General features: G+C 51.6%; 12 protein-coding genes across 25 annotated transcripts; 8 read left to right on the top strand and 4 right to left on the bottom strand.

Moving 5' to 3' along the window:
* Positions 1 to 353: 353 nt before the first annotated feature.
* Positions 354 to 14,484, bottom strand: TMEM38A (transmembrane protein 38A). The gene is made up of 6 exons (XM_060276503.2): positions 14,251 to 14,484; positions 5,854 to 6,010; positions 5,094 to 5,278; positions 3,571 to 3,658; positions 3,157 to 3,274; positions 354 to 2,004 (listed from the first exon to the last, which is right to left on the bottom strand). The coding sequence occupies exons 1-6, from the start codon at positions 14,372 to 14,374 to the stop codon at positions 1,777 to 1,779; spliced, it is 900 nt and encodes a 299-aa protein (XP_060132486.1). The 5' UTR covers positions 14,375 to 14,484; the 3' UTR covers positions 354 to 1,776.
* Positions 14,485 to 16,958: 2,474 nt separating this feature from the next.
* SMIM7 (small integral membrane protein 7) lies at positions 16,959 to 22,922 on the top strand. Its single transcript, XM_035117043.3, has 5 exons — positions 16,959 to 16,998; positions 19,566 to 19,607; positions 21,149 to 21,201; positions 22,434 to 22,524; positions 22,800 to 22,922. Exons 1-5 carry the CDS (start codon positions 16,973 to 16,975, stop codon positions 22,813 to 22,815), a joined length of 228 nt encoding a protein of 75 aa, XP_034972934.1. The 5' UTR covers positions 16,959 to 16,972; the 3' UTR covers positions 22,816 to 22,922.
* A 2,838-nt stretch (positions 22,923 to 25,760) lies between these two features.
* On the top strand, positions 25,761 to 36,690 carry MED26 (mediator complex subunit 26). The gene is made up of 3 exons (XM_035117001.3): positions 25,761 to 26,196; positions 31,812 to 31,886; positions 33,699 to 36,690. Exons 1-3 carry the CDS (start codon positions 26,122 to 26,124, stop codon positions 35,361 to 35,363), a joined length of 1,815 nt encoding a protein of 604 aa, XP_034972892.3. The 5' UTR covers positions 25,761 to 26,121; the 3' UTR covers positions 35,364 to 36,690.
* Positions 36,691 to 40,065: 3,375 nt separating this feature from the next.
* Positions 40,066 to 49,716, top strand: SLC35E1 (solute carrier family 35 member E1). The gene is made up of 6 exons (XM_035117164.3): positions 40,066 to 40,588; positions 42,559 to 42,629; positions 43,499 to 43,636; positions 44,289 to 44,414; positions 45,221 to 45,466; positions 46,593 to 49,716. Exons 1-6 carry the CDS (start codon positions 40,147 to 40,149, stop codon positions 46,848 to 46,850), a joined length of 1,281 nt encoding a protein of 426 aa, XP_034973055.3. The 5' UTR covers positions 40,066 to 40,146; the 3' UTR covers positions 46,851 to 49,716.
* Positions 49,717 to 51,051: 1,335 nt separating this feature from the next.
* On the top strand, positions 51,052 to 70,113 carry CHERP (calcium homeostasis endoplasmic reticulum protein). Its single transcript, XM_035116989.3, has 18 exons — positions 51,052 to 51,205; positions 52,323 to 52,496; positions 54,072 to 54,265; positions 55,995 to 56,132; positions 58,992 to 59,143; positions 60,815 to 60,926; positions 61,023 to 61,112; positions 62,222 to 62,447; positions 62,555 to 62,733; positions 63,405 to 63,834; positions 64,943 to 65,181; positions 65,346 to 65,479; positions 66,649 to 66,735; positions 67,009 to 67,161; positions 67,839 to 67,949; positions 68,050 to 68,144; positions 68,892 to 69,077; positions 69,524 to 70,113. The coding sequence occupies exons 1-18, from the start codon at positions 51,166 to 51,168 to the stop codon at positions 69,526 to 69,528; spliced, it is 2,745 nt and encodes a 914-aa protein (XP_034972880.2). The 5' UTR covers positions 51,052 to 51,165; the 3' UTR covers positions 69,529 to 70,113.
* A 3-nt stretch (positions 70,114 to 70,116) lies between these two features.
* C6H19orf44 (chromosome 6 C19orf44 homolog) lies at positions 70,117 to 77,301 on the bottom strand. 2 transcript variants are annotated; one of them, XM_088673113.1, is made up of 9 exons: positions 77,145 to 77,266; positions 76,508 to 76,579; positions 74,731 to 75,306; positions 74,059 to 74,359; positions 73,610 to 73,683; positions 72,366 to 72,861; positions 72,140 to 72,238; positions 71,601 to 71,770; positions 70,117 to 70,608 (listed from the first exon to the last, which is right to left on the bottom strand). In XM_088673113.1, the coding sequence occupies exons 3-9, from the start codon at positions 75,226 to 75,228 to the stop codon at positions 70,525 to 70,527; spliced, it is 1,722 nt and encodes a 573-aa protein (XP_088529239.1). In that variant the 5' UTR covers positions 75,229 to 75,306; positions 76,508 to 76,579; positions 77,145 to 77,266; the 3' UTR covers positions 70,117 to 70,524. The 2 variants fall into 2 exon arrangements, with proteins under 2 accessions (XP_088529239.1, XP_060132478.2); XM_060276495.2 differs by lacking the exon at positions 76,508 to 76,579 and having other exon boundaries at positions 77,145 to 77,301.
* A 228-nt stretch (positions 77,302 to 77,529) lies between these two features.
* Positions 77,530 to 84,235, top strand: CALR3 (calreticulin 3). Its single transcript, XM_060276487.2, has 9 exons — positions 77,530 to 77,655; positions 78,996 to 79,097; positions 80,274 to 80,477; positions 80,813 to 80,907; positions 81,272 to 81,481; positions 81,803 to 81,916; positions 82,933 to 83,076; positions 83,400 to 83,492; positions 83,828 to 84,235. The coding sequence occupies exons 1-9, from the start codon at positions 77,556 to 77,558 to the stop codon at positions 84,011 to 84,013; spliced, it is 1,248 nt and encodes a 415-aa protein (XP_060132470.1). The 5' UTR covers positions 77,530 to 77,555; the 3' UTR covers positions 84,014 to 84,235.
* A 1,480-nt stretch (positions 84,236 to 85,715) lies between these two features.
* Positions 85,716 to 138,105, top strand: EPS15L1 (epidermal growth factor receptor pathway substrate 15 like 1). 8 transcript variants are annotated; one of them, XM_035116983.3, is made up of 25 exons: positions 85,716 to 85,805; positions 94,639 to 94,680; positions 95,468 to 95,557; positions 95,910 to 95,957; positions 96,785 to 96,880; positions 97,069 to 97,134; positions 97,446 to 97,571; positions 99,089 to 99,148; positions 100,367 to 100,606; positions 102,103 to 102,260; positions 103,300 to 103,456; positions 103,755 to 103,817; positions 105,857 to 105,945; positions 106,579 to 106,651; positions 107,704 to 107,865; positions 110,830 to 111,027; positions 113,254 to 113,421; positions 114,668 to 114,794; positions 114,898 to 114,963; positions 116,747 to 116,886; positions 117,000 to 117,069; positions 117,443 to 117,537; positions 121,838 to 121,967; positions 130,879 to 131,087; positions 135,938 to 136,316. In XM_035116983.3, the coding sequence occupies exons 1-25, from the start codon at positions 85,761 to 85,763 to the stop codon at positions 136,082 to 136,084; spliced, it is 2,865 nt and encodes a 954-aa protein (XP_034972874.3). In that variant the 5' UTR covers positions 85,716 to 85,760; the 3' UTR covers positions 136,085 to 136,316. The 8 variants fall into 8 exon arrangements, with proteins under 8 accessions (XP_034972874.3, XP_034972875.3, XP_034972876.3 ...); XM_035116984.3 differs by lacking the exon at positions 121,838 to 121,967 and having other exon boundaries at positions 135,938 to 138,105; XM_035116985.3 differs by lacking the exon at positions 103,755 to 103,817.
* A 5,157-nt stretch (positions 138,106 to 143,262) lies between these two features.
* Positions 143,263 to 146,718, bottom strand: KLF2 (KLF transcription factor 2). Its single transcript, XM_035117010.3, has 3 exons — positions 146,559 to 146,718; positions 145,400 to 146,312; positions 143,263 to 143,830 (listed from the first exon to the last, which is right to left on the bottom strand). The coding sequence occupies exons 1-3, from the start codon at positions 146,628 to 146,630 to the stop codon at positions 143,655 to 143,657; spliced, it is 1,161 nt and encodes a 386-aa protein (XP_034972901.3). The 5' UTR covers positions 146,631 to 146,718; the 3' UTR covers positions 143,263 to 143,654.
* Positions 146,719 to 179,663: 32,945 nt separating this feature from the next.
* Positions 179,664 to 198,171, top strand: TPM4 (tropomyosin 4). Of its 6 annotated transcripts, none has more exons than XM_088673110.1 (10): positions 179,664 to 180,136; positions 181,349 to 181,501; positions 185,077 to 185,202; positions 187,734 to 187,867; positions 188,810 to 188,927; positions 190,538 to 190,608; positions 192,358 to 192,433; positions 194,638 to 194,700; positions 194,802 to 194,871; positions 195,878 to 198,171. In XM_088673110.1, the coding sequence occupies exons 2-10, from the start codon at positions 181,388 to 181,390 to the stop codon at positions 195,958 to 195,960; spliced, it is 855 nt and encodes a 284-aa protein (XP_088529236.1). In that variant the 5' UTR covers positions 179,664 to 180,136; positions 181,349 to 181,387; the 3' UTR covers positions 195,961 to 198,171. The 6 variants fall into 6 exon arrangements, with proteins under 6 accessions (XP_088529236.1, XP_088529235.1, XP_034972912.1 ...); XM_088673109.1 differs by having other exon boundaries at positions 179,880 to 180,136; positions 197,153 to 198,171; XM_035117021.3 differs by lacking the exon at positions 179,664 to 180,136 and having other exon boundaries at positions 181,311 to 181,501; positions 197,153 to 198,171.
* Positions 198,172 to 200,767: 2,596 nt separating this feature from the next.
* On the bottom strand, positions 200,768 to 206,067 carry FAM32A (family with sequence similarity 32 member A). Its single transcript, XM_035117039.3, has 4 exons — positions 205,942 to 206,067; positions 204,092 to 204,236; positions 203,294 to 203,347; positions 200,768 to 201,128 (listed from the first exon to the last, which is right to left on the bottom strand). The coding sequence occupies exons 1-4, from the start codon at positions 206,019 to 206,021 to the stop codon at positions 201,060 to 201,062; spliced, it is 348 nt and encodes a 115-aa protein (XP_034972930.1). The 5' UTR covers positions 206,022 to 206,067; the 3' UTR covers positions 200,768 to 201,059.
* Positions 206,068 to 206,372: 305 nt separating this feature from the next.
* Positions 206,373 to 208,723, top strand: LOC148685535 (mitochondrial import inner membrane translocase subunit Tim13). The gene is made up of 3 exons (XM_088673112.1): positions 206,373 to 206,506; positions 207,296 to 207,364; positions 208,491 to 208,723. Exons 1-3 carry the CDS (start codon positions 206,396 to 206,398, stop codon positions 208,587 to 208,589), a joined length of 279 nt encoding a protein of 92 aa, XP_088529238.1. The 5' UTR covers positions 206,373 to 206,395; the 3' UTR covers positions 208,590 to 208,723.
* Positions 208,724 to 208,999: the final 276 nt, after the last annotated feature.

The following is a 208,999-nucleotide window of genomic DNA, read 5'->3' as shown; positions in this document are numbered from 1 at the left end:
CTTCCAACTCATGTGGCCAGCAGGACTAAGCCGCTTCTGGCAAACCAGAGCAGCGCACAGAAACACCATTTACCTTCCCACCGGAGTGGTACCTATTTATCTACTTGCACTGGTGTGCTTTCGAACTGCTAGGTGGGCAGGAGCTGGGACAGAGTGACAGGAGCTCACCCCGTCACAGGGATTTGAACTGCCAACCTTCGGATCGGCAAGTGATTTCTCTCAAAGTGCTGTGGAAATGCAGTTGACCCAACCAGCTACCCACCCACATATGGTGCTTGTCAGAAGACGCCCCCCAGGGGTTTTTGCCCCCCTCCCCAAACTGCAAACAGGAGAGAAACACACCAGTCGGAGAATCACTTCCCAGAGGCCCTTTATTCCCAGGTCGGCCGTGTTCCCCACACTTCAAATCTTGCACGGTGCCCACCAGGCATTTGGGTGAGTGAGGGGTGTCGGGAGAAAGGCACTTTCTTGTGGGGAGCCCAGGGGTGCCTCCTTTTCACGCCACGGAAGGGGCACTTCAGAGCAACCGAGGAAGGGGTCGGGGTCTCCACCCCCGGCCTTCCGTTTGGGGCCGGGGCAGCCAGTTATCTTGCCCGCTCTCCTGCCAAGGTCTGAGTCCCACCACCCAAGCCCAGGAAAACCCGGTTGGCGTCGTCCTGGGACCCAGCCGACCCTCAGCCGCGCTCTCTTAAGACCGGGGATGCAGGAGGAGGCGCGAGGCACTCTGCGTACGCTCAGAGGCCCCTCTGCGATTCACATGTCGGGCCCGGGGTTATTCTGCAGGTTTTCTGCAGAAGTTCACCAGCAGGTTAGAGCGCGGTGCCAATAATGCCAAGGTTGCGGGTTCGATCCCTGAACCGGTCAGCGGCGTATCCCTATGTTGCAGGGGGGGTTGGACTAGATGACCGGCGAGGTCCCTTCCCACTCTGCAGCTCTATGAAATGCGCTCCGCTGAGCACCCAGTGGGTGAGGCTGCCCAAAGGCACAGGGCCTTCTCGGTGGTGGCGCCTGCCCTGCAGAATGCCCTCCCATCAGATGTCAAGGAAATAAACAACGAACGGGCTTTGAGAAGACGTCGGAAGGGAAGTTTAGGGAAGTTTTTAATGTCCGATGTTTTATTCTGTTTTTGATCTGTTGGGAGCCACCCAGAGTGGCTGGGGAAACCCAGCCGGATGGGTAAGGTAAAAATATATTATTATTATTATTATTATTATTATTATTATTATTATTATTATTATTCCTACTGGCGGCAAGGAGGGGCAACCGAGAGGTGGAAAGGGCAGCTCTGAAATTCCCCGAGCAGCAAAAAACGGATCAATAAATAGATAATTTAGGTGGGATTCGGGGCTCGGAGCCACCCCCTCTCGCCCCAGGGCTTTGCATGGAAGCTGGGCTGGGCTTCTCCCCGCTGCTGCAATTGCAGCTGGCTCTGGGGAGGGCACACACACACACACACACACACACACCGGCACAGCAATGGCACACGAGTGGAACAGTGGAGACGAGCCATTGACCCTTGTGATGGGGCGGGGGGTCCGGCTGGATTCCAAAGCCCCCCCCAAGCGCACCAGAGTCTCTTCCATGGGATCAAGAAGGGGGATGGAAGCGTGAGGGTGGGCTTGCCGTTGCAGAAAAGGGTCCTTGTTTTTCTCGAGGTGGGGGTCCTTGAGCAGCCTCTGTGTCCTGAGGAGCCCCCCCATCCAGCCCAGATGGGCGAGCAAAGGTCAGACAGCAGGAGTCAGCCGTGGAGTCCCTCCTCGGGGGGTGGGGGGGCCCTCACTCGGCCTTCTTGGCCTTCCTCTTCCTCGTGCCCTCGTTCAGCTCCTCCCGTGACTTGGCCGGCAGCTGGGGGGGCTGAGGAGGGGGCAGCTCGTGGCCCCCTCCGCCGTGGTGGTGGTGGTCGTCGTGGTGCCCGGCGGGGACGGAGCCGAAAAGGATGGGGCAGGCGACCCCTTCGAAGGGGGCAAAGGGCGAGCCGTGGGAGTGGGTCGCTGTCATGAAGACCTGTCCGGGGGGGGGGAGGAGTCTCAGTTAGTGGCCCCACCACTCACATCCCCTCCAACGTTTCGCCCATGAAAATAGGGACGTCCTATTCCACCCCCTCCAACATTTCTCCCGTGAAAATAGGGACGTCCTATTCCATCCCCTCCAACGTTTCTCCTGTGAAAATAGGGACGTCCTATTCCATCCCCTCCAACGTTTCTCCCATGAAAAGAGGGACGTCCTATTCCATCCCCTCCAACGTTTCTCCCGTGAAAATAGGGACGTCCTATTCCATCCCCTCCAACGTTTCTCCTGTGAAAATAGGGACGTCCTATTCCATCACCTCCAACATTTCTCCCATGAAAAGAGGGACGTCCTATTCCATCACCTCCAACATTTCTCCCATGAAAAGAGGGACGTCCTATTCCATCCCCTCCAACGTTTCGCCCGTGAAAATAGGGCCGTCCTATTCCATCCCTTCCAACATTTCTCCCGTGAAAATAGGGACGTCCTATTCCATCCCTTCCAACATTTCTCCCATGAAAATAGGGACACCCTATTCCATCCCCTCCAACATTTCTCCCGTTAAAATAGGGACGTCCTATTCCATCCCTTCCAACGTTTCTCCCATGAAAATAGAGACGTCCTATTCCATCACCTCCAACATTTCTCCCATGAAAAGAGGGACGTCCTATTCCATCTCCTCCAACGTTTCTCCCCTGAAAATAGAGACGTCCTATACCCTCCAACATTCCTCCCATGAAAATATCGAGGTCCTAAGGAAAAGCAGGATGTTCTTGGATCAAATCAGAAACCGGGGCGGCTTCTGTAGATCTGGGGCTGTCCCTGGAAAATAGGGACACTTGGAGGGTCTTCCCTCGCTTCTCTGGGGGTCCAGGGGACAATGCTACCAGGCCAAACCCGCACTCTTCACACACCCACACCCGAGGTCAGCTGTAGGTGGGGGTCTAACGGTCCCTTTATTCCAGTAAGGTCTGTTTTGGGGGCACCAAGATGGTGAAACAAATAACTTCTGTATTGCCTCCAAGATTGCTGAACAACCTCTTTCACTAAACCCGGGTGCCAACCCTTCTACCCAGCAGAAAGATTTAATTCTTTTCCTCCCGCTAGCCTTGTCCGTCCCGTCCCCCCCCCCCACGGCCTGAGGCTCACCTTACAAACGATCATGAAGAGGGTGAAGAAAAATATGAGGGTGGCTTTGGAGACAGGCAACCAGTGAGCTTGTTGCAGGGTGAAAAGCAACGCTCCGTACAAGCTGGCTTTGGAGGGGCTGCAATAGCAACAGAAATTGAATTTATTTTATTTTTTTATACGATTTCAAAAGCCTTTTCCCCCACCCCCAAGGGCCACATTGCCTTCCGGCGGCAGCATAGTGGTGGTGGGCAGGGCCAGAGGCAAAGGAGGGTGGAGCTACAAAGACTTTGGAACTCCCCGCCTCTTGACGGTCTCCCTCCCTGTCTCGTCCAAAGGCGCCTGCATCAAGGTCCCTCTGAAATCTTTGCTCTGTCCCTACCATCCCAGGCGGGCAGCAGCTGCGCCCAACAGGCAACAGAGCCCTTTACTCACAAGGTCATGTGCAAGAGCTCGTTTGTTTCCGGTTTCCAGATGCCTCGCAGCAGCTGCTCGAAGTTGGACATGAGAGCGACTCCAGATCCTGAGGAAGGAAGGAAGGAAGGAAAGAAGGAAGGAAAGAAAGAAAGATGGAAGTAAAGAAGGGAGGGAGGGAGGGAGGGAGGGAGGGAGGGAGGGAGGGAGGGAGGGAGGGAGGGAGGGAGGGAGGGAGGAAAGAATCATAGAATCATAGAGTTGGAAGAGACCACAAGGGCCATCCAGTCCAACCCCCTGCCAAGCAGGAAACACCATCAAAGCATTCCTGACATATGCCTGTCAAGCCTCTGCTTCAAGACCTCCAGAGGAAGGAAGGAAGGAAGGAAGGAAGGAAGGAAGGAAGGAAGGAAGGAAGGAAGGAAGGAAGGAAGGAAGGAAGAAGGAAAGAATGGAGGGAGGGAGGGAGGGAGGGAGGGAGGGAGGGAGGGAGGAAGGAAGGAAGGAAGGAAGGAAGGAAGGAAGGAAGGAAGGAGGAAGGAAAGAAAGAAAGAAAGAAAGAAAGAATGGAGGGAGGGAGGCAGGAAGGAAGGAAGGAAAGAAGGAAGGAAGGAAGGAAGGAAGGAAGGAAGGAAGGAAGGAAGGAAGGAAGGAAGGAAGGAAGGAAGGAAGGAAGGAAGGAAGAAAGAAAGAAAGAAAGAAAGGAATGAGGAAGGAAGGAAGGAAATAAAGGAGGAAGGAAGGAAGGAAAGAAGGAATGAAAGAAGGGAGGGAGGGAGGGAGGGAGGAAATAAAGGAGGGAGGGAGGAAGGAAAGAAGGGAGGAAGGGACAACTTATTGTTTTCATTAAAAGTTTTTAAGCTAGAGCAGGCATCCCCAAACTGCGGCCCTCCAGATGTTTTGGCCTACAACTCCCATGATCCCTAGCTAACAGGACCAGTGGTCAGGGATGGTGGGAACTGTAGTCCAAAACATCTGGAGGGCCGAAGTTTGGGGATGCCTGACCTAGGAGTTGGATAACTCTCTGCCAGGGATGCTTTCGTGGTGCTCCTCGGGACTCCCTCCCAACTCTACGATTCTGTGATTTATTTAGAAAGCCCCTAGCCCACCTTTCAGCGGATTTGGCGGAAGGAAAGGGGACTCTCTGTGGGCCGAATATCCGGCAAGGGATAGTCCCACCTGCCCCTCCCCACCCTTCATAAGGGAGCTGTTTGCAGAGGAGAACGGGACTCCAGAGTTTCCGGCCCTGCCTGGAGACACCGCAGATGGAATCTAGAGCATTCTGCATGCCAAGCAGGTGCTCTAGCTGCAAAGCTACGGTGTGACCCCTAAATTCAAAGTTTCCAGACCTCATGATCTGATTGAAAAAGGGCTGTGTTAAATAGGGGGAGGCTGGGGGTTGAACCTGTGGCATTCTACATGCCAGGCAAGTGGCCTCTCCTTGAGCCATACCCAGCGCTCTCACAAGGGCAGAGGAGGACTAGGCCAGGCCGAGCGGAAACCCAGCGCCTGGAATTCGTGGGGGGGGGGGCGTGGCGTCCCACCTTTGACGAACCCGACAATGACCATGACGAGCCAGCCGTTGTGGTACTGGTGGTGAGCGTGGTGGACCCCGGCAGCGATCTTGCGGACCCTGACCACCTCCTTCATCGCCACGAAGACCAGCTTGACCGGCAGGAAGCTGACGCACTTGTAGAAGATGTTCAGAGGGCAGTAGAAAGTCAAGTACCTGGAAGAAGAAGAAAGAGCGGGGGGGTGTGGGGGTGAAGCCTGCGGGACTCCCTGCCACAAGGCGAGGGGGGTGAGGTAAAAGGAGACCAGGCCAAAGCTCCTGGACCAGTTTCTACACCTGAGCCTCCTCTCTCCTCCCTCCAGGTGAGCAAGAGGCAAAGGCAGGGGGGCATTCCCATTCAGGGCCGCATGCAGCTCTAGGATGGGGGGGTGGGGGTGGAACAAAGGGGCACAAAATTGTTAGGGGCGCCAAATTTCAACACCCAGCGCTGCCTCAAGAAAGCTGTGCGCTTCCGTCCGCCGAAAGCGGCTTGCGAACCAGGGGGTGACCTCTCTCCCGACAATGGAGCGACTCTTTATTTTCTTATCTCTGTGGCTGTGATCTTCCGGGCACAGCCAACCCCACGCTATGCCACTGCCCCCCCCCCCTTTGTGCTCATGCAAGAGGGATTGTCTGCTTGGTGATATAGAACCATGGGATTGTGCAGCTGGAAGGGACCCCCCGGGGGGGTCATCTACCCAACCCCCCACAATGCGGGTGCCGTCACCAGAGAGGCAGAGAGGTGGCCTCACCAGACCGCCGTGGCCAGGAGGACGCTGGCGTTGTTGCTGAAGTAGTCGACGGGGGCCTCTCCCAGGAGCAGGTCGGCCAGGATGTAGCTGCCGAAGCAGTAGAGCATCGCGCAGACCCAGGAAGCGAAGGGGCTCTGGCGGGACAGTTCCACGGCACCTGCGGCGGGTGGGGAAGGAGAGAAGCGCGGCCCTTTAAACACCTTCCCCTCTCTGGGCATCTTCCGCAGTGAGGAGCTATCTACTGACAAGCTGGATACTGACAAGCTGGAACGTGTCCAGAAGAGGGCAACAAAAATGGTCAAAGGCCTGGAAATGATGCCTTATGAGGAACGGCTTAGGGAGCTGGGTATGTTTAGCCTGGAGAAGAGAAGGTTAAGGGGTGATATGATAGCCATGTTCAAATATATCAAAGGATGTCATATAGAGGAGGGAGAAAGGTTGTTTTCTGCTGCTCCATCCAGAGAAGCGGACACGGAGCAATGGATTCAAGCTACAAGAAAGAAGATTCCACCTAAACATTCGGAAGAACTTCCTGACAGTAAGAGCTGTTCGACAGTGGAATTTGCTGCCAAGGAGTGTGGTGGAGTCTCCTTCTTTGGAGGTCTTGAAGCAGAGGCTTGACAGGCATATGTCAAGAATGCTTTGATGGTGTTTTTGATGGGTTGGACTGGATGGCCCTTGTGGTCTCTTCCAACCCTATGATTCTATGATTCTACCCCGAGGGGTGGTGGCGAGAGACATTTCCTTTCCTCCTCCTCTCCTAACGCCACGATTCTTGGGCATCAGGGACAGAGTTCACCTCGGCAACCCCTTGCCGCAGGAGGCGGTGACGGCCCCCCTCCCCCCAAAATGTCCGTCAACGGAGACGTTCAAGAACCGAGGCGCCACTGTTGGACTGGATGGCCCTTGAAGGTTGAATTCCGGGTGTAAAGGTTTTGGATTACAATGGCGCCTCGGTTCTTGAACGTCTCCGTTGACGGACATTTTGGTTTCTGAACGCCATAAACCCAGAAGCAAATGCTTCGGTTTTCAAACGTGCCTTATGCCACGCAGCTCCCGCTGGGTGCAATCGATCTGTGTCTTTGCAACCATTTTTTTTTTTTTTTGTGGCTGTCTGCGCCTCGGTTTTCGAACGTTTCAGAACTCCGGAACGCATTACGTTGGAAAACCGAGGTACCACTGTATCATAAAAGATGTGGAAGGAAAGGATTAATAATAGGACGCACAGAGGGGAGGGTGGAAGTCCGGGAGATTCCTTGGAATCTTGTTTTTATGATTTCTATGTGATATATCTCTGTAAAATTTTAATTTGAAAAAACCAAATAGATAAATTATATATATACTGTATATATAACACCTCTCGGCTCTGACTCTAGTTTGAAGCAAAAAAAGAGACTTTTGTTACTCCTGTGGGCCATTTGTTGTGGGTTCAAATCCATGAACGCAAGCAGCTGCAAGGAACCGCAAGGGAAGGAAGAGGCCCCCTCTCTCTGTGAACTGGATACCCCTGCCACTGTCTAAAAATAAAGCAGAGAGGGGCCTGTGCCCCCGCTCTCCTCCGCAGACGCCAGCCCACCAAAGCCCAAACTACCCTTTCCCCACTTGCGGAGACGATCCGAGGGTCCCCCATTTTACAGGGTGGGGAGGCAAATCCAGACCTAGACGATGATGCGATTTGAAGCCAGGTACTGTTATGAGAATTATAAGGTCTAAGATATAAAAGAAATGTTCATAAATGTACAAGGCAAACACATACATAAGTATATCAATTACGTGTCTGAGGAATCCTGAAGCGGTTTAGACTCTCCTAAATTGACCTCAAATATTTCTCTGCAAGGAGGAAGGAGATGGGAAAAGCTTTCCAATGGGCTTCGGACTGTAGGGGCTTACACACCTCCCTTTTCAAATACAGTCTGGCGGGTACCGTGACCCGGAAACTGCAATTAATCCAGAATGCGGCAGCTAGACTAGGGACTGGGAGTGGCCGCCAGGACCATATAACTGAGAGATCTACATTGGCTCCCAGTACGTTTCTGAGCACAGTTCAAAGTGTTGGTACCGACCTTTAAAGCCCTAAACGGTCTTGGTCCAGTATACCTGAAGGAGCGTCTCCACCCCCATCGTTCAGCCCGGACACTGAGATCCAGCACCGAGGGCCTTCTGGCGGTTCCCTCATTGCGAGAAGGGAGGTTACAGGGAACCAGGCAGAGGGCCTTCTCGGTGGTGGCGCCCGCCCTGTGGAACGCCCTCCCAGCAGATGTCAAGGCAATAAACAACTATTTTACATTTAGAAGACAACTGAAGCCGGCCCTGTTTGGGGAAGTTTTTAATGTTTGATGCTGTACTGTTTTTAATATTCGGTTGGAAGCTGCCCAGAGTGGCTGGGGAAACCCAGCCAGATGGGCGGGGTATAAATAATAAATTATTATTATTATTATTATTATTATTATTATTATTATTATTATTACCGGTATATATTAAACTGAGCAAACTACCAATATGCGTAAGGGATTCAGGAACTAAGTATTTGCCATCTCCAAGGAATGGCCAGGCTACCCAGAAAAGGCAATTGATAAGGCATGATCAGGTATCCTGGCAGACAGGAGAGAAGCAACACACTCCCATTTCTGCTGGGGACCACCTCTTTCTGTGATGTATGCCTGAAGTTTTGGGGGGTGGTCTTGAGCTACAGGGGAGGCAATTTCAACAGTCTATATAAGAGCTTGTACACCAATGTTCTGGGTTCCTCTCCTCCCTCCCTCCAACAGTACGTTAGCTTGAGCAGAGCGGGCTGCATTCTGCACCAAAACCAAGACCTGCCTGCCTCTCCAAAACCCGTTCGTTCGAGGCCGCAAGAAGCAGCCATGATTTCTGCGCAAAAAATGCTCCGCCGGTGAGGGTAGTGCCCTAGAGAATCTCATCCCTACCCCCCACCCCCACCCCAGCCTTGCTGGGTTCTCTGTGCCCCAGCCAAGCAGCTACACAGCCTGCTTCTAATTTGGGAAAGGAATGAGCACCCAGGGAGGGGAAGGAGGCAAGAAACTGGATATCCTGCAGCTGGCAAAAAGGCAGGACTTATCTTTTGCCGCCAAGGGAAAACGTTAGTGGCCCTCGCAAAGCCGTCCCTGACCAGAACCGATTCTGGGTCTTTCTGAGTGGGTTGCCTTGCAATTCTGGAGCTGAGATCTGGCTACTTCAGGGGGGGGGGTCCTTGAATACAACAACCAGCCCCCTACCCACGTTGAATCAACAAAGCTAACAGCTAGAATGAGAGAATCGAATGAGGATTGCTTTTTTGAAGGGGTGAAGCCCTTTTTGGATTACAGTCGTACCTTGGTTCTCGAACATAATCCGTTCTGGAACCAAGGCACGGCTTCCAATTGGCTGCAGGAGCTTCCTGCACTCAATCGGAAGCCACATGTCGGGTGTTCGGCTTCCGAAAAACGTTCGCAAACCGGAACACTCACTTCCGGGTGTTATAAGAAGAAGAAAAACCGCTCCTTTCCCCTTATGGGGTACCTAAGAGCCCATATAGAGTCCTTTTGTAGGTTCTCTATTATTCCCTTGACATCTGATGGGAGGGGGCCACCACCAAGAAGGCCCTGTCCCTGGTTCCCTGTAACCTCACTTCTTGCAGGGAGGGAACCACCAGAAGACCCTCAGAGCTGGACCTCAGTGTCCAGGCTGAACGATGGGGGTGGAGACGCTCCTTCAGGGATACTGGGCCAAGGCTGTTTAGCTTGGGTGGCCACCTGCCAGGGATGCTTTAGCTGTGATTCCTGCATTGCGGGGGTTGAGCTGGATGACCCTCAGGGGTCCCTTCTAACTCTACGATTCCATGATTTTACAATTCCGCCTCCTAACCAGAAGGGCTGGGATGGGTTGTATTCATCCCCCCCCCCAATTTAATGATATATTTTTTATTAAATTTCCAAAAAACTATACACATAAAATTCCAGTTCATCTAAAAAAGAGGTTTCTTTTCTGTTTCCAACTTCCAAGCCCGTTTCCTGGGGTGCTTATTCCTTATCCCCCCTCCCACTCTGCTGCACCCTATCTTGACACTTTTAATATTGTGATCCTAACGCAATAATCTCTTTCCATCACTCATCACTGGAAACCTGGCTTCAGATTATTCATGTTGCAACATTTCTCCAATTACAGCCGTGCCTCGGTTATCGAATGCCTTGGTACGCAGACGTTTTGGCTCCCGAACACCGCAAACCCGTGTTATAGGAATTTTAAGGTCACATATATACGTTTGTAATAAATGTTCATAACTGTACAAGGCTAACACATACATAAATATATAAACCACATGTCTTGAAACAGTACAGGAAAACAGTCCTAAAGCCATTTTGACTCTTTCAGTGACCTCAAATATTTCTCTGCAAGGAGGAAGGAAATGGAAAAGCCTCCATAGTTATCCTCACAAAAAAGTGGCCAGATGGCCCAGGTAATGCCATCATTCTTGGGTTCCATGATCACTGCAGATGGTGACAGCAGTCCCGAAATTAAAAGACGTCTGCTTCTTGGGAGAAAAGCAATGACAAACCTAGACAGCATCTTAAAAAGCAGAGACCATCACCTTGCTGACAAAGGTCTGTATAGCTATGGTTTTCCCAGTAGTGATGTATGGAAGTGAGAGCTGGACTACGAAGGCTGATCGCCGAAGAATGGATGCTTTTGAATTCTGGTGCTGGAGGAGACTCTTGAGAGTCCCATGGACTGCAAGAAGATCAAACCTCTCCATTCTTAAGGAAATAAGCCCTGAGTGCTCCCTGGAAGGACAGATCCTGAAGCTGAGGCTCCAAGACTTTGGCCACCTCATGAGAAGAGAAGACTCCCTGGAAAAGACCCTGATGTTGGGAAAGATGGAGGGCAGAAGGAGAAGGGGATGACAGAGGACAAGATGGTTGGACAGTGTTCTCGAAGCTACGAACATGAGTTTGACCAAACTGCGTGAGGCAGTGGAAGACAGGAGTGCTTGGCGTGCTCTGGTCCATGGGGTCACGAAGAGTCGGACACGACTAAACGGCTAAACAACAACAGCAGCAATGCAATCAGTGATACATTATCAGGTATCCTGGCAGACAGGAGAAAAACAACACAGATTTCTGCTGTAGACCGCCCCTTCTGTGATGTATGTATGATGTATTGGGGGGTGGTCTTGGGTTCCAGGGTGGGCAATTTCAAATGTCTATATAAGAGCTTGCACACCAATGTTCGGGGTCCCTCCTTGCCTCCTGCGTGTGGTTGTGAGCACCCTGTTGCAACAGTTAATAAAGTTCAGGCTTACGAGCGGCTTTGCTTCTCAAAATTCTCTGGTTAGCCTCTGTTATTATCGCCTACCAATAAACAACGATCTGACTTTTAGAAGACATCTGAAGGCAGCCCTGTTTAGGGAAGTGTTTAATGACTGATGTTTTAATGTATTTTTAATTTTTTGTTGGAAGCCGCCCAGAGTGGCTGGGGAAACCCAGCCAGATGGGCGGGGTATGAATAATAAATATATTATGATGATGATGATGATGATGATGATGATGATGCTTAAAAACCTCCAAGGAAGGAGAGACTTCCACCTTCCGAGGGAGCCCGTCCCACCGTCGGACATCAGAACCCTTTTTCTGATGTATTGCCACAATCTCCTTTCCTAAAGCCTCGCCTCAGCTCTGCACCAGCTAGAGACAAAGGTGGCTTGGCACAGGCAAATGAACATCCACCTCGCTTCCCTGCACCTGAGACAGGAAATAGCCAGGGCGGAGGCAGGTGTGGTCCCAGGTGTGTGGCTGCACTGAACTCGCGGCTATTAGTAATGAGATCAGATCGTTCCTTTTCAGAGGCAGCAGGGAGAGGGGGCGAAAAGCCTTTCTGCCCAACCTCCCAGAAACTGTTTTGAACTCCTTTTCCACCACAAAGCTTGCAACACCGCTTCCCGGGGCGTGTTTGCTTCTCTTTGCAAGTCCATGAGGACTAGCGACTTAACACACACACAAAAAAGACCTGCTGAATTCTCAGGATCATAGAATTGTAAGAGATGGGAGGTTCTTCCGGATGTAGTTGGAATCTCCTTCCAAGCAACTTGAATCCATTGGGGGAAAGCTCATGTTCCCTCTTGCATGTGACAGCCATTGAGATATCGGAAGATGGCTCTCATATCGCCTCTCATATCTCCTCCTTTTTCTCCCAGGCTAAACATCCCCAGCTCCTTCAACTGTTCCTCATCAGGCTTGGCTTCCAGACCCTTTATCATCTAGGTTGCCCTCCTCTGCCCACCTTCCAGCTTGTCAGCATCCTCCATAAATTGTGGTGCCCAGTACAGTGGGACCTTGGTTCTCAAACGCCTTAGTTCTCAAACTCCGAAAAGCCGCAAGTCAGTGTTCCGGCTTTCATACGTTTCTCGGAAGCCAAACATCCGACGCGGTTGTCGGCGATTGTTTGCGGGGCACCTACACCAATCAGAAGCTGTGCCTTGTGGTTTTTGAACATTTCAGAAGTCAAATGGACTTCCGGAACGGATTGAGTTTGGCGCTTTTGTTTTTGCTCTTTATTTTGCGTTTTTGAGGCTTTTTATTATTATTATTAATTTGTTTTTGTGACTGCGTGGAACCCAGCTCAGCTACTGATTGATTGATTGATTGTGTGACTGCAAAAATAGATAAAAGCCCCCCATCCAAACAATGACTATCATCAGTGCAGGTATGAAAAACATTTAATTTTGATTTTCATCACCTACAATACTGTCTTATTTATTTTATAGTACAGTACATTGATCATTGCTTTCATTTTATGGATCAATGGTCTTGTTAGAGAGTAAAAAATTCACGTTAAATGGTTGTTTTAGGGGTTGTTTCTAAAAGTCCAGAACGGAGGATTAATTCGTTTTGCATGACTTTCTACTATGGGAAAGCACGCCTTGGTTTTGGAACGCTTTGGTTTTGGAACAGACTTCCGGAACGGATTAATTTTGAGAACCGAGGGACCACTGTATTCCCTTGTGAGCTGAGGAGGCTGGGAGAATCTCTGAGCAAACAGTACTCCTTCCTGATTCTGACCCCATGGACCGAGTCACAGTCACGCAGTTGCCCAGGCTGGTCTGAAGTGGGTCCTGTTTCCTCCGCAACAGGAATCATAGAATCATAGAGTTGGAAGAGACCACAAGGGCCATCCAGTCCAACCCCCTGCCAAGCAGGAAACACCACCAAAGCATTCTTGACATATGCCTGTCAAGCCTCTGCTTAAAGACCTCCAAAGAAGGAGACTACACCACACTCCTTGGCAGCAAATTCCACTGCCGCACAGCTCTTACTGTCAGGAAGTTCTTCCTCATGTTGAGGTGGAATCTTCCTAATGTTTAGAGGAGCTGGGTGCCAGCCGGGGATGGCCTCTCCGGCTCCCCTCCCTACATCCCTCAGGCATGCCTACCAACTGCTGCTGACCCACATCCAGGCCCCCTCTGGGTCTGGGCACCTGGCCTGTCCTTTCAAGGAGAAAGAGCCCCAACTGCCTCCATCCATCACACCGGAGGTCTCAGCCTGCTGGAGGGTCTCAGATTTCCCCAAGCCAAGGTTGTCTCTGGCTCCTTGGCGCTGCTGACTGCGTTTCTCTGGGACATTCCCACCCCACACTTCTTTATTTAGAAAGTGTGCTGCTGCTGCTGCTTGGGGACAAGAAACCCAGCACAGCATCGCCGCCTCCGCCACCCTAAGTACACAAACCCCCCACCCCAATACAGCAGCCCCCTCCCCCATGACTGAAATACAGCGAGGTACCACTGTACAGACTAGACCCTTGGGGTCCCGTTGTATGGGTCTCTTCCCCTCCCCAAAGTCTGTAACCCTCCCCAACTGGGAACACATACAGGAATCAGCAGAAAGCCAGAGGAGGGTGGGTGATTCAGTCTCCAGAAAGTCCATGGCAGGACAGGAGGTAACAGTGCTTTTGGGAGGGTGAGTCTCCCTTCCCTCTTTTTTCACAGCTGCAGGATTTATGTTAGCAGGTGCAGACCCTCAGTTACTTAAGTATTTTTATCATTTATTTATTTATGGGGGGGTTCCCCCCCAGCTACGCCCATGCCCCCCTCCTCTTCCTTATGCCCCCTAAATCCAGTGCAGCTCTGGAGGTGGGGGGGGGGGAGAGGCTTGGTAGAAGGGTAACTTTAAAGCTGCTGTGGGGCGCGGGGATTTGGCACCGGGAGAGATGGCGACAGAACCATAATAAATCACCCACCCCCGGGGGGGGGAAATGGATGAATGGGGATGTTTTGAGCCTATGGTTGGTGCAAGGGGGTCGCACGGCCGGGGAGGGTGGCCTAACCCCGTGGGAGGAAAGGTCCAGGCAGGGGTCGCAGGAGGGGGAGCGCCGCGCACGCACGCACGCGAGGAGGGGTGGTCTTGCCTTTCTCATATTTGAGGTAGAGGATGGAGACGACGAAGTAGCCCAGGTCGAAGACCGGGAAGACGGGCAGGCGGGCGAAGGCGGCGGCCAGGTCGCCCACGTCCAGGGCCCCCACCAAGTCCATGGCGCCGGCGGCGGCGGCGGCAGGTGCAAGCGGGGGAAGCAAGCAAGCGCGGAGAGGCCGGGAGCGCACGGGAGCGCACGGAGCGCGGAGGAGGAGGAGGAGGAGGAGGGGGACGCAGCGCCGGGGGAGGGGCGGGGGCGGGGGAGGATAGGGAGACGCCCCGCCCGCCCCCTGCAGCGCCGCCCCCGCACGGCGGACCTCCCTCCCTCCCTCCCTCGGTGGGGGGGGTGGGGGGGTACATAGGATGGAAGCGCTCTTGGACTGTGCCAAAACCGCTTGGTATCTATCCAGGAGAGGCGCGCTTTCCCCGGACTGACAGCCAGGCGCCTCCTCCGGGCTTCAAGGCAGCAGGTGAATTGGGGGGTGGATGCTGCCGGATTCTGGATGCGGGCGGGGGGGGTGGACTTGGGGTGAACTCTGCCCTGGGAGCCCCCCACCCTTGACAGCCAAGAAACCAGAGCCACCACTCTCGGCAAGAAAGAAAGAAAGAAAGAAAGAAAGAAAGAAAGAAAGAAAGAAAGAAAGAAAGAAAGAAAGAAAGAAAGAAAGAAAGAAAGAAAGACGGAAGGCCGACAAAGAGAGGAAAGGAGCAGGTCGTTAGTTCTGCAAAGTGCGGAGTTACAAATACAAATGCACGGGAATAGAAGTGGCTTTTATTTTATTTTATTATTTTTTTATTTATACTTTTCAAGCTTGTGCGTTTCACCAGTTCACTAATTTTGTACATTTCAATACTTTTGCATTCATTTCAAAACCTGACTTCCTTCTTCTTCCCCCCTCTTTCTGCGGCTCCTTAAATTTAATTTTCATATCTTCTGCCTGTCCAGATTAGCCTAATTTGCTCATTTGTTCATCTTCTTTCAATATATTATTTGGGGAGAAGTGGCTTTGGTGGAGGCTCTCGCTCGCCTAATAATAATAATAATAAATTTCTATGGGTAGGAGCCCCAGGAGCAGAGGAAGAAGGGGGCTCCTGGGAAGGGGGGGAGGGGGACCTGCCCCAGAACTCAGCGGGAAGGGCGGCTAAAACGAAAACCTTAACACTAGACCAAAATCACCATCACCATAATCCATCATCATCGACTGATAGGGAGGAAGTAATGGGCAATGGCTTTGCTGCCACAGGAAGAGAGAGGACTTGGGATCGGGTCCTCCTCGCTTGTTGTTTCCCATAAGGGGGAATTGGGTTTGTCACTGTGAGATCAGGACGCTGAACTCCCTGGGAACTTTCCTTGTGGAACCTCCAGGCGCAGAGGCAGTCTATCTGGTTTCCTAGGGGTATTTGGCCACGCAGGGGATGCTGGACAGGACGGGTCCATTTAGGCCTGATCCTGTAGGCTCATCTGATGCTCGGGCTTGAAGAAGGGGAGGCGGCGGGGCTCCGTGGCCAGGAGCCGCTGCCTCAGAGAGCGCCCGGGTTCTGGGTTTCCTGGAAGAAGCGTGTCTTTGGCCACCGTGAGAAACAGGTGCACGGATCCCCGCTTTGGCCCGACTCAAGTGCACGGCTCTTCGGTTTGCATTCTGCAGGGAGAGTGGGAGGAGTCCAGATCTTCACTTTGCCTTAATCCGGATTAACCTTACCCTACCTCACTCCTCGGATGGCTAGTTAACTCCGGTTTCGACCCCTGTCGCCGGTTACGCCGGCCAGGATCTGAAGGAAAGCGAACTCGGGGCCTTTGAACTCGGGCAGAGGCTCCCCCCGCGTACCGGATAGACTCAGGCTAGAAACCACAGAATTGTAGAGTTGGGAGGGACCCCAAGAGTCATCCAGTCCGACCCCTTGCAATACAGACAGGTGCTTAGAAAGTTGATGTGGATTTTAATCTGTTTTAGTATGTCTTAAAGAACTGTGATTTTTTTTTTTAAAAAAAACGGATTTCACTGTTCTACTTTTTTTGTAAACCGTTTGCAGGGTTTTTATTTTGTAACTATCCAGCGGCGCGTGAATTTTATGAAATAAATAAATGGTGCAAAATGGGTGCCACTGGACAGGACGGGGAGGAGCCCGTTAGTTATCTCACGCCTACCAGACCCTGATTTGAGCTTTTCTCGTTCGTAGAATCATCTAATCCCCCAGCCATTAAAAAACCCGGCGTGCATTCGCCAGTACCTGGCAGCAGGGAGTTCCGCAAGTTAACAGAAATGGGCACAGTCACCCAGTGTGATGGGGCTTTTTACTCTGAGCCAGATGCCCTTCTCCCCAGATGTAACTTTCCCGTCCCCCAGTTTCCCCTGAAACAAACTCCCCTCCTCTTCCCGCATTTACTGTTTGTCATCAGCAAAATCTAAGTTTCAGAAAGGGCATGTGGCTTCACAAGCTACTACTGAGCGTGCGCGGGTTGCGAGGCGCATGCTCAGTGGCGGGGAAGCCCAGCTCCGGCGAGCGAGCGGGGCCTGCGGAGGGGGGCGTGCTTGAAGCTGGTGACGCATCAGCGGTGCCTCCTCTTCCCAGAATGGGCGAGCGCCACCTGGCGGCCGAGGCGGGGAAATTAAAAACAAGGGAGGGGGAAGCCGTCTGCTCATTGGCTGCGGCGCTGATTGACGTCACCTAACGGTGGGGGGGAGCTCTACTTCCGGTAGGAGACTGGAAGCAGCAGGATGCTGGGCGATTTGCTGCTCTTCGGGTGAGTGGGGAGGGGGGGAGGGGAAAGAAGCAGGGTTGCTAAGCAACCCCTGTCCAAAAATGAGGAGGCAGGGCAGAAGAGGATGAGCCCCCCCCCCTGCAATGGGTTCATAGGGCGCCCCTGGGGAGGATGCATGCAGCAGGAGCTTCACCTGACGGATTCCTGCCTGTCTCGCAGATTGGAGGGTGATGGTGGCTGCAGGGGGTGCCAGGAGGAGAGGCGATCTTCTTTTGCTTCATTTCCATTCCCTCCCAACATCTGCCCTCCAGATGTTGCTGCACTCTTAGATTAGATTAGATTTCTTTATTGTCATTGTGCAATTACAGTGAGGTTACAGTGAGCTGGGGCTCCAATATTTTGGGCACCTCATGAGAAGAGAAGACTCCCTGGAAAAGACCCTGATGTTGGGAAAGATGGAGGGCACAAGGAGAAGGGGACGACAGAGGACGAGATGGTTGGACAGTGTTCTCGAAGCTACGAACATGAGTTTGACCAAACTGCGGGAGGCAGTGCAAGACAGGAGTGCCTGGCGTGCTATGGTCCATGGGGTCACGAAGAGTCGGACATGACTAAACGACTAAACAACAACAACAACAAGGGGGACAGTGGTTCAAAATCGGAAAAGGAGTACAGTACTAAGATCATGGCCACTGGTCCCTTAGAAGGGGAAGAAATGGAGGCAGTGAGAGATTTTACTTTCTTGGGCTCCTTGATCACTGCAGATGGTGACAGCAGTCACGAAATTAAAAGACGCCTGCTTCTTGGGAGAAAAGCAATGACAAACCTAGACAGCATCTTAAAAAGCAGAGACATCACCTTGCCGAAAAAGGTCCGTATAGTTAAAGCTATGGTTTTCCCAGTAGTGATGCATGGAAGTGAGAGCTGGACCATAAAGAAGGCTGATCGCCGAAGAATTGATGCTTTTGAATTATGGTGCTGGAGGAGACTCTTGAGAGTCCCATGGACTGCAAGAAGATCAAACCTCTCCATTCTTAAGGAAATCAGCCCTGAGTGCTCCCTGGAAGGACAGATCGTGAAGCTGAGGCTCCAATACTTTGGCCACCTCATGAGAAGAGAAGAATCCTTGGAAAAGACCCTGATGTTGGGAAAGATGGAGGGCACTAGGAGAAGGGGACGACAGAGGACGAGATGGTTGGACAGTGTTCTCGAAGCTACGAACATGAGTTTGACCAAACTGCGGGAGGCAGTGCAAGACAGGAGTGCCTGGTGTGCTCTGGTCCATGGGGTCACGAAGAGTCGGACACGACTAAACGACTAAACAACAACAACAATTATAGTGAAATTGGATGCTATCCAATAAAAACAAAAACAAGAAACAAAACAAAAAACACATTTTCAGCCACACATTCACAAACCTACAAAACTCTTCAGGTCAATTATTTAGTTACACTATTTAAGATGGTTACTGTATAGCTCAGGCATCCCCAAACTTCGGCCCTCCAGATGTTTTGGACTACAATTCCCATCTTCCCCGACCATTGGTCCTGTTAGCTAGGGATCATGGGAGTTGTAGGCCAAAACATCTGGAGGGCCGCAGTTTGGGGATGCCTGGTATAGCTTTTGGGTAGAAACTCTTTTTTAGTCTATTTGTTCTTGATTTCATTGTTCTATATCTCTTGCCCGAAGGCAGTAGTACGAAAAGACTATGTCCCGGATGAGATGGATCCTGTAAAATATTGGGCAGCCAGTAGGACCAGTGGTTAGGGATGGTGTGGCGATGAGAGGTGCTAGAACCTGGGAGACACCACGGTTCAAACCACCCCCACCCCCCACTACTCAGTAGCGGAGCATGACTTCAGTGGCTCTCAGCCTTGGCTACCTCACAGGACTGTTTGGGGGATTAAATGAGAAAGAAATTGGCCAAAATGACCAGAAGAATCAGAAATTGGGAAGACCAAACTTTCAATAAGGAAGGCCGGGGGGGGGGAGGGAATTATAATTTATCTTAAAAACCATTGTAAACAGTTGAACGGTTAGCGGGACTGGAATAACACTTGTAGTTTAATGATGAATTTTGGGCACAATGGGAGATGTAAAAGATTTGGATTACATTATAGAAGATGCAGGAGGAAATGATTAACAATAAGACACACAAAGGGGAGGGTGGAAGTCCGGGAGACTCCTTGGAATCTTGTTTTTATGATTTATATGTGATATATCTCTGTAAAATTTTGATTTGAAAAATGACACACACACACACACACACACACACAGCAAACTCCGCCCCTCCAGATGTTTGGGACTACAATTCCCATCATCCCTGACCACTGGTCCTGTTAGCTAGGGATGCTGAGAATTGTAGTCCCCAAATCTGGAGGGCCGGAGTTTGCCTATGCCTGAGAGAGAGTGTCCAGGAGATTTTGTGTTTTTTTGTTGCATGTTGGATATGTGATTGTAAATCTTTGATTCGAAAACCAAATAAACGAATTTAAAATAAATAAATGAGGAGGGAGAGAGCTGTGGTCCAAAGCTAGGTTGAGGAAAAACCCCACCCATTGAAAGCTGCTCAGTTTCTCTTTTTTCCTTCTTTCTTCCACCCCATGCAGGACACTGTTGGTCAATGCAGGAGCAGTGTTAAACTTCAGGCTGTAAGTGATCAGAGGTGGGGGGAGCTGCTGGGAGGGAATTGGGGTCGGCTTGGGAGGAGGACCACAGTTCTGGCTTGGAAGGGGTGTGTGTGGGGGGGGGGGGTTGGATTGAGTGCTTCTGCCTCCGCTCAGGAGAAACCACCTTCCAGCCACTTGTTCTCGACGAAGGCACCGCGTTCAAGTCCTGACACCTCCGGCGAATGAGGCTTATAGCCGAGCTCAAGGAGTTTCTCCGCTTTCCATGTACTTGGTGGAGTTGGTACGATTAAGCGTCCCTTCAGCAGTATTCAGAGGTGTAGTGTCTCGGGGGGGGGGTGGATGGGGCTTGCCACCTGTGGAAAGGTATCCCATCTAGGAGAAGGAAAACTCTGATCCTAAACCCTTGTGGGACACCTTCTGGAAAAGAAAAGGCTAAGAAACAAACCATAGTACGCAAATCCAGAGTGGAGCCCCCCCTAAGGTGGTTGGGTGGCTCCTTGTACGCCTCCTTCCGGCAACTCCTGCAGCCACGTGGGTGCCAAACGTCTCCTTTGGACCCTATCGGTGAGGAGGGCGGGGAGGGGGGGTCTTGTCGCCTGGGCAGCCCAGGGCCTCCAGGCACACTGCCCAGACTTGCGCCCTAGAGCAGTCATTTTGGTGCTGCTACTGCAGCAAAAACAACACGGGAGGCAGCAGTAACAAGCGGGTGCTGTGGTTCTCCAGCAGTTTTACTTTGCCGCCGGGGGTGCGCTCCATTGTCTTCCGGGACGGACGGATGTTGCTTACCTTCCAAGTCCCGGACTGCAGAATCCGGGACCGGCAGCCGTGTGACACCGGAAGTTGCGTCGACGTAACTTCCGGTGTCGCTTTGCCCTTCTATGGGCACCAAAAATGGCCGCCGGCGGCTTCAAAAGGAGCTTCTACGCATGACCGGAAGTGTGTCAACGCAACTTCCGGTGTCACCCTGCCCATCTATGGGCACAAAAAATGGCCGCCGCCGACACCGGAAGTCGCGTCTACGCACTTCCGGTCATGCGTAGATGCGACTTTTGAAGCTGGCGGCAGCCATTTTTTGTGCCCATAGAAGGGCAAATCAGAAAAAAAATGGCCACCGGCAGGAGAAAATAACGGAGAAAAACGGGAGACGAAGTCATACGGGGGACCACCGGGAAAAGGTAAGTAAAAACGGGGGTTTCCCGGGGAAAACGGGGTACTTGGCAGCTATGATGTTGGGACGTAGGTGTTCCGTTAAGCCAAACCCATTGGTAGAGCTCTCGTCTTACGCTCATTTGTCTAGATCAGGGGTTGTCAACCTGGTCCCTTACTGCCCACTAGTGGGCGTTTCAGGATTCTAGGTTGGCGGTAGGGGGTTCACGGCACAAGCTGAATCCTGCTTCCATCGAGCACTGGTGGGCGGTAAGGAAAGTTTACCATCAAGAAAGATGCATTAGTGGGTGGTAGGTATAGAGAGGTTGACTGCCCCTGGTCTAGATCCCTTTCAAAACATTGTGAGATGCTGATGCTCTGGCTTGCTGTAAATCCTTCTCTTTCTTGCCTCTTAGGAAGAAGAAAGAGAGCCAGGGCTTTGGCGAAGAAGTGAGGGAACCGACAACAGGTAATACCCTCCAGGCAGGCACGGAGGTGGAGCTGAGGCCTCCATGCTGCACCCACCTTGCCGTGCATCGTGACCCTCTAAAAACCCCACTGAGCTTGTGTGATTTCATTGTTGAAGCCTCCCAAGTTCTGTCATCTCCAGAAAGAGCTGGCAGAGGCTCCGGCCTGAAGCCCCGGACAGCTGCTGCCAGTCAGTGTAGACTGTTCTGAGATCGGTGGGCCAATGATCCAACAGCTTCTTCTGCAAGAGAGTCCTTGCATGGGATAGTTTTGCCCTCCATCGAGGCAACAGGAAACCTGCCGCGAAGCCACACCGCTGCCTGGCATTCCGGACCGCTTGGTTCCACGCGGGTCCTGCAGTTGCTTTAATCTAATTCCTCAGGGACGGCTGCGAGTTCCAGACACTCAAGGATCCCGGTTAATTCATACGCTAAAGCCTGGACGTTTACCATTAGCAGTGCCTGGCCTCTCCCTTGGTTTCATGGAGGTTGTTCTTAAGAACAATCCTGCAAGAATGAATCCATATTGATCTAGAACCAATTCAAACAGCAGCAAATCTTCCCAGCTGCCAGGGGCTTCCTGCTTTTCAAACGCATGTCCTCCTGCATTAACTGGGCCTCGTGGCGTTTCAAAAAAGTGCCTAGAATTGAACTCCAAAGTCAGAAAAATGTTCTAATGCTACATATAAATTGCATCTTGTTTGATAAACCGCAGTCACCCCACATAATTTTCTCTTCTAGCTTCCCCTTACAGGATTCATATTGAATTACTTCTAAGGATTCCCACCAATATATTGCATTTATCATCCACTGTTGTTGTTGTTGTTTTTATATAAAAAAAAGAATCAATTGCAAAGTGCCTTGCTCACCACTTTGGTACTTAAAATATAACGATTGCAAGCAGCCTCAAAGCTGGGGCTCAGGGTTTCTTAGAAACTGAAAAACCAGTGCAGTTTTTAAAGGTTTGGTCTCCCATCTTGATTTGAAATGGCGCCCCATTGTACCCCAACATCGGCAATAATCTGCTCCTTGATCTTTGCAACCATTGTGCAAAATCTGGTTATGATCTTTAGCAAGCAGAGAAACAAACAGCTTTCCAAAATCCTTATTAGTAGATTAATTAGTTTCCGTTATTGTGCACAAACATTGTTGTGCATGAAAGCGAGTATAGCTTGAGAGGACTGGGGCGGCAATAGGGACACCTGCCATTTTATTTCATTTTATTTCCTCCTAGGTGATAACATCAGGGAGTTTCTGCTCAGCCTGAGATACTTCCGGATTTTCATCGCCCTGTGGAATATCTTCATGATGTTCTGCATGATTGTGTAAGTCAGTGGGGGGAAAGGGTGCCATCTTCCCAGTTGTGTGCCTCTTAAACTTGGTTTTTGGGGCATTTCACGTTAATATTTATTACTTGCAGCCTCGTACCTGACGCTGCTCAGGAACCGAAGGGCTATGGGGAAGCTGGATTTGAGCCAGTAAGAGGTCCAGATTTCACATCGGCACACCATGGCCCTCTCTTTTGCAACATGGGGGGCAATAACCTTGGGCCTAACTGGAAGAATCCGTTGTCCATTTTCTCTTCTCTTTTGTCTTCTAGGTTATTTGGATCTTAAACCATCTTTGGTGGACTTTGCTGCTGGCTATAACAACCTGGGAGTGACTTTCAGCTGGATGTAATGTCTTCACCATGAAGTTTAAAAAAAAGCCGTGTTTTTAAGCATTGCAAGTGTCTTGGTGTCTTATTTCTTCGAAAAAGAGAAATCTCATGAAATTGTGACTTCTTTTTGTGGCCAAGCATATATAAACATGGTTTCTTTTGCCTGTGGTTGTGGTGGGGGGTTACCTAGTACAGTTGTTATAAACTGGTTTATTTGAACCATGGTTAGGCCTTAAATGTGTGAAACCTGCCCAGCGGCTTAACCATGGTAATTTTGTGACCAAGAAACCGCAATCTGAAGCCATGGTTGGTTGTTGGCATTACGAAAAAGCTTGGTTTTAACTGTGATTTGGTGTGATGGGGTTCCTTGGCCGTGATCCGTTCGGCATTAGTAGCTGGAAACGCAAACCAAACTCTGGAGAAGCCAAGCCATGTTTTGTCTGTCTCTGGAATGACCCGTGGCTTGTTCAGCAAACCATGGTTCTGTCGTCTTCTTCTTTGGCGATCTCTCATAGCTGAATAAGATTGTCTTCCATAAACACGGTTTTAACAGTGAGCCCGTAAGTGACTTTAGAGGCCAATTCTGGATCCCCACGTCCTTCCACAGTGGGGACATTGGCTTCCAGGCGGGAGTTGATTCCCGTGAGGGTTTGCCAAGCGTGCCTTCCTCTTGGCACATTTCTCCCTTGTGTCCTGAGTTCGAGTGTCTTCAAAGCCCAGGACACCTTTGGTCAAGGCTGTTCTCCAACTGCAGCGTTCAAGGGGGCCGTCCGTAGCAAACGTCCCCCCATTCCACTTCCCTTAATGGCAGAGGAATAGGAAGGCTCTCCTATTAACGGTGTACCGGGAGCGATGGTTCGGCCATGATGGAAAGTCCGCAGCTGCCCCATCCGGATTATTCCTTTGCCAAGTGACAGCCATAACCTGCGTCGTTCTTAAAGCAAACACACCTGTGCAAATCACATATAAATTTAATGATCCCGGTGCTTCTGGGGAATTCACAGAAGGGTTTTTCCACTTTTTATTTTCAGAGGGGTTTGGTTCTGCTCGACTGCTAAAACTTACACGTCTGCTGTGACACATTTTATTTTTTTACCTCAGCGGCAAAGGCAGCGGTGGGGGGGCGCACTTTAGACATGCCCAGGAACATCATGGCCCCTTCAGAATGCTTTTTTAAACCTATTTTTGATCAATGGCACATGTATTTTAGCATTGGTTCTGGTGGGTCAAAAAGTTTAAAAAATGAACCTGCCCATAATGGATTCATAGGTCTGAGGGAACACCCTGAGGGCAATCGTAGCCAGGGGGCCAATTTTTTCAAAAACGTTGCGGTTTGGCTGGGCCAACAATTAGGTGGTGTGTTGGAAGTCTAGATTTCTGTACAACATTATTTATTGTTGTTGTTGTTGTTGTTATTTACATGATTATACTACCTCCTCGCGAGGTGTATGCCAAATGGCATGATCCTTGCGGTCTCTGGCGTTGTTTTTGACGGCCAGAAAGTAAAACCAACGAGATGAGAGGCAGGAGACATTTTGAAATATAGTTGCCAGGGGTTTATAAGCATTTCAAATCATTAACAAATACATAAATATATATATGCACACACACAAACACATACATTATTATTATTATTATTATTATTTGTATGCCCCCTCATACCCACAGTTCTCAGGGTGGTTCACAACATAAAATCACAATATAAAAACATAAAAATAAAAACAAGTAGAGTCTGATAATCCCCCCGTCCCCAATACATTTTAAAAGGGCATTGGATGTCAATCAGCCAAAGGCCTGGTTAAATAGGAATAATTTCTTGATATACACTTTATATTAAATTAGAAATATATGTATATTTTAAGTGGTTGATAAACAGAATCCAAGTTTAATATTTTCCCTCTCCCCCCCCTAAACTATTGAATATATTTTTTCCTTTCTTTTAAACAAACTATTGAATATCTTTAATTCTTAAACTGAGGCAAATCTGAGGGAGGGGACAAACTATTGAATATATATTTCTTTTATGGATATATTTTTTATCTTTCATGTTTAAATTTAGGTAAATCTGAGGGACGAAACAATCTACTGAATACATATTGCTTTTGTGCATATATTTTATATCCTTCACATTTAAACTGAGGTAAATCTGAGAGGCGGGGCAAACTATTGAATACATACTTCATTGCTTTTATACATACAGGTGAAACTCGGAAAATTAGAATATCGTCGAAAAGTGCATTTATTTCAGTAATGCAACTTAAAAGGTGAAACCAATATATGAGATAAGATGCGTGACATGCAAAGCAAGATATGTCAAGCCTTTATTTGTTGTAATTATTTGTCGTTAGGCGGGTCAATTATAAATGGAATGTAATTAATGAAATGTAATAGCGATGTTTATTATTGTATTATTGTAACTATTTGTTTTATTACTGTGGAATTTCCAAAAGAAAGCATTTGTAAAAATTAAAAGAAAAATAAAAAATAATAAGTTGCATTACTGAAATAAATGCACTTTTCGACGATATTCACCTGTATTTTAAGATTTACCTCATTTAAGCTGAGGTAAATCTGAGAGGCGGGCCCCTTCGCGCCAAGCGCCTCCCTCTCTTTTTTTCCCGCCCTTTCTCCCCCTCCCCCCCCGCTCCCTTTTCCGCCGCAGTACGCATGCGTGCCCGGCCTGCCTGCCGCTATAACCCAGAGAGAACCGCGCCGCCGCCGCCTCCCCCACATCCCCGCTGCGCGCGGTGGCGCCTCGACGTCACAGACGCGACGTTCCTCCTTCCCTTCCCCCCTCCCCCGTGCGTGCGTCGGCCTGCGCACGCCGTCACCGCGTCGGGCGTGTCCCAGGGTGCACCGCGCGCGGCTGGCTCTTGCCCACAGTTGAGCAGCTCGGCCTCCTCCTCCGCTGCCGCCGCCGCCGCCTCGACGGAGGAGCCCCGAGGAGGACGGCCGGCCCGGCCTGGAGGCAGGGGGGGCGCGGCAACGCCGAGGACGAGGACGAGGAGCCCGGGCCAGGCCTTCTCCCGGAGAAGGGAGGAGAGGGAGGCGCCCCGAGGAACATGCGGCTCCGGCTGCCCCGCGGCGCGGCCGGCGAGTGAGCTGAGGGAGGAGCGGCGGCCGAGCGGCGGGGCAGGAGGAAGAGGAAGGCGAGCAGGCCGAGGAGGCCCGGGCAGAAAGCGGGGGGAGGAGGGCGGGGGGGCTCCTCCTCCTCCCGCCGCCGCCACCGCAGGGCTCGGGGTCGCCGCCTCGAGGGGGGGCAATGACAGCGGCTCCGGGACCCTCCCCGCAGCAGATCAGGGACCGGCTGCTGCAGGCCATCGACCCCAACAGCAACGTGAGTCTGTGGGGGGCGGAGGAGGGGGAAATAGGAGGGAGAGGGGACTGGGGAGGAGAGGGTTAATGGGAGGGAGAGGGGACTGGGGAGGAGAGGGTTAATGTGTTTTTTGCGGCGGCGGGGGGAGGATGCTGCGTTTTTGCACGTGGGGATGCGAGGGGGGGGGAGAAGAAGTCTGGCATATATATACCAACATATATATATATATATATATATATATATATATATATATAGCATATATATATAGCATATATATATAGCATATATATACCATATACTCTCCCCTGTCTTTCCTTCCTGGTTTCTTTGCTTGGGCTTTTCAAGGTAGGAGTTGGTCCTGAGCAAAAAACAAGACAAAAAACCCACCCCACTCACACAATGATAACCATGCCCTCTAAATCTGGGGTCTCCAACTACGGCAATGATTAATGATGCTAGTGTCCTCCAAATCTGGGGTCTCCCAACTGGTGTTTTGTGCCCCTGGTCATGGCCTGCTGCAAGGTGGGTCGCCGCAGCACCACGGCCACCGTGCAGGTCTATGGTGAGAAGTGGGTGCCCAGATGCATGGTTTGGTTAAAGGGTTAAAGGAAGGGCTCATTGGTCCTGTAGAGCACTTGCTTTGCATGCAGAAGGTCTCCGGCGAAGGCTGGGGAATTGTTTCCTGCCTGAAGCTCTAGTGAGCTTCTGCTGCTGCTGCCAGTCAGTCTAGTGCTGAGCTATAGGGGCCCGGTAGCCTGACTCGGGAGGAGGTGAAGGACTGCAGCTCAGAGGGCCTGCTTCATACATAGAACCTGTGAGCCCAAGGCCCTGCAGCCAGTGTAGGCAATGTCGAGTTGGCTGGAGCAATGGCGTGACACAGTGTGAGGCAGCTTCCAGCTTAAATGAGAGCCACGAGGTCAGGAATCTTGCTTTTATAAGTAAAGGGCCATTGCTCAGTGGCAGGGTATCTCCTTTGCTCGCGGAAGACCACCAGTTTCGATCACCGGCATCTCCATATGCGGGTTTGGGAGACCCCTGGTTTGACGCCCTGGAGAGCTGCTGCCAGTCAGTCCAGGGGGTGCTGAGCTAGGTGGACAACCTGGTCTGCATCAGTGTAAGGCAGGGGTCAGCAAACTTTTTCAGCAGGGGGCCGGTCCACTGTCCCTCAGACCTTGTGGGGGGCCAGACTATATTTGGGGGGCGGGGGAAATGAACGAATTCCTATGCCCCACAAATAACCCACAGGTGCATTTTAAATAAAAGGACACATTCTACTCATGTAAAAGCATGCTGATTCCCAGACCGTCTGAGGGGTGGATTTAGGAGGTGATTGGGCCGCATCCGGCCCCCGGGCCTTAGTTTGGGGCCCCTGGTGTAAGGCATTGCACTGGGGCGTTTGGCTCTCCTTAAACGAGTTTCCTGCCGCCTCTGCCACCTCCTCCTCCATGGGCTTCTCACCTGCTAACATAATTTCCTCTTTTTTTCTTCCCTTCTCATCCTGCAAAAGTAAAAATCACACCGCCGCCGCCCCCCCCTTCTGCTGCAGAAATGCCAAGTCCGGTTTGTTGGCCATTGGGCCCCCTTTTCCCTCTCCACCCAACTCGGGTCTGCAAAGAAGGGGAGCCAGGACGACTCTCCCCACATGTATCCTCTGGGCTTGACCTTCCTCTTGCAGTTGCCCTACCAGTCCATTCCCCTGTTTTATTAGGCCGGCAGGTGCCTCCCCCATCTCCTTGCCAGTGGCTCCTTTCCTGTGCTCCTGCTTCAGGCCCCAACACATGTCAGTCTGGTGCTCTGTCTCCTCCCCTGACCCCCTTTCCATGTTACTTGGGAACAGCAGTGCCCCAAGGCCCTGGTGGCTTAGACCCTGGTCTTCTGGGGAGCTCTCTAGACTGCGGCTCCTCCTTGCCATGTAATGCTGCACCCCCTTTCCCCTCTCTGTGCTCCCACACGTTCCCTGCCACCTGTCCATGGTGGAACTGCTGCCGGCACTTGTTCCGTGCTCTGTGTTTATGGTGTTCACTTTGTGGAGCCCTACGTTGTTGGGCTTGTATATGAGGCCCTGTTTTCTGTAGGGTCGGGTAGACCTGTCTCCTGATAGCGTAGAGCGGGGGGGGGGGGGGAGCTCGCCTGCTGGTCTCCACATCACCCCTCTGCTTGTGCCTTGCCGGCTGCTGAACATTTGGAGTGGTTACCACCACATTGGCCGCACTGGCGCAAAGGTGCTTAACCCTGTCACTCCCTTGGGCTTGCGTCTTTTTGAACAACCACATCTCTTGTGTGCCCCTGCTGCCTGCGCTTTAACCCTCCACTTCTCCTCAGATCTTTCGCACAGGATCAAATCATGCAAGATACCCAGTGCAGTCGTACCTCTTGTTATGTCCACCTCCGGTATTTTCAGGATACAAACGTGGCAAACCTGGAAGTATACTTCCGGGTTTCCGTCACTCGTGCATGCGCAGAAGCGCTCTATCGCGCAGTGCACAGAAGCGGTGCCTCTGCTTCTGGACTTTTCGGATTGCGGATGGACCCCTGGAACGAATTAGGTTCATATCTGGAGGGTCCACTGTATTTAGAGAGCATTGGTTGAAAGTGGTGTCACTCCACCTTTTTTTTGGTGGGGGGCAGCAGGGCAGGGAAACTTTTGGCAGAGGGGACTCATTGATCCGGCTGCTTTTCCGGCTTCGTCCTTGTTGATTCCAGGGCGCTTATTCGGCAGTTTGTTTCTACTGTTTCCTCGTTCGGACAACTTAGTTAAAGCATCTTGAATGCTTCCGCAGCAATCGCTCTTAAGTGGGTAGCTTTCTCGCGTACCTCTTTGCCAAGCTGCATCGGTCGCTGTTAAGGAAGAAAGCCAGCAGGCAGAATAAACTCTGAAACCTCCTTGCGGTGCATTCCTCCTCAGGTTGCATCCAAGGAAGCTGTCCTCAGAGTGTGAGGTCCTCTGAAACTTTGATTTCGACTATTTGATTTAATAACAACCATTAGCTGCAATGGGCCTTCTCCGGGCAGGGCTAACTTTGGATACCACCCAGTATTTTGAGTTCATAAGAAGCTAGGGAAGAGCCCTGCAACATTAGGAGCAGGCCAAAGGGGCCCCATCCTGTACTTCTCACAATGCCCCAGTGGGGGGGCCCTGCAGTCTTCACAGCTGCCTCTCTGAAAAGTCCACGGGGTGTGTGTGTGTGTGTGTGAATTGAGTACAAATCTAGCTTAGGCATGTGAAGATCCCGAGAAGGAAAAGTGTGTTTGCAGGGTGTGTGTGTGTGTGTGTGGGGGGGGTGTTGTAAGAGTCCCTGAAAGTCCACTCAAGTGGGATCCGTTCCCTTTGGCAGCTCCAAGCAAGTTCTCTCTCCCTGACCCCCACGTGGCCCTCCTTTGCTGCTATTGAGGTGGGGGCCGTGAAGGTGCTTTTTTTGCTGGCAGTAGAGCAGTCACTTCACCCACATGTTTTAGACTTAGCAGCCACTTCCTGAATGCTTCTTTTAAATAGGAACAAAGGCATGGCAGGTGATCGGGCCTCTTTGCTCTCCCAGCTTCTGTCCCCTTTGGGAGCACCCATGCGGTCTTACTCTTTAAGAATGGGGCTTGGCTAGCTTACCTGATCTGCTCAGAGCCTTCCTTTCCCCAGCGCACCCCTTGCCTCTTCCTCCGGCAATGATAGCAGTGATTCGCGTGTGTTAATTTCGGTTGTTGAGAACACGTCCCTTACGTCAGGTATGGGAAACGTTTGGCCTCTTTGGTATTGCTGAACTACAACTCCCATCATTCCCAGCCATTGGCCGTGCTAGCTAGGGCTGATGGGAGTTGTAGTAGTTCTGAAGGGCCAAAGGTCCTACAAGCCTGGCATAAATGATCGGGAAATCCTTGACGAGAGAGAGGCCTGTGACTTGGGCCTGTGACTTCGCACAAAGTCAGAGACTGAGGGACTACTAATTAATATGTGGGGAGCAGAGGCTGGATTTCAGCCACTTCCAGCCTTTGGATGACATGGTAACCTTTGAGAAAGAGCTGCTTGCCAAGCCGAGATCATAGAGTTGGAAGGGTCATCTCTTCAGAGATCGTAGAATCATAGAGTTGGAAGGGACCACGAGAGTCGTCTCATCCAACCCCCTGCAATGCAGGGATCTTTTGCCCAACGTGGGGCTCAAACTCATGACGTCTCACATGCTGTTACCAACCGAGCTACACATGATTAGGATGCCCACATTTATATTCCCCCCTTTGGTAGAGAACAAGAGTGGGAGAAGGCTGTGTTGCTCTCGCATCCGGCTTGTGCAGGACAGGAGGCTGGGCTTAGATGGGCCCCCCCTTTGGCCTGATCCACCTGCTGCTGCTGGTCTCTTAGGATGTGCTCATAACGCAGTGAACACGAATCCCAGGTGAAACTAGGGAGTCTGCGTGTGCCCATGATGCAGAGCCACTCGGCCTACTGACCTGAAAGTGGCTTACAGGGCAACGTGGCTTTATGCCACGACTAACATTCCTCCATTCTTGGGGCCGGAAGCTCATAAAGCCTCCTGGATCGGGCCACTGGCCCATCTAAGCTCAACAGTTGCCTGAGGAAAACCAGCAAGCAGGATTCAAACTCTCTCCTCCTGCTGTTTTCTGAAACCGGTATTCAGAAGCGCTGTTTTCCACCAACCATATTTGTGTAGCCATCCATACTTCTCTCGTCCATTGATTAGTGTAATCCTCTTTTGAAGCCATCCAGGTTGGTGGCCCTTGCTTCTCCTGTAAAGGAGGTTGGAGGGTGGGGGCGCCCTTCTTGTGGAGTCCCTGGCTTCGTTTCCCAAGCTTTCTTAGGCGGCACTTCACTAGCTGTTCTCGGAGCATGTTTCTGCTTTTTGCTGTCACGGCAGCATGTCCAGGGACGCAGGAAGATGGATCATCGTGCCAAGCTAGGCCCTTGGTGTCTGTCTGTCTGTCTGTTTGTCTCTCCTGACTGGCAGTGGTCCTCCAGGGTTTCTGCCTCGGTGGGGTGGGGGAGGGTCTTTGCACCAATCCTGCGCTGGAGTTGCTCCTTCAGGGGGTTGGGCCTGACCTGAGCCCTTCTGCACGCAAAGCCCCTTTTGGTGTGTCTTGTGTGGTGATGCCTAAAAGAGCCCTGAGCAAAAGGGGGAAAGTTTTTCTCCAGGTGAGCCTTCCTGGGGAGGGAACCCCCATTGGCGAGGCACCTTGGCAGAGAAGGCCCTTCCTCTTCGGTGACCTTTCAGGAGGCTAAGGGCCGCAGGGGCCAGTTTTCATACCCATATGGCAGGAAGAGATGTTGACTTTTAGGGTCTCCTTCCGGACACTGGCAGTGTCTTCAGGGCCGATTTCTGTTGTTCTCGCTGTGACTTTATGATGTTTGGGGTGTCACTGGGAGTCTCTTAATGACACTGATCCTGGCTGGTTAACGCCACTGGTGATTGAGGCACGTCCAGAAGCAGGGGGAGGCTCCTCTTCTTTTGAGGGGTGGTTGTCATCTGGCTTCTGACTTGGTGGGTGGCTGGGCTTGCCTCTGAGCAGCGGAGGGAGGTTGGGGCAGCCCTCAAAGTTAGCCGGATCCATTCATTTCAGTGGGTCTACGCTGAGCTCTCCTAGCATCACTCCCGCCCAAAGCCTCACTTTTAGCTGTTCTGTTTCTCTTGCAGATTCATAACATGGTGGCAGTACTCGAAGTGATCTCCAGCCTGGAGAGGTACCCCATCACCAAAGAGGCGCTCGAGGTGGGTTGGCATTCACCGCCTGATGAAAATATCAAACGCTGCACAGCACCCATTTTTATTTTTATTTCTTAAAATGTGTACTCCTCTTAATGGTATCAAACAAACCGTCAAAGTGGTTTACAAAAGGGTGAAACTGAGAGCAAAATCGCAACCCTGCTTTAAAACGCGCAAAAGTTAAAGCAATGAAATAGATTTAGATTATCTCAGCTTTCTAAGCACCTGAGCGAGCTTGCCTAAACAGGACCGTTTTTAGCAAGTGCTGAAAAGAGTATGGCGAAGGTGCCTGCTTGATCTCAATCGGCAGGGAGTTCCAAAGTATCCACGCTGCCTCTCTGAAAAACTGGGCTCTTTCGGATGCGGAACAGGCACCTGCAGTCGTGCCGATTCCACCTATCAAAGCGTTTGAGTGGGTACCTGTTGGGTAAGGTGATCTCACAGCTAAACTGGTCCCAAATTGTTAAAGGGCTCTAAATGCCCTTGAACTTGGGCCAGATGTAAACAGGTAACCAGAGCAGATGTCTGAGCACAGGAGTTATATGCTGACAAGGCCTCGCTCCCATTCAGCAATCCTGCACCAACTGCAGCTTCTGGGTCAAGCACATGGCAGTAACCCAGCCTTGAAGCAGCTTAGGGAAGTGACCATGGGTAAGCACAAGGTTTATGGCCTGCAGGAGCTGCTGCCTGGCCTTGATAGCAAATCCAAAAATTGTAAATGCCATGACCTTTGCTGGTTTGGCTTGTGTGTGCCTCCTTTTCTCCCACCCACTCCCCTCAAAAAAACACTGCTTTGACACGTTGACCATTTTGAAGCTTTAAGCGAGTGTGGACTTGTATGGGCTGTGCCTTCTTGGCTGCCCTGGTCTTCCTCACGCAGCTCCTGGGTTTCCAAGCATCCTCACACAGCTCTGGAATTATGTGGCACCCCCTTCCTCAGAACTGTGGGAGGTGAACAGCTGACTCAGCCTCGTGGACTGGGATGTGGCTCCCTGTGAGGGTTGGCCGCTTGTCTGAACACGTTTCGACCCACCTGCCTCCTCCAAACGGGGGAATTCCACGGAAGCGTCCCCAGCGCTCTCCATGCCAGCATCGGCTGGAGATACGGAGACTGGTCTTTACAGCTGCCATGCGTTGCTGCGATCCTTAGCTAATTTCTGGCAAAATCTCCACCGCACCAATGTGCATATCAACACACTTGTGCAATCATTGACCCTTTGTAGTAGTGTGCCTCTGCGCTCATAGAGCAGTGGTTTTCAGCCCGTGTGCTGTGGCACCCTGGGGTGCCTCGAATGATTATCAGGGCTGCCATGGGGAACCCTGGCCCCTGGCCCTCTTTCCCTCACTCCTCTGATGCCCTCTCTGCCTTGAGGAGAGGAGGCAGAGGGAACACTCCCCAACGGACGATGTTCGAAAAAGGGTGAGAGGCTGCCAGCTCTGCAGGCAAGGAGGGACCTAACTGGGCTCCTGAGCCCCACAGGGGTGCCGCAGATAGTTTGGTCAAGGGAGCTGTGGACTCAAAAAGGCTGGCCACCTCTGTCATAGGGTGCTGGGTGTCCATGTGTGTCACAGGTACCCACCCACTCAGGCCCCAAATTCCTCTTATTGGAGGGAGACCTTCCTGGGACAGAGGGGAGACAGGAGTAGCCGCCTCCTGCTGCTTTTGACAGGTTCATGGGAGCCTTGTGTTTTGGACTACAACTCCCATCAGCCCCAGTGCCATATGGCCATACCGGTATGCAGCTACCTTGCAAAGTAACATTCCCTCCCTGCTTTTCTCTTTTCTTCCTTTCCTCTACCCTCCAAAAAACTCCACAGGAGACACGGCTGGGGAAACTCATCAACGACGTGAGGAAGAAAACTGAGAATGTGGAGTTGGCCAAGCGGGCTAAGAAGCTGCTGCGGAACTGGCAGAAGCTGATCGAGCCAGGGGCTCCCAGCGAGGGGGCCGCCAGGGGTCTGCCCAACCCGCCAGGGTCTGCCAACGGCGGAGGGGCCCACAACTGCCGGGTGGAGACTCCTCCGGCGGGGGTCGGGCCGAAGCCCGCGCAGGATGCGAAGGGCCGGAATGACGTCCAGAAGCTGCACTCCCCGAAGCAGTTGGCGGAGAAGGCGGGGGCTAGGAAGAGGCGGGGGGAGCCGCGCGATGGCCTGGCGGGGGCGCCTCTCCTGCCGCTGCCGAAGGCCTCCAAGGCCTGCTTCGAAGTGTTACAGAACTCCTCACCGCCCCCGACGAATGGGATCGGGGGCAGCAGCCCGGACAGCTTCCCGAGCCCGCCGGATGCTGGCCTGCCCACCGAGCTGGTTGAGGCCGACAAGCTCGGCAAGATCCCCATCAACGCGGTGCGGCCCCACACCAGCTCACCTGGTCTCTTCAAGCCCTCCGCTTCATCCCTGCTGAAGGTGGCACTGTTGGTCCAGCAGGAGAAGGAGGAGGCGCCACCCGCAGGGGGCCAGCCCAAGAGCCCCCGCTGCTCCTCTTTCAGCCCCAGGCACAGCCGGGCGGAAACGTTTTCCCGGCAGCACACCACCTACTCCCCCAAGGGCTCGCCGCCCGCCCCTTCCCCGACGAGGCCCCCGCCTGCCCCGGACACCCCCGCAGGGGCTCCCTTGTCGCCCCCTGCCCTCGTGCAGCCAGTGCTAGAGAAGCGGCTGGAGCCCCATCCACAGGTGGGGCTGGAGACACCCCTGCACGGCATCCAGGATGCGCCGGCGGGCCGGCTGACCGCGGGGGCCTTGCTGAGCAGCGGGGTGGGCCCCCTCCCGGCGGAGCCCTTGCTGGCGGGCTTCTCCCCGGACGCATGCCGGGCGGACAGCGACGGTGCCGCCTCGGGGTCGGACAGCAAGAAGAAGAAGAAGTACCGGCCCAAGGACTACGTGGTCAACCTGGACGGGCAGGCGCTGGAAGGGGGGGTCAAGCCGGTGCGGTTAAAAAAGGAGCGGCGGCTGACCTTTGACCCCATGACGGGCGAAATCAAGCCCCTGGCACAGCGGGACTCCTTGCAGGCGGCCCACCCGCCCGCTCTCCCCGAGCAGCAGCACAGGACAGGTGCAGGGGAGGCCACAGAGCCCAAGCCCCCCCTGCAAAGCCCCTTTGAGCAGACCAACTGGAAGGAGCTGTCCCGGAACGAGATTATCCAGTCCTATTTGAACCGGCAGAGCAGCTTGCTCTCCTCTTCTGGGGTACAGACTCCGGGTGCTCACTACTTCATGTCCGAGTACCTGAAACAGGAGGAGAGCACCCGCCGGGACGCCCGCAAGACCCACGTCCTGGCGCCCCACAGCAAGCCCACGGACTTGCCCGGGGTGACCCGGGAGGTGACACAGGGCGACCTCGACAGGATATGTGGCCGCCACTGGCCGGGCGTGAATGGTTGCTACGACACACAGGGTAACTGGTATGATTGGACGCAGGGAATATCCCTCGACCCGCACGGGGACGACGGGCGCCTCAACGTCCTGCCTTACGTCTGCCTGGACTGAACGTCGGTTTGCCGGGATGCTTCTGACGCATGGGGCAGTTTGGTGCCAGCAGGCAGGTGCGGCGACAGCTGCCCCCCCTCCACCCTCCGTTGTGCTGAAAAAAAGGCTCACCCAGCAGAGAGAAAGAGAGAGGGATGGAGGGAGGGCGAGAGAGAGTGAGCTGGACCCCGGCAGTTCCTTCTTCCCTAGGTTTCTTTTTTCTTTTCTTTTTTTGTGAAGTGCTGCTACCAGTCTACTAACAAAATTGCAAAGCGGGAGGAGGCACAGAACAGAGGTTTGATTTAAACGATGGCAACAAAAAGAGTTCCAAACTCTTAGCAAGCCAGCTCTGGAAAAAAAACCACAAAAAGAGAAAAAGTGTTAGGGTTTTTATTTTATTTTTCGTTTCAAAAGGTGAAATTTCTTTCCAGTGATTGGTGGATGGCAAAATCCGAGAGCAGGCAGGAGGTGGGGAGAGGAATGGCGGGGTGCAGGACGTTTTAACCAAGAGTAGTCTTAGCCTATTTATTTTTGTCCCGATTTGTTTTTGTTTGTTTTTTTCTTGGAAAGGGAGTAAGAATAATAATAACAGCAGTGAGGTGGTTTGAGATGAAACTGTGCAAAAACCTGTGGTTAAGTAGTTCTTCCTCGCGTCGCATCTGTCTCCAGAAAAAGGCGTGTGGCTTGCGGTGAGGGGTGCCCTGCAAGTCTGCCAGGGTAGGGAGGAGTTGGTGCCCACCTTCAGGTTAGCATTCCACAAATATCCCTTCCTTCCTTCCTTCCTTCCTTCCTTCCTTCCTTCCTTCCTTCCTTCCTTCCTTCCTTCCTTCCTTCCTTCCTTCCTTCCTTCCTTCCTTCCTTCCTTCCTTCCTTCCTTCCTCCTTTCTTGGTGGGATCTAGCCTGAGTGTGTCTTCCCTGCATTCTTTCTGCACATTTTCTAGGGAGAGGCAAGGGGGGAAAGAGCCCTCTCTCCTCCACTGCCCCCCCCATGTTAAAAAAGGAAGGCAAAATCCAAACCGTACAGAGGGTGCTACTTTTGTCCTGTGAAAGGGGGAGAGAGAGATTGGGGAAGCCTGTTCTGCAATGCTGGAAAATACACTTGTTACCATTCCTTTTTAGATATTTGTTTGCCTTACGGAGATCCATCACAAAAATTAAAAAAAAAAAAGAGGGAGAGGAGGAGGAGAAGCGCGACTTGCAAAAACGAAAAAGAGCCTTAGTGAATGTACAGTAACTATCCTAGACTTCTGCGTTCCTGGGACGCAGAAGGGAGCAACTTTGCTATTGGTCCTTTAAGTGGACACGTTGTGATATACATGTGGAAATAAAACAAAAATTTGCACAAAAGCACGGGCTGTCGTTTTTTAAAAAAAGGGAAGTTCCCAAAAAGCTGGTCGACTTGAGGAAGGCAGCTTCCTGTAGCTGGAGGACTTGAGTCTCTGGCTGATTCTGAACTACAGTCCCCATCATCCCTGACCGCTGGTCCTGCTAGCTTAGGGTTGATGGGAGTTTGGGAAACCCCACTGTAGCATGTGCTTGCTCTCTAGCTGTTGCCGCCCTGGCTGCTGGGAGTTGTAGTCTAAAGCGCCTGGGGAGGGCAGTACAGAGAGACCAAGGAGGTGTGTGTTTTGCAGCCTGACGATCCTGGTCCTATAGCATGGTGTCAGTGGGCTACAGCTCTCACCCTCTTACAGGCTGGGGGTGCTGGGAGTTGTAACCCAACAACTTCCAGAGAGAGGCAGGTCATGTCGACTACCTATGATCTATAGAATTGGGATGGGTTGGATCCTGTGGCCCTTCTGATTTCATTCCAGGAACATCATAATCCCTGACCGCTGGCCCTTCCGGCTGGAATGGATGGGAGTCCCAATGGTAACATCCAGAAGGTCACTTGTTTGCCTACCTGCTCCCCTTGCTATTTGTCTGCTTTTAGAAATACAGTGGTACCTTGGAAGTTGGACGGAATCCGTTCCGGAAGTCCGTTCGACTTCTGAAAAAGTTTGGGAACCAATGCGCGGCTTCCGATGGGCTGCAGGAAGCCGGAAGTCGTGTCGGACCTTCCAAAGAACGGGTCACTTCCGTTTTTCCATCGTTGAGGAGCCGAAACATTCGGCTCCCAAGGCATTTGAAAACCAAGGTACGACTCTCATCTCCTTTGAGCAAGTTTGTGAAGACGAGACGTGTGCAAATGTGTTTTTGGACTTCAGTGCTGAAGGAACTGATTATTATTATTATTTTTTAAAAAACTTTTAATCAAAAGGGGTTAGCGATTAACAAGGCGGCTGGTTTCCAAGTAAGTGATTTATTTATTTTTAATGCAAGTGCACTGGACCACCTCAAATTTTGTTTGGGGTAGGGAAAAAAGTTTGCTTGGGACCAGCTTCTGTGCACAAATCCAGCAACTGAAGCTTCACACACACACCCCTTCATTTTTACCTCCACAGCAGATTAAGTTTTTCCTCTGTCAAAACTTCTGCATATTCTCAGTTGTTAAAACCACTGCACCAGGGCAAGGAAAGCAAAGAGAGGAGCGCCCCCCCTCTTTCACCACGGGGGGCGGGGCTCTACCCTGCAGTGTGGTGGTACCCAATTCAGGGAGCAAAATTAAGTGCCAATGTGGGTATATTTCTGCCCCTTGTGGCCTCTGGCTAATTTTATTTGAATACTGCATACTTTGAATCCATTTTTTGGGGGGGTGTCATTGCACTTCAATGAAGAATGCGAGTGGTCCAAATAACAACTGGAGACCCAAGTTTGGGAAACACAGGTCGTAAACCACCCTGAGACCTGTATACACATAATAATAATAATACTTGTCCATTGAGACGGGACTAATAAAGATAAATGTAAGTTGTATATATCAAAATATTGAAAATTCATTAATCATCATCATTGCCCAGGGATCAGGTATTAATAAAGATACATGTGATTTGTATATCTTCTTTGACAATCACTTGTAGCAGAGTAAGAATGTCTTCCATGAACATGGTGGTAACAGTGAGTTGTATATATCAAAGTTGTACATATCAAAATAGAATCAGAGTTGGAAGAGATCACAAGGGCCATCCAGTCCAACCCCCTGCCAAGCAGGAAACACCATCAAAGCATTCTTGACATATGCCTGTCAAGCCTCTGCTTAAAGACCTCCAAAGAAGGAGACTCCACCCCACTCCTTGGTAGCAAATTCCACTGCCGAACAGCTCTTACTGTCAGGAAGTTCTTCCTAATGTTGAGGTGGAATCTTCTTTCTTGTAGTTTGAATCCATTGCTCCGTCTCCGCTTCTCTGGAGCAGCAGAAAACAACCTTTCTCCCTCCTTCATATGACATCCTTTTATATATTTGAACTTGGCTATCATATCACCCCTGTCTCCCATCCTGTATTTGTGCCTTTCATTTTTTTTGCCCAGGTGTAGTACTTTACATTTCTCCTTGTTAAAATTCATCTTGTTTGCTTTGGCCCAGTTGTCTAAACTGTTAAGGTCAAATAAGTTCTCCCTCCTCTATATGGAATCCTTTGATATATTTGAACATGGCTATCATATCACCCCTTAACCTTCTCTTCTCCAGGCTAAACATACCCAGCTCCCTAAGCCGTTCCTCATAAGGCATCGTTTCCAGGCCTTTGACCATTTTGGTTGCCCTCTTCTGGACACGTTCCAGCTTGTCAGTATCCTTCTTGAACTGTGGTGCCCAGAACTGGACACAGTACTCCAGGTGAGGTCTGACCAGAGCAGAATACAGTGGTACTATTACTTCCCTTGATCTAGATGCTATACTCCTATTGATGCAGCCCAGAATTGCATTGGCTTTTTTTGCTGCTGCATCACACTGCTGACTCATGTCAAGTTTGTGGTCTACCAAGACTCCTAGATCCTTTTCACATGTACTGCTCTCAAGCCAGGTGTCACCCATCCTGTATTTGTGCCTTTCATTTTTTTTGCCCAAGTGTAGTACTTTACATTTCTCCTTGTTAAAATTCATCTTGTTTGCTTTGGCCCAGTTGTCTAATCTGTCAAGGTCAAATAAGTTGTACATATCAAAATATTGAAATGCATAAATAATAGTAATAATCCTCACCCAGGGAGACAGAATACAGGTAAATTCGAGTTGTATATAATAATTATAATAATACTCGCCCAGGGAAACGGGACTAATGCAGATAAATGTAAGTCGTATATCTTATCTGGGCATCACTCGTAGCCGAACAAGATTAACAGTGAGTTGTATATCTCAAAATATCGAAAATGCATAAATAAATAATACTAATAATCCTCACTCAGGGAGACAGGACTAATAAAGACTAATAAAGATAAATGTAAGTTGTATACATCAAAATATTGATAATGAATATAATAACATAAAAATAAATAAATAAAAATAGAATATAATGACCCTCCCGCCCTGACCCTCGGAGGAATAATAATAATTAATAATGACCCGAGCCCTGAACCTCGGAATAATGATGATGATGATGATAAATAATGACCCTCGAAGGAATAATAATAATAACCCCCCCGCCCTGACCCTCAGACCGCAGCAGCCTCTTCCCCTGCCGCACCTCCCCAAACCCCGCCCTCTTTTTCCCAGGCCCCGCCCCTTTGTGGGCGCGCCATATGACGCAACAACGTCCCTCCCCACTCCCCGCCCCCTCGTGGGCGTGGCCTTGCCACTTTTCCTGCGGCTGCTTGTCCCCCGCGCGGCTCCCGTAGCCACGTCCGCTTCCGGCGCGGGTGGGTCGTCGGGCGGAAGTGACGCGGAGGAGCGCGGCGGTGGCGGCTGAAGGGGGCCGGAGCCGGCTCAGGATGTCGTCCTCGTCGCCGCTGCTGCTGCTGCCGCCTCCTCCGCCGGCCCAGCCCCCTCCTTCCCCGCCTCTCCCTCCTGGCGCGTCCCCGCCGCCCCCGGGCGCGTCCCCGTCTCGCCGGGGCGCGCCCCCGCCGGGGGTCTTCCGCGTCCCCGCGCTGTGCGTGGCTTGGTACGCGCTGAGCGCCGGCGGGAACGTGGTGAACAAGGTCCTGCTCGGCGCGTTCCCGAGGCCCGTGACCGTCTCCCTGTGCCACGTCCTGGGCCTGGTGGCGCTGCTGCCCCCCTTGCTGCGCGCCTGGCGCGTGCCCGCCGCCAGCCCCGCCCAGCTGCCCCCGCGCGCGTACCCGCGGGTTATCCTCCCGCTCGCCTTCGGGAAGTACCTCGCCTCCGTCTCCGCACACGTCTCCCTCTGGAGGGTGCCCGTCTCCTACGCGCACACCGGTACGTGAGCGCGCAGCGGGGCTCCGGGGCATGGGCAGAGAGCGCCTGCGGGGGGCGGGTCGGGGAGGCTGCATTCCTCCTGGGAATGGCCAGAGTTCTCCTGAAAAGGAGAAAAGGGTGGGGGAAAGTTGATCCTAGAATTGCGGAATTGAGAGGGTACCCCCACGATCATCTAGTCCAGCCCTCTAAAGGGGACAGGCCGTCTGCGTCCTGCTGCTCCTGGGAATGCGCAGAGTGCATAGAAAGAAAGAGATAATTTGATCCTAGAATTGCAGATTTGGGGGGGCACCCCACGATAATCTAGTCCAACCCTACAAAGGGGGCAGGCCCTCCGCACCTTGCTGCTCCTGGGAATGTGCAGAGTGCCTGTAACGGAAGGGAGGAAGAAGTTGATCCTAGAAAGAAAGAAAAGGTAATCCTAGAGAATGACAGCATTGGGGGTGCCCCCAAAGGTCACCAAGCCCAGTCCCCCCGCAAAGCGGGAATCTCATCCCTGTTATAGGAAAATCCTCGGGGTCACCTGGATTGCCAGACAGAGACACCAGCCAGGAATGTAGGAGCAAAACAGCAGCCTGTAGGTCTGATCTTTATTCAAGATCCCTGACAGCCATCCAAGGTCTGCTTAAGAACCTCGGAGGAAGGGGAATCCACCGGCTCCCGAGATCAGGAAGGTTTTCTTCAGGAGTAGCCGTAGAATTGTAGAGTTGGAAGCGGCCCTGAGGATTAACTAGTCCCATACTGGACTAGAATATGCAGCTGTCCCATACGGGGCTCGAACCTGCAACCTTGGTGTGGTCAGCACACGCTCTAACTAACCGAGCTCTCTGTTACATTGAGCTTCCGTTAGGAAATCAGTGTTAGAGCAATGCCTTTGACAAAAGCTGGGCTTCTGGCCTCTTCTTTGCCCTGAAACCCATTTTTCTGAAGACGATGAGGCCACCCTCCAATGGCTTTGCTTCAAGAGATTTGTGAAACATGGCAAGGGCAAAGTTTATAGCTGAGATGCCTGCATTGCAGGAGGGGGGTTGGACTAGATGGCACTTGGGGGCCCCTTCGGACTCTACGCTTCTCTGTTTCTGTGCTGCACTAGATGCCACAAGCCAAGAGGTTGGACAGCCACCTGCCATGGATTTTTAGCTGAACTTCCTCTATCGCAGGGGGTTGGACTAGATCAGGCATCCCCAAACTGCGGCCCTCCAGATGTTTTGGTCTACAACTCCCATGATCCCTAGCTAACACGACCAGTGGTCAGGGATGATGGGAATTGTAGTCCAAAACATCTGGAGGGCCGGTTTGGGGATGCCAGGACTAGATGACCCTTGAGGGTCCCTTCCTGTGTCTGCTCCTATATCTCCCAGAGGTGGCAGATATCTCCCAGAGGTGACGGGGCCTTCTTGGTGCCAGCTCCCTCCTTGCTAACGTTAGGTGTAACTGAACAGCGGCTGAAAGAAACGGAAATAATATTGTTTCTAGCCACATTGAAATAATTAGTTCTGAGGGTGTTTCGTATTTGATTTCTTTTTTGGGGGGGAAGAAAAACCATTGCCCTGTTAACCATAGTAATAAATAGTGGGATATATCTAGCATTTGTCAAGCTCTTGAGTATTTTATTTATTAAACCTGTTGGTCATAACGACAGTATGCCCATTAATCTCACCGTGTTTGCTCTGCGTAGATCTTTTAGATGGGATACAACCCAATCATTTTTAAAGTTAAGGTGCTGAAATAATTGGGTGGCTTCCTGCCTGCTTTGGTTTTGGGGTCCCTTGTGTGAGAGTGAAGACTCCTCGTTGCCTCCCCACTGTGTGGTCATTCTCCCTCGTGTTTCCCTTGGGCTTCTGTCCTCCTCTGGGGTGAAGCAGGTGCTCTGCGTGCAGAAGTCCTGGGTTCAACCCTAGCCCCTGTCTCCAGCTGGGGCTGGGAGAGATTCCTGCCTCTACTCTGCCTCTCTAACCTCCTCCTCCTTTCAGTCAAAGCGACGATGCCTATCTGGGTGGTGCTGCTGTCGAGAATCATCATGAAGGAGAAGCAGACAACCAAGGTAAGAGGGAGGAGGAGGGAGGAGGAGTGGTGGGCGAGACAAACTCCCTGGCCCTGAATGGGGTCACTGTGCCCCTGAAGAACCAGGTGCGCAGCCTGGGGGTCATTTCGGACTCACAGCTGTCCATGGAGGCGCAGGTCAATTCTGCCTCCAGGGCGGCTGTCTAACCAGCAGGCTGAGACCCTCCCTGCTTGCGCACTGTCTCGCCAGAGTGGTTCGTATTCTGGTTATTTCCCACTGCTGCAATGCGCTCTATGGGGGTGGGGGGTGAGCTCCCTTTGAAGGTGACTCAGAAACTACCAAGTAATCTAGAAGGCAGTTCCCAGATTTTTGACGGGGTGCGGATGCCGGGACCATATTACCTCACTCCTGAAAAATCAACATTGGCTCCCGGTACGTTTCCGAGCACAGTTCAAAGGGCTGTTGCTGACCGTTAAGGCCCTAATCGGCTTCGGCCCAGTAGACCTGAAGGAGCACCTCCACCCCCATTGTCCAGCCCAGACACTGAAGTCCAGCTCCAAGGGCCTTCTGGTGGTTCCCTCATTGCGAGAAGTGAGGTTGCAGGGAACCAGGCAGAGGGCCTTCTCGGTGGTGGCGCCCGCCCTGTGGAACGCCCTCCCATCAGATGTCAAGGGGATAAAGAACCGCACAACCTTTAGAAGGCATCTGAAGGCAACCCTGTATTGGGAAGTTTTTGGTGTCTGATGTTTTATCGTGTCTTTAATATTCTGTTGGAAGCTGCCCAGAGTGGCTGGGCAACCGAGTCAGATAGGCGGGGTACAACGAACAAGTTACTATTATTATCTTTGGCATGGCGACTTCAAGGCGCTTCTTTCCCACCTGAAATTCTTTCCACCCCTCCCCCCCAGGTGTATTTATCCCTCATCCCCATCATCGGGGGCGTCCTGCTGGCCACAGTCACGGAGCTGTCTTTCGACACGTGGGGGCTCATCAGTGCTCTGGCTGCCACGCTCTGCTTCTCCCTCCAGAACATTTTCTCCAAAAAGGTACCCTTGCCCCTCGCCTTCCTCTTCGCCGCAGACAGGGTGCCGCTCGGCAGGGACAGCTGCGCCACCGGCCTCAGGGACAGAAACTGGAATATGGTGCCTTGGGCCTGGGAGCCTTTTGCCAGCCCAAAATCAGCCCCTGCTCATTCTGGCTAAATTGTACTGGCGCTTCGGGTGCAGAAGAACCAGAGGTGGCCTGGTGATGGGGGTGATTTATGGAAGGTAATAGGCATTGTACCCTAGAGTCTAGAGCAGGGGTCAGCAACCTTTTTCAGCCCTGGGCCGGTCCACCATCCCTCATACCATGTGGGGGGCCAGACTATATATTTTTTGGGGGGGAATGAATGAATTCCTATCCCCCACAAATAACCCAGAGATGCATTTTAAATAAAAGCACACATTTGACTCATGTAAAAACACGCTGATTCCCGGACTGGCCGCAGGCCGGATTTACAAGGCAATTGCGCCGGATCCGGCCCCCAGGCCTTAGGTTGCCCTACCCCTGATCTAGAGCGTACCATCCTTCCACCCCTCCAGAGGCAGCACTCTGTGTGGGGCACAGAGACCAGTCTCCTTTTTCCTGTGGGTGCCGAGCAAGAGGGGGACGCAAGTCGAAAGCGCCCGTCCCTGATCTCTTTCTCCATCCTTGCAGGTGCTGAGGGACTCCCGGATCCACCACCTGCGCTTGCTGAACATTCTGGGCTGCCATGCCGTCTTCTTCATGATCCCCACCTGGGTCCTGGTCGACCTCTCTGCCTTCCTGGTCGAGAACGACTTGGTGAGTTTCCTGGGAAAGCACCCTTTCCTTCCTCTCCGTGGGGCTCCCTTTGAAGGTGCCCCGGAAACTACAACTAATCCAGATTGCGGCAGCTAGACTGGGGACTGGGAGAGGCCGCTGAGACCATATAACACCGATCCTGAAAGACCTACATTGGCTCCCAGGACGTTTCCGAGCACAATTCAAAGTGTTGGTGCTGACCACGAAAGCCCACAATGGCCTTAGCCCAGTATCCCTGAAGGAGCGTCTCCAGCCCGGACACCGGGGTCCCTCTCCCGAGGGCCTTCTTGCGGTTCCCTCCCTGCGAGAAGCGAGGTTGCAGGGAACCAGGCAGAGGGCTTTCTTGCCCTCCCATCAGATGTCAAGGAAATAAACAACTATCTGACTTTTAGGAGACATCTGAAGGCAGCCCTGTTTAGGGAAGTTTTTGATGTCTGATGTTTTATCGTGTCTTTAATTTTCTGTTGGAAGCCGCACAGAGTGGCTGGGGAAGCCCAGCCGGATGGGTGGAGCATAAGTACAGTAGTACCTTGTTTTGCGACTGGGATCCGTTCCGGAGCCCCAGTCGGTGGCCAAAAAGAACGCTGGACAAAGCGCCACGCTTGCGTGAGCGGCGAACCCAGAGGTAACCTGTTCCGGTACTCCTGGGTTTGCCGCGGTACAGGCTCGACGGGGCAGACGTTTGTGGAAGTTACCACTGTAATAAATTATTCCTATTTCTGCCGGAGTCTTGACAGCCTCCGGGAGTGACCGAGGGGCTGGGGGGGGAACTCCCTGCTGTTCCCTGAGCCCTGCCTCCCTTGCAGAGCTCGATGGCCCATTGGCCGTGGACCCTCCTCCTGCTCACCATCAGCGGCTTCTGCAACTTCGCCCAGAACGTCATCGCCTTCAGCATCCTCAACCTCATCAGCCCGCTGAGCTACTCTGTCGCCAACGCCACCAAGAGGATCACGGTCATCAGCGTCTCTCTGCTCATGCTCAGAAACCCTGTGACCTCCACCAACGTCCTGGGAATGATGACCGCCATCCTGGGAGTCTTCTTGTACAACAAGGTACATCCTGGGCGCCTCTTTTTTTGGGTGGGGAGCCCCCCCCCCCACAGGCAGCACTCCCTGCTCGCGATTCCCCAGTATACTGTCTCCGACAGTGGAGGGAGGGAGAGCGTTGCCTTCGTATCTGATTGCCGTCGGTGACCATTCATCTTATCCCTTTTTCCAATACTTGTTTTTATTTTGATTGTGTATTTTGCATTTTTGTGTTTGCCGTTCTCTTCTTTTAATATATAGAATAATTTTATAAGTTTTTGATTACAATCTAATAACAGCCTAATTACTGTATGTTTCTGTGTATAAGACGAAGATTGTTTATTTAAAAATTATGTGAATAATAAGGGACCGTAAGCAGATTTTCTGCAACCTCCCCCCCCCCCGAAAAGCTCAACAACTCTTGGCAATCCTCCCCCCAAAAAGGTCATTTTCTCAATTTGAAGTCCCCCAAATAGGGGGCGTCTTATACACAGGGCCATGTTATACACGGAAAAATACGGTGTAACAATACCCATTACAGTCAAACCTCGGTTTTCGAACGTCTCTTTTGCCAGACGTTTCAGAAGCCGAACATCGAAAACCCAGAGGTGAATGCTTCCATGTTCAAACAGCTTCTGGGGCATTTTTTTCCTCCACCACCCCGATCCTCGGTTTTCAAATGTTTCGGAAGTCAAACGGACTTTCGGAACGGGTTACATTCAAAAACCGAGGTTCCACTGTGTAACAATAATGGAATACTGAATGGTATACTTCTTGTAAAACACTCAGGGATTTATGATACTCACAATGAACCACGGTAAAAAGAAGAAAGGAAGTCATCAATATTTTAAGGATGCGTAAATGAGTATTCTAAATTGCAAAACAGAAAGTTTAATAAAAAAATATATATCAAGAAATAACAATACCAATTTATAATACAGTTACTAATACCAATCGTTCAAATACTGAATTATATAATTTAGATAAGGTTCCCCTCCCCGGCTTGCTGGAATTGCCAGTTTGATCATTTTCTTTTATTTGTGCTTTCCAAAACCTTATTAATTTCCAGAGGGTTGGGCTGGCTGACCTTTGGGGGGGTGCCCTCCCGGTTCTCCGAAAGGGAGTCTGATGGGAAGCGCTTTTCTCCCCACAGACCAAATACGACGCCAACCAGGAGAGGAAGAAGCAGCTGCTGCCCGTCACGGCGGGAGACCTCCCTGGCAGCCTGGAGCGGCACCGGAGCCCCCCGGAGAAATCCCAGAACGGACTTTCCTCCTTCTTGCACCACCACGGCGGAGACTTCCAGTATGGCAACCGGGGAGGGGGAGGCAGCGGCGTCCTGGCCGACCACTTCCAGTACAACCGACAAAACTACCCCGCGATGTACAGCTCCAGCCGTTACGACATCTAGCCAGAGGCTTGGTCCCGGCCGGCATAACCCGAGACTCTCCGAGGATGGAGAGGGGTCCTCATTATGTTTGTGGCCTGGGACTCCCCGTGAGCAGGGGGAGAGGAGGACTGTGTGCGCGCTTGGAACAGGAGGAGGAGGAGGAAGAGGAGGGCAGCTGCATGCTGAGCAACTTTCTGCCCAGGGACTCGGGTGCGGATCGCGGCCGAGCCCCCCGAGCCCAGCCTGGGCCTCTGCGGTTGCCCCTCAACCCATGGGGGGCAGCAGAAAGATGGCCAGTATTCTATTTTTCTTTTCCCCCGTACGGATCTTTGTTTTGTTTTCATTTAGGTTGCACTCTACCTTTTTTGTTGTTTCGGTTGCTTTGTCTTGCAGCCACGCCAGCCTTTGCCAACCTGGTGCCCTCGGGGCGCTTCGGACCCCCATCAGTACCCGCAAAGCCCCCTGGGAGACTCCGGGTCGGCCGAGGCCGAGCTCTGCTGCTGTTTTCAAAGTGCAATTTGCAAGAATCGTCTTTCTCCTCCCTGCGGAGGAGGCAGCCGCTTCTTGTATCCTGTAGAAGTTGTGAGGTTTTTTGTTGTGTGTGTGCGTGTGTGTGTGTGTGTGCGAGTGTTTAGCTCCAGCTTGTGGCCGTTGCAAAGAGATCCGGAGAGAGAGCCGCCATCTGTTTTAAAATAGTAATCATGTTCCGCCAAGCGACGTGCGACAAATTTAGAGATACGGTTCTTAAACGTTCCCTCTTCCTGTTCATGCCCCGATCCTGCTTTTTTAAATCATGAGGTCTAGGAACCCTTTGATGACATCCCCACCCGCAGCAAAACTGCCCATTTAGGAAAGGGCTTTTCTTTGGGGTTTCAAAACTACATTTCACCCCTTAAAAATGAATGGATTTGCTGGGCCCGTTAACTTCAGCGCGTCAGCTCTGAGTGTTGTGTTTGCGAAGTAGCACTGGGCAACAGGGAAGATTCGGAGCCAGCTTGGTTTCTTCCTTCCCGGCCTTCTAAAGGGGGTCCACAGCGGGTGGGGCTGCCAAGACGTCAAACGCGGAAACCCCTTTTTTAATAAATCCGTGCGTAATTCTCTGCACGGCTTCATCCCATTCACACCTTCGCTGTCCAACAGACACCCCCCCCCCGTGCATTCTCCTGCGTCCTGGAGCCGTTTCTCCCATCGGGGCTTTGTCTGAAATGAGTGGGTCTCTTCGTCTGAGTTTTGTAATCATGTTTCTGGTTTGGCCAAAGGGAAAGATTGGGGGGGGGGGAAGCTCCGGAGACTCAGGGACAGGAGGTCTCAAGAGGCGAGCCCTCTTCCTCCGTCGCAGCTCCTCGGCCTTGGACACGAGCAGGGGAATAGTTTCATGCCTGCCCTCTTCTGTTCTGCTTTCTACTTTCTAATATGTACACACCCCCAAAATAAAGTCTCATTTCGCCAGGCAGCTTGGAGAGGAGAGGGAGCAAGCCAAGGCGGTGGGGGTAGTGCTCCCAATGTGGGCAAATTTTGTGCCTTTCCCCGCAGATAACAGCCTCTCTTGCTTCACCTGCCGTGTTTCTTCCCCTCTCTTGGCAATGGCAAGGTCCCTTCTTGGGAGAGCAGGACACGGCGCCAAGCTTTTCCCTTTCAGAGCTCGCCTCTCCCCAAGGCGGGGCAACTCTTCAAGGACTGCTTGCCTGCCCGAGTTGTCTCCCCCCCCCCCCCCGGCCGATGTCTTCGCTAGCTCCAGATCCAGCTGTCAAAGCCCACGTCATTGCCACGTCCGAAATGGCGGGGTTTTCACAGCCCTGCGGCAGTTCTGGTTCTTTTGCCTCCCCTCGGCCTGTTTGCCTCGGGAACGGTGTGTTTGCGTGTTGAGTGTGTTATATCTATAAGGGGTGGGAAGGCAGAGCGCTTGAGTCTGTGTGTGTGTGTGTGTGTGTGTGTGTACATATACATGCCGCCTGGGTGTTGCCGTTTTATTTGGTTTAGAGCGTGTCGTGAAACCTCTGCCCCTTCCCCAAAGAAGCAAAACCGCCCCCTGGGATGAAGGGTCTTGTTCAGAGAATTGTAAAATTAACTGAAGTTTTATTTTCCCTCTCTGCTTCCTTTCCCTTTCGACCTGGCGGCGAAATGCAGATACTTCCTTTGCAGCCAGTTGGCAGGTGTGGCCAGTGGTGATTTCTAGCCCAAAGCCCCAGTGGTCTCTGGTGGCCTGGGAGACAAGGGAGGGCGTGGTGTAATGGGGGCGGGTGGAGACTGTCACGTCCAGGACTTTGCCTGGGAGGTGGGTGGGATTCCCTCTTGTCTAAAATCAGCATCTTCAGGAGGGAAATGGCAGAGCAGCTTAGCGCTTGCCTCTGCCCCCAAAATGAATACTCCAATCCATCTCCTGCCTCTCTAGAGGCAACCTGGTGCCTTGCAGCTGTTTTTTCGAACAGACCACAACTCCCATAATCCTTAGCTAGCAGGACCAGCGGTCAGGGACGATGGGAGTTGTAGTCCAACTACAGCCGGGGACCGACCCAATTTTGAGAAACGAACGGACCGGAGTCTCGATCATTTGTAAATTATGTGGGCGATTTCTGGAGGAAAGTTTCTTAATCGATAGGTGCAGATGTACATGTTTTTAGCAACAGCGTTCCCTCCCAGTTCTTAAGTACGAGGAACTTCTTACAAGTTTGTTTCTTCTGATGTACAGGAACCATGGTTTTTCTTTTTCTTTTTTAAGCCCCTGCAAACTTAAAAAAGAAAGAAAGATAAGTTAATGGTTTTCTCTTCTTTTTTAAGCCTGCAGACTTAAAAAAAAAAAAAGTTAAAATGGAAAAAAGGGTGTGTTGTAATTATGCTTTTAAAATATCAAAAATGTAAATAAACCCGAATTCCGCAAGAATCGAAACTTTCCCGTGTGGAGTCTTTTTTAAAAAAGGAAAAAGTCATGTCCCCCTCCCCCTTCTTGGCTACGCCTATGGTCCAAACATCTGCATGGGAGACCAGGGCCGGATTTGGGTTTGATGAGGCCCTCAGCTACGGAAGGTAACGGGGCCCTTTATATGTCCAGCTGTCCTTTGTCAACAACCAATTGTCGCTCTTTTTTGTGTTGAATATATGCTATATGGTAATTTATGGACCCAGCAGGTATCTAAACCCATTTGCACACACAGTCAAACCTCAGTTTACGCCTACCTCGGCGAGTGACCGCCGTGGACCCGGAAGTGTTTACATCCGGGTTCCGCGGCGTCGCATGCGCAGAAGTGCTCTATCGGTGCTTCGCGCACGCGCAGAAGCATGCCTTCGGAGAGTGACCGCTTCGGCGAGCGACCGCCTCCGCAGAACGGATTGCGGTCGCAAACCGAGGTACCACTGTAACAAAATAGGAGTCTACACAACACAAAGCATTGTTGCTGTATGTAGGTTTTATTTTATTTGTTTTTTTATATTTTGGAAATGTACATCCAGGGGTTTTTTTCCTTCAATTTTTTGGGGGGCCCCAAGAGAGTGGGGCCCTAAGCTATAGTTTGTTTAGCTGATACGTAAATCCGACACTGGCATAGATAGATAGTCAGGCACGTCCAACAGGTAGATTGTGATCTACTGGGAAATCATTGGACGTCTCTGGTAGATCACTGGCTCCCCACAAAGAAGCTCAACAACTTTGGCTCCCCTTAAAAAAGCTCATGATTATAGCCCTGCCTTCCACCTCCCTTTGACTTGAACTCCCAAAAGGGGGCAGATCACTCGTGAGTAGATCGCAGTCTCTGGGAGTTGGCCACCCCTGGATTATATTTTGGAAATGTACATCCAGGTTTTTTCCCTTTTAATTTTTTTTTTGGGGGGGCCCTTGGAGCCCTAAGCTAGAGCTTGTTTAGCTTATACAGTACATAAATCCGACACTGGGATAGATACCGTAGATAGATAGATTATATTTATAAATGTACACCCAGGTTTTTTCCCCTTTAATTTTTGGGGAGCCCCCAAGAGAGTGGGGCCCTAAGCTAGAGCTTGTTGAGCTTCTACGACGTAAACCCGTCAGGGCATCCCTGCCTCTATCTATTTCTAACCTCCGCGCGGAGCCTCCGGTTTCCCTCGCCACTTTATGAATGAGCCGCCGCTTCCTTATGAATGGGGCTGCGCGCGCATCACCCCCTCCTTCCCTCTCTCTCCCTCGGAATGGAACGCGGCGCCGGCTGGTGGGCGTGGCTCCGGCGGTCTCCACCGCGACCGCGCTTGGCGGCGGCCGTTGTCGCAAGCGCCGCCCCCTTTTTCAGCAGCTGCGCTTGGCGGCCGCCCGGGGCCTAGCGAGCTATTCGGAGGCGCTGCTCGAGTCGCCGCCGCCGCCGCCGCCGCCATGGAGATGCCGCCGCCGCCGCTACCGCCGCCGCCAGAAGGTGAGCCCCACGTGGGGGGTGGGGGTCACGTTAGGGGTGGGGGTGGGGTCTCCGGTCTCTCCCTCTCAGGCACTCTGCGTATGCTCAGGAGCACGAGGAGCCCCCCCCGCTTCCCTCCCTCCCTCCCTCGCCTCTTCTTGTGAGATCCCGGGGGGGGAGGGGAGAGGCGAAATCAAGGGGGGCTGTCCCTCCTTTAGCCATGCCACCTACTCAAGAGTAGACCCCCCACCCCCAAAAAATAACTGAAGCCCCCGAGGACAACCCCCTCCCCCCTCCCCCTTCCTTCGAACTTGCATGTCAATAGGTCTACTCTGAGTAGGGGAGGCAGACCGTGTGGTTGGGAGCCGCCAGGAACTGGGAGGGAGCCATGAAATAATAATAATAATAATACAAGATAAGATTAAATTCGTCAAATCAAATGCCTACTCCGAGTAGGAGGCTGAGCAATGGGTCTACTCTGAGTAGGGAAGACTGCCCGTGGGTTGGGAGCCACCAGGAACTGGGAGGGAGAGATAATAATAATAATAATAATAATAACAATAATAATAACAAGATTTATTATTATTATTATTATTATTATTATTATTATTATTTATCTATACCCCACCCATCTGACTGGCCACTCTGGGCGGTTTCCAACAAAATATTAAAATACATTGGTCGGTTAAACATTAAAAGCCTCCCTGAACAGGGCTGCCTTCAGATGTCTTCTAAAAGTCTGGTAGTTGTTTTCCTCTTTGACATCTGTTGGGAGGGCGTTCCACAGGGCAGGCGCCACCACCAAGAAGGCCCTCTGCCTAATATTAAGATTAAGAATAAGATTAAATTCATCAAATCAAATGCCTACTCTGAGTAGGGAAGACTGACTGTGGGGCAGGAACTGGGAAGGAGCGGTGAAATAATAAAACAGAACAAGGTAAGATGATTAAATTCATTAAATTAAATACCTACTCCGAGTAGGAGGCTGAGCAACAGGTCTACTCTGAGTAGGGGAGACAGGCTATTGTGCTAGTTCGCTCCCTGTGACCCACCGAAGAGCTGAAAGTCGGGACCTTTTCTTTGACACAAGCCTTGACTGGTCCCCCAATTTTCTCCCCCCCACCCCCCGCAACTCCAGACCAGGAGCTCCGCAATGTCATCGACAAGCTGGCTCAGTTTGTGGCGCGGAACGGCCCCGAGTTCGAGAAGATGACCATGGAGAAGCAGAAGGAGAACCCCAAGTTCTCTTTCCTCTTCGGGGGTGACTTCTACGGCTATTACAAGTACAAGCTGGCCCTGGAACAGCAACAGCGTGAGTTTGGGGGGGGGGCAGGGTGGTGGTGGGGTGGCTAGCGGGAGACTTTCTAGTAGCCGCAACCCTGTAGAACATTTTGAAATATCAGTATGGCACATATCAGTTTTTGAAGGGTGCCAGGCACCCACCCTGGCGTCTGGCACTGGCTATGCCCTTGGTGGGGTGGAGAGCGGGGCTTCATGGGAATCCTTGGTTCTCTCCCGACCTTTTTTGGGAAAGAATTTCCTTCCCTTTAAAACCCCCCATGCAAATTCTGGCCGGCCCTCCTTTTGGCTTGGAATTGGCCAACCGATCAGTGGAGTTGTTTTGCCCGTCTTTTTTCAAAAAAAGGAAAATCGACAGAATGTCAGAGCTTTTAAATCCGACCTCCAGCTTTTGAACTTGGAAGTGGAGATGCTGTGGATGAGCTGGATGCGATCTCCCCATGTCGGCCACACAGAACTTCCTAGTAGGATTTGCGGGTCAAAATTCAGAGGTTCAGCCTTGCAAGTGGGCGTCTAGGCAAATGCCAATCACTGCCTGGGGCAATTAGGTTCGGGTCTCAGAATCCCCCGGAAGCAGAATTTATCCTGGAGCTAAACAGATATTTCTTTTGAGATCTTTCTGCTGTTGAAATGTCCCTTGATGGAAATGCTCTGGGGGAAAGGACTGCCTAGTTAACTTTCTTTAGTTTAAAGCAGGCATCCCCAAACTGCGGCCCTCCAGATGTTTTGGCCTACAACTCCCATGATCCCTAGCTAAAAGGACCAGTGGTTGGGGAAGATGGGAATTGTAGTCCAAAACATCTGGAGGGCTGAAGTTTGGGGGTGCCTGGTTTAAAGCGTCGGAAGTTGAACAGAGCCATCCATTGGCAAGATCGATTAATGAGCTGCTCTGTGATCTTTGGATGAAGGGCTGTAATTCCAGAGAGGCTCTGCCTGTGTTTCACCTGCCCTGCTTTCCTCGCCTGCCACCTACAACGAATCCAGAATGCGGCAGCTAGACTGGGGACCGGGACCGGCCGCCAGGACCATAGGACACTGGTCCTAAAAGACCTACATTGGCTCCCAGGATGTTTCCAAACACAATTCAAAGGGTTGGTGCTGACCTTTAAAGCTGTAAACGGCCTCAAAGGCCCAATATACCTGAAGGAGTGCCTCCACCCCCATTGTCCAGCCTGGACACTGAGGTCCAGCTCCAAGGGCCTTCTGGCGGTTCCCTCCCTGTGAGAAGTGAGGTTACAGGGAACCAGGCAGAGGGCCTTCTCGGTGGTGGCGCCCGCCCTGTGGAACGCCCTCCCGTCAGATGTCAAGGAAATAAACAACTACCTGACTTTTAGAAGACATCTGAAGGCAACCCTGTTTAGGGAAGTTTTTAGACGACATTATTATTATTATTATTATTATTATTATTGTTATTATTATTTATCAATTCTGATGGGAGCGCCCAGAGTGGGCAGGGTATAAATAATAAATTATTACTATTATTATTGGAAGGGGCCCCCGCAGCCCCCCTGAGGTGGCGCATGGTTTGGAACTGCTGACTCGAGCGTCTTTCCTTGACATGCTCCTATCTCCCTCCCCTCCCTTCCAGTGCTGTGCAAGCAGAGCCAAGATCTGGAGCCCGCGCCGCAGATCCAGCCGCTTCCCCAGCCCGCCCTGGCGACGGCCACCCCCGCCGCCACCCCCCTCCCCACGCCGCAGGGCACCCCCTCCATGGAGGAGCTGATCCAGCAGAGCCTGTGGAACCTGCAACAGCAAGAGCAGCACCTCCTGGCTCTGAGACAGGTAAAAGGGCAGGTGGGCGGAGATGCAAGCCAGCCAGGGCTCTTGGCTCAGACACAATAGAGATACAGATTGTTCTTCTTCTGTTTTGTTTTCTACGTGGGCACTATTTCTCATTTCTTCTTTTTTTGCATTTTATCTTACTCTCTGCACTTGCATTTTTGTACTTTTAATTATTTTAAATTTTTATTTGTTTTTTTTGTTGTTGAAAAAATATAAACTTATATAAAAGTCAATTCAAAGTGAACTTCCCCCCATCCCCTCCAGGGGTCCCAATGTCAGCATTTACAACTGCATTCCAGTCTGTTAGGGACGCGGGTGGCACTGTGGGTTAAACCACAGAGCCTAGGACTTGCCGATTAGAAGGTTGGCGGTTCGAATCTCCGCGATGGGGTGAGCTCCCGTTGCTCGGTCCCAGCTCCTGCCAACCTGGCAGTTCGAAAGCACGTCAAAGTGCAAGTAGATAAATAGGTGCCGCTCCGGCGGGATGGTCAACAGTGTTTCCATGCACTGCTCTAGTTCGCCAGAAGCAGCTTAGTCATGCTGGCCACATGACCCGGAAGCTGTACGCCGGCTCCCTCGGCCAATGAAGCGAGATGAGTGCCGCAACCCCAGAGTTGTCCGCAACTGGACCTAATGGTCAGGGGTACCTTTCCATTAACAAGTCCGTTATCCACATTTTGTCCATAGTTTTTGTTACTTTACAAGTGTGATTAAAATCCTGATAATGTTTTCATCTGCTTACAAAGATCTCCTAGATAAATTATAATTTGCCCCCCATTCTTTTTAAAAAGTTATTGTCCTCTTGGTTCCTGAGCTTTGAATGCCCAGTTAATTTTGCCATTTTGGCATAGTCCGTCAGCTTGGTTTGCCATTCTTCCTTGGTCGGGTACTTTTTATCTTTCTATAAAGAATATAAAGAATACATATACATATACAAAAATGAAAGAGGCAGTTAAAAAGGGAAAAGCAAGGTGCCTTAACTCTGTGTGCTCCTGAGAGCTTTTTAAAATCATCTTGCAGAGTGTGGAGTCTATGCCAGACTTCAAACGCGGGTGGCACTGTGGTCTAAACCAATGAGCCCCTTGGGCTTGCTGATCAGAAGGTTGGCGGTTTGAATCCCCGCGACGGGGGGAGCTCCCGTTGCTCTGCCCCAGCTCCTGCCAACCTAGCAGTTCGAAATCATGCCAGTGCGAGTAGATAAATACGGTAGGTACCGCTGGGGTGGGAAGGTAAATGGCGTTTCCATGCGCTCTGGTTTACGTCATGCGCCAGAAGCGACTTAGTCCTGCTGGCCCCATGACTCAGAAAGATGTCTGTGGACAAACGCCGACTCCCTCAGCCTGAAAGCGAGATGAGCGCCGCAACCCCAGAGTCGCCTTGGACTGGACTTAACCCTTCTGGAGGTCCTTTACCTTTTTTACCTTTTTATCCCTATGCCAGCACGCAGCCAGGGTGGGGCTATCCTGGCACCTCCAGTTCATGGCTTCTGTGTTTGTGTGGCATAGGAAAGTTCATGGGTGGGGTGGGGTGGGGAGCTTAAGATCTTTTAGCCCCTTCCTCCTCTTCCAGCTCTGCAAAGAGGGCAGCTCGCACTGGCTTGTTCGCGGTAGCCCTTGAGGGGCAGCAAGGTGCCAGGGCCTCGCTTGGAGGTGGGTGCGAGTGGGTGGGCTCTCTCGCCACCCAACTCTACCTTCAAGACCCTTGTCACCCCCACCCCCCCCACCCCCAGGAGCAAATCACTTCCGCCATCGCGCTGGCCGTGGAACAGCAGATGCAGAAGGTCCTCGAGGAGACGCAGCTGGACATGAACGAGTTCGACAACTTGCTCCAGCCCATCATCGACACATGCACCAAAGACGCCATCTCGGTAGGCAGGGCTCGGGGGTGGGTGGGGTTGCATCCTGATGTCGCAGGTGGGCTGCCCCCCCCAAAGGCGTCGAAGGCCGTGTGTTGTAGCGCTCTGACCCAGAGGCTTACCTTCCAAGTCCCGGACTGCAGAATCCGGGACCGGCAGCCATGTGACACCGGAAGTTGCGTCGACGTAACTTCCGGTGTCGCTTTGCCCTTCTATGGGCACCAAAAATGGCCGCTGCCGGCTTCGAAAGTTGCTTGTACACATGTCAGGAAATGCGTTGACGCAACTTCCAGTGTCGCTCCGCCCATCTATGGGCATCAAAAATGGTCGCCGCCGACACTGGAAGTCACGTCTATGCACCGGACATGCGTAGATGCGACTTTTGAAGCCACCGGCAGCCATTTTTGGTGCCCATAGAAGGGCAAATCGGAAAAAAAAATGGCTGTCGGCAGGAGAAAATAACGGAGAAAAACGGGAGACAAAGTGATACGGGGTACCACCGGGAAAAGGTAAGTAAAAACGGGGTACTTGGCAGCTATGCCCAGAGGATGTGCTCTTGTGTCCAGCTGTGGATTCTCCCTAAAGACCAGTGCTGGATATTGTTGTTGTTTAGTCGTTTAGTCGTGTCCGACTCTTCGTGACCCCATGGACCAGAGCACGCCAGGCACTCCTGTCTTGCACTGCCTCCCGCAGTTTGGTCAAACTCATGTTCGTAGCTTCGGGAACACTGTCCAACCATCTCGTCCTCTGTCGTCCCCTTCTCCTAGTGCCCTCCATCTTTCCCAACATCAGGGTCTTTTCCAGGGAGTCTTCTCTTCTCATGAGGTGGCCAAAGTATTGGAGCCTCAGCTTCAGGATCTGTCCTTCCAGTGAGCACTCAGGGCTGATTTCCTTAAGAATGGATAGGTTTGATCTTCTTGCAGTCCATGGGACTCTCAAGAGTCTCCTCCAGCACCATAATTCAAAAGCATCAATTCTTCGGTGATCAGCCTTCTTTATGGATATACTGTACTGGATATACATATAAGCTAAACAAGCTCTAGCTCAGGGCCCCACTCTCTTGGGGGCCCCCATAAAATTTTAAGGGAAAAAACCAGCTGGATGTACATTTCCAAAATATAAGATAAAAAACAAATAAAATAAAGCCTACATACAGCAACAGTGTTTTGTGTTGTGTCGGCTCCTAGGATGTAAGTCATGGCCTGCTAGCCTGCTCCCTCAAATATCACTGCTTTGCTCCTTTCTATATATAGGGTGCCTACATAAAATATGTATTTTATGATAAAACTAGTGTATTTCAGCCCGTTCAATAACGGGCTCTAGAAAATCCTGGGGTTCGGAGAAGCGCTTGCGCAGCGCTTCTCCGAACCCTGGGACCTGTCATTGCTGTTGGCGGCAAGGGGACAGGAACGGAGGAGGCGAAAGCGCTGCTTTCTCCTCCTCCGTTCCTCTCCCGCAGCCGCCGACAGCAAGGAGACCTCCCAGGGTTCGGAGAAGCGCTTGCGCAGCGCTTCTCCGAACCCTGGGACCTGTCCTTGCTGTCGGCAGCAGGGGGACAGGAACGAAGGAGGAGAAAGCGCTGCTTTCTCCTCCTCCGTTCCTCTCCTGCAGCTGCCGACAGGAAGCAGACATCCCAGAGTTCGGAGAAGCACTTGCACAGCGCTTCTCTGAACCCTGGGACCTGTCCTTGCTGTCGGCGGCAGGGGGACAGGAACGAAGGAGGAGAAAGCAGCGCTCTGCTTTCTCCTCCTCCGTTCCTCTCCCGCAGCCGCCGACAGGAAGCAGACATCCCACGGTTCGGAGAAGCGCTTGTGCAGCGCTTCTCCGAACCCTGGGACCCGTCCTTGCTGTCGGCGGCAGGGGGACAGGAACGGAGGAGCGCTTTCTCCTCCTTCCTTCCTCTCCCCCCCCCCCGCCTCCTCCAACCGCCGCTCCTCTCACGGGCCAGGGAGGGTTGTGAGGAGGCCTTCGCCGGCCTCCACCCTCGCTTCCCTGACGTGCCCTGCAGTGAGGCAGTGTCCGGCGGGATCGGCGGTTGGAGGAGGCAGAGGGGGGGGGGAGAGTGCGCGCGCGCAGTCTCTGCTGTCCAATCCCTGTATCCCTGGGGCACATGCGCAGTACCCCAGGGACACACGGGACAACTGGACGCAGGGACACAGGGACATTATTATATAGGATACCTATTTTGTTTTGTGCAAATGGCTTGAGATACCTATTAGGTCCATCAATTACCATATGGCATATATTTAACACGAAAAACAACGACCATTTGTTGTTGACAAAGGACAGCAGGACATAGAAAGGGCCCTGTTACCTTCAGGAGCTGAGGGCCGCATCAAACCTCAATCCGGCCCTGCTAAAGACCAACGGTTTGGATGGTTTTCTGGAGTCAGTCACTTAGTGGTGCTTCGGGACATTTCTGATATTATTTTTTTCCAAAAATAAATGTTTGCATTTTTATTTTCTGTGGCTTAACGGCACAGCAAGCCAACTTCCTTTCGTGGCAGGAATATCTTGTTTTCTTTCCTGTTGAAGGAAGCCTGCATTTTATATGACTCTTGCTGGCTTGAATGCTACTTGGATTCATGTGTGATATTTGTCTACTTTTGTTTACAGTTCTTGCATTTAATTATATAGAAGGGTTAAAATCCCTGCTTAGGGTACATTTTTTTTTACATAGCTATTCCAAATGACCTTTCACAATTAGCCTAGAATGTCAGGCAATGTAGAATAATGGTGAAAGATCATTTTAAATTTAATCGTCTGCAGTCCAAATGATGGTGGAGCAAATATTCTCTCTTTCTCTCTCAAAACCTGACTTTCTCCCCTTGGCTCATGGCCACCTCTGACTGTTCCCTTTTGTTATCCCAGGCCGGCAAGAACTGGATGTTCAGCAACGCCAAGTCCCCGCAGCATTGTGAACTCATGGCCGGGCACCTGCGCAACCGCATCACCGCCGAGGGGGCGCATTTCGAGTTGCGCCTCCACTTGATCTACCTGATCAACGATGTCCTTCACCACTGGTGAGGTCCTGCCTCACTCCGGGGCAGGGCGGATTGGATTTAAATCAAATCGATTTAAATCACTAGTCAGGAAGACTTGATTTAAATCATGGGTTTTTTTAGAGGAAGAGTCATTCTTGCCGGTATAACCTTAATAGTTTACAGCCAGAGGAAGGTTTCCCTTTTGGAATAATAGATTTTCAGAGTAGTTTTTCAGTTGTATCAAAAATCACTGATTTGGTTCTGCTATTAGAAATACATAATCCTAGAATCCTAGAATTGGCCATCCAGTCCAACCCCCTGCCAAGCAGGAAACACCATCAAAGCATTCTTGACATATGGCTGTCAAGCCTCTGCTTAAAGACCTCCAAAGAAGGAGACTCCACCACACTCCTTGGCAGCAAATTCCACTGCCGAACAGCTCTTACTGTCAAGAAGTTCTTCCTAATGTTTAGGTGGAATCTTTTTTCTTGTAGTTTGAATCCATTGCTCAAACAGATAATTTGAGGCAGATAATTGTGAAATTATTGTGAGGTTTAATAAGTTAACTGTTTATATTTGGACAACTTTTCTGCCGTACTCTATTGGAAGGAGGAAAACAATAATTTCCTTAAGAACAATTTAAACAATTTATTTATTTAACTAAAGCAATGACATTATAGCGTACGTTTCCATGTTTGTTAACTGATGGGGTTAAACAGTCAGAGGCGATGGAGAGCCAAGGGGAGAAAAAGTTATTATTTATATGCTACCCATCCGACTGGGTTGCCCCGGCCACATTGGTTGGCTTCCAAGATACAGTGGTGCCTCGCAAGACAAATTTAATTCATTCTGTGAGTCAATTCGTTTTGCGAAAATTCGTCTTGCGAATCCCATAGGAATGCATTAAAAAATTATTTTATTTTATTTTTTGCCCATAGGAACACATTAATTGAATTTCAATGCATTCCTGTGGGAAATCTCAATTCGCTAGACAGATTTTTCACAAAACGAATTTGCCTTGCGAGGCAACCTCCGATCGCAAAACCCATTCGTCTAGTGAAAAATTTGTCTAGCAGGGCATTCGTCTAGCGAGGTACCACTGTACATAAAACCATAATAAAACATTACACCTTAAAAGGTTTCCCTGTACAGGGCTGCCTTCAGCTGTCTTCTAAAGGTTGCAAAGTTGTTTATCTCCTTGACATCTGATGGGAGGGTGTTCCACAGGGCAGGCACCACTACCGAAAAGGCCCTCTGCCTAGTTCCCTGTAACCTCACTTCTCGCAGGGAGGGAACCGCCAGAAGTCCCTCGGGAGATGCTCCTTGAGGTCTACTGGGCTGTTTAGGGCTTTCAAGGTCAGCACCAACCCTTTGAATTGTGCTCGGAAACCTCCTGGGAGCCAATGCAGGTCTTTCAGGACCGGTGTTATGTGGTCTCGGTGGCCGCTCCCAGTCCCCAGTCTGGCTGCCGCATTCTGGATTAGTTGCAGTTACTGGGGCACCTTCAAAGGGAGCCCCACGGAGAGTGCATGGCAGTAGTCCAAGCAGGAGATAGCCAGAGGTATCTGTTGTCAAGGGGGAGCCAGACTCTTTCCTGCTGCTCCAGAGGGCAGGACCCCCAACACCCCCCCCCTGTGGGCAACAAACTGAACCTCCGGCTGAACTTTCTGAAGCTTCCCCTCTTCCCCGCTCTCCTCTCTCCCTTCCCAGCCAGCGGAAGCAGCAGCGGGATCTCCTGGCCGCCTTGCAGAAAGTGGTGGTCCCCATCTACTGCACCAGCTTCCTGGCCGTGGAGGAGGACAAGCAGCAGAAGATTGCCCGGGTGAGCCGCCCTGGCGTGGCCTCGGGGGTGCCCAGGGCCCTGCCTGCAGCCCCAGAGCCCAATAACAGCCCCTCTCTCCCTCTTGGTTTCCCACAGCTCCTTCAGCTGTGGGAGAAGAACGGCTACTTCGACGAGGCCATTATCCAGCAGCTCCAGAGCCCGGCCCTCGGATTGGGCCAGTACCAGGTGAGGGAGGGGAGCAGGAGGAGGAGAGGAGGCCGAGGGGATGGTGATGAGAGCAAACGGCCAGGTCTCCCCAGAAAACGGCTCCCTTCTTCAGGAAGAGGTTTTGGCGAAGCGTGACAGATGAGGGGGGGAAGGAATTCTTGGGAATATGAGACGGCAGGACACCGCACTTCCAAGCACCAGGTCGTGGCAGAGATGCATTGCTCACTAAATAAAAATGCACGGCGCAAAAAAGAGGAAAATTTATCTTGCAGTAAAAGTTTCCCCCCGAGGTGACCAAGTCCGGGTTCTGCACAGATATTATTATCCTCATCATCGATATCATTATCATTTATTATTATTATCATTTTATTGAAAAAGAAGAGAAGCCTTCTGGAGGACTAGAAACTTGAGGCCTACAAAACATTGGGATGCAGTTTTTTCTTTGCGGGGGTGGGGGTCGGTAAGCCGAGCCCCACCTAATTGATCATATGACGAAGCACATGAATGTGTCCTGTTTTTTGGCAACCCTTATTATTATTATTATTATTATTATTATTATTATTATTATTACTACTACTACTACTACTACTACTACTGGTGTTGTTGTTCAGTTAATTCTTCTTGTTATTTATATGCCGTGCATTTGACTGGGTTGCGCCAGCCGCCCTGGGTGGCTTCTGGCAAACAAAAACATCAAACGTTAAAAACCGCCCGTGGCCAAGTTGCTCTTTTTCATTTCATTTCGCTCTTGGTTTGCGTTCCGCCTCCCCTGCGTCGCTGCTAGTGGACGGTGGGAGTTGCAGTCCGACAACAGCCAGGGGGACGCCGAGTTCGAGAGAAACTCAGCGTTGACGTATTAATGCAAACCGCTTAGTTAAAACTATGGGGCTTTCCTTCATGCCATGAGATTTGCTTTGGAGGGCAGCATACAAATAAACCTGGGAGGGTTACTCTTGAGTAGAACTGTTCTCAGAGACCACCCTCTTTCCTCCAATGTTTGTGGTGCCTTAAAAAGAGCCCCCCGCCTGTTTTTGAATGAATGAGACGCGTTTCCTTTGTAAGATTCCTCTTCTCTGTCCTCCCCCCCCCCCGGGCAAATGCCACCCCCTTCCCCGTGGTCCTGGCAGGCCACCCTGATCACGGAGTTTGGCAGCGTGGTGCAGCCGGTCCAACTGGCCTTCCAGCAACAGATCCAGACCCTCAAAACGCAGCACGAGGAGTTTGTCAGCAGTCTCAGCCAGCAGCAGCAACAGCAACAGCAGCCGCAGCCGCAACTGCAAATCCCAGCTCCGGAAAGCGAAGTGAAGGCCGCCCCCGCCCCACCTCCGCCAGCCGCCCCCATCACTCCCACAGGTACCGTTGGGGTCCCCGTTCATGGTGGGGGTATACCTCCCCCCCTGCCCTTTCTGAGCCCACCCCACCCCAAACGAGCTTGACTCTCACGTCCACATTTGTTTCAGACGAAGGGAAGCCACAGCTGCCGCTGCCAGGCTCCGCCGAGTACGAGGCCGCGGGGGCTGGGGCCGCCGACTCGGCCACACCTGGACCCCGGGGGCCCGGCCCCCATGACCACATCCCCCCCAACAAGCCGCCCTGGTTCGAGCAGCCACATCCTGTCACCCCCTGGGCGCAGCAGCAGGTACTTTGGGTGGGCAGCTGGAGGGGAGGGCTTGGGTGGTAGTAATAATAATAATTTTATTATTTATACCCAGCCCATCTGGCTGTGTTTCCCCAGCCACTCTGGGTGGCTCCCAATAGAATATTAAAAACTGAATAAAGCTTCCCTCAACAGGGCTGCCTTCAGATGTCTTCTAAAAGTCAGGTTGTTTATTCTCTTGACATCTGACGGGGAGGGCGTTCCACAGGGCGGGCGCCACCACCGAAAAGGCCCTCTGCCTGGTTCCCTGTAACTTCGCTTCTCGCAGGGAGGGAACCACCAGAAGGCCCTTGGGAGAGGGACCCCGGTGTCCGGGGTGGAGATGCTCCTTCAGGGATACTGGGCTGAGGCCGTTGAGGGCTTTCAAGGTCAGCACCAACACTTTGAATTGTACTTGGAAACGTCCTGGGAGCCAATGTAGGTCTTTCAGTACCGATATTATATGGTCTCAGCAGCCGCTCCCAGTCCCCTGTCTAGCTGCCGCGTTCTGGATTAGTTGCAGTTTCCAGGTCACCTTCCAAGGCAGCCCCATGGAGAGTAAATTGCAGTAGTCCAAGCAGGAGATAACCGGAGCATGCACTAGTTTGCGGGCAGGGAGGGTCTTATTCTGCCCGCCTGCCCGCCCGCTAACCGAGGCCTTTTGTCTCCTGCAGCCCCCAGAGCAGCCCCCCTTCCCCCACCACCAGGGCCCCCCGCACTGCCCCCCCTGGAACAGCAACCACGAGGGGATGTGGAGTGAGCAGAGAGAGCCCGGCTGGAGCAACCAGCGCGAAGCCCCTTGGAACAGCCAGCCGGACCCCGCCTGGAACAGCCAGTTCGAGGCACCCTGGAACAACCAGCACGAGCAGCCGCCCTGGGGAGGGGGCCAGAGGGAGCCGCCCTTCCGCATGCAGAGGCCCCCCCACTTCCGGGGGCCCTTCCCGCCGCACCAGCAGCACCCCCAGTTCAACCAGCCGCCCCACCCGCACAACTTCAACCGGTTCCCGCCGCGCTTCATGCAGGACGACTTCCCGCCGCGCCACCCCTTCGAGCGGCCCCCCTACCCGCACCGCTTCGACTACCCCCAAGGCGACTTCCCCCAGGGTGAGTGGAGGAGGCAGAAGGCTGGCCGGGAGGGGCTAAGGGGGTCATTCGCCAGGCCTGGGCGATAACCTGGTTTCCACATTGATATACCAGCTGCTAAAGATCACGATACAGTGGTACCTTGGTTTCCGAACGTAATCCGTTCCAGAAGACAGTTCGAGTTCGGAAATGTTCGGAAACAGAAGCGTTTGCTTCCGGAAAACTGAATTCGGAAGCCATGCTTCGGCACGTTCGACTTCTGAAAAGCAGTCTAAAACCGAAGCGTTTACTTCTGGGTTTTGGCGTTTGAGTTCCAAACCGTTCATCAATGGAGACGTTCGAAAACCAAGGTACCGCTGGATACCAATGTTTGAAATGCGGATGGAGCTATGGACAACATGATTCACAATATATTTCCAGGCCAAAAAATTGCAAAACGACATGTCACGATATGAACTTCAAACCAGTTTTGAAGGATAATATTGATAGGTCTCCCAGCCCTGATCCTTGCCAAGTTGATTCAGGGGACGTTAATTCCCGTGGGACCCTCTGATCCGAAACCTCTGCTGCCTTCTGAGTTATCTTCAGGAGGAGAAAAGGCTACGGCATAGGTAGGCAAACAGGCCCGGGGGCCAGATCCGGCTCAATTGCCTTCTAAATCTGGCATGCAGACGGTCCGGGAATCAGCGTGTTTTTACATAAGTAGAATGTTTTTCCATGAGTAGAATGTGTGCTTTTATTTAAAATGCATCTCTGGGTTATTTGTGGGGCATAGGAATTCATTCATTCCCCCCTCCCAGCCCCCCACAAGGCCTGAGGGACAGTGGACCGGCCCCCTGCTGAAAAAGTTTGCTGACCCCTGGGCTAAGGTGTAAACCCTCCACAAATCCAGAGCGGATTCCCTAAGGCACTTGGATGGCTCCTTGTCTGCCTCCTTCCGGTACCAAACGCCTTGCACTGCCTTCCTTTGGACTCCCATCAGCGAGGCCTGGAGGGGGGGGTGTCTTGCCATCTGGGCAGCCCAGGACCCCCAGAAACACTGCCCAGGGTTATACCCCAAGGTGTTGTTCCTGTGTTCGGATCCTGCAGCTACTCGGGCTCTTCTGAACCTTCCTTCCTTCCTTTGCAGAGATCGGGCCCCCGCACCACCACCCGGGCCACCGAATGCCGCACCCGGGGATCAGTGAGCACCCTCCCTGGGGGGGGCCGCAGCACCCTGACTTTGGGCCCCCGCCCCACGGGTTCAACGGGCAGCCCCCCCACATGCGCAGGCAGGGCCCACCCCACGTCAACCACGACGACCCCAGCCTCGTGCCCAACGTCCCCTACTTCGACCTCCCTGCCGGACTGATGGCCCCCCTGGTCAAAGTAAGTGACCTGGTGGGGGGAGCCGCCCCCCCCCACCTCCAGAAGGGCAGGAGAAGGCCTCGCCCGACCCCACGTGGCTCCTCCCTCATGGTCCCAGGGGGGGCGGGGAATTCTTTTCCAGCTGGACCGTGTGCCATGACGGCTCCTTTCCCCTCCTCTCCTAGCTGGAGGATCATGACTACAAGCCTCTGGACCCCAAAGACATCCGCCTGCCGCCCCCCATGCCCCCCAGCGAGAGGCTTCTGGCAGCCGTGGAGGCTTTCTACAGCCCCCCTTCGCACGACCGGCCAAGAAACAGGTGAGAGACGAGGCCCAGAAAGGGCTCCTTTGGCTGGCTTGTTGTTTTTTTTAAATTGCCCCCAGGTTCGATTGGGCCAGAGATGGCGAAAATGGTGATAAAATTGTTCATGTGTGCAACAACGGCGGCAAGGATTTTTATATATGAGCAGAAGTGGAAGGCAGCAGCAATTGCCACAAAAGAAGAATGGATTCACAAACTAATGGATTGTGCCGAAATGGCAAAATTAACTGTTAGAGTTAAGAGACTCGAAAGATAACTTTCTGAGTTTTGGAAGACATCTCTGAAGGCGGCCAGATGGGTGGGGTATAAATATTATTATTATTGTTGTTGTTGTTGTCACAGGTGATGCGTTGCGACTACTCTAGAGTAACGACTCTCCAGACCTTTGCCTTTTCATGCTTTTATTGAGTGCAGGCTATTTACAGTGCTAGAGCTATACAGGATACATCCGCTTAGTCTGACCCAGAACCCTGGAATGGCGCGCTCCGCGTCCTCTTCCAACATAAGAGTCTGGGCACCCCAAATCTCCTCCCGCGTTTCCTCCTGCGTAATTCCGGAACCGGAGGGGAAAAGGGTCTCCTTTCCATGTTTTCCTTCTCCCCCTCTTCCCCCTCTCTCTTCCTCTCCCACGTGCAGCAGGGGCTCTCCTATGCTGCTAGAGCCCCATCTCCTCCTTCCTCCTTCCTCACTGGACTCTTTCCCCCTCCCCGCTGACGCTACTGCTGGTGGAGGAGCTGCTCCTCAGGATGGGGAGGGGGGCTCTCTGTACCCTTTCCCCCTCACAGTTATGGTTTTGTTTTGTTTTGTTCTTCTTCAATATAAGATGGATTTATGTCTTGAACAATGGAAGTGCGATAGTATGTTATTTTCAGTTTTACATTTTATACTTTGTATAATGTTAGAAACAAATGCGCAGTTTGGGGAGTGGAGACATAACATCGAGTGATATGGGATGAGAAAAATAAGAATAGTAATGATGGGTTGTTGTTTTTTATTATGTCTTTTGTGGCTTTTATATCTTGATTTTATTCTGTGAACCGCCCTGAGACCTCCGGGTATAGGGCGGTATATAAATTCAACAAATAATAATAATAATAAGTAATACATTATGTGAAAGCCTAATGATATCTTCTTTTAAATGCCCACCCCTCCTCTTTTTCCTACAGTGAGGGCTGGGAGCAGAACGGTCTGTACGAGTTCTTCCGGGCGAAGATGAGGGCCCGGCGGCGCAAGGGGCAGGAGAAGAGGAACAGGTGGGCACAGGGCTCCGGGGAGCGTGCAGAGTGCCGTCAACAGGGGGAGACAAAGGGGGAGTGGGGAGGTGCAGAGGGACCCCCTCCCTGTATCTAAACTGAGCACGGCCCTCTCCTGGAGGGGAAGGAGATTTCTGCTGCCTGGGCTGGGGGGGGGGCTCCTGGCTCGGCTGCTGTCCGGGGGCCACCCAGGCGCTTTGGCTGCAGGAGTCCAGGGTCGATGCCCCCGTGGCACAGCATCACTCAGACCCCCCCCTTTTCTCCCCTGCCCAGCGGCCCCTCTCCATCCCGCAGCAGCAGGTCCAAGAGCCGAGGGCGCTCCTCTTCGCGGTCCAACTCGAGGTCGTCCAAGTCCTCCGGCTCCTACTCCCGCTCCCGCTCGCGATCCTGCTCTCGGTCACGGTCCTATTCCCGGTCCCAGTCCAGGTGAGGAGGAAGGGCAGGAGGGCCTGGGTCTCGCTGGCACGGGGGGGCGGGGGCAGGCAGCTGCAGACGTTGCCTTTCTGGCTGGCCGGCTTATTTTCCAGCCCACTTGCCTTTGAAGCTTTTGCCTCTCTGGCCACTGCAGCTCCTCCGGCACATGCAGGAGGTTGCGGGTTCTTTACCTGGCAGCCTTTTCAGATAAGAGCTAAAAACCTTGCCGCCTTTGCTGTCCCCTGCTCCTCTTGATCTGCCCAGAGAAAGGACACTGGGGCAGTGGCTGGGTGACCCAGATTGGACAATAAAAGAGGGGATCATCTCATTCCTCAAGCCAGAAGGGCATGCGCCACCGATTTGGGACTGCCATCTCCACAGGGACGTAAGCGTTTTCCGGGTGGCATCTGTTGGAATTGTCCCTCAAGTCCAGCTGAGGGCAAGACATTCAATCTTGCGAGAGTCAAAGCGCATCTATATTTTAGAATTGCTCAGTTACGCAGATAGGGTGCCAGAGATTCGAAAGGGCAAGGTGGAAAATAGTCATCCCATGGGCAAAATTTCCTGATTGTGGCCAAGTTGTTCTGATGCTCAAGATCTCTCTCTCTCTCTCTCTTGGGTAGAGAGGGCTGTCTCTTCCCGAGAGAGAGAGGGCCTGACTTTGCTTCTTCCCCCGTTGGTCTTCCCAGGAGCAGAAGCGGCTCTCGGTCCTCTCAGAGCCGCTCTCGTTCCAGATCCCGGTCGAAATCGTACTCCCCTGGAAGGCGGCACCGGTCCCGATCCCGCAGTCAGACGCCTCCGTAAGATTTGCGAAGGGGCTTGGGGGGGGGAAGGGTTGGGGGCCGAGGGATCGACACGATAATCCTCACTTCTCCTCGGTTTCTCCCGCCCCTTCTGTAGCTCCTCAGCCGGATTGGGATCCAGTTCAGGGCCCCCCATCCCCGATTCGAGACTCGGAGAGGAGAATAAGGGGCACCAGATGCTGGTGAAGATGGGTAAGGCAGCCTGTTGCGCAATGGCTCTGCCTGTCAAGGGCGGGGTCAGTATAAAGGGGCTTGTTCCACGTCTCTGGTGGTTAGAGGGTGTCTGGCTAGGAGGACTTTGGTTCAAATTCCCACTCGGCCAGGAATTGGGTGGCTCCCAGCCTGGTCATTGACTCCCTGCATTAATGCCTACCTTGCAGGCTCCTTGTGGGGATCATATGGGGAAAGGGAGAACTGTGTAGGCCACCCCAATCTCCTGGGAGGAAAGTGGGGGGGGGGAGAGATACGAAGGTGAAATTAAAAGCCTTCCAGAGGAATCGCCTTCTGTCTCTGGGGTAGCTCAGTCGGTAGAGCACGGGGGTCTTGATCTCAGGGTTGGCGGTTCGAGCCCCACATTGAGTGAAACATTCCTGCATTGCCGGGGGTTGGACTGGATGACCCTCGGGGTCCCTTCCGACTCTACAATTCTGTGAGTCTGCCTGCCAACGTAGAGCGTTTGAGGGCTGGGCAGAGCTGCAACCCACCGGCCACAGCTGGGGAGAGTCGCTGCTGTGGAGCCTGGGTCCAGCTTTCAGGTTTGGGGGCACCTGGTTGGCCACCGCCGGGTCAGGATGCCGGGCTGCGCGGGCCCCCTTTTGGCCTGATTCTGCTGCTGGTGGTGCTGGGCTCCTCCACCCTTGGGCCAGAGGTTTCTGGAGACAGGTGCTTTGACGCCCCCTCCCTCCCTCCTGCCAACCGCCTGCTTTTCCCTTTCCCCAGGGTGGAGCGGCTCCGGGGGGCTGGGGGCCAAGGAGCAGGGGATCCAAGACCCCATTAAAGGCGGCGACATCCGAGACAAGTGGGATCAGTACAAGGGCGTGGGGGTGGCCCTGGACGACCCCTATGAGAATTACCGGAGGAACAAGAGCTACTCCTTCATCGCCCGCATGAAGGCCAGGGATGAAAGTAAGTGGGCAAGCTGCCGGGTCTGCCGCAGCCCCTCGTTCCATTCCCAGTTTGCTTTCCATCTGTATGACGCCGTTACTGCACCCTTGCCGGTGGGCTGTCAGCGCTTGGCAAACGACCGCCTGACGAGGACGGCCAGACGCTGGCTCTGCTCGCCTCCCCGAGATGCTAAGGCAGAAGGGGCAAATGTGGGGGGAGCCAGCAGGCTGCTCAGCCCCAGGGCTTTAGCCAAACGCTTCCCTTTGCCACGGGGAAAGCTAGATCAAGGAGCAGCGAAAGGGCAAAGGGTCTCTTGAGGTTGCCAGCCCAGTGTGAGGGAGGGCGGGAACGGGGGCAACCTCTCCCATTCGGGTGGGCGTCTTCATGGGTACCCCCCCCCCCCGTTGGCGGCAGGAAGGGCCTGCTTCCCCTGCATCCCGCCTGACCCTTCTTTTTTCCTCCCGAAGCTTAACGCCACTCGGAGCCAAGGGAGCCCAGCCGGTCGTCCGTCAGCATCCGAGCCCTGGCCTAGCCACATGAATTGAGGCTCTCTACTGTACCTCTTGGCCGCTGCCGCCCTAGACGACCCCCCCCCCCCCTTCTGCCCGTCGGGATGCAGAGGGCTAACCTGCTCCCGAGAGTGTCTTTCCAGGAGGCTTTGCGAGAAGAGAAATTATCTAGGCCTTTTCTATTTTTGTACATACCTTTTGGGCAAGACTCCAAAGGAGCCGGGTCGGCCGACTCTTCCGTAGTGTCACCCCCCCTTGCACCCCCCACCTGCCTTGCCCAACCCACCTGTTTCAAAACACGACGCGTTCCCAGAAGCTGCCTTCCTTTCCTGCCCAAACGCCCCAAGAGGGGGGGGGGTGTCCAGAGACCACCAGCCATAGTAGACCCCTTCCGCAACCGCCCGCCCCCAACATGGTGATGTAGCGACTGTTGAAGATTGGCTTCCGTAGCTGTGAGATTTCTCGGCCACCACTCAGGTTGCTCAGAATCAGCTACCCGCCTCGTTCTTACTGTTGCCTTCCAATAAACAAAAGTTGTTCCCCCCCTCTCCTTCTATGCAGTTTATGAGATTTATTTGGGTGGGGAGGCTCGTCTCCGCATTCATCCATGTACAGGTGTTTCATACCAGGCACAACTGAATTCTGCACACTCAAAAAACACAGCAGGGTGTCCTCTTGTCTCCCACCCCAGCTCAATTTCCGCTGAGGTTTCTCTTCAATGCTCTGGTTGACGCTGTATGGTCCTGGGGGGCTGTGCAGGAGTCCGCAAGGCAGGAGTCAGTGGGGCAACGGCCTCTTCCCCCCCCCCCTCTCTGCTGTGATTTGTAGGGCCTCTGCTTGCCTTCTTCTGGAAGAGCCTCGGCCCTTCCTTCCGGTAAAAGTGCTGGCCAGTTGTTGGGACCTGAGCGGTTTCTTTCTCGTTCCGGAGGGCCAGCTCCGATGCTCCCCCCGTGTGCTTTTCAAAAGGCGGCTTGCCCTCGGCGCTCCTGTTCTCGCAAAGCTTGCTCCACCGTCAGAGGCGGGGGCTTGTGGCGCTCGATGTACTGCAGAGGGACAAAGCAAGGTTGAGACCCACAGGGAATGCTGCTGCAAGGCCCTTAAAAGACCCACAGACACTCGTCCTCGGGACAATGAGACTTGCTGGAAACTGCAAGGATGGTCCTCCGTATTAGGAACCACCCAAAGTTACTTTCTGCATTATTGTATTTATTTACATGCTGCCTTTCCCCCCTGACAGGAACTCGGTGGCTAGCAGGTGAAATAGAAGCAACATAGGGAGGAACACCAAACCTTAATAGAATGAAACCAAATAGATCTATTAATCACAGCACCAGCCCTCTCCTTAAAAACAGGCAGTTCTCCCCCAAAGCCTGTTGGAATAAGACAACTCCGCAACTCACGGAAGGAAAAAACTAACACACCCGATAAAATGTGGGCAGGTTATGGCGCTTGGGAAGCCAGGAGGAAAGCAAACCAGTACAGTGGTGCCTCGCTAGACGGATTTAATTTGTTCCACGGGTCTTTTCTTATAACGAAAAATTCGTCTAGCGAATCCCATAGGAATGCATTTTTTTTGCCCATAGGAACGCATTAATTGAATTTCAATGCATTCCTATGGGAAACCGCGATTCGCTAGACGAATTTTTCATAAAACAAATTCGTCTAGCGAGGCAACCTCCGCTCGAAAAATCCTTTTGTTAAGCAGGGCATTCGTTAAGCGAGGCACCACTGTATTAGAACAGGATAAAAACAAGAGTGAGCTGCCTTGATTGCTGAAAGGAGGGGGCAGATGGGAGACAAGGGGAAGAGGAAGACTCAAAAGAGGCACAAAGGATTATTAGGACTCTCTACAACAATTTTAAGTCCAGGACTTCTAGAATCAGTTTTACGAGGGGAATAAAACCCAACTTCCGCCTCCCCCCCCCCCCGGCGGGTGTTTTGGACTGCATCTCCCACCCTCCCCCAGCCAGCACGGCCATTGCGGTCCCAAAGGCTGCAGCTGCCCTGGGGAGGAGGGCCTGCGAGCGAGCATTACCTCCTTGGCTTCTTCCAGGGTGTGGTAGTGGAAGCCCCCCTCTTCCTCCAGCGACGCCACCCAGGAGGCGTGGAGCCGGCGGGCGGTGTCTGCAAACTGCCGGATCAGCAGCACGTTCTGCTTCAGCAGCTCGTTCAGGGCGAAGACGGCCGGGCTGTAGGTGGTCAGGGCTGCGGGCGGGAGAATGGGAGGTGGGTGCGGGGAGGGAGTCAGCGTGGGAGTGGGGGTGGGGAGAGGAAAAGAGGGCTGACGGGGCCAAGGGCTCCCTTGGTCCCCAGACTCTGCTCTAGGGCAGCCTTTGCTCAGACCCCATACGGAAAGACCTGTCTTCTGGACCCCCCCCCCCAGCTCTGCTCCAGTTCTTTCTCACGGGGGACAGAGGCAACGCAGTTGACCAGCAACAATGGCTGGCTGGGGTTTCGGAGACACCTTCCTGCGCCCTTCTGCATGCCATGCAGCTGAATGACAGGCAAAGGCTGGGGTGAGCTGGCTCGTGCCAAGCGGGTGCTTGGTTCAAGGATAGCGGGAGGAGAGGGTACCTTCCAGCGTTTCCAAGCTCACGACGTGGCTGGCGATGGGCGGGGTCTCCAGAGGGCTTCCTGCTCCCATCGTTGGGCCGAGAGCTGCAGGAGCGTCGCCTGGAGGAGGAGAAGGAGGAGGTGCTCTTGGGAGACTGGCAGGTGAACCGAGGGCACCTGGGCCAGGCCTAGAAGGACATCAGAGCTTTGCATGGATCTCGCCCAGCCTGAGCCGGGAGCGGCTTACCTTGCAGCCAGCAATAGGCCAGAGAGGAGCGGCCTGTCTGCACGGCAGCATCCTTCACAACGACCCTCGCTGGCAGGCAGGTGGTCCTGGCGCCCTGTGGAGGGCAGGTGAGGGAGGACGAGGCAGGGTGCTCAGAAGGCGGCCAGGCACCCGAGGGGTCCCTGGAGGAAGGTCGCTCCCCGGATGCGGCCAAGGACTCAAAGTCCTCCGAATACTCTGCACTGGTGGGATTCTCTCCTTCCTCTTCCTCTTCCTCCTCGGGATGGGAGCTCTCAGCAGAAGTGCTGTTTAGCCGCTCGGAAATCTCTGTGTCTCCTGGATCATCTTCCTCCTCCTCCTCCTCCTCCTCCTCCTCCTCCTCCTCCTCCTCCTCCTCCTCCTCCAGGGAAGCAGCTTCTCTCCTGGGGGGGCTCTGGGCTTTGAAGGGGCTTTGGTTGACGGCAGCGAAGGGGGAGGCTCCCAGCTCCTCCTTTGAGTCCTCAGGCATTGTAGGTGCCTAGAAAGGACGTCTTTCTGTGAGTATCATGTGAGACGCGGAGGTGACGAGGCTCTCTGAAGCACAGCCCCCCCCCCACTGCCAACTTTGGAATGGCAAACTCCATGCTAGCAACTCGAATCACAAGCCACCCCTCACCCCCAGTCAGGCTGCTCCATGCTCATCGGCAAGCTAGTCTCTTGCAAATAAGGAGTATTGAGGGGCCAGCAAGACTTTCTCCTTGCCTGCCCCGCACTGGCCTGGCACCCTGAAAAGGAAGAGGAGCTCAGTTCCATCAGGGCTGGCTTCTGCTCCCTCAGGCAAGGTTATTGCGGGGGGGGGGGGTGAGGTGGCCCTCCCTTTGCCTTTGCATAGGATGAAAATGGGCACGTTTGGCTCTTTTAGTCTTTTCTGAAAGGTTACGTTGTCTTTACATTTTTCCAAGTTGCAGTTTTTTCTTTTGTGATTTTTTTGAGACCCCTCGCGGTGGCCAGAAGCTGGCAGAGAAAAAACCCTGGCAATAATAATAATGGTTATTAAGACTCTTGGTTGTGGTTTCCTCGCAATTCTCACGCCACCACAAAGGAAGAGACGTGACAAATGTTTGGCTCCTGCTGAGGACGGGGAGAAATAATAATAATAATAAATTATGATTTATACTCCGCCCATCTGGCAGGGCCTCCCCAGCCACTCTGGGCGGCTCCCAACAGAATGAAAAGCACAATAAAACATCAGATGTTGAAAACTTCCCTAAACAGGGGGTTCTTACCTCTCCTGACACTTCGTTCTGGCTGGCTGCAGCGGGGGCCAAGTCGTCCAGGCTTAACACGTTCACTCTGAAATCTGCAGCAAGGAACGAGATGGACATTCAGCAGTGGGGCACCCTGAAATCTCTGAGAGAGTCTCTCTCCACCTCTCAGGGGCTGCTCCCCTTTTGCCTGTAATCCTACAGGAAGTGTATAACCTCGGAGGTTGCTCTTCTCACCTCAGTAGCCTCCACAGCCCAGCTGAAGGTTCCTTTGCCAGCCAAGGACTGCCCAGAGCAGGTCAAGGACCAGGGTCACCCCATTCTAACCCTTGTCCCCCTTGAGCGGATTCTGCCCACAGAGCTCCATCCACTTGCTTCCTGCTCCCTTTCAACTTGGCTCTCCCTTTGCCTGAGACACGCATTCCTCTGCCGGCGCATCTCTCGCACATTCCCCCGCAGAGGTGACTCACCACTGCTGCTGCTGTTGTCGTCGTCGCTGGGCCCGCCACCCGCCGCTAAGAAGAGCTCGTCGAGGGACCGCACCACGCTTCGCTCGGAGAGAGACGCCTCCCTCGGAGCCATGGAGCTCACGTCGGGGGAAGAGGAGCCTGCCGGGGTCGAGGAACGAAATGCTCCCCTGCTCAGCTGTGCCGGGGGGTGCTTGCCTGGTGGGGAAGGACTCCGGGGCGTGGGCCTCTTCAGGAAAGTTTTGCCGGCCAAAGGAGACCTCGGGCGGGAAGAAGGTGGGGTTGGTGGGGACCGGATCCATTTCTTAAGAAAGCATGGGGGAGGGAAAGGGTCAGGTCACTGCGGCTCTGAGCAGCCCCAAACAATCACTACCACCTCCACCTCCTCCTGCAGCTCAATGGAACCCGCCACAGATGCTGTCCTTTGCTGAGGGGTCACTGCCTCGCAGGCCAGAGCAGAGGGCCAAGCGGCAAGCTGCTGAGCGCCCCCCACCCCAACTTTTCCACGAACACTTTTTCAGGCAGAAGGGCTGTAGGGGAAATGTTGGGGTTCAAAGCCCAACAAGCTGTGGGTTCAGCCTGGACGGCCAATAAAACCCAAACTGCCCTTGTCAGTAAAACAGGACCTTATTTTCCCCAGCAGTGCAGTGAAGTCTACGCATTCCCCCAAATTACCTTCCTGCCCAGCAGGTCCTCTTGCTCCGATTCCTTGGGAGAGACCTGCCTGCCTCTCTCTGTGCCACCCTTGCTGCTGCTGCAGATGGGGGCCGCGGCCTCCTCCTTCAGCCCCGTGGCTTTTCCCAGGCTCCCTCGTCCTCCTCCTGGCCTCCGCTCGGGGCTGCGGCTGAAGTCGCTCAGGGAAATCTCCTCGTCCGTTGTGGGCGCCTGGCCGACGTCCTGCCCGGCCTTCCGGCTGCGGATCTTGCTTTCAATCTGTGCCAGCTTCCTGAGGGCGGAGCTTGCCCTCTCCCCTCTGGAGGCAGCGGCAAACCCTGTCCTTGTGGCAGGACTGGGCCTTGCCTGCTGGGTGTCCAGGGCTACCTCCGGGGGCTTCTGCTTGACAAACCGGCGGTGGGGTCCAGTCTGCGGCGGTGTTGGGGTCTCTGCCAAGCTTGCCCCCTCCTCCAGCTCCCTCCTCCCCAGGTCAGAGAGGTCGCTCAGGTCACTGGCCATGTAGATGGCAGACAGGCCAGGGCTTCCGCTGGGCTCCAAGGCTGCCAATCTGTTCCTGGGAGCCACGTCCAGCTCCTCCTGCAGGGGGAAGGACAGAGGGTTAAGAGAGGTCATGTCAGGAAGACGGGTGTGGATGACAACAGGAAGAGAGCCGGGGGGGCATAGTGGTTAGTGTCAAAATAGGACCTAGGAGAGCAGGGTTTCAAATTCCCACTTGGCCATGACGCTCACTGGGCGACCTTTGGGGCTAGACACCGGCTCTCAGCCTAACCGAGCTCTTTTTTTTCCTCTTTAGCCTGGGTTATAAATGCAATAAATAAAAAGTGAGTAACAGGGTTCACCTGGGTAGGGTTGCCACCTGTCCTGTATAATACAGGAATGTCCCATTATTTCAATGTGAAATGCCACATCCTGTTTCGATATAGTTTGGTCCTGTATTTCAGGTCGTCTCTCTCTCTCTCTCTCTCTGCCAAGTTTGGGATCCTCTCTAAATGTATCAAAATAAAAAAAACTCCTTCAGTAGCACCTTAAAGACCAACTAAGTTTTTATTTTGGTATGAGCTTTCGTGTGCATGCACACTTCGTCAGATACACTGAAACAGAATCAACCAGACCCTTATGTATATTCAGAGGGTGGGGGTGGGTGGGAATGGGTGATGGGCTAATAGGAGTGGTGAACCTGTTGATGGCTGTTAACGACTGCTGATGACTGCAATTGGTCCTGCGGGGAAATGTATGTGTTTGAATGGGTGTATGACACGTCATGTATTTAAGCTCTAGGTAGCCAAGCACAGACAGATTTACAAATTCATGTGTGTATGTGTACATGTGTTACAAATTCCAGAGGGGCCATTCTGCTGGGCTGCAAGAGATTGTAATAGCTTGCTTTGAAGTCGCTTCAACACCAGATGAGAAAAAAAATCACCCCACCCTGTTCTGTATTTTTCCAGAACAAAGGTGGCAAACCCTACCTGGGCGTGTCATCACTACTGATTTCTTTTCTTTTCTTTGATTTTTAAAATAACCTTTACAGATTTTGATCAAAATTATTCAAATAAAATACATACAAATAATATGAAAGCTATAAACGAAACAAGACATACCTATTATAAACAATATACAAATTAAAAACTTATTAATAAATGTCTAAATCATAACCTAATTCAAATATATCATATATTCACATTTATCAAATAAAATAATTTCTTTTAACTTCACATAAACTCTTCTCTAAATCGACTTCCACTTGTCGTCGCCCCAGGCTGATAAATTCACATACATTTTATACTGCGTTCTTTTACATTCCATCACTACTGATTTCACCTCCTTTCTCTGAGGCTTCCTGAAGCAACTTGCAATAAAAAACAAGCGCAAAAAATTACACATATAGTGTTTTTGAAACAATTGCATGTGCAATTCCGTGCTTTAACTACAGCTGCGCTTTCAAAGCCAAGGCAGCACCAAGCTAGGCATGGCAGTGCATCTCCTCCAGGCACCTTGGGAGAGGACAGTCTCCTGCTGGTCCCTAAAAGCAGCATTTGCAAAAACAAAGTTTATGGCTTATGTTTTTATATATGTCGGAAGCTGCCCAGAGTGGCTAGGGGAACCCAGTCACATGGGAGGGCTATAAATGAAAATAGTTGTATATTATATATTATTGTTGCTATTATTATATTTGTTGTTCTTATGCATATACATTATTATTATTGCTTCTCTCCTTACGGGGCGCAGAGGAGATGCCTACGAGGGGGAGCGCTCTTCACATGCTCAGGGACACCCTCCACCCTCGGAAACCCCTTAGAATGACCGCGTGACGTCACGCAGCCGACCCCTTTGACGTCGCAGCAGCTGCGACGTATGACGTCACCGCGCCGGCGTCTTCATTTAAAACAAACCCTTTCTCCCCCCCCCTTTACCCTCCCAGTGAAGCGGCTCCCCGTCAGCTGGGCCTGAGCCCGGGCGAGCGCCGCGCTCCTGCCCTCCGCTCTTCTCATCGCCATGGCCGCCGCCGCCGCCGGAGGAAAACCCTTTCCCCGTCGCCTAGCAACCGTCCCGACGTAGCAATATCCCCCATCCGGATTGGCCTAGAGTCGCCGCTTGGAGCCTCTCTCTCATTGGCGAGACGCGGCAGCCAATCAGCGAGCTGGAGGGCGGAGGCGCGTAAGGCGGCGAGGCGCGAGCGGGGGGAGGGGGAGAGGGAAAGCACCAATCGGACCAATGGGGCGCGAGGCGGGAAAACAGGCAGCCAATAGGGAGCGTCCGTCGGCTAGCCGGCCGCCGGCGACGGCAGCGACTCCCCTCAGTGGCCGTTGCGCCTCCAACTCGCGATGAGCTCTTTCGCCCGGCTGCTGCTGGCTGCCCTGGCCGTGGCGCTGGCCCTGCCCGCCCGAGGCACCGTCTACTTCCGGGAGCAGTTCCTGGACGGAGGTGGAGGAGGCAGGGGCGGGACCTCCCCACTTGACACGGGTCTGGGGCCCATTCACATCACACGTGCACTCGCGAGTTCAGCCCCTTCCGGCCTTTTCCCCAGACTCTGCTTGGAGGTTGGAGAAAGCCTGGCGCGGCGAGGGCGGTGTCCCCCCCCCTGACACGCGTCTGGTGCTCCGTTCACACGTGCGCTCGCACGTCCTGCCTCTTCCCCGCCTTTTGCTCAGGCTCTGCTTGGAGGGAGAAGTTGGGCGCGGGGGTTCTCCCCCCCTTGACACGCGTCTGGGGGTCTATTCACATGTACACTCACGAGTCCAGCCTCTTCCCCGCCTTTTCCCCAGGGACCCCCTGGGGTCGTCTCCTCCAACCCCTCCCCCCCCCAATGCAGGAATCCTTTTGCCCAATGTTGGGCTTGAACCTGCAACTTAAGAGTCCCATGCTCCGCCAACTGAGCTACCAAGAAGCATTATTGTGGAAACAGCCTTCAAAGGCGCAAGGCGCTGCGCAAAAATTAATGGGGCCTTAAAATAACCCATTCAGGGATTGAAAATGTAGAGGGCAATAAAACACATTTCTTTAAAATCTCCCAAAATTAGAAAACAACTGGCACACCATTTATTTAATTAACTTGTCACCTTAATACTTTTATACTTAATGCTTAATCCTTTCCTCCAAGGGATCCGAGGGTGGCCTGCGTGGTTCTCCTTGCATCCCCCCATTTTATCCTCACAACACCCCTTCAAGGTAGGCTGAGAGTCAGGGACTGGCCCCGAACGTCGCCCAGTAAGCTTCATGGCCGGCTGAAGATTTGAGCCCAGGTTCTCCAGGTCCTTGTTGAAACCCAGAGGTTCCCACACTTTTCACGTTGGCAACACACTTTTTCGACGCGCATCATTAAGCGACACGGATTCAGTAATTTGCTCGCCAATAGTAAAAACGCAATACGACATCACTTGAAAAAACTTCCCTGAACAGGGCTGCCTTCAGATGTCTTTTAAAATCACATTGCTGTTGATCTGTTTGACGTCTGACAGGGTTGGGTGCAACAACCAGAAAGGCGCTCTGCCTGGCTCCCTGTAACTTCACCCTTCGTAATTATTATTATTATTATTTATTACTTATACCCCGCCCATCTGGCTGGGTTGTGCGATCGATACACAAATACAGACACACAGGTACACCAATCGTTCAAGCGCACTGAATGAGCGCCCGGGTGTGTTTCGCTTGCCCGCTTCCTGACGTGTGTCGCTGTGGGGGGGGGGTTGCGCTTTCCCAAGGGTTTTAAGGCTTTGCTTGTGTTTCCACCTGTCGTGACGAGTGTCCTCCCTCTCTGTCGACAGCAAAATGGAAAGAGAGGTGGGTGCTCTCTCAGCACAAATCCAACTACGGGAAGTTCCGGCTGACGGCTGGGAGCTTTTACGGAGATCGCGAAACGGACAAAGGTTTGGGAACGTCCTCCAATGACACATTCGCAACACAACATCAGCTGCATTGACATATCCCTGCTCTTAAGCTTTCTAACGCCAAGGGCCACGTTAGCTTCTAAGCCATTTTCCAGGGGCCACATGACCGTGTGGGGTTGGACCAGAGGCAGCCATGGGGTGGGGCAGTTACTGTTAGTTTATACGCCAGGCCTAGGCAAACTGCGGCCCTCCAGATGTTTTGGGCCTACAACTCCCATCATCCCTTGCTACCAGGACCAGCGGTCGGTGATGATGGGAATTGTAGTCCCAAAACTTCTGGAGGGCCGCGTTTGCCTAGGCCTGACATACGCCGAGACGTTTCTCTTTGTTCTGCGTCCATGCAAAGGAGAGGCGTTTTCAGAGTCCAGCGACACATTCCCAGCCGGACAAAACTGAACACGCATGAATTTGTTTCAAAAACGCAGCTTCAAATCATATATAACTAACGATAAGCGTTGTGTTATATGCCTGTTGTCTTTGTCCATGGAGTTTTCTTGGCAGGGATACTGGAGTGGCTTGCCAGTTCCTTCTCCAGGTGGATCACGTTTAGTCAAAACTCTCCACTATGACCTGTCCATCTTGGGTGGCCCTGCATGGCATAGTTCATAGCTTCTCTGAGTTATTCAAGCCCCTTCGCCACGATAAGGCATTGATCCATGAAGGGGTTCTCGAAGCTACGAACATGAGTTTGACCAAACTGCAGGAGGCAGTGCAAGACAGGAGTGCCTGGCGTGCTCTGGTCCATGGGGTCACAAAGAGTCGGACACGACTAAACGACTAAACAACAACCAAAGCGTTGTGTTCTCCATTTTCATGATAGTCCCCACAAAATCAGAGCTGTGCTCATTATTGGGACGAGGGAATAAAGTACGGTGGAATCTCGGTTTTCGAACGTAATCCATTCCGGAAGTCCGTTCGACTTTTGAAACGTTCGAAAACCGAGGATCAAAGGGCTGGCTGCAAAATCGGGATTTTCATGCAGATTTCGCCCCTTTGAAATCCGCATGAAAAAACAGAAGCATTCACTTCTGGGTTTCCGGCGTTCAGCTTCTGAAACGTTCGGCAGCCGAGACATTGGAAAACCAAGGTTTGACTGTACTGGTAAGGCTTCACATTTATCGTCTGTGGGTCTGAGACGTTGCCTTGGCGTTGCAGGTCTGCAGACGACAGAAAACGTCAGGTTTTATGCCATTTCGTCACGGTTTAAGCCCTTCAGCAACAGAGGAAAGCCTTTGGTCATTCAGTACACGGTCAAGCATGAGCAGAAGATCGACTGCGGTGGCGGATATGTGAAAATCTTCCCCTCCGACCTGGACCAAAAGAACATGAGCGGAGAATCCCTGTATTATGTCATGTTTGGTGAGATGGCTGGGGTGTTTTTTAAAAAAAACATGAGCCAGATAAAAATGGCATTGGGTGTCAATTTGATCTCAAGTCTGTCCTGAATTTCTGCATTGGGTGCCCCCAAAACATACGGTATATTCAAAACCTCTTCGCATTCTGTGATTTCATTAGGGATCCCCCACTTCTGCAAAGCTGTAACCTGCCGTGTTTTGGCGTCGGTGCCAGGAACGGTTAGGAAACCGTTCCTTAAAATATCCATCATCTTATCAGATGTGTTTCAGGAGGCGAGCCAATTTCTGAAAGCTTAAAGTAGCGCTTGAGAGGCAAAACCCGTCCCTTTCTCTTCTCAGGGCCTGACATCTGCGGCTCCGACATAAAGAAGGTCCACGTCATTTTAAACCACAAGAACAAACTCTATCCCATTAAGAGGCAAATCCGCTGCAAAGTAAGTGCGGGAAGTGTTTTTAAGTTCCGTTTTGCAATATCCTCCTTGGCAGTCAGTTGGGGGGTGGTTTATGGAGAACAGGGGCATGTCATTGGAAGGGTGGCTGGCTTGGAAGCCCTGAGAGGAAGGGGGCATCGTGGCAGCTACTTTTTGCTGCCCCTCACTTCTCCCTGCCTTTTACCTGAAGAACAGCCTTTCCTGTGGCAGAGAAAAGAGCAGCTTCTCATTATATGTTTTCAGCTCTGCTGGCCAGTTTTGAGCTTCTAGAACTAGCCAGGATCCTTGAAAGACTTACCCACACATGTGCGCACACATGACCCTTGTTGGGTCCAGAGAGTTCATTAATAATAAAATTTGGGTTTAGGTAGACGGATTCACTCACCTGTACACACTGGTTCTAAGACCCAACCACACGTACGAAGTGAAAATTGATAACAAGAGGGCAGCATCCGGCGACTTGGAAGATGACTGGGATTTCTTGCCCCCGCGGACGATAAACGACCCAACGGTGAGGAAGCCGGAGAACTGGGATGACGTTGCCGAAATCGACGACCCAGAGGACACCAAGCCGGAGGTGATTATTATCAGAGGCTTGCAGCTCTGGTGTGGGTGAGCCATGCCCGAGAGCTGGCTATAAGGCCTCGGACACAGGAAGTCCAGAGAGCCAGGGCATCTCCCCGCCCCCAGCTAGAACAGGTGTGTCTTAACAGCCTCTGACCCCCCCTTTGGGCTTAAGGGGGAGGCAAATGAGGAGCTGGACCTCTTAATCCTCCCCTTTCAGTGACCTTAAGGAACAGCTGAGTCGCATCCCTTGTGGCTTTCCCTGAGACCTGGGCAGGGTTTGCTAATTTTGCTTATTTCCTCTCCCCCCACTCTCTTTCTCCCTCCGCAAAAGGACTGGGACGTCCCCGAGTACATTGTAGACAACAGCGCCGAGAAACCCAAGGACTGGGATGCCGTGGCACAAGGCCCCTGGGAGCCCCCCCAGCTCAAGAATCCACTTTACCGGGTAGGGTAGCTCCTTTTCCAGTCAAGGGGGGGGGGCGCCTTGGAGATGAAGCTGGGTGGCTCTTTGCATTTGTCTAACTGTTGGTTTAGCTTTTAAACACGCTTTCTGCATAACTGCCTTCTGTTTCTAAATCGTGATTGTTTACCGCCGCGCCATAAGTCAATTTAAGGCATCCCATAAGTGAAATAAATTGTGAGGAGAAATGGCTAGCTTGGGCCATGGGCGCTGAGGCCTGTAATAACTATAATTATAATTATATTTATTTATTTATACCCCACCCATCTGGCTGGGTTTCCCTAGCCACTCTGGGTGGCTTTCAACAGAACATTAAAAACAGAATAAAACATCAAACATTAAAAACTTCCCTAAACAGGGCTGCCTTCAGATGTCTTGTAAAAGTCAGGTAGTTGTTTAGAATCATAGAATCATAGAGTTGGAAGAGACCACAAGGGCCATCCAGTCCAACCCCCTGCCAAGCAGGAAACACCATCAAAGCATTCTTGACATATGCCTGCCAAGCCTGTGCTTAAAGACCTCCAAAGAAGGAGACTCCACCACACTCCTTGGCATCAAATTCCACTGCCGAACAGCTCTTACTGTCAGGAAGTTCTTCCTAATGTTGAGGTGGAATCTTCTTTCTTGTAGTTTGAATCCATTGCTCCATGTCCGCTTCTCTGGAGCAGCAGGAAACAACCTTTCTCCCTCCTCTATATGACATCCTTTCATATATTTGAACATGGCTATCATATCACCCCTTAACCTTCTCTTCTCCAGGCTAAACATACCCAGCTCCCTGACATCTGACATCTGACATACCCAGCTCCCTGACATTTATCTCCTTGACATCTGACGGGAGGGCATTCCACAGGCTGGGCGCCACCACCGAGAAGGCCCTCTGCCTGGTTCCCTGTAACTTCGCTTCTCGCAGGGAGGGAACCGCCAGAAGGCCCTCGGAGCTGGACCTCAGTGTCCGGGCAGAACGATGGGGTCCTCTAACATCCTGTGGCTTCTTCCAGGGGGAATGGCAGCCCCGGAAGATCCCTAACCCCAGGTTCAAAGGCATCTGGCCTCACCCGCAAATCGCTAATCCAGAGTACCTGCCGGACACCACCATTTCCATCTACGAGAACATCAGTGTCATTGGGCTGGACCTGTGGCAGGTCAGTGGGGCTTCCTGTTTTTCTGTTCCCCGCAAAGGCCAGCGAGGGGGGACTTCTGTTCAGCTCCTCTCCCTTCTTTGCCCCAGAGGTCACCTGCAGTGGGCTCTGTGGCCCGGGAGGGCTGGAGAGCCAGGATGAGGGCAAATGGCGCGCCATTCCCCAACCCCGCAATCAAACACGGTCTGTCGTTCTGGTGGCTTTTCGAAATGGGGCATGAGTGTCCCTAATAAATGGGAACCTTTGGCTGGGAGCAAGGTGTGCCCGTCCGCCCGCCCACGAAAAGGAGCCAGCGGCAGCGTCTGACAAGAGACACTCTCTTGCAGGTGCGATCGGGAACCATTTTCGACAACTTCTTGATCACGGATGATGAAGGATACGCGGAAGAATTTGGGGACGAGACCTGGGGAGAAACAAAGGTAGCAGAGGTCTTGCTCGCTCCAGTAGGGCAAAAGGGTGCAGCATCATCTCCTGGGTTTATCTATATCTATCTCTGGGCACTGCCCGCTCTCTGAGATGGGTCGCTGGCCCTGGGGTGGCCACCCATTGCCCCAGCCTCTCCAGTCCCTGACTGGGGGGCTTCTCTGCCTCCTGAAATGAGGCTCTTCCCAGCTCAATGAAGGCTAGAGGGCCGTGTTTGGAGGGCTTGGGCCGGCCGGTTCCCCCGGGTCCCCAATATCCTCCAGGTATGGTGGACCCGGTGGAAAGCAGAGAGGATTCTCCCTCGGGTTTTGATTCGCAATCCCCCTTTCAGGACCCCGAGCAAGAAATGAATAAGCAGCAGATCGAGGAAGAGAAGCAGCGGGAGCGAAGGGAAGCTGAGGAGGAGGCCAAAAAGAAGAAAAAGAAAAAGGAGAAGGAGAAGAAGAAGGAGAAGAAGAAGAAAAAGAAGAAAACCACCCCAGAGACAAGGATTGTGGCACAGAAGGAGGAGCTTTGAGTCTCCTCCTCAGACCTGGACTGGGAAATTGGGGGCAAGGGGCAAGGGGCAAGGAAGGGTTGCATTTATTTTTACGCTGTTCAAATGTTCCTGGAAAAGCCTTATTGCTGACGGCTGACGCATTAGGGTGAGCGAAGAGAGGGGTGCAGAGGGAGAGAAAGGAAGCAGGGGCCTTTTCAGTGAACTTAGCTCTGGAAAAGTTCAATAAACAGCCAAAGTTTCCCTGCCCTGTTCAAATGCTCTTTGGTTCCTTGGGAGAAAAGGGTGTGTATTTGGGGGGGGGGCGCACTAACCCAAACCAGGGAGCTTCTCCCTCCTGTCTCCCCTCTAGCGGCCCCCTCCTCTCTCCCACTCCCCACCAGGTTTCTTTTTTGGGGGGGGGGAGAATCCCACTCCTGCCTTCACTTGTCCAGGGAAAGGGCATCGTTTTTCTTTACATCATCCTGGGCAGATGGCAGCTGTGGCCCAAAACACTTGGGGGGGGGGGGTTGCTTAGCAGAGGTTGCCTCACAGCTTGCTAGTAGAATTGCAGAATCCTAGATTTGGAAGTGGGACCCTGAGGGTCATCCAGCCCAACCCCCTGCAAGACAGGAATCTTTTTGCCCAATGTGGGGCTCGAACCCAGGACATGGGCATAGCCAGGGTTTTTTTTGGTAGGCAGGCTTGGGGGGGGGGCAGAACCTCAGATCTGTATTGATTTTGATTGATATGGGGGGGACAGCTGTCCCCCTGCCCCCTCCCCACAGCCATGCCTATGACCAATGACCCTGAGATTGAGAGTCTCATGCTCTACTGACTAGGCTATCCCAGACCCTCCAAGTGTCCCTATTTTCCAATCCTGGATTTAGAGAAGCTGTCCTGGTTTCTGATTTGATCCCGGAATGTACTGCTTTTCCTTGGGATGTCCCTATTTTCACCAGAGAAACATTGGAGGGGATGGAATAGGACAGGCATCCCCAAACTGTGGCCCTCCAGATGTTTTGGCCTACAACTCCCATGATCCCTAGCTAACAGGACCAGTGGTCAGGGATGATGGGGATTGTAGTCCAAAACATCTGGAGGGCCGAAGTTTGGGGATACCTGGAATAGGACGTCCCTATTTTCAGGGGAGAAACGTTGGAGGGGATGGAATAGGACGTCCCACTCTTCATAGGAGAAACGTTGGAGGGGATGAAATAGGACGTCCCTATCTTCACAGGAGAAATGTTGGAGGGGATGGAATAGGATGTCCCTATTTTCACGGGAGAAATGTTGGAGGGGATGGAATAGGACGTCCCTATTTTCACAGGAGAAATGTTGGAGGGGATGGAATAGGACATCCCTATTTTCACAGGAGAAACGTTGGAGGGGATGGAATAGGACATCCCTCTTTTCATAGGAGAAATGTTGGAGGGGATGGAATAGGACGTCCCTATTTTCACGGGAGAAACGTTGGAGGGGATGGAATAGGATGTCCCTATTTTCATGGGATAAATTTTGGAGGGGATGGAATAGGACGTCCGTCCCTCTTTTCATGGGAGAAACACCGGAGGGCATGCCACCCGCTGCCTCTGAGCCTGGTGGGGGCAGGGAGAGGCGAGGGTGGTGAGCGCCTCTGAGCATGTGCAAAGAGCGCCTCCTGGCGCGGCGGCGGCGGCGGCGGCTGCCTCTTCCCATCCTGGCCGGCAGGTGCCGCTGCTCCGCCTCCCCTCGGGCCCCGCCCCTCCTGGCCCCGGCCCCGCCCTCCAGGAGGAGGAGGAGGAGGAAGATGGCGGCGCTTGGCCCCCTCGGCGGAGGAAGCGGCGGAGCGCAGGTAGCCGGCGGGGAGGGGGGGTCCCCTTGGGGGGGGCGAGGAGGGCGATGGCATGGGAGACCCCTCCCCACCGGAGGGGGCAGCAGCTGGGGGGGCGCCCCCCACCCCACCCCAAATTACGGGGGGGGCTGAGCCGGGCAGGGAGACCCCCACCACCCCCCAACCTGGATTATCGCCTCATTCCCCCCCATGATATGCATTGGAGGGTTTCCTGGGAGGGAGGAGGGGCGTCCCCTCCCCCTTCTCCCCCTCCCCCCACCAGAGGGGCTGAGCCCCCCCCTCTCCTCCACCCCACCCAAGGGGTCGCCCTCTCACATCCCAAGTGCCTAGGGAGGGGGGCTTCAAAGCTTTCCCCCACCCCACCAGAGGGACTGCAGGGGCTGAGCCCCCTTCTCTCCTCCACCCCACCCAAGGGATCCCCCTCCCACACCCCAAGTGCCTAGGGAGGGGGCCTGAAAGGGGCTGAGCCCCCGCCTCTCAAGTGTCCCAGGCAGCAGCCCCCTCCTCCCATGTCTTGGGGTGGGGGGGTCTGGAAGGCCCCCAGGGTCAAGTAGGCAGGTCCAAGGCTGCCTCGCAACCCCATCTTGCACCCCCCCTCCCTCACGCCCAAGCGGTGGGGGTGTGTGACTCAGACCAGCCTACCTGGCAGGGCTGCCCCCCCCCCAGGGAGGGAGAGGGGGTGGGGGTGGTCCCCGCCTCTTGGGGGTCAGCCTCAGCCAGGACTCGGATTTGCCTGCCCGTCCATCTGGCGGCACGGGGTGGGGGTGGGGGTGTCACCCGCCAGATGGGCTCCTTCTGTCGCAGGGGGGTGGGGTGGGCCTCTTGGCAGGGTCTCCCCCTGCAGAAGGCACCCCCCTCCACCAAGAGGACCTGATCCAGGAGAGGCCCCCATGCAGGGCGTTTCTGAGGAAGATGCTGAACACGTTCCCCCCCCAAATAATAATAATTGGACCCCCCCAAAAGATAATAATTGGACCCTCTCGTGAGCAAATGGACTGGAGAGGAGTCGGACCTTTGGCTGGGGGGAGATCTCAAGCCATGCACCTGGTCCTGTGCCCCCCCAAAGCCAATAATAATAATAATAATAATAATAATAATAGTGCCCCACTCGTCTGACTGATTCACCCTACAGCAGTTGAACTAGCCAGAAGCAGGAGAGGGTGGGGGCATGCGCCCCCTACATGAATCCTGGGAGTTGTAGTTCTGGGAATTGTAGCTCTGCTAGGGGTGACCTATAGGTCCCAGTATTCTCTGAGGGTGGGGTATTTTAAAAGCTGAGAGTGCTGTGTTGTGGGGGGTGGGACTCAATGGCTGTCATGCGGGGGGGTGTCCCAGTTCCATGACACGTCTACACACGACGCGAGGCCCGCTGGCGCAGGGAACCAGAGCGCCTCTGAGCGGGTGCAGAGGGCCACCTCTCCCTGGCCAGCAGTGGGGCTTGAGTCTCCCGGACCCCCGTGCGGAAGGGGAAGAGGGTCCTGTTCTCCAGGTAGCCGCAGGGGCACAAGGGTCAGAAAGACCCCAAGAAGGCGCCAAGGAGCCCTCGGTGGACGTCGGGCGAGCTCAGTGCCGCCCGCACAGGCTGGCAGCAACTCTCAGGAGCCTTCTGCAGGCCAAGCAGGCGCCCTGCCAGGGAGCTGTGGCCCTTTCCTTAAATTTCAACTAGGATTCTAGTCCTCAAGATTCTGCCTTCAGCAGGCACCCTTATTCCCCAGCATGACCCGGCGATGTTGTCGCAGGATTGAACCCGGAGCCTTCTGCAGGCCAAGCAAGATGCCCTGCCCCCAAGCTGCCTGCCCTGCCTGCTGGATGCGTTGAGTCACCAGTGGGGGTTGCGAAATCTCTCGTGTCACAGCTCCCCAAAGGGCCGGGTGCGGGTGCCGGGTTCACAAAGGCCAGAGGAGCTTCCTGAGTCTCTCCACTGAACCCAGAACCTGCTTGCTGGTCTCAGGGTTGTGAGTTCAAGTCCTGCATCGGGCGGAAGGTCCCTGCGTCATAGGGGGTTGGACTAGATGAACTCTGGGTCCCTGTTATGTGACTCGAAGGGATCTGTCTCCCCTGCAATCTGTAGGGGGGGAAGCGGAGCGGATTCCTGTTGGCCGAGCGTTGGAATGGGCGTAGGGATCTCCATTGAGGGATTTTGGACCCAAGTGCGAGAGCAACCGCAGCTTCTAGGGAAGTTCTTAATTTTCGATGTTTTAGTACAGTACGCTTTTACATTGGTCAGCAGGTGCCCCGAATTGCTGTGGCGCCCAGCCAGATGGGCAGGGTATTATTATTATTATTATTATTATTTATTCCAGTGTTCTGGAGTGTGGCGGGTCTGTTTGGCTAGAGAGCAAAGCTTCGGGCGTCTGTGGCCTAAGTTCAGGGAGGAGAGAAACTGGCAACTTGCTTCGCAACAGGCAACTGGTTTTGGCCCCTTTTGAACGAAGCGCCAGAGCCTGCATATTGCCTGCTTGTATTTCCGATATTTTGATGTTCCGAATGCTCGCTAGGCGCCGTGTGTTGAGGGAAAGTTGCAGAGAATTAAATCCATCCGTCGGGCGGCGATGGCGTTTTATAAAATTACAGATGGCGGGTAGAGAGAAGGTTCTCCTCTCTCTTTCGTGACCTTAGAATTTGCGGGCATCCGACGAAACTTGGAAGGTTTGGGACAGGTAGGAAAATGCCCTCCGTGGGGGGCCAGGGGAGGTCCTGCTCCTTCTGGGGCAGTTTGCCCACCTTTGGCCCCCACCCCACCCCACCCTGCACTCAGCTCTCACTTGCGGTTTTTCGAAGCTGCCGGCAGGCGACAGCGGGCCCCGATCCCGGCAATGGCAGGCTGGCTGAACCAGGCGAAGACAGGCTCTGGAGCAGACCAAGAGGGGGTGGGGGGCAGGTGGGGCTCGTCCACCTGGGAAGGGAGCCCATCGGGGAGAAGGGAAACCTTGTGGAATAATTCAAGAGGAGTATAGCATCTAGATCAAGGGAAGTAATACTACCACTGTATTCTGCTCTGGTCAGACCTCACCTGGAGTACTGTGTCCAGTTCTGGGCACCACAGTTCAAGAAGGATACTGACAAGCTGGAACGTGTCCAGAAGAGGGCAACCCAAATGGTCAAAGGCCTGGAAATGATGCCTTATGAGGAACGGCTTAGGGAGCTGGGTATGTTTAGCCTGGAGAAGAGAAGGTTAAGGGGTGATATGATAGCCATGTTCAAATATATAAAAGGATGTCATATAGAGGAGGGAGAAAGGTTGTTTTCTGCTGCTCCAGAGAAGCGGACACGGAGCAATGGATTCAAACTACAAGAAAGAAGATTCCACCTCAACATTAGGAAGAACTTCCTGACAGTAAGAGCTGTTCGGCAGTGGAATTTGCTACCAAGGAGTGTGGTGGAGTCTCCTTCTTTGGAGGTCTTTAAGCAGAGGCTTGACAGGCATATGTCAGGAATGCTTTGATGGTGTTTCCTGCTTGGACTGGATGGCCCTTGTGGTCTCTTCCAACTCTATGATTCTATGATTCTAATTTGGGGGGGAAATAGCCTCAGGAGGAAACCCTGCACAAATCTGGAGGCGGCTGGGTGCCAAACATCTCACTCTGCTTTCCTTTGCCCCCCCCATCAGTGAGGCCGGATCTGGGCAGCCCAGGACCCCCAGAGACACCCTGCCCGGGCTTGTGCCCCGGGGGGGGGGGGAGGTCGCTTCAGTGTTGCAAACTTGCCGGTCAGGCTTCACCACCCCCCCAGGGCACTCCCGTGATGCCAGCAAGATGCTAATTCATGGAAGAAGGAGAGGGCTGCCGGTTGCTTTTAACAGGCATCTTTTGGGCCGCTGCACCAAACCGGTGACCCAGGGCCCTGACTCTGCAGAAGGCAAGCTCCCCTGCTCGCCTCCTGGCGGGCACTGCAGCCGGGAGGGAGCTGTTTTGCCTCCCTTCCGGGGGTGTGGGCTGGCCTGCGGTCCAGACCAGCCGGGCACCGAGAGCCGCTTCCCAGGCCTCTCCCTCCTTGGACACGGACCCAAGTCTGGAGAGCCGTGTGTGTGTGTGTGTGTGTGTGTGTGTGTGTGTGTGTGTGCTGATTTGTATTCCTGCAGAGCGGCCGGCCTGCTGTCGAGCGGAGAGAAAAGGCCTTCTTGCTGTTGGCAAGGGGAAGCCTGCTCCGACTCCGGGTGCCCAGATGGTGCTCCTGGAGCACATGGTCGAAAGACGAGGGATGTTGGGATGATGCTGGGAAGGGGTGGGGCGAGGCAAGGGGGACACGGCACTCTGACTCCATGTGGGGAGGGGGGTCTTTGCTTGCCCCCCTCGTGCTCGCAAACTCCTGGCGCCGCCGAGCGAAAGGTGGGCAGGCAGGACCTGCCACACACGTGTGCCCACAAAAACACAGCTTTGGGTCCTTTGCGCAAAGGGACGTCTGCCCCTTTTTCCAATTTTAAGCAGTGTTAGAAACTCTGATGTATATGTGCCAAGCGCCAAACAGCTCCTTAAACCGGGGTTGGCAGCGCCAAAACGGAACGTCTAGTTACCGTTTGGGGGGGCAAGACGGTTCAGAAGTCTTGTTTTTAAAAAACGGCAGGGCGTGATGGATTCTCGGTTAGACGTCCGGCTAGTTTGGAGGACAGCCTTGAGCCTCGGTTAAGGACTTCGAGAAGTTAAAAGAAGGGAAGTCGCTCATATATTTTGCCTTATCCCGACCTCTTTTTCTTCATGGGGACGCAGAGCATTCGTAAAGTGGGAATATTATTTGCAACCAGGAGGTGGGGGAAGCAGAGACGAGTGGCAACGATTTCTTGTGCCCAGAAAAAAAGCATTTTGGTTCCGGTTGTGCAGGAATTCGTTTGCATCCTCAAATATATAAAAGGATGTCATATAGAGGAGGGAGAAAGGTTGTTTTCTGCTGCTCCAGAGAAGTGGACACCGAGCAATGGATTCCTACTACAAGAAAGAAGATTCCACCTAAACATTAGGAAGAACTGATCGGCAGTGGAATTTGCTGCCAAGGAGTGTGGTGGAGTCTCCTTCTTTGGAGGTCTTTAAGCAGAGGCTTGACAGGCATATGTCAAGAATGCTTTGATGGTGTTTCCTGCTCGGCAGGGGGTTGGACTGGATGGCCCTTGTGGTCTCTTCCAACTCTACGATTCTATGAATTCCGCCCTTCTCCATCTTCCTGCGGAGCCCTCCATAGCCCTCTCCTCCTCCACGGAATCACATTTTAATCCCCTTTCTTGCGACCATCCCTGCCTCCTGTCGCGGGGAGTTCCGAAGTTTAACTCTCTGCTGTGTGTCCTCCCCCCCCCCCAATCCCACATCTCCCAGCACCCGCCTTGCTTCAGGGTTGCCTTGGAATTCCAGCTATGACAAGCAAGAGGGAGGGAAACCTCCACCCAGCTAGTTCACCTCGGGTCAAATCCTCGCCTGCTCCCTTTCCTCGCTTTTCTCGTTGAACGGGAGATTCAGCCACACAACTCTGTAATTGACGTGATAAAATTATGGGATTGTGGAGGGAGGAGGAGGAGGGATCAAACTGGCTAAGTTGCCGTGGTTCAGTGGAACCTCCAGCTTCTCAAGCAGGCTACCTGTGAAACGGCACAGAGATCTCTGGCTGCCAGAGAAGTGTTTTTAACATTTTAACGTTTGGGGTTTTATCGTGTTTTTAATACTCTGTTGGGAGCTGCCCAGAGTGGCTGGGGAGGCCCAGCCAGATGGGCAGGGTATAAGTAGTAAATGATTATTATTATTATTATTATTATTATTATTATTATTATTATTATTGAAGGATCTGAAATACTTTCCTCGAAGCTTGGTTTTGTTCTGGGTTGTTCTGTTTGATGTTTTTATATGTTGCCAGCCACTTTGAGAGCAGTTCTTTAAAATTTATAGTGGGATAAAGGTAAAGGTAAAGGGACCCCTGACCATTAGGTCCAGTCATGACCGACTCTGGGGTAGCGCGCTCATCTCGCATTATTGGCTGAGGGAGCCGGCGTATAGCTTCCAGGTCATGTGGCCAGCATGACAAAGCCGCTTCTGGCAAACCAGAGCAGCGCACGGAAACGCCGTTTACCTTCCCGCTGTAGCAGTTCCTATTTATCTACTTGCATTTTGACGTGCTTTTGAACTGCTAGGTTGGCAGGAGCTGGGACCAAGCAACGGGAGCTCACCCCGTCACAGGGATTCGAACCGCCGACCTTCTGATCAGCAAGCCCTAGGCTCAGTGGTTTAACCACAGCACCACCTGGGTCCCTTTTAGTGGGATACAAATGAAAAAAACTAGTGCTTTTTTCTGGGGGGGGGAATGCAGGGGAACACATACCCCTAAACATTTTGTGAATCTACGTTTGGCCTCATTGAGGGGCAGTATTTCAATATGAGTAGGAAAATGAGAGCGCCCCTAAACATTTTTTCCAAAAAGAGCACGGGAATATTATTATTATTATTATTATTATTATCCCGGGGGGACGGGGGATGGTGCATATTCTATTGCAGTGACCGCAGCCCAGGTTTCAGGTGCCATTTGGCAATAAAGATTCTATATTTGAGTTTCTAACTGCCTAGAGAAGGGCGGCCACCCTCATACCTCCTTGTTTGGGGCACCCAGAGGTATCTAGCTGGCTGGTGGTTTGTTTCAAAGTCAGGTGAGGGCCTCGTCGTTTCTGAGCTCCCATTTCCCTCACCAGGCTAGGGCGAACGGGGAGAGAGGCTGCCTTTCCACCCCCCCACCCCCCCAACAAGAAAACCAGGACCGACTCCCATCTCCCCTGCTCCTTAATATGCGCCAGAAGACAGACACGGCCCCCTTTATGACTCTCCTGGACCAGCTGCGATTCCCCGCCATGCCGCAAACAGAGAGGCAGCCTCTTGGGTCTAGAAGAGGAATCCTACTTACTTGGCTGTCTTGTTTTGTAACCTGGCTGGGCGGTGAACCGGACGAGAACGGCGCCCTGCCCCGTCTCGTGCCGCCCCCCAATTTTTATAGGAAACCCAGCCGCGCTTCCGCTAACAAGAGGGCAGGAATACAACCAGAGGAGGCCTGCTTGGAATGTAGAACATCCCTGTCGGCAGCCTCTCTGGGGAGGGCTAGGAGAGGCTCCCTGCTTGAAAAATCTGGGGCGCAGTAGCTGCCTGTCCGTGTGAGCTGGCTGGGCCTTGGAAGGATGTGGGGTTGCAGCCGCTGCAGGGAGCTGGGAGCCCCACATTTGGGGGGGGGGTGGCCGCGAGGGATATCTGCGCCCTCAAACGCGCTCCCCGCCACGAGATTTCAAAGGATCCGGTTGTGCAATTCAGTTGGAGGGGAAGGAAGTTTCTGGTGGGGTTTGCCCAACTTCTCCAGCCAGCCAGATGCACCCTCTTCTCCCCCCCCCTCCCCGGCCGTTTCATAAAACCGTAGAGTCGGAAGGGGCCCTCCGAGGGTCATCCAGTCCAGCCCCCCAGCGAGGCAGGAATCTTGGCCACAGCACCCAACAACAGCTGGTCTTCCACAGCGTTTCTGATTTTTCTTTGAAATATAAAGCAGTATGGAAATGGAAAAATACTAATAAACGTCACTGGGGTTCGGGGAGAAGGAAGAATGAGTCTGGGTCGTTCCGTTGTGGCCATCGCAACGCAGGTTTCAGAGTTGGACCCTGAGGGTCGCCTTGTCCCCTCCCCCTTGCTGTCCAGGGCCAAACCTGCAACCTGTTTTACCGTGTTTTTAATATTGGGAGCCGCCCAGAGCGGCTGGGGCAACCCTGTCCGAGGGGCGGCATCCAAATAATAATAATAATAACCATTATTGTTATTATTATCCCTGTGTTCTATTGGCAGTTAGCTTATCTATCCGAGTTTCTGTTCACATCAGATACACCCTTTTGCTTCCGATGGACTCCAAGCTCTTTCCTTGTTTGAAAGTCGGACGTTTCCAACCTGAAATTCTTTTGCTTCCTGGGGTCTCTTATTTTGGGGTGGCTGCGTTACCTCCTTGGGGGGGGGGGGTTCTGTTCCCCCTTCCATTTGGAAGCCAAGCTTTACCTGGAGCTGGGGACCGACCCGCCTTGGTTCTGCAGGCGGATATTGTTCCGAAATGGAACATGCAGCCTTTGGGTAGGGCACAGCCTGACCTCTATTTGAGCCGCCTGTCCTTGAGGCCGAGGAACCGGCTCCTTCTGTTGACAATGGGGGAAGACGCACGGGGAGGTGGACCTCCTGCCAGCCGCCCCGAGACAAGGGAGAGCTCAGCATTTTTTCCTCCTGGGATGCCCAACAGTAAAAAAACAGAAAAATGCCGCGAGGCAAAATAATGAAAATCAATCAATGCGCCTGTCGGCATTGCAGAGGCCACGTCCGAAAGAGGGGGAAGGGAGAGCAGTCCTCATAATTTCGTCATTTATACCCCGCCCATCTGGGCTGGGATGCCGGAATCTCTGCTTCCGCCTCCAGTGTCAGGGAGTGCCACAGGCACACCCAGGCTCCCGTCCCTAGGAATGGCGGGCAGGCCCTCGGAAGCGTGGGCCGAGTTTCCTGTCCCCAATCCGGAGTGATCTGCCGGGCTCCCCTTTGCCCAACCCGGCGCCCTCCGAATAGTTTTGGGGTGCAACCCTGTGCCCGGCTGGAGCCATTGAAGGTTTTCATCCCAAATTATATGGGGGGGGAGAGAATGGCCTTTCTCTGCTTTGGGGCTTGCCTGCCCTCTCTTGCCCCTGATCCCCCTTCCCACAAAGCCATCCCTCCGCTTTCAGATGAGCGTCAAGGGAGGGTCATTTCTTGGGGGTCTCAATAAAGACCGGATTCACTGAAGGGGGGGGCTCTCTGTATTTGAATATGTTTTCCACCTTGTTTCTCTCCCCACCCCTCTTTTCCCCTCTCCTGTCTAGCTCTTCGCCGGGACCCCCCTCTACGAGACGTATTACAAGCAGGCAAGTTCTGGGCGCTCCCTTCGCCCTCCTTCCCCTGGAAACCCCCAGGGAGGAGGCAAGAATTGGGTTCGGTGTCGCCGGCACTGGCCGGCAGCAGCAGCAGCTCTCCCGGGTCTCGGGCCGGCAGCCTCTCCCCGCCCTGCCTGGGGATACCACCAGTGGGATTTGAACCAGGGGCTTTTGTCCGCCCACCTGCTAAAAATAAAAAGGACCCCAGCCTCGTGGCTCTGGATAAAGCGCTGATTCAAAGAGGAAACTTGCCCTTACGCCGACACAGAACATTGGCCCGCCGAGCTCAGCGTTGCCCGCACTGGCCGGCAGCGACTTTGTAGGGCTGTAGGCGGCGAGTGCACAGATGCGCCAGTGGAATTGAACTGGAGATCTTCTGCACGCAGGGCAGCTGCTCTGCCACTGAGCGGCTGCGCCAGCCCCACGACTTTCCATATTTCCCTCCCCAACCCCCCACGGTTGAGTGGGGAGAACCTCACCAAGGAGGCAGGGCAGGTGGGGCCCCAAGGTGCCAGTCGGGCCCCGTCAGAAAGACCCGGGGCAGGAAATCGAGCAGAGGAGCTCGACAGCCCCCCAAAATCTGGGGGTTGCATTTGGCTTGGGGAGGGATGTTTTAAATGATGTTTGATGTTTTGTTGTGTCTTTAATATTCTGTTGGGAGCCGCCCAGAGTGGCTGGGGAAACCCAGCCAGATGGGCAGGGTATAAATAAGAATTTCTATTATTATTATTATTATTTATTATATCTCAGCTCAGGTGTGACTGTTTGCTCCTCACAGGTGGACCCAGCCTGCACGGGCCGGATCGGGGCCAGCGAGGCCGCCCTCTTCCTCAAGAAATCGGGGCTGGCCGACGTCATTCTGGGGAAGGTAAGTTGAGCTCGGCCCGGGATCTCGGAGAGAAGGAGCTTGGCCGTCCTCGGTGGGGTTTTGGGGGGGGGGGCAGCATCCCAGCCTCTGCCTTCCTCCTTCCCCTTTTTAGCCGCAGGGGCCGCAAAGCCATTCCCCGCTCCGGAAATGCCGCCGGAACACAGGCCCGTGACCCCATTTCACAGAATCGTAGAATTGTCGGGAGGGGAACCTGTGGGTCATCTAGCCCAACCCGAACGCAGCAATTTTGGCAATCTCAGCAAGTCTCTGGAATTCACATTTGGGAATGCAATAGTGCCGGATCGGTGCATGATTTTCATTTTCCCTCTCCTTGGTGTGTGTGTTTTGTTAGATCTGGGATATGGCCGATCCGGAGGGTAAAGGCTTCTTGGACAAACAGGTACGTTGCGATGCCCAGCCCTAGGAGTTGAAAGATTCCTACAGCCGTTTAAGCTTGGATAGGGACCCCAGACTCCATCTAGTCCGTTCACCTGCAATAGGCTATAATGCCGTTGCTTTAGTTAAATAAATTATTTATTTAGTTAAATAAAATAGGATTTTTAAAAACTTAAATCAGATTCTTTTGATTTAAATTGGGTTTTTTTAAAAAAAAACTAAATGAATTTTTAAAATAAAACGCTTTTGGAGGAAAAACCTTTCTAAAGATAGTTTTCTATTTAAGTTCCGTTATAGTCCAAAGGTTGTTCATCAGGAAATGAGGATTTGTTTTAAGTTTTTCATGTGTGTTAAAACTCAGCCTAAGCTGTTTTTTAAAATTAAAAAAAATCAGTTACCACATCAGTTAACAAACATGGATACATATGCTATAATGTTATTGTTTTTAGTTAAATTGTTGACATTGTTATTAAGGAAATGATCATTTTTCTCCTTCCCATAAAGTACAGCAGAAAAGTTGCCACAATGTAAACAGTTAACTTCTTAAACCTCACAGTAATTTCATAATTATCTGTCTTACGTATTCCTAATAGCAGAAAACAAATCAGTAATTTTTGATATAACTGTAAAAACTACTCTGGAAATTTGCTTGTAAACCTTAAGATTATACCAGCAAGGGTGAATCTTTCTGTAAAAAAAAAAAGCGATTTAAATCAAGCCTTCCTGACTAGCAATTTGAATTTCGATTTGATTTAAATCAAACGCACCCTGGCGGGAATTAATCATTTTGAGACACAAAGGGACCCCCCTTGTCTGTTGCCTTTAAACCAGGGCTTCTTCGTGGCGCTGCGGCTGGTGGCCTGCGCGCAGAACGGGCACGACATCGCCCTCGCCAACCTGAGCCTGGCATTGCCTCCGCCAAAATTCGTAAGTGCGCCGGGCGTTTTATCCGTTGGCTTTCCGAGACCTTCCTCCGGGGGGTGGGTGGGGGAAACAGCAACCCCTTTCCGCCGGAGCTCCGGCCTCCGAATATTCTCCGCGTTTGGGGAGATTTGTGGGGTGGAAACCTTTCAGGGAGGGGGTCTTGACAACGCGCTGTTTCTCCTTCGTTCCAGCCCGACAGCACTAGCCCCCTGCTGATCTCCTCCTCCTCCTCCTTGGACGCTCACTGGGCCGTCAGGGTGAGTCCCCCCCCCACGTGAAAGGGGGTCCTCTTCCTCCTCCTCCTCCTCCTCCTCCTCCTCCTCCTCCTCCTCCTCCTCCTCCTCCTCCTCCTCCTCCTCCTCCTCCTCCCGGGGTGGCCTGGCGAAAAGGACTTGCCATTTCCCCGGATCCAGAGCTCCCTTTACAATGCGATGCGATGCGATGCGATACGATAATCTTTATTGTCATTATCCCACGCAGAACAACGAAATTGAACATTTGCATCAGACTTACACAACCATCAGCCTAATTACCCCCTAAAAAAAACCCTCAAACTTTATACTTCCAGATGGAGGAAAAGGCCAAGTTCGACGGCATCTTCGAGAGTCTCCTGCCCGTCAACGGCTTGCTCTCGGGGGACAAAGTGAAGCCGGTTCTCCTGAACTCCAAGCTGCCTCTCGATATCCTGGGAAGGGTGAGCGGACATCCCCCCCCCTCGTATCCTCCCCAGTTTTTAGCCTGATCCTCTATCCAGGCACGTCCAACAGGTGGATCATGATCGACTGGTAGATTGTAGGGTGTTCCTGGTTTACAAACACAATTGGTTCCGGAAGTCTGTACTTAACCTGAAGCGGACTTTCCCATTGAAAGTAATGGAAAGTAGATTAATCTGTTCCAGAAAGGTCCGCGGAGTACCTAAACTGAAAATACTCAAACTGAGGCGTACATAAACCGAGGTATGACTGTAGATCTCTGGCCCCTCAGCGATCTACTCCCCCCCCCAAAAAGCTCAGTAACTTTGGCGTCCCTAAAAAAGCTCTACAACTTTGCCAAGAAAGCTCAAGAACTTTGCCTTTCCTAAAAAAGCTCAGCAACTTTTGCTTCCTAGCAAAAAAGCGGGCCACCAGATTAAGTTCCACTATCGGACTGGGGATACAGGACCCTCAACTGTGTTTTATATAATCAACTTTTGATGATGTTCTGTGTATATCACAATGCTCATTCAGTTCCCTTCATTCAGATATTCAGCTCTATTCATTCATTTGCTCCCTAAAGAAAAGCTCAACCACCTTGGCTCCCCCCAAAAAGCTCAACAACTTTGATCCATCCAAAGACAATGGGTAGATCACTGCCAGTTTTTTTTACACTGTGAGTAGATCACAGTCTATTCGGAGTCGGACATTCTTTCCCTTTTCCCTTTCTTCTTCTACGAAAAAACACTTTTTGGGATCCCACATTTAAATTCTTCCCTGGTCTCCTTGATTATTATTGTTGTTGTTGTTGTTATATATATATATATATATATATGTAAACTGGCCATGTCCGTTAGTATCCATGTTTCACCAAAACCGCTTGACCGATTGCGCTCAAATTTTGACACAATGCCGCATGCGAATATGAGAGCAAGCCCATACCGTTTTCAAAGACAGGTGTCACACCTGTGCCACGTAAAACCCCATCTTTCAAAACACACCACTCAGCCGAAAGTGCATGCTGGGAAAAGAACCAGGTTGCAAACCAGCGCCCTCTAGCGGCGGCTACACTGGTACTACACCTAGAGAACCTTCCCTCTCAACAGCACCTCAGCTGCCGTTTACATACTGTACTATGCCCAAGCCTTTACAGACTAGGTCGAATGGAGGTACTGACTCGCCTGGGTGGGGGTTGGGGGGAGGAGGGGACAGGATAGGTCAGGACACGGCGGGGCCAGTCACAGGGATGACCCAGGGGTGGGGGGGGAGAGGGGGTGTGATACTTCATGGGACGGGACAGGTTGGGGGGAATCACAGGAAAAACCAGGGGGTGGGGGGAGGAGGGGACAGGATACGTCATGGATCGACACAGGGTGGTGACAGTCACAGGGATTAGGGCCCTAGTTATTATATTATTATATTAAAAACAACAGTGTGGGGTAGTTGAGCTGCCCTGATGTCTTTCTGCATTCTCTCTCCCTCTCCCTCTCCTTCCCTCTGTCTCCCAATGGCTGCGAAGGTCTGGGATCTCAGCGACATCGACAAGGACGGCCACCTCGACCGAGACGAGTTTGCGGTGGTAGGTTTATCCAGCGCTCGGTTGCCGGGTCCGTCCCGGGCCGGGTGAGCCCCCTCCAACCTGAGGCGGCTGCTGCCACTGCAGGGCTGCTGCTTCCGTTTCTCCTGGTCCCTAAGTGGAGCCTCCCTGGGCAGGGCCAGTCTACCTTAGAACGCCGGAGAACAAGAAGAGAGGGTCCTGCTGGGGGGGGAGGGGCTTCCCCTTGGGTGAATCGGGTTGGCCGCTGCGAGGTGGGCAGGAGACCAGGCTGGCTGGGGCCTGATCCAGCTGCTTTTGCAGGCCATATAAAGATTTAGATCAGGCATCCCCAAACTGCGGCCCTCCAGATGTTTTGGCCTACAACTCCCGTGATCCCTTGCTAACAGGACTAGTGGTCAGGGATAGTGGAAATTGCAGTCCAAAACATCTGGAGGGCCAAAGGTTGGGGATGCCTGGCTCAGATCATGGGTAGGCAAACTAAGGCCCGGGGGCCAGATGCGGCCCAATCGCCTTCTAAATCTGGCATGCAGACAGTCCGGGCCGGGAATCAGCGTGTTTTTACATGAGTAGAATGTGTCCTTTTATTTAAAATGCATCTCTGGGTTACTTGTGGGGCATAGGAATTTGTTCATATTCCCCCCCCCCAAATATAGTCCGGCCCCTCACAAGGTCTGTGGGACAGTGGACCTGCCCCCTGCTGGAAAAGTTTGCTGACCCCTGGGCTTAGATAAATTCACGGCGGGGAACAAGGCTATCGGCGGCTGCCGGCCCAAGCTGGCCGCGCCTTAGCTCTCCCGTTGGGGCTGCTGCTCAGCCACCGTGGGGGCCTGGACGTCCTGCGGCGCCTCGTCGAACTGCGGAACCCCCTCCCGCAGGAGGCGGCAGTGGTCAGCAGCCCACGTGGGCTCGGAATGCGGATTAGAAAAAAATCCGCAGGGGAAAGGGAGAGGGCTTGGAGGTCCTGCTTGGGGGGGCTTCTTCCCTTTGGGGAATACGGGGGTGGCCAGAACCCTGGGCTATAGGTGAGCCCACCCATCTGTTCCAGCAGCCATGCTCTCTCCGATGGAACCTCCAGCTGCAGAGGCACTCTATCTCAATGGCCGGGTTCTCATTTGCCCAAGGCAGAGGGGAAGGTGCCGAAATTTCCCATCTTGGCACAGCCTCTCTGCCCTCCCCCCTGCCCTCCCCTTGTTGCCCCCGCCCTCTGCAGACACCTTTTCCCTCTCTGGGCCTTTTCAGGCGATGCACTTGGTCTACCGTGCGCTGGAGAAGGAGCCCGTGCCGCCCGCCTTGCCCCCGCCCCTCGTGCCGCCCTCCAAGCGGAAGAAGGCGCCCTCCCTCCCCGGGGCCGTGCCCGTCCTGCCGGCCAGCCCCCCGCCCAAGGACAGCCTGCGCTCCACCCCCTCGCACGGCAGCGTCACCAGCCTCAACAGCGCCGGCAGCCTCTCGCCCAAGCACAGCCTCAAGCAAGTGCAGCAGGTAGGAATCGGGGCCTCCCAGCACCCCAGGGTGGGCGGATCTGGTCCTCGGAGCTGGTAGGGGGGCGGCCGCTCACGCAATGCAAACTTTGGCACGGTTGAGCTACGGAACTCATTTCTACTTGAAGCTGCGGCAGCCGCCTCCCCTCTGAATTCTTTCGCGATATTTACGCGCTGCTAGGGACCCAGGTGGCGCTGTGGGTTAAACCACAGAGTCTAGGGCTTGCTGATCAGAAGGTCGGCGGTTCGAAACCCTGCAACAGGGTGAGCTCCCGTTGTTCGGTCCCAGCTCCTGCCCACCTAGCAGCTCGACAGCACATCAAAGTGCAAGTAGATAAATAGGGACCACTCCGGCGGGAAGGTAAACGGCGTTTCCGTGCGCTGCTGTGGTTTGCCAGAAGCGGCTTAGTCATGCTGGCCACATGACCCGGAAGCTGTCTGCGGACAAACGCCGGCTCCCTCGGCCTGTAGAGCGAGATGAGCGCCGCAACCCCAGAGTCGGACACGACTGGACCTGATGGTCAGGGGCCCCTTTACCTTTAGATTGCAAAAGTGCCCCATCTCGGAATAAGAGATCAAGAAGAATATAGGTTTTGAGAAGATTGGAAAATGTTTATTGAATACAGTGGTCCCTTGGTTCTCAAACTTAATCCGTTCCGGAAGTCCGTTCCAAAACCAACGCGTTCCAAAACCAAGGCACGCTTCTTTCTCATAGAAAGTAACACAAAACGGATTGATCCTCTCTAGACTTTTAAAAACAACCCCTAAAAAAGCATTTAAACATAAAATTTACTATCTAGCGAGACCATTGATACATAAAATGAAGGCAAATGCAGTGTACTATGAAATAAATAAGACAGCATAGTAGATGATTCTGGGCTGCATCAAGAGGAGTATAGCATCTAGATCTAGGGAAGTAATAGTACCACTGTATTCTGCTCTGGTCAGACCTCACCTGGAGTACTGTGTCCAGTTCTGGGCACCACAGTTCAAGAAGGATACTGACAAGCTGGAACGTGTCCAGAGGAGGGCAACGAAAATGGTCAAAGGCCTGGAAACGATGCCTTATGAGGAACGGCTTAGGGAGCTGGGTATGTTTAGCCTGGAGAAGAGAAGGTTAAGGGGTGATATGATAGCCATGTTCAAATATATAAAAGGATGACATATAGAGGAGGGTGAAAGGTTGTTCTCTGCTGCTCCAGAGAAGCGGACACGGAGCAACGGATTCAAACTACAAGAAAGAAGATTCCACCTAAACATTAGGAAGAACTTCCTGACAGTAAGAGCTGTTCGGCAGTGGGATTTGCTGCCAAGGAGTGTGGTGGAGTCTCCTTCTTTGGAGGTCTTTAAGCAGAGGCTTGACAGGCACATGTCAGGAATGCTTTGATGGTGTTTCCTGCTCGGCAGGGGGTTGGACTGGATGGCCCTTGTGGTCTCTTCTAACTCTACGATTCTATGATAAAAATTAAAATGTATTTTTCTTCTTCCTCGTTCCAGCCGCCCACGTCCTGGGTGGTCCCCCTGACGGACAAGCTCCGCTACGACGAGATCTTCCTGAAGACAGACCTGGATTTGGACGGCTTCGTCAGCGGCCTGGAAGTCAAGGACATCTTCATGCATTCGGGGCTGTCGCAGAACCTCCTGGCACACATCTGGTAATGATAATAATCATAATAATAATAATTTATTATTTATACCCCGCCCATCTCACTGTGTTTCCCCAGCCACTCTAGGTGGCTCCCAGCAGAATATTTAAAAAGCCCAACATTAAAAAACTTCCCTAAACAGGGCTGCCTTCAGATGTCTTCTAAAAGTCAGACAGTTGTTTATTTCCTTGACATCTGACGGGGGGTCGTAAGGATCCTTCCCCCTCTTCCTCCTGAGTCGCCAGGCTTTGACCTGGGCTCAGCCTCCAGCAGCATCTTCTGCATCCATGAGGACCATGAGGACCAGAGACTTGCGCTATCGAGCTCAGCTCCTTCGCAGGTGGAAATCCCTTGCCTCCCTTCTCGACGAGCCTCGGGGTTCCCTTCCAACCCTGGAATTCTGCAGTTCTGTGGAAATATCCCTGTAGTTTGAAGCCATTTTGAGCTGGGTGGACTGAGGCAGGCTTCCTAGGGGAGCAAAAAGGCGTGGGATATATTACTTGCCAAGAACTGGAAGACACAAGAGATACCCACGATAAATGAATGGCAAATGAAGATGATGGAACTCGCTGAAATGACTGGGAGACTACACAACCAGTAGGAAGAGACAGTGGAAGAAGATTGGAAAAAAATCTAAAATATATTTGAAAAAATATTGTAATATATAGAAAATTATTTTCCCTAGTGAAGGTAATATAGGCTATGAGCGTAAAAATTAGGATTTAGATGTAGGGTTAGTCAATGTAGAATTTAAATAAAAGGTTAATAAGAGTATGGAATAATTGAATTAATAATTGGTTACTAGATAATGGTGAATAAACTGCTAAAGATGTTATACAATGGAATTCAGAAGGAAGGGATCGAGGAAAGTCATTTGATGTTGATGAAAATTAGGCTTCTATAAGAAATGTTTGTATGTGTTTTGTATGTTTGCTTTGTTGTCTTGTATTTTTTCTTTGTTTCTTATAAAATGAATAAATTTTTTAAAAAAGAAAAGGTGTGGGATAAATGTAATAATAAAGGACCAATACGTGCTCCTCCCTTCCAGGGCCTTGGCGGACACAAGGCAGATGGGGAAACTGAACAAGGACCAGTTTGCGCTGGCCATGCACCTCATCCAGCAGAAAGTCAGCAAGGGCATTGACCCTCCGCAGGTCCTGCTGCCGGACATGATCCCCCCATCAGAGAGGACCACACCTGCCCAGGTGAGCCACTCCCCGGATAAACGAAACCCCAGTCCCCTCCCTCTTCCTCCCACCCCCCGGCAACTCCCCAAATCCGCTTGGCTCGTGAGGGGACCCCTCCTCGTTCCTTGCCCCGGCCGGAGTACGGCAGGTGGAGACTCTCCCGGGTCCCCCTCTCCCCTCGCACCCCCAGGGCTCCTTTCTTAACCCCCTTCTCTCCGACCCGCCCACTGAGAATCCTTCCTTGCCCGGTCCTCCCCACTCTAGTGCTGACTCTCTTCCCCCCCTCCGCTGCCCCCCACTTTGCCGCCCTCTCCAGACTCTCCCCGGTTACCTGGCTTCCGTGGGAACCGAGGTCTCGACGCTGGTGGAAATGCGTCGTGTGAGTAGGACCCTGGGGGTCCCTGGAACGTGACGGTCCCCCTCGCTCTCCCACTTTCTTTTGTTGCCTGCTCCGAGAAGCATGAAGGACCCCTCTAGTTGTGGGGCAGGGGAACCCTTCTAAATCTCGCTCTCCTTATCTATCTATCATCATCTATCTGTAATCTATTGATCTATATCTATCATCTATCTATCTATTTGTCTCTATCATCTATGTATCTATCTACCTACCTACCGTATCTATCATCTCGTCTATCTTCTATTGATCACCTCTATATCATCTGTATCTATCTATCATCTATCTATATCATCTCTACTTGTCTATCATCTGTTGATCATCTCTATATTATCTGTATCTATCTATCTATCTATCTATCTATCTATCTATCTATCTATCCAATACTTTGGCCACCTCCTGAGAAGAGAAGACTCCCTGGAAAAGACCCTGATGTTGGGAAAGATGGAGGGCGCTAGGAGAAGGGGACGACAGAGGATGAGATGGTGGGACAGTGTTCTCAAAGTCACCAACATGAGTCTGACCAAACTGCGGGAGGCAGTGGAAGACAGGAGTGCCTGGCGTGCTCTGGTCCATGGGGTCACGAAGAGTCGGACACGACTAAACGACTAAACAACAACAACAACAACAACAACAAGGGGGACAGTGGTTCAAAATCGGAAAAGGAGTACAGTACTAAGATTGTGGCCACTGGTCCCGTCACCTCCATAGAAGGGGAAGAAATGGAGGCAGTGAGAGATTTTACTTTCTTGGGCTCCTTGATCACTGCAGATGGTGACAGCAGTCACGAAATCAAAAGACGCCTGCTTCTTGGGAGAAAAGCAATGACAAACCTAGACAGCATCTTAAAAAGCAGAGACATCACCTTGCCGACAAAGGTCCGTATAGTTAAAGCTATGGTTTTCCCAGTAGTGATGTATGGAAGTGAGAGCTGGACCATCAAGAAGGCTGATCGCCGAAGAATTGATGCTTTTGAATTATGGTGCTGGAGGAGACTCTTGAGAGTCCCATGGCCTGCAAGAAGATCAAACCTCTCCATTCTGAAGGAAATCAGCCCTGAGTGCTCACTGGAAGGACGGATCCTGAAGCTGAGGCTCCAATACTTTGGCCACCTCATGAGAAGAGAAGAATCCTTGGAAAAGACCTTGATGTTGGGAAAGATTGAGGGCACTAGGAGAAGGGGACGACAGAGGACGAGATGGTTGGACAGTGTTCTCGAAGCTACGAACATGAGTCTGACCAAACTGCGGGAGGCAGTGGAAGACAGGAGTGCCTGGTGTGCTCTGGTCCATGGGGTCACGAAGAGTCGGACACGACTAAACGACTAAACAACAACAACACTCTATCTATCATCTATCTATCTTTCTCTCTCTCTCTCTCTCTTTCCTTCTGCATGGCCGGCTCTGCGGCTGCCGGCCTGTGCTGGCTTCTTGGCTCCCCCTCTCATGAGGCTTCCAGGCCGTTTCTTGTCACCAAACCATGGAATTGGGGGGGCTCCGCCCGGGCCATCCAGTCCCCCCCCCGGCAACGCAGGAGTGTCGTTCTCCTTCACCTTTCTCTGCCAGGTGTAGATAAGTTTTAGTTGCACTAAGGTTGAGGAAGCCTGTTCTCTACGTTAAGTCTGCAAGCGTCGCATCTTCCGTTGGCTTAAGCCAGGCATCCTCAAGCTCGGCCCTCCAGATGTTTTTGAGACTACAACTCCCATCAACCCTGATGGCTGGAGCTGCTAGCTAGGGATCATGGGAGTCGTAGTCCCAAAACATCTGGAGGGCCGAGCTTGAGGAAGCCTGACTTAAGTCGCCCTTATGCTTTTTAATTTCTGCATCGACGCTGACAGCGTTTGCCCGCCTTCCCTCTCCTTGCCGCCGTCTCGGTTGCACCCCGGGCGGTTTGCACGCTGCTTCTCCGCCACCGCCACCTTTCCTGGCCGTAATTTGTTTTTTTGGGGGGCGGGGCGGTCTGTGCACTCCCCAATTTCCCCGGACGGCCCGGGTATAGCCTCACTGGTTTGGGCTCCTTAACAGGACAGCTGCAGTTCCGTCGGGTCCGGGGGCGAATTCAGCGGCATGAAGGAGCTGGACGACATCGGCCAAGAGATCGCCCAGTTGCAGAGGTTGGTGGCGTTCGGGGCGGTGGGGGGATGTCCTGGGAGGGGTGCAGCCGGCATGAGAACCCCCTAAAAAAAAAGCGCTGCGGACTAGGGCGGATTTGGTTTAAATCCATTTAAATCACAATTAATTAATTTATTTTAATTTTTTTATTCATTTTATAAAACAAACATACAAAACAGACAACAACAAGCAACACACATACCATTCTTTCCAGTTCATAGATTTTTCTTAACCTCGTTCAATGACTCCCCCTAAACTGTGGGATTTGACATCTTTCTGCGGGGCCTGCAAGACGGAGCTGTTCCGCCTGGCCTTTGGGCTGGACTCAGTCTGACCACTACTATGTTTTTCCTCCCTTATGGTTTGGATTTGGGCCATTTTAAAATGAGGCTGCATTTTTTTTTAAAAAAATTAAATCTGGATTGTATTTTAATCCGCATTTTAACTGATTGTTTTTCTTTCTTTTACGTTTTGTTGTGATCTTGTTAATTATTACTGTGGAATTTCCAAAAGAAAGCATTTGTAAAAATTAAAAGAAAAAGAAAAAATAACAAGTTGCATTACTGAAATAAATGCACTTTTCGAAGATATTCTAATTTTCCAAGTTTCACATGACCTTTCCCCTTTTTTTGCAGAGAGAAGTATTCCCTCGAGCAAGAGATCCGAGAGAGGGAAGGAGCGATTCGGCAGAAGACCAACGAAGTGCAGGTAAATGGGTGTTTTTTTTCCCCACCCAGCGATATTGCGCTCTCAAAGTAGGCCTGTTGGGGCACCCCGAGGGCCATCCAGCCCAACCCGCTGCAACGCGGGAAAATCCTTTGCCCGACGTGGGACTCGAATCCGCGACCCGGAGATCAAAGAGTTTCTGGCTGTACCTGTTAAGCTTATCCCAGCAGGAAACCGCTCGCCACGCCACAGTTTTGAAAACAAAAAAAGGAAGAGAAGAGGTCCCCAAACAGGAAAAAACCAGGGGAGCAGGAAGTTTGAGTCAAGCCTGATGAGGAACGGTTGAAGGAGGTGGGGATGTTTAGCCTGGAAAAGAGGAGACCGGGAGGAGGCAGGGTAGCCACCTTCAAATATATGAAAGGATGTCATATGGAGGAGGGAGAAGGGTTGTTTTCTGCTGCTCCAGAGAAGCGGACACGGAGCAATGGATTCAAGCTACAAGAAAGAAGATTCCACCTAAACATTAGGAAGAACTTCCTGACAGTAAGAGCTGTTCGGCAGTGGGATTTGCTGCCAAGGAGTGTGGTGGAGTCTCCTTCTTTGGAGGTCTTTAAGCAGAGCCTTGACAGGCATATGTCAAGAATGCTTTGATGGTGTTTCCTGCTTGGCAGGGGGTTGGACTGGATGGCCCTTGTGGTCTCTTCCAACTCTACAATTCTATGATCTCCAGGGCCGTCACACGGAGGAGGGATAGATAGATAGATAGATAGATAGATAGATAGATAGATAGATAGATAGATATGTACATCCAGTGTATTTTTTTCCTTTAAATTTTTTTGGGGGGCCCCCAAGAGTGTGGGGCCCTGAGCTGTTTAGCTTATATGTAAATCCGGCACTGTCATAAATAGATAGATGGATGGATGCACAGATGATAGATTATATTTTGGAAATGTACGTCCACGGTTCTTTTCCTTTAAATTTTTTTGTGCCCCCCAAGAGAGTGGGGCCCTGAGCTATAGCTTGTTGAGCTGATACGTAAACCCGGCGCTTCCCACCCCTAAGCCGCCTTCTCCTTCCTTCTCCCGCCTCTTCAGGAGCTGCAGAACGACCTGGACCGGGAGACCAGCAGCCTGCAGGAGCTGGAGGCCCAGAAGCAGGAGGCTCAAGGCCGCCTGGACGAGATGGAGCAGCAGAAAGCCAAACTCAAGGACATGCTGAGCGACGTCCGGCAGAAGTGCCAGGAGGAGACCCACGTGGTGAGTTGGGGGGGAGGGGGCCGGGAATGGCCCATGCTCTTTGGGCCACCACGCGACACGAGAACAACACGTGGGAAACCAGCGATTTCGTCCGTCCCCGTCCCCCCGTCCCTCCTGTTTCTAAGAGTTGGCTTTTCCCCCCTCTGTGGTTTTGTTTTCTATTTTTGTTTCATTTATTGAAGTTGTATAATTCATCTTGTTTATGATTCATCAGTTCAGTCAATGAATCAGATAAATTATAAGCAGATAAATTATAAATTCAATCCGTAAAGTAGATAAATTATAAACAGAGAAATTATAAATTCAATAAAATAGATAAATATTTATAGCTACCTACCTACCTATGTACCATGCTCTATACGGAGATAGAGCATGGGGTGTGTGCTACCTAGCCGTAATTTTGGGGGGAGCCTTGCATCATCTGTTAATGCATATTAATCCCCCCACATAATGTTTATTAAATTTTCTGTTTTACGTTTTGGAATGTTCATTCGCACAACCTTAAAATGCCGAATGTTCATTCGCACAGCCTTAAAATGCCAACAGCTTCCCCTCTTCTCTTGTTTTGCAAAACACAAATCCCTGCCTATTTTATATGTTGTTGTTGTTTAGTCGTGTCCGACCCTTCGTGACCCCCTGGACCATAGCACGTGAAAATAGGGACGTGCTATTCCATCCCCTCCAACGTTTCTCCCGTGAAAATAGGGACGTCCTATTCCATCCCCTCCAACGTTTCTCCCGTGAAAATAGGGACGTCCTATTCCATCCCCTCCAACGTTTCTCCCGTGAAAATAGGGACGTCCTATTCCATCCCCTCCAACATTTCTCCCATGAAAATAGGAGCGTCCTATTCCATCCCCTCCAACATTTCTCCAATGAAAATTGTTGTTGTTTAGTCGTTTAGTCGTGTCCGACTCTTCGTGACCCCATGGACCATAGCACGCCAGGGACCCCTGTCTTCCACTGCCTCCCGCAGTTTGCTCAAACTCATGTTCGTAGCTTCGAGAACACTGTCCAACCATCTCATCCTCTGTCGTCCCCTTCTCCTAGTGCCCTCAATATTTCCCAACATCAGGGTCTTTTCCAAGGATTCTTCTCTTCTCATGAGGTGCCCAAAGTATTGGAGCCTCAGCTTCACGATCTGTCCTTCCAGGGAGAACTCAGGGCTGATTTCCTTAAGAATGGATAGGTTTGATCTTCTTGCAGTCCATGGGACTCTCAAGAGTCTCCTCCAGCACCAGAATTCAAAAGCATCAATTCTTCGGCGATCAGCCTTCTTGATGGTCCAGCTCTCACTTCCATACATCACTACTGGGAAAACCATAGCTTTAACTATACGGACCTTTGTCGGCAAGGTGATGTCTCTGCTTTTTAAGATGCTGTCTAGGTTTGTCATTGCTTTTCTCCCAAGAAGCAGGCGTCTTTTAATTTCGTGACTGCTGTCACCATCTGCAGTGATCAAGGAGCCCAAGAAAGTAAAATCTCTCACTGCCTCCATTTCTTCCCCTTCTATTTGCCAGGAGGTGATGGGACCAGTGGCCATGATCTTGGTTTTTTTGATGTTGAGCTTCAGACCATATTTTGCGCTCTCCTCTTTCACCCTCATTAAAAGGTTCTTTAATTCCTCCTCGCTTTCTGCCATCAAGGTTGTGTCATCTGCATATCTGAGGTTGTTGATATTTCTTCCGGCAATCTTAATTCCGGTTTGGGATTCATCTAGTCCAGCCTTTCGCATGATGAATTCTGCATATAAGTTAAATAGGCAGGGAGACAATATACAACCTTGTCGTACTCCTTTCCCAATTTTGAACCACTCAGTTCTTCCATATCCAGTTCTAACTATAGCTTCTTGTCCCACATAGAGATTTCTCAGGAGACAGATGAGGTGATCAGGCACTCCCATTTCTTTAAGAACTTGCCATAGTTTGCTGTGGTCGACACAGTCAAAGGCTTTTGCATAGTCAATGAAGCAGAAGTAGACGTTTTTCTGGAACTCTCTAGCTTTCTCCATAATCCAGCGCATGTGTGCTATTTGGTCTCTGGTTCCTCTGCCCTTTCGAAATCCAGCTTGCACTTCTGGGAGTTCTCGGTCCACATACTGCCTAAGCCTGCCTTGTAGAATTTTGAGCATAACCTTGCTAGCGTGTGAAATGAGCGCAATTGTGCGGTAGTTGGAGCATTCTTTGGCACTGCCCTTCTTTGGAATTGGGATGTAGACTGATCTTCTCCAATCCTCTGGCCACTGCTGAGTTTTCCAAACTTGCTGGCATATTGGGTGTAGCACCTTAACAGCATCATCTTTTAAAATTTTAAATATTTTATATAAGCTTGCTTATTTATACATACATGGCGCTGTGGGTTAAACCACAGAGTCTAGGGCTTGCTGATCAGAAGGTTGGCGGTTCGAATCCCTGCAACGGGGTGAGCTCCCGTTGCTCGGTCCCAGCTCCTGCCCACCTAGCAGTTCGAAAGCACATCAAAGTGCAAGTAGATAAATAGGGACCGCTCTGGCGGGAAGGTAAACGGTGTTTCCTTGCGCTGCTCTGGTTTGCCAGAAGCAGCTTTGTCATGCTGGCCACATGACCCGGAAGCTGTCTGCGGACAAACGCCGGTTCCCTCGGCCTATAGAGCGAGATGAGCGCCGCAACCCCAGAGTCGGACACGACTGGACCTGATGGTCAGGGGCCCCTTTACCTTTTTACATACATACATACCCCAGCCACTCTGGGCGGCATCCCACAAGAGATTAAAAATACATTAAAACACCAGTCATTAAAAGCTTCCCTAAACAGGGCTGCCTTCAGATGTCTTCTAAAAGTCAGAGAGTTGCTTCTTTCCTTGACATCTGACGGGAGGGCGCCACCACCGAGAAGGCCCTGTAACGCATGTAAATGCTCCATTCTCCTCCTCCTCCTCCTCTCGCGAACCGGGTGGCCGCCCTCCAGACCGTCTTTGCCCTTCCAGATCTCGTCGCTGAAGATGCAGATCCAGTCCCAGGAGTCGGACCTGCGATCCCAGGAGGACGACATCAGCCGGGCCAAGTCCGAGCTCAGCCGGCTGCAACAGGAGGAGTCCCAGCTGGAGCAGAGCATCCAGGCCGGAAAAGTCCAGCTGGAAACCATCATCAAGTCGCTGAAGTCCACCCAGGAGGAAATCAACCAGGTGGGGAAGCAGGGGACGGACGGACCCCAAACAGGGGCAGTCTTTGGGGGACACCCCCTTCCCCCCCAAGGCAAAGACCTCATCCCCCCCATTTCCGCAGGTGTTACTAGCTGGCTGGAATCGCTTCCTCAAATGTGTTATATATTTTTAAAAAACTGCCCCCTTTCCCTTATGGGGTGTTCCGGAGCCTGTCCAGTTCATAAATGGGTATGGGGTATTCCAAGCCCATATAAAGTCCTTAAGTGGGTTCCCCATTGGTATGAGGAAACCACAGAGGCCAGGCAGAGAGCACAAAAGGAAAGAGGGATGGGGAGGGAAGAGGGAACCAAGCGAGCTCAGGCTCTGACTCTTCCACTTGTAGTTTCTGCAATCTTCAGATGGAATATCTGGATATATAATGTGAGAAACGAGAGGCTGGACTAGGTAGATCTTTCCTACAAGTTATTTAGGCAATAGAGATCCTCTGAGGACATCGTTGCCTTCTCTTGTTATAAGGGAAAAAACTACTCCTTTCCCCTTATGGTAGGCATGCCTCCAAAGTCCGTTTCAGGGGGGGCCTAATCCGGCACACCAGTCGATTTAATCTGGCCCCCATGGCAGTATATGGCCTGGGGTAAAAAAAAGCTCAACCGCTTTGGGGTAAAATTGCTCAACGACTTCAATCCTAAAAAAAGCTCAACTTCTTTGGTCGGCCCTCACGCATGTTCACTTCATCAAATCTGGCCCTCTTTGAAAAAAGGTTTGGGCACCCCTGCGGCCTATGGCGTATTCCGGAGCCCATCTAGAGCATAGCTGCCAAGTCTCCCATATTCCCCGGGAAACCCCCGTTTTTCCAGCTGTTCCCAGCCGAAAGAACGGATTTTTTTTGTTTCCCCCCGGTTTATTCTGGCGCGGCGGCCATTTTGGAACTGGGCGGAGCATGCTCAGAAGCGACTTTTGATGCTGCTCTGCCCAGTTCCAAAATGGCTGCAGAGCGACTTCTGGTGCGGTGGCCATTTTGGAACTGGGCAAAGCAGCATCAAAAGTCACTTCTGAGCATGCTCCGCCCAGTTCCAAAATGGCGGCAGGGCTACTTCCGGCCTGCTGCTTCCGGTCCGATCCCTTATTTTTCAGGCAGGAACTTGGCAGGTATGATCTAGAGTCCTCAAGTGGGTTCCCTCGTCGGTAGGAGGAAACCCCAGAGGCCAAGCAGATGACACAAAAGGAAAGAGGGGTGAGGAGGGAAGAGGGAACCAAGCGAGCTCAGGCTCCAGATTACAATCTTCAGGTGGAGTATCCGGTTATACAATGTGAGGAATGTGAGGCTGGACTAGGCAAATCTTTCCGACGAGTTATTTAGGAAATGGAGGACATCTTTGCATGCTCTCGTTATAATGAAAAAACTGCTCCTTTTTTCCCTTATGGGGCATCCAAGAGCCCCTATAGAGTCCATAAGGGGGTTCCCCATGAGTAGGAGGAAATAACAGAGGCCAAGCGGGCAACACAAAAGGGAATTCAAACCGCTTTAGACATTACACATCTACAGGTGAAACTCGGTAAATTAGAATATCGTCGAAAAGTGCCCTAGGCCAGGCATCCCCAAACTGCGGCCCTCCAGATGTTTTGGCCTACAATTCCCATGATCCCTAGCTAACAGGACCATGGGAATTGTAGTCCAAAACATCTGGAGGGCCGAAGTTTGGAGGTGCCTGTTATAGGGCATCCTCAGCCTAAGAGGCCATTGCGACGGGATTAGGGGATATAAAAAGAGGGGAGACCAGGGTTCCGCAAAGTGGGGGGGGGCGGATATATAGGTGAAACTCGGAAAATTAGAATATCGTCGAAAAGTGCATTTATTTCAGTAACGCAACTTAAAAGGTGAAACCAATATATGAGATAGATGCATGACATGCAAAGCAAGATATTTGAAGCCTTGATTTGTTGTCATTGTCATTATTTGTCATTAGGTGGGTCAATAATAAATGGAATGGAATGAATGAAATGTAATAGCGATGTTTGTTTTTGTATTATTGTAACTATTTGTTTTCTTGCTGTGGAATTTCCAAAGGAAAGCATTTGTAAAAATTAAAACAAAAACAAAAAATAATACCGTAAGTTGCATTCCTGAAATAAATGCACTTTTCGACGATATTCTAATTTTCTTAGTTTCGCCTGTATTTCCCCCCAGTTTTTTCAAGTTTATCATTGATTTTTATCCGCCCTGTCCCCCCCCCCTGACCCCCGCAGGCGAGGAGCAAACTGTCCCGCTTGCAGGAGAGCCACCAGGAAGCCCACCGCGGCATCGACCAGTACAACGAAGCATTGAACGGGGTGCTTGGCGGCAGCATGACCAACCTGGCGGATCTGAACGAGGGGAACCCCCAGAAGGACCGGGGCGGCAGGTTCGGGACCCTGGTGAGGCGCCGGGCCGATTCCTCGCGGGAGCAGGCTTTGCTCAATAATGACAATAACTTTTTTACTTGTGCCCCGCTTCCTACCCAGCCACTCTCGGCAGTTCCCAACACATATAAAAAGCATAACACCAAGCATTAAAAACTTCCCTGTACAAGGCTGCCTTCAGGCATCTTCTTAAAATTCAGATTTTTTTTTATCTCCTTGACATCTTGTGGGAGGGAGTTCCACAGGGCAGGGGCCACCACCGAGAAGGCCCTCTGCCTGGTTCCCTGTAGCTTCACTTCTCGCCCCGAGGGAACCGCCAGAAGGCCCTCGGGAGATGGACCCCGGTGTCCGGGCTGGACGATGGGGGTGGAGGCGCTCCTTTGGGGGCTGTTTGGGGCTTTCAAGATCGGCACTGGTGCTTTGAATTGCGTCTGGGAACGCACACTGGGAAGTTTTTAATGTTTGGTGTTTCATCATGTTTTTAATACAGTGGTGCCTCGCTTAAGGAATGCCCTGCTTAACGAAATTTCCGCTTAACGAAAGGATTTTTCGAGCGGAGCTTGCCTCGCTAGACGAATGCGTTTTACGAAAAATTCGTCTAGCGAATCGCGGTTTCCCATAGGAATGCATTGAAATTCAATTAATGCATTCCTATGGGCAAAAAAAAAATCAAAAAAATTTCAATGCATTCCTATGGGATTCGCTAGATGAATTTTTCGCTATAAGAAAAGACCCGTGGAACGAATTAATTTCGTCTCGCGAGGCACCACTGTATTCTGTTGGCAGTCTCCGAGAGTGGCTGGGGAAACCCAGCCAGGTGGGCAGGGTATAAATAATAAACTATTATTATAGAAATTATTGTTTTAGGACAGGTGCTTCCGCCCTGAAACAGGGAGGGCATCCCTGGAACCTAGAACATTGTTATAATCGTTATTAAGTTTTCACTCCAGCCCTTCACCACAATGTCCGTGGCAGGTCGGGGCGATTCAGAAACACGAAGCCAGTGAAGCAAATTAGCGGCCGTTGCTGCTTTGCAGGGGTTGGGCTAGAGGACCTCGGGAGGGCTCTTCCGGCTCTGCACTCCTGCCGTTCCATGGTTCTTTGGGGGTTTCTCAGCAGAGGCCGGCTGGATCCTTTAGCCCGGGGGTCCCGTCCAACTCCTACGACTCAGACATGAACCTGGCGGGGTCTTTGGGAGTCTGTTTTGTGTCTGATTCCCTTCTCTCTCTCCCCCCCCCTCCCCTGTGACACCCCTCGGCAGGACGACCCTTTCAAGAACAAGGCCCTCCTGTTCAGCGGCCACACGCAGGAGCTTCCCGCGGACCCTTTCCAGGCGGAAGACCCCTTCAGGACGGACCCTTTCAAGGGCGCGGACCCTTTCAGAGGCAGTGAGTGGCGACGGGGGGCAGCGGGCTCTGAACCGTCTCCCGGCACGAGTCAGGCCTGGCTCCTCCTCTTAACTGCGCCCCCCTCTCTTCCTCCCTCACCCAGGTGACCCCTTTCTGAACGACCCCTTTGCGGAGCAGGCCCCCGTGGTGGTGGCAGCGGCGGTGGCAGGTGAGATCATCATAATTTATTATTTATATCCTGCCTATCTGGCTGGGTTTCCCTAGCCCCTCTGTGTGGCTCCCAACAGAATATTAAAAATACAATAAAACATCAGACATTAAAAACTTCCCCAAACAGGGCTGCCTCTGGGTGTCTTCCAAAAGTCAGGTAGTTGTTGATTTCCTTAACATCTGATGGGAGGGCGTTCCACAGGGCGGGCGCCACCACCGAGAAAGCCCTCTGCCTGGTTCCCTGTATCCTCGCTTCTCGCAGGGAGGGAACCGCCAGAAGGCCCTCGGAGGTGGACCTCAGTGTCCGGGCTGAACGATGGGGGTGGAGACGCTCCTTCAGGGATAAGGGGCCTTTGTGGGCTTTCAGGGTCAGCACCAAGACTTCGAATTGTGTTTGGAAACGTCCTGGGAGCCAATGTAGGTCTTTCAGGACCGGTGTTACGTGGTCTTGGCAGCCGCTCCCAGTCGCCGGCCTGGCTGCCGGATTCCGGATTAGTTGAAAGACCCTCCGGCGGCCCCCCTTTCTTCCAGAAATGGCCCCTTTCTCCAGTTGCCATGAGAGCATCCTGACTGCTCGATTCAGGCCAGTCTAGTTCAGCCCTTGTGCTCTGACGGTGGCCAAATGCCCCCAGGGAACTAGGAATCTATAATAGACCGCCCCTGGGGCTGGAGGTTCCATTAGAGCATCTTCTGATCCAGCGTCCTGTCCTCTCCGTGGCCAACTTGGTGCCTCGGGAGGAAACCCGCAAGCTGGATCCGAGCACAGGAGCCAGCTCTCCCTCCCTGCGGTTTTCAGCAACTGGCGTTCATAAGCATTGCTTCCTCCGACTGCAGAAGCAGAGCACAACTGTACTGGCTCGTAGCCATCCATGGCCCTCTCTACGAATTTGCCGAATCCTCTCTTAAAAGTCGTTTAGGCTTGCGGCCGTCTCTGCCTCCCATGGCAGCCGGTTCCACAGATTAATGAATAACCCTTTGGGCACGATTTAATGGAAGCTGTCCTTCGACATTCAGCCGGCACCCGGTCTTTAAGGAGTGCGTCGTGTGCCGCAATTATCTCATTTATCAAACATAAAATCTGCACACATGCGGGGGTCGGGCCGTCTTGCAAGTAAACCGGAGCCCCTTTGTCAGAGGGTCATTATAATTTAACGCAGGTGGCGCTGGGGTCTAAACCACTGAGCCTCTTGGGCTTGCCGATCGGAAGGTCGGCGGTTCGAATCCCCGCGACGGGGTGAGCTCCTGTTGCTCCGTCCCAGCTCCTGCCAACCTAGCAGTTCGAAAGCACACCAGCACAGGCAGATAAATAGGTACCGCTGCGACAGGAAGGTAAACGGCGTTTCTGTGCGCTCTGGTTTCTGTCATGTGCCAGAAGCGGTTTAGTCCTGCTGGCCGCACGACCCGGAAAAAGCTGTCTGTGGACAAACACCGGCTCCCTCGGCCTGAAAGCGAGATGAGCACCGTAACCCCATAGTCGCCTTTGGCTGGACTTAACCGTCCAGGGGTCCTTTACCTTTTACCTTATAATTTAACCCCCTTAGCAAATATCGATGCTGATACGTGCCGCTCCTTGAATTGCCACTCGGACATCGCCTTTGCTTCCCCTGTTTGTGCAGGAATCCCAAATTTATATTTCACGCTGGAACCCCAGAAGGCAGTGGTGTGGGGACGGGTCTCGGCATCTTGCCTGCTGGAGAGGCCTCCTGCCTCCGTCCCTCCGCAGCTTCCTGGCATTTCTGCGCCCGTGAATCTCCCGCGAACGATTTGCTCTCTCCCTGCAGATCCCTTCGGAGGAGATCCGTTTAAGGAAAGCGATCCCTTCCGCGCCGCAGCGGCGCCCGAGGATTTCTTCAAGAAGCCCGAGAAGAGCGATCCGTTCACCGCGGACCCCTTCTCCAAAAACCCCACGCTGCCCTCCAAGGTGAGGACGTTTCGTTCAGGGGGGGTACCTCGGTTCCATTTTGGGCCACAGGATCCTGAGCCCAGCTGCTTGGGGGGCCCTGGCGTGAAACCCTCGTTCTCCTGCCCCTTTAGGCAAACTTATTTGAAAACAGCGACCCCTTCCAAACTCCGAGTGTCGTCGCCACCGCTCTGAAAGGGCCAGGTAAGCCCACGGCAGTGTGTGTGTGTTTGTGTGCGCCCCCCACGGCATCAGGTATCCATCCACCACTCCCCGCCACCATCCCTGACCTCCAAGAATTCAAACTCGGGGCCAATCCTTGCAGAAGAAACACCGGTGAGTTGTGAATTCTGGAAGGGGGGAGCCCTGTGCAGGAGGGCGGTTGTTTGGTTCAGGAGTTGGGTGGGGGGATGGCTTGCAAGATACCGGGGTGGGGGGTGGGAGAACAAGGGCACCCTACTTGAGGGTCCCAACAGGGACTCCCCCTGCCCCCAGCCTGCGTTTTTAGAACCGGCAAAGTCTGGGAATGGGAATCCTGGCTGGCGCCACTGAGACACGCACCGCTTTTCCATTTCAGATCCTTTCGGGACACTAGATCCCTTTGGGAGCAGCAGTTTCAACAGCGGCGGGGCCGGCAGCGAAGGCTTCGCCGATTTCAGCCGGATGTCGAAGGTAAACCCTCCTCCCTCCCCAGAGGTGGGGTGGCCGCTTAGCCGCCCTGACTTACAAACCCACAAATTCCCTCCTCTTGAGTTCCCTCCGCAGGAGCAGAATCCTTCCCCCCAAGCAAATCTTGTCCAGTCTGTGATCCACTTCCTGTTGGGTCCTGTAACCCTGGGATTTTTTTAAGGGGGTGGGATGAGAATAAAACGCTACTCACAAAAGAGAAGAAAAAGGAAGAGAGTGACGCCTGTGTGTTTCCCCACCTACAGGTGAAACTCGGGAAATTAGAATATCGTCGAAAAGTGCATTTATTTCAATAATGCAACTTAAAAGGTGAAACCAATATATGAGATAGATGCATGACATGCAAAGCAAGATATGTCAAGCCTTTATCAGTTGTAATTGTCATTATTTGTCATTAGGCGGGTCAATTATAAATGGAATGGAATGAATGAAATGTCATAGCGATGTTTATTTTTGTATTAATGTAACTATTTGTTTTATTACTGTGGAATTTCCAAAAGAAAGCACTGGTAAAATTTAAAAGAAAAATAAAAAATAATAAGTTGCATTTTACTGAAATGAATGCACTTTTCAGCGATATTCTAATTTTCTGAGTCTCACCTGCATCTCAGGTTCTACAAATACAGTCGTATCTCGGAAGTCGAGCGGAATCTGTTCCGGAAGTCCGCATGACTTCCGAAAACCTTCGGGAACCAAAGCACGGCATCTGATTGGCTGCTGCAATCGGAAGCCGCGTTGGACGTTCGGTTTCCAAAGAACGTTCGCAAACCGGAACACTTGCATCCGGGTTTGCGGTGTTTGGGAGCTGAAATGTCCGAGTACCAAGGTGTTGGGCAACCAAGGCGCAATTGTATGGGAGACTTGATTTATTTATTTTTTAAGCTGGGGGGGTAGGGTTCATTGGGATGGGGGGGGCGCAGCTTTGGCCCCCCCCTAAACCGCAGCTCCAGCCTTGCATTCTTAGGTGGCGAAGGCTCCCTTGATCTGGGCCACTTCCTCAATTCCATCCAGGAGTGGCTTCTCCTCTCCCTCGGCCCAGCCCTACCTCGCAGGGATGTTGTGTGTGTGTGACAAAGAGAGGAGAGCAGCATCTAGCGCAGGGGGCCGGTCCACTGTCCCTCAGACCTTGTGGGGGGCTGGACTATATTTTGAAAATGAATAAATAAACGAATTCCTATGCCCCACAAATAACCCAGAGATGCATTTTAAATAAAAGCACACATGTAAAAACACGCTGATTCCCGGACCATCCGCAGGCTGAATTGAGAAGGCGATTGGGCCGCATCCGGCCCACGGGCTTTAGGTTGCCTACCCCTGCTCTAGCAGAAGGGAACATCCAGTCTTAGTGTCTGAAGCGCTTTTCTGCCACTGGGTGGTGTGAGAGATCCTTCCTTCATTTGAATTAAAAGCATTAAGCCCCTGCTTTCGGTTCAGAAATCCAGCCCAAGAGTAAACATACAGTGGTGCCTTGGTTCTCAAACTTAATCCGTTCCGGAAATTCCGTTCCAAAACCAAAGCGTTCCAAAACCAAGGTGCGCTTTCCCGTAGAAAGTCATGCAAAACGGATCAATTTGTTCCAGACTTTTAAAAGCAACTCCTAAAACAGCCATTCAACATGAATTCTACTATCTAACGAGACCATCAATCCATAAAATGAAAGCAATAATCAATGTACTGTACTATAAAATAAATAAGACAGTATTGTAGATGATAAAAATTAAAATTATTATTTTTTCTTTACCTGCACTGATGATGGTCATTGTTTGGATGGGGAGCTTTTATCCATTTCCGCAGTCGCACAATCAATCAATCAGTAGCTGAACTGGGTTCCACACAGTCACAGAAACAAATGAACCGTAAAAGCATCAAAAACAAAACCACAAAATGAATAGCAAAAACAAAAGAGCCAGACTTAATTCAATCCGGAAGTCCGTTTGACTTCCAAAATGTTCGGAAACCAAGGTTTCTGAAACCAGAAACAATAGCCGACAGCTGTGTCGGACGTCCGGCTTCTAAAAAACGTTCGAAAACCGAAACATTAGTTTTGGGTTTTTGGCGTTTGGGAACCAAGGCGTTTGAGAACCAAGGTACCACTATGCTGCCTTATTTTTAACAGGAGCAGTATTATTATTATTATTATTATTATTAAAAAGCATTAGAATCTTAGAATCATAGAGTTGGAAGAGACCACAAGGGCCATCCAGTCCAACCCCCTGCCAAGCAGGAAACACCATCAAAGCATTCTTGACATATGCCTGCCAAGCCTCTGCTTAAAGAAGGAGACTCCACCACACTCCTTGGCAGCAAATCCCACTGCCGAACAGCTCTTACTGTCAGGAAGTTCTTCCTAATGTTTAGGTGGAATCTTCTTTCTTGTAGTTTGAATCCATTGCTCCGTGTCCGCTTCTCTGGAGCAACAGAAAACAACCTTTCTCCCTCCTCTATATGACATCCTTTTATATATTTGAACATGGCTATCATATCATCATCATATCATTAGATATCCTCAAAGCCGCCCAGAGTGGGGAAACCTAGCCAGACAGGCAGAGTATGAATTATTATTAATTGCCATCATTATGGAAGAAGGCACACTGAAACGAATGGGCCCAAGATCCGTTCTTCGTTTACATCTTGTAAAATTCATGCACACTACCTCATTGAAAAAACAACCCAAAAACACCTTAAAGTACTGTAGTTTGCAAAAGGGGGATGGAGCCATAAAAACCAAGGAATGTTTTGCAGTGGCGCTTTAGAAATGTGCAAAATTCAAAACAATGAGACGACTTTAGAGGGGGTTTTAGTGACAGGTGAGAATGTGATCGCAGTAGGAAAGAGCGGAGGTGGGAAGTCGGGACAGGAAACGATGTGGCTATTTGATTTGTGAAAAATTTGGAAATCGGGTAAAAATTGGGGGTGGGGAAAGCCATACAAAAGCTGAAATATTAAAACAGATTAAAATTGCGCCAACTTTCTTAACGTCCGGGGAGGCTTGTCTGAACAAGAATGCCTTTAAGTGGGCGCCGGAAAGAGTCGGTGCCCCGCTTGGTGTCATGAGGCAAGAAGTTCCAATGGGCTCATGCTGGCACAGTCCTTTAAAAAGCGAGACGGGAGGGTTTTTTGTTTTGTTTATTAAATGGAAACCCTGTAAACAGTTTACCGAATTTAAACTCATTTCAGCGGGTCTACTGGTGAGCTGGTGTCGAGTTCAGGGGCGGCCTGTGGAAACAGATGAGGTTTCGTTATAATAATAATAATTTATTATTTATACCCCGCCCAGCCACTCTGGGCAGCTTCCAACAGAATATTAAAATACAACAATCTATTAAACATTAAAAGCTTCCCTAAACAGGGCTGCCTTCAGATGTCTTCTAAAAGTCTGGTAGATGTTTTTCTCTTTGACCTCTGGTGGGAGGGCATTCCACAGGGTGGGTGCCACTACCAAGAAGGCCCTCTGCCTGGTTCCCTGTAACTTGGCTTCTCGCAGGGAGGGAACCGCCAGAAGGCCCTTGGGAGATGGACCCCGGTGTCCGGGGTGGGGGTGCTCCTTCAGGTATACTGGACCGAGGCCATTTAGGGCTTCAAAGGTCAGCACCAACACTTTGAATTGTGCTCGGAAACGTACTGGGAGCCAATGTCGGTCTTTCAGGACCAGTGTTATGTGGTCTGGGCAGCCGCTCCCAGTCACCCGCTCCCAGTCTAGCTGCGGCATTCTGGATTAGTTGCAGTTTCCGGGTCACCTTCAAAGGGAGCCCCACGTAGAGCGCATGGCAGTAGTCCAAGCGGGAGATAACCAGAGCATGCACCACTCTGGCCAGACAGTCTGCGGGCAGGGAGGGTCTCATCCTGCGTTCCAGATGGAGCTGGGAGACAGCCGCCCTGGACACAAAATTGTGTCCGCCGGGTCTCCTCTGTCTGGGACTGGCCCGTTTCGGAGGCAGCCTGCCCTCCCCACGTCAGGCGATTGACGGACAGGGGGATCCCGCTGCGGGGGGGGGGGTGTTAGCCGAGGACCCAAACCCCCACCCGGTTTCCTGCCCCCCCCCCATTTCCTTGTGGTTTTGTTCCGTTTTGTGGGGAAGACCTGCAGGCCTTTCCCAGCTGTTGCAAAGCTTGGCTCCCCCCCCCCCGGTTCCTTGCTCTCTGCTTGCAAACCAGCGCCTCTCTGGGTCTGCCTCTGCACCCCCCCCCGCTCCAGAGCCCCCCCACTTCCTCCTTCCTGCCCCTTCATCTCTCTGCGCACCCCCCCTCTCTTTCTGCTTCTGCCTCTGTCTGTCTCTCTTTGCAGCCTCCGGCTTCTGACCCGTTCTCCGCCTCCTCTTTCGGGGGCTTCCCGGACGACCCCTTTAAGAGCAAACTAGACACCCCCGCCCTCCCTCCGAAGAAGGGCATGCCTCCGAGGCCCAAACCGCCCAGTGGTGAGTCTTCTCTGTGGTCCTCCTCCTCCCCACACACACACTTTGCGCCGGGCTCTTGCCGGGGAAGGGGTGGCCAGCCGCCACGGGGGGCCGGGGGGGGGGGGCTGGAGGCTGCTTTCCTCTTGGACATTTTATGGTGGGGGGCGGCAATCTCTCTCTCTCTCTCTTTCTCTCTCAGACATGCACTTTGCCCCATTGCACTCTTCCCTCCCCCTTGCTTTTTACTAGAATGCTTGCCGGTCCGCAGCCAAACTCTGGGGCAGTGTGTTGGGTTTGGGGGTGGGGGATCTCGGGCCAGGGTGGGTACTTGATTTAAATCAAATCGATTTAAATCACTCGTCAGCAAGACTTGATTTAAATCACTCGTCGCTAGTCATTTTTTGACAGAAAGGCTCATTCTCGCTGGTGTAATCTTAATATTTACAAGCAGATGGAGGTTTCATTTTTGGAATAATACATTTTTACAGTTCTATCCAAAATTACCGATTTGGTTATACTGTCCGAAATACAAAGACAGGTGAATATGAATCTAGATTCATGTAGGTAGCCGTGTTGGTCTGACGCAGTCGAAATTAATAAAATAAAAATAAAAAATTGTCCAGTAGCACCGTAAAGGTAAAGGGACCCCTGACCGTAAGCTTCAGTTGCAGACAATTCTGGGGTTGCTACTCTCATCTCGCTCTATAAGCCGAGGGAGCTGCCGTTTGTCCGCAGACAGCTTCCATGTCATGTGGCCAGCATGACTAAGCCGCTTCTGGCGAACCAGAGCAGCGCACGGAAACGCCGTTTACCTTCCCGCCAGAGCGGTACCTATTTATCTACTTGCACATTGTGCTTTTGAACTGCTAGGTGGGCAGGAGCAGGGACCGAACAACGGGAGCTCACCCCGTCGCGGGGATTCGAAACACCGACCTTCTGATCGGCAAGCCCTAGGCTCTGTGGTTTAGACCACAGCACCACCCACTGTGACCAACTAAGTTGGTTCTGGGTATAAGCTTTCGGTGTCCAGGGTGGAGATGCTCCTTCAGGTCTACTGGGCCGAGGCCGTTGGGGTCAGGCATAGGCAAACTCAACCAGGGTTTCTCACCTCCAGGCGCACGGGCAGGTAGTTGTGGACGGCGAGGGGGACCTTGGTCTGCTCCCCGCGGATGACGCTGTAGGGCAGGGAAAAGTCCACGAAGAAGGGCTTGATGATCCTCATCTGGGCTTGGGGGGCCAGGCCAGGACCCTTCGCCTCCGAGATGCCCACGGCCTCCGCCAGCCACGTGGTGATGGAGCCGGGCGCCTCCACCCGCAGCTGGGCCTCCCCGGAGACCCTCTGCGTCGAGAGGGAGAGAGGGAAGAGGGCCGGGGGGGGGGAGAGAAGTCGTTGGGACAATGACAATAATAAATGTTATTATTTGTACGCCATCTGGCTGGGTTGCCCCAGCCACTCTGAGAATATTAAAAACAGGATAGAACCTCAAACGTTTAAGGAAAACGTTTCTTATATAAGGCTGCCTTCAGGTGTCTCCTAAAAGTCAGATACTATAGTTATTTATTTCTTTGACATCTGATGGGAGAGGGAGCCACCACCGAGAAGGCCCTCTGCCTGGTTCCCTGCAACCTCGCTTCTCGCAGCGAGGAAACTGCCAGTAGGCCCTCAGGAGAAGGACCCCGGTGTCCGGGGTGGAGAAGCTCCTTCAGGACTACTGGGCCTTTGAGGCCATTTAGGGCTTTCAAGGTCAGCCCCAACACTTTGAATTGTGCTCGGAAAGCCCCCAAGGGATGCCCAAGGCAGGATCTGAGCACTATAACAGGTATTCCCCATACCTGCGGTTCCTGGTTTTCAGAAACATCACAGCTTCCCTGTCCAGTAGCCATCAATGGCTTCCTCCTCCATGAATTTGCCGGGTCCCCGCTAGGGTTATAATTTATTTACTTTTTTTTTTCAAAACAACTTTCCTGTATCCTAAACTGACAAACCTTTGCTCAGAAAAACAAAGGGGAAACTGGAATAATGCTTCTCCGTTGCGGGGAGGGGAAAAGTCTCTCCAAAAGTTGGAATTGCCGTGACATAACGTCACGACTCCTCTAAGTATTAGCGCTTTTTAAAAACTCTGTGGAACTTTCCCAGCTGTCTGGAAACTTCCTAAAACGGCCGATAACTTTCTAGAAGAATCCAAAACATTGGTCTATAGAAAAGAATGTGCAATACAATGGATTTATTATTAATATTAATATTATGTTTTTAGATATGCTGTAAGCCGCCCAGAGCGGCTGGGGAAAGCCAGCCGGATGGGCGGGGTATAAATGATAAAAGTATTATTACTATTGTTATTATTGTTATTGTTGTTATTATTATTATTATTAATGGTGCTTGCGGCAGAAACAAAGGCAAGCTACAACCTCGGTTTATTCTAAGCAATAAGAAGGGACATACAATCAACAAAACGCCAGAAAAGTATTAGAAAACTTGCAAGCTCAAATGTTTTTCCTGTGTTGTGCAACACACGCTCTGCATATTATACATTATACAGTTCCATAGACAAAAATCGATTGGTTTCGAGGTGACCTCCTCCTCCCCACCAGCACATTTGGGAAATGGCAGTTCCCGTCTTTGCTTTTAGGCAAAAGTTCACCTGGCTAAGCTATAGGAACGGGAGGGGTAAAAAAAAAATAGCTATAACTCCTAGTGCCCAGACCCTGCAGGGCACAGAAGTGCACCAACCCTGCTTCCCTCCCCTGTCGGAGGCAGGAAACCCCAGCTGCTGAAAACAGCAAGAGGAGGGCAGTTGGTGCTGCACTTGGGGGGGGGCACCTGGCCGGCCATGGGGAGGACTGGGGCCCCAAGGGCCCGATCCAATTGCTGCAGCCCTGGCGAGGAAGTTGCTCCGGGGCTGGACCCTGCCCCGGCCGAGCCGAGAGAGTTCAAAAGCGGTCATTAGGAGTTGCCTCCTCCTCCGTTCTTTCGTTCCTCTCTTCCTTCCCTTTCATCTGCTTTTTGCACCGGCTGCTGATAAGAGATCTCCTTTGCCGTTCGCCACTCGCTAGCTTCTAGGTAAAAGTTGTTGAGTGTCAAAAAGAGAGAAACAGATTTTATTTTTTCCCTCCTCCCTCTCTCTCTCTCTCTGGTGTGTGTGTGTGTGTGTGTATTTGTGTTATTCTTGTTCTTTAAAAGGGCAGGAAGTCTCTGTGTGGGTGTCAGTGATTGCGATGCTCCCCAGGGCTGCTGCCGCCACCACCGTGGGACCATCTGCCGCGGCCCCACCCTGACCCACTTCCTCTCTCTGCGGTCAGCGTTCACCAGCAATATCGGGGCCCGGGCCTGCGCCACCAACCAGGCACAGCCGATGCCTTGGGGGTGGGGCGGCCTCCTGCAGCCCCGATGGGGCTGGGGCTGCCCGTCCTGCAAAGCACCCCCGGCCCCGAAAAAGGAGACCCTCGGAGTTGGGGGGGGAAGGGAATGGGGCGACTGCTCCACGAGAAAAGCACGGGCCGTTCAGGGCTTCTTCGTTTCGTAAAGAGAGGAGACAGGATAAAGATTTGTAGAATTACACGTGGCCTTCTCCCTCCTGGCACTAGAACTCCCGCAGAGCTAAATGTTGGGGGGTTCGGGGCAGATAAAGCGCCAGGTTGTGGTTTTTTTTTTTTTAGGATTTGTGTGCATGAGAGAGAGTGATACGAACTAAACAAGCAAGGAAAAGCAAACGGCGTCTCCGTTTTCGATTCGTAAGAGTCCTTTTCACTGTTTCCATTCGGTACGAGACACACTTGTAAAGAAGGTGTAGGGTTGGACTGTGGGACTCCCTGCCATAGGAGGAAGGGGAGGGATTGGAGAAGGAGGAGGAGGAGGAAACTCCCAGTTAGAATGGCTCGGCTCTGCCTCCACGGTCGAAACACCAGTCACCGGAAACCTCAGCAGGGGGGGGGGGAGGGCTGTGGTTCAAGAAGCCCACCCCGGGGCCGGAGTGTAGCGCACGGCGTTTGTGCGTGGGATCGGGGCCTTGCTGCAGCCCTGAATGTGCTCTGCGGCTCAGCCCCGCTCTCCGTTTGAGGGACCCCCTTCCTCCCGTGAGCTAGAAAGGAGGGGATTGCGGCAGGCAAATTTGCTCCCGGCTGGCGGGTCGCTCGGCTCAGGCGCCTTGGAAAGGGGGTCTCAGAAGGCGCTGCTGGTTGCGGGAGACTTTGACGGGTGGTTCTGCAAGCTGTTTGCTTGTGGGGGTCTTTTGCTCGGTGGGTTTTTACAAAGCCGGCCTCTGGGGTTTGCGAGTTGGTTGTGGTCCGCGTTCGAAACCCGCCAGGCGCGTTTTGCACCCGTTGGCCACCGAGCGAAGATGCCCAGGTGCCGGGACGTCGCCGGACATCCCCACCATCTGGGGATCCTTGGATCTGGACCGTTTTCACACACTTAAGACCCCCACCCTGTAGGATTCCATCTGTGGTATTTTATCTGCACAACTGGAATGAATTTCAGGGACCAAAATGCTTTCCCCGACGTTATGGCGAATTGTCGCTTGTCTTCGCTTCCCCCCTGCTCACTTTTGGGAAGAATATTCCTATGTTATGAATGGTCCGTGTCACCATTAAGAAAAAGGCAGGAATAAGCCAATATATATGCGGACTGTCCCTGGATAAAGTGACTTTTCTTCTTTTAAGTTCTCAAAGCTCTTAACCCAGCTCAAGATTGTCCTCTGAACTAGCTAACTGAGAATCCAGTCTTTGGAAAATAAGACTTCAGAGCCGTCTTGCCCCCAAATTGCAACTGGACGCTCTGCTTTGGCGACGGCAACCCCGGTTTAAAGATCTAATGCTGTGATCTGGGGCAGAACCCACGGACGTCATCCTGTTCTGTGCCGGTCCGGCTGAGTCCAGTTTTGGGTGTGCCGCATTTAAAGCAGGGTGGGCCAGGGATAGTGGAAAGCAGGGGGTGGGGGGCTGGAAGCCAAGCCTGCGTACACCCCTTTCATTTCAAGTACACCCCCTCCAGGGGGGGGGAAATAGAATCCTGGAAACTGTAGTTTGGTAAGGGTGCTGGGAATTGTAGCTCTGCGAGGGGCGAACTGCAGTTCTCCTCTGAGGAGGGGGGGTGAAAGAGGGAGGGGTGATATAATTTGGAACAGGGAAGGCTAAAGGGCCCAGGGAGCAATGAAGGTGGTCTGCCAAGAATTCTGCCGTTGTAAGATCAGCACAAATCGGAGGGTTGGCCTAGATGGCCTGTGGAGTCATAGAATCATAGAGTTGGAAGAGACCACGAGGGCCATCCAGTCCAACCCCCTGCCAAGCAGGAAACACCATCAAAGCATTCTTGACATATGCCTGTCAAGCCTCTGCTTAAAGACCTCCAAAGGAGGAGACTCCACCACACTCCTTGGTAGCAAATTCCACTGCCGAACAGCTCTTACTGTCAGGAAGTTCTTCCTAATGTTGAGGTGGAATCTTCTTTCTTGTAGTTTGAATCCATTGCTCCGTGTCCGCTTCTCTGGAGCAGCAGAAAACAACCTTTCTCCCTCCTCCATATGACATCCTTTTATATATTTGAACATGGCTATCATATCACCCCTTAACCTTCTCTTCTCCAGGCTAAACATACCCAGCTCCCTAAGCCGTTCCTCATAAGGCATCATTTCCAGTCCCCTGTGGACAAGCGGCTTCCAGACACGCCCCCCCTTTTCCGTCTGCCCTTGGAGGCTTGAAGCCGGCCGACGTCCCTTTCCACGCCGGCATCTGCAGCGCAAGGATGTTCCGTGCGACACGACGCTTGTTGAATGAATGAATGAATCTTGATTCACATCAGCCACCGGCCATAGCAATATAAAAACAATACAATATACAAAGAATAGATCTAAAAAGTCGATTATATAAATCACAGTTTAGGGTCCTGAATCAGCAGTCAAATGGTGGGCCTTATTCTGATTGCCCAGCTAAAAACCTTGCAGCCTTTGCTGTCCCCTGCTCCTCTTGATCTGCCCAGAGAAAGGACACTGGGGCAGTGGCTGGGCGACCCGGAATGGACAATAAAAGAGGGGGGATCATCTCATTCCTCAAGTCTTTCTCAAGAGGGCAAGCCAGAAGGGAATCAGGACTGCCATCTCCGCAGGGACATTTTCCGTGTGGAATCTGTTGGAACCGTCCCTCAAGTCCAGCCGAGGGCAAGACATTCAATCTTGCGAGGATAAATGCTTGGTGGCTTTCCACCAAAGGTCAAAGCAAGGGGTGTGCCTTGCGTTCAAGTTTCCGTTGGCCACGAGGAGGCTTAGCAGGCAAAATCGAGGCCCGTGGGGGGGGGGGACACACACTCGCCGTGTGTGTGTGTGGCGGCTGCCAATCTCGAGGCTTCTTTGCCTGGGAAGCATTGCTGAAAAGACGGCACTCTTGCAAAGTTGGCATATCATGTGTTTCTCGGTGGTTAACACCTCTTCTGCGGAGGACTGGGTACCTAGTTCTCACACCCGCCGGCGAAGCTGGTTCTCAGGGGCTGAAATATATTAAATATATTAAAAGAGGAGGCAGAAGAAGTTTGTTTGGGGCAGGGGGAAAACAGAGAGCTTCTGTTATTGTTGTTGTTTTGCACCCAAGCCGTATAGCCATGCCAGCCTTTGAGTTCCCTTGCACCCTCTTGTGCCTGTTTTTTTAATTTTTAAAACCTATGTGTTTCTGGGAGAAAAGCCTTGCTGGGGGGGGGGGTGTTAAACCTTGTCTGCAGTCCATTTTCCAAACTCGGCCGGCTTGCTCCGTGCTTCCCTCCATTGCCGGGAACCTCAAGTGGGGCAGAATTGTTCCAGTCCTGCTTGTTAGGGGGCTGGCTTTTTTTGGGGGGGGGCTCCCTGCTCATGACACATGAGGCTGGACTAGATGGGGCCCCCTTTGGCCCGATATCCAGCAGGGCCCTTCTTTTTTACGACTCCCAAGCGGAACCTCCGTGGACAGATCCAGTCTATCTTAGAACAAGCAGGTTTTCCTCTGTACCACGCCGCAGAACGGGCCGGGGGCTCCCAGTCGCTTAAGACCCGCCCTAAAAAACCAGCCAGCTGCGTTTCACGATCGGTGCTTTTTTTCTTTAAGGGGTACTCTCATTTTGACTCGAAGAAAATCACCGTTGTTATCGTTCAAATTGGGACAAATAAATACAGCAAATGGACAAAAGTACAAAGATTCACAAAATGTTTAGGGCTATGCGCACCCCTGCGTCCCCCCATTAAAAAAAGCACTGTCCATGGTTCCCCTCGCGGCCCCACAGAGATCTCTGGGTGCTGGGTTGGAGGCTGGAGGAAGCTAAACGCCCCTTAGAGAAAAGGACCTGGAATATTTCCCCACGAAGGTTGAATTCGTTTTGTTCCGGGTGGTTTTATCCGATGTTTTGATGTGCTTGCAAACCGCTTTTGAGATCCATTCTTTGTGGTATAGAAACGGAAATAATAATAATAATAATAATGCCGTGGGGTGGGAACATTGCATTGTGCCCAGGTTTAAGGTGATGAGATTATACAGGTGAAACTCAGAAAATTAGAATATCGTCGAAAAGTGCATTTATTTCAGTAACGCAACTTAAAAGGTGAAACCAATATATGAGACAGATGCATGACATGCAAAGCAAGATATGCCAAGCCTTTATTTGTTGTAATTGTAATTATTTATCGTTAGGCGGGTCAATTATAAATTGAATGTAATTAATGAAATCTAATAGTGATGCTGTTGTTTTTTTTGTATTATTGTAACTATTTGCTTTATTACTGTGGAACTTCCAAAAGAAAGCATTTGTCAAAATGAAAAGAAAAATAAAAAATAATAAGTTGCATTACTGAAATAAATGCACTTTTCCACGATATTCCAATTTTTCGAGTTTCACCTGTATATCTGGGTTTCAACGCCGCCCAGGACTCTCCCTGCTCTGAATTAATCAGCTGGTTTTGGGGGGCTGGGGGGGTCGCCATTGCCCCGGGTGTTTCGCGGGGGGCAGAGGGGGAGCCCCCTTTCCTGCAGCCGAAAACGGGCGAAGGAAAAACAGTCGGATGGAGGAGAGGGAACCAGAGCCTAGAGCTGCTTTTTGCGCAGAAGGTGGCGAAACCTTGCCCTCTCCCGGTTCCTCTCTTGCCAGCCTGGCGCCAGTCTCGCTTTGAGAAGGGGAAGTGGGGAAGAACTCCTCGCCTGGCCAAGTTCCAGGCTTGCGGCTGCCTACCAGGGTGGGGGGTGGCAGAGAGAGAACCAGGGGCAGCTGTGGGCAGGACCCCTCCCTCCAAGGGCCTTGGGCTGGGTGACCCTTAGGTGCCCCTTCCGGTTCTAGGGTGCCACCCTCGTGCCTGAGCCTCCTCCGCAAGCCGCTAGTCCTCAGCCGCTGCCGAAACCCTCACGCAGGTACTCTGGGCTTTTGGGGGGCGCGGGAGGCGGCAAGAATCCCGCCTCCCCCCCCAAAGCAGTCGAACGCCGGAATAGGCCTGTAGCCAGCCGTAGAGATACCCACCCCCTTTACAAATCCACTTTCCCGTCGCTTCTTTTTGCTGGGGTCCGAGGCATGTCCTTGGGGGTCTGGAGGGGGACTTCGCACCCCCCCAGGTGAATGAGGGGAGGCAGGGGGGGACTGGAACACATTTGGGCAGGCTGGCCGCCTTGCTTTGTGGATTTTGGGGACCAGGGAACAGGGGGCATTGTTGGGGATTTGGCTGTGCGAAGCAGAATTCTAGGCAAAAGCTGGGGGGGTGTCCTGAGCTGCCAATTTAGGGTTAGGTGGGCTTCCCTAACCCCCCCTCCAACCACCGACCCCCCCCCCTGCCCTTTATGGTAAGTAACCTCTCCCTTTCTTCCTGTTGTCTCTCCCTTCCCAACCCCTTCCTCTCCTTTTCTTCCTCGGTTTCCCCACCCCTCTCCTTTCTCTTTTCTCTCTCTCTTTCGTTCTCTCGTTCCCTCTCTTTCTCTCTCTCTCGACCTTTTCCAGGTAAATCTCCTCCTGTCATCCATGTCGGCTCTTCCAATTTTGACAAGCCCCCCGACCCGTTCCGGCCGTTCGGGGCCGACACCAGCGACCCGTTTCAGAGTAGAAAGGGGTTTGGGGACCTTTTTAGGGGGAGAGACCGCTTTTCTCCCCCCTCGGCAGGCAAGGCTCCCAAGGACCCTCCTTCCACGGGATTTGCTGACTTCAGCTCTGTAAGTTGACGCTCCTTCTATCTGGATGGAAAACAAAAACATAAACAGGGCGGGGGGGCTTCCGGGGGGGTCGTTTTCCCCTCCCCCTCCCCTTCCTCTCCCTTCTCTCTCCCTCCTATCTCTTAGTTCCCCCCAAATCCCTCTCTCCTCTCATAGAATCATAGAACTGTAGTTAGACAGGACCCCCAAAGGCCATCTAGACCAACCCGCTTCCTCCGTAGTTCTGCATTAGTCCCTTTGTACGTCCCCAGGGTTTTAATTCGCTGGAAGCCGCCCAGAGTGGCTGGGGCAACCTAGTCAGATGGGCGGCATATATTATTATTATTATTATTATTATTATTATTATTATTATTATTATTATTACAGTGGTACCTTGGTTCCCAAAGGCCAAGTGTTTTCGAATGTTTTTCGGAAGCCGGACGTCCGACGCAGCTGTCGGCTATTGTGCGCCGATCAGAAGCCGCGCCTTGGTTTCTGAACATTTCGGAAGTCAAACGGACTTCCGGAACGGATTAAGTTTCATACTTTTGTTTTCGCTCTTTCTTTGGCATTTTTGTTTTTGAGACTTCTTCGGTTCATTTGTTTCTGTGACTGTGTGGAACCCAGTTCAGCTACTGATGGATTGATTGATTGTGTGACTGCGGAAACGGATAAAAGCCACCCCCCATCCAAACAATGACTAACAATGACTTCCTAAACATTAGGAAGAACTTCCTGACAGTAAGAGCTGTTCGACAGTGGAATTTGCTGCCAAGGAGTGTGGTGGAGTCTCCTTCTTTGGAGGTCTTTAAGCAGAGGCTTGACAGACATATGTCAAGAATGCTTTGATGGTGTTTCCTGCTTGGCAGGGGGTTGGACTGGATGGCCCTTGTGGTCTCTTCCAACTCTATGATTCTATGATTCTATGACTGTCATCAGGGCAGGTAATTTTACTTTTTATCATCTACAATAATGTCTTGTTTATTTTATAGTACAGCACATTGATTTTGTTGCTTTCATTTTATGGATCAACGGTCTCGTTAGATAGCAGAATTCAAGTTCAAGTGCTGTTTGAGGGGTTGTTTTGAAAAGTCTGGGACGGATTAATCCGTTTTGCATGACTTTCTATGGGAAAGAAGCGCGCCTTGGTTTTGGAACGCTTTGGTTTTGGAACGGAGCGCTCCCCATTTCCCTCCAGACCTGAGTTGGGGATTTGGAGGGGGGATCATCCCCTTCCCGGAAATGTTTGGGGCGTAGGAAAACCGCTTTATAATGTTGCTCCATAAACTAAGACTCTAGTCCTCAAGGTTTCGCAAAGACACGGTTTCAGTAGAGACACGGGGTGTGAATCACCTTCCTTGGAGCGAGAGATCCCTGGCTAGCGTCTTAATTATTTCGTTCAGCTTATTAGCGTTGGGGGGAGGCGGTGTTTGTGTTAGCAAAAGGAACTCAAAGCCACATTGTGGATCTTTATTCTAACGGCACGTTTGGTGTTGAGTGTTTGACACAGAGAGAAAGAGACAGAGAGAAGCTTCGGCTGATAAACAGGAAAACCTGTGTTGGTTTTATTTTTAATTTCTTCTTTTTTAATTTCCAAGGCACCTTCAGACTTTCTCACCTTCCTGGGTTGAGGTTTTTTTTTTTTTTTTTTTTGCTGAGCCGCCCCATCCATTTCCCCAGTGAGAAGCTAGACTTTGCAAAAGGAGGAGGCTGGGAAATCGCTGCTGCAGTTTTCCAGTTGATTACGGTTGCAGGCCGGCATTTTTAAAATAGCTAAAATACAAGGGTGAAAGCAAGATGCAATAATTTATTTTACTCTACTTAAAAAAAAAACCGAGCCAGAATAAGATCAGGGAGATGAGAGTCGCTGAGCAGGAGGTTAAAACAACTAAAAGAATTGCAAAATTTCGTAAGCGGAATAGCCTTATTGTGCTGCTATAAGGCTTGGTTTCCTTTGCGGAAGTTTTTAATGTTTTATCGCATTATTATTATTATTATTATTATTATTATTATTATTATTATTAGGAGCCGCCCACAGTGGCTGGGGAAACCCAGCCAGATGTGTGGGGTATAAATAATAAATTATTATTATTATCACTATTATTAGGGCTACCATACGTCCAGAATTTCCCAAACGTAGCCAGGATTCACCCATCAAAAATAGCATCTGGGTGGAATTTTGTAAAATGGATTAAAAATGTCCCCAGTGGGTCAAAAACTTTTTTTGGCGATTTTGCAAAAGAAGCTCACCGATCTTTTTTCTCTGAACTGTCACCTTTTGAAACAGGGCAAACCCTCCTCTACGTCCTTGATTTTTGTGTGGGTCCTCCTCTTTTTTATCGGGGGAACTTCCCTCCAGGAATGGGGGGGGGATTCTACCCCGGAATTATTCTTGCTGGGAGTCGCAAGAACGGGGAAAGGGTTTGCAGCCAGTGGCGGGGAGTTCCCCTGGTTCTTAGCTCTGTGTATGTGTGTGAATATGAGAGAGAGAGAGAGAGAGAGAGAGAGAGAGAGAGAGAGAGAGAGAGAGAGAGAGAGAGAGAGAGAGAGACCATACTTGGTGCAATTAGGAGTTGATAGTCTGGTTCCCACGCCCTTCGTGGCTTTTTGGGGAGGGGGTGTCCATACTTAAAGGTAAAGGTAAAGGGACCCCTGACCGTTAGGTCCAGTCGCGGATGACTCTGGGGTTGTGGCGCTCATCTCGCTTTATTGGCCGAGGGAGCCAGCATACAGCTTCCGGTTCATGTGGCCAGCATGACGAAGCCACTTCTGGTGAACCAGAGCAGCACACGGAAACGCCATTTCCCTTCCTGCCGGAGTGGTACCTATTTATCTACTTGCACTTTTGAACTGCTAGGTCGGCAGGAGCTGGGACTGAGCAACTGGAGCTCACCCCGTGGCGGGGATTCGAACCTCCGACCTTCTGACCGGCAAGCCCTCGGCTCTGTGGTTTAACCCACAGCGCCACCCGCGTCCATACTTAAGGGTGCCCCAGTTTGAATAAAAACATGGGGTGTCCCTGCAGTGTGATCTGCCCTCAAATTTCTGGCTAGAGCCCTGAGCTTTGAGAGTTGGGGAGGTCCCCAGTGGGTCACCTAGACCAGGCACCTCCAAACTCGGCCCTCCAGCTGTTTTGGGACTACAATTCCCATCATCCCTGACCACTGGTCCTGTTAGCTAAGGATGATGGGGGTTGTAGTCCCAAAACAACTGGAGGGCCGAGTTTGGGGGTGCCTGATCTAGACAAACCCCCCCCCCCCGGCAAGGCAGGATTTGAACAGGGCAAAGAACACTGAATCAAACTGAAGGGAGCCCCCCCCCCCGCCCAGTCCTCACAGGGGTCGCCCAGATGCAGCCCCTGTGGCGAACCCCAAAAGTGGGGCACAGCAGCAACACTCGCACCCCTTCCTTGGGTCCCCAGCAACTGCCATTATTCAGGCCATAATAACCTTGACCATAATAATAGCCTGGCCCTCCACGAAACCACCCTATATCCCGAGTTACTTGCCACGTGGGGCCAGGGAAGGGCTTTTCAGTTGCTCTGGGGTCCCAGCCGGACCCCCACCACCCAACCCTTCTGAGGATGCTGAAATTGGGGGGGGGATTTATCTGGTTTTGGGAAAGGCGTTTTTCGGACATCTGCATTGGGGGGATTCTTCTCTGCACGGTTCGGGGCTGTTCTCATTAGTGTGGGTTTCGACGCCGGCAGAAAGTTGAGATTGCAAAGAATTGTAGAGTCCAGAGTGGTCTCCCAAGTGCCATCTAGTCCATTCCTGCAATGCAGGAATCTCAGCTACGGCATCCAGGTTCCCCAGGCCTGACTGCGGGTGCCGGAGAGCTTCTGCACCGGGCCGGGGGGGGGCGGGGAGCACTGAGCTCTGGCCCTTCCTCGAAAGCAAAACCAAGCTTCCAGACCTCAAGGGGAAAGGGTGATCTCAACAGAGGAGGACCCTGGCTTCTTCCAAGTCCAATCCCGATCAGTGTTCCCTGCACTGGCTGGCAGCAGCTTCTGGCAGGAAATGGCAGTGAGGATTGATCCTGCAAGCTTCTGCATGGCATGCAGAGCAGGGGCTCTGACCACTGGGGTCTGGGGCTGCCGTCTGGTCCAGAGAGGCTCGGGTTCCAGAATTCCAGAACGGAGAAACGGCCCGGTTTCTGAGCCAGCGGGTTTTCCCCAGATGGAGCCAGAGTTCAGAGAGATTTTCAGCGGCAGAGATTGAGTCATGACGGGTAGCTCAGTCGGCAGAGCCTGGGCCTCAGGGTCCTATACATGCATTGCTGGGGGGCAGAGTTGGGCTAAATGACCCTTCCAACTCTACAATTCCCAGCTGAGGAATCCCTGACCGGCAGCCATCCAGCCTCTGCTTAAAAACCTCCCAAGGAAGGAGATAGTCTCGCCACCTTCCAAGTCAAACAGGAGAAAAAGTAGAAGACATTTCGCTGCCTGCGGAGGGTCGAGGGGGGAGACGTCTTAGCATCCCCCCCCCCAAGAGGAAGGCGGCACACCCCTCTCTGCCCATGCGCCGAAAGCCCTTTGGCAGCCCCCCAGGAAATGCCGGGAACTGTAGTTTTATCAGGGCGCCCTGAATAGACTACAGTTCCCACGATACTTTGCCGGGGGGGGGGAGACACCCCAGCTGTCTATAACGGGGCTCCCAAACGCTTTAGGCGTGTGATGAGACCAGGAGGGGGCGCTCCCCGATAGAACCGGGTGCTGCTTCTTTCAGAGGGTGGGGAGGAAGGAAGTACAGCGGCCCCTAGGGGTCGCCGGCCAGGAGAAGAGAGGCTCGTAGATTTGGAAAGAGGGCACTCCTGCGGTCATCCAGCCCCACCCCACAGCTAAAGAACCTCCCCTCTCCTTCTCTCCCCAGCTTGGCAATGAGGAGCAGCAGCTCGCCTGGGCGAAGCGAGAGAGCGAGAAGGCGGAGGAGGAGCGCCTGGCACGGCTCAGGAGGCAGGAGCAGGAGGACCTCGAGCTGGCGATTGCCCTCAGCAAAGCGGACATGCCCGCCTCCTAGGGGGCTCTCCGGGGGGGGGGGAGACACACTCCCTCTCCCCCCATTCTGCCGCTCCCTAGACCACCACCCACCAACCCGGTTTCCGTTCGACGAAGTGAACCGCCTCCTTCTTGAGACCGCATTTGGCTCGGGGAGCCCCACTCTGCGGAAAAGGACACAGAACTCGCACGGGGTCCCCGTCTCCTTACACGGATGGACAGGTGGGGAGGGGACCGCCCCCCCCCCCAATCCCAGAGAAGAAGCTGCTCCTCACCCCCAGGTGAACTCAGCCTGCCGTTCCCCCTCTTCCATTCATTTTTTTTGCCAAGGGGGCACCCCTCTGCCATCGGAAAAGGCCCACTTCCTCGCTCCGGACCTCTTGCTCTTTGAAACCTCCCTTGGGGGGGCCTGGGTCTTGCTCAGCTGTGCCAGCCTTGGGTGGGCATAGGGCGGGGGGGGGGAGAAGGAAGGTCCCACCCAGGCCTTCCACCCACAGCAGGGCGCAAGGAAGAGAAGACAGCCCGCTCTGCCTTCCTTTTTCTTTCTTTCTTTCTTTCCAGCGCTGCTAACGCGGGTTCCTTCGCCTCCACTGCCTGCACCCCCTTTTCTCTCCCCCCTAAGCCCCCCGGTCTCCCCCGATTCCTAATGCTCTCTTTGATCGCCCAGGAAAAACTTGCTGCTAACGGCTCTACCCCCCGGGCAGCCTCGAACGTTCAGTTAACCAGCGCCGATTCAAACCGAAACCGGGGGAACTTAAAATACGTTGCGGCCTCGAGGGCAGGTCGGTGTGTTGATCTCTCTCTCTCTTTCTCTGTATTTTTGCCTGAAAAACATCCTGGAAAGTCTCGAGAAAAGCAGCTCGGGGGCCAAGCGGTGTCTTCTGAGCCCCGGGCAAGAGGGGTGTCTCCGTTCCAGAGCCGGGTGGCAAATGCGGGGCTGCAAGCGGGTTTGCTTTGGACGTGTGGGTCAGGGTCCGAGCAGCCCCTGGCCTCTTGTGGGGGGCCTTGTGCGCCCCGTGAGACGGCTCCTCCTCCCACTGTAAGGGGTTCCCTCTCCCCCAGGCCAGGACAACCCCCAACGTCCCAGCCTCTGTGCAGAGAAGGGACCCCCGAAATTCTGCCCCCTTGCCTTGCCCTCCCCAGAGCAGCTTCTGCCTCCTAGCCTCCTTCCAGAAGGCCCGGCCCTCCTTCCATCTTCTCCAGGGGTCTCTTGATCCTGGTGCCTTTGCCCTGGGGAGGGGGGCTGAGGGCTCCCCATCCCCCTTCCCCACCCACGATGGGGTGGGGTGGGGGCTTCTCTCGCCCTCCCACCCCCTCTCCGAGGCGCCCTCTGGCTGCAGGGACCGAGACTGGCTCCGTCCTTCCCTCTGGGGGTCCGCCCCATGGGCGGGGGGGTCCCCTTGGCCCACAGAAGCACCCAGAAACACCAGCCCCCTTTGTGGGGGGGGGTCAGCCGCTTAGCTCCAAAAGAACAGGACAAATTCTGGGGCGCCGAGGCTTCTGGAGAGAGTCAGGTCCTCGGCCGGTTCTTCTTTGGCCTGCTAACGGAGGAGGAGGAGGACCCAAAGGAGACCCCCTCTATCCCTCCCACCCCCCAGGGAGGACCAGATAACGCGCCTTCCTTTGGGGGTCCCCATCCGCCTCCATCTTGCAGGCTGAGAAGCTGGGGGAACTTGCCGACGCAGCCTCTAGATCTATTACAATGTCTTGTATTTTTAATTTTTGCCGCCACCCCCATGTATATTGTCCCCCATCTGCCATCTCCTCAGCAGCCCCCTACCCTCCGGGACGTGAACCACCCCCTTGTGATATAGAGATATGTAGATATATATAGGAGATTTTATATATATCTGGGGGTGAACGTCCCGAAGTCTCTGAGCGTTGCCCGCTGTAAAATGTAATCCCACCGGCCTCGTGTGTCGCTCTTGTGTGTTTGTGTGTGTATATATATATTTAGTCCCTAAGATCTGGAAATGAAAGAGCGATTTTTGTGGTTAGAATCTCAAGGTTCTGCCAAACAAGAAATAAAAAAAAGTCTGTTTCTCTCTCTCTCTCTCTCTCTCTCTCTCTCTCTCTCTCTCTCTCTCTCTCTCTCTCTCTCTCTCTCTCCTTCTTGCTGCAAATTCTTGCTTCTCAAATATAGGGGGGCTGTTGGCACAGATAGATGCCATTCGCTTCTTAAGTGTGGCATTTTGGGGTGCAAGAAATAATGTGTGCAGGCACACAGGGCTCCCCCGGGGGTGGGCTCTGAATCCTGCACCCATTTCTCTGTGTGTTTGTGTGCGAATGAGAGCGAGAGAGAGAGTTCTTCGGTTTCCTTTCCTGTTGGCAGAATCGGCCACGGTTTTCGGTTGACCCGGGGGGGGAGCGTGGGGCTCTTGGCGCCTCCCCGGTAGCACCCCAAAACTACTCTGAGCCCCCTGGGGAGGGGGAGGGATGGGCAAGGCTGCCGCTTGTGGGGGAGAGGGCGGCCAAACCCAGGCAGGCCTTTCTCTGTCTTGCAGGGGGGGGGAGACACGGGGCAAAAGTGCAAGGGGCAAAAAGTGCCACAATCCACCCCTCTTACCAGCTGGGAACTGTAGTTTGCTGGGGGGGGTGCTTTGTGAGGGTGGGGGGGGAGCTTGTGTCCGATCCAGTAAGAGACGCCCCCTCCCCTTCCCAGTTTCTCTCCCCTTGTGTTTTGCCATCAGTGTTTTCCACACTCTCGACCCCCCCACCCCACCCCCACCCCAAGGCACTCATCTTGTGGCTCTTAATATTTGCGCCGTCCCTGTCCCCCCCCACACTGTTTCTTGTGGGACGCAAATCGGCTGCTGTCATTCTTCTCTCCCCCCCCCCCCGCCAGGCACCCAAAGGAACTCTTCTCAGCTCCTTCCAAGTCCTACTTAAGAGTAGACCCATTGGCTCAAATGGATCTGTGAGGTCTCTTGTTTGCAGAGTTTCCTTTTTAAACAAGGTTAGGGGACAATGTCTCTTTATATTTTTGGGGGGCGGGGAGAGAAATCATTCTCTTTCATTTCCTCTCCTCCCTTCACTGCTTCTCTCTCTAGAAATGTTTTTTTGGGGGGCAGCTGTGCCCCCTCCCAGTCTTCGGGCACCAGGAAGGCCAGTCCATTTGAGCTTAGGGGGTCTCTCCAAGGGGGCAGAGGGATTTGGAACAGTGGGGGAGGGGTTTGGGGGGGGGAGATGTGTGTGTTTGCTGCTGCTGCTGCTGCAAGGGGAACCAAGAAGCCCCACCCCACCCCGGCACATCCTTTGGACCTCGGCCATGCTGCCCCCCCCTCTTCCCCACCCCCCAGGAGATCGGCTGATTATGCATTGTGTATCCAGACATGTACATGACTGTATCTATGCTCTTGGAATTACCCTATAGCAAAGGGGGCGGGGAGTGGGGCGGTGGGGGGGGGCAGCGGGGAGGAGAGAAGGTTTGCGGGGAGGGAGGGGGGTGTTTGAATTTTAACCCATGCTCTGTGTTTTATTGTTTAATATAAGAGAAATGTTATTGTTTAATATAATAAATGAAAAGGTTACTTATTTTGGAGCACCCAAGACTCTGGGATGGCTCTCTCTCCCTCTCTCTCTCTCCCTTCTTTTTTGGGGGGTGGGGAGCTGAGTGAGTCAGACCTGCTTGTGTTTCTGCCCTCATATGTTTGGGGTCTTCCTCCCGGCAGTTCCAGGTTCCTCTGTTGCTACAGACAAAGTCTCTCCTCTCCTCCTCTGTTATGGGGAGGGGGGCATGGAAGAGGGTCCTCCATGCAGAGACACACCTTCCCCCCCCACCTGCTCCTCCTCTGGGGGTGACCTAGACCCCTTGACCTCTGCCCCACTGGCTTTCCTGGCTCTTTTCCAGTTGCCCACAAGTGGGGGGAGGCTGGCTTCAGAGGAGCTCCCTGTTCCCCATCTCTAGCTACACAAGCTCTGGGGGAAAGAGGCTGGTGGGAACTTTGCGGGAAGCATTGGGGGCTGCCACCACCCCACTTGACTCCATTGTACATCAGCGGCCCCTACTGCGTTTTCCAAACACATTCATGGTGAGGTTTGGGCAGCCATGAGGGCAGGGAGGAAGCCATTGGGGGAACCCCTAGGGTTGTAAACAGCTGAGTTACGTGGGCGCTTATGGAATCACCAAATGACATAGTTGGAAGGGATCCCTAGGGGTCATCCAGTCCAACCCCCTACAATGCAGGAATGTTGGGCAGGTGCCTGATGATCGTCTTCCAAAGCAACTCCTCTATTCCGAACTTAAAAATGGAAAGCGTAATGCTGATGGTTAACAGAAGAGGTTCAAAGACTCTCTCAAGGCAAATCTTTAAAAAAAGGTAATATAAACACCAACAACTGGGAAACACTGGTCTGCGAGCGCTCCAGTTGGAGAACAGCCTTGACCAAAGTTGTCATGGACTTTGAAGACACTCGAACTCAGGACGCAAGGGAGAAACGTGCTAAGAGGAAGGGACGCTTGGCAAACCCTCACTGGGATCAACTCCCACCCGGAAACCAATGTCCCCACTGTGGAAGGACGTGTGGATCCAGAATTGGCCTCCAGAGTCACTGACGGACTCAATGTTAAGACCGTGTTCATGGAAGACAACCTTACTCAGCTAAGAAGCATAGCCGAAGAAGAAGAAGAACGCAGGAATCTCGGCTAAAGCAGTTGGTTGGAGCGTTTTGCTGAGAACCCGCCAAGGTTTCAGGTTTGATCCTCATATATGGGGCAGCTGCATTGCAGGGGGTTGGACTAGATGCTATGGGGTCTTTTCCGACTCTACAATTCTGTCCCAGAGAGGTGAGACCACCTTGCCAGAGGTCGAGGACACATATTGAAGCCAATGGCATTTGAAGAAGGCGGGCGGGCAAATGATTGTGTATGTGTGTGTGTGTCCCCCAAGTCTCCCGGTCTCTGAGTCGCCGCCCCCCTCCACCCCCCAGCCTGCCCATTTGGGGTTTGGGCTCTCGGCTTGCTGGTGAACCTGTGCGCTGTGGTCGGGACGAGAGCCGGATACGGCTGAAGCCTTTGCAACAACAATCGGAGCGTATCATTGCCGCCGCGCTTCCTGCGCCCGCTCTCCATCTGCAACGAGGTTGTGCAACCCGGCTTTCTGCAGAATCTGGAGCCGCGGGGCTGCTTCCTCCAAGGCTCTCCAAACAGCCATCTCCTCCTCTTCCTCCGCCTCCTCCTGGCCAACTTTGCAGGCCTGTCCCTGCCCTCCTGCCCCCTTTCCAGAAATGACAGTGTTTCGCTTTTTCCTTGCTTATTTCGGCAACGGGCTTTAAATAACTTGCCAGTCATTTTCTGCAAAGCGGTCTCTCATTGCGGGGAGAGCTAATTCGGGCAAACTTTTTTGTGTGAACAACAACCGACCCCCCCCCCCAACTCCACGCAAATAGCGAGAACCTGTTTTCCTTTCTCTGCGCTGCCCGGTTAACCCTTGAATGTCTCACCTTCCTGGGCTCACCAGGGAAGAATTTGTGGGCGGCCTGCTGGCTGTGCGCAATGCGTGCCACTGCGCTTCCAGAGGGGGCCCTAACCCTTTGCGGAGGGTCCTGGAAGAGGTCTAGAAATGTCGAGAGTCCGGAGCGACTCCCTGAAGGAGGGGGGAGACTTGGAAGAGTTTGAAAGAACAGCGTGCGTAAAGGCGCGAGTTTAGAAGTTTTTATTCCTCTTGAGAATACTTAGAAACGCCGCCGGCCATCCGAAGGCAGGCGCAAGGAAGGGGGTGCCCTGTGGCATTTACTGCCCCAAACTGAAAAGGAGAATCGGATAAATTCAAGGCTGTCAATGGCTGCGACCCTCTTCGGGCAACCCGCAGCCCGCGACGCTCTCTGCGCACTTGCAAGAAGAGCCCGTTCCAGTTTGCAGTAGGATCAATTTTATTCCACCTCCCACAACCTGGGGCGCGTCAGGTGGTTTTAAACTATAACTCATTTCCTAAACCCAAGCCTGCGCTTGCTCTTAATAGTCGAAAAAGTGGGGTGTGTGTGTGTGTTTTGGTGACGGAGGGAGCTGAATTCTCTCTCCAAACTGCCTTAGTTTGCTGACTCTCTCAATAAGCTGTATTGGGTAAGCGGCTTCGTGTGAGCACCTGGGCACAATCCTGCGCTGAGCCGGACTTTTGCACACACCCATTTCCCCTCTCCTCCTCCCCCACCCACGAGAAGCAGCAACGAACTGCAACCTCGCTCTGCTTCTGCGCGGTTTGCTTTGCGGGAGGAGACGTTGGTTTCTTGCAAAAAGGGTTTGGTGGCGGTTGTTTTTGCAAAAATCTGTGCAGCCCCGCCGCTTCACCCCGTTTTTGTTTTGTTCTTAATGGCGCTGTGGAAATTGCGAGCCCAGCAATCGCAGAGTGTTCAGATACCTCCCCTGGAAGGGAAATGGCGGGGGTTAATTTGCAGAGATGCGATAGAGAGGGTCCGAGAATGACCCTCCGGCGCGTGGAGGAAGATGCGCCTCTCTCACGCAGTTTGTACGCACCGCAAGCGGGCGCATTTAAGGCTCTAGTTAGCGAAGAAACTAACGTGCCCTGTTCCAACGTCTCCATCCACCCCCCAAGCTTTTGGGGAACAGCGGCAGCAGTCCTGCACCCCCCCCTTCAAAAAAGGACTCTGCAATTACTGACATGCCGTGTTTACGTTTCACATTAAAAATACCCACACGCGCGCAAAACCAGCTTGCCCACAGAGCTCGGCCGCGGGCACATCTGCCGCAGCATCTGGAAGAGATTTCAGGGCGCTCCCGAAATAGCTGTCGAGTGAACTAAAAATGAGACTCAGATTATAGCCTTGGATTGCTTTTGAACTAGAGAGCCGTTTCTGGTGCAAAGCATTTGCCCTGCTGCGGTCCGTGCCTGGGTCTATTTCTTACGCGCTGAGGGGGGGGGGCAGGCATAGGATTTTTGGGGAGCTGGGAGGGGGTAGGTAAGGTTATGGGCCAAGAAATCACAACAGAAACAACCATCTTTTTGCGCCCGGGGCTTGCACCTGCCTTCCCCCATCCCCTCCAGGCCAAAAAGATTTTTAGATGAAAGAATCAGGCTTATTTTAGAAAAAAAAGCACTTTAATAGATATATTTTATAAAAAGTTTTCATTTAAAAAAAAGTGGACATGGGCAAGAAACGTGCCCATTTCGTCTTTTGCTTGTATCCTCCCAACACTTGTGTATAAAACTATTAACATTTATTTATTTATTTATTTATATATTCTTTTCTTTTTTTAAAAAAAAGGTCGTTTCTTCACAAGAAGCCTCAAGCCTCGTTAAGAGCTCTAGTGTAGGTTAAGGCAGCTGGGAGCGTTTTACGCGAGGCGTCTCCTGCCTCCGCGCGATCCTCAAGCCAAGCCTTCCGTTCCAGCTGATCTTCTGGGCGGCCGCAGATCCACTATTTACACCCGGTCGGCCCTTTCGTCTCCTGCTCAAGAGCCCTATAAGTCCAGTCCCATATTCTCCCTCCCGGGGTTGGGGGCAGAGAGCAGCCCGTCAGGTTTTCGCGCAGCCTCCTGGAGACCCCGCTCATCCCGGGCGCAGGCGGACGTAGTACCAGCTACAAGATCCCGACTAAGTCCTGGAGAGTCCCTCCCTCCCTCTCTCTCTCTCTCTCTACATGTGCCTCTTCATGTGCAGCGCCAGGTGGTCGGAGCGGGAGAAGGCGCGGTCGCAGAGGTGGCACTGGAAAGGCCGGTGCCCGGTGTGTTTGCGGTAGTGGCGCGTGAGCTCGTCGGAACGCGCAAACTTCCAGCCGCAGCCGTCCCAGTTGCAATGGTAGGGCTTCTCGCCTGTGGAGGAAAAAAGGAAGCAGGGTAAGTGTCGGTTGATTGGAGGAATAACCTGGGATAGAAATGCAATCAGAGAGGGGGTTGGACTGGATGGCCTTTGGGGGTCCCTCGCAACTCCACGATTCTAGCATTTGATCCCCCACAACAACCCTGCGAGGCAGGTTAGGTAGAGAGGCAGTGGCCCCAGGTCACCCAGTGAGCTTCGAAGCTGAGTGGGGGAGGGGGGTGTTGAACCCAGCGCTCCCCAAACTTGGGGCTTTTCCCCGGACTACAATTCCCATCATCCCTGATCGCTGGTCTTGCTAGCTACGGATGATGGGAGTTGTAGTCCGGGGGGGAAAAACAGCCGGAGATCCAAGTTGGGGAAACGCGGCTCTATCACAGCTGAGCTTGGAGACGCCCTTAGAAGAGCCCTTTGTGTGCGGATAATTAATGATGATGATAATGGTGATGTTTATACCCCGCCCACCTGACACCCTGTTCCGCCTAATACACAGCCTGCCTCTGTCACTTGGCAGCACCTCTTGGGAACAGCTGCGCCCCCCCCCCGCCCCACCTTAAATGTTGCCAGGCTCGCATGAGCCACTGTGCGCAATTTCACGCCTGGGTTTCCTGCTGGGCAAATGGATGTTGTTCCTGCATTCTCAACGCCCATCAGCCAGCATGACCAATGGTCACATACCTAGACGACCAGCAGCGGCAAGGGCACCGATTCCCCCCCCCCAATGCCTCAAGGCGAGGTGGGTCACCAATTTGGAGAGCCCACGGCTCTCGGGTTAGATAATTTCAGTGGTGGCCTCGACGGTGGTTTAGCAACAGCCAACGCCCGCCTGCCAGATTTTCAGAGAACGGGGGCTAAACTACAGAAAGCCTCTTTTTTTTCTCTCTGGTGTTTTGGAAGACTTAACGGACGCAGGAAAAAACCCTGCTTTTTCCACACACACACCCCTGCAGCTCAGCTTCGTCTCCATCAGGGGCTCCCGAACTGCGGTGGTGGTCCACAAACTCTACCCTGCGCCCCTCAATATTTGCACTGGCTTTCAATTGTATTATTTATTGCTTGCTCAACTTTGCGTTTTTTTAATGATTCTGCGGAGTTCGCATCGGAATGCAATAGGTTAGAAGCAAAAGCAGCAATAACGAAATGCAATTGGAAAGGATCCAGCGCATAGGGGCCGAGGTGCCCCCCCATAAAATATTAGAGCCCCCCCAAACAATAATAATGGGCGTTGCCATTCAAATTATGTGAGGCGGGGCTTACCTGGAAACCTCCCCCCTTTTAAACTTCAAATTGACACCCCGATCCAGCGCTTGCCAGTTGCCACAGCAGGCGGGAGAGGGGGAGGAAATCGCCTGTTAAATTTGTTTGAATTTGTTTCACTGATTTGTTTAAAAAAAAGAAAACCAATAAAGATGGGGTTTTTTTGGGGGGGGGAGAGTTGCTAGGTGGCCTGTCCAGTCCTTCAGGTGGCGGCGAGGGGGCAGTTGGACTCTCTCTGGACTACAATGAGTGGCAGCAGTGGCTGCGGGGTCCCCAGCGCCACCTGGCGCGCGCAGGCCTGCGCTTACCTGTATGGGTGCGCAGGTGAGCCTTCAGGTGGGAGCTTTTGGTGTAAGTCTTTCCGCAGCCGGCGTATGTGCAGGTATGGGTAGCAGTCCGTTTGCGCGGCCAGGAGCGGCGGCCGCGCTTGGGTTTGGCTTCCAGCAGCTCCAGCGGCGACGAGGGAGGCGTGAGGAGCCCTCTCGGGGCAGAGGCCGGGCAAGGCAGGCTGTCGTCGAAGAAGCCGAAGGCGGGCGGCGCGCTCTGCTGCTGCTGCTGCTGCTGCTGCGATGTGTGCTGGTGGTAGTGGAGAGGGTGGGCGAAGGGCGCCGGGTAGGGGGGCTGCGCGTGGCGCCCGAGAGGGGCTTGGCACTCGACGGCGGCGGCTGCTGCCAAGAGGTCGTCGGGGCTCAGCGGAGGGGTCTCTGCCCCCGGGAGCGGCGGAGAGGCAGCCAGCATGCAGGGCGTGGGGCTAGCGCCCTCCTGCTTGATCTGCGCGCAGGGTTGTGGCCACGACATCTCCGGCTTGGGCCCCTCCGCGAACGCCGACGTGACGAAGAAGCGGCCCTGGATGAAGCTGGCGGCGCCCCCCGGGAAAGGCGCATAGGGGGCAGCATCCAGTTCGGGCAGGAAGGCAGCGCCGTAGGGCGGAGGGCTGCCCCGCTCCATCGGCTCGTAGCCGCCGCCGCAGCCGTCAGGCGAAGGGCTCAGCTCGTAGAAGGGCTCCCGTCCGGCGCCGTAATCCCCGCGGGGCGCGCCGCTCTCGGGGCCGAAAGGCCCTCCGTCTGCGCCGCTGCCCATGGAGAGAATCAAGTCCAGGACGTGATTGAGGTCGTCGTCGTCCTTCGACGGCGGGCATAGCCCGTCCAGGCCCGGCCCGGGAGGGCAGCAGAGGTCTCCGCCGCAGAGTAGCTTCTCCGCGGGCAGCCCGCAGCTCCAGCGCTGCAAGAAGAGGAGAAACGGACCCGTGAGCGATTGGCGAGCGGATGCCGGATCCCGCCCGCCCCGTCGGAGAAAAGCAGCAGCGGAGCCGCCTGGGCGCGCCCACCCCCTTCCCAACCCCTGGAGAAGTTCTTGCAGCATCCCCAGAGCCCCCCGTCCCCAGAGCCCCTCTTTTCAGTGCCCGAATGCCCAGCGCGGGGCCCCCGAGCATGTGCAGAGGGCCGGGTGGGCGAGCGAGCTACTTACTTGGTGGGCCGGGCGGCTGTCCCTGCAGAAGGAGGCGAAGGAGGGCAGGCTAGGCGCGGAGAGGAGCGCCATGATCTCGGACGCTTTGGGATGTGGGCTGCCCGGCGCCTTCCTTTTAAGCCGCGCCGTCGAGCGCGCAGGCCAATGGCGGAGGCGCAGGAAGCGCGTCCCGGGAAGGCAGGCGGCGGAGGGACCCGGCGCTGCCGCTGTTGCTGCTGCTTGGAGGGGGCTGGAACTGCCGCTTGGCCCGGCCCCGGGCCGGCCTAAATTTAGCCCCGCTATAAAAGGAAGGCGGGCAGCCCAGGAGAAGCAGCAGCAGCAGCAGCAGCGCGCAGAGAGGGAGGCCGAGCCTCCTCCTCCTCCTCGGGCTTCGGACCTCCCCTGCTCGGCTGCAGGGCTCCACAGCCCCCCGGGCGCTCTGCACATGCTCGGGGAATCCCTCGCTTAGCCAGCTTTATTTTGGATCGATGGATGCGGAGCGACAAAGATCGCGCTGCTAACCCTGTTTCCCCGCTGACCGCGCGGATTGCTGGTGCCTCTGAGCATGTGCAGGGTGCCTTTCCGGGTGTACAGAGAGCAAGAAAACAGCGTGGTGTTTTGTTTTGTTTTTAAGCAGAGGGATTATTATGGGATGAATGCTGCTCTTGCAAGGCCATTTTTTTCACAGCCATTGACACGAAAACCTCTCTCTCATACAGCTATTTATTTTTGCATTTCTTAATTTTCTTCCGTTTCGTATGAAACATCGCTCAGCAATTAAGCAACAAAAAAACAACAACACTTCAACAAGAATGGCACGCCTTATAGAAAACAATTCCATAAACGAAAACAATTCAAAACCATCCTGATGTATTCCTTTCCAGGGGGTGGGAGCCCAATGACCCTATAGGTGCTAATCTAGTTGACAGACAGTCCTCCTCATCTGGAAAAACTGCTATTGGATTTTCCATGGAAAAGTCCTCCCAGATTCCATGGGGACAATAATATGAGCCCCAGAGGAAATGCTGGATGAGAGGGTGAAGCGACACCCCCCCCCACAAACCCTGTCTGGAAGCACCCCCAGGTTCAGAAGGGCCTGGGGCTGGGAGGTGACAGCTTAGAACAGGCATCCCCAAACTTTGGCCCCCCAGATGTTCTGGACTACAATTCCTATCATCCCTGACCACTGGTCCTGTTAGCTAGGGATCATGGGAGTTGTAGGCCAAAACATCTGGAGGGCCGTAGTTTGGGGATGCCTGGCTTAGAACAACAGCCCTGCAGTGCAGTTCACACTCTTCAGTGGTTAACAACAGCCCTGCAGTGTTGTCCAGAGGTATTAGACTCCAATTACAGGCTGGAACTGAGAGCAACATACAAGCAAGAAGCTTGTATGGTCAACCACAACAACAACGATTTATTTATCTGCCACCCATCTGTCTGCGTTGTCCCAGCCACACTGGGCAGTTTCCAACAGAATATGAAAAACACGATAAAGGTCAAAGAGCCATACAGGGCTGTCTTCTAAAAGCCATCTACCGTGGTACCTCGGGTTACGAACAGCCCTGTTAACAAACTACAGTGGTGCCTCGCTAGACGAATTTAATTCGTTCTGTAAGTCAATTCATTTTGCGAAAAATTCGTCTAGCGAATCCCATAGGAATGTATTGATTCCCCCCCCATAGGAACGCATTAATTGAATTTCAGTGCATTCCTATGGGAAATAACGATTCGCTAGATGAATTTTTCACAAAACGAATTCGTCTTGCGAGGCAACCTCCGCTTGAAAAATCTCTTTGTTAAGCGAAAAATTCGTCTTACAGGGCATTCGTCTAGCGAGGCACCACTGTATTCGGTTTACAAACTCTGCAAAACCGGAAGTAGTGTTCCGGTTTGCAAACTTTACCTTGCTCTACGAACGGAAGTTGAATGGTGGAAGGGCACCGGCAGCAGGAGGCCTCATTAGGGAAAGCGCGCCTCGGTTTAAGAACGGATTTGGTTTAAGAACGGGATTCAGGAATGGATTAAGTTCGTAAACGGAGGTGCCACTACTGTAGTTGTTGATCTCCTTGACATCTGACAGGAGGTCATTCCACAGGGAGGGCGCCACCACCGAGAAGGCCCTCTGCCTGGTTCCCTGTAACCTCGCTTCTTGCAGGGAGGGAACCACCAGAAGGCCCTCGGAGATGGACCTCAGTGTCCGGGCAGAGCGATGGGGATAGAGACCCTCCTTCAGGGATTCTGGGCCATTTAGGGCTTTAAAGGTCAGCAGTGCACCAATACTCTCTTTTCCACTCTGTTTTTTTATTAATACTTTATACGTTTAGTACATTTCCGAGCACCATTCAAAGGGTTGGTGCTGACCTTGAAAGCCATAAACAGCCCTGTATCCCTGAAGGAGCGTCTCCACCCCGGACACCAGGGTCCATCTCCCGAGGGCATTCTGGTGGTTCCCTCCCTGCGTGAAGTGAGGTTACAGGGAACCAGACAGAGGGCCTTCTCGGTTGTTGGCACCTACCCTGTGGAATGCCCTCCCATCAGATGTCAGCGAGATAAAAAAAGTATCTGACTTTTAGAAGACATCTGAAGGCATCTGAAGGCAGCCCTGTTTAGGGAAGTTTCTTTTATGTTTGATGTTTTATTATGTTTCTAATATTTTATTGGGAGCCGCCCAGAGTGGCTGGGGAGGCCCGGTCAGGTGGGCGGGGGTATAAGTAATAAGTTGTTGTTGTTAATGCATTTCAGAAAACCATCCCGTCTCACCGCTTCCCAGTAACATAAGCTTAAAAAACACGCACCACGTTTTCTTAGATTTTGACTTTGCTCTGGCCTGTTTAAATACGGCCTTACCTGGACTTTAATTCCCTGGTCGCTTTGCCCCAAAGGAGCTTCCCTGCCCTGCTATGGTGAGCCTGTCGCCCCCTTCCCTCCCGCTGCCCTTTCAGGGGACAGGTAATATACAGAGCTCTGTAATATCTCTATCTCTAATCTCTAATCTCTAATCTCTATAATCTCTATCTCTATCTCGGTATCCCGGTATACCTGAAGGAGCGTCTCCACCTCCATCGTTCTGCCTGGACACTGGGGTCCAGCTCTAAGGGCCTTCTGGCGGTTCCCTCGTTGCGAGAAGCCAAGTTGCAGGGAACTAGGCAGAGGGCCTTCTCGGTGGTGGCACCCGCCCTGTGGAACGCCCTCCCATCAGATGTCAAAGAGGAAAACATCTCCCAGACTTTTAGAAAACATCTGAAGATAGCCCTGTTTAGGGAAGCTTTTAATGTTTAATAGATTATTGTATTTTAATTTTCTGTTGGAAGCCGCCCAGAGTGGCTGGGGAAACCCAGCCAGATGGGCGGGGTATATTTATTTATTTATTTATTTTCTCTCTCTTTCTCTTTCTACCCCTATCTCTATATTGGAGGGGGCAGATAGGGGGCTGGTGATGAATCTGGCGCGTTCTCTCCTCTTTTGGGCTGTTGCAATATTATTCTGGTGTAGTTTTGGTTTTTTTTTGCTACATATGTGCTTGTCTTGCCCCTGGGCTCACCCCCTGTGAGTGCCTGTTCATCTCAGTGAAGTGGAAGAATGGGCTGCGCATTACTCAGAGAGGAGGAGAAGACAGGCCTCTCTCAGCCCCTGACAGCCGAACTTTGCTGCAAAGCGCTTCAAAGCTGTGATGGAGCCTTCAGAGGTTTTTGTCTTCCAGAGTTCAGAGAGAGGTGGTGGTGGTGGTGGAGGAGGAGGAGGAGGAGGAGAGGGTTCTCCCTCCTTAACCGGCAACCCCCACGTGAGTCATGCCTTTGCGATGTCACACTTGTGCAATCCCTCTTCTTCTCAGTCACTGCTGTTGGTGGAAAACTCTTCCCTTCACCAAGGAAACCTAGTCAACAACGCCCCTCCTGGGCGCAAGAAGAAGGCAAGCGTCTGGGGGTGTCTTTACGTGACGCACCAGCCCTTTTTTGGGAAGGAGAGCGTGTTTTGTGCAGCCTCCCCTCTTCATGGCTACGGGCAAAATATGGTGATCCTTGCCATGCGCAATCTAGGGGGACAACCGGTGACTCCCAGCCTTGGTAGGGCTGCGCTGACTAATAATAATAATAATAATAATAATAATAAATTATTACTTATACCTCACCCATCTGGCTGGGTTTCCTCAGCCACTCCTGGTGGCTCCCAATAAAATATTCAAAACACGATAAAACATCAAACATTCAAAACTTCCCCATACAGGGCTGCCTTCAGTTGTGTTCTAAAAGTCAGGTACTTGTTTATTTCCTTGACATCTGACGGGAGGGCAATCCACAGGGCGGGTGCCACCACCGAGAAGGCCCTGTGCCTGGTTCCCTGTAACCTCACTTCTCAAAGGGAGGGAACCGCCAGAAGACCATCAGAGCTGGACCTCAGTGTCCGGGTTGAACGATGGGGGTGGAGACGCTGCTTCAGGTCTACTGGGCCAAAGCCATTTAGGGCTTTAAAGGTCAGCACCGACGCTTTGAATTGTGCTCGGAAACGTACCGGGAGCCAATGCAGGTTTTTCAGGACCGGTGTTATATGGTCTCCTTCCCAGTCCCCAGTCCAGTTGCCGCGTTCTGGATTCGTTGCAGTTTCCGGGTCACCTTCCAAGGTAGCCCCACATAGAGTGCATGGCAGTAGTCCAAGCGGGAGATAACCAGAGCATGCACCACTCTGGCCAGACAGTCTGCAGGCAGGGAGGGTCTCAACCTGCGTACCAGAAGGAGCTGGTAGACAGCTGTCCTGGACACAGAATGGACCTGCACCTCCATGGAGTCCAAATAACCCCCAGGCTGCGCACCTAGTCCTTCAGGGGCACAGTGACCCCATTCAGGACCAGTACTTCTGCCTTGTCAGGATTCAACCTCAATCTGTTAGCCGCCATCCTCCAACCCAGCTTTGTGTCGTGTCCCTGGCATGACTCTAAATGATGCCATTTTCTGGCAGCCAGTCCCAAAGAACCACAGAATCGAAGAATTCTAGAGTTGAAAGGGACCCATAGATGCAATGAAGTCGAGGGAACATTCTTTCACATGTGGTGGAGCTGTAAAAGGGTAAAAGATTATTGGGAAATAATCCATCGTGAATTGGTGTTTTTTTTTTAATGTACTTCCTCCCCCCCTCCCCAAAATCACAGAGTCCTTTTTGTTGGGGATAATTCAGACGAAAATTCCCAGGTGTCATAAAAGGTTATTTATGTATGTGGCCTGCGGATGGAAAATGAACGAGGAGGTCCCAACGAAAGAAGAATGGCAACTTAACGTATTTATTCGAGTATAACATACATGCCCCCCATGTAGAAGACACTCCCAAATTACAAAAATGGGGGGAGATTGCCCAGAGTTGTTGAGCTTTTTTTGGGAGGGGGGGTTGTCGTAAACAGACTCACGCTCATCACATAAGCCAACTAACATCTGTCCACCGCCGGAATATAAAACAAGGTTCTTTCGAATCTTACGACTTCCCTCTTCCCCTCCATGGCTTCTTCAACTGCATATTTTAGTCCTTTCCAAAGTCTTTGTAACATTGCAAGAGTTATTCAAAGCATGAAGTCCCCCCCCCCCAATGCTTTTCCAATAATGTACACAGTATCTTTTTGTTGTTGTTCTGTTTTGTTTTCTACGTGGGTACTGTTTATTGTTTCCCCTTCTTCTTTTTGCGTGTCTTATTCTGTGCGCTTGTAATTTTGTACTTTTTTTTACTTTTTTTACATTTTTCTATAACGGATACAAAAAGGACAAAACCACGACGTTCCAGATTCAGTGTAGCGATTTATAGGAGATACTTTACATACACACACACACAACCCCCCCCCCAAAAGAAAACAAAGGGCTACATTCAGACTGCTGGTGTAAAGCGGGAACCCCATCAAAGGAAAGGAAAGATGTGCCTAGCACCCCTCATTGAAAATGGCCCGTCAGAGATAGCACCCCTGTGCAGGACATTTAGCTGAGATTTTATAAAGTCCAATTTAAAACTCCTTAATTTCATTTAACAGTGGCTATTGAGTCTGGATAGGTTTAACATTTTTAAAAATTATTTCTTTCTCTTTTATGATTTCATTGTCTAAATTATGCCCAATAAAGGCTGGATGAATGAAAGATAAAGGTTTGCTCTCTCTCGTGCTCAAATCCTAAATCCGCTGCCTGCCCGAGAGCCTAGTATTATGGGATGCCCTAGAAAGCTTGGCTATCAAAAATGGCAGACCGGTGTTGTTAATCCGAGGAACTAAATCCCAAAGGAAAGAGTCGGTCCTATGCCAAGCAGACCCCATAGTCCGTGCCGAGGCAAAGGGTGTTCCCCCCCTGCCGGCAACAGCATTGGCACCGGGTTTTTTGAGGGCAGAGTCCGAAAAGTGGGCCCCTCTGAGCACGTGCAGAGTGCTCTCCGGGTCGAGGGAGAGCTTGCCCCGTTCGCCCTTGCGATGCTGGGATCGTTCTGTGCGGAAGAGCGTCCACGGCAGCTGAGTCAGGGACCCGCTTTTGCTGGCAGCACCTGCCGCGGCCGTCCTGTTCCCGACTTGAATTCGTGGAAGTGTGATTCAGAGGCTGGCTGGGGGCAAGAGGAGGAAGGAGGCTGATGACCACATCGCAGGGCCTCCGACATTTCTCCGATGAATATAGCGATGTCCCGCTCCATAACGATCATTTTTACTATTTATATACCATCTGATTGGGTTGCCCTGGGCCACTGTGGGCAGCCTCCGACATATAGAAAAACAGAATGGAACATTGAACATTTTTTTTAAAAAAACTTCCCTATAGAACTTCCCTATAGATACAGATAACTCCATCCCCTCCAACGTTTCTCCCATGGAAATAGGGACGTCCTATTCCATCCCCTCCAACGTTTCTCCCATGGAAATAGGGACGTCCTATTCCATCCCCTCCAACGTTTCTCCCATGGAAATAGGGACGTCCTATTCCATCCCCTCCAACGTTTCTCCCATGGAAATAGGGACGTCTTATTCCATCCCCTCCAACGTTTCTCTAAGGAAAAGTGGGACAATCTAGGATCAAATCAGAAACCGGGACGGCATCCCTGGAATATAGGGGCCCTTGGAGGGATCCGACATCACACAGAGGGAGAATGAGAGAGAGAGAGAAGCCTTTGGCCACCTTTGGGGGGGTCTCCTTGTGATTTTATGTGGTAACTGCCCTGAGACAAATTTTAACAACAACAACAACAACAAATTATAGGCCTCAAAACCTCGTCAAGACTGCGTCCATCTCGTCATTCTCCCTCCACCGAGCATAACCGCCTTTCGGTTATCTCACAGGCAAAACGGACTCTGTCTATGCCCAGGGGCACTCTTGTCTTTCAAAATGCAACGAGCGCTTTTGCGGAAAGCAGGTGCACTCTATCACAAACTGGATGGGCTGCTTGGAGGGTAAAACCTGCCGCTGGTTTGTGTGGGGAAAGGTCAAAGGTGTGGCAAGGATAACCAGCCCATAACCCTCCCATCTCAGAGCCTCTTCCTCTGGGTTTCTGTTTGGGCTCCACTCCCCTCCCAGCACCCAGAGGCAGGGCTGTGAATCCAGGCCATGCAAATGTGTGGGGGGGGGGGAACTGACCCCCCCATCCCTGACCACTGGTCCTGCTAGCTAGGCATCATGGGAGTTGTAGGCCAAAAACATCTGGAGGGCCGCAGTTTGAGGACGTCTGTCCTAAATAAACGTTCCCCGTTCTTTCTCGAAGGCTTTTTGTCTTCTTGGTTCCTGAGCCTTCCGTTCAGTTTTGCCATTTCGGCGTAGCTTAATGGGCCAAACTTCTCTTGAGGTTTTTAAGCAGGGTTTGACTGGGGCTCCCACGTTGCAGGGGGTGGGCTAGATGGCCTTTGGTAACCCCCTCACAACCCGACGATTCCACGATCAACTGCGGTGTTAAGGTCCCCCGGGACACCTCTCTCCCAATGGACAGGAGGCAGGGAAAGTGGCTGATGGGTCGAGGGCAGGGCCGGGTTGAGGTTTGATGCGGCCCTCAGCTCCTGAAGATAATGGGGCCCTTTCTATGTCCAGCTGTCCTTTGTCAACAACAAATGGCTGCTTTTTTTGTGTTGAATATATGCTATATGGTAATTGATGGACCTAATAGGGATCTCAAGCCATTTGCACATCACAAAATACCAGTACGTATTTTATCAAAGTCCTTGTTGAACTGAAATACAATTAAGAAGAAGTATATAAATACGTATATAAATACGTAGCGAAGGAATGATGAAGCTCTAACTTGAAATAATGCAAACACATTGGCACTGGGCAAGAACAAAAGTTCCTTCGGAAACACCATTGACAAAAACTCATCATCTAGTCCAGGCATCCCCAAACTGCGGCCCTCCAGATGTTTTGGCCTACAACTCCCATGATCCCTAGCTAACAGGACCAGTGGTCAGGGATGATGGGAATTGTAGTCCAAAACATCTGGAGGGCCGAAGTTTGGGGATGCCTGATCTAGTCTCTAGAAACTTGCTATAACATGAAATAATAAGAGGTGTATATATGTTCTGACAGTAAGAGCTGTTCGGCAGTGGAATTTTCTACCAAGGAGTGTGGTGGAGTCTCCTTCTTTGGAGGTCTTTAAGCAGAGGCTTGACAGGCATATGTCAGGAATGCTTTGATGGTGTTTCCTGCTTGGCAGGGGGTTGGACTGGATGGCCCTTGTGCTCTCTTCCAACTCTACGATTCTATGATTCTATGTGATGCAAACTACTAATAATTATAAATAGCAGAATGTAGGCACCCTATATATAGAAAGGAGCAAACCAAGCATATTTTAGGGAGCAGGCTTACATCCTAGGAGTCCACACAACACAAAAACACGGTTGCTGGATGTAGGTTTTATTCTATTTGCTTTTTATCTTATATTTTGGAAATGTACATTAAGGTTTTTTCCTTTAAATTTTTTGGGGGCCCCCAAGAGAGTGGGGCCCTAAGCTATCGCTTGATTAGCTTATACGTAAATCCGTCCCTGGGACGCCTCTCTCCCAATGGACAGGAGGCGGGGAAAGTGGGTGACGGGTTATGGGGTGTGTGTATGCCTTCAGGGCCGGAGGGAGCATTTTGTTGCCCTCTCCCCGGAGGGGAAACTGAGGCAGGCCGGCCTCAGCTGCCCACAAGGCCCTTTCCAGGAGTCCACAGCAGCCCGGAGGCCGTTGCTGCTGCAGCAAAGACTGGCTGCGAGAGAGAGAGAAGGGGGATCCTCGGCAGCCTTTATATACCCAAGTTATTTTTAACCGCCTGCCTCCCCTTTGCTGATGATGCCTTCGTTTCCTCTCCCAGGCGTTCGTTCAGGAAGCCCTGCTTGGCTCCCCTTCCTGCGAACACGCGGCCCCGAAGCACAACAACTGGGGGCTGGTGGAAAAAAAAACCTGGCACCCTCCTCCAGCCCGAAAACAGAAATCCTTTGAAAGCTTTGGAGGGCAGCCAGGGAGACAAGCAAGGCAGGCCGCAGCGCTCAAGCGAGAGGCTGGACCACAGCAAAGGCTTGCAGGATCCCGGACCGACAGGCTCTTGTTTGGGGGAAAAAGGCCCTATTGAAGACGAGGGGAAAGGGGGGAGCTGGCTGGCTCCCCACGCCTTCTGACCTCAGATTCCTTTCCGTGCTCACGGGGGCCGGGCACATACCTGCCAGCCTTTCTCCAATGAAAAGAGGGACGTCTCATTCCATAGTATTAGTAGCAATAATAATAATAACAATTAATTAGATTGATGCCCTGCCCCATCTGACTTGGGTTTCCAGCTTCCAACGTATATAAAAACGTAAGAAAACAGTAACTGTTTTTAAAAAATAAAACAACTTCCCTATACAGGGCTGCCTTCAGATGAATTTTAAAGGTTGTATAGTTGTTTGGCTCAGGGGTCGCGTAACTTTGGACTTTCCAACATTTCTCCCGTGAAAAGAGACACGTCCTATTCCATCCCCTCCAACGTTTCTCCCGTGAAAATAGGGACATCCTATTCCATCCCCTCCAACATTTCTCCCATGAAAATAGGGACGTCCTATTCCATCCCCTCCAATGTTTCTCCCGTGAAAATAGGGACGTCCTATTCCATCCCCTCCAACGTTTCTCCCGTGAAAATAGGGACGTTCTATTCCATCCCCTCCAACATTTCTCCCATGAAAATAGGGACGTCCTATTCCATCCCCTCCAACGTTTCTCCTGTGGAAAGAGGGACGTCCTATTCCATCCCCTCCAACATTTCTCCCGTGAAAATAGGGACGTTCTATTCCATCCCCTCCAACGTTTCTCCCATGAAAATAGGGACGTCCTATTCCATCCCCTCCAACATTTCTCCTCTGAAAATAGGGATGTCCTATTCCATCCCCTCCAACATTTTTCCTCTGAAAATAGGGACGTCCTATTCCATCCCCTCCAACATTTCTCCAGTAAAAATAGGGACGTCCTATTCCATCCCCTCCAATGATTCTCCCATGAAAATAGGGACGTACTAAGGAAAAGTGGGACGTTCCAGGATCAAATCTGAAACCGGGACGGCTTGGCCTTGACATCCCTTGTGGTCCCTTCCAACTTTATGATTCTAGGATATTACTGCTTTTGCTCTTAAGCCAAGAGCTCTCTGCAGAGAGCTGACTCGGAGGAGGCTGGCTAGGGACCAGCCTGCATTGTGGACAAACTATGGCAGGGTCCGAGGTGGCAGAAACGATTCCTTCTCTCTTTCCACCCTCGAGGTCCAGCGGACATCAAAGCCTTTGGATGGGGAAAGAGGCCAAGTGAAATCAAGGCATCGTCAGCCCGGAGCTTGCAAAAACAGAGCCGGCCTGCGCTGCTCCCCCCATGCCGTCTCAGCCCAACCTGCGCCCAACCTCCTCTGGCCAAAACTAAGTGCTTGCAGGTGCTATTGACTTGCAAGGAGGCTGAGGGGCTCCTGGGCTTCCAGGCTCCCACAATGACAGACTCCAGCTACAAACCACAAAAACCGGGTTAGGGAAAAGAGGATAGAGGAGGGCCTTGCCAGAAATAGTTTGTCCTTTTATTTGGAAAGAGAATTACAGAGGGACTTGTGGGGCAGGTGGCTCTATTTTTGGACATGGGCATGGGCAATGCCAGCTGGGTCAACGGCTGGTTCCCTAAAGGGTCTCTCATCTTCCTCCAGGGGGGCTTCTGCAACCAAAACAGGAGAGGAGGAGGGCCAGGGCAGGGAGAAGAGAGATTTTTTGGCTGTGCTGGGAGAGGGGGGGGACATGCTCGTCCCAGACTTAATGGGCATAATATTTTGCTTTGCTGCGCGCAGTGATTATTTTAACATTGCCGAGCAAAGGCTGCTTTTGCTTTGCTTGGCAGGCAATCTTTACGAGTGGAATCTGGCAGGCTGGGCTCTTGTTGTGATCCGAACGCGAGGCAGAGGCACGAAGAGGGCTGGGATCTAGCTCCCTCCAGCCCCTGCCATGCTTAGGCCAGAGCTTCAGACTCGGGCTGGCAGGAGCAGACCCTCCAACGTTTCTTTGATGAAAATAGGGAAGTCATAGAATCATAGAGTTGGAAGAGACCACAAGGGCCATCCAGTCCAACCCCCTGCCAAGCAGGAAACACCATCAAAGCATTCTTGACATGTGCCTGTCAAGCCTCTGCTTCAAGGCCTCCAAAGGAGGAGACTCCACCGCACTCCTTGGCAGCAAATCCCACTGTCAAACAGCTCTTACTGTCAGGAAGTTCTTCCTAATGTTTAGGTGGAATCTTCTTTCTTGTAGTTTGAATCCTTTGCTCCGTGTCCGCTTCTCTGGAGCAGCAGAAAACAATCTTTCTCCCTCCTCTATATGACGTCCTTTTATATATTTGAACATGGCTATTATATCACCCCTTAACCTTCTCTTCTCCAGGCTAAACATACCCAGCTCCCTAAGCCGTTCCTCATAAGGCATCGTTTCCAGGCCTTTGACCATTTTGGTTGCCCTCTTCTGGACACGTTCAAGCTTGTCAGTACGGTATCCTTCTTGAACTGTGGTGCCCAGAACTGGACACAGTACTCCAGGTGAGGTCTGACCAGAGCAGAATACAGTGGTACTATTACTTCCCTTGATCTAGATGCTATACTCTTCTTGATGCAGCCCAGAATTGCATTGGCTTTTTGAGCTGCTGCATCACACTGCTGACTCATGTCAAGTCTGTGGTCTACCAAGACTCCTAGGTCCTTTTCACATGTACTGCTCTCAAGCCAGGTGTCTCCCATCCTGTATTTGTGCCTTTCATTATTTTTGCCCAAGTGTAGCACCTTACATTTCTCCTTGTTAAAATTCATCTTGTTTGCTTTGGCCCAGTTCTCTAATCTGTTAAGGTCATTCTGAAGTGTGATCCTGTCCTCTGGGGTGTTAGCCACCCCTCCCAATTTGGTGTCATCTGCAAACTTGCTCAGGATGCCCTCAGGTCCTGTCCACCCCCTCCAACGTTTCTCTGATGAAAATAGGGACATCCTATTCCATCCCCTCCAACATTTCTCCCATGAAAATAGGGGTGCCCTAAGGGAAAACAGCTTCTGCAAATCTCTGGAAAACAGGGACACTTGGAGGGTCTGGGCTTCATGGGCCCAGCAATGCCATCGAGAGACTCAAGGTTTCCCCTCCCCAAAGCGGAAGCAAAGCCCCTCTCGGCTTCTCTTACTCCCCTCTCCTCAACCGCAGCGGCTGGTATGTGGGCCCACTGCCCTGCATATTTTGGAAAATGAAAGAGCGCTTAGCTGGGAGCAGATTTGGGGCGTTCCTGTTGATTTGTGCAGCAGGAGGAATCTCTTGTATATTTTGCAAGTTTCCCTGGCGCAGCCGAGAAGCTGTTCTAGAAAACCTGGTGGAAAAGAGCAGCTCTGGGCAGCCAAAAACACAAGCTTATTTTAACGTGAGTTGTTTCAGGAGCCAACTGGCACAGCCATGGCATGATTGCAGGGCAGAAGAGGTACCAGCTATTGTTCACCGGGTTTCTACATTTTCAGTTTTGCACTGAAACCTCCCACAGGCAAAGGCAAAAAAGGGAGAGGAGGAATGAGCGCAAGGAATGCTTGGAGTGCTCTCCTCGTTGGAGAATCCAAAAAATTAATCTGCCACAAGGCCAGCAACATTTGACCCTTCTCTCTCAGGATCACCAGACTTGGAGGGGGGTACATCAGGGGCTCTTCAAAGCCTAGCAAATTTTGGCTCCTCCTTCCCCAAATCTTTCCGCCCCAGTTAAGATACAGGGCACAAGAGGAAAAGGGTTTGGGGAGGGAGGAGGAAAAACAAGTCTGCGCACTAGTTACATTGTAAAGTGCCCTGTATAGGGCGGTGTAGAAATTATTCAGTTGATTAATGGATTGATAATTGTTCTTACAGAAGAGACCCTTCCCTGAGCCACTGCTGCTAGCAGTGTCGACAGCCTGACTTGATATGCAGCAGTTTTTTTAATGTCCCCAGCATACTATCGGCCCAGTATACCTTAATAATAATAATAATAATAATAATAATAATAATTTATTATTATTTATACCCCGCCCATCTGGCTGGGTTTCCGCAGCCACTCTGGGCGGCTTCCAACAGAAAAATAAAACACAATAATCTATTATACATTAAAAGCCTCCCTGAACAGGGCTGCCTTCAGATGTCTTCTAAAAGTCTGGTAGTTGTTTTCCTCTTTGACATCTGCTGGGAGGGCGTTCCACAGGGCAGGCACCACCACCGAGAAGGCCCTCTGCCTAGTTCCCTGCAACTTGGCTTCTCGCAACGAGTGAACCGCCAGAAGGCCCTCGGAGCTGGACCTCAGTGTCCGGGCAGAACGATGGGGGTGGAGACGCTCCTTTAGGTATACTGGACCGAGGCCATTTAGGGCTTTAAAGGTCAGTACCAACACTTTGAACTGTGCTCGGAAACGTACTGGGAGCCAATGCAGGTCTTTCAAGACCGGTGTTATGTGGTCTCGGCAGCCGCTCCCAGTCACCAGTCTAGCTGCCGCATTCTGGATTAGTTGTAGTTTCCGAGTCACCTTCAAAGGTAGCCCCACGTAGAGCGCATTGCAGTAGTCCAAGCGGGAGATAACCAGAGCATGCACCACTCTGGCGAGACAGTCTGCAAGCAGGGAGGATCTCATCCTGCGTACCAGATGGAGCTGCTAGACAGCTGCCCTGGACACAGAATTGACCTGCGCCTCCATGGACAGCTGTGAGTCCAAAATGACTCCCAGGCTGCACACCTGGTCCTTCAGGGGCACAGTTACCCCATTCAGAACCAGGGTATCCTCCACACCTGCCCGCCTCCTGTCCCCCACAAACAGTACTTCTGTCTTGTCAGGATACCTGAAGGAGTGTCTCCACCCGCATCCGAGCTCCAGCTCTGAGGGCCTTCTGGCAGCTCCCTCCCTGCGAGAAGCAAGGTTACAGAGAACCAGGCAGAGGGCTTTCTCGGTGGTGGTGCCAGATGTCAAGGAAATAAACAGCTCTTTGACTTTTAGAAGACATCTGAAGGCAGCCCTGTTTAGGGAAGCTTTCAATGTTTGATGTTTTGTTCTGTTTTTGCATGCGTTGGAAGCCGCCCAGAGGGGCTGGGGGAACCCAGTCAGATGTGGGTGGGGTCTAAATAATGAAATGATGAAGATGATGTCTTTCCCGGGCGTCGCATGGCAACCAAGGGGCTGGGGAAAGAGACAGGGAATGCCTGAGAATCGCCCCGCAGGGGTTTCGGTGAGGAGATGTGCCTTGCAAGCTTCACCCCGGATCCGGGGCAGGCCTCACAGCTACGAGGTCCCCGTGCTGCGCCTTTGCAGGGAGGAAATGCCAGCTTTGCCCCCTGTGCCACAGAGAGAGAGAGAACGGCAACGAGGGCACGAAAAGAGGTGAGCTGGCACTGCGCGTGAGAAAGCCCTCTGTGGTTTGTGTGTGCTTGAATTTGCTCCTGCGCCAGAGCATCGCTGGCAAGGCCGCCTCGCAGGGTGAGCGCGCCAGTGCCCCTTCCAGGCCCAGGTTCAGAAACCTAGCAGCCTTGCATGCAAGTTTTTACAGTTGGCAGCTGCCAGTTATAGCTCAGACTCTTCCTAACCGAGCTCTGGCAGGGCTTGGAGGTGTATCCCTCTCTCTCTCACTCACTCACTCTATCTTTCTCGGTGGTTTATCTTTCTAAAGGCTTGTTATTAGCATAACAGTCGATCAGTAAACCTCAGATGGCTGTGGAGAGCCGCAGGTTTCGTAGCCAATCTCTTGAGTGGTTTTGAAACTGGAGCCACGTGCCAAAAAAAGACGACGCAAAGCCGCTCGGCTCTTTCCAACTTGTTTTTCTTCGCTCGGGTCTTTCTGGGGTTTTCGTTTTCTGCGGCCGGAGGGAGGAGACAACTTTGTTCCAGAGCAGAAGGGTTTCTCTCGGGTTCAGCTGCACATTTTGGATCCTATTTTTTAAAAAAATAAATAATATTTCCTAGCGCTGCTGCTGCAACAGCCCAACAGCCTGCATTCTGTCATTGTCTTCTCAGACAGATGGATGCCATCCTATTCCATCCCCTCCAATGCTTCTCCCATGAAAAGAGGGATGCCCCGTTCCATAATGATAATTTTACTATTTAAACCCCACCCATCTGACTGGGTTGCCCCCGCCACTCTGGGCAGCTTCCAACAGATATAAAAACATAATTGAGTGGGTATATATTTCCAAATGTTTTTTCACAGTGTTTTTTTTAAAAAATATACAGTACAGTATGTGTAGATTCGGGACGCGGGTGGCGCTATGGGTTAAACCACAGAGCCTAGGGCTTGTTGATCAGAAGGTCGGCGGTTCGAATCCCTGTGACGGGGTGAGCTCCCGTTGCTCGGTCCCAGCTCCTGCCAACCTAGCAGTTTGAAAGCACGTCAAAGCGCAAGTAGATAAATAGGTACCCCTCTGGCGGGAAGGTAAAACGGCGTTTCCATGCACTGCTCTGGTTTTGCCAGAAGAGGCTTAGTCATGCTAACCACATGACCTGGAAGCTGTATGCCTGCTCCCTCGGCCAGTAAAGTGAGATGAGCGCCGCAACCCCAGAGTCGGTGCCGACTGGACCTAATGGTCAGGGGTCCCTTTACCTTATACCTTTATGTGTAGATTCAGCCTGAGAGGGACGGCGATCCCTTTCTTCCCTCCTGGCAGCTGCGTGCCACCTGTTGCCACTTAAATCTCGTGACGACAAACCCCACAGCTTGCTAGTGCGCCGAATAATAATAATAATAATAATAATAATAATAATATTATTATTATTATTTATACCCCGCCCATCTGGCTAGGTTTCCCCAGCCACTCTGGGCGGCTCCCAACAGAACACTAAAAACAGAATAAAACTTCAAACATTAAAAACTTCCCTAAACAGGGCTGCCTTCAGATGTCTTCTAAAAGTCAGATAGTTGTTTATTTCCTTGACATCTGGTGGGAGGGTGGGCGCCACCACCGAGAAGGCCCTCTGCCTGGTTCCCTCTAACCTCACTTCTCGCAGGGAGGGAACTGCCAGAAGGCCCTCGGGAGATGGACCCCGGTGTCCGAGGTGGAGATGCTCCTTCAGGTCTACTGGGCCTTTGAGGCCCTGAAAACAAATCTTCCCTTCGTCTTTCCTCTTAACCCGTTGCCAATCAGTTCCGCTGGCCTGAAAAACACAACAGCTCTTCTCCATCTCCATCTCCCTGTCTGCAAAGTCTGGAAGAGCTGTCAGCCCCCCCCCCACACCTTTGATTTGTCTCAGAAGCAGAAGAACCAGGGCTTCGTTTTATCTACCTCCCCAGCAATGGTCATTGGGCAATGTGTTTGATTTGTTCAAATATATGAAAGGATGTCATATGGAGGAGGGAGAAAGATTGTTTTCTGCTGCTCCAGAGAAGCGGACACGGAGCAATGGATTCAAACTTCAAGAAAGAAGATTCCACCTAAACATTAGGAAGAACTTCCTGACAGTAAGAGCTGTTTGGCAGTGGAATTTGCTGCCAAGGAGTGTGGTGGAGTCTCCTTCTTTGGAGGTCTTTAAGCAGAGGCTTGACAGCCATATGTCAGGAATGCTTTGATGGTGTTTCCTGCTTGGCAGGGGGTTGGACTGGATGGCCCTTGTGGTCTCTTCCAACTCTATGATTCTATGAGCCTATGATCTGTTTCTTAAACACGCATGTAGTTCGTTTTTAAAGATGCACAAAACCAACGCAACCTTTCGGGCGGTGCAGCCATGCTTAAAACGCAATGCTCTCTGTGTGTGTATGTTTGTGTGCGGAAAGGCCTTGCTTAAAATGCAAAAAACTCTGTGTGTGTGTGTGTGAAAATGTCTTGCTGCACCCATCAACTGTAAAGAGAGAGCTGAACATGGGGAGGTTGGGTGGCACTCGTTTACCGTAACTTGCAACGGACGGGCCTCTTATCGATCCCATCTAGATTGCAGGCCGAGATAAAGGAGCGGCGTTGTCTGTTTTTTCGTTCTTTACAAAAACGTTTTTTCGTTCTTTACAAAAACGTTCTTTACAAACTCTCCCAGCGAAACACACACACACACACACACACAGCCCTGCAAGGCGTTTGCAGCAACAGGCACATCTTGTTGGCGGCTTCTCTTCTGAGAATCGGCAGAGAGGTTGCTCTCACTGTAACCACATAGAAGAATTCTCACCTCTCTGATGGGAGAGACAACAACTGGGTGTGACCTTCTGCAGACCAAAACTGTGGCTCAACCCCTGGCCTGCTTGCCGAGGTCAAAGCAAAGGGTTTGGCTTTTCAGGAAATGTGCCCAGGTGGAACGGTGTGTGGGCAGTTTGGACGGGGGTGCAGAAGCGCAGCTCAGGAAGTGGGGGTCCGCGAGGGCGAGGGAAACCCAGGTTGTGCCAAGGTCGGAGAACCTCCAGGATGTGTGCATGAATGCGGAAGCCCCTGTGGACAGCCCCCTTCCCCAATTTCGCAGCACACACCGATAGACCCTATATAGCCTTTGCCCACACTTATTGCAAAATCAGGTGCGAATGCAGGGTGGGGAGAACCACACCAAGGTTTGCGCTCTGAAATTCCGCTCTTTGAAAGCCAGCAAGTTTTTGATGTGGGACCTGAATGCTTTTGCACAGAACCCTTGGAGAACAGATTTTGCAACCCAGCTGAGATCCCAGTTTGCAGTGTGCCTCTCTTTGCGTCCCTGTGCAAAAAAATAAAAAATAAAAACAAAATCTTCACCTGCTGTTCAACCTGCAACTTTTCTGAGCGGAGGGACACGATTTCACTCTCTGCAGCTCCTAAGAGACAGGAAAAAAATATGTTCAGTGAGCAACGCAGATTCAGCCTTTCGTTCCTAAAGGGGAGAGCTGAGTCATGTTCCTGCTTGGAGCCAAAAAGAACCTCTGTTGCCTTTTCTTGTGGGACCCCATCTAGGTGCAAGAGAGACCTCGATGTTCTCCTGCACAGGAGCAAAAGTTTGCCGGCCTCCAGGATTATCGGACGAAGCGGCAAATCTGGTGGCGCAGTGTCCGTCCCCCTGAAATGCTCCCTGTCCTGTTTTCGCCATCTTCACCAAGGGCTGCTGGGAGGAAGAAGCACTTCTTACAGTGGTTGCACAATCTGGGCCTCTTTTAATTTATTTTTAAGCTCAGAGGAAATTCGGCACAAAGGAAGCGCGTTCGGCGCCGAGGGCATCAGGCAGGTGATTCTCGCAACTGATTTGCATGGCTGTCTTCATTTCTGCATGGCTGCTTGATTCCAAACACTTTGCTTTTCCTTTTTTTCAGAGCACCTGTGATTTCTTGGTGTGTGTGTTTTTCTTTCAGGAGAGGGAAGGAGGGAGGCAGACACACACACACAGGGAGAGGGGGAGAGAGAGGGAGAGAGAGAGAGAATTCAAGCCAAAGGGCCCCCCATCTAATCCTGCACCCTTGTTCTTGCAGCGGCCAGAAAGATGCCCCCAAATGAAGTTCGTAACCATGTCCTGTGCCTTCCAGCAACTGGCAGTCAGAAGCATTGACGTTCCTGCCTTGGAGACAAGAGCACAGCCCTTGTGGTTAGCAGCCACAAATTTGTCTAATAATTTAAAAGACATCGAAACTGGTGAGCGCCACTGCGAGTCCTGCAGCTGAGCTATGCGCCTTGCGAAGATGTCTTTCCTTTGATCTGAATCGTCCAACATTCAGCTTGTAGAGTCGTAGAGTTGGAAGGTGGTCCCCTAAGGCCATCCAGTCTGACCCCCCCCGGTAATGCAGGAATCTCAACCAAAGCATCCATGACAGACGGCCAGCCATCCTTTGCATAAAACCCTCCGATGAAGGAGAGAGCCTTTCCAAACGAATACATTCCACTGTCCTATGGCTCTTGCCGTCAGAAAGTTATTCCTGGTGTGTTTTCCTCCCCCCCCCAATCTCCTTTCTTGTAACTTGAAGCCATGGGTTCGAGTCCTACCCTCCAGAACAGGAGGAAACAAGCTTACTCCCTCTTCCATGTGAGATATTTGAAGATGGCTCTCCTATCTCCTCTCAGTCTCCTCTTTTCTAGACTAAACAAACCCAGCTCCTTCAACCGTTCCCCATCAGGCTTGGCTTCCAGACCCCTTGATCATCTTGGTCATAGAATCATAGAGACCACAAGGGCCATCCAGTCCAACCCCCTGCCAAGCAGGAAACACCACCAAAGCATTCTTGACATATGCCTGTCAAGCCTCTGCTTGTTGTTGTTGTTTAGTCGTTTAGTCGTGTCCGACTCTTCGTGACCCCATGGACCATAGCACGCCAGGCACTCCTGTCTTGCACTGCCTCCCGCAGTTTGGTCAAACTCATGTTCGTAGCTTCGAGAACACTGTCCAACCATCTTGTCCTCTGTCGTCCCCTTCTCCTAGTGCCCTCCATCTTTCCCAACATCAGGGTCTTTTCCAAGGATTCTTCTCTTCTCATGAGGTGGCCAAAGTATTGGAGCCTCAGCTTCACGATCTGTCCTTCCAGGGAGCACTCAGGGCTGATTTCCTTAAGAATGGATAGGTTTGATCTTCTTGCAGTCCATGGGACTCTCAAGAGTCTCCTCCAGCACCATAATTCAAAAGCATCAATTCTTCGGCGATCAGCCTTCTTTATGGTCCAGCTCTCACTTCCATACATCACTACTGGGAAAACCATAGCTTTAACTATACAGACCTTTGTCGGCAAGGTGATGTCGCTGCTTTTTAAGATGCTGTCTTGGTTTGTCATTGCTTTTCTCCCAAGAAGCAGGCGTCTTTTAATTTCGTGACTGCTGTCACCATCTGCAGTGATCAAGGAGCCCAAGAAAGTAAAATCTTTCACTGCCTCCATTTCTTCCCCTTCTATTTGCCAGGAGGTGATGGGACCAGTGGCCATGATCTTGGTTTTTTTGATGTTGAGCTTCAGACCATATTTTGCGCTCTCCTCTTTCACCCTCATTAAAAGGTTCTTTAATTCCTCCTCGCTTTCTGCCATCAAGGTTGTGTCATCTGCATATCTGAGGTTGTTGATATTTCTTCCGGCAATCTTAATTCCGGCTTGGGATTCATCTAGTCCAGCCTTTCGCATGATGAATTCTGCATATAAGTTAAATAAGCAGGGAGACAATATACAACCTTGTCGTACTCCTTTCCCAATTTTGAACCACTCAGTTGTTCCATATCCAGTTCTAACTGTAGCTTCTTGTCCCACATAGAGATTTCTCAGGAGACAGATGAGGTGATCAGGCACTCCCATTTCTTTAAGAACTTGCCATAGTTTGCTGTGGTCGACACAGTCAAAGGCTTTTGCATAGTCAATGAAGCAGAAGTAGACGTTTTTCTGGAACTCTCTAGCTTTCTCCATAATCCAGCGCATGTTTGCTATTTGGTCTCTGGTTCCTCTGCCCTTTCGAAATCCAGCTTGCACTTCTGGGAGTTCTCGGTCCACATACTGCCTAAGCCTGCCTTGTAGAATTTTAAGCATAACCTTGCTAGCGTGTGAAATGAGCGCAATTGTGCGGTAGTTGGAGCATTCTTTGGCACTGCCCTTCTTTGGAATTGGGATGTAGACTGATCTTCTCCAATCCTCTGGCCATTGCTGAGTTTTCCAAACTTGCTGGCATATTGGGTGCAGCACCTTAACAGCATCATCTTTTAAAATTTTAAATAGTTCAGCTGGAATATCATCACTTCCACTGGCCTTGTTATTAGCAGTGCTTTCTAAGGCCCATTTGACTTCACTCTCCAAGATGTCTGGCTCAAGGTCAGCAACCACACTACCTGGGGTGTACGAGACCTCCATATCTTTCTGGTATAATTCCTCTGTGTATTCTTGCCACCTCTTCTTGATGTCTTCTGCTTCTGTTAGGTCCTTACCACTTTTGTCCTTGATTATGGTAATCTTTGTACGAAATGTTCCTTTCATATCTCCAATTTTCTTGAACAGATCTCTGGTTTTCCCCATTCTATTGTTTTCCTCTATTTCTTTGCATTGCTCATTTAAGAAGACCCTCTTGTCTCTCCTTGCTGCTTTTTGGAAATCTGCATTCAGTTTCCTGTATCTTTCCCTATCTCCCTTGCATTTTGCTTGCCTCCTCTCCTCCGCTATTTGTAAGGCCTCGTTGGACAGCCATTTTGCTTTCTTGCATTTCCTTTTCCTTGGGATGGTTTTCGTTGCTGCCTCCTGTATAATGTTACGAGCCTCTATCCATAGTTCTTCAGGCACTCTGTCCACCAAATCTAAATCCTTAAACCTGTTCCTCACTTCCACTGTGTATTCATAAGGGATTTGATTCAGATTGTATCTTACTGGCCCAGTGGTTTTTCCTACTTTCTTCAGTTTAAGCTGGAATTTTGCTATAAGAAGCTGATGATCTGAGTTACAGTCAGCTCCAGGTCTTGTTTTTGCTGACTGTATAGAGCTTCTCCATCTTTGGCTGCAGAGAATATAATCAATCTGATTTCGATGCTGCCCATTTGGTGATATCCACGTGTAGAGTCGTCTCTTGTGTTGTTGGAAGAGAGTGTTTGTGATGACCAGCTTGTTCTCTTGACAGAACTCTATTAGCCTTTGCCCTGCTTCATTTTGAACTCCAAGGCCAAACTTGCCAGTTGTTCCTTTTATCTCTTGATTCCCTACTTTAGCATTCCAATCCCCTGTAATGAGAAGAACATCCTTCTTTGGTGTCATTTCTAGAAGGTGTTGTAGGTCTTCATAGAATTGGTCAATTTCACTTTCTTCAGCACCGGTAGTTGGTGCATAAACTTGGATTACTGTGATGTTAAAAGGTCTGCCTTGGATTCGTATCGAGATCATTCTGTCATTTTTGAGATTGCATCCCATTACAGCTTTTGCCACTCTTTTGTTGACTATGAGGGCCACTCCATTTCTTCTACAGGATTCTTGCCCACAGTAGTAGATATGATAGTCACCCGAACTGAATTCGCCCATTCCCTTCCATTTTAGTTCACTGGTGCCCAGGATGTCGATATTTATTCTTGTCATCTCATTTTTGACCACATCCAGCTTACCTCCATCCATGGTTCTTACATTCCAGGTTCCTATGCAATATTTTTCTTTACAGCATCGGACTTTCCTTTCGCTTCCAGGCATATCCGCAACTGAGCGTCCTTTTGGCTTTGGCCCAGCCGCTTCATCAGCTCTGAATCTACTTGTACTTGTCCTCCGCTCTTCCTCAGTAGCATGTTGGATGCCTTCCGACCTGAGGGGCTCATCTTCCAGCGTCATAACTTTTATATGCCTGTTGTCTTTGTCCATGGAGTTTTCTTGGCAGGGATACTGGAGTGGCTTGCCAGTTCCTTCTCCAAAAGCCTCTGCTTAAAGACCTCCAAAGGAGGAGACTCCACCACACTCCTTGGTAGCAAATTCCACTGCCGAACAGCTCTTACTGTCAGGAAGTTCTTCCTAATGTTTAGGTGGAATCCTTTTTCTTGTAGCTTGAATCCATTGCTCCGTGTCCGCTTCTCTGGAGCAGCAGAAAACAACCTTTCTCTCTCCTCTATATGGCATCCTTTTATATATTTGAACATGGCTATCATATCACCCCTCAACCTTCTCTTCTCCAGGCTAAACATGCCCAGCTCCCTAAGGCATTGTTTCCAGGCCTTTGACCATTTTGGTTGCCCTCCTCTGGACACGTTCCAGCTTGTCAGGATCCTTCTTGAACTGTGGTGCCCAGAACTGGACACAGTACTCCAGGTGAGGTCTGACCAGAGCAGAATACAGTGGTACTATTACTTCCCTAGATCTAGATGCTATACTCCTATTGATGCAGCCCAGAATTGCATTGGCTTTTTTAGCTGCTGCATCACACTGTTGACTCATGTCAAGTTTGTGGTCTACCAAGACTCCTAGATCCTTTTCACATGTACTGCTCTCAAGCCAGGTGTCACCCATCCTGTATTTGTGCCTTTCATTTTTTCTGCCCAAGTGTAGTACCTTACATTTCTCCTTGTTAAAATTCATCCTGTTTGCGAAGAAACGAAGCCAAAATGGATGATGCCTCTGGCCATGTGCAGAATCCTATTTGCCCACCACTTTGGGGAGCGGGAGAAAGAATCTCTACTGTTGATTAACTAGCCAATGTAAGAGTGCAAATTGAGAGAGCTCAGTTCTTTATACAGCTGCAGTCAAAATGAGCCAACCCCCATTTCAAAACAGGTTTGTTATCGAAAATTTGCGGACTTTCAGCTGTTTGCAATGAGCGAACCAAAGCTGCATTTTCAGCTGAATTTGGGGGAAGCATTTGAAGCATCTGTTGTGTTGAGCTGTTTCAGTGGCTGTTGTTCAATTTGCTTCTTGCGAACAGTCAGAAGCCTGCAGATTTTGATAATAACCTGATTTGCGATGGGCGGGGAGCTTGAAGGATTTCGATTGCAGCTGGAGCATGGCGCTGATAAATGCCAAAATTGAAGCCTGGGAGTCAATTTGGACTCACGGCTGTCCATGGAGGCGCAGGTCAATTCTGTGTCCAGGGCAGCTGTCTCCCAGCTTCATCTGGTACACAGGATGAGACCCTCCCTGCCGCAGAAACTACAACTAACCCAGAATGCAGCACCTAGACTGGAGACTGGGAGCGGCCGCTGAGATCATATTATAACACTGGTCCTGAAAGACCTCCATTGGCTCCCAGGATGTTTCCGAGCACAATTCAAAGTGTTGGTGCTGACCTTGAAAGCCCTAAATGGCCTCGGCCCAGTAGACCTGAAGGAGCGTCTCCACCCCGGACACCGGGGTCCCTCTCCCGAGGGCCTTCTGGCAGTTCCCTCACTGTGAAAAGTGAGGTTTCAGGGAGCCAGGCAGAGGGCCTTCTCGGTGGTGGCGCCCTCCCATCAGATGTCAAGGAAATAAACTTTTAGAAGACATCTGAAGGCAGCCCTGTTTAGGGAAGTTTTGAATGTTTGATGCTTTGTCATGTTTATAATATTCTATTAGGAGTCGCCCAGTGTGGCTGGGGAAACCCAGCCAGATGGGCGGGGTATAAATAATAATAATAATAATAATAATAATAATAATAATAATAATAATGGAACGGCTTAGGGAGCTGGGTATGTTTAGCCTGGAGAAGAGAAGGTTAAGGGGTGATATGATAGCCATGTTCGAATATATAAAAGGATGTCATGTATAGGAGGGAGAAAGGTTGTTTTCTGCTGCTCCAGAGAAGCGGACACGGAGCAATGGATTCAAACTACAAGAAAGAAGATTCCACCTAAACATTAGGAAGAACTTCCTGACAGTAAGAGCTGTTCGGCAGTGGAATTTGCTACCAAGGAGTGTGGTGGAGTCTCCTTCTTTTGGAGGTCTTTAAGCAGAGGCTTGACAGCCATCTGTCAGGAATGCTTTGATGGTGTTTCCTGCTTGGCAGGGGGTTGGACTGGATGGCCCTTGTGGTCTCTTCCAACTCTATGATTCAAGGATTCTATGATTCTAATAATAATAATAATTCCTGCATTGCAAGGGTGTTGGGCTAGATGACTCTCGGGGTCCCTTCCAACTTGGCCAATCTACGATCAACCCGTCTGTCCAGAAACTAGCCACGTTTGAGGCCTCCTTGGTGTGGCCGAGGCTCTCGAAGCTGACTTTCCTTTCGCCATCTCCCCGGAGTAAACCAAGCGGTGTTTGGAGCCCTTTCCAGGGGAGCTCTCCAAATCCAGAGCCCCTTCTGCTTGCAATTCTCTTGCTCTTTGCTGCTGCTGCTGCAGCATTATATACAGCTCCTAAAAATATCCCCGCCCTGATAGGCTGCCCGAATCCCGTCATGTCCTCGTCCCAGGCCAATGACAAAGGGCCACTTCCTGCCCCGAGAAAGATGTTTCCTGTTGATAGCGCAGAGGGCACCAGCGAGGGGCATTGGGGTGCTGCCCCCCCTCCCCGCAGCACAGACAATTGCATGGCCTGCGGCACTCGCTGCCACAAAAGGCTCGGCTCCCCTTGTTTTTGGCAAAGGGTTTGGGAGGAAGGGAATAACTGGAATGTGCCGGCTTGGGGTTGGGGGAACCCCTCTCCTGCCCCCCCAGAGCAACATCACAGCTATGCTCAGGGTTTGAAAGGAGAGACCAGGGCAATAGGCTCCTTTATTTGGGTCCTCCTCCTCTGTTTATTATTATTATTGTTGTTTAGTCGTTTAGTCATGTCCGACTCTTCGTGACCCCACGGACCAGAGCACGCCAGGCACTCCTGTCTTGCACTGCCTCCCGCAGTTTGGTCAAACTCATGTTGGTAGCTTCGAGAACACTGTCCAACCATCTCGTCCTCTGTCGTCCCCTTCTCCTAGTGCCCTCAATCTTTCCCAACATCAGGGTCTTTTCCAAGGATTCTTCTCTTCTCATGAGGTGGCCATTATTATTATTATTATTATTATTATTATTATTAGGTTTTATAAACAAGAATAATGTTATACAAATAAGTACGCCGAGTTTTCTCGTGCCATTTGCGTATCACGGAAACAGCATAATAAATGTGGGAAAATAACTACGACATACAGCCGTACCTCGGTTCTCAAACGCCTTGGAACCCAAATGCTGCAAACCCGGAAGCAAGTGTTCCGGTTTGCGAACTTTTTCCGGAAGCTGAACGTGCTCCGTTTTGAGTGTTACGCTTCTGATTTGAGTGCCACACTTCCGTTTTAAGAGTTACGCTGAGGTCTGTCTGTTTTTGCTATTTATTTTGCATTTTTGTGACTGTGTGCAACCCAGTTCAGCTACGGATGGATTGATTGTGTGACTGCAGTACATCGTTTATTGCTTTCATTTTAAGGATCAATGGTCTCTTTAGATAGTAAAACCCATGTTAAATTGCTGTCTTTGGGGTTGTTTTTAAAAGTCTGGAACGGATTAATCCATCTTGCATTACTTTCTATGGGAAAGCACGCCTTGGTTTTGGAACGGATTTCCGGTACGGATTAAGTTTGAGAACCAACTTGCAAAACGGCAGCCCTGCGAGCTAATTCGACGGGGGTTCCGACTCGGCGGGCAAATGCCAGAACTCGTGGGCCTTCGATGAAACCGAGGGCTGGAAGATTCAGGACATATTAAAGGAAGGCATTGAAACATTGGCATAGCCCAGGGGGGACAGTAGGGGCAGAATATATTCAACACACACACACAAAAAAAACCAGCAACAATTTGTTGTTGACAAAGGACAGCTGGACATAGAAAGGGCCCCATTACCTTCAGGAGCTGAGGGCCGCGTCAAACCTAAACCTGGCCCTTCCCCCCCAACATAAATCCTGTGCAAAGCACAGAGTTAAACTACGAAACTCACAGCCACTGGAGTGGGAGGTTGCGACATGGGTGGCGTTAAAGCAGGATTGAACAAATCCATAGAGAATGCAGCTATCAGTGTTGACCAGTGCTGTGTCCCCGATTGGAGGCAGCAATGCTGCTGGAAAACACAGGAGGGGAGAGCTGCGGCTCTTGAACTCGCATCCCGCTGGCTGGTTTCTAGTTGGCTACTGTGAGAACAGGAGGCTGGACTAGACCAGCTTTGGCTTGATCCAGAGGTGCTCGTTTGGGTGTTTTCGGGTTCGTCCCGAAGACTCTCGCTCTCCAGAATCGAAGAGAGGGAAGGTGCCCCTCAAGGTCATCCAGCTGAACCCCCGGTAAGGCAGGAATCTCAGCTGCGGCACCCATGACAGATGGCCATCCGACGACAGTAGAAAATGGCCAAGCACTTTCAGGTTTCTGCCTAAGCTGACCGCTTCCCTCTGCTATCATGGGAGGGCTGGTTCGGCCGCCCCAAATGCAGTGGGTGAGTTGCCAAGCTTCTGTGATGGTGCCCTCCTTCAGGGCAGTTCCCCAACTCCAAACATGCTCAGAGGCCGACGTAAGAAGACTTGTCGCCTTTTAACAGGGGCACTTCAGGCAGGCTGACCCCCCTCCAACTTCTGGGTTGGGGCCAGTCCATCCCTCCTTTTGCTAATGTGCTGTTTATTGTGTAATAATAATAGTACCCTGCCCATCTGACTCGGTTTCCCCAACCACTCTGCACAACTTCCAACTTCCATAAAAACATAATAAAACAAGAAACAGTAAAAACTTCCCAATACAGGGCTGCCTTCAGATGTCTTCTAAAAGTTGTATAGTTGACATCTGGTGGGAGGGTGTTCCACAGGGCGGGCGCCACCACCGAGAAGGCCCTCTGCCTAATAATAATAATATATTCTTTATATGCTGCCCATATGACACTGGGTGGCTTCCAACATATGTAAAACCATAATAAAGCATTACACCAGGCATCCACAAACTTCGGTCCTCCAGATGTTTTGGACTACAATTCCCATCTTCCCCGACCACTGGTCCTGTTAGCTAGGGATCATGGGAGTTGTAGGCCAAAACATCTGGAGGGCCGCAGTTTGGGGATGCCTGCATTACACCTTAAAAGGTTTCCCTAAACAGGGCTGCCTTCAGCTGTCTTCTAAAAGTCAAATAGTTGCTTATTTCCTTGACATCTGATGGGAGGGCGTTCCACAGGGCGGGCGCCACCACCGAGAAGGCCCCCTGCCTGGTTCCCTGTAACCTCACTTCTCGCAGGGAGGGAACTGCCAGAAGGCCCTCGGAGCTGGACCTCAGTGTCCGGGCTGGACGATGGGGGTGGAGATGCTCCTTCAGGGATACAGGGCCATTTAGGGCTTTCACGGTCAGCACCAACACTTTGAATTGTGCTCGGAAACATCCTGGGAGCCAATGTAGATCTTTCAAGACCGGTGTTATGTGGTCTTGGCGGCCGCTCCCAGTCCCCTGTCTGACTGCCGCATTCTGGATTAGTTGCAGTTTCTGGGTCCCCTTCAAAGGCGCATGGCAGTAGTCCAAGCGGGAGATAACCAGAGCGTTTAACATAGGAAAAGCCGCTAAGGATAATATATTCCTCCTGGCTGCAGAGCAGACCTGGCTTTGGCTTCGGTTTGTTGCGTTGTGTCTGCTGCCCCCTGGTGGCCCATTGGGGATTTGCGCCATCTTTGCGCCTATCTTTGCGCGTGGTTCTGCTTGGTCCTTGCGCATTTTCCTCGCGATGTTATATTATTTGCAGGGAACCAGCCTGGGGCGGATGATCGCAATGGAAGAGGTTCAGGGAGACCCTCGGCCCAAGGAGGTGAAACCTCCTTGATAGCTCGAGCATGAGACGCTTAATGTCAGGGTGCTGGGTTCCAGTCCCGCGTAGGGAAAAAAAGAGCCTTGCCTTGCAGCGGGTTGGTCTAGATGACCCATAGTGACCCTCTACAGTTCAACTGTTCAGCGGTTGGATTTCTCCTCCAACCCCCGCTCCCCCGTGACCCGCCAAAAAACACACAACACAAAGTAATTTGACTGCGGTGCTGTGATTGGCTGGCCAGCTTTTTTCCCGCTGGACTTTATGAATGGCTGGGGAGGGGACTATATGAATGGAAAATAACTCGGCTTGGATTGGATAACTGTTCTCCAAAGCCTGGACCGGTGAGGTGTGATCGGCCGGGGGAAGCCAAGCTCGCCCGCCTCTTTTGCTTGCCAATTTGCTGGAAATGGGGCGCCATGAAGGGGTTGAAAGAAATATTGGGTGTGTGTGTGACAGATAAGGATGCCTAACTGATCACACAGCCTTTGAATGGAATGCCCATCAATTTTTGGGGGGCGGGGGCGGGGCGGAGCCAGGACTTATTGGGGGAGGGGTGCAGGACAGAGCTATCTGCAGCACAATTGGTCAGTTAGTTAAATATTCCATTCCATTTCATACATTAATGAAAGAAGAACAGACAAAAGCAGTCATGATAAAGTGGGCTCAAGATTTCGCCTATAACATCCAGATAGAGCAATGGGAGAGGTTATGGGCAGAGGACATAAAATTTACAGCGTGTTATAATCTACGAGAAAACATTATGAAAATGATTTATCGTTGGCACAACACAGCCAAAAAACTGGCAAAAATGTATGGGGGGGTGGGTAAGCCCTAGATGCTGGAGGTGCAAAAACGAAGAGGGGACATACTATCAAGCTGGGTATGTTTAGCCTGGAGAAGAGAAGGTTAAGGGGTGATATGATAGCCATGTTCAAATATATGAAAGGATGTCATATGGAGGAGGGAGAAATATTCTTTTCTGCTGCTCCAGAGAAGCGGATGCGGAGCAATGGATTCAAGCTACAAGAAAGAAGATTCCACCTAAACATTAGGAAGAACTTCCTGACAGTAAGAGCTGTTCGACAGTGGAATTTGCTGCCAAGGAGTGTGGTGGAGTCTCCTTCTTTGGAGGTCTTTAAGCAGAGGCTTGACAGGCATATGTCAAGAATGCTTTGATGGTGTTTCCTGCTTGGCAGGGGGTTGGACTGGATGGCCCTTGTGGTCTCTTCCAACTCTACAATTCTATGATTCTATAATTCTATCACATGTGGTGGAACTGCCAAAAAATTAAAGGGTATTGGAATAACATCTACGAGGAGTTAAACAAACTATTTAAAATAACATTTTAAAAAAGGCCGCAAATGTTTCTATTAAGTATGTTACCACCTGAGATAGAAAAAAAATAAGAACTCTATTAATGTATGGATTGACGGACGCTAGAATTCTAGTGGCAAGAAACTGGAAAAACGAAAACCTACCAACAATATCAGATTGGCAAATCCTAATGCAGGAATTTGCCAATCTTATGGTGCTTTTGAATTATGGTGCTGGAGGATACTCTTGAGAGTCCCATGGACTGCAAGAAGATCAAACCTATCCATTCTTAAGGAAATCAGCCCTGAGTGCTCCCTGGAAGGACAGATCGTGAAGCTGAGGCTCCAATACTTTGGCCACCTCATGAGAAGAGAAGAATCCCTGGAAAAGACCCTGATGTTGGGAAAGATGGAGGGCACTAGGAGAAGGGGACGACAGAGGACGAGGTGGTTGGACAGTGTTCTCGAAGCTACGAACATGAGTTTGACCAAATTGCGGGAGGCAGTGCAAGACAGGAGTGCCTGGCGTGCTCTGGTCCATGGGGTCACGAAGAGTCGGACACGACTAAACGACTTAACAACAACAACAATGCAGGAATATTTGCAACTGGCAAAACTGACTGATTCAGCAAGAGGTTTATCAACACAAAAAGTATCAAGAGAATGGGTTATATACAAAAGTTACTTAAAATTATACTATATCCAAACAAGTCTTTGCTAGCAGAAATTGAATGATGTTTGCAAAAGATAAAGCCTGATAAGAATAAAAAATAGAAGGAAAGAAAAGACAATACAAAATATAAACCTGTGGAATAAAAGAAGTAAAACGTTGTATAATGGGAAGTACGGGAAGTACTAAGACAGAAAATCTAGTAAAGTTAAAGTAATAAGAGAAATGTGCATTCGCTACGGTTTATTCACATTGCGATTGTTTATTTTTGCGTTTGTTTGTGTTTGTTAAATTGTAATTTTAAATAATAAAGAATTATTTTTTAAAAAATTATTCCATCCCCTCCAACATTTCTCCCCTGAAAAGAGGGACGTCCTATTCCATCCCCTCCAACGTTTCTCCTGTGAAAATAGGTAAAGGTAAAGTGACCCCTGACCATTAGGTCCAGTCATGACCGACTCTGGGGTTGCGCGCTCATCTCGCATTATTGGCCGAGGGAGCCGGCGTACAGCTTCCAGGTCATGTGGCCAGCATGACAAAGCCGCTTCTGGCAAACCAGAGCAGCACATGGAAACGCCGTTTACCTTCCCGCTGTAGCGGTTCCTATTTATCTACTTTTATTTTGACGTGCTTTCGAACTGCTAGGTTGGCAGGAGCTGGGACCGAGCAACGGGAGCTCACCCCAGGGACGTCCTATTTTATCCCCTCCAACGTTTCTCCCCTGAAAATAGGGACGTCCTATTCAATAATAATAAGGAGGAGGTAAGTAACTTTACAACCATTAGAAGACATCTGAAGGCTGCCGTGTAAAGAGAAGTTTCTTCATGTTCAATTTTGTTTTTATATACTGTATGTGTCTGGGTCAACCCAGTTGGATGGATGGGGTATAATAATAAAATTATCCATTAATCATCATAGAATAGCATGTCCCTGTTTTCATGGGAGAAATGTTGGAGGGTATGCCCTGAGGTCTTGGGGTGAAGGGCAAGTGGTGATCAATAACAACAACAACGACAACAACATTCTTCATCATCATAATTAAGAGCGAGGAGTTGGAGATGGCGTTTATACGCTAAGTGGTCCATGTTTCACAAGCATATAGTAAGGTTGGTCATGTCGTGCGGATGCCTGATGATCGTCTTCCAAAGCAACTCCTCTATTCCAAACTTAAAAATGGAAAGCGTAATGCCTGGTGGTCAACAAAAGAGGTTCAAAGATTCACTCAAGGCAAATCTTTAAAAATGTAGTATAAACACCAACAACTGGGAAACACTGGCCTGCGAGTGCTCCAGTTGGAGAACAGCCTTTGCGTGACAAAGCCCACCAGAAATCCCAATAACTCACAACTGACACAATAATTTAGGTTTGGTTTTGGGGCATTATTTTGGCCACAACTTTATTTAAATACAATTTTAATTCTGAGTGTTGGCTTAGGCTTTGGTTAATCCTTCTGTCCACTCTAAGGGACAGGACCATTTCCATCTGACCACTGGGTAAGGACCATACCATCTGCCCGGTTGGGCAGGACCAATTCCATCTGACCATTTGGGTCAGGACCAGCTCCGACTTACCTAGTGGTTGGTAAGTCAAGTAAACACCCCAAGGGATTGGAGGTACGGTTCACTGCACTCTCCTTCCCCCAAGGAGTGTTCCCCAAGGCTCGGCTCTGTAATGGACACACCATCCTTGCCTATGGCCGGATGATGGACTAGAGTCCCTGAGCCCCAGGATTCCTTTAACGGAATACTTCTATAAGGAGCAAATAAGGGGGGTAGGCATTTTAAGCCATGCCCCTCCTATACCATTTAACCAAAGCCTAACGGCCAACCTAACAAGTTGTGACAAATTGCTTGACAGTAGGCAAAAACCAAATGGCAACAGCCAATCAGCCAAGTGGCAAAATTCCTACTGGGCCCCTGAATACAGGCGGGCGGGGAATTCACAAACTTTTCCAAGAATGGGGAAAATGAAAGCAACGTGTTGGTTAAATTAGAATTGCCTGTCAATCAAATTCAAGGCACGCCCCGTGACTCATCCTGACTAACAGCCCACCCCCTCCCAGATTTCTTCCTGGGCTCATCCGCAAACGCCACTACACTCTATGAGTGTAATGGTCCTTACCAAAGGTGTCGTGGCCTTTGAAGACACTCGAACTCAGGACACAAGGGAGAAATGTGCTAAGAGGAAGGCGCACTTGGCAAATCCACACCAGGATCAACTCCCGCCTGGAAACCAATGTCCCCACAGTGGAAGGACGTGTGGATCCAGAATTAGCCTCAACAGTCACTTACGGATCCATTGTTAAAATCTTGTTTATGGAAGACAATCTTACTCGGTTACGAGGGATCGCCAAAGAAGAAGACAAAGAAGAGTTAAGAACATATTCGGTTGTACACAAACTAAAGGAAAAAACCCACTTTCTTCCCCTCTGCGTTCAGACCTCCACCCTGGAATGGGAACCTACAGCTGAATCTACACAGATATTTAAAAACGCTGTGAAAATGCTTTTAAAAAACCATTGTAAAATATACAGTACTGTATATGGAATTTGCCATTAACTCATCAGCGCCACCTAATGCCCCATTTGTACAATGCACTCAAAACACACTTAAAATGTTATGTCTGCAGCTCTGTAGCCAAGTCTTCATAAAAACTGACCACACGCAAAAGTATTTTGCAGCCCAGATGAGCCTGCAACCTCGTCTCCGCTTTTATTTCTACCTAGTTGCCAGCCAGACACCTGTTCCGCTGTCTCCCTGCTTTGCTTTTCCGCTACGGCTGCCTCCTCCCCCGCCCACCCCCCTCTTCCCCAAAGCCTCCTCTCTCAATTCCCTCGATGTTTGTTCGAAGTTCGCCATAAAAGGCCTCGGACCGGCGGCCTCGCCATTTCCTGGGAGACGGATCCCGTTTCGACTGGGCTCTGAACCAGAGCTCTTCTCCGGCTGCCTGGCCTGGGGGCTGAGAAACGGCTCTCCTGGAGAGGGGCTTCCCTCTCAAAGCATCTGGGAAATGGGCCATTACCTTCGGGGCAGCCGCCCCAGTGCCAAGAAATCCTGGGCCTGAAGTGGAAGAGCTTCCCAGAGCCTCAACCTCTTCCCCAGCAGTTGGTTTGCAAGAGGCTGTTTCGAAAAGGTGAGCCCAGATTCTCACAGGAGCTCAGATACAAGGAAGGAAAGGAGGGCGCTTTGCACATGCTCGAAAGGCGCCCTTTGCGTGGCCCTCCGCAGGACCTCGGCTCAGCTTCCGCAAGCAATTTTGCAAACATGACGACTTCTCCCTATAGACGGAAAGGAGACGGCTTTTGCAGAGTTGGGCTCAGCCAGGCAACCCCAAGGAGGAACAAAAGGCAGAGATCTGGTTGTGACAAGTTATGATTTTCGCGGGGCCTAAAAGTGCTTGCAGCGGCGAGGACCCGTTTCTACTGGGCTTTCATCTGGATATAAATGTAAGCAGCAGAAGCAAGCAGCACTGAGCTGGAATGCAAAGGCCGCTGTGCGAGGGAGCGCGAGAGCAGCCTCCAAAATACTCCGTCACCTAGTATTCTGTTTCCAGCTTCCTGCCATGCACTTTGCTTGCTGCTGGGCTGCAGTCGCCGCCATCTTTCCAATTATGAATCACAAGAATCGTAGAGTTGGAAGGGACCCCCAGCGCTCATCCAGTCCAACCCCTGCAATGCAGGAATCTCGTCTAAAGCATCCCCGACGGGTGGCCACCCAACCTCTGCTTAAAACCCTCCAAGGAAGGAGAGTCCGCCCCCTTCCGCCTCACGGTCAAACCAAAAGTTCTTCCTGATGTTTAGCCGGAATCTCTTCTTTCTCGGAACTGGAAGCTGTGGGTTCGAGTCCTGCCCTGCAGCTGCTGCTGCTACAACCTTGGGAACTCACTGCGTTTGAGCAGAGTTTGCTATTTCACTCGGAAGCCCACGTGTTTCGGCTGAGCCCAAGGCCCTGCATACTGGTTGCAATATCTCCTTGCTTCATTCCCACCTATGGTGGCTGGGAGGGTCCTGAATCCTTTCCTATGGGTCGGGCCGAGTCTTGGCTCGCCTGCCCCAGAGTGCCAGCGAGGGAGCTTTGTGTCCCTGGCCCAGGCACCCACTTCTGCCGGAAAGTTAAAAATGGAAACAAGTGCTTTTCTTTTCTTTAAAGACGCCAAGCTCCAAATAAGGTGCCGGCCGAGTGCTGGCGAGATTCCTCCCTTCTTATCGCTTGGAAAGGGTTGCCTGGCATGAGACCCACGGGAGGGGGGGGGGCAGCTACGTCAGCACAGCCAGGAGTTTAAAACCGTGCCCCCCGGTCGCCTGCCTGCTTGCCTGGCTGCCCTCTGTCCTAACTCTGTCCACAGAATCTCTCCCCGGAAGACGCCGACCCCCCAGCTGCAAAGATGGAGGCCATCAAGAAGAAAATGCAGATGTTGAAACTGGACAAGGAGAACGCCATCGACCGGGCAGAACAAGCCGAGGCGGACAAGAAGGCGGCAGAGGACAAGTGCAAACAGGTGAGGGGGCAGAAGACAGGTGAGGGGGCAACAGGCTTGGGGGGCCATGTGGGGGGAGAGGTGGGATCAAACTGCCCCATGAGGAGGTTTAATACATGCATTAATCGTCCGTGCTGCTGCTATGGTAGCATTGTTTTAATTTTGATTATGTGTTCCGTAGATTTATACGGAATGATCTTTATTGCTAAAAAGCTATAAGCCGCCGCAATTGGTCGCAATGCGTAGGATGCAAATAATTGATTTAAAACGACGACAACAGCAAACATACAAAAATGCAAAAAAAAAATCACTCTTGCGTAAGTTAAGCACCCCACTTCTCTCTCACACACACCCTTATGATACTTCTCTTGGTGCCTAGCTCTCAACTTCCTTGCAGCCGGGGCAAATTTTGCAACCTGTGAAAAATAATAAAGACATTCTCGCCAGCCGGCGAAATAAGAGATTTGCTCAAGGGAGGTCGGTTGGGAAGAGAGCCAAGGATGTAAATTGAGGAATTTTGTCTAGGGGGTGTATATAAAGGGCATGCAGATTTATATTCTGGTTTTATCCTGTGAACTGGCAGGGAGGTATATAAATTCAACGATATATTTTTTGGGGGGGGGGGGAGAATTGTAGGGTTGAAAGGACCCCAATGGGGGTGGGCTTGGATTCCTGCTCTTCTCAGAATGCTCCCCATCCCCCATTGCCTGCACTTTCCCCAGGGCGGTTCAGCCGCAGAATTATGCCCATTCTACAGACCATGCCACTGAGGCACAAACTGATAGGTGTCTTCAGAAGCAGCTTCTAATGGGTTTACTGTCAGGTAAGCCCCTGCTGGGGCTGAAATGGGGCCTGTTCACTCCTCCAAGACGCAGATTCTGGTCCGCAGGAACCCTCCATAGCTTCTTCTCGCTGCTTTTATCCTTTTTGAGTCTGGACAAGCAGAGCAGAGGCAGCCCAGCGATCTCACTGGTTCCCCCCGAATTTCCCCACACAACAGTGCTTGGTGGAAGGCTAGCTGCTTCCCTTCCTCATATTTCCCATGAAGGACAGATGAGCTCATGGCTGGATGTGATGGGCAGGATTAAGAGGCATTTATTTGCAGCTCTCGGCACCCAGGGAAGAGCACGGACAGCTCGCTACCTGGGTTTAAGGCTGACCTTTTGGGATCAGGTGCTGGCAAACTCTGGGTCCCAGGGGTGGTGAGGCCAGGCTGCCTCCTCTCTCCCGCTCCCTCTGTTCCCCCAGCGGCAGTTTAAGCCACTCCAGCTGGCACCAAAGGCCCAGGCTCAGCTGTCTCTCGGCCGTAGCCCCCCAAACCCAAAGCAGGGAGCGGCCCATTAACACACTGGGCAACCGCAGCACCTGTCAAATGGAGGAGAAAAATTTCTCCGATGAAAATAGTGACGTCCTATTCCATCCCCTCCAATGTTTCTCCCGTGAAAAGAGGGACGTCCTATTCCATCCCCTCCAACGTTTCTCCCGTGAAAATAGGGACATCCTATTCCATCCCCTCCAACGTTTCTCCCGTGAAAATAGGGACGTCCTATTCCATCCCCTCCAACATTTCTCCCATGAAAATAGGGACGTCCTATTCCATCCCCTCCAACATTTTCCCCATGAAAATAGGGACCTCCTATTCCATCCCCTCCAATGTTTCTCCCGTAAAAATAGGGATGTCCTATTCCATCCCCTCCAACATTTCTCCCATGAAAATAGGGACATCCTATTCCATCCCCTCCAACATTTCTCCCATGAAAATAGGGACGTCCTATTCCATCCGATCCAACATTTCTCCCGTGAAAATAGGGACGTCCTATTCCATCCCCTCCAACATTTCTCCCATGAAAATAGGGACGTCCTATTCCATCCCCTCCAACATTTTCCCCATGAAAATAGGGACCTCCTATTCCATCCCCTCCAACATTTCTCCCATGAAAATAGGGACGTCCTAAGGAAAAGTGGGTTCATATCAGAAACCAGGGCAGCTTCTGTAAATCTGGGGCTGTCCCTGGAAAATAGGGGCACTTGGAGGGTCTGCGGAAGGAGAAGGGCCATTATGGTGTTGGCTCAAGGCCAGGTGAGTGGGGAAGGGGACGAGTGAGAAGTAGCCTCAGGCTCCCCCGCCCGCCATCCCCCCCCCAAAAGAGAACATTGCAAAGGGCAGCACAGGTCGTTCTTTCCCACAGCCTGATAACTTTATCGCTGGCCAGCCACAAGATAAGGGGAGTGCTCTTCAGAACCAGGGAAACTGGCACTCAGCTCCGGCCTGGAATGATATAAATAGTTGCTTTGAGAAAGCAGGATGGATTTATAAGGGAAGGTGGGGGAGAGAGAGAGAGATAAAGCTCCGGAATACATTTTTGGGCTGCTTGGCCCAAGGAGCAAAGGGGTAGTTTTCCATAAGCGGTTGCAAGAGTGTATCACAATTTAATATTGAAATAAAACGCTGTTGTCTGACCCAACAAAGTACGGTAAGTCTGCCTTGTTGTGGTTTTTTCCTCTTGGTGTTTCCTTCTCCCCTGTGGAAGCAAGGAGTGCAACATTAAAAAAAAAAGATTCCTGGTGGATGGCAATTCTTGCTGCAGGCCAGCTTAGATCTGAGTCAAATGCACTAGGAATTTTTTCTTGGTTTACTGTAAAGAAAAACACCAAACGAAAAAACCCAGACATTTTGTCAGATTTTAAAAAATCCAAATTTAATCCTGAAAAAGAGGACGTGTCTGGGATATATAGGACATATGGCAACCCAACCCCCTATGTTTTTCTTCTTTGGCAATGCTTCGTAGCCGAGGAAGATTGTCTTCCATGAACACAGTCTTAACAGGTAGGTGGCCGTGTTGGTCTGGCGTAGTCGAAACAAAATAAAAAAAATTCCTTCCAGCAGCACCTTAAAGACCAACCAAGTTTTTATTTTGGTATGAGCTTTCGTGTGCATGCACACTTCTTCAGATACCACCACCCTTCTGAGTGATACCCCCTCCCCACCCTTTCCCTACATAAGCGCCTGGGGACTTCTGCATGCACACGAAAGCTCATCCCAAAATAAAAACTTAGTTGGTCTTTAAGGTGCTGCTGGAAGGAATTTTTTTATTTTGTTTCGACAGTCAACAGTGACTGTGGAGGCCAATTCTGGATCCACACGTCCTTCCACAGTGGGGACATAGGTTTCCGGGCAGGAGTTGATCCCGGTGAGGGTTTGCCAACCGTGCCTCCCTCTTAGCACATTTCTCCCTTGCATCCTGAGTTCGAGTGTCTTCAAAGCCCACAACACTTTTGGTCAAGGCTGTTCTCCAACTGCAGCGCTCGCAGGCCAGTGCTTCCCAATTGCCGGTGTTTATACTGCATTTTTAAAGATTTGCCTTGAGAGAGTCTTTGAACCTCTTTTGTTGAGTTTGGAATAGAGGCGTTGCTTTGGAAGACGATCATCGGGCGTCCGCACAACATGACCAGTCCAGAGAAGTTGCTGTGGAAGAAACATCGCTTAGACGCTGGAGATCTTTGCTTCTTCCAGGACACCGGCATTTGTCCGCCTGTCTTCCCAAGTGATGTGTATGTAATAATCTACAATATTATCTCTCCCTCTCTTTGGGCAGGTGGAGGATGAGCTGGTGACTCTGCAGAAGAAGCTCAAAGGCACCGAGGATGAGCTCGACAAATACTCTGAAGCCCTCAAGGATGCTCAGGAGAAGCTGGAGCAGGCGGACAAGAAAGCCACGGATGTACGTAGGCCGACCATGCCAAACTTGGGGCTGGGGGAGGGGCCCGCGAATGACTCTGGGGTTGCGGCGCTCATCTCGCTTTACTGGCCAAGGGAGCCGGCGTACATCTTCAAGGTCATGTGGCCAGCATGATAAAGCCGCTTCTGGCGAACCAGAGCAGCGCACGGAAACGCTGTTTACCTTCCCGCCAGAGTGGTACCTATTTATCTACTTGCACTTTGATGTGCTTTCGAACTGCTAGGTGGGCAGGAGCTGGGACTGAGCAACAGGAGTGTACTAGCTGCAATAGCTGATGGGTGCCAGTAGCGTAGGAAGACTGGGTAGGGTGGGGGAGATGGGGTGGCACTGGGGCTGTGGGGGGAGGGGCACCGTGGCTTTGGGTACCCCTCCCAAAGAAAGCTCAACAACTTTGGGCGGTTTCCCAAAGAAGGAAAGCTAAAAAAGCTTCGGACGACCTCCCTTAAAAAGTTCAACTGTGCTCGTGATGGGGGCTGAAGAAGAAATATAAAATGTATGTTGAGGGGGGCAGGTTGGTTGGGCCAAGACATTTGGAGAGCAGGGGGTGCCAGATGGAATAAAAGATGGGCTAAAATGCTGGCTGCAAGGATTAAGAAATCCAAGATTCAAGAGAAGAGGAGGGAGACTTTGGGGAATGGTTAAAGCAGGCATCCCCAAACTTTGGCCCTCCAGATGTTTTGGACTACAATTCCCATCTTCCCGGACCACTGGTCCTGTTAGCTAGGGATCATGGGAGTTGTAGGCCAAAACATCTGGAGGGCCACAGTTTGGGGATGCCTGCTTTAAAGAATTTAAAGAGGAGAACCAGGCATCTGAGCAGCAGCAAAATTAACTAGGAGGAGTGGAAGGATATTTTGAACAACTCAGGCTAGTAAAGAGGAATTCTAGAGGGGGACGGACGGACAGAATCTCAGCAAATGACTTTTGAGGATTTTTTTTGGGGGGGGGGGGCTACGCCCATGGCCACGGCGCCTTTCACCAGTGCGCCTCGGCTGGGGACCCAGGGCTTTCCAAAGCCCCTTTGGAGGAGCACTGCGGAATTTATTTATTTTTTTGGGGGGGCCTCTTGAAAATATTGGGGTGCCCTGCTCCCCCTAGATCCCCCCTGGCGAGCTACGTTGCCTTTAGCAGAGACACCTGCCGGCCCAGGTGAGCAGAGGGGGGGGGCTCCGTCCAGGGTTGCTTCCCTCAAACAGAGGGGGGGTCCCGTCTGATCGCTGGGGGCTCCCTGTCCCCTTAGCAGGAGCAGCAGCAGCACCGGCGCAGCAGCCCAGCCGGCTCTGCCCGCCCCGTCCCGGCTAGCGGACCTCGGAGGTGCCCTCGCTGCTTTGCGCGTCACGCCGAGGGGGCTGTCCTCGGGGTTGTCCCAGAGGTGGCCACGTCATGATGCGCCAGCGGTGCCGACGTCACGGCCCCTCCCCCGGCCCCTCCCCCTCCTCCCTCCCTCCCGACGCCGCTGCGCCCTCGCCACCCCGCACCGGACCGGAGAGGAGCCGCGCCCGCCCTTGGCTTCCCTTGGCCGTCGCTGCTGCTCCCTTGGCCGTTGGCGCCTCCACGTGTGTCGCCGGGTTCCGACGGGATGGCCGCCGCCACGGGCTCCCTGGAGGCGGTGAAGCGCAAGATCCAAGCGCTGCAGCAGGAGGCCGACGAGGCCGAGGACCGCGCCCAGATCCTGCAGCGCCAGCGCGACCAGGAGCGCGAGCTGCGCGAGAAAGTGAGCCGTCGGAAGGAGAGCCTCGGCCGGCAGGGCGCGGCGCAACTCCACCGCCGGGCTGGCTCCACTTTGCGCCTCTCTCCAACCTTTCTCTCTCCGCTCTCCTCCTCCTTTTTCTCCTCGCTCCTGCTGCCCCGGGACGCCCCGTCGGGGGAGAAGGGCGCGCCGTCGCTGCCGCCGCCGCCCGTTCCCCTCGCTTAGGATCGCCTTGCGCGGGAGCCGGGAAAGGGCGAGGAGCGCCCCCCGGGGGGAGCCCGGAGGATGAGGAGGAGGGAGAGCCTTAGCCGTCGAGGCTCCGCCCGACGCCTCTGCAAGATGCTCCCGGGCCGCGCGCCTCCTCTCGGCTCCTTCTGCGCCTCCTTCCCGCTGCGCCTGGATGCCTGGAGGAGGGGGGACCCCCGGGCCGGACCTCGATCCGAAGGGATGGGACACATCCTGCTCTCCTGCTTCTTCTCCTCCTCCTGCTGCTTTTTCTCTCCTACCTGTCCTCGCCTGGCGTCTTCCTCCTTCTCTTTCCGGGCCTTTCAGGGGCTGCCAGGTAGGAAGCAAGGGGAGAGGCCCCCCCCCCCAGGAGACCCGTTGACGCCATTTCCCACTGGCCATGGGTGGAAATGTGGGCACGGGGGGGGGGAACCCTAAAACTTAAACCATCCCCCCCTAGCCTCAGGAGCACCCAGTTAGCCAGAGCTGGAGAGAGAAGGTGGGTGGGGTTAGGGGGGTTCCCGGATTTTGTCCTTGCATCATCCAACTCCCAGTGGCTCAACCCCCCCTCGCCTCCCCCCTCTGTGTTTCCCCACAGGCAGAAGGGGAGGTGGCCGCTCTGAACCGCAGGATCCAGCTGGTGGAAGAGGAATTGGATCGGGCCCAGGAGCGTCTCGCTACCGCTTTGCAGAAGCTGGAGGAAGCGGAAAAGGCGGCTGACGAAAGCGAGAGGTACCTTCAACTTTGCACGTGGCGAAAGCGGCTTGCAGGGCAGGATCCGTAGCCCCACAGCAGCTGGGGCTGGCCAAAGTAGTAGTAGTAGTAATAGTAATACTGTAATAATAATAATTTTATTATTTGTACCCCACCACTCTGGGCGATTTCCAACACACACAAAAACATAATAATACACCAAGCATCAAAAACTTTCCTATACAGGGGGGGCTGCCTTCAGATATCTTCTAAAAGTTGACATCTGGTGGGAGGGAGTTCCACAGGGCAGGGGCCACTACCGAGAAGGCCCTCTGCCTGGTTCCCTGCAACCTCACTTATCGCAGGGAGGGGACCGCCGGAAGGCCCTGGGAGTTGGCCCTCCATGTCCGGGCTGGACGCTGGGGGTGGAGACACTCCTTCAGGTATACTGGGCTGTTTAGGGCTTTCAAGTTCAGTACCAACCCTTTGAATTGTGCTCAGAAACATCCCAGGAGCCAATGCAGGACCGGTGTTATATGATCTCGGCGGCCGCTCCCAGTCCCCAGTCTGGCTGCTGCATTCTGGATTAGTGGCAGTTTCTGGGTCACCTTCCAAGGTAGCCCCACGGAGAGTGCATGGCAGTAGTCCAAGTGGGAGATAACCGGAGCATGCACCACTCTGGCCGGACAGTCTGCGGGCAGGGAGGGTCTCAAATGAAGCTGGTAGACGCCCTTCCTGGTTGCAGAGTAGTTGGGGGGGGGCAAGGGAGTCTTCCCTCCCACCTTTGCACAATTTAGGATTTGTCCCCAGCCACGACTGTGGGAATGAGTAGACCCCGAAGTAGATGTCTCTCTATTCCAACCCATGGGCTCGATCTGGTCTCATCCGACAAGACAAAACGCCGACCCAAGGGCCTTGAGCGTTGCAGGTGGGGAAGGACGGGTGGGTGGGCGTTCAGAATGGCTCCCCTTGTGTCTCCAGAGGCATGAAGGTGATCGAAAACAGAGCCATGAAGGACGAGGAGAAAATGGAAATTCAGGAGATGCAGCTGAAGGAAGCCAAGCACATCGCAGAGGAGGCCGACCGCAAATATGAAGAGGTGAGTTGGGGGGGCTCTCCTGGGGGGGGAAGTGGTGGGGGCTGCGCAGGGCTAGCTTTGAATGCAGACCCGTCTAGCAGCAGCTAAAACGCCCCCTTTGGAGTTCCTTGCCGCAGGCAAAATGAACCTGAATCGTTCAAAAAAGCTAATCGTTAATTTTTTTAAAGGCATTTTCGAAACTAATTCTTAAGCAAAAATGGGTTCGTATTTTTTTTTTCATTCAGTGAGGTTATTTTTGTATGAAGAGGGAAAAAATTTTTCTGGAGTTTTAGAAGCGAGTTCCTAAATCTGTTCATATTTAAACAAACAGAAAGCGTACATCACTTTTGGGTTCAGGCAAAATCACGAAGAGAACAGGAAACATTCGAAAGCCCTAGAAAGAGACCAAGACGTAATGATAACAAGGTTTCCAAACTGAAGAGCAGGAATCAAAATTTTAGTAGAGAGAAAATAACAGATTTAATTGTATTATTTATCAATGAACGTTTCAGCAAAGTGTCTGCTGTAATTATGCTGAAGATTTGCCATTCCAGCAGAGACCTTCTCTGCCTTTCAATCTCAAGCCCCACAAATATCAATGTGATAGTCTGACAAACACCCTCCCCCCTTTAAAAGTCAGTATTTGATTCTCTTTAACGAGGATATATGGAAACAGGGAAGTGCTCAGCTGCATGAACGGAAAGCAGTGATACCAAATCTGAAGGTTCTGGCAAAATATAACTTCACCGGAACCTGAATCTTTGCATTTTTTTTTTATTTTTTTTTGCAACAGCAGAGACTGGGAGATAAATCGCTGGCTCTGCGATTTGGGCATTGCTCCTTGCAGAGCAAGCTGCAATCGTTAGATCAAGAGATAAAGTTGTGAGGTCACTTCCTGCAGCTCGGAGGGTAGCATCCGGCCTGGAGGCCAGGGGCATGTCAAAGCCCCCCCCCCCAATTTGGCGGCTTCCTGTGTTCCTATCTGGGTTTTGCAAATCTTTTCTTTCACGCCACGTGAAGTCTATGACCAGTGCCGGAGTTACGTATAAGCTAAACAAGCTATAGCTTAGGGCCCTGCTCTCTTGGGGGCCCCCAAAAAAATTCAAAGGGGAAAAAACACCTGGATGTACATTTCCCAAATATAATAAACCCAACATAGAGCAACTGTTTTTTTGTGTTACGTTGGCTCCTATATGTTATGTGCAAATGGCTTGAGATACCTATGAGGTCCATAAATGACCACCTAGCATTTTCCAACACAAAAAAACAGCGACCATTTGTTGTTGACAAAGGACAGCTGGACCTATAAAGGAGCTGAGGGCCACATCAAGCCTCAATCCGGCCCTGGGTCTATCCATGCCCCAGCTTGGAAGGTCAAGGATTATTATGGTGTGTGTTACAGGCTGCCCCCACGATTTCATAAACTGGTAGCCCCCTCCAATTCTGGGCTCCTTCTCTCCCATTTCGCCCTCTGAAACCGATGGGCTCCTTGCAAACTTTCAGATTTGTCTCCAGCCGACTGCTTTGCCATTGGGAGGAAATTCCTTTTGGGTCTTTCCTGCCCCTCTGTTTTTGGAGCCCTGCACGGCTCCTGGGGTTTCGCCTTCTCTGATCCGCCACGCTTCCTGCAGGTTGCCCGGAAACTGGTCATTCTGGAGGGAGAACTGGAAAGAGCAGAAGAACGGGCGGAGGTTTCCGAATTGTGAGTATCCCTTGGTGCATGTGAATGGAGCCACGAGGTTGCTTTTGAAAGAGATCTCTCTGGCGGTTTCCATTCAGTACCCCACTTGGGCGTGATCTCAGTGGGGTGGGTTTTTTTTGGCGGTGCCTCGATTTTAGTGGGACATGGGGGTTTCCAGGGATTGGGGGAGCAGGAGGCTAATGGGAATTAAGAGTCTGGGGGGGGCACAGATTGCCCCCACCTCTGCTCAGGGTCGTGGCAACTGGACCTGAATTCCCCACTTCAGCCCAGAGACTCTCTCGTTTGTGCGAATATTGGGATTCTGCAATAAATAAGGGAGTCGGCTCGCCCACCAAAGGCAGTGTTTGAAGTATATATATATATATATATATAAATAATTTTTCTATTGGATTGTAAAAAATATAAATGTACAACAAAGAACAACTCAAGATCCAAATATCGAGATAACTCTGAATTTCCCAACTCTCTCCCCCCCCCCAATTCCTTCCATGGGCCCTAATAATAATATTTACAACTGCATATCAATACTTACTCAAGCTTTTATCCCTCCAAATTATCCATATTTTCAATTATTTTACAAATGTGGTTAAAATCCTGCTGATGTTTTAACCTGCTTGCAATGGTCTCGTGAGCAGATTAAAAACTTTCCCCATTCTTGTCTTCTTGGTTTCTGAGCTTCCCAGTTAATTTTGCCATTTCAGCATAGCCCATCATTCTTCCCTGGTCAGGGTTATTTCTTCCTTCCATCTCTGGGCTACTAGCATCCGTGCGGCTGTTGTGGCGTACATAAACTCTCTTTTCTGGTCCTGTACCTATAATTCCTAATAAGAAGGCTTCTGGGGTTTTTTTTTATACAAAGGTTATTTTAAACTTTTTTAAATTATATATCATCTCCCAGAGAGAATTTAAAGCGGGGTAGGCAACCTAAGGCCTGTGGGCCGGATGTGGCCCAGTCGCCTTCTAAATCCGGTGTTGTGGCACTGTGGGTTAAACCACATTTGCCGATCAGAAGGTCGGTGGTTCGAATCCCTGCGATGGGGTGAGCTCCTGTTGCTCGGTCCCAGCTCCTGCCAACCTAGCAGTTCGAAAGCACGTCAAAGTGCAAGTAGATAAATAGGTACCACTCTGGCGGGAAGGTAAACGGTTTTTCCGTGTGCTGCTCTGGTTCGCCAGAAGCGGCTTTATCATGCTGGCCACATGACCTGGAAGCTGTACGCCGGCTCCCTCCGCCAATAAAGCGAGATGAGCGATGCAACCCCAGAGTCGTCCGCAACCGGACCTAATGGTTAGGGGTCCCTTTACCTTTAGGCAACCTAAGGCCCGGGGGCCGGATGTGGCCCAGTCGCCTTCTCAATCCGGCCCACGGACAGTCCGGGAATCAGGGTGTTTTTACATGGGTGGAATGTGTCCTTTTATTTAAAATGCATCTCTGGGTTATTTGTGGGGCATAGGAATTCATTCAAACCCCCCAATATATCTATCTCTATCTCTATCTCTATCTCTATCTCTATCTCTATCTCTATCTATCTATCTATCTATCTATCTATCTATCTATCTAATCCGGCCCCCCACAAGGTCTGAGGGACAGTGGACTGGCCCCCTGCTGAAAAAGGTTGCTGACCCCTGGTTTAAAGTTAAGGGGGCTTTTGAATGTGTTGTTAAACAAAGCGGGGGGGGGGAGACCCACCTGGGAGAGTGGGGGGGGGATGACAAGCGCTGACCTCCAGGCTGTATTTCGCCCCCTGGCAGGAAATGCGGTGACCTTGAAGAGGAACTAAAGAACGTCACCAACAACCTCAAGTCGCTTGAAGCTCAGTCGGAGAAGGTTGGTAGTAAGCCTTGGAAGAGGCTGGGATTGAAGAGGCGGACTTGGCAGGGCTGGCTGGGAAGGGGGGGGGTCTCTTCTCCCCAGCCCCCCCTCAAGCCCAACCTTGTTTGTGGAGAGCAGCCTCCTGCAGACAAGTTGGGGGGCATCGTGATCCTTGATGCTTCCCTGTTTTGGCTCTTGAAGAGGCAGCCCCGGGACGCTGCCCACCTCGGGGTGACTGGCGTGTGTGGGAATCTCGAGGTTGGCAGGAGAGGATATATTGATTAATATTACCCTTCCTAAGTTGCGCTAGCAAGTTTATTCACTTAGCAGAGTGCATTCCCCTTCTTACGCAGCAGAAAACTGGTTGCAGGGTCGTGTGAGTCTCTTAAGACTCTTGAAAGACCTACATTGGCTCCCAGTACGTTTCCGAGCACAATTCAAAGTGTTGGTGCTGACCTTGAAAGCCCGAAACTGCTTTGGCCCAGTAGACCTGAAGGAGCGTCTCCACCTCCATCATTCTGCCCGAACACTGAGGTCCAGCGCCGAGGGCCTTCTGGCGGTTCCCTCCCTGCGAGAAGTGAGGTTACAGGGAACCAGGCAGAGGGCCTTCTCGGTGGTGGCGCCCGCCCTGTGGAACGCCCTCCCACCAGAGGTCAAAGAGAAAAACAACTACCAGACTTTTAGAAGACATCTGAAGGCAGCCCTGTTTACGGAAGTTTTTAATGTTTGATGGATCACTGTATTTTAATATTTTGTTGGAAGCCGCCCAGAGTGGCAGGGGAAGCCCAGCCAGATGGGCAGGGTATAAATAATAAATTATTATTATATTATTATTATTATTAACAATTTAATCTGGCTTGCCCAGATTGAGATATGTTCTGTTATTCCTGGTGAGGCCCCTTTGAGCCCTCCTAAAAGAATAAAAGACCCCGCAGTCTTATTCATAAGTAACAAAAAGTAGTTTTGCTCACGATCAGCCTTTGGGCTTAAAGTTGCAAACATGTACAGACAGGTTTACCCCATAGGGGAGATATCCTGGGGGAACTTGTTGGCTGGCAGCCGGCAGTCCAGTCTAGGGGAATCAGGAATCAGGCAGGATGGAAAAGAAGGGAGGTGGCAGGCAGGGCCGGTGCTAGGGTTTTTTGCGCCCTATGCGAGATCACCTTCTGCCCCCCCATTAATAAAAAAATTAAATAAATAAAAATAAAAAATAGGGAAAATAAAAATAGAAAGTAGAAAAAATGGGAAAGTAGAAAAAATTAAAAAGTAGAAAAAATTAAAATAAAAATAAAAAGCAGCTGAGAGGCGCAGCGAGGTGGCCCCAGGCTCACACTCCCCGGAGCTTCGTGTGGGGAGCACGAGCCTGGGGCCACCTCCACTGCGGCTGTCATCTGTTCTCCGGAGGCACGCGCGCGCCTCAGGATAGCAGCCTGAAGCCGCTCAGGAGGTGACAGGCGCAGTGGAGGCACGACCCCAGGCAGCACCGGGGGGCGGTGGCGGGCAGACTGGCCAGCGCCCCCTCCATTTTGGCGCCCTAGGCAGCTGCCTAGTTCGCCTAAATGGATGCGCCGGCCCTGGAGGTGGCTGTGTGACTTGGCCTTTTAGCAGGTCTGGAAAGGTCACGCCCACCTACTAGTCACAAGCAAAGGAAAGATGCTCCAGCCAGGTGTAACAGGAAGTTCTGACTGGTTGGACCAACATCCCCTGCAGGACCGCTCTAGCAAAACAGGGAATGCTGTACTTGACTGCTTGAGTGGCTTACATCCCAAGAGCAAGAGCATCACGTTAGGGCAGGGAGGAGGAACCCAGAAGAGTGGTGTCCAAGCTCTTACAGTATATAGACTTTTAGGGCAGTGATGGCCCAACTTGGCCCTCCAGATGTTTGGGGACTACAGTTCCCATCATCCCTGACCACTGGTCCTGTTAGTTAGCGATGATGGGAGTTGTAGTCCCAAAACAGCTAGAGGGCCAAGTTGGGCCATCGCTGCGTTAGGGATTTGGCCCTGGGCGGCTCACGGTTATGGCCGGGGGGTTGCGTGGAACAGAAGCCCCCACTCCCCGCCATGAGGGCTTTGAGCTCTGCTGCGAAAGCAGATCATCATGGACTTCGGAGAGGAGGGTGGGCCAGGGAAAGGGAATGGGGGCTTGCAGCGGCGGTTTCAGCTGTTGCCCAGGATTTCCTAGGCATAATTGAGTCTGTTTTCGCCCTGTTTTTATAGTACTCTGAAAAGGAGGACAAGTACGAAGAGGAGATCAAGCTTCTGACCGACAAGCTGAAGGAGGTTAGGCTCCTGGGTGGCTGAGTTGGTTTTGGGGTGGGTTGGGGGGTCTCTGCTCAGTGGTCACGGCCCCCTTTTCTTGTCCCCTCGCCCCGTGTCTCTAGGCTGAAACGCGCGCCGAGTTTGCAGAGAGAACGGTTGCCAAACTGGAAAAGACGATCGATGACCTGGAAGGTATGAGGCTGTTGCGTATGAAGTGTGTGTGTGATTTAAGTTGCCAAGTTAGTTTCTATCGCTGCATGTTTGCGGTTAGCCCCAGGAAGTCCGTATCTGCCCCCTGAGCTGTGGCCGGACTCTCACCTCTGTGTGGTCAGGCTGAGAATGATGACCAGGAAGTCTTGGGGGTCACTTCAGTCCCTTGGTTCTCAAACTTAATCCGTTCCGGAAGTCCGTTCCAAAACCAAAGCGTTCCAAAACCAAGATGCGCTTTTCCCATAGAAAGTAGTGCAAAACGGATTAATCCATTCCAGACTTTTAAAAACATCCCCTAAAACAGCAACTTAACATGAATTTTACTATCTAGCGAGACCATTGATCCATAAAATGAAAGCAATCATCAATGTACTGTACTATAAAATAAATAAGACAGTATTGTAGATGAAAAAAATGGGAAAATTTTCTTCTTCTTCCCTGCACTGATGTTTGGATGGAGGGCTTTTATCCATTTCCGCAGTCGCACAATCAATCAGTAGCTGAACTGGGCTCCACGCAGTCATAAAAACAAATGAACCAAAAAGGCCTCAAGAACGGAAACTCAAAATAAAGAGCAAAAACCAAAGCCCCAAACAGAATCCATTCCGGAAGTCCGTTCGACTTCTGAAATGTTCGGAAACCAAGGCGCAGCTTCTGATTGGTGCAGGCACCCCGGAAACAATAGCCGACAGCCGCATTGGACATTCGGCTTCTAAAAATCGTTCAAAAACCGAAACACTTACTTCCGGGTTGTCGGAGTTTGAGAACCAAGGTACCACTGTATTGTCCTTTTTGCAAAATGACTGGGCTTTAACGCAGGTGGAAGTGTTCTGGACAAACTAATGCCTCTCTTATTGCTGAAATCTTTCTGAAAATCTCCTCTGGAATGTTTCTCTAGCCTTCTGTGTGTATTTTTTTAACGTTCCCTTTCCTCCCTTCTGTCTTTCCTCCTAACTTGCTCCTCTCGCTCTGTTTCTCTGCCCGGCAGACGAGCTGTACGCTCAAAAGCTGAAGTACAAAGCAATCAGCGAGGAGCTGGACCACGCTTTGAACGACATGACTTCCTTGTAGGAAGATAAATCGATCGGTGCGATCTCTCTACCGGCTCTCCTTCCCTGCCTAAGAACTTGCTGCCTCTGTGTGCCTTATCCACAAGTTTTCCACTCTTTTTTCCTGTCTTCTTTTTTTTCTGTAAAAACTTGCTTCCATTAAAAAACACCTAAAGTTCTTGTATTTCCTCTCTGCTTAATCATTTTCTCCGTTTCCTGTACGAAAGGCGTCTCTCCCTCTCAATTGCATCCCTATTATTAGCCGGTTTTCTGAGGTCTAAGGTGGCTTGAGTTAATAGTTTAAAACAATTACCGGTAATACAGAAAAGAAAGATTTAACAGCCCTCAAATGGACTAACTAGCCAAGCTGAAAGCTAGATGCAGGAAATGTCAGTTTGCTGTTCTGCTTTTAATTATTTCCTTGTTTTTATCCTGTATTTTATTCTGCAAACTGCCCTTTTGATGAAGGGTGGTAGACAAATCTAATAGATAAATTCAATATTACACCACAGCGCTAGATATTTTAGGGTGGGAGGGTGGCTGTGGTTTTTACCCGAATTTCCACAAACCCTCAAGAAAGAGGGCTTGTTTCTATCTGAGCCCAGCCCTTTTTTGTAGCTTGCCGGAGATCACGGATTCCAGAGACAAATACAGTGGTCCCTCGACTTACGAACTTAATCCGTTCCGAATGCACATTCGTAGGCGGAAAAGTTCGGAAGTCGAAACGCGGTTTTCCATAGGAAAAAAAATATTCAGAAAAATTCGTCAGTCGAAAAAACCGCATGTAAAAATTCGTAAGCCGAAAAAACAGCATTTAAAGGCGCCAACGGTTTCCGTTCAGATGTAGAAAAAATCGCAAGCGTTCGGCCATTTGTCCCGTTCGTAAGTCGAAACCTACATATGTCGAGTAATTTGTAAGTCGAGGGACCACTGTAGTCTTCTCCATCCAACCCATTGTCCGGGATGATGGTGGTGGGAATTAAACCGGGGGGGGGGCACATCTGGTTTCCTTCAATTTCATTAAAACTTATGCACCAGGCGTAAGAAAAGCGCTTGCCTGGGGAAAAGCTTATTCAGAGGGGTGGCTGCCTTGATAAAAAAAAACCCACAACTGGTCGGCTGCAACTAGAAGGTGGAATAGAGCCGTCCTAGTCAGACATACCCCTTGAAACGGGCGTCTTAAAAGAAACTTATCTCCCATTCATTCTCATCAGAAAAAGTTGCCCAGGCGAAGGAAGAGAACTTGACTTTGCACCGGACGCTGGATCAAACCCTCAGCGAGCTCGGCAGCATATAACCCCGCGCGGGGGAAAAAAAGCATCCGGACTTCGGGAAGCCGAAAGGATCCTGCGAAAAATAGCGGCTTCCTCTTTGAATCCCCTTCTCTCCTGCTCTCTCTCTCGTCTTCCCCACCTTTTAGATCACACAAAATGCCAACCTTCTCTTCCCCCTTTAAGCATTGAGGTTTTGGGCACCAACTGAATGTAGTTTTTTGTTGTTGTTGTTAGTAATCCTCTGCGGCAGGATGTTGCGAAACCGGGAAAGCTGCGCGCCAAGGCATCCGTTTCTCGCAGGGCTGCTCCAACGGTGCTAACTTCTCTCGATACTGGAAACGCACGTGTTTTGTGCAAAACCGAGGGGTGCGGGGAGCAGGGGCCCAGTTGAGGCGACAGGGAGACGGAGCTCTTGGCGGTAGTCGCAGCATTTTGTTTGCTGCTTTTCCCGCTGCCTGCAGTCGCAAAAGGGCGGGAAACTCTCTTGCAGAAGCACAAAGTTTATGCAGAAAGCCTGCACGTTCTGCAGGAAGACGGCTTTTTTCGCCGCCTTCCTCGTTTACAGAAAGTTCGTAGAACTGGAAGCTTACACATTCCATAGGAAGGCGAGATGTACTGGCTTCCTAGTTTACAGAACTGTGCCAAAATACTATTTCTTTGTGTATGTGTGTGTGTGTTTCGTCTCCTTGAACATCTTGAGAAGCAGACCAAAAAAAGAAGAAAAAAAGCAGGAGTCATTTCCCATTGGCCAATCTTAGGGTGCTCTGATGGGGAAATGGCGGATTCTGCACTTCTGTATTTATTATTATTATTTTGCAAGGAGGGTGGAAGGAAGGGAAACGGGCAACATGAATTCAATCACCCCATCCCGCTAAATGTATCCTGTTAACATGGCTATAGCATTTTTATTATTATTTTTAAGCTTTTCATCTAATAATAAAACCTTTTCCCCCCCAATACACATTTCCACTTTGTGGGGTATTTGTTAACATAATGAATCTAAACATTAGGAAGAACTTCCTGACAGTAAGAGCTGTTTGGCAGTGGGATTTGCTGCCAAGGAGTGTGGTGAAGTCTCCTTCTTTGGAGGTCTTTAAGCAGAGGCTTGACAGGCATATGTCAAGAATGCTTTGATGGTGTTTCCTGCTTGGCAGGGGGTTGGACTGGGTGGCCCTTGTGGTCTCTTCCAACTCTATGATTCTATGAATCAGGGCCGGATTTAGGTTTGATGAGGTCATCATGGGGCCCAGCTGTCCTTTGTCCACAACAAATTGTCGCTGTGCTTTGTGTTGAATGTATCCAAATGGTCGTTGATGGACCTAATAGGGATCTTAATCCATTTGCCCATGTGGCCATGCAACCAGTCCATGCAGAATGTAGGCACCCTATATATAGAAAGGAGCAGAGCAGTGATATTTGAGGGAGCAGGCTAGCAGGCAGGGCCCATGACTACAATCCGAGGAGCCTACACCACACAAAACACTGTTGCTGGATGTAGGTTTTATTTTATGTGTTTTTTATCTTATATTTTGGAAATGTACATCCAGGTTTTATTCCCCCCAAGAGAGGGGCGCTAAGCTATCACTTGTTTAGCTTATACGTAAATCCGGCACTGTAATGAATATAGATTTAGTGCTGGAATAAGAGGCGTTCCCTTCCCTGAACTGGACAGGGAGCAGCCGCAGCGGTCAAGGGAATGACAAACCGCTTGCTGTTGTTTTTTTTTGAAACTCTGGAGAGTTGGAGACATCCGGCCGGCCGGATCAGCTGCAGAACGAGAGGAACGACGTTTCTTTGGCATTTCAGACTCTTTCTAGGTCATCGGCAAATGCGTTTTGGTGGGGAGATGGGAGGAGAGGCTCTGCTGATCTCATCAGAAGGTGGTTCCACCCAGCGGGGTTGGCATTGCTGCTGGTGGAAAGTATTTTACGTAGGAAGCACGAGAGACTCGAGAAATGATTCCCAAATGCTGGGTATCTTCAGGCAATAAATGCTGCTGCAGCTGCCGTCTACCACAGCCTCCCTGGGGGGGAAAGGGATCCTCGATTTGTGTCCTTTTCAAGGTTCCGCTTACTGAATACATACCTCGGGTTACAGACGCTTCAGGTTGCGCATTTTTGGGTTGCGCACCATGCCGAACCCGGAATTACCAGAACGGGTTACTTCCGGGTTTCGGTGATCATGCATAGGCAGAGGTGCTATGCGCAGAAGTGCCGAATTGTGACCTGCGCATTGCAAACGTGCCTCCCGCACGGATCATGTTTGCAACCCGAGTGTCCACTGTAGTGCCAACAAGGCCCTCAGTGACTTTTGGAAGGCTTAAACAAGAATAAAACCACACCTGGCTTTGTTTTGGAGGCAGCTATCTGAGGCTGAGAGGGGATGCGGGTGGCGCTGTGCATTAAAGCACTCTTGGGCTTGCTGATCAAGAGGTTGGCGGTTTGAATCCCCGCGACGAGGTGAGCTCCCGTTGCTCGGTCCCAGCTCCTGCCAACCTAACAATTCAAAAGCACAGAGTGCAAGTAGATAACTAGGTACTGCTCTGGCGGGAAGGTAAACGGCGTTTCCGTGTGCTGCTCTGGTTCGCCAGAAGTGGCTTAGTCATCCTGGCCACATGACCCGGAAGCTGTACGCCAGCTCCCTCGGCCAGTAAAGCGAGATGAGTGCTGCAACCCCAGAGTCGGTCACGACTGGACCTAATGGTCAGGGGTCCCTTTACCTTTATTATTATTAATACTATTAATATTATTGAATTTGTTTATTGCCCTATATCTGCAGGTCTCAGGGCAGTCGACAAACAAATAAATCACAATATTAAAACACAAAATACATAACAACAACAAACAACAACAACACAAAAAACAAGACGGTCAGGGGTCCCTTTACCTTTACCTGAGCCTGAGAAACAGTGGTAAGGAAAGACATGGATGGGGGCCCTTTAACGAGTATCAGAAGCCAGAATGTTGGTGTACGCACCCATTTTCATTTTTTTACAGTGTTAAAATTGATTGAGGGACCCCTGTGTCTGTTTCCTTTAGTCTGTGTCCTTTTCAAACACACAAGCGAGTTTGTGTGTTTCAGGACAAGGCTGATGTTGACTTAGCCACACCTGAAGCTGGCTCTGCCCAAAGGTGGGTCACTTCCACGTTTAAGAACAGCAACGAGGTCAAGTTCGTGTAAAAGGAGCCGTTTGCCTTTTGCTCAAAAATACGTTCGTTTGCCTCTTTGGACAGAGAGAGACGCTGTTTTTCTGTGTTTTAAATTTTCTTCAGGAGCAGTTTTGGTTTTAAAATGTTTAACGAGTCCCCGTGTGCTGGGCTTTCCGAGTCAAGTGCTGAGGGGAGAAAGAGCCATGCATTTTGATTGTTGGTTTAATAAAAACGATGCAAATAGGCGTTATACGTCTTGGCAGCTGTCCCTAGTTATGTTCATCTAGGAAGAAGGGGAAACGCCCTCAAATGCAGGGCAGCAGTCGGGAGGAGAACAGATGAGCTGGCGGTAAATAAAGCAAAATACATTAACCATTTAGTCACAGAATCCTGATCAAGCCAAACATTTTATATATGGCCTTCCTGGCCTTTATTTAACCTGGAGTCGGAGATAAAATATGATATGATAAAATAACGGAAACATCCAATGGAGATTTTCGGCAGTTAAATAAGAGCGGCCATTTACTTGAAGGTGTAAGATCCAGACGTTTAATCTTCTTTAAAACACAAGTTTAATTGAACCAGTTACAGAAAGTTGTGCTGAACAAGGTCCCCAGAAACGGTCCCGTCTGCTGAGTTGTGCCCTTTCAGCAAAACGAGACAAGCCTGGGAAGCAGGGGAAGCAAAACAAAAATGGCTTATTTCGTCCAGCTGACTTTTGGGATGTCGTAATGCTCTGTCAAGGTGTCCAGGTGCCGATTAAAATCCTAGGAAGGGAAAGGGGAGAGAGATGCAAAATCAAGGCAACCGAAGCGGCTTCAATCATCTCGGATTATATTTTAGAACCCACATTTAATTGTGTAACTATCAAAATACACCAGAATCAGTGGGTTTTGTCGCTCAGTTCAGCAGGCTCTGAACAAAGTGGGCACAGACCAAGGCAGTCCAACACACACAAACACAAAAAGCTTTCTTTAGCGCAGGGGTCAGCAAACATTTTCAGCAGGGGGCCGGTCCACTGTCCCTCAGACCTTGTGGGGGGCCGTACTATATTTTGAAAAAATATATATGAAATTCCTATGCCCCACAAATAACCTAGAGACGCATTTTAAATAAAAGGACACATACTACTCATGTAAAAACACCAGACAGGCCCCACAAATAACCCAGAGATCCTTTTAAATAAAAGGACACATTCCACTCATGTAAAAACATGCTGGTTCCCGGACCTTCCGGGGGCCAGATTTAGAAGGCGATTGGGCCGCATCTGGTCCCCGGGCCTTAGTTTGGGGACCCCTGCTTTAGCGCCTCAGCCCTTGCTTCCCCCCCCCAGGACTAATTGCAGTCATCAGCAGTCGTTAACAGCCATCTACAGGTTTACCACTCCCATCAGCCCATCACCCATTCCCACCCACCCCCACCACCCTCTGCATATATATAAGGGTCTGACACTTCTGTTTCAAGTGTATCTGAAGAAGTGTGCATGCACATGAAAGCTCATACCAAAATAAAAACTTAGTTGGTCTTTAAGGTGCTACTGAAGGAATTTTTTTATTTTACACACAAACATGTATGCCCATTTGTTTGGGGCTTCCAATTATCCGTACTCTATAATCCCATTTTCTGCAGCCAAATTCTGCCTCAAGGGATAATCAATGGGGGGGGGGAACCCTCTTGTGCTTGCTGAGTTGCACAATATGTTGTGGTCCACTTCACTTTCCCCCGGCACCTCGCTCTCATTCCCCAGAGCGCAGCGGCCATTATGCCTCCCTACTTCAGGGAAGCCTGATCAATACTAACGGGAGGCAGATTAGCCCCGCGTTCCAGTTGGCCACGGCAAGAAAGCATAGCTTTCCGGGCACATCGCTGATGCCGGCTTGTGTGTGGCGGGTGAGCCCTTCTCTGCAAGCAAACTGGTTAGATTTGACAGCAATTCAGAGCACCGCTTGCAGCCCAAATCTGGCTATAAGAACGGGATTCGTGGGGGGAGGGGAAGAGGATGCCGATTTTCACAAAATGTGCAAAGTTAGAAACCGCTTCTGTACAAAATACATTGCAGAGGGGGAGACACTGGCCAAGTAATTACCAGTCTGCTGGCTAGACACTAACTTCAAGGCCCTAGCCTGCCAAACAGAAGGACTTTCCTCTGTAACGAAGGGCGCACAGCCACCTTGAGGCGAAGGAGGAGACGGGGAAATTCTCTCTCCTGACATTTGTGGATGACAACCCGGCGGAAAACCCCAACCCCCCCCACCTCTCTCTTCAAGCCTCGTCCCAGTATCCCTGAAGGAGCGTCTCCATTCCGGACACGGGGGTCCATCTCCTTAGGGCCTTCTGGCAGTTCCCTCCCTGCGAGAAGTGAGGTTTCAGGGAACCAGCCCGCCCTGTGGAACGCTCTCCCATCAGATGCCAAGGAAATAAACAACTATCTAACTTTTAGAAGACATGTGAAGGCGGCCCTGTATTGGGAAGTTTTTAATCGTGTTTTTAATATTCTGTTGGGAACCGCCCAGAGTGGCTGGGCAGGCCCGGCCAGATGGGGGAGGTATAAGTAATAAATTATTTTAAAAATCCCTTCCAGTAGCACCTTAGAGACCAACTAAGTTTCTCATTGGTATGAGCTTTCGTGTGCATGCACACGTCTTCAGATATACAAATAAATTCTTCTTCTTCTTCGAGCTGTACATGGAGGGGGCCACAGGGCTCTGAGGTCAGGGATGCCATGCTCAGCATGCAGACGGTCCCTGGTTCCACATTGCGGCTGAAGGACCCCGAGGCAGTAAGTGTTAACAAGGAGACAGACCTTCTCTGTCTACAGGATCCCTCACCTCTTGCCTTGCCCCTTCTCCTTCCCAGAACCTCTCCCCCCCCCCCACTGGCTGTCGGAGCAAGCATGTCAAGGTAGCATCTCTCCCGTGGGGCAGCGACTCACCTCGACTCTCTGCTTGTGGGTTTTGGATGCTTTCTTCAGGATCCTCTCTATTTGCTGCAGGGCAGAGGGAAAAAGAGGAGTGGTCACTTTTGTTCCTCCAAGGGCTTCCTCGGCCCACCTCCCCTGAAGCCATTTTGACAGACCTCAAATATTTCTCTGCAAAACTTTCCAATGGGCTTTGGACTGTAGGGGCTTACACCTCCCTTTTCAAATGCAAGTATCTGTTAAGCTGAGAACACTCTCAATATGCCCAAGAAGAGATTCAGGAACTAAGTATTGACCATCTCCAAGGAATGGCCAGGCTACCCAGAAAAGGGAATTGATAAGGTATGATCAGATATCCTGGCAGACAGGAGAGAAGCAACACACTCCCATTTCTGCTGGGGACCACCTCTTTCTGTGATGTATGCCTGAAGTTTTGGGGGGTGGTCTCGAGCTACAGCGGAGGCAATTTCAAAAGTCTATATAAGAGCTTGTACACCAATGTTCTGGGTTCCTTTCCTCCCTTCCTGCATGGGGTGAGCGGGGGCCCCTGTTGCAACAGTTTAATAAAGATCAAGCTTACTAGCTGCTTTGCTTCTCAATATTCTCCGCTTGGCCTCTGTTATTTTCTCTTACCGATAGGGAACCAACATAAGGACTCTATACGGGCTCTTGGTTACCCGACAAGGGAAAGAGAGCTCTATACGGGCTCTTCGTTACCCCACAAGGTGTTTCTTATAACACCTGCTTCTGGGTGAAGCAGCCGAGGGGTGCAGAGAAACTGCTCCCCCTCGCCTGCTTCCGGCAAACACCCACCCGCTTCTCCTGCATCTTCTCGTAGGCCAGCTGCGCTGGGGTCCTCTTGTCCAGGGCACGCTTTTCCTCCTCTTCCTCCTCCTGCATCTTGCTGCTCACTATCTGGTCCACGATCTTGCTTTTCTCCTTATCTTTCTTTTTCTTCCTGCAAACAGAAAAAGAGACCTGCGTTTGAAGGGCGGTATATAAAATTTTATTTATTAGGATTAGTATGAGCACAGGCGCACTGGGCCTGCCAAACCCTTCCCAAGGGGGGGGGCAGTCGGTGTGGTGTCCCCCAGATATGCCCCCCCAAATTTTCTGTGTAATTTTATTTGTAGGACATAAAAGAAAAGATTGTGCCGGGGAACGCTTCTCCAACTTCTTACAACGTCGCCTCTCTCTTTTTGATACTGTATCTAATACGTAAATGCACAGATCGAATTGCAAGCTACTTCCTTTTCTCTCTCACATACACATTTATTTTTACCGTACTTTTCTGTCTATAAGACTAGGTTTTTTTTTAAAAAAAATTTAAAAATAATGTTAAAAAGGGGGAGTAGTCTTATACACGGGGGCAATCTCCCCCCATTTTCTTAATTTTGAGCCCCCCCAAATAGGGGGCATGTTATACACAGAAAAATACGGTATTTGATGACGTAATACTAATAAATAATAAAAAATGTGCGCCCCACCCCAGGATCATTCCCTTGTAACTATCCAACCTCCCCAAAACACCTCTTGTGACATTGGTCTGACCCCTCTTTCCGTTTCAATAGTACAAATTCCGTAAACGTCTCGGCTGTTATCTCCCCGGGTTTCTCTCCCCCCCCCTTTCATTTACGTCTCACCATGTTTAGTGAGTGTGTATTAATCATGTCCTTTTTAACCTTTACAATAAAGAGGTCTGGTAAAAATGAAAATTAAAATAAAATACGCCTCCTGCCCATGTCTCCTCAAAATCATGTCTCCTGCATATCCCGAGGCAGAGGGCCTTCTCAGTGGTGGCGCCTGCCCTGTGGAACGCCCTCCCATCAGATGTCAATAAACAAATAAACTACCGTGTTTCTCCGAAAATAAGATACCGTCTTATATTTATTTTTCCTCAAAAAACAACACATTATGGCTTATTTTCCGGCATTGCTGCTGCGCTTATTTTCAGGCATCACTATGTCTTATTTTCGGGGTATGTGGCTTATATGGCTTGTAGGGAAACAGGGTACTATCTGACTTTTAAAAGATATCTGAAGGCAGCCCTGTTTAGGGAAGTTTTGAATGACTGAAGTTTTAATGTACTTTTAATCTTTTGTTGGAAGTCACAGAGAGTGGCTGGGCTTCCCCAGCAGGGTATTATTATTACGTATTGGGCAGGGCATCATCATCATCATCATCATTATTATTATTATCCCCTGGTATTTTTTTTAAAATAAAACATTTTCCGTGTCCTGCATATCCCCTGTCTTAACTTTAATAAAGCATGTCAATTAATCACGAACAGCTATATCTTCTTTTAAAGCAGGCACCCCCAGGCTCGGCCCTCCAGGTGTTTTGGGACTACAACTCCCATCATCCCTGACCACTGGTCCTGTTAGCTAGAGATGATGGGAGTTGTAGTCCCAAAACATCTGGAATGCCGAGCCTGGGGGTGCCTGTTTAAAAGCCATCTAGGCTGGCAGCCACCCCCCTTTCCTCCTGTGGCAGGGAGTTCCGCAGGCTCCTCGGGCGCCATCCCTCCCCGCGCGTGCGCACAAGCGCTTTATAAGTCCTAAGTGCCTTATAGCCCGCTCGTCGGAAAGCAGCAGGAAGTCCCTCCCGCGCGACCGGAAGCTTCCTTCTAGGAGAATCCCGGGGCGTCTCGCTCTCCCCCTCACCGCTTCCCTGCGGGGGACACCCCGACGCCGCCCTTCAGGCGGAGAGCTCCCCGCTGGACGGCCTCGTACTCCGACGACATCCTCCTTCGCTTCGGCCTCCTTCTTTCCTACCGCTCCGTCCTCCACTTCCGGGTGTCGGTATAAACTTCCGGGGCAAATGGGTTGTGTGGCGTACCGCGGGAATGAACTTCCGGGGCAAATGAGTAACGGTCCTTGGAGAGAGCATGGACTTCCGTTGGAGAGGGAAAGTGAGAGTGACACCCTAGAGCGGCTTCCGGGCTTCTCTCGCCGCAGAGACTCTAATACAGTACGCTTTTGTCGCGCCGAGAGTCTCTCTCCAGACGCACTGCGCATGCATGGCTGCCGCGGTGCTCGCCGGGAGCTGTAGTCCTCTGTGCCGCGCGGCACATGCGCAGTTTTTTTCTTCCTTCCCGCGGTGGGTCTCGAGCGGGTCATGGCGTCAGGCAACGGGGACTTCGCGTCCGGGGGTCGCCTGGATCCCGGGGCTCTGATGGAACAGGTCAAAGTGCAGATCGCCGTGGCCAACGCGCAGGAGCTGCTGCAGGTGACCGGCGCTGGGAAGAGAGGGAAAGAGAGCCTCCCTGGCAGGAGCAGTCTACCTTAGGGGGGAAGGGAGGAAGGGAGGAAGGAAACGGGGCCTAGGAACCAACGCCCGGGGGGGTCCCTTTCGCATCCCCCACCCCATGAAATATTTGAGGGGTTCTGGGGCCCCAATAAGAGCGCTGAGGGGTCTCAAATCCCCCTCCCAAAAAGAGGGTGGGCATTGCCATTCAAATTTTTGTTGGGGTGGCCCAGCCAAAGTTTTTGAGCTTTTTTTAAAAAAAGGAAATCAAAGTTGTTCTTATTTATTAATACCCAGCCCATCTGGGCAGCTTCCAGCAAAATATTAAAATACAAACAAACAATGGAGTACTTCCAATTCTTTTTAAAAAATGATTTTCTATTAAAGCTTTTCTTGGCTTACAAGAAAACCAAGATTGACTGCGCAAGGCAGGGCTTCTTCCCACCTCCAATATTTAATTCAAGCTTGCCCCCCCCCCCCCCCCGGAAGACTAGACCGACCTCGCAGCCTGCTGGCCTTCTTTCCTTTCTGGAGTAATAGAGTGGGACCCTCCTTGACCTTCAAACGCCAATGCAGGGGAGCGCCGGATTTCAGGGGGGGGGGTCTGCAGCAGGCGCCCCGACTAGGACACCCAACGGAAGGCGAGAGGTGGGGAGGAGCAGGTTTTGGCGGCGCACGGGGCGCCCCCGAAATTTAAGACCTCAATGTCCATCACTGTTAACCCTGTCTCTGTTCTTACATTCAAACTTTTCCTTTCCCCGTCCTTTGCAGAGGATGACGGACAAATGTTTCCGGAAGTGCATTGGGAAACCCGGGAGCTCTCTTGACAACTCCGAGCAGGTGAGGCTAGCTGCCTATATTCCTCCCTCTGCCCTTCCTTCCCTCCCTCCCTCCTTCTCCTCCCTCCCTCCTTCCCTTCCTTCCTTTTCCTTCCTTCTTCCTTCCTTCCTTCCTTCCTTCCTTCCTTCCTTCCTTCCTTCCTTCCTTCCTTCCTTCCTTCCTTCCTTCCCTTCCCTCCCTCCCTCCTCCCCTCCTCCTCCCTCCCCCCCTTCCCCTCCCTCCCCTCCCTCCTCCCTCCCTCCTTTCCTCCCTCCCTCCCTCCCCCCCTTCCTTCTCCCTTCCTTCCTTCCTTCCTTCCTTCCTTCCCTCCCCTCCCCTCCCTCCCTCCCTCCCTCCCTCCCTCCTCCCCCCTTCCTTCCTTCCTTCCTTCCTTCCTTCCTTCCTTCCTTCCTTCCTTCCTTCCTTCCTTCCTTCCTTCCTTCCTTCCTTCCTTCCTCCCTCCCTCCCTCCCTCCCTCCCTCCCTCCCTCCCTCCCTTCCTTCCTTCCCTCCCTCCTCCTCCCTCCCTCCCTCCCTCCCTCCCTCCCTCCCTCCCTTCCTTCCTTCCTTCCTTCCTTCCTTCCTTCCTTCCTTCCTTCCTTCCTTCCTTCCTTCCTTCCTTCCTTCCTTCCTTCCTTCCCTCCTCCCCCTTCCTTCCTTCCTTCCTTCCTTCCTTCCTTCCTTCCTTCCTTCCTTCCTTCCTTCCTTCCCTCCCTCCCTCCCTCCCTCCCTCCCTCCCTCCCTCCCTCCCTCCCTCCCCCCTCCCCCTTCCTTCCCTCCTCCCTTCCTTCTCCCTCCCTTCCTTCTCTCTCTGTCTTCCCTTTCTTTCTTTTTCTCCCTTCCCTTCTCCCCTCCCCTCCCCTCCCCTCCCCTTTCTTTCTTTCTTTCTTTCTTTCTTTCTTTCTTTCTTTCTTTCTTTCTTTCTTTCTTTCTTTCTTTCTTTCTTTCATATACCGCCCTATACCCAGGGTCTCAGGGCGGTTCACAGAATAAAATCAACATCTCAAACAACAAAATACATAATTAAAAACAACAACCCAATTGCACCCCCTTTACTCAGCTGATGACACCCAGATCTATCTGTTGATGGAGACTTACAGCCTGTTCCTCTTTCCTGACTCTCCTTTCCTGTTCTTCTCCCTTCTCAGAAATGCGTTGCGATGTGTATGGACCGGTACATGGATGCCTGGAACACCGTCTCGAGGGCCTACAACTCCCGGCTGCAGAGGGAGAGAGCCAACATGTGATCGGTGGCAGTGGGGTTACTGAGTTGCCCCATCGTGGACTTGGGTCGAGGGATGCTGGGCATCCAGCAAGGTGGTTTAATTAGAATGGGCAGGATTTTGGTCCAGGTGGCAGCAAATAAAATGACAAACCTGTGGCACCGCCTCCTGCCTTCGTTGTTTTGCCTTGCATTGTCTAGGCGCTCGGCAGAATTGTAGTGTTGGAAGGGACCCCCAGGGGTCATCCAGTCCAACCCCATGCGATGCAGGAATCTCGGCTAAAGTATCCGTGACGGATGGCCACCTGACCTCTGCTTAGAAACCTCCAAGGAGGGAGAGTCCACCACCTTCCGTTCCGTGGTCGTACAGCTCCTCCGGTCAGAAAATTTTTAGTCGGAATCTCCTTTCTTGTAACTTGAAGCCATGGTTCAAGT

This window comes from Zootoca vivipara, chromosome 6 (assembly GCF_965207765.1).
Source record: "Zootoca vivipara chromosome 6, rZooViv2.hap1.1, whole genome shotgun sequence".
NCBI lineage: Eukaryota > Metazoa > Chordata > Lepidosauria > Squamata > Lacertidae > Zootoca > Zootoca vivipara.
The sequence above is the reverse complement of the archived record's forward strand: the minus strand, read 5'-3'. Positions and strand labels throughout refer to the sequence as shown.

Coding starts and splice junctions, on each gene's coding strand:
- TMEM38A (XM_060276503.2), bottom strand. CDS start 14,374: ATGGACTTGGTGGGGGCCCTGGACGTGGGCGACCTGGCCGCCGCCTTC. Junction 5,279..5,853: donor CTCCTGGCCACGGCGGTCTG/GTGAGGCCACCT, acceptor TTCTTCTTCCAG/GTACTTGACTTTCTACTGCC. Junction 3,275..3,570: donor GAGCTCTTGCACATGACCTT/GTGAGTAAAGGG, acceptor TTGCTATTGCAG/CCCCTCCAAAGCCAGCTTGT.
- SMIM7 (XM_035117043.3), top strand. CDS start 16,973: ATGCTGGGCGATTTGCTGCTCTTCGG. Junction 19,608..21,148: donor GCAGTGTTAAACTTCAGGCT/GTAAGTGATCAG, acceptor CTTGCCTCTTAG/GAAGAAGAAAGAGAGCCAGG. Junction 21,202..22,433: donor AGTGAGGGAACCGACAACAG/GTAATACCCTCC, acceptor ATTTCCTCCTAG/GTGATAACATCAGGGAGTTT.
- MED26 (XM_035117001.3), top strand. CDS start 26,122: ATGACAGCGGCTCCGGGACCCTCCCCGCAGCAGATCAGGGACCGGCTG. Junction 26,197..31,811: donor CCATCGACCCCAACAGCAAC/GTGAGTCTGTGG, acceptor TTTCTCTTGCAG/ATTCATAACATGGTGGCAGT. Junction 31,887..33,698: donor TCACCAAAGAGGCGCTCGAG/GTGGGTTGGCAT, acceptor AAAACTCCACAG/GAGACACGGCTGGGGAAACT.
- SLC35E1 (XM_035117164.3), top strand. CDS start 40,147: ATGTCGTCCTCGTCGCCGCTGCTGCTGCTGCCGCCTCCTCCGCCGGCC. Junction 43,637..44,288: donor AGAACATTTTCTCCAAAAAG/GTACCCTTGCCC, acceptor CCATCCTTGCAG/GTGCTGAGGGACTCCCGGAT. Junction 45,467..46,592: donor GAGTCTTCTTGTACAACAAG/GTACATCCTGGG, acceptor TTCTCCCCACAG/ACCAAATACGACGCCAACCA.
- CHERP (XM_035116989.3), top strand. CDS start 51,166: ATGGAGATGCCGCCGCCGCCGCTACCGCCGCCGCCAGAAG. Junction 54,266..55,994: donor ACCTCCTGGCTCTGAGACAG/GTAAAAGGGCAG, acceptor CCCCACCCCCAG/GAGCAAATCACTTCCGCCAT. Junction 63,835..64,942: donor CCAAGGCGACTTCCCCCAGG/GTGAGTGGAGGA, acceptor CTTCCTTTGCAG/AGATCGGGCCCCCGCACCAC.
- C6H19orf44 (XM_060276495.2), bottom strand. CDS start 77,228: ATGGCGATGAGAAGAGCGGAGGGCAGGAGCGCGGCGCTCGCCCGGGCT. Junction 73,684..74,058: donor CGACAACAGCAGCAGCAGTG/GTGAGTCACCTC, acceptor TCCTTGCTGCAG/ATTTCAGAGTGAACGTGTTA. Junction 71,771..72,139: donor GAGCTTGGAAACGCTGGAAG/GTACCCTCTCCT, acceptor TCCCGCCCGCAG/CCCTGACCACCTACAGCCCG.
- CALR3 (XM_060276487.2), top strand. CDS start 77,556: ATGAGCTCTTTCGCCCGGCTGCTGCTGGCTGCCCTGGCCGTGGCGCTG. Junction 79,098..80,273: donor AGATCGCGAAACGGACAAAG/GTTTGGGAACGT, acceptor TTGGCGTTGCAG/GTCTGCAGACGACAGAAAAC. Junction 83,077..83,399: donor TTGGGCTGGACCTGTGGCAG/GTCAGTGGGGCT, acceptor ACTCTCTTGCAG/GTGCGATCGGGAACCATTTT.
- EPS15L1 (XM_035116984.3), top strand. CDS start 85,761: ATGGCGGCGCTTGGCCCCCTCGGCGGAGGAAGCGGCGGAGCGCAG. Junction 106,652..107,703: donor AGAAGACCAACGAAGTGCAG/GTAAATGGGTGT, acceptor CCGCCTCTTCAG/GAGCTGCAGAACGACCTGGA. Junction 111,028..113,253: donor CCCAGGAGGAAATCAACCAG/GTGGGGAAGCAG, acceptor TGACCCCCGCAG/GCGAGGAGCAAACTGTCCCG.
- KLF2 (XM_035117010.3), bottom strand. CDS start 146,630: ATGGCGCTCCTCTCCGCGCCTAGCCTGCCCTCCTTCGCCTCCTTCTGC. Junction 146,313..146,558: donor ACAGCCGCCCGGCCCACCAA/GTAAGTAGCTCG, acceptor CTCTTCTTGCAG/CGCTGGAGCTGCGGGCTGCC. Junction 143,831..145,399: donor TCACCTGCGCACCCATACAG/GTAAGCGCAGGC, acceptor TTTCCTCCACAG/GCGAGAAGCCCTACCATTGC.
- TPM4 (XM_088673110.1), top strand. CDS start 181,388: ATGGAGGCCATCAAGAAGAAAATGCAGATGTTGAAACTGGACAAGGAG. Junction 187,868..188,809: donor GCGGCTGACGAAAGCGAGAG/GTACCTTCAACT, acceptor TTGTGTCTCCAG/AGGCATGAAGGTGATCGAAA. Junction 194,701..194,801: donor TGACCGACAAGCTGAAGGAG/GTTAGGCTCCTG, acceptor CCGTGTCTCTAG/GCTGAAACGCGCGCCGAGTT.
- FAM32A (XM_035117039.3), bottom strand. CDS start 206,021: ATGTCGTCGGAGTACGAGGCCGTCCAGCGGGGAGCTCTCCGCCTGAAG. Junction 203,348..204,091: donor AGAAGATGCAGGAGAAGCGG/GTGGGTGTTTGC, acceptor TCTGCCCTGCAG/CAAATAGAGAGGATCCTGAA. Junction 201,129..203,293: donor CCCACAAGCAGAGAGTCGAG/GTGAGTCGCTGC, acceptor TTCCCTTCCTAG/GATTTTAATCGGCACCTGGA.
- LOC148685535 (XM_088673112.1), top strand. CDS start 206,396: ATGGCGTCAGGCAACGGGGACTTCGCGTCCGGGGGTCGCCTGGATCCC. Junction 206,507..207,295: donor ACGCGCAGGAGCTGCTGCAG/GTGACCGGCGCT, acceptor CGTCCTTTGCAG/AGGATGACGGACAAATGTTT. Junction 207,365..208,490: donor CTCTTGACAACTCCGAGCAG/GTGAGGCTAGCT, acceptor CTCCCTTCTCAG/AAATGCGTTGCGATGTGTAT.